The sequence below is a fragment of the Pantherophis guttatus genome, chromosome 1 (genome assembly GCF_059756535.1).
Source record: "Pantherophis guttatus breed Tessera chromosome 1, ASM5975653v1, whole genome shotgun sequence".
Classification (NCBI taxonomy): Eukaryota; Metazoa; Chordata; class Lepidosauria; order Squamata; family Colubridae; genus Pantherophis; species Pantherophis guttatus.
This window is the reverse complement of record NC_142063.1, coordinates 34,354,210-34,607,302: the sequence shown is the minus strand read 5'-3', so window position 1 is coordinate 34,607,302 and position 253,093 is coordinate 34,354,210. Positions and strand designations below refer to the sequence as shown.

At 37.6% G+C, this 253,093-nt stretch overlaps 1 protein-coding gene and 1 long non-coding RNA gene across 18 annotated transcripts in view; both read right to left on the bottom strand.

Annotated features, from left to right (window-relative positions):
• Positions 1-13,096: 13,096 nt before the first annotated feature.
• SYNE2 (spectrin repeat containing nuclear envelope protein 2) lies at positions 13,097-233,914 on the bottom strand. 16 transcript variants are annotated; one of them, XM_034433561.3, is made up of 115 exons: positions 233,489-233,914; positions 218,705-218,846; positions 203,713-203,774; positions 202,640-202,735; positions 200,902-200,979; positions 200,184-200,276; positions 199,328-199,509; positions 196,869-197,065; positions 195,061-195,161; positions 194,062-194,163; positions 191,996-192,133; positions 190,621-190,785; positions 187,759-187,871; positions 186,556-186,712; positions 185,154-185,250; positions 183,796-183,983; positions 183,541-183,705; positions 182,251-182,406; positions 179,047-179,220; positions 176,773-176,907; positions 174,281-174,436; positions 173,026-173,243; positions 171,316-171,379; positions 169,576-169,694; positions 168,794-168,917; positions 167,921-168,057; positions 162,588-162,735; positions 160,838-161,397; positions 160,295-160,471; positions 158,809-158,959; positions 155,271-155,429; positions 154,443-154,604; positions 152,921-153,022; positions 150,800-151,000; positions 149,332-149,503; positions 148,671-148,783; positions 147,483-147,685; positions 146,729-146,848; positions 145,998-146,286; positions 144,175-144,344; positions 142,858-143,164; positions 142,319-142,438; positions 140,461-140,694; positions 139,464-139,586; positions 136,024-136,290; positions 134,459-134,584; positions 133,390-133,655; positions 130,761-132,879; positions 128,880-129,202; positions 127,314-127,458; positions 126,649-126,867; positions 125,230-125,495; positions 124,321-124,489; positions 122,985-123,128; positions 122,110-122,250; positions 121,702-121,884; positions 120,804-120,941; positions 119,409-119,594; positions 118,562-118,687; positions 117,582-117,764; positions 116,107-116,238; positions 110,037-110,213; positions 107,718-107,792; positions 106,206-106,268; positions 104,392-104,631; positions 100,747-100,929; positions 98,067-98,195; positions 96,822-96,934; positions 95,882-96,017; positions 94,956-95,078; positions 94,077-94,229; positions 92,135-92,344; positions 91,414-91,515; positions 89,931-90,050; positions 88,484-88,678; positions 86,413-86,574; positions 85,803-85,934; positions 84,653-84,849; positions 83,250-83,382; positions 81,350-81,532; positions 80,104-80,247; positions 78,637-78,813; positions 77,741-77,896; positions 73,611-73,760; positions 71,440-71,610; positions 70,481-70,614; positions 68,206-68,398; positions 63,328-63,510; positions 62,646-62,768; positions 61,130-61,284; positions 59,572-59,719; positions 59,329-59,423; positions 57,474-57,708; positions 54,249-54,443; positions 53,059-53,184; positions 51,105-51,260; positions 47,143-47,301; positions 45,512-45,681; positions 37,281-37,443; positions 34,758-34,945; positions 33,478-33,628; positions 33,102-33,284; positions 30,964-31,104; positions 29,746-29,940; positions 28,129-28,411; positions 26,268-26,336; positions 25,127-25,263; positions 24,751-24,871; positions 23,027-23,244; positions 21,104-21,304; positions 19,539-19,667; positions 17,316-17,507; positions 17,137-17,223; positions 16,401-16,447; positions 13,097-15,138 (listed from the first exon to the last, which is right to left on the bottom strand). In XM_034433561.3, exons 2-115 carry the CDS (start codon positions 218,781-218,783, stop codon positions 14,913-14,915), a joined length of 20,367 nt encoding a protein of 6,788 aa, XP_034289452.2. In that variant the 5' UTR covers positions 218,784-218,846; positions 233,489-233,914; the 3' UTR covers positions 13,097-14,912. The 16 variants fall into 16 exon arrangements, with proteins under 16 accessions (XP_034289452.2, XP_034289456.2, XP_034289454.2 ...); XM_034433565.3 differs by having other exon boundaries at positions 136,024-136,287; XM_034433563.3 differs by lacking the exon at positions 233,489-233,914 and adding an exon at positions 218,967-219,468.
• A 7,090-nt stretch (positions 233,915-241,004) lies between these two features.
• Positions 241,005-253,093, bottom strand: part of LOC132712193 (uncharacterized) — a 14,261-nt gene continuing 2,172 nt past the window's right edge. Inside the window, exons 2-3 of one of the 2 annotated variants that reach the window (XR_015733491.1) lie at positions 242,126-242,228; positions 241,005-241,629 (exon numbers count right to left, since the gene is read on the bottom strand). This is a non-coding gene — a long non-coding RNA (uncharacterized LOC132712193). The remainder of the gene's footprint in view (positions 241,630-242,125; positions 242,229-253,093) is intronic. The other variant, XR_015733490.1, reaches the window with a different exon arrangement.

Genomic DNA, 253,093 nt, shown 5'->3' with positions numbered 1-253,093 from the left:
AGAAAGAGAGGCAACTTCTGATAAGAAACTGAATAGCTTGACATGACGCTGTTCATCAATGCATCAAGCTGCACATTACAGCAAACAGGAAAAACTGCTTGCATTAAAAATGCATGTCATTCAGCTTATTAATTGCAACGGACATTTAATATGGTTTTCCATTGTGCAAATGTACTTTAGATAAGTTAGTAAAGGGGAATGATGAGCAGGTCTTCATATTTAATTGCAAAGCCTGGGTTTGGAGAGCTCATTTCTAGATTCATTCGGATAAAATGAACTGGCAGCATTTTAAAGCCCCAGTTTGTCTTGACTGCTATCTAAGCATTTACCATGCATTTGAGTTCTATGTTCAAGTACCTGTGGCTTTATTTCCTCTTAGAAACTTGTACAATATACTGCTATTGTTGTGAAGGAATTATTGCAATGAATATTCAGCATTTGTGAATAGTGATGTAATATTTGAAGTACTGAAGATCAAAAATAATTATGGTTATTTTATATGAGATTGAGGTGTTTACAGACAAACCTGGAAGTACAAAATAGGAAATGGAGGACCAAATAGAATGTGTCTGATCAACCACCTTATGCATGTCCATGTGCCAACCCATGAGCCCAGTCAATCACATTCATGTATCCCTACCAGCTTCTCATTGTAGGAGGCAGCTCTACACAAATATATAAAACATAGTTGGAACTGTGGCATCATTAAGGACAGTTAAGGAATTGTATATGCATTATTGTTCCATATGAATATTTAAATGCATACATTATTCTAAAGCTTGTAAAATGATCAGCTTCATATGTGAGTTTTATATGCAAGCACCTGGGATGAAGAAGTTAGCCTAGGACTGTGATGGTGAACCTATGGCACACATTCTGGAAATGGCACGCAGAGCCATCTCTCTGGGCACGCGAGCCGTCGCCTGTTGCTCTTCCGGGTTCCGGTGCGCTGTCCACCTGGTCTTCACACATGCGGGAGCGCCGGAAACTGGAAGAGCAGCCGCACATGTGCACCGAGAAAATGATCTTCTGATTTCTGGCGCGCACATGCCACCAGCCAGCTGGTCTTCATGTGCGCATGCGCACCGGAAACCGGAAGACCAGGTGTGCACCGGAAACAGGACAATCATCTTTCTGGCACACGCACCAGGCATTCTGGTTTCCAGCATGCATGTGCGCGTGCGCTCCCATTTCGGCATTCAGTGCTGAAAAGGTTTGCCAGCACTGGCCTAGGAAATGCCCTTAAGAATGCAAGGTTTAGTATCCCTGAACCATCCCTGAACCATCCCTGGAAACTGTGAACTGTGCCTGACTACACTGTTCTTCATGTTGGGTTCTCTTTAAGAAGTGTCCAGAAACTTCAACTGATACAAAACAGGGCAACCAAGAACAGTAACAGCTACAGTAAGCCACAATAACATAAAATAATGAAACACACCTTCTACCTTTAGTTAGCTATATTGATTTAAGGCAACTATTTACATCATGACATCATTACATGCATTATGTCCCTTGACCTCTCATTGATAGACTTCATAACTAGGTTAGGCACGATATTGACACCCCTGCTTGTCAGTTCTATTTGGGGTACAATTAATTGTTTTTTGATTTTTAAAGTCCTAAATTTCTTTGAATATAAAATCACGCATCTCAGTTTCATCCTGTCCAGTCGTGAAAATCTATGCATTCATTCTTTCTACATATAACATATTCTAAGGCAGTTTGTAAATATAGGCAACATTAAAACATCCACATTATATTTTATTTGTAAACTACCATAAGTACTGAGAATAATTAAAAAATAACCACTAATGAATTATTTAAATTAATTATATTCAGTCATGTTAAAGTTCTTAAAGACGCCCCTCCATTCCAAGGTTTGTGTGTTGGATACGTGAGAAAAGGCTTCCTTGCTGTTTCTCTCAACCTTTGGAATGCTGTCACATGTTTGACTTCTTCCTCCTTCAGCTTTTAGGACAGGAATCCAGACTTTCTCTGTAATCAGACCTGTTCTGTCTGAAACAGTCAATAATTAATTCAAATGATTTAAACCAGGGGTCTCCAACCTTGGCAACTTTAGGAGTGGACTTCAACTCCCAGAATTTAAATCCCATTTTAACTGTTTATGTTACTTTTTAATTGTTAACTTGAGAAACCTCAGGCTTCAGAGGGGGGAAAATTAACAACTACTCATTAATAGGAAACTCATGGAAAAGCTGCCTGATTTCAATTGAACAACACTGATTAGAAATTTTCTTTTTTCTTTTCTTTTGGGGGGAATATCCACTGATAGGGCATTTCCCCCATTAACTCTTCATTCCCAACAGGAATCTGTGTGGCCACAGCTGCCAGGAACCCCTGGGATTTGGTAAAGGTTCTGCAGAAAATCCATGTGCCGGGCATGATATACAAGTAATTACAAAAATCGTGTGAGACTGTCAAATCTTGAGCTTTAAGCAAATAAATATTTAAAATAGAATAATAAGAATTAATTGGGAGGGGGGCTCTTAGGGACACTTGAGAAGATTGTGGATGCTGCTTGAAAATGCCATGTGGGCTTTTTCAATGGTCCTTTAACAGCTTTTGATTTCAATGTAGCATTTTATTTATTTATTATGGGGAGTTGTTTGTGAGTCAGTGTTGACTTCTGGTGACTGCCAGGACATGCCTCTGCAGGTTTTTTGCAAAGTTTTTTTAGAAGTGGTTTACTGCTTCTTCCTATGGCTGAGTGAGACTGGTCACCTGGCTTTGTGCCTAAGACAAGACTACAACTCACAATCTCCTAGTTTTTAGCCTGGTGACTTAACCACTGCATCTGGTTCTCGTTGATCATGCTACTGATTAGCATGAAAAATAAAAGCTGAGAACAGCCAATCTATGGAAACATCAAATTCAGTTCTAGGCTTATAAAATAATTTAGATATGCTCAGCTGCCTGGTGGGATTTGACACATCAATGGGCTTTTGCACTTTTATTTTGCGCAAGTACTTTCGCTCTGCTCTTTTCTGTATGGAACAAAGCATAGAGTTGAAGTCTAGAGCAGGACAATGGAAGTTCTCAGGATTCCAGTGGTCAATCATTTCCGATTTGGTTCAAAGCATTTCTCCCACCTCTTCAGCTGGCACAGAAGGGAAGTTGGGACTAAAATAGGAACTAGGGTTGTTTTTTGTTTTTGTTTTTTGCTCTAGAGAAGTGTTTCTCAACCTTGGCAACTTTATGACGTATGGAGCTCAACTCCCAGAGTAGCCCCCATGCTGTCTAGAGCAGAGGTCTTCAAATGTGGCAGCTTTAAGACTTGTGGACTTCAACTCCCAGAATTCTCCAGCCAGCTGGAAAATTCTGGGAGTTGAAGTCCACAAGTCTTAAAGCTGCCACATTTGAAGACCTCTGCTCTAGAGAATTCTTGGAGTAGAAATCCACACATCTTAAAGCTGCCAAATTTTAGAAACACTGCTCTAGAACAGTGGTCCCCAACCTTTTTATCGCCGCGGACCAATCAGCCTTTGATAATTTTACCGTGGCCCGCTGAGCACGCGCAGGGGTGGGGGCTTTGGGCCACACGTGTGTACCTGCGCGGGGCTCTCTTCCCTGGAGCCTTTGCGCCCGGCCCAGGAGCTTTTGCGCACGGCCCAGGAGCTTTTGCGCACGGCCCAGGAGCTTTTGTGCATGGCCCAGGAGCCTTTGCGCTGCAGCGTTCATGTCCCCCGGCCGCTGCGCGGCCCGGTGCCAGGTACTCCACGGCCCGGCACCGGTCCGCGGACCGGGGGTTGGGGACCACTGCTCTAGAAAACCCAAGGTAGGGAAAAGGTGCTTGGCTGAAACTTTTCTGTGTGCTTATGAAAACAATGACAAAATTCAGCGTTTGGGGTTTATAGAATGCAGCAGAAAGTTCAACATTATAGTTTCCCCAATGTCTGATAAATGCATTTTTTTTCCTGAACTAGACTCCATGCATCTTTCACTATAGCACCCAGCTGCACATGTGATAACATCAGCTACATATAGGAATGGCAGAACTTAAGAACAGAGTTTTGGGTTGTTTTGCTGGCTTTCGAGTAGGGGTGAGCTTGGCCCTTCAGTTTGATTCCCCAGTGGCTAAGGTAGCTCAGTGACTAAGACACTGAGCTTGTCGATCAGAAAGGTTGGCAGTTTGGCGGTTAGAATCCCTAATATAGGTCTCCTGCGTGAGCATGGGGTTGGACTAGATGACCTCCAAGGTCTCTCCCGACTCTGTTACTGTTACCGTTTTTATCTTGAGGAAAGAAAACATAAAAACCAAATAGAGTAAAAGAAGTATAGGAAAGCCCACAATCACTCTTGCCAAATAGAGTTCTTTGTCCATTGAGGTTGATCCCATAACAAATCTGTCCATCTGCAAAGGGGGCATCAGACTCCTTTGAAGTTTCTGCAACAGTGAAATATAGCTACATTTCTGGATTATTCCAGCTAAACCTCTTTTGTCTCTGCACAAAGTACTTTCCTGGATTTTTTTTGCTAGATGTTTTCATCACCCTAAAGAAACATTTCTTTGTTTCCTTATTAAAGGAACACCTTTCATTTTCACCTGAAAAGCTTTAGCTCTGCACCTTTCTTTCATGAAAAGGAGCTGTTCTATATCTTCAATTGTGTCATTCTTACAGATCTTCACTTAGACCAGGGCTGTCAAACTCCCGGCCTGCAGGCCAGATACATCATGCACTGGCCACGCCCACGCCCGGTTTAGCAAAGGGGGGGGGACAGTCCCAATACATCACGTGATGCCACCATGAAGACATGAGTTTGACACCCCTGAGACTAAATAGATGGGTTAATTTAGAAATACTGTTTGTGAGCAATTCAAAATTTTTGAAGATGTTGAAGTCAGAATTATTTTTAGAATGTTGTTATGCAGCTAACAGTTCAAAGCAACATCACAACAAGAATATGTACTTTTGGAAAATTATAGCCAAAAATGCATATACTTAAATTCTCAAAATGCTTTTTTTTTCTAGGGGGAACTTGTTTTCAAAAAGTATGGATGCTAGGCAAATGTGTATAAATATGTGTTCCTTAAAGAAAAAAGTATCCTCAAAGATTTGTACGAATAATGTGTAACTCTTCTACTTAATTAAGAATGGAACAAAAGAAAACTTGCAACCAGAAAACAGAATAATTATGTGAGGGAGAATTTGATTGATTTTTTTTTAGATTTAACATGTTAGACACAGTTAAGTAAAATGGAGAGGAACTATTAAGGAAATGGGATTCCCCATGTTCCCTTGGTCTTTGTAATTTCCCCCCTCATTTTCCCCATCACTTCATTTATTCATTACACTTCACCATATAGTGTCTTTCTCTTCATTTTGCTTTGTTTATCTTATAGGAACAATTATATAGACACCAAATGTTTTATTTGACACCATTAAGCAATTATGAGATTTGTTCTTAGAGAGTACTGTGCTTGGTTATTACTGATGTATCTAGTGTTTGATCTGTGGTAGCACATTTACACATTGCCATTTGTTTTTACAGTCACCCATTGACCAATTTCTTGTGTGTAGATGTATCTGTGAAGGTATTGTAAAGAAATACTTCTGAAATTTATCTCAGGAACGTTTGGCGGACATGTAAGTTTATCGCATCAATATGTTAAAATATGTTTTTTTTTAATGTAATGGCAAAATATGATAATATTTTAAAAAATCATCTGTTAAACATGAAGTATGATTGAAGGAATTTAACAGAGAAATGCAAAAAAGGCAGCCAGGCATTTTTTTAGCCCAACTGTCCATAAGCTGACTGAGCCTTTGAAAAGTATAGAATGAAGAGGACAAGACATCTATGGAGCTTCTCAATCATGGTTGTCCCAAAGGGGCTTTTTTCCAAAAGGCAACTGGACTTTCTTGGTTTTTTCTCTGAAAATATTTCACTTTCTATCCAAGAAGATTTTTCTGTTTCAGGGACAATAGGACAAGATAGATGTCGTGAAGGCTTTGCATAAAATGTAATTCTTCAACAACTCAAAAATAGTACAGTGTTCAAATTCTTGAGAAGCTTAACTTTTATTCCTATATCAAGGAATGCTCTGCTTGAAAATTTGTGGGCAATCTTTACTAAAATCTCAGAAAATTTAAGATAGTTAAATAAGATTTGTAGCATTTATGATGATGCAGTAAATTATACAGGCTGAGAGCTTTATTGAGTATTGTCCATAGTCACAAATGCCAGATTTCTTTTAACACTACGTATGTTAACTTTGGGAAATGTATGTTCCAAGGTTTTAATCCATTTAGTACAATAATTTCCATTTAGTACTATTCTTGGGGGTCTCAGAAGACAGAAGAACTGCCTGGAGATGCATGGACCAAACGAAAGTTTTCTGCATGCCAGGTACATGTCTTATTAAAGAGTTAATGTTGCCTTTAAGGCCATATGCAGATACAGAATGCTCCCAATGCATTAATGTCACAACTCTCAGATTCAAATTTGGCATGGTCATTTTATATCATTGTAGACCTTCATGTATTTTTTCTCTACCAACATCATCTCCATTTTTCTGTTTTTTTAAAATATTTTAATTGGCCATCCAATCCTTTTTGACTACAGTGATCCCATAGATATTCTCCAAGATTTACAATGCAATATTTTATTGGCTTGAATGGGATATAGAGAATATTAGTTCATTGTTTGCGGAGATTGATTTCAGCATGCAATTCCTGTGAGCACATATGAAAGCATTTGATGTATCTTATGTGCATTTCTTTTATTGACATTTGCATAAGAAATCTGCAACAGGCAACTTGAGTGTGATTATTATCACTGAACAAACCCCAGTGACTTCTAATATGGAAGCACAATGACAATGAACTGCCTATTACATTATTATAACTCTATAAATAAAAGAGGCCAGCTTTTCTGAAATTATTGGCCTTCCAAACAAATTCAGAGACAATTATTTTTTTTTAAACCTTAATCCCTTATGTATTCCCCTTTAAATCAACACGACAAATTTGAAATAAACCTAACTGAAGAAAGGTAGATGGAAAGAGTAAAGGTATTCTTCAAAAAAGTGACAGAAATGCATTCTCAAAATATACTATATTTCTTTGGGCAGGTGCAAACATTGTTTAACCTTGTGCAGCTTTGAAATAATTTTTTTAAAACCCTCATGGTTGTACCTGTGCAAAAAAATATTCTGTCACTCTATTAAATTATGTTTTCTGACCTATTGGGCTGACTTGAAAGGATCCACAGGCGGGTTAGGGGGCTGGAAAGATCAACTCGATGACTTAACCCTAATCCTAACCCAGTCAATGCATTGACACTCTTAACTAACAAAGGCTCTTCAGATAATGCCTTTTTGTACAAGAATAACAGACACCAAAGTCCCAAATTGCATACATTTTGAATAATGGTTGAAAAATGGCATTGGGAACCAGAAATAAGGTCCAATCTGGAGCCTCTGCTTGATCTAGTGGTTGATCAAAATACAAGACGACTTCCCTTAATTTTAGGATTGAAAACCTATCTTTCATGATGAGCAGTTGGCTATTTCCACACCTTGCTGCTTTGGCAGGTATTGTGGATCTGCATTGTTTCACTGCTCTTTTCCCACTGCAATGCTTATCACAATTATTTAGAAAATAAGATAAATGAACAAATGAGCCTTGTTTGCACAAAACGGAGTTTAAAGATATCTGCATTCTGTAGCTCCTGCCACGTGCCTGCCTAGCATTCCTTGCCTCTGGTGTTTTGTAAACCATAAAATAAATATGAATGTGTATTTTCAATGTTAGCGGCTTAAAAACTGAAATGTTTTTGGAATTATTTTTGGTGCCTTTCCAAGTATTTTGTGAACATAAGCCAAATTTGGGGTAAGGTGTGAAATCTGACACTTTTTCAGCTGCTTTCTACAAATGTAGAGCTTGTCCCTCCCTCCCTCTCCCCCCCCCAAGTAATGTGTTTGTAGGATGTAAGTGATAAATAAAAAACAATATTCTATAGGGTCCTGGTCTTTTTCATTCTTCTTAGTTTATTGTTTAGACTCATTATTTCACTGTGTTATGATGGTTGACCTTTAATTTCTGCCATTCTGATGAGAAAAATATTTCAGAGGAGGAAATCTCAACTAAAAAAAAAAGGCCTCAGCGCAGATAGGAATTCAATAGGCAGCTTTACATCTGGGTGAGTCACTCCTTTTCTGTTACTCTTGGTGATCGCAGATCTGTTACTAAAGTTGCATTGCATAAGTTTTTATTTTTTAAAAAACAACAAGTAAACTTATTGTATGTAAAGTGCATCTCAAAGCTCCTCATTTCTCCCAGTTACAAAAAGAGTTAGGCCAAATGCCATCCTAAACTACTCTAGTGATATCACTGTATCAGAACCATCTGGCCTTTGGAGGTGAAAACAATAGTAATAAAAATAAGTGCTGTCCCCATTGTCATAAATGCACTTACTGATGCCTTAAACCTGTGTTTCTTAAGCCAGCGTTGGCTGGGGGATTCTGGGAGTTGAAATCCACACCTCTTAAAATTGCTGAACTTGAGAAACAATGGCTTAAATGAAGTATTATTCCTGCCAAACTCACCTGCTCGCATATGTAATATCTGAAAAGATTTTTAAGGTTTGATGCTGTAATTTTTACAGCACAATGCCATACAGGAGATAGAAGTATTGAACAAACACCTGCAGTTTAACAGTTATAGCTCAAGCACTCAATATGACGTCTGTGCTAAGGATCTGCTCTCTCCTGATGTTGTTTAGAATTGGCTCCTTCCAGGTACATTTTGGTAGAATACTAAGATTGTTTCCATCTGTTAAAAGGCCATTGTGGATCAACTTATGTGTTTATCCCACTGAGGATGGAACATTTATATGGCAATCCTCTTCCATAATTTCTAGCATAAAGGGTGAAATTAGTTCTTCAGACAAGTGGTTAATGACTGTTTCAAGTGGCCTTTTTCTTCTGGTTTGAGAGCTAATCATTAAATAAATGTGGCATTATGTTAAAATAATTCTCCAAAACAGCCGTTGAATATAGGATTGAGAGGTAGTTGAAGTACAAGTGATAGTGATGGTAAACTTTCACATAGTCATTCTGCCATTTTGGAGTTAGGCAATAGAATAAAGTTGTGAACTAATTCATCAATATTAAATACCAGGCATACATCACACAGGCAATGGCCAGATTGAATCTTTTCCTTCCTTTCAGGGAGATGAGGCCTCTTTCAATGTCGAGGATGCTAGGTACCACATAAACTGTGTGATAGTTGAAAAATGTAGGATCTTATTCAGCAGAACTAAGGTCCTCCAGGGGCTACTTCATGGTCTGGATGTCCTTCATCTACTAATCAGACAATGGGGTTTAGATCAGCAAGTCAGCTAGGTACATGTCAATACCCATGAAGTAGGTTCAAGAATTCATGAATACACTGGGATTTGATGAAGGTCTGAATGGATGGGACTTGAATTAATAGTAAGCACTGTGGTATTTGAATTTCAGGGACCTCTTGTTAGAAACAGACACTGAGAGGTTTGGTCTAAGTCAGAGGTGGGGAACTCTGGCCCTTTTATGACTTGTAGGCTGGCCCAGGAATTCTGGGAGTTGAAGTCCACAAGTATAAAAGGGCCAGAGTTCCCCATCCCTAATCTAAGTAGACAGCAGCTTCATTTGGAATGCCAGAACTTTCCCTACTAGTTTCTAGGAAGCGGCATGCTGGAGGGAAATTTCCTAGCGGAGCCAGCTGATCTTGGAGGGTATTGTTATCTCAGTAAATGAGGGTGGGAGGTAGGGACACCTGACCCTGCAGGATTCTGCAATATCTCCTGAACCAACTAGCTCTCTAGATGACTGGCAGTGGGCCCTTAGATAGTGGAGAGATTTCTACAATTCACAGCGAGTTGGCATGGTACTGGCTACAATTCACAGTAAGTTGGTGTGGTACTGGTTCTCCTGGAGAAAACCTGGTGATAAGATAAAAGATTGTGTTGGCACACTACGGAAAGCCAGATCCCAGTCATCATTGAGGTCTCATGAATCCTTGGATGGAGAATTGCTAACACACTGGCTAATCATGTTGGGCTTCTGAGTAGCACAAAAGAAAAACGAAAAAACAGAGGGAAAAAGGTGGTAAACTATCTTGATTTAGGGCAGGGGGCAGCAACCTTAAACACTCAGAGCCACAAAGGTCCTAACTGGAAGTTCAATTCTGGAGCCGACTGGAAGTCCTGTTCCCCCACCATAGAGTTTCCTCCTAGTGTGGCGTCCTTTTTCCTCTACCTGTCCTAACCAAAACCCCTATCAATTGTGGAGCCGACCAGTGACAGGGAGCCACAGCAGAGGGATGAAAGACCCACATGCGGCTCTAGAGCCGCAGGTTGCTGACCCCTGATTTAGGGAATCCTCATTAGAACCAAGAAGGAAGAAGCACCATTAGAATAGTCTAGCCTTAGCTGTAGAAAAATAAGATAAATAAGCTTTAACCATGAACATAGGTTGCTAATTATGTCTTGGAACCCGCAGCTTTAGGATAAATGAAGGAAGGCAAGGATTGTCACTGTCATTCACTTGAGCTGAAATGCTCTGAAATGCAGCTGAAACAGGCATTTTTCTTCTGTGGTTCCCCCTCTCCATCAAATTTTAGCTTGTAAAATTTTCAAGATTTGTTAGACCCTCTAAAAAACTTCACATACATTAATTGTGCATTAGCTGGGGATGGGGAGAGAGATCTGGGTTGGTACTTGGCCATCTGCTGGATTTTTAGACTTTGCTCCTTAATTGAACACCTAATTTTCTCTTTTAATATATCACCCTAATCTCTCTCTCTCTCTCACACACACACACACACTGAGCATGTTTATAAACAATCCTGGCATTGCTGCATAAATACTGTATGGATAACAGTTTTCTTGTATTTCCTGCACAAAGGTGAAAGAATAAATGAAGCAAATGGCTTCTGCAACTGAGTTGAATTTTGCACTATTTTGCTAGTTTGTTTGCAGTTTTTTGAAACCAACCAGGTTCATAGCATTTCACATGGTAGTGAAAAACTTGACTGGGCAAATATCCAACTAAGGAAGCATAAATCCACTGAGGGAGTCAAGGCACTGGCAGTAAAAGGGGAAAATACCTATTTATTTTCTTTCTTAAGAGAGTCTAGTGTGACGGTTAAAGCACCAGGCTAGAAATCAGGAGACTGTGAGTTTTAGTCCCACCTTGGGCACAAAACCAACTGGCTGATCTTGGGCCAGTCACTCTCTCTCAGCCCTAGCAAGGAGACAATGGCAAAATCAAATGGCACTTCCAAAAATACTCTTGTCAAGAAAACTGCAGACTCATCCAGGCAGTCAGCAGGAAGAAAACACTGACTCTCTACCCGCCACCCCAATCTATCTGTTTATCCATTATTTTATTGTAGTTATAGGCAGTCATGTCTACGGAAAGGAACTGACTTTTTCCTCTGTAGAAAACAAACATAAAGAAACCAGAGCTGAATCTTACAGAACTTTGTGAAGAGGATTGTTTGTATGTTTCCTTAACTCAACCTTGCAGAACCTGGGGAATTGGGAGTGGGGGGTGTAACAAAAGTCAAGATGACAGAAGTGACCACATGTTCGAAGTCCTGGGTCACTGGCAAATAAAACACAGGCTTTGATCATGTAGTTGCGCCTACCTTTCTGTCTTTTTAGAACCAGCCTATAGACACACCTGATATCACATTTATAAGATGAGAAGGTTCTGATTAACTCTGATTCCCCAGCCAGCTATGTAGTCATTTGTCACACCAACTTAACAAGCTTATTGTTCAGAATGCAGGTATTTGATCAAATGTCAAACTGAAATCTACAGCTACCCCACAATTTATTAAGGAAGTTATCTGATCAAATAATAAGATAAGATTGCTCTGGCAAAACATGTTCTTGAAAAATCTCTGCTGACATCCGGTAATTGCCGCATTATTTTCAAGGTAGTTACAGATTGATCTCTTTATGACCTACTCTAGGATCATGCGGATTAGCGGCTGACTTTTATAAATTAATACTTTTTGTTGTTGTACATTATCTTATATTGTGTCCATATGAGTGGGAGAAAAATAGCCACATAAGACAGGAAAGAGACAATTTATCTAAATGTCCCTTCAAATTATTATGTTTATTACTTCTTTGGAAGGGGAAGGATATCTTTTAATGGGATAGTGCTTAATCAAACATTAATTTTTGGTAGGCTGCTTACTATATCTAAGATACAGGTAGGGAACTATGGCCCTTTTACGATCTGTGAACGATCACATGCTGGCTCAGGAATTCTGGGAGTTGAAGTTCACAGATCGTAAAAAGGGCCATAGTTCCCCATCCACTGATCTAAGACAAACTGCAATCATAGTCTGCTTTCTTTGGCTATTACTTTTTAGACTCCCCTCCAGGGGTGAAATCCAGCAGGTTCTAACAGGTTCTGAAGAACCGGTAGCGGAAACTTTGAGTAGTTTGAAGAACCAGCAAATACCACCTCTGGCTGGCCTCAGAGTGGGTGGGAATGGAGATATTGCAATATCCTTCCCCCAGGAGGGGAGGGAATGGAGTTTTTGCAGTATTCTTCCCTGCCATACCCACCATGCCACAGAACTGGTAGGGGGAAATTTTGGCTTTCACCCCTGCTCTCCTCCCCTAAATTGCGGCAAGGTGTTTATTTATTTATTTATTTTTGTTAAAGATAAGAAAACTCCCATGAGGGGCTTCCTGATGCAAAAATCTTAACCTCTGTAACTACCGAGGCATAGGTAACGCTTAGAAATGTTGACAGGCATGGCCACCTCATCTGGTGGGCTACAGACTCATCACCTGTGCAAGTTTTTTATATATATATCTGAGATCTGTTATTGGTTTTGTGTAGAAGAAAGAAATATATATAAGACTATAAACATGTCAGGTTGTCTCTGGATTCAATTGTTATGGGAATGTGAGGTCAGAACTTAATTATAGTAAGACAATACGAGGTCACGCTTTATAGTATTGAGATAGGAACAGTTACATCTAATTCAGGAAACGACAGACACAGCATTTGCTATAATCTGTCACTGAAAACTTGATTTTATAAAGTATTGAGACAAAGGCAGAATTACTGCAAACATTAGCAGAATTTTAATAAGGAAAACATGATTGAATTGTACACAGAAGTAGTGTAATTTGGATTTAAATAAAAGCATTTTTTTTACCATCAGATGAAATCCACTTCAATTTAAATGTGATGACTCTTACTGATAAGGCAGCATCCTGCTTGAAAGTTAGGAAGGCATCTAACCCAGCATTCTATTTTCAAAAAAGACTGAGCCGAGATTTGCAGAAAGCCCTGAAGCGGTGACAAGAAAACAATAGCCCTCTCTTGATACCTCCTCAATTCAAAAATCCCTTTGGTACTCATTGATATGGAGCATTTGACAAATAGAGATATTGCATATCAGTTAAAGCTAAAATGGGTTGTCTATTTAAGGAAGGCATTGTAGATCTCCATAAAACAAGCCTCTCCTTTCTCCATTTAGTCCTCCCTCCTCCTCTCTCATTCAAGATCCAGCATGTATTTTATTTTTATTTACGTTAATTCCATGTAATTTCGCCATAGGAGACATTAGAGAAGGAGAGTTGTGTTAATCTATGGTAGTCAAAAAATCAGAAGCTTTGTTCACACCTTTTGGGGCTAACATAAATAAGCTTCCATGAGCTTATTTTGTAAATCAGAAAAAGTGCTACTAGACTCCCACTGATTTGGATCTGCAATTTCCTGTAATTCATTATCAGAATTGTCCAGGAATGTCATATGCTAATTCTTAGAATCAAGTGAGAAAGAAGATAAAGGCCCCATATTCTCTGTGCACATATACAGTATACTGCTGTCTTGGCCACAGGAATGATTTTGCCCTTGCATAAATCATTTCTGACTTACTGTACATTATTCAAAGAAAATGAAACATAAATGGGTTTGATTAAAAAGCCGCATGTCTACAAAATCCATTTGTTTCTGTGTGAGATAATCAACACTAATTTTTTCTTTAAAAAAACACTATAAACAATAAAGGCTACCTACATGTAGCATTTTCATTTCTTTTTATAAAAACCGTACAAAAGGAGACATCAGACAAAGTAGACAAACCTAAGTACTATAAAAATCTGTCTTGGAAATATACATATTCATGAACTGAATAGGTAAGATTCCTAAAATTCTAAAGTATAACAAATATTTTAAAAATTGAAGTTATCTTTCCACTAAAATAGCAAAATACAGAAAGAGATCTCCCTGCGTGCAAAGTACCACCTGACTTTTCTTTTTTACATTAAAAATGATGGGTTCACTCCACCAGGAAGTTCTCTGCAAGACTCACCAAAACAAAGAGAAAAGACAGAATAGTGCAGCCATGCTGTTGTGCAACTCTAGCTCCTACCTGTTACTATTAGCCTTATGCAGTCGATCTTTCTAGGGGATTATGCATTTATCTTTGATTTGGGAAATTATTTTAATGCTAACAAGACACAGTTTTGTAAATTCTGTGTTCACCGGTTCTTTCTGGCATGAAGATCACTGATTGATCACACACTGTGCAAAAAGTATAAAGTACATTGCTTATAGTTTGAAAATATATAGAAACAGCTTTCCTGTACAAAGCTCTAAGTAATTAACAGCTCTTACCCACCCGATCCAAGTACTGAAATTGCTAACAGATCTTTATCTCGGTGATAAGAAGCAATAGCATGTTCTCAGAAGATGAGCTGAAGTCTCCTAGTTTGGTTCCTGTTGAATGCTCCACATAATATTGTCAGTGTTACTCATCGGTGCCTCTTAAGCCCTGGTTGAATTTACCAAGAAACTGAAATTCTGGACAAAATCTAGCAGCATAAAAAGAAGACTCCATAGAAAATATTAATTAAAAAATTGAATGTCTTTAAGTTGGTGGAGGTCCATTAATATATCGCAGCATTGGGTAGAAAGAACGAGCAAAGTTGTTGGTTTGAGTACAGCTGTAGTCTTCTTCTGAGACAGGGATCAAGGAGGCCAAAAACAACAAGAGAAGGAGGAACAATTGCAAAGGTAATGCTGCTCGTAGGACACGACAGAAGAAAGCATACTTCTTGGGTGCAAATGAATCGGTCTCTTCCTTCTCCTCCATCCTGCAAACAGAGGACAACTTATAAACAGGGCAAGTCACTTGGATACAAACAGAGAGCAAACCTCTCTCCCTTCTGGCACTGATGATGTTACCTAGTTGGTAATGTCTGCAAGAAAACAATCAAGTTCAGAGACCACCAAGGACACCACAATTTACAAACTCTCTTGTATCAAGAGAGGTTATGATTTCATTCTAGCCCTATATAGCCTGTCTGACTGGCACCACCTCTTCAGGCCTTGGCATACCAAATGTCATGGCCCAAACCAATTTCTGGATTGAATTCTCGCAAAAATATTGTTAAGAATTGCTTCAGAATGAAATACTTTTGTGATTTGAACTATTAATACTTATAATTCTACACCAAACCCCATGGTTTTTAATATGAAGTGTCATAAGTATTTTGCAACAAGTCATACATTGTGAAAACTATGAATCCTTAAATATTAGCAATCATACAGCTAGTGTTTAAAAATTGAATCCAACATGACATTGTGGTCATACCATTACCCTGCTTGGACTGTGGAGAAGAAGAGAAGACTGATTCTTTCACTCCCTTCCATATTTCTGACACAATTTATGCAGGGGTGGGCTTCAAAAATTTTAGCAAGGGGTTCTCTGCCCAATTGCTGGGTGGGCGTGGCTTCCTGCACCATGGTGGGGGGGGCGTTTTTGCCCTCCCTGGGCTCTGGAAGCTTTCCTCGAGCCTCCAGGATGGCGAAAACAGCCTCCACAGACCCTGGAGGCCCTATGGAGATCCTCCTTTTCACCCTTGAGCCTTTGTACACGCCCTGCAATTACCTGCATCCAAAACGGGCTGCGTGGGGACTCCTGGGAGGGGAGGGGCGGGGCCAGCCAGGAGTGGGATTTGGGAGTTTTCTGAATGGCATAGAATCTTAGCTAAAGGTTCTCCCAAACCCCTGAAAACCCCCAGCAGTCCACCCCTGAATTTATGTCACTGAAGGAGAATCCAATGAATTCAATTCAAACTTGAATGACTTTCTTTTTTAAGGGAAATACAAATATTCATTCATCCATTGGGGACTTTGGGGATTTTTTTGGGTGGGGGGGGTGAGGGGAGTCTGGCACAAAGGATTACATCACCTCTCCTTCCTTCCACATGACCCTAAGTTGTTCAGCATTTCCTACAGCTAAGCAAATTTGCATTCAAATCATCAATATTTCTTACTGGACTCTAAATCTATTGGAAGATTTTTGATACTAATTTTTAGTTCACAGAAGAAACTGTTCACTGAGAAGCATTACCTAACATTGCTCCTGGTGTTACTCTGCAGGATCTTCTTTTCATCAACCTGTAGATATTTAAAATGTGATTACTACTGCTGGCCTAAAAAAATTAAAACCTCAAAGCAATAGCATGTACAAAAGGCATACACATTTAAATTGCATATAAATACAGTCAGCCCAGCAATATTTTGGCTGTACAATGCATCCCCTCCGCTATGGTCTCTATACTGCCAGTTATCATGGGGTCCTAAAAATATACTAATATAAAGTATCCCTTAAACAATGGAATTTACTTGATTGTGTGGGCAAAACCATGAAAGTCAGTATGGTACCCGAAAGCATATACAGGTAGTCCTTGACTTACAACCACAATTGAATCCAACATTTCCAATGCTAAGCAAGACATTTGTTAAGTGAATTTTGCCCCATTTTTTTTTACCTTTCTTGTCACAGTTGTTGGCAAGAATCATTGCAGTTGTTAAGTTAGTAACCCGCTTGTTAAGGGAAATCTGGCTTCCCGGTTTATTTTGCTTGTCAAATTGCAAAAGATGATTACATGGCCCTGAGATACTGCAACTGTCATAAGTATAAAAACCATCACAAGTCACTTTTTTCAGTGCTGCTGTAATTTTGAACTGTCACTAAACGAATGGTTGCAAGTCCAGGACTACCTATCAAGACTGAATGATGACAGAGAAAAAGAAACAAATTAAGGGGGGAAAGTCTTTTACAAAATAATCACCAAACAACTTGCCTTATTTTTAGAAACAGGAGATTTCTCTGACAATTGATAGGTTCCAGAATCCAATTCTTCCCCATTCACCTGAAATGTACTTACATCCTAGAGGAACAACAAGACGAAAGTCTTACCTCTGTTATTTCTCCAAAGTTAGAGTTGTAGTAATCAGATTTGGAACAGGCAGTCCAACCTACCTGTCTTCCTTGTGAGACCTTTAAGTCACATGAAACTCCTTCAAGAAGCTGTTTAAGCTTCTTCCCAATAACATGGACTTTCTCATTAGCTTCAATATATTTTTCTCCGTCAGGTTTGACAAGCAAATATGCAGCAATTTCCTGTAGAGTATTTACTTGAAGCTGCCGTTCCAGAAGCTCTTTTTCCAGTTGCTTAAAGTATATAAAAGGAAACATTAACAACCATACGAAGCTGCCGCCTTAGAGAATCATACACTATGTCATCCACTCACTTCACTCTGGCTGATTGTAGTATTTCCAAAATAGTCTTGGATTAGAGATGCAGCTGAACATTTGGACTTTATACATGCAAACAATATAACAATATTTTCCAATGAACCCTGCTTCATGTGAATTAAACATATATTATGTTTAATATATGTTTACAGATATTAACAGCAAACAACAAACAGGACTCCAATGCCAAAAAGATGCTTGACATTCCAATATCCAATCAAATACATGTGAGTCAACTATACTTGGACCCCTACATTTGCAATGGGCCATGGGTTGCAATAACCATGGTTGGTTGGACTTCTTGTTTCTATATAATTCTAAATCGTGAATGAATGACCTATGATATGATAGGTTTGCATAACATGCCACGGGTACTTCAAAAGGCAAGTAGCACTAAGCAAAAAAGAATGGGCAAAATAAGGAAAAATACATTAAGACTTAACTATTTATAAATCAGAACAGCTACGTTCATATAACACGCTAACACAAAATCGCAATAAGCCATAATGTAAATTACATGATGGGTGAACCAGGTTGATTGCAATATGTTTCTGGGTTTATCTAAAGCAGGGGTATCAAACTCAAGGCTTAGATCTGGCCCGTGAGACTGCCCTCGAAACAGCAAAGGACCGACCCGTGATGCCTCTGTCAGCAAAAATGGAGCTCGGCAGGGCCACATGCCCCTTTTTCGGATGTGACAGCCTCCTGCATCCCTCTGCCAGAAATAATGGGTTCCATTTTCGCTGGCAGAGGACTAGCAAAGCAAACTAAAAACAAAACAAAAGGAGAAAAGTTTCCCCTTTTGCATTTGAGCATGCAAGAAGGGACAGGAAAGGAGAAAGAAAAAGAAAAAGAAGAAAAGATGGGAAGAGAGCAAGAAGGAAAAAGAAGAAAAGAGGGGAAGGAAGAAGAAAGTAGAATGAAGAGGGAAGGAAAAAGAAGAAAAGGAAAGAAGGAAGGAAGGAAGGAAGGAAGGAAGGAAGGAAGGAAGGAAGGAAGGAAGGAAGGAAGGAAGGAAGGAGATTATAATGAGAGTGAGGGAGGGTCTGAGGCAGTGGTGAAATGTAAAATTTGTTACTACCGGTTCTGTGGGCGTGGCTTGGTGGTGGTGGTGTAATATGAGTGAGTGGGCGTGGCCATTTTTTTTTTTTTTACTTTTAAAACCATTTTTTCTACAACCTCTTCGGCTGAAGAGGTTATTAAAAAAAATGCTTTTAAAGCCTCTGACGATCCCAGATGACTTGCCTGATCGGCAGAGGCTTTTTTTCCTTTTAAAAACATTTTTTCTATACCTCTTTGGCCGAAGAGGTTGTAGAAAAAATGCTTTTAAAAGCCTCTGATGACCCCAGCTAAGCTGCGTGATCATCAGAGGCTTTTTTAAAAAACTTTTAAAAGCATTTTTTCAGCCAAAGAGGTTGTAGAAAAAATGCTTTTAAAAATAAAAAAAAAGCCTCTGATGATTGCGTGGCTCAGCTGGGCAATGGGGGGGGCAGGGATTTTTGCTACGGGTTCTCCGAACCACCTGCCTCCATCGCTACCGGATCAGGTGATCCGGTCGGAACCGGGAGCATTTCACCCCTGGTCTGAGGGTACTCCTGCCTTAGCACTTGGCCACAAGTGCCTCTGACATGAGTGATGTCGAGCTGGTCATGCCCACCTTAGACACACACACACTGCCCCCCCCCGAAGTCAAACACAGCCCTGATGTGGTCCTCAATGAAATAGAGTTTGACACCCCTGATCTAGAGTCTGCTTCCCACTGTACATTTTCAAATCTGATTTGGTGATTTAATGAAATTTATGGAACAGATTTATGAGTTCTGTAGTGGGGAGTAGACCAAGTTCCATTGTTCAAAGGAAGGCCCAGTGCATAGTGCTGAATATAACAGAGAAGCAATAATTTGTCTCTAGATGCTCCAGGGGTTTCCCCCCCCTCCCCAAATTTACCATTAATTCCTTTTGACTTTCCTGTATTCTATGAGGATCAGCATTTGGCTCCTTAACTTGTGCTTGGTGCCTCCGTGTCTCCGCAGCAGCCAGCCACAGCAGCAGTTTCTGATTCTGTTCATGAAAATCCTGCAGAAACAAGTGCTTATTTTTCAGAAAATAATCATATAAAAACACATTAAGTAACCTCAAGATGTAACTTTATGGCAGCTGATTCATTCAAACTACAAGTAGTCCCCAATTTACAATCCGGACTGGAATTTTCATCATTAAACAAAGCAGTTGTAAAATCCAACGGTACTGCTTAGCAAGGGCAATTCCTGAAGTTCCAATTGCCATCGTTAACCAAATCCCATGTTGTTGGGTGTTATTAGATGAGGCAACTTCCTGCCAACTTCCCACAGCCAAAGTCACTAAGGCAGGAAATTGCAAGTCTTAGGTAAGCAGCTAGTGCTGGATGGGGAGGACAAAGCGAGGAGGTGTGCAGCGGAGGTGCAGTGTGGGTTGGGGAAGGTGTGCAACTATGTGCAAGACGCATGGTGAGGGTTGAGGAGGGTGCATGAAGTGCAAAGCAATGTAATGTGGGTTGGAAGCATGTGATGTGAGGGGATTCATGGTAGGCACAGTTTGGATGCACAAGACAGGGCTGTGGGATAGATTACAAAGATGGAAGAGGATTATCCCAGTGATTGTGATTTACGGGACCGCCTACTACCACCAATAGCCTCCCACCGGCCAGTACGCTCTCATAGAGAGGGACTCCTCCGGGTGCCGTCAGCCAAACAATGTCGGCTGGCGACCCCTGGGGCAGAACCTTCTCTGTGGGGGCACCTACCGTCTGGAATGAGCTCCCCCCAGAGATACGGAGGATCCCGGATCTGCGCACCTTCCGCCGCGCTGTGAAGACTCTTTTATTCCATCAAGCAGGCTTGGCCTAATCTCCTCCCTCTTTTAATACATAAATTTTAAATCTGTTCTTAAATTATTGGGGTGTTTTAATTTGTCTGGGCCAAAAAATGATTTAATTCGATTTTAACTGGTTTTTTAAATTTTTGTATTTATGTATCTTATTGCTTGGCTGTTCACCGCCCTGAGTCCTTCGGGAGTAGGGCGGTATACAAATTAAATAAATAATAATAATAATAAATAATAATAATTTTCCCTTCTGGCTTCCCCACTGACTTTCTGGGGAAGCTGTCAGGGAAGGTTGCAAACGGTGCTAATGTGACTGCAGGGTGCTGCAACTGACTTTAAATGCCTTCCACATATGTGCAGTGCTCACGCATTACGTCAGGAGCAGGTGGGCGGCCTCCCGCAGTTGCCACTACCAGTTCGCTCAAACCAGACAGCACCGGCTGAATCCTACCACTGATGTGACTATGGAGGAATGGTTTTCTGGGATGGCCAGAACTCCAAGGACTGGCTGTAATCACTATTTGTTCATCATAATTTTAAATGGCCACTGAGCAAACATAGAGGCTGTCTGTACGTAGGCATTTGCTAACCTAGTAATTTTAACTTGTTAATAATAAGGTACAAACAAAATGTGCTATTGTGCTATTTACCTGACAATGAACGAGAGCTTTTTGTAAATTCTTCTTCCAGTTTTCCAGTAAAATATTTGCCTTCTCCCATCGTAAATTTACCCGTCGAAGTCTGTTCTGAAGCTCCTTGCATCCAGTGCTATCTGTTTGCTTGAAATCTTTGCTGGTCAGATTAACAGACAGTACAAGGGCCTTGTAGTTATTATAGGCTTTAAACATATCCTGATAAGGAAAAAAACAAAACAAATTTGAGTTCTTTGTAAAAAAAAAAAAAAAAAAAGTAAACAGCAACTGTGATTTTAAGCAGCAGCACCCAAATAAGGTTGGGGGAAAAAATCCTTCTATTTATTAGATGTATATATCTTTACTGCAGGAGCTCAGTGCAATATTCATAGGACTACCTCCTCCACCACTTTCTCCACCATAGCAATCCTGCGATGGAGGCTGGGCTGAAAGGTGATTGGCCCAGACACCTAGTGACTTTCCAACGACTAAGATTGGACTCTGATTGACCATGACCATCATCTTAACTAAACCACTGTAGAAAGTTAGTACCTACCCCTCTCCTAGAAGAATGAAATATTTTAGGAAATATTAAAAAGGTAGAATATTATATTTCCCTAAAAGAGAAGTGGAGAAACATGCTCTTGGAGACCGAAAGCAGCCCCACCTTTCTTAATAGCCCTTAGCAGATGTCAGCACTTAAGAGATAAAGAGCTTATTGAACTAGAACTAGATAGCTCTATTCATAAGCAAATATTCTCATTCAAGATCCAAGATACATGTTCTTGCATAGGAACAGGAAGCTCAAGTGCAAAGCTCAAGGGAAGATATAAAAACCCCTCACTCTCAACTCCATATGGTCAGCTGCCCATAATCACAAGTGCTTGGTAGTTCTGTTCATCATTAAACCCTCTTTCCAATCAGCCTCCAGCCTCCATTTTCTCTCCAGTGCCTTTCTCCCGGCTTGGAACTGAACTAGATGGATATTTCTTCCCACACCACACTGGCTCTCAGTGTGTTCTACAAATTGATTATTAGTATTCTACAGTGTATTCTGCAAATTGGAAAGGAAAGCTGATAAGCTACATTCAAACTAGCGAAGTTGGTTTTATTTTTGTTAACATAGGACATCTTGATTATTGTAAAGTCCTGTGTCTAGTCAAAAGCACAAGCACTTTTCAAACAGAACATGTGAAAGTTGGATCCACTCATTTCACTGGGATCTATTGCTATATTATGAGAGCTTTATAATGACTGAACCTCAGGATGTCCTTTTTGTGTCAAGTGGTTTTCGGGTTGACTTCTGATCCAAAAGAGCCCTACCGTCATCAGCATGGTATAGAACAGGGAAATGCAACACCCAGAGACAAAGACCGCACAAAGGATGTGAAAGGGGATTTGTAACTTGCATTGTTTGCATGCACATGCACAGACAGCGCTTTCATGGGACTGCAGGTAGCCCTTAACTTACAATCATTCATTTAATGACCGTTTGAAGTTACGATGACGCTGGAAAAAAGTGACCTATGACCATTTTTCACATGGCTGTTGCAGCATGATCACGTGATCAAAATTCAGATGCTTTGCAACTGGCATGTACTTATGACAGTTGCAGTGTCCCGGGGTCATAGGATCACCTTTTGCGATCTTCTGACAAGCAAAATCAACAGCAGTGATTAACAACTGTGGCAAGAAAGGTAAAAAATGGGCCAAAATTCACTTAAGTGTCTTGCTTAGCAATGGAAATGTTGGATACGATTGTGGTCGGAAATAGAGGACTACCTATATTAGGCATTGTGAAAGAAGTACCAAGCAACATCTGAATAATCCACTGTTGGAAAAAAAGATTGCAAGGCTAGTAGGCAATCTGTCTGAATCAGCAATATACTGCAGGTGTTGATCAAAGAGATTATTTTTCTTTTTCAGCTTTTTTTTTATCACCTTCAGTTTCTTGACTCTCTGCTCTATGGCCTGAATACTGTTGACTGGTTGTGGTTCTTCCTCCTGCAACCCCTCCATTTCCTCTTCCATTTTATCCAGCCAAATATCAATGTTGGTAAGGTCGGCGTTCAGCTGTTGCCACTGCTGCCATGTTTGCTTCATTCTCAGCTTGTTGCTTAGGTCTTGAACTTGAAGGAGTTCCCATCTCTCAATAGTCCCTGCAGTTTAATACAAAATTATTCAGTTTAAAGCAAAAAGTTTTGTGTCAGATCAACATTATTTTGGGCACATGCTGGTCTCCTTGAAGTCAACTCAACGAGTCTCACAAACACCAATGCTAGTTACAATATGAGAATGAAATCTGAGTTAATTTCAGGATAGCATTTTAAGGGCTGTGCCTCTGCTAGTATTACAGTAAATACATTATCTATAGGGGTTTTTTGGTAATCATATTATTTTCACAACTCATTTGCAGTGCACAGTGCAGTAAATTGAGATGAAGCGATGGCAGAATTGTTAGATGGTAGGAGGGGGGGGGTCATATACCTTCAGAACATTAGTGTGGTGTATCTTTGACTTTTCCCATGAATTAAATTTTCCTACAAAGAGAAAACATGCAAAATAGCCCCACTGCTTTTTATAGTTTAACTTCCAAAAAGTGTATTTAGAGGAAGAATTATTTTAAATTAGAAATTTATTATATTACCTCTGGATTGTGCCAGCCTAATTCTCCTGTGAGTGAACATTAAGCCAGAAATAAAGGCAGACACAGTTTTGGGACCAGAACAGGGATGGGTTCTACTTACCTTTACTACCGCTTCGCTCGCTTGCGCGCCTTGCTTCTGCGCATGTGCAGATCACTTCTGATGACATCAGGATCAGTGGGTGGAGCCTCCCGACGGTTCCATTACCAGTTCTATAGAACTGGTCCGAACCGCGGGACCAGCCCACCACTGGACCAGAAGGACTATTTTACTTAATGTGCTCCTTCCCAACTACTTACTCAAGGTACTATCCTATCAAATCTGGAGTAAAAGGAATAAGAACATATAAATAGACCTTTCTCCTTTATAAAGCTTAGATTATGAATTTTTTGTCACTTGGGAAATCCATTTAGACCTTTCGTAACAGTGGTGGGTTGCCCCCGGTTTGGACCAGTTCTATAGAACCGGTAGTAAAACCGGCGGGAGGCTCTGCCCACTGACCGTGGCATCATCAGAAGCACATGTGCAGGACTAAGGCATGCATGAGAGCGAAGCAAGTGCGTGCGCACGATCCCGTTGCGAACCGGTATCTAAAGGTAAGTAGAACCCACCCCTGTTTCGTAATGATGTTTCAGCATAAATTGAACATCTCAAAGTTTTGGGAGGTAGTTTGGTCTGATCAATGCTTGATTTTTTTCCCTTCCTTTTTAATCTTAATTTCACCTTGTTCATCTCTTGGATCATCTTTCCGTTGTATATTAGAAATTCTGATTATTGTATTTTAAATTAATCATTGTAATAGCATCTATTCATATTACAGTTGCCTCTTTTCTGTTCCTTTTCTCTTTCTGTTGAGATTTAAAGAGCTTACGTTTATGTATTTATTCCCCATTTTTCAGTTACGAAAAATTTAACTTCGATGATGCTATTACACGGAGAAAAATTAAATCCTAAATAATTGTTACCTTCACAGGTAAACAAATATATTTAAAAAATTAACAGGAACCATGGCTAACATACCTGGCTGTTTCTCTGTGGCTGAAACACTAATGAAGTTCTGGCTATCTTGAGAATCTTTACTAGGCAAGATCCTGGAAATGTCTTTTATATCATCCATATTCCTAGTGCTTATTGGTTTCACCTGAAATACACAGAATAGAAAGTAAATATGTCTTCTGGCAATATATCATCTTCTCACATTTATAGCACAGATTCACAGCCATCTATTCTTTATTGAGAAATTTATAAATGGAATATAATTTGATATCCCACTCTCCAAATTTTCTTGTCTTGAAAAAGTTCCACTATCTTATACGTGTGTAATATTTAGTTAGCCTGTCTTTTACCAGCTTGTTTAACCCTGTTTTTTCATGCTCCATAGGCACCCCAGACTTACATTGCCTGGTTTGTAGGATGTGCTGGAATCTTCGTTGTTTGATAAGACACTTCTAACCATCTCTTCCTGGTTGTATGAATGCTTTCGGCAAACTGAGTGTTCTGAAGGATGCCATATGTGAGTTTCAGCAGATTTCCCTGTTGTGCGACATGGTAAAAGAAAGCCACAGAAAATTAGATGTCAGGGTGAAGGGAGAAAAAAATAATTAAAAGCATTTACAGAGAAGGAAGGATGGCATGACAAAAAATGGATAATATTGCCATTTGTTTTGCAAAGCATGCTTGTTTGCAAACATCTTTCAGCAGTGTTTCATGGGCAGTGAAATGAGAGCCATGCAGTTATGAGGATATATATATATATTTTCCTGAAAATGCCCAAAGAAAATATGAGCTCTTACCACCATCAAAAAAGAAGAGATTGGGAAAGGTTGAAAAGCACTTCTGGGCTTGATGCATGGCCCCAGCAGTAAGCAGAATGAGGTAGTTATTTCAGGAGGCAGCTTTGGGGATTGCATTATAGGTCAGCTAATGGTAATTATTTAGTGTATTAATATTTTCTTACCATTAGACTTTTAGAGAAATGCCACTCAATTTTTCTGTCTGAAATATCAATACATATTCAGCTTCTTGGGCTGAGAACGTGATTGGTCAACAAAGATTTTAATATTTGTATCAGGTTCCATTCAAGAAGATAGCTGAACCTTAGTTTTTCTAAAGAGTAATGAGTGCTCATTCATTTTGGGCTACAAATATAAAGAAGGGTCCCGATTGTCCTGTCAGTCCCTAAACTGAATGGCAAAGGGAGCTTTAAAGCAAAGCTAAGTTGTCCTACCGGTGAAAAGAACCAGCGAAACTGCTGATGCATGCCACATTGTGAGGAACAAGCAAGGAAGGCCTTGATGCTTTTATATTGGTATGGAGAACTAAAAATGCATCGTCTTAACTTAGGTAGAGACATGTGGGGATGGTGTAGCATCAAATAAACAAAAAAAAAAAAGAGAGAACCCACCATGAGCCAATTGGTGCATGGTGTTGATACAAGCTAGGGAATCAGAAACCTGCATATGAGAAAGGTGTGAAGAGCACAGCGTGCGGCACAGGGAAACTGTCATGTTGAGACACATGCAGTAGCAGGTGCCTACCAGAAGCTGCTTTCAAAGCTTTTGTGGTCATTTTAAGATATGCCTCAGGATGTTCAGTGATTTCTACATCTGAAAAAAGAATAACGTCACCATTTGCTTTGCAAAAGAGTCTGTTCACTCTTCCCTTCCCACCATACAAGAATGTAGCATTACAGCAGCCCCAGATGGATCCTGTTAAATATCTATTAATTGAGCATTCTTTTTCCAAATAAAACTAGTGGTCAGAGTGCCCTGAGGTAAAATATAAAGGCAGCAACCATTTAGCTACATGTCCTTATAAAAATATCCACTGTTCATCTCTTTTTGCTATTCTTTTAAAACTGTTAATAATACTGTCCTAATAGTTCTAAGAAGAAAAGGCAAAAGAAGAAAAGGGCCATTGTGTATATAGATAAAAGGGATAAATAAATGGGCAAAAGCCCTCAATCGTTTCTTCTTTATAAGGTTTATGATTTTTGTTTCCTGCAATTTTTGTTGACATCAGAAAGACCACAAATATAAGGTTTTCAAACAATGATTGCAGCCAGGCTCTGATCAGGGAAAGCCACATTCATATTTTAAAAATGCCTTCTGAAATATTTTTTAAAAGTATATGCGGCAACTGCAAATACATTAAGGGAGAAGGATCACTTTCTCCTTAAGTAGTACATATATACAGTGTATCCTACCCAATTCACAGTATTTTCCACTTGATTTTCTACCTGGGAAGTCGACATGGGAAATAGGAAATCAGAACCTCTACCAGGGTGAAATATTTACAGCACTGTTTTTTTTCTCACAATTACTTCTTGCTTTCCCATCTACACACTTAAAGCTTTGCTGAATGTAATTTGTAAACTACTCCGAGTCACTTACAGAGTAAGAGGCAGTGTGTAGATTTGATTAACAAAGAAAATAAATAAGAACAAATTGAACAAAAAAAGTATTGAGATAGAGAAACAGAAAAGGTTCATTTTCCCCCTACATGTTTATCAGCGTAACAAGTTCCCTGCTTTAAGTAAGTAGCATATCAGGAAGGACTACACTAAATTTTTCACTTGACATGGTAGTTTTCAGCATGCAATGATGCTTTGCCAACACAAGCACATTATTTTATAGCAGGTCTATTTGTCAATATTATACAGCACAGTACAATATGACTAACAGTAGCTCTCCAGAGTCACAAATAAAAATATTTCAAGTCAACATGTCGGGTATAGTTTACTGCCAAGCTGGGAACCTCTCCTCTCCTTCAAAAATATTGCACTGTCCACAGTTGTAGAGTGAAATTGTTCCGTTCAGATATAATGGATAAATATGTTCATTTCTCCACCTATCCATTCTTAATTTTTTCACTCTCATCCTAATTCTATCCCCATTTTCCCCTCATATATGAACTTTTGTTCTGCTGAGTGTTCTGATTTTCTAGGCAACTTATGTGTTATTATGCAATTCGGTATGTCCAATATATCTTTTTCTTCATATTCTCCCCTAATATCCAGATATGTATAGCTTTTTTCATTGGAGAAGAGTATTACAGTATAACCTTTAGGGGATGGATACTGACAAATGACTGCATTTCAATTTCTGCACTGGCCCTCATAGGGCAAATTATTGGAATTATATTTTGAATTGCAATGTTGCATTTTAAGGCAGCCTAAACAACTTCATTTTTAATTCTTAGGTCTCAATAGCTTCCATTTTACCTTTCAATCTCGTTCTGTGTAATATATAAAATGGGTATGACTGAATTTGGAGCATAGCAAAGCTCAATTATTGAGGGTTCAAAATTAAAAGCTGCTTTTGTGTATTTGGATTGTGTAACTGTTTGTGTATTTGTAAGTATTAACATTTCTGGATAGGATGGTGGGTTGGAATTTACCTGAGAGTGCACTGAAGAATGAATCCTCTTCCTCATCCTCAGGGGAGGAAGAGCCTCCCACATCTCCAGTGTGGTCCCACTCCAGTGGAATGGAATCGACGCTGACAGGTGTCTCACAGCCAGACCTCTCAGGGGCCCCTGAAGTAGGTATGAGGTGACAGAGAGACTGCTGCGATAGTGGCCCCTCCTGGACTGTCTTCTTTGGCCAAGGATCAGTTTGCATCCCCCTTGCATGGTCCGAATCAGCTTCATTTTCTGAAGACTCTTTTTCATCTTCCAGTCCCTCAACAAGACAACAGAAATATTGATATTGAACACAAGTACTAACATGAATTACTTCTGAAACTACTTTGTACTTTCAGTATTGATTACTTATTTGAATTTATTAGCTACCCAACTATAACAGACCCTTAATTACCCACTCCTTTCTTCTAAGCCAATGTTTCTCAACCTTGGCAACTTTAAGATGGATGGACTTCGATTCCCAGAATTCCCCAGCCAGCTGTGACAAGGGTTGCCTTCTGCAACTCTACATGATCATTAGTATCTTGATCATGCTACAGCTGTATTTCGATTGTGATTGAAGCATTCAATCATATGCCACTTGGAGACAGATCAGGAACTACTGGCAACCTTAGAAAATAAATAACCTGTCCTTTAATTAGAACAAAGTGTTCTTATCCCATCCTGTGTTTTATTTGTCACACAGATACACACCCATCCACCCACATACATAAATGCATATCATGGGTGAAATGCTCCTGGTTTGGACCGGATCACGTGATCCAGTAGCGATGGTGGCGGGTGGTTTGGAGAACCATTAGCAAAAATCCCTGCCCGCCCCCCCCCCCATGCCCAGCTGAGCCACACGATCATCAGCGGCTTTTTTTTTTTTTACTTTTAAAAGCTTTTTTTCTACAACCTCTTCCGACGAAAAAATGCTTTTAAAAGTATAAAAAAAAAGCATCTGATGATCGCGTGGCTCAGCTGGGATCGTCAGAGGCTTTTCAAAGCATTTTTTCTTGCAACCTCTTGGCCGAAGAGGGTGTAAAAAAAGTGCTTTGAAAAGTCTCTGACGATCCCAGCTGAATTGCCTGATCTCAGAGAAGCTTTTCAAAGCATTTTTTTAAAAAGCCTCTCTGACGATCCCAGCTGAATTGTCTGATCGGCAAAGGCTTTTCAAAGCATTAGAAAAAATGCTTTGAAAAGTTAAAAAAAAAAGTTGGCCATGTCCACCCAGTCACATTACCCCCCCCCCACCAAGCCACACCCACAGAACTGGTAGTAACAAATTTTACATTTCACCCCTGATGCATATATATATTCCTTCTCTTTAGAACTCACAGCATATAGACAGGCCTCCCAGATGAGCTACATCTAATAATTAATCAGACCCTACCTGCTTAGTTTCCAGGTGCCCTGGAATCAAAGAAAAAAACACTTTGGATATAATAAAAACCCCTTCCTTGGAAAAAAAGCCCCAGTGTTGGGGGCTTGAAAGTTTGGAAAAGACATCTTCCATGCCTTTTATTCTTTATCTACGTGGCTTTTGAAAATGAATCTTTTGGCAAAGAAACAACATGGGTTCCAGAAAGATACAACTTCATTAGTTCTTACTGGATGCCAGGATGTCAGTCTTTGGTGGAATCGGGCTACTCGGCCAAACACTTCCTGGCAGTAACTGCGAAATTCTTCTAGTTCCTCTTCGAGTATAATGGCATCCTCTGGTTCACTTTTTTGAATCAGATGTAACCCAGAAGCAATCAACTGTTCAATCTTACTGGTATTTAGCATTATTTCCCTCTGGAAACCCTGTTTAAAAGACAGATAATTATGCTTCCTAAGCATTACCGCACAGATTACTTAATTAGTGCAATTCAGATTAATCAATCTCATAAATAGAGGATGGGAACATATAAGGAGAAGCACAGAATATTTCAGCATGGAAAAATTTGGTGAAGTTAACTCAGATAAAGCAAATAAAGCTGTCTGTCCACTCTTCAAGAAAAGTTCTGCCTTTTCTAAAGTTAAAAGGTAGTTGTTTCTAACCTTGAATACAGAAATATTAGTTTATTAATCAATTTACCAGTTTGTTTTTTAGTTGATTTGGGTTTATGTCACAGAAATATGTCAACCCAGCATGAAGAAGTGCCATCATAGTAGAATCAGTGAGATTTGCAAGCTATTAGTAAGGAAGGATAAAGTTCTTTGAGTTGCTCTCACCAAATATGGGGTGCAAATTACTTTCTAGATCTTTCAGGTTTCTGAGAGAAAGATGTTGTGGTGGTAAGCCAGCCTCCTGAACCCCAAAACAAGGGCTAAGAGACATGTACAAGCCCAAAGCATAAGGAATATGTACACTCCCTCACTTAACAGAGGTACACAAGAGCAAAGTTTTGCTTTCTAGGAACCACAGAACAGTTGCAATTTGGGGCTGCTTCCAATAAGCTATTTCTGGTTTGTGTTTGATTATATGTGAGCTTTAGCCAAATGCTAAAGCAGAATATTCTCTGAATCTGATAGGGTCCCTATACACATTCCTATATAAATATCCTTAAGCCGGACTGGCCAAGAATGGTGGCGAGAAAGGATTGATCAACTCTGGATATAAAAGAACCTCAAACTTATTATTATAGATATCCTAAATGTAGCTTTGTTTTATTTAAATAGCGAACAGTTTAAATAGTGGTCTCTTAATTTATGGGACTTTATTTAAATGAACTTAATAGATATATAGGTACCAAATACAAGCACCAGACTCAGATAATCAATTGGATGTCTGAAACCCAAACTGTTATGAAACAATTTCTTTTTTTTAAAAAAGTCAATATTTACATTAAGCTGCCGCATTTTGTCATCAAAATCACTCTTTGAGAAATGTTCCACATTTGTCAGCTGAAGATCCATTTCTGTTAACCACACCAGGATGATGTTGTCCTTTGTTCCCATAAATTCTTCCCATTGATTGGTAAAGTGCTAAAGGCAATAAAATAATACAGATACTCAAAGCAATACTTGTCATAACACACAGTGTCCTTAAAAACCTTCTATTTAGTAACATCTTAAAGTGTGTTGATGTGCTATGAACCAATGAAGCAAAAATTCATTTACTCTACCCTGTATCTCAAGCTGTAAATTTCACAGAGCATATCTGGTAATCTTTCTGATTAAGGTCACTCAAGTGTTGTTAGTCAATTATATAAATGTAATGATTAGATTTAGCTATCTTCCCTGCCAAAGAATTTAGGGCAGTATACGCAATTCTTTTGCATGCCTCATAACAATCCTACAAGACAGTTAAGCTTGAATACATGCATACGGCTGGTCTAATGAATTTAATGACTAAAAAAGGATTTGAAGCTGAATCGCCTGCTTCTTAGTTTGACATTCTAATCACATTTAGTTCTCCTCATGATTTAAATTCAGGACTGAAACCAAGTTTATGCATGCAGGAGGTTGTAGACTGAATCTCTAATGTCTCCAAATAAAACAAGGGCAAAAGGAATAGTATAACAAGAAAAGAAAAAAACCCTCTAGTTCAGAGCTATCAAACTTGTGGCCCATGGGCCGGATGCGTCATGTGCTGGCCACACCCAGGCCCAGTTTAGTGAAAGGAAAAAAGTCATGATACGTCATGTGACAATGTGACAACACACGTTTGACAACCCTGCTCTAGTTTAAGGTATATTAAACAAGGTCTCATTAGAAGGGTTGGAAAATTGATGCACACTTTTGTGATTGGTTTATAGTTGTTGAATCCCAGCATTATTCAATTGCCTATGAACCTTTCCAAGTCTTTTATCAAAGCTTATAATTGCCCATAAATGTTAACTTCTCTATAAGCATTGGAAATATTAGCATCATTAGCTTCATTTGAATAAGTTAACAATAACAATAATTTATTTAACACAAAGTTAGATAACATACTGCATGACAAATATTTTGCACTTCGGTTCTCATCAGACCCAATCAGCAAGGCCAATGATTAAGGACTATAGAATGTCCTTAATGTCATACAAAATGTTTGGAAGGGACCAGATTACCCACCTTTAGTTTATAACTGGCAAGGATTGGTAGAAACTGTTTTCTTTCATTATTTAACAAGCACAGCACATTACAATCAGGAGGCTGTTAACTGACTAAAATCGCTCAGCAAACTCCATGGCAAAGTATGGATCTGAATCCAGGACATTTTGATCTTTTTCTAACATATGATGCCTGCATGGAGACTATAAGAGCCCTCATAGCACTGTGCTTAGAATGCAGTATTGCAGGCTAACTCTGCCCACAGCCTGGAGTTCAATCCTGACCAGCTCAAGCTTGACTCAACTTTCCATTCTTTCGAGGTCAGTACTATGAAGACCCAGATTGTTGGGGGCAATATGCTGATGTTGTAAACTGCTCAGAGAGTGCTGTAAAATACTATATAGCGGTATATAAGTCTAAGTGCTATTGCTACATTAACCACAACTACTGTATATCAATTGCTACATTACACTATACCAATTTGCTCTCAGATACTACAATTCCCTAATTCTGCAAATTTGGCTAAGTATAGAACTGAAATAATTTCACCTAGGAAGTCAAAATGTGTAGGTAATGGTTCCACAACAGCAGAGTTTCTCAACTGTGGCAACTTTAAGATGCTTTAAAATGCATGCTGGTCGGGCAATTCTGGGAGTTGTATATTAAAGTTGCCAATTCTGCACTACATAACTCGACCTCTTGTTCCCTTAAGAAAACACATTTCCTAATATCTGCTTTGTCTCCGAGCCCAAAGATGCTTTTTCAAGAGGCAACTGGGATTTTCTGGTTTTTCTTTGAAGGCATTTCGCTTCTCATCCAAGAAGCTTCTTTAAAGCTTCTTCAAAGAAAAACCAGAAAGTCCAGTTGCCTCTTGAAAAAGCACCTTTGGGACAACCATAACATGAGAATCTCCAGAGACATTTGTCTCCAAACCTGTTTGCAACTACCTTAAGTCTCCTGAGAATTGCTGTGACACGTTTCTGAAGATTGTCCCACCGGTGATTACCCTCATAAACCATCTGCTTGAGCTTGTTCGCTGAATCAGTGCGATTCTCACGGGCCAACCGCCGATATTGCTTATTGATTAATTCCAGTTGGGTTAGTCGCTCATGAATTTGCCGCTGAAATGCCTGAGGAAAAAATGTATTTTATATTGTTTTTTTTCAAATGGTTTAAAATTAATGCATTCAAAATAATGAGAAATTTGCTACCCAAGAAAAGTGACAAATTAAAATATAGGATATGTTTGATATCACAATTTGGTAAATTTACCTAATTTACATCTGTACACAAAGATGGAAAAACTACAAAAGGAATTCTTACTTCAAATTTCTTCAACTCTTCCTTCGCCGTTACATACAAAATCTCTGAAGAGTTAGGATAAGCTGCAGTTTTCTCTGCTGTTTTCAACCAAACTTCAAAACGAGAGTAATCTTCCAAAAACTTTTGCCATAGTCGCCAAGTCGCCTCAATCCTATTGCAGAAACAAGCAGCAACAGTTTATTTGCAAACATGAATCCCTTTCTGCAAGACATGTCCTACATCAAATCAATCTAAACTGAACCAAACCAAATCCAATCCAATAATCCAATCCAAATCAATCCAATAAACTATACTCAATTCAACTAAAAAAGTGCATTCAGAAATACTCCTAGCATTGGCATTGCTAATGTTATGAAATCGATATCAAACAATCCAGCTCAGAGAGCTGGATATCCTGACCTGGATATATTCTCTTCCATTAGCATTCAGAAATATCCAGAATGAAAAACATTCAAACTAAGTTTTAACTAAAATTTATTTCCTCCTGGATAGAAAAAGATATATGTGACCTTAACTTGAAGTACTAAATTAAAATTATTCAAAAAGATAATTTTTAAAGACTTGTTTCATGTTTTATAGAAAGTGCAGGGATGTGCATTTGCATGCATTCCATTCTGTTTCCTCATAACTCAGTTGGCTATTTCTTCTTTCAATCCCAAATCCTAAGACTTGGAGTGTCAGGTTTGTAGAGTGATATACAATCAGATATACATAGTATTCAGTCTTAACTATGAGGTCTTGGTTTGTGTTCTGGCATTTTCCCAGAGACATATATCAAAACTTCAAAGGCAGAAAAATGCATATACCAAATATATAATATAGTACATATTCTGTGCCTGGAAAATCTGTACCTTGTAGCCTAGGTAAAGTATGTAAATTAATCAAAAGTTAAATTTGTCATTTTGGAATAATATCAACTGAAGGCATTTTAAAACATTTTCAATAATTTATTCTAGCTTTACTTACCACAACTAGGAGCAAAGAACTGAATCAACCATTGACATTTACGTTCTCGCATCCCAGACAATAAATGTATTCTACTATTTCCTTAGATTTTGAAGTTTTTAGTTTAGGGGTAGACATTTTCACATCATTTCTTTTTATATGGAGAATGAAGCAGAGACCAATGAACTAAGCACTAAGCTAATATTTCCTACGCAGTAAATTACTTATCTGTTCTTTCTTTCAAGAATAGATTATTTGGGCTTTTCATAGACATTGTTTAAAAAACTAACATGTTTTGGGGTTTTTTTTGAGAAAGAAGAGAAATAATGGCTCACTTCATCCGCCTCTCTATAGACATGGCACAGATGTTTCTCCACCGCCGTTCTAAGCTCCTTGTTGTCTGCTGAATTGAATCACATTCGGTTTCATTGGCACAGGCATCAGAATCATGCAGCAAGATCTCACATATATTGAAGACTGATTCCACACCTGCTGTGTGCTGTTCAATATCCCGTTGCAGGTCCTACAACCATGAGCAAAAAGTCATCTCCTGGTATAGTGTATAGTTTCATACAACACAACAGAAGAAGCCATTGATATGTCATATGAAAGATCAGACATCCGACATATCCCCAAAGACTTTTCTAATGATTGTTATATATTAGTCATATGATTAGTTACAACAGACTGTTGGTAATAGATCAAATGGGTACATACACTCTTCAAATAAGAAGCTGCACATATAACCCAATAGTGGCAATCATTCTAAGTTTTTTTTCCTTAACATTACATTTTGGGAGGATTATTATGGAGGGACATTTAAATATTTCATTCCTCCACTGATATTAAAATATAGCATATTTAAATATTAAACTATATTATCCTATGCATAGTGAAATCTTGCTACTGCACTTCTCCCTTTGCATTTTGGTAGTTAAAAAGCACTGATATACAAATAATCTATTTGAACGGACATCAGAGACATTCTTTTTCAAACATTGAATTCTTTCTGGAAATGTTATTCTTCTAATGCCTTAAAAGTTTCACAGTCTCGGTATTACCTGTTACTATCAATCCTCTTTATCTGCATATCCTATTTAAAAACTAGTCTCCTTTGAATCAAGCTTAACACATGGCAAATTCATGGATCCACCTATATAATTTTCTTGACAACAATATATAAATGATTTGCTTGTATTCAATCATTTAGTAAGAAGTCCAACTAGCCTAGATTGTAAGGTTTTCCTTTGAAACTCTTATTCTATCAATTGAATTAGAAGGCCACAGGGCATAGCCAATGCAACACAATGTATCCAGGTATTCTGCTAGTCAAGATCCATTGAAAAGACTGCAATTTGCATGAATATAAGTATTCCTACAAAGCTTTCTTTCATTTAATGTTTAAAGAAAACTTCTCAATGGATTATCTTTTTCTCTCTTTCCTATTTCTTTATGACTATATATTATAGAGACAAGGTAGGAACTGACCACAGCAATTCATGATTCAGATACCTAAAGCATTCAATAAAAACTGCAAATCTTGGACACTTTTAAATTATTAATAGGCATCCAAGTAAAGCGATTGGTTTTCTAAACTACATGAAAAGATTGCTATGTGAAACTAATAGAATGATCCAACTCAACATTGTGCTAGCTACAGTAGACAAACATACATCTCTGAAGTTTACAAGCCGGGTATAAAAACAGCAGCATTCCTAGTTGTTTGTTCTGCACTGTTCTTCAATAAACTGTGTCTAAATAGAGTGATTCTATTTTAGTATTCTGTGTTAGATAGATATACTGATGGAGACTACCCCCATGAGTTTCAGTATTGTTTTGCGTGGGTCTACATTGGGGTGTATACTGAGTTTGTAGGCAATTCCTGGTGCTATAATATATCACTTCTCTACAACTAAAGCCAGTGCCTCAATCTGAGCTGCTAACGAAGCTATAAATAATTGGAAATATTATTTTGGCAGGAGAGATGAATCAAAGAAGAATGTCTCTGAAAGACCACAGCTGGAAAATGCAATGTTTCATAATAGATGGAAATCACAATTTTGAAGAGAAAATAAAGGAATTAGAAAAGCTTTCTACAACCATTCTAGACCGACAAGTATTAAGAAAGCTAAATAAAGAATTAGATTTATTGGAAATGGTAGAACTTCAGCGGAAGATAAACTATGCCCACAAAATTATGTTGTAAATTCAAATCAGGCAAAACTTCTGGGTTATCAAATTAGAAAAGAGAAAGAAGAATGTTTGGAGCAACAGAGAAAGAAAAATTATTACAGTCTATAAAAATAAAAAATAGAGGAATTTGAAAATTTTTTATTTAAGGAATTGCATTCTAAATAAAAAAAAAATTGACGAAGGAAACTTAGAAACATATATTTAAAATTCAAAGCCTAAAATTTTACATAAGAACATAGAGAAATCTTATGTAAATTAATAATAATTTAAGAGATTAAAGAAGCAATAAAAAATTAATAAAGCATCAGGCCCAGATGGGCTGATGACCCTCTATGGCAGGGATGTCAAACTCACGGTCATCATGTGACGTATAGGGACTTTTCCCCCTCTTCACTGAACCAGGCGTGGGCATGGCCAACACATGACACATTCGGCCCATGGGCCGGGAGTTTGACAGCCCTGCTCTATGGTATAACAATGTAGAAGAGATTTGAGTAGAACCATTATTGAAGACGATGCATGAAATTCAAATAATAAAAACAATACCAAAGACTTGGGAACAGGAATATCTAACATTGATGCACAAAGAAGGGAATGATCTCAGGAACGCTAATTGAGTTAAATATTGGTCCAACTCTTTCAATTCTACTTTTTTCCCACCCTACCTGCTGCTCTGCGAGTCTCCTCTGTATTTCTTGATTATCACAGATGTCATAAACAATAGGTTTAGAGAGCTCAGATTCAATGCGCGCCAGCCACGTATGAAGATGACTCATGTTTTTGTCCAGCTGTTGTATGAAAGCAAAGGTATCTTTCAACTTCTTCACTCTGGAATGGGGAAAGGATACATAATCAAGAAAAGCATAAAGCATGTAAGAAAGGGTGTCTGTATATATGTGCATAGTTGTGGCATGTCGCTTTTCATTTAATTGAATTTCAATAGACATCAAGCTTCGTATTCAAAGCAGCAATTTACCCCAAGCTGCTGCCTTCAAGCTATTGTGGAGTATTGTTCCAGTCATTCCAACCAACATTGGGAGAAAGCTGAAGTTCAATCCAATCAGGTTGGGGGAAGTAACCACACAATCAAATTACTACTTGACTACTGACACTCCTTTAGAACAAAGGAGAACTATATGGTTCAAAAACAGCTATTTTGTACAAATATATTAATTTCTAAATCATCTGTCACTTTAGCATGAAAGTGTTTATCTAAGAAGTACTGTCTTACATTTGACAGAAACAGCCATTTTGCTTCCAATATGAGATGAAAAATCTTCAATTTGCAGCAAAATTCTAGGGTGAAATAGGATCCTGATCACATATCTTGATATTCCTAAATAATTAAGCTGTTGGAGCAACCTATTAGTCTCCTGATCATTATCTTGTTCTTCTCTGCAACTTTTCCAATTTCCCTAAATCTGTTAAAAATGATATTCCCAGAACGATATTATTTTCTTCCCCTATATCAGTTGTATGTATCTTTCAAAATCTGCTCCAAGTGATTGGGAATTTTCTTGAGAAGATTCTGGAGAGATACAGAGAATGGCAGAGAAACGAAAAACTTCTACCAGGCAACTTGAATGCTCATGACAGAATGAATGTTGCTTTTAAAGTCTTTTTATTTTAACGATATGGTTTAAAAAGTCAAGCAAAATGCATGCTTATATTTCAATCTAAATATCTTTCTGAGTAGTGGGGCTGATATGTTACTTGAATTTGATAAGTCTCCTGAGCAATTAGAGAGTGCAGGTAATCCTCGATTTATGACCACAGTTGAACCCAACATTTATGTTGCTAAGTGAGAAAACGGTTAATAGCATTAGCAATAGCACTTAGACTTATATACCGCTTCACAGTGCTTTTACAGCCCTCTCTAAGTGGTTTACAGAGTCAGCCTATTGCCTCCAACAATCTGGGTCCTCATTTTACCCACCTCTGAAGGATGGAAGGCTGAGTCAACCTTGAGCCTGGTGAGATTCGATCTGCCAAATTGCAGGCAGCCAGCAGTCAGCAGAAGTAGCCTGCAGTATTGTACTCTAACCACTGCGCCACTGCAGTTAACTGAGTTTTGCTCCATTTTATGACTTTTCTTGCCACATGTGTTAAGTGAATCACTAAAGTTGTTAAATTAGTAACACATTGTTAAGTGAATCTGGCTTCCCCAGTGACTCTACTTGACAGAAGGTTGCAAAATGTGATCACATGACCCTGGGACACTGCAACCGTTATAAATATGAACCAATTGTTAAGCATCCGAAGGTATATCACATGACCATGGGGATGCTGCAGTGGTCATAAGTGTCAAAAATGGTCATAAGTCATTTTTTTCAGTGCTGATGTTGGAGAAAATACAAAACAAGATCAAGGGACCTGGCACATTACAAAACATCTAATGCCAATCTGATGAAGGCCAAACTAGTATATAAGGCAGGATTTTTTTCAAAAATGAAATAAATAAATATTCCAAATAGGAGAAAGATTTGCCATGTTTCCCCAAAGATATCATAAGCAACATGCAACCACAAGCCTTTATGTAAATGGATTCTACTCATGCCTGATTCCATGGACAGAGCCAGCATTCAGGGTGGCCGGGTGGGGGTGGGGGATGAAGACCTGTCATGCTGTCAATTCATTTACTCATAACGGGCAGGTACTAATCTCTTTCGGCTATGATGAGGAAAGCAAAGGGTTGATTTCAACAAAGGGGGAGAAGCCCCTGAATGTTATTTATTGGCTTGCAATTCTCCTCCTCCCCCCACCACACCTTTTGTCCAATCCTCCCTCCACGGACCACGGACCACACACACACACGTACCACACACACACCGCCATCTATTCTGACAAGCGCTGGGCCCATCCCCCAAGACTGCTGCAGCACACAGACAAGGCTCCTACCGCATCGTACAATTTTATTCTCACCAGACCCTTGACGACCAGAAATGCACTTACTGTTTATAAGGGAAAAGCATTCCTTAGCTTATCAGTCCAAAGCTGCAGGGACAGCATCTAACTGAGCCGAGCACTGGAGGAAGAGGAAACCCCTCCTCCTTGGATGCCCTATTTAATATCACTGCCTTAACATCTCTCCCACATAGAAAGAAGAGAGTTGGGGGGTGAGGGGGAGGAATCTCAGGCCTTCCCCTTTCCTTCCTTTGAGCCCTAACTAGAGAGAGTGTGGTGCCTACATGCCCATACAGAAACCCGTAGGTCCATGATGAACAATGCTGTTAAAAAACAAATGCTATTTTTCTTCTGATTTGGTATCTGTCAACAATGCCAGATTCAAACCAAGGCTAGCTTGAAAGAGCTAAAATGCAAAAAAAGGAACCAACTATTTCTCTTGAAAAAAAAAATCAATTTTTTACTTGCAGATGATTGGCTTGCAGGACCATAATGCTCAGTGTGAAAATGCTACTCAAATGGCAGACATCTGCTAAACACCTTCCCTTCCCACTCTATTATGTAGCATAATTTATGTGTCCTAGACTACAATCTCACACGATCATACTCTATATTGCTCCATTCCCTGTCATAGACACCGAATATGAGGGTGGAGAATATTAGATTTTGACATTAAATTTATTTATTTATTTTACTGGAAGCGTTGTCTGGATGCTGTACAAGAAAACATTTAAAAACATTACAAGTGGTAAAAGAGAAGATGAGAATCATAGGAAACAAAACCAGCAACTGCATACAATCAAAAGAAAGAGAAACTGAAGAAAAACAACAGTATTACAAATACAACATAATAATTTTGTAATATAAAATCTTACACAAAATAAGATTTTAAGATTGATGAGGATATTGGGATTAAGATGAAAGAAAAGTGGTTTTTATTCAGCACTGCCTTGAAAATAGTATAATATAGGTGCCAATGGACTTCTCAAGGCACAGGAAGAGGGATGTAGGAAACAATGGAATCAGGATGTCCCCATCTAAGAGGTACTTTTGTTAGTATCCCGGAGATGATCTGAAGATCTCTATGGGTAGATAATGTACGGCTACAGATGTGACTTAGTTGTCACAGGGAACCAGGTAAACAGCTAATTATGTGCTACTTTGTAAATATGAAAACAAGTATTTCTCCAAATAGCACCTGATGAATGAGAATTATTCTACTTTGGCAAAGCAATCATATATGTTACTGTATAGATAATACTGCAGTACTGATAATACTGGTAATCTCTGATTTATGACTGGTTGCTTAACTATCATTTGAAATTACAATGGACCTACCCAGAGCTACTTACGACCTGTTCACATGATCAGATTTTGCGCACTTGGCAACCAGCCCCCCTTTATGGCCATTTGCAGCATCCTGCATTCACATGACCATGATTTGCAACATTTATTTATTTATTTTTGGCCAGTGTTTACTTCCAGTTTCTGGCAATCGGGGAAAATGGATTAACAAATGCGTTGTTTGCTTAATGACCATCATTAAAACGTTTGTAATTTCAAATCAAGTCATGTGATATCTTGACCTACGATTGCAATGACTGTGGTTATAATTATAAATTGAGGGCTACTGAACTGACTGAGTTGGTTTATGGTTTATTAAATTTGTATACCGCCCTTCTCCCGAAGGAGTCAGGGCGGTGAACAGCTAAAATTAAAATACATACAGTATAAAAATTAAAATAAATTAAAACAGAATTAAATTAGTTTGGCTTCCCCAAATTTTAAAACCCCTTACCCATAAAATAGCCCCTTAAAATTTTAAGCCAGCCCGGCTTGCTGAAATAAGAAGGTCTTCAACGTTCGGCGAAAAGTACGGAGGTCTTATTCTTACTCAGTCGTATTCCTGGGGGTAGCATGTTCCAGAGGGCGGGTGCCCCCACAGAGAAAGCTCTCCCCCTCAAGTATGTATGAGTATGACCCCTCAAGAATAGATATGGGCCCATCGTGGGGAAGAGCTTTGCAAGTCTAAATAACTACTTTAACCCTTTCCCCCATAGCATATCAAGGCAGAGTTTTAAGGGTTTTTTAAAAACTTATTTTTACGTTGTCCTAATCTGGAAGATTCTGGTGGCTGCAGGAGTTGTGCTAATAGGCTGCATGTGGCCTGCGGGCTGCAATTTGCTTCTCTGCTTAAAAAGGTAAACCGAGTTATGCAAAACATGACTCATAATTTATATACTTAATATCTATCATTTTTATTTTTCCTTAACGAAAAAATGAAAGCATATTGTGGGAGCCTATTAAAACTCTATATTTCAAATTTAACATTTTAAAAGAGACTAATGAGAGGGATATTATAAAATACAACTTTGTTCAATTTATATATTTCTATGATCATTTTATTTTGAGGCATTTCCGAGTCTTATTATTATTTTTGATAACCTATAAACAACAAAAGAGATTGAACACTTTATGAAGGGAAAAAAACCAACATAATTTAAGAGAGCAAGGACGCAGCATGGTATCATTTCTAATAGTCCAAAACATTCTATCCAAAAAGGAGACATCCTTATGTTAAGCAATATACTGTTGCCTATTTGTTAATTTGCTTTAAGCAAACCTGTTTAGGAGCAGACATGCACTCATCGACTGAACTTTCATTCCTCAGAGCTGTGTGAGACTGACTATTCCTGCAGTTTCCCAAAAGCTAATCCTTCAAACTGAAAGTACTTTATGATGTCTTGGACAAGACTTTTTCATAAGAAAAAGATGCTTCCTGTTCAGAGCATTAAGCTCTGAAAAACTGCCAGGCCACCCCTGGAATGCGTGGAGGGATATGATCTGGAGGACAAACCCTACATTCCTGAATTGCACAAAATATTGTGTCCTTGAAACACAGTGCATTGCACATCCCTTTTTAGGACAGTTAGGTTTGCTTTATGGAAAAGATCTGTCTTCTGCCCTCAACAGTATCACAAATCATTTCCTTGATTTGTTACATGGGAAGCCAGCCAAAGAAGCTTATTAATAATGTCTATAAAGCTTTGTGCAATGACAGAATTACACAACTACAATTTCCTGACTAAAAATACATTGGCAGCATGTATCTTATTTTGAGAATTTAATCTTGAATTTGTCTTTTAGATTGAATGGCACACCTGCAGTTTATACAAGATTTCAACTGCTTGTATTAGCAAAAATATTCTATAAAATAAGACCAGGAATATAGAGACCTTGAGGCAATAGACTGCATGGAACAGACCAAATTCCACCATGACTTAATTCATTTGTGTAATGACATTATTATGCAAATGATATCATTTGCATCACTTTACATCATTTACCCAATGACATCATTATGAAAATGGCTTAATTTATATCATTTATGTTACCACACAAATAGCATAAAATGGTGTGAATTGCAAAAATGCTTCAATGATATACTCCTTGATTTAATGTAATATCAGGAATAATGGATACTTCTCATTTAGCATTTGGTTCATTATATCCTCTGTATCGTTACAAAGCAATATCTTGCCCTGAGTCTTCGGAGAGGGGCGGCATACAAATTGAATTAATAATAAATAAATATCTCTGTATAATATACTTCACACAGTATTGCAAACACATAAAATACTTCTCTGCTCCAGAAACTTCTAAATGTCATAAGTATGGGATGAAAGAAAGAGGAATGAAAGACAAAATAATTAACAAAATAATGCAGAGCAGTAAAAAGCATTTTAAAGTCCTAACAGAGATAGAGAATTAAATTCACATCTCTTTGCTGTATGTATTAGGACCACATACATTATTTCATTTCAGCACCCTGATAGGGGAAAGCTTCACTCTGATCTAAAGAACACAGAAATATATTTTTTGGGGGGAAATTCACCCTCCAAATGAGGAACGCTTTGTGCTTTTTAATTTTTAAGGCTTCTTCCCATGTCTCAAAGTATCTCCAATGTTGCTACATGAAACAACTCAAGAAGTTCCACAAAATTTGCATGCACCAACATTAAAACAGATGTCTCTATGTTATTAATTTGTTCTTGTTGTATTGTTCATAGATACACTAAGTTCCCCAAACTGCTCCTGGTTAGATACATATCCTTTTCCAGCTGCTTCTCTGCACAAAGCAAACCTTTGTGCATGGCAGAAGCCAAGTGTGCTTGGGCACTGTGGAAACACAACAAGGCCCCATGCAGCTACAGCCTTATGGCAAAGCAAAGGATAAGTAGCACATCAAGAACCAAGTGAAAAACTTGTCTAATTTGCCCATACGTCCCCAGCTGTTTATTGCTTTAAGGTGAAGCCACATCTTTACTACAATGATCTGTTTTGACCAGTGGCTCCCAAGTTGTTTTTGTTGTCATTAAAATGCTTCTCAGATATGTATGGCCTACACATTTGTTATAATTGATTTAAAACCAACAATTATTTGCACAAAATACATAGATCTTATGACCACCATTTAGTGGTGGTCATAAGATACTATTTTAAAAAGAGGATATATTTGGATGAGATGTGCTATAAATTTGGATTATTGATTAATTCTTTCCCTCCATTACTGAACTCCTCACCCAAAGGGGAGCACAGGTGTAAATCCAAAAGGCAACTGGATTTTGTTTTTCCTCAAAGACTTTTCTCCAGCTGAACTGAAGAAGCTTCTTGGAATGAGAAGTGAAATGTTTTCAAGGAAAAACAAAGTCCAGTTGCCTTTTGAAAACAGCCTATTTGGGAAAACCTTGACCTGGATGACTGAGAATTTCCATAGGCATAGGTGTAAATAACACACACACACACACACACACACACACACACACACACTTATTTATTTATTTATTTATTTATTTATTTATTTATTTATGATTTTGGGAAGGTCTCTTATTACTTGTGCTGGGGAGAATCATGAAGACCTTGTGGCGAGCTTTTTTTAAAAAGCAGCATATCCTGGCTGTGCTGTTCTAGGAAGCAGTCATAGGATAGGATTACATGCTTCTGGGGGAAAAAAGATTATGGTAGCTCATTGTATCATCTAAATATGCTCAAATTGTTTGAAATTTGATGAATGTATAAATCCATGCAAATGGAATAGTTTCCTGGCATAAATTAAGGGAAAAATAGACTGTACCTTAATCCAGCACAGGTTCATTTCATCCATCTTTTACAATAAATAAGTTTCCTTCTGCAATACGGGATTAATGAAGCCATATTTGAATGTTATTCTTACCTGCCTATCCAAGTGCCCAAAATAATTGATTTCTCCAATCTCCCTCTCTAAGAGTGAAGTAGAGACCTTTATGACCATGCTTTCCCTAACATATAAATCAATGATATTTTATAGGGGAAATGAATGCACAATGTCTCAGTTCAGCTAAATCTCTCTTAATCTTTCCAGGAAAGCTCTGAGGCTGAAACATTGGTCTCTTATTTTTTTCTTCATCCTTTGTCTCTTTTCTAAATTTCTGAAAACTCTGCAAATCTTATATTATTATTAGACGGTACCAATATTACAATATAATCCAAATATCTGATATTGCAGACATGGAAAACTAATTCTTGTATGCTTCAGAGGCAATTCTTGGAAAATACAACTGCTAAAATGTTGGACAGCGACTGCCAGTCAACAGACATACTTCTGAAGGAAATGTGATGCGTTCAACAGTTTGTCACTTAACATACGTTTAACATAAAGTAGCAATTAACCAACCAATCATATCTTTCTAAACAGGATGTTGGGGTAGCACATACTCACAAAACATAGATGAATTACCATCACACATTACATTGTAGAACCATATTGACTAAAATGTAATGCATAAATCAACCTTGAGGATTCTAACAGAATAATACACTTGGAAGGGACATTTGAGGTCATCTAGTCCGACCCCCTGTACAAGCAGGAAATTATATACTATTTCAGACAATCTTCTACTCAAGTTGTTATTTCTTTTATAATTTTACTATGCTTATATGAACACAGACTTACCGTCCTCCGATGACATCAAAGAGGTGTTGCCAGCGGTCATTAATTTTGTTGAGTTTCTCTTCAATTTCAGCCCCTCTACTTTGGTTGCTAGACTTGATCAGTTGATTGCCCATTTGCTTGAAGTGAACTAGTTGACTTTCATTAAACAGATTGATTTCCTCCATGTAATCCTAAACAAGAGAATTTTAAACTTTTAAATTAATACATTTTGCATGAAATGGAAAAGGTAGAAACAAAAGTTAGACTTCTACAGAAAGAAGTTTAAATGTAGGTTTCTAGTATTTTCAGTGAAAAAAACAAACCCAGAATAGTTGGTTATATTAAAAATACTGTAACCAGTTCCCTCTTATTTTATCTCTAAACCTCAGCCAGAAAACATGGATTGCATTTTTCTTCTTCCACTTTGTTTATTAATGCTTCCCTTTCATGTGGTGAAAATAAAGTATTCATTTTAAAAAGAGTTATGATTTCTATTACCCTAGACTAGTAAAACATTCCACTAGTTAAATGGGAAAGAGGAGTCAAATCTGCTGAGGAGGAGCTACCACAGGGATGGAGGGGTGAGGTTGAACAGTCCTAGATCCTTTTCCAACCTGGCTCTGGACAAGCAAGCCATTGTCCTTGAACCAAATCTTAACAGGAGAAAAGTTCTATTATGTTTCTTTGCTGGCAGAAGATTCACATTTAGTCCTCTGAACCCCACAAAAAATAGCTGAGAAAGGTTCTTTCTCTCTGGCAACTAAAGCAGAAATGATCCTGGGGATACAGAACTGGACTAGAAGGGGCTCTCCTTAGCAACTGAAGTCCCACAGGACACGATCCCCATCCCTGTTTTCAGCCTGTCTCAGCAGCTGGATGGAAAATGGATGCAGAGGCTATGTCCTCTGCAAAAATTAAGTCAGCTCTCTTGGAGCATTGGCAAAGAGGCTGTCTGAATGAACCCCTTGAATCATAAAGCTGGCTAGACAGATCAGGAAGTTGAAAAAATATCCTGGAAGAAGTCAACTATGAGCAACTTTCAAACTTTTGCCAAGGAAATTACATAGATATATCCTTGAAATTACCAGGAGTTCAGCTTGCCTCAAATAAGGCATTGCCTTAAATATTAAAAGAAGGCCCAACAGACTACGAGAATTGCCTTTAAATAATAGTTCTACCATCAGCCTACTGAGCACAGAAAAAGAAAAGAAGCCTAACCGTTACATCACCTCTGTTGATAAACTGCCTTTGGCCTTCTAGCTACTGTAAACAAACAGCTGACCCTTTAATTAATTTCTCCTAGATGTCTGTTACACAAAGTTGAAGAAAAAATAGTTAAGGTTACATTTTATCTTTTTCCTCCATCTCCCTTTTTCCTTGTGTATCACAACTTTTCAGTTGTACACTTAAGATCTGGAACTCTCATATTATAATATTTTGTAAGCTTTTTTAAAAAATAAAGGTTAGGTACAATTTAAATAACTAAAAAAATAATCACCACAGAAGACTAAGACTCAGTTATGAGAAAAGGAGAAGATTAAGTCAAGGTGTTTTAAATTAGTTCTTATTGATCTCTCCTAAAACTTCATTATGGTAAGCATACCTAAGCAAGAATAAACTTCTGTGTGCATCAATAAAGTTGCAAAACTCACCTTTTGCAGCTTCTCTATCATGTCTTCAATACTGATATCTGCAGACTGAGGGACTTTTTCTTCCATCTGCATCAGCCAAGTACACAGCTCCTTATTTTTTTCATTGAACACAATCCAGGCATTGAGTCGTTCCTCAATCTCTTGCTTGTGCAGAGAAACCTATGGAGGAAGATATAGATGACATTAATTAAAATTAATTAATTTAATTAATTAATTAAATTTTTAAAAGGTAAAGCTTCCCCTCGCACATACGTGCTAGTCGTTCCCAATTCTAGGGGACGGTGCTCATCTCCGTTTCAAAGCCAAAGAGCTAGCGCTGTCCGAAGGCGTCTCTGTGGTCATGTGGCCGGCATGACTAAATGCCAAAGGTGCATGGAACGCTGTTACCTTCCCACCAAAGGTGGTCCCTATTTTTCTACTTACATTTTTTATGTGCTTTCAAACTGCTAGGTTGGCAGAAGCTGGGACAAGTAACGGGAGCTCACTCCGTGACACGGCACTAGGGATTCAAACTGCTGAACTGCTGACCTTTTGATTGACAAGCTCAGCATCTTAGCCACTGAGCCACTACGTCTTTAATCTTTATTAAATTAATTAATTAAATTTAAATTAATTACATTTAAATTAATTAAATTTAGTCTTTATTAAATTAATTAATTAATTAAACTTAATCTTTATTAAATTTTGGGAGGAGCCAAAGTTTACTGATGCAATCCATGAGAAGGTAAAAAGAATATTTTTCCCTACAGATTTCACTGCAGAATCCGACTCTCAAACAATTCCTTTACTTACAAATAATATTTTTCCCCATTTTTGGGTAGTGATGGAAACATCTTTGATATAACAAAGAAATGTAAAGTTTACATTTCGTTACATCCAGAAAACACCAGATCATCTCACTTGTCAGTCCATTAAAGTGGCAAAATTGAGCACTATGCCTATGCATGGGAGACATATTTGAGTTAAGTAGATGGGATGGCAACAAATGTTGTGTTCAAACATAATGTTATCCTGGATTTTAAAAGATATTGGTATCTGAATAAGACACCGTGATGTGCTTCATGTGGGACACTAAGCAAAACTGGGTAAAATCATATATTATATAAGTTCATAGAGCCATGGTGGCGCAGTGATTAGAAAGCAGTACTGCAGGCTAACTCACTTCCCACTCCAGGAGTTCGATTCTGAGATCCTTCTGAGGTCAGTAAAATGAGGACTCAGATTGTTCGGGGCAATATACTGACTCTGCAAACCCTCTACCACTTAGATGTAAAGCACTGTGAAGCGGTATATAAATCTAAGTGCTATTACTATATATCACAGTATACCAAAAATATATGCCTTAATATTATGTTTGAGGAGGGCCATAAAAACATGCAACCTATAGCTTGTGCTTACTCTGCTTTAAATTTCAGATAGACAACAGACAAGCTGTGTTACATACATAGCTATATTTATTATGGCCACTGGTGAAAGACAAGCTAATTTAAAGAACTTCAATCTGCTTTTACTTTGCATCTTCTTAGCATTCAGGAATGTAAGATCATTTCTACAATGCGGTGGATTCTGTGGTAGTCGTATGAGGCCTTGTCAATTTGAATTACAGGTAGTCCTCGACTTACAACCACAACCGAACCCTAAATTTCTGTTGCTAAGTGAGACAGATAAGTTAGTTTTGCCCCATTTTATGACCTTTCTTTACAAAATTGTTAAATGAATTACTGCAATTGTTAAGTTAGTAACATGGTTGTTAAGTGAATTTGGCTTCCCTTTTGACTTTGCCTGTCAGAAGGGCGCAAAAGGTGATCACATGATCCCAGGACACTGCAACCATCATAAATATGAGTCAGTTACCAAGTGTCTGGATTTAGATCACATGAAAAATGGTCGTAAGTCGCTTTTTTCAGTGCCATTGTAACTTTGAACGGTCACTAAACAAAACTGTCAAAGACTGCCTGTATCTTTATATTTCTAAAGTGCCCAATAACCCAGCAATGTAAATCCATTTAAAATATTAGGTACAAAATAAAATATAATCAATATTAATAATTCTATATATAATAATAATAGAAATAACAATGAAGATTGTCATCATCAGATAAAATTAAGTTCTTTTAAGCTTTCTGGATAAATTGAAGGGAACTATATTTCTGGAGTAACAGGTTTGGAATTTACATCTCTATAAATTAACAAGCATATGAAAAATTTGCATCCTTTTTAAATTGTCTTTTGTCTGGAGCAACTTATACACTTCTCTGTACTGCTCCCTACTGTGTTGGCATGCCAAAACCCTGCCCTCGATATTCCCCATCTCCTTGCTCCAGACAGTCCATCTGCTGTTTGTTTTCCTCTTTCTTTCAGCAGGAGCATCTGGCTGGTTAATTCTGAGGGGCTCTTGGGCAGCTGCACTGCCTCACTTTTAACATAGGCAGGGGTTGGGCTTTTCCATTAATTGTTTTCAAACAATAGGCTTTTGTTGGAGATTTCATTTTAGGGTTAGGGATATCAGTAGGAAAGAAAATGGGGCATGCTAATTATCCATTTTTTGCACCTAAAACATGGTATAGCTAAAGTTAAGATGAGGGATTGATGCAGTTTTTTTCTATTTAATCGTGTTTTGGTTTTCAGAATAACAGACCCATCACAATATAAATTTGGAAATCAGACTTGGATTCTAACTAAGTATGATCACCAAGCTACCCATATCCCATAGATGAGAGGGTTAACTATTGGCAGATGGCTTTATACAACATGTAGAGTTTAATGTCATGCTGGATTATGATTAAAATAAACTAAATTATAACATCCCATGGTTACTCATTATAAAGTCCTTCCTCCTTAACTATAATCAGACCCATGATTTGAAAAGTCACATTAAGCAAAACCATGTCGGATAATATATGAACCCAAATCATGGCATTGTTTAGTTTAACAGTTGCAAAAGCAGACCTTATGTGGCCTTGGGCCAACAATAATTTCTCACTTCTGAACCAATTTCCTGTATAGTGGGCAAAATGACAACATATATTTAGTCTAGAATCTAAAATAAAAAAATTAGTAAAGCAGGAGAAATATCAACAAATAAGGTTAAACTCAAAATGGTTAAAATTTAAACATATTAAAGTTAGTTAAATGTTCATGTTAGATTTGGATATGAAAAAGGAACCTAAAAAGAATTAACTGATCCTAGCTAAATATGTATTATGATTGTAGCTATGCAGTTAAATCCAGCATACTTATTCAAAGTAAGGCCTACTGCAATTTAAATACACCAGTTTATCTCAAGTTTTTAAAATGTTAAAAAGCAATAAGACAACAAAATATTTATATTAGCAGCAAGTAGACACTGCTGAGGGGGGAACCCCATCAATGGGATATCATTGCCTGAGATTAGAATTTGGGGATGATTTCTTCTGACCTAGAAATGTAATGCACAGTTGTGAGGTGCATAAGCTGCAAGAGTACTGAGTAATGGAAGAAAATGTGTGATCATTCCCAATGTTTGAAACCTCCATCTACAACACACAGAACAAAGTCAGGTTTGAGGAATTTCAAAGAGAGGCATCTTTAAAAAATGTAGAAAACTATGCAGTGAAAAATATAAGGAATAACCATCTACTTTGCCCTTCTCTTATGGGTCATTTCTGATCACTTTGAAAAATAATCAGTGTTGCTGATCTACTTGTAGAACACCATATCTTTAATTTTCTCTAAAGCGCTCAAAACTTTCAGAATTTGGAGGAACACTGTGGCCACAAATGGAGAACGTAGCAGGTTGTTTTTTTTTTTTTTGTTCATAGCCACAAAAAAGCTACATTTGCTTACAGTATCGTTTAGAAAACCACAGGGCTTTAAATCCTTCAAGCTTATCTTGTGTTCCTTTACAAAACCTGAAGAGTCATATTCACATTGCCTTACAATGGCCAATCTCAAACACCAGTGTGTCCAAATAAACTACTTACTCTGAGGCAGAGTTCTTCCCACTGACTGTGCAAACGTTCAATTTGTTCTCTCAGCACCATCACATCTTCTGGGAGGATAAATTGAGCCAGTTTCACCTTTTGTACATCAAGTTCTTTTGCATTTTGGCTCCAATTGGTGAGTGATTTCTCCAGCACCTGCATGGAAACACCAATGGGAAAACAACAGCCCTTTCAGAGCCAGCTCCTGGGTGGGTGGGTGGGTGGGGCGGTGGGAAGTGGGGGGTGAGCATGCCTGCCTCCCTCTATATTCTCTTTTCTACAAATCTTTTGGTTAATCTTGTGATTGGTCTGTACAAGAGGGAAGAGAAAGGAGAACAGCAATGTGTGTGTGTGTGTGTGTGTGTGTGTGTGTGTGTGTGTGTGAGAGAGAGAGAGAGAGAGAGAGAGAGAGAGAGAGCGCACAGGTCCTTTTGTGTTGGGATCTTGCCCTTTTTTTGGTTGGTTGCCTCTTAAAATTGAGGCAACTGGAGAGAAGAGGAAATGGATCATTTTCAAATATTAAGTACACGAAGAGTTTCCTTGAATTCCTCAAACTCTTAAAAATGTATAGTGTTATAAAGCTTCACTTAAGATGCAGCATGACATCTGTGAGACTATTTTTTTTTCTTCCAGAAGAAATTTAACAAAGTTTATTTATTTATTTATTTATTAATCAAATTTCTATACCGCCCTACTCCTGGAGGACTCAGGGCGGTGAACAGCCAAGATAAAATACAGATAATACAAATATTAAAAGTCCCTTAAAATTATTAAATATTTTGGCCGAAGCACAGATTAAAACACCCAATTTATAAAATCAAACGAATTAAAAATTAAAAAAAGGAGAGTTAGGCCAGGCCAGCCTGCTGAAACAAAAAAGTTTTGAGAGCACGACGAAACGTGCGCAAGTTACTCTTCTAGCATTTCAAAATTGAGGGAGTTTGTTTGTTTACTTGGAATAACATTCACTGGGATTGATAATGCTTATTCCCAACTAAAAGTAAATAAGTCAAAGAAACCCAAGGTAATATAATTTGAAATACAGTCAGTTGAATTCATGGGGATTAATTTCCAAACAAATCTAGTGTCAGCCTTGGAAGCCATATTAGGCTGGAAGCTTCAATGCTGCCACCTCCTCATGTGTGGGGAAGTAGGAGGGGGGATTTAAGAGAGGGGAGTTAGTAGACATAATAGCATTTTTTCCTATCGGTCAAGGTCAGGGCGGTCCAGCATCTGGAGGAGGAGTGGTCAGGGGCTGGGCCGAGGCGAAACCGACGGTGATTGGAGCATGTGACCGAAAGGGAAGAAAGGGGTTGGTTTTGGGAGCTTTGAAGGAAAGCCCGGGTTTTTCAGATTCGGGATTTCCCAGATGTGCCAGTTTACCTATTGCTAGTAAAGAGAACTTTGGAAAATGCCTGCTTCCGTGTCTTTACTGGGAGTTGGGAGTTTTCTGGAAAGCTGACATCTAGTTATTTAGATAGTTGCACAACTACTTTTGCACTGCTGCTGACTGAGTCTCATTTCACATAATTCACTAACCCCAAAATGAACAACATGCACCATTTGACTGAGTAGCAACTTTGAAGGTTTCTTGTCAAATTTTTAAAAAGTGCTATGTCACATTCATTATTTTTCAATTAATAATATTGATTGCAGGTAAGCAGGGTCCAGAAATCTCAGTGGATTCAGACAACCTCATCTTCTTTGTTCAATACATCAGTTTATTTCTGAGCTGAAGAACTGTATCTTCTCTTCAATTTGGAGAGAAGGTCTCTGTTACTCCCCTGCTAACTTCAGAACTGTTCCATTTGCACTAATCCAGCATTCTAATCAAATTTAGAACTTGTTTTAGAACATCAAGATTGTTGTGCAGGTATATCTTGAATTAGTCAGTGAAAAATATTAAAACTGATGTTCCTCAAACACTTCCAGATCTTGGCTTTCATAGACATACCTTTACTTGTTCCAAGGTTGCTGGCAATACATCATGTTCTATAGGAAGAGGTTTGTTTATGCTTCCTTTGAGCTCTAGTAAAACATGGCCCAGGTCCTTCACTTGCCTTTCACAGTTCTCCCAGGTCTATAATTTCAAAGAAGAAAAATGAGTTCATGATGAACAATAAATATTGTTTAATAGGTAGAAGCTTTGCTGCTATCAGATAACCTCCAATACATTTTGGATTCTCCTTATAATACAGAGGAAGGAAAAAATAGTATTCACAAAGATTCTTTGCCTCTTATTATCTGCCTATAGCCAATGTATGCATTCTGACCTTCTCATACTTTTTGCATTGATTTGCAAATATGCTATTCTTTGAGATTTCTGTTAGAGAAATCTTCATAATGAAAGAGAATTTTATGATAGAACAAATTATCAAGAAAGGTATGCAACTGCCTTCCATTGGACGTGTGCAAGTAGATGCTAGATAACCAAATGCTTTTATGTGGATATTTATGCACATCAGGTGGAACTCATGGACTTCAATAGTTCCTTCCAATTCTATGCTCTCAAGAATGAGCAAAACAACAAGAGCAATTTGGATGCAGAACTTCTTTTTGCCTCAAAAGCAAACGATATTTAAGCAACCAGATTAGCACTAGCTAGACACAATAGCAATGCTCTGGGTTACTAATCTAGTAGCATATTTCTATAATCATAGATGATATTTGAAAGAACCACTAATTAAGCATTTACTGTACTGCAGTTATAAATTAAAACAGGACCACAAAATCCTAGACCAAAATTATATAGAATAAAATTTACATTTAAATCAAAAAAATAATTAAATTTCCCACAAGTCTATCACCTTACCTCTCTGTCCTATAGAAAAATACTCCCCAAATAATAACCATAACAGCAAATGTGTAAGAAGCTACGAAATACAATTCAATATTAAAGCATTTTCTATATATTCAAAAGAGTTTGCGTTCAGTCTCTAGCAGCAGTAAATCCAAGAATTATTTCTATCACTTGCTAAAAGCGATAGAAATAAGCCAGTGATTTTCTGGATTGGATTGGTATATTAACTGCAGTAAGTAAATAAACAAAACAACCTTCCATAAATGGCAAATTCACACAAAAAGATGAACTCTAGACTCAATTGATTTATTATAGAATAAAGATAACTGATTTATGCAAGATACCTGTATGGTGCCCTGAAATTGCCTGGTAATCTTCTCTAGCTGAAGTTGTGTGTTGTCCCAATTAGCTTGCAACTTGTTCATCTCCAGCTGCATGGCAGCCTTTGCTTCAAGGGCTACCGTGCCAAGTAACTTTTCGCCAGTATCCAAGATTAAAGAATATCTGGTTTGCCACCTCTTTTGAAGTATTTCCTTATTCTACCAAGCAAGCAAATAAATCCCAAATTGTTATCATTACATCAAATATAAATCATTGTTACGGTTAAAAGATCAGTAGGCAGGGTATTGAAAGGATACATACAGAGATGCAAAAGAATATCTACACAACTATTTGAAAACAAAATCCCCTTAAGAATTACTTGAATAATATTAGTAGGATATATGCCTTTCCACATTACTATAGATTTTACAGCACTATTGCCACTTCTGTTGTAGTCCTGGGAAGCGAAAGTAATTAAAAATATTTTTAAAATGCAGTCCTGGGCCAAAAAAAGTTCAGCTACCTCTGGTTAGCATTATGCCTGAATGAAAGACATACTGATCCTCGCAGAAATCTATTATTATCACAATTCCACAGGAGGGAGAAAGAAGCTGAGATGACAGCTGCTAATATAAGTCTCTTATACTGGTATAGCCAAGTCTTTAAACCCATGCCTAAAAATGTATTACCCCCAAAATGTTTTATAGATGGCATATGCCACCAGAAAGATTAGCAAAAATGTTTAAAGATAACTCAGCTAAAAGTTGGAAATGTCATCAATCGCTGGGATCATATTACCATATGTGGTGGTTAGGTAAAGAAGCAAAGTATTATTGGATTAAAATACGAACATGGTTAGATGGAATGCTACACCGGTGTATGGAGTTAAGACCAGAGACATTCTTGTTGGGTATTTTACCGGAGAAATATGGTAAAGAAAATACATATTTGATCATCCATATAATAACAGCGGCTAGAATAGAATTTGCACAAAATTGGAAAGCAGAAAAAATCCCGTCAGAAGGAGATATAATAAAGAAAATTTTAGAATGTGCAGAAATGAATAGACCAACATTAAGAATAAAAGATAAAGACAAGACATGGAGACGGTTTTATAATTGGTTAGAAAAGGAATATGAATAAAAGCTTAGAAAATAACAAATTAGATAGGGCAAAAGTGAATGAGAGAAAAGACAAAAAAGGAATAGAAACCCAGACAACACCTGAGTAAATGAAAAAGGGGGAAGGAGGGGGAAAACAGAAAAAGGTGTTATTATATAAATGTACTTTAATGATGACATATATGTAACCAACAACTGAGAGGGAATGGAGAGGGGAATAGAGGGACAGATAGGAAGAGGGGAGAAAGGAGAGAGAGGGAAAGATGAAAGGGAAAAGGAGAGGAAGAAAGGGAAGGGAAATAAGAATAGGAGAGAGGGTTAGAAAGGGAGGAAGAGGAGAGAAGTGGGAAAGGAAGGAGAAGGAGAGGACGAAAGAAGAAAGTAGAAAAGGATAGAAGAAGGGAGGGAAGGGAAAGAGGGGGGAAGGAGAGGAAGGGTTGTTGTAAAATAAGGCAGATGGAATGGCAGAAGAGCAACCTCAAGTATATTTCAATTTTTTAGAATAAAGAATGAACTAATATGAAAATCAAAAAATAATATGTTTGATTAGTAATGGATAAGAGATTGTACATTTATGTATGTGTATGAGAAATAAAAATGAAAACACTTTTAAATAAAAAAAGGAAAGCACCAATTTCATTAAAAAAAAGGTTTTTAACCTTTAGTATACCACTTTAAGTGAGAAAATTGTACTAAAGTTGCTTAAAACCCCAAAAGAAAATAATAAATTTATTTTTAAAAAATGTATCTATACACACTTCCATTCTATAGCCAACATGTTAAAATAAAAATTTCTAGGGTCAGTTCAGTAAAAAAAATTCCAACATTTGGAATTATAAATTATTATAATAATTCAACAATAAATTGGAATTATTATTAATCTAATTTGAACCTACAATTTATACCAGAAAGAAATACAAGTGAGGTACATGAGTATGAAATTAAGTTTCTGGATCATGACCACTATTGCTTAACGCATTGTAAGCCGCCCTGAGTCTCCGGAGAAGGGCGGCATATAAAAATAAAAATAAATAAATAAATAAATAAAAATGAGGCCCTGCGCATAGTCATTCATGCTCTGGTCATGTCTTGTTTGGAATATTTTTTTAAAAAAATCTGATTTATATGCCGCCCTTCTCCGGAGACTCAGGGCGGCTTACAGTGCGTTAAGCAATAGCCTTCATGCTTTTGTATATTTATACAAAGTCAGCTTATTGCCCCCACAAACTGGGTCCTCAATTTACCTACCTTAGAAAGGATGGAAGGCTGAGTCAACCTTGAACCTGGCAAGATTCGATCTTACTTTAATTGCAGACAGCTGGTGTTAAATTACAGAGCTCTGTCTGTTGAGCTACCCAGGCTCCTATTACAACGCCCTCTACATGGGGCTATCCTTGAAGAGTATTCAGAAGCTATAGTTGGTCCAGAATGCAGCAGCATAGTTCTGGAGGCCTCTAGGGTGGTATATGTAACCTACTGTTACCTACTGTTACTGGAGCTGCACAGGCTACTAGTTTGCTTCCAGGTTGAATTCAAGATGTTGGCCATCACTTTTATGGCATGAGTCCTGATTACCTGAAGAAGCATCTCACCATGATGGAATTGGCCCACTTTACTCATTCTGGCAAAAGGGAGCTACTGTGGAACCCATCAGCCAAGAATTTCAGCTGGTGAGGTCCAGGAGAAGAGCCTTTTCTGCCATGGCTTCCACTCTTTACAACATCTTGCAGTTGGAGGTGAGTTCTACCCCTACCCTTCTGTCTTCAGGAACAGCTTTAAAACCTGGTTCTGCCAGTTGGCATGTGGTCCTGATGGAGAAGCCATAGGTGGTTGGTGCAGTGACAGAGAAAGTACTACCACTGCTCTGCTCCAAATCCGTGGTCTTTTAATCTGTATTTAATCTTTTGTAATTTTAATCTGCTTTTACATAGTTTTTATGTCTTTGTTTTATTACATTATAAACCACCCAGGGTTGCCTTGAATTGTGAGATGGGCAGCGTATACATTTAATAAATAAATAAATAAATTTGAACCGTGGGACACATCTATCCAGGTTTACCCCATTTTCACTTTCCAGAAATATGCTAATGCGATCTATTGTTGATTATAGCGAGTGGGAGGCCTAACCTTGAACTTGTGATTCAGATTCCTAATTTGATCCAAGCGATACTTCTCCTGGCTCTTCACGGCAGCTATGTAGCTGTTTGTGTCCATGAGGAATTTTGTGAGATCTTGCAGTAAGGTTGTGAATTTTTGCCACTCCTTTACAAGGCTGTCAATGTCACTCTTCTTCCGATGAACCATCCGTACTACACTCTGCCACTGCTCCTTCAGCTGAGTGAGTCTAGAGATAAACTCAGTTCTAAAGTAACCAGAGTGATATGTTAATACAATATCATGCTACCATCACACTGTAGACATATGGCTTTGGATCCAGGGTGCTATTTAGCAGGTTCCCTATGTCACTATAGGATATGGCCATCTAAGTCCACTCCAGGTTGTTGAACACTGCACTTCTGTATACACAGATATGGAGGCTGAAACTGTAAAAGTGTATTACTAAAATGGTCCCCTTACACACAATAGCAAATAAAACTTATACTACTCATTCTTAGAAAATCTGGTTCTTTTATGGCTGTGAGGTAACCATGCTCCTTCTTTACAACTAATTTTCAGAAGAAGGTTGCAAACTTTTTATCAATATCTCAGGTTTATAGAAGCTGTCTTATGCTCTTATCATGAGCAGTTTCAGGCTTGGGTTTTTATACACGTATGCACACACACACACACACACACACACACACACACACACACAATTATGTATTTTTAGTTATTGATCTTGGACTGTAAATAAACTGAACTGACTTCATGATTTGTCAGCAGGAATGGAGACAGTGTTATTTTTAAAATATAAAACTTCAGGCATAGGTAGCCAAGTTTCCTCCAGTTGTTTTGGATTTCGGCTCCCATATGTACACTTATGAAATTTGTGACCCATAGAAAAACTGACTTTCCTACCTCATTATGATGAGGAAGAGATGGTGAAAGCTAAGTAACGATTATATTGATTTATAGAAATATCAGAAAGGGTCTTTCAGCTATTTGGAAATTCTGGGCATTGTAGCTCTTACAATCTGAAATGAACTGTTTTGGAAAAGGCTCTTCTGCCCCAACAAAGGCTGAGTAAGTTTAATACGAATATATAGTATATGCAGAAGTGGATACACTCATCTTAAAAGTTTAAATTCAGTGGGTCTGCCATCCAGGTAAGCAGGTGTAGGAAATTAGAGATTTGAAAGGAAAAAAAAAATACTGCAGAACAACACTGATGAACAGAAGATGCTGGGTGGGCTCTGCAGTTCTCTGTTCCACCATGGGTGTTAGCTGCACTGGATATTACTTAAGCCTAAAATCAAGTCTTTGGTTTTTCCAATTGTTCCATATCCATTAATTTATACAGATAGCCCTCATAACTGAGCCTGGAATTGCACTAATAAATCATGCCAGTCATTAAGTGGGTCACCATATGACCATGCCCTATTTATGATATTTTTTTGTGGTGATTGTTAAATGAATCACTGTGATCATTAAGCAAATGTGCTTAATAAGTGAATCCTTTGGGCAATGGGCACTGCCAGAAACTGGAAGCAAATGCTGGTTTCTGGCAACAGAAGCTGTTCAGTTGCAATCACAGGACTGCAGGACTCTGTAAACAGTTGTAAATGTGGGCTGGCTTTCAAGTGCACCAAGTGCGATCATGTAACTGCGGGACGGGGCATTGGAACTTCAAATCTAGATCCTAAGTAGCGCCTGGGAAGTCCACGATCAAAATCTGAATGATTGCTGAGCAACTGGTCATAAATTGAGGACTATCTGTAATGACAGCTTTAACTTTTCTAAAAATGATTGGTGCTTGGATTCACATCATTTCTATTGAAAGCCATAAAAACCAAACTGTACACCATCAGGTCATGTATTTTACCTGTTTTCTGCTTCTCCTGATCCCAACATATTCAGAGCTTTTGACACAAGACAACTGAAAATTTGCTGATTAATGGAAATCTCTGTTTGCAATATCTGTAAGTAATGAATAACATTTAATCATTATTATAGTTCAATGAACTGAAAGAATATCAGCTTTAAAGCTGGTATGACTTTAAAGCTGATACTGAAAATACCAAACTCCCAGTTCTTTGGATCAAGGCCAAACGTCTGGAAACATCACCTCATATTCTTTTTGCTGTTCTTGCAGCTTCTCAAGTGTACCCGGCATATTCTGTTTCAGGCTCTCTTTCATTTTCTCTAGAAACTGCACCCAATTCTGACATTGCTGAAGAAATTTCTTGTCATCAGATTGATTCTTCTGCAGTTCACTGCAATTTAAAAGAAAGAAAGAAATGAAATGACTTCAGCACAGACTTAGTTGGGGGTTAAATTAGGTATGACTAACTTAAATCTTATAGGTTTCAAAAGGTGTACTTGTTATAGTTCAAATATATTATCCATGATCCTGTGGACAAATATCTACTGTAGCCTTCCTTTACTTGGTACTTTCCCAATGACATAGATGTTAATTCACTTCCAGCCATCAGTTGTAGCTCACTGTATTTACATGGTATAAAGTAGTGAAATAATGCCTGAGAATTAAGACTGTAAATCTAATATGAAACTTAAAGCAACCACTGAGGAAGAACAGCTTGGAGACTGCTGGAAGTCAGGCAAAGGAATTAGCCAACAGTTTAAATCAGAGATTCCTCATATTTGAAGGTTAAAACATGGATAATATATAATGGTCACTTCAAGAAAATAGCTATTATGAAGGAGGAAAGCTGTTTATAACCAAAATGGCAACTATAAAGGATATGACCAGTCATAAAAAATAGTTTATTAAAAGGCAAATTAGTGAACTGCTTTTATCTGCTAGACTCTGTAGGTCCCAAGGATTATTAAATTCCACCTTACTTTTGTTTTGGGATATATATAGGGATACATTCATAAACAAAGACTGAGAATTAAGAACTTTATTTATTTGACTTCCAGATACCGTACAGAATTTTCTCCATGCAGCATGCCAGCTTCCCATTAATTTTGTATAAAATTAAACAAAATTTGTAAAAAGTTCAAAAGTAGAAGGTAGAAGGGTTTTTCATAAGATTAGTGTCCATGGCAACTAAGTGAAAACATCTGACTTAGGTGTGTTTAAAGAAATTTAGTTAATATCATGGACAATGAGGTTTATCAATGGCTGTTAATCATGACATCTACGTGTAACTTTGTGCCTAAATACATAAAGGTGGGAGACACACAGCAAGGAAAAGATCTACAACAGCTAGTCTGCTACCTTCCAGTGCATGGGAGCTTGGAAGAAGAATCTGGTTGCCCAATTTTGGATACAGATTAAATATTCCACTCTCTGCTAAACTCTTTCTAACTTGAATGTCTTCATTTCTGATGCTGTCTTATGTGCTCACTAGGACTTGCATGTCGTTAAAAATTTCTTTCAACTCACTGGGCTGAAGTTCATATATTCAAAAGCAGATTCCAAAAATCCTATCTCGTGGAACTATTCCATGAGTGTTGCATGGAAACATTACTAGACTGCAACCAAAACTAAAACATGAATAAGGCTGCTTTATAGAAAATAGCTGTGAAAGAAAACATCGCATATACAATATAGTTTAGTCACAGAGCTCTCAAGACGTTAAATACTTTGGGTACAAATAAAGTGACATAAACTACTATGATGGAGTTACATCACAATATGAACAAAAAGTCCTCTTTACCTGCATTGCTCCAGAACTAGAGCTGTTTTCTGTGTCCACTGCCGATTAAGATTTTGTAATCTCTTTACAGTGAAGTCACAGAGTGGCAATCTAAAGCTGACTTCATTCAATCTCTCCATTTCAGGAGACAAAGATGTGAGACTCAATAACTGGCTCTGAAAAGAACAAATGAATTAAATACTAGAAAATCATGTTGATTTCTTGCAAATGTTACCCAAAAGAGCAAATCACTTCTTTGATATACGAAGAGGAGCAAAAACTTCCAGGTCTCTCTATACAATTTTGCATACCATAGAAATTAGCATAATAACTATTTATTAATGGGAAAAGTTTTCAGACTACTTTGAAATACCAGGGAAAGGTAAATATCATTGGGCCAAAGACCACACCTAGAGTACTGCATCCAGTTTTGGTCAGCACACTATAAAAAAGATGTTGAGACTCTAGAAAAAATGCAGAGAAGAGCAACCAACCCAATGATTAGGGATTGGAGACTAAAACATATGAAGAACAGTTAAAGGAACTGGGCATGGCTAGTCTAGTGATGAGAAGGACCAGGGGAGACATGATAGCAGTATTTGAGGGGCTGCCACAGAGAGGAAGGGGTCAAGCTATTTTCCAAAGCACCTGAAGGCCAGACAAGGAATAATGAATGGAAACTGAACAAGGAGAGATTTAACCTGGAAATAAGGATAAATTTTCTGATAGTGAGAACAACCAACCAGCTTGCCTTTGGAGGTTGTGGGAACTTCATCACTTGAGACTTTCAAGAAGAGATTGGTCCAATCTCTTCTTGAAAATCTCAAGTGATGACCTACAAGATCCCTTCCATCTGTATTTAATCTGTATTTGTATGTGTTTTGCAAACTGATGTCTTTCATATATTTTGAATTTTAACTCCCAAAGTACCTTCTGATTATATCATGCTGCCTGGGGTCGATGGGAGTTAGAGTTCAAAACACTCAGGAAATACTTCATTGCCTTAACTGTCTTAATTCTGTACTACTATGGCAAATCTAGACAGCATACTAAAAAGCAGAGACATCACTCTGCCAATAAAAGTGTGTATAGTCAAGGCTATGGCTTTCCCAGTTGCAATGTATGGCTGTGAAAGTTGGACCATAAAAAAGGCTGAGCGCCAAAGAATTGAGGCCTTTGAACTATGGTGCTGGAGAAGACTCCTGCGAGTCCCTTGGACTGCAAGGCGATCAAACCGGTCAGTCCTAGAGGAGATCAGTCCTGACTGCTCTTTAGAAGATGAAACTCAAATATTTTGGCCACTTAATGAGAACTCACTGGAGTTCCCAGCCTAATGCTGGGAACGATTGAGGGCAAAAGAAGAAGGGGACGACAGAGAATGAGGTGGCTGGATGGAGTCACTGAAGCAGTAGGCGTGAGTTTAAATGGACTCCAGAGGATGGTAGAGGACAGGAAGGCCTGGAGGAACGTTATCCATGGGGTCATAATGGGGTGGACATGACTTCACAACTACCAACAACTATAAACACAGACTTACCATGAGTAACTCCAAATTTTTATTGTTTTCACATGAATTGTCCAGTATTTCTGTGGAAATTTTAACATGATTTTCCAGTTTTTCCAAGGAATTCCCAAAATTCTCCAGTTGTAAAAGACCATACTGGGGGAAGAAAGAAATATAAAATACTGGTATTCTATCTGATTTAGCATATAGTTTCAAAAATATCGTTTACCTGAAAAAAATGGCAAGTAACAGAAATAAAATGGGCTGTGGTGGCTGTAAACCAGAGATTTAACACTTTAAAACGTAAACAAAAATTGAAAAGGCCAAATTTTGCATCATATAGAACCTTGAATTATCTACTGCCCTGACAATTAAGTTGCAGTCTCTGACAAGATGTCAGCATGCCTGCAGATCTTCCCTATGTCATTTGACTTTTTATCTTTTTTTAAAAAAACATTATTAGTAGCTAGCTTGCTAAATATCAAACATCAGCTTTCAATCTCATATTTGTCTCCAAAGGATGGCTTTTTGAAAAAAAATATATAAATGAGCAGTGACAGAATACATTCTCAAAATTCCAGGGTGGCTCATTATGCCAAAAGCGTGGGGAACCCAGATATATAAATGAAAGGTATTTTCTAAATACAGCATTCAGGAAAATTATACAACTTCCCACTCTCTTCTGAAAATGCTTATATCAAGCAATTAGCAGTACTTGATAAACATCTGCTTTCATCTGTAGCATCTTTTCCAGGTAGGAGATCCTTTGAAGTGGCTGGTGTTTCTCCTGAAGAAGGTTTTGTGTTTCTGGTTCAGCCAACTGAGTTATACTAGTATCGCCTGCTTCAGAAGCCTGAAGATAATATTCTTTGATGTCTTGAAGGCCAAGTTGCAGTCTCTAAAAATAAAGGAATTATGCCTTAAGAGAAGCAATGCAAGACCCCAAAATTAAGATTCTACCTGCCAGATTACAAGGAGGCACTGGAAGAGCAAACTATTAATCTAACTCTTACTCCCTGTCTTTTTGTCTATGCTCATTTTCAAACCCTGATTTTTCACTGCTATTGGCACTAAAGACATCAAGAACGTTCATACAATGCAGCTGAGGTGCAGTTTGTGAATATTACACAGGTCTCCCAAATTAAATCTCAGCTTCCATTGGGGCAGTCTTCTGTGCTATAAATCCAGTGCTAAAACTGGATATGTAGCTGAAAAAATGTGCCCAACTTTATCCTAGGATCTTATAATTTAAAACAATGTTACAATAACAATAGTAATAGCAATATAAACAGTCTTTATAAACTTAAACTGGAAAGCACAAAACAACAAAATTTTCAACTATAGTCTAGAGCAGGGGTGTCAAACTCATGTCATCATTGCAATGTCAAGTGACGTATCGGGACTTTTTCCCTTTTTGCTAAACCGGCTGGGGATGTGGCCAGTGCGTGACACATCCGGCCCAAGGGCCACGAGTTTGACAGCCCTGCTCTTTGTTGTTAGTTGCGAAGTTGTGTCCGACCCATTGCAACCCCATGGACAACGTTCCTCCAGGCCTTCCTATCCTCTACCAACTTCTGGAGTCCATTTAAGCTCATCCCTGCACTAGAGTGTGCTAATTTAGGAATAAGACACATTGAACTTGGTAGGTCTATAGAATAGAGGTGTGGAGAATGTTATACAACTTCATAAGTAGATTTTTTAAAAGCAGAAAAGGTCTGAGTTTAGAAAATCAGATTAGGGAAATACATCAGTCCAACCTTAATCCTATGCTGCATCTTCTAGATATGACATCCTTGTAATGAGAAGATTACAACAAGCTAACCAAACGAGAAGATTCCTCAATAAAGTACAACTGATTTGAGGTATATACATGCAGAGAGTTTGGGAGGGTTATCTTTGTAGGTAACAAATTGGAGGAATCAGGTCCCAGAATTCAAAAAGTCCTATTACTTTTGCTACTTCTTACTTATCTGATTCGTGAATTTGCTCACAGAGTACTTCACTTGAAGTACCTTAAAACACCATTCAGACAATAAATTATTATAGCCACCATTTGTAAACCACAAACTACAGCACCGAAAAGCCATGCTCTCCGGTCATAACACCTTAATTCTGGTAGAGGGTATATTTGAACAAAACTACTATATCTTCTGAAAGATAGTAAGGAGGTCTTCACATAAAACCTAGATTAACCAGACTGATGATGCCCCAGATCTTCAATCCTGAACATTGTTGGGATGCTTAATTCCCTTTAACTTTCTGACTGTATATGGTGAGCAATACAAAGAAAATTAAGAAAACTGTAACTTGGTAGGTCTATTTTATGGAAAGGGAGGGGGAAATGCAATTGAGGAGCACCTTATACAAAGTATATAATTTAATACCATTTCCACTTAACACCAGCTACCTAAAAATCATGCTTTTGAGAATGAGAATCACAGCTTTGTAGTTAATGGGCATCAAATAAGTAGAAAATGCTAATTTACTACCATTAACAACAAATTTTGCCAATAGGACTGATGCTTGCCTGGCTTCTTAAACCTTTTTTCCCTTGTCACTGCTGCTTTTCAGGCTAAATGAGTTCCTTGCTCCAAAGGGGTCCATTTTAATTTCTTCACATTAGGCATCCTGAGCAATTTATTAAGGCCACACACACTTTTCTAACCATTTGCAAAAATGCAGAGAACTTTACCCTAAATCCTCAACCTCAGCTAAAACTGTTAGCACGGTGGAAAAAAGAAGATTAGGCTTAAAAGCACAACAAGTGGTCCGACAGATTCTTAATAGTCATTCACAACTGAAAAGAAAGTGGAAAAAAAATGAATCATCCCCATCCATTAGGGTTCTTCTTTAGAATTACCCTTTATAAAAGAAGAATTGTTTAGCTCTCCACTGCTATTTTTTTGTTAGGTTGTGGGGCGGAGGGACGACTATTAACACCAGATGGCTTTACCAATTGCTTCTTGTTTGACAAAATTATCTTTTTTTAAAAAAAAAACTGTTGTCCAGAGTCATGGAATTATATTGTAGAAAGCTGCTTCTATATTATTATAACGCAGCAGAAGCATTTCTACTGCTGTGTTACTACTTTTTCCTTATTACTGAGGAAAATTCTGAAATATTTCCCCCTACAGTATAGATCTGTTAAATTGATACAAAATGGACGTAGCCTGGCTCTGATTCTGCGAATACTACTGTACACATTTTTTTTAGTTCAAAGGTCAAAGATCTTGGCGTAGAAGAAAGTTGTAATAAAGGTAAGCACTCAGGACCAGCTGAAATATCTTCGGCTTGGAATCATGACTAGGACTACAAGTCCTTAGATCTGTGATGGTGAACCTATGGCACGCATGCTACAGGTGGCACACAGAGCCATATATGTGGGCATGCGAGCATTGCCCTAGCTCAGCTCCAACGTGCATTCTCACACAGACCAGCTGATTTTCGACCCTTCCGGGTCCACCGGAAGTCGGGAAACAGCCTGTTTCCGGCCTCCAGAGGGCCTTGGGGGTGGGGGTGGGGAAGGCCATTTTTGCCTTCCCCAGGCTCCTAGAAAGCCTCTGGAGACGGGGGAGGGCAAAAAACGGACCTTCCAGTCCCACCAGAAGTCAGGAAATGGGCTGTTTCCGGCCTCCAGAGGGCCTCAGGGGGGTGGGGAAGGCCGTTTTCGCCCTTCCCAGGCTCCAAGAAAGCCTCACACCGTGCCAAAAGCAGGGGAAGCAGGAGGGTCATGCATGCATGCATGCATGGATGGGGCGGGCCCCATTGAATTATGGGTGTGGGTGCGAGCACGACCTCCTGTGTTCCCCCCACTTTTCACACGTGACGGCAAAATGGTTAGCCATCACCGCCCTAGATACTCTGGCAAGAAATTGAATTCCTTGGTAAAAATGGTAGGTTCAGATTTATTCTCCATCAGGGTTTTGGGAATTCTTACTCCCAATCCAGATCTTTGTGGGAAAAGATCATGCTTTCCCCCACCTATAATTACACTTCTTTTTGAAAGCACATGTTCATAAAGATAACCTTGATACACACAGGGTGAAACTGGAATATAATTTTTCATCTGGCAAAAGTCTTTACCAACATGAGCTGACTCAAGGATTGGATCCAAGACATTTAAAACACAGCTGTTCTGTTGTTGTACTTTAATTTTCTTTGAATCACCTTTGTAGAAATAAATTATAGTGAACATTTTTAATAACAAAAAAATGGATTTTGTTTACTTCAGCAAGCTTTAATATCATCAGTATTTGATTGAGAGTAGCGCTGGTGGTGGGTGAGTGCTATTTTGCATCCCAAAAGTGAATTTACAGTTTTGCAAAGTTAGTAACAGAAGTCTAAAATAGGATCGGAAAAGGATAATAAGTTGTGTTTTGTGATTTTCATGACCACAATTCTTCATATAAAAATTTAAATTGCATTAGGGAAGTCTATAGGACAAATGCAAGTTTCAGTTTTGATCAAATATTATTTTTGGCCAAGTTGTTTTGTTGTTGAAACAAAGCAACAAGCAACATTCCAATCAATTCCAAATTGAGATATTTGGTATCTATGGACAGTCAGGTTTTGGTATATGCTGGGAAAAGGAGCCTTGGTAGTACAGTGGTTTAATGCACCCTGTAATTAACACAGCTGCCTGCAATTTCTGCAGGTTCGAATCTTACCAGGCTCAAGGTTGACTCAGCCTTCCATCCTTTCTAAGGTAGGTTAAATGAGGACCCAGTTTGTGAGGGCAATAAGCTGACTTTGTATAAAAATATACAAAAGTATGAAGGCTATTGCTTAACGCATTGTAAGCCACCCTGAGTCTCCGGAGAAGGCCGGCATATAAATCAAATTAAAAAAAAAAATCCTCTAAGCCCATTAGCTTTACAAATGCAACTAGCTGGTTACACTGAAACATAAAGTGATGGATTAGAAATTCCCTTACTTGAGCCTTAAAATAGCCCTCCAATTATAATTTACATCTGAACACCAATTTGAGATCATTGTGCTGCTGAAGCAGCATGAAACTGAATCAAACAGATCTGGCAGGAAAGCAGGTTTTCAGTGGAAAAATACAAGCCCTTCCCTATGCAAACTTTTGATTTTCATGGAAGAGGAACCTGGGTGAGGTCAATGAGCTCTAGGATTCCAACTGGCCCACTACAGAACAGGGCTAGATGCTTCCTGTGGCTGCTGGAAAGAACAGAGCGAAGGTTTTCTCTTTTTTGGTTCCAGTAAAACATTAACCTGATGGGAGATATCTACAAGGAAGATATTCCTGCTGACAACCTCTGCCATTTCCCACTACAGCAATCTCTGCCTTTACCACCACGCATATTGGAGTGTACTGATGCAAAAGTTATAGAGATGACAATGGTATTCACATGATGTCTGTGGGGGACTGGCAGCAAGGGACACATACTTGGGAGGGACATAAGAAGGAGGCAGCAGAGAAGGGGAAGAGTCCCCTTCCCTGATATTCACTCCTCCAACAAAAGCAGACACTGCTGTTCCTGCCCTTCTGTGAGGGCAGCAACCTTGCTGGCCTCTTTTTCAAGTCAGGGGAAAACAACATTGGCTTCTTCTTACATTCTTCCATCCTTACTTTTATATTCTCTGCCTTCTCCGTAAGAAAATCCATTGTACAGCTTGAAAGTGTATCAGGCATCAACTGGGAATCATACTGTTCTTCATATTTGTCTAGTTTTGCTGAAACCTCTGTATAGAATTCCCACAAGTGAAAATGTGCACGAGCTTTATGTAGTTTCTCTTCAATATTTTTGTTTGTCAATATCCACCTATAAAAGAGATAAAAGTGGAATACAAGAGCAAGCAATTTACTCAGCATTATTTTTTTAAAAAAAAATATATGAGAAAACAAAATCCACTAATTTATTTGTAATAACAGAATTAAGCAATTTGCTCTGGAGGCTGAAAATATTTCTACTTAAACCCCAATAAGCCTCTAAGGCAGGGGTGAAATCCAGCAGGTTCTGACAGGTTCTGGAGAACTGGTAGCAGAAATTTTGAGTAGTTCAGAGAACCGGCAAATACCACCTCTGGCTGGTCCCAGAGTGGGGTGGGAATGGAGATTTTGCAGTATCCTTCCCCTGCAGTGGGGTGGAAATGGAGATTTTGCAGTATCCTTCCCCTGCCACACCCACCAAGCCATGCCCACCAAGTTACACCACACCCACCAAGCCATGCCCATAGAAGAACTGGTAGTAAAAAAATTTGAATTTCACCACTGCTCTAAGGTCTCTTTGCAGGAAGAATGCCTTTCAGAGGGAAACTTCAATTTCCAAGGAAGATACATTTTTCCTCGCTCCAATGCCTTCCCATTTCTCTTTATGATGTTTCCAGTCAAATTGGAGGCAATGATGGAACAAGCACAGGATTTCTTCCCACACGAGTAATATTGTGGAGGAAACCCAACCAACATGGTTGTAGCTCCTATCTCCGGAGCCCAATGATAGTTCCAAAGAGGATGTTCTCAATTCTAAGCTCACGAACAGCCTGCCTCATAAGAAGGTGCCTCATCTTGAAGGAGGCAGTGATGCACCTTCTCCTTACCTGAACAATATACAACCTGACTGCAACCTTCTCTTCTTGAAGCAGATTGTTGAGAAGTTGGTAGAGCTATTGTTGCATAGAACCCTGAAGAAAAAGGATTATCTGGACCATTTCCAGTCTAGTTTTAAGCCTGGGTATGGGACTGAAAACACACTGGTTGTGTTTGTGCATAAATTTCTAGCAAGGCTAAGAGCAGTGTGACTGTTCTGCTATTGCTTGAACTCAGAGTACCTTTCAGTGCCATTTATCTCTACTCAGAGCATCTTATTTACCATATTTTTCGGAGTATAAGACGCACCTTTTTCCCCCCTAAAAGGGGGTGAAAATTTAGGTGCGTCTCATACACCAAATGCAGCCCCACCCACACACTGGCCCCCACCCTTTGGCCTCTGCCTCCCAGCAGTTACCTCCTTGCAGCAAACAGCAAGAAGAAACAGCTCCTTTCAGCTTCAGCACAGCCTAATTAGCACAAGTTGATTGGATTCGCCTCCCGACTAGCTATTTTGTGTGGGCCTCTGCTGCTTGCTGCAAGGAGGTAAATTGCTGGAGCAGATTTTTTTTCCTTGTGCTAATCAAGCTATGCTGAAAACGAAAATGAAAGTAAGGCAGGCTATTTGCTGTTTGCTGGAGCAAGGCAAAATTGCTGGGAGGCAGAGGAAGAGGCAGATTTCTTTTTCTTGTTTTCCTCACCAAAAAAGGTAGGTGCATGTTATAGTCTGGTGTGTCTTATACTCCAAAAAATATGGTACTTCTGGGTACAATTCAAGATATTGGTTAGAACTGGGAGCAAGCAACTAAGTGCATGCCAGCTACTGGGAATGGTATGGTGTGAAGGGACTGAATTTACTTGTGCCACAGAAAATGAATGAGATTAAAGTTTGAAGAACATGAGGACCTTTAAAAAGTTTCCCAATATAATATTTTTTGTATCTTCTGCTTGGAATTGAAGCAATGGTGGTAGACTGAATCCTTAGTTTAAGGTACCATCGGGTCCTTTTTCTTTTTTAACTTTTTCTTATTTTTCTGCCCAGGAAGGCTATAATTGCAAAAATAATTGCAAAAATTTAGATAAACAGTTGCAATTAGCACAACAGTGTCCAGTGTGCAGAGCAAACTAAAGTGATTTACACAATCACTTTGTCCCTAAAAGATAAGGATGATCAAATTAAAACCATTTTATTGATCTCCTATATAAATTAAGCACTATCTTATGTCTGCTGGCAATAACTGCAATTGCATTAGCCAGAAATAATTTTTTGAAGTCAGACTTCTAAATGGTGAAAGGGGAAAAAAAAAAAGTATTGTACCTTGTGCGTGCCTCTTCGTGTTTTTGCTCAATAATCTCTGAGAATGAGGGATCACACACTTTCTTCAGGTTATCAACAGCAGTCTGGAGCCTAGCCCAGATTTCTTTGTTTCCCTCAGCTTTATCTTGAAGAGACTGTGGAAAGAAATGCCACTTAATTAGTTACAAATATGATGATGCTTGAGATGGTTATTGGTGCGCTACCTTATATCCGTCCTTCCAAGACAGCATATTTTCACCAATTTAGCAGGATGTGGGTTGTGACAAGGTTGCCATTGGTGAGCATGCTTTTCTAGATTGGCAAAAGGGGTGTGTGTGTGTGTGTGTGGTGGTGGTGGGGTGGGGTGTCTTCCAGACTCACTCTTCCTTTCAAGAGGCTTGGAGAACAGAAACATCTTCTCACCTCTTGATCCTTTGGGGCTTAGAAACGTAGTGTGAAAACTCACTAACTTTGTACAAAGAATATGTGCTTCTCCCAAGCTGATAGTCCTGACACTAATGGAGTACAATTCTCATTACAGATTAACTCTCCAGAGCTTTCTACAGATAAAAAACCCTAAAGGATTCTGGTTCATGCTCTCTCTCTCATATTGCTCATGGCACATCATTTTCTCTTTTCCCAAGTTAGAGGAAATTGTAGTTTTGCTGGTTTATTTCATCTGTAAAATCATGATTTATGCTTTCTGCTCCAAGCAAGATCAAGCATCAGGGTTTGTTCTTGATGTTCATTCTCTGGTTTTTAGGTCTTGCATAAATCAATCTGCTACTTCATTTCAAACTAGAGAAATACAGTATGTGGGAGGAACAGCATATGGGCCCAGGATATCTGTTATGATTCAATCATACAACACCACCACATACTCATTTGGCATTAATACCTAGAGCAGCTCCTTATTTTTAAGAAGGAATATTGTGGAACCAGCACATGGAGTTCAGCACATTGGTCTTTGTGAAACATACCTGGAGATCTTCCACTTGCTTTTTCAGTGACTTCATTGTAATGAAAGGATTCTTGCTATGCTCCAGGAAATACACAGCATTTGCAAGCATCAGCCTGATTTCATCCCAAGCTTCATCGTAAGTCTTCCAGTACTCTAAAGCAGATTCTGTAGAAGACTTCAGCTGGGCAACCTGCAAACATACAAGCCTGTGCTTAAAAAGGATGTATATGAAATTACTTACTAGGACATTTGAAAACTGCTCAAGAGATACCCCCTGTTGATTTTCTATTACATCATTTTCTTTCTAATACAGTACATGCTGGATTAAAAAAACCCTCTAAGTATTTATTTAATAATGTAATATATAAATGATTTCAGGAGTACTAGTACATGCTTCAAACGTTCAAAGAAAGAAAAAATCACCAATCTGTATAAGAGACCGCAGTATTAGAATAATTTTCATTATCAATTTAATTTGAGGACAAAGTCCTGTTGTGCTTGTAGAGTTCATTCCAGCATACTTGGTTAACGGAAGACGTACAGGAATAAAAGTATTGGTTTCACTCTCTTGAATGCTGACATCTCAGCAGGAAAACTCACAAATTCAGAAATGCCTGCAGAGTTTTCAACTACAGAAGGAACAGACAACTCAGCTGCAAGTTTTTGTTCCATGAAAGCTGAAAATTGCTATTAAACAGTTTTGGGTTTCTATTATTTCAAAGATTTGTTATAAACTAACTGCAGCTAAGCAGCATCTACAGAACTTTGGCAGTTATTGTACCAAGCATAATGAATTAATGGCTGAATTGGGAGATAAAATCTGGGTTTCATATTTCACTTTTGCCACGATAGCCCACATGCAGAAAAACATTAACAGTTAAGGTTTCAAATTGGAAAAGTAAAAGATGATATTCTTAGCAGCTAGTGCCAATCAGAATAATAGACAATATTTCACTAGATGCGCAAATAGTCTCATTTCATGATGTGCTAGACAAAATCTGCCAACTTTTGACTTTTCCAGTTACAGAAGGTCAATAGTGGATTACATTCTCTTGTAACTGAGATCTCAGTAAACACTGACTTTTAGGATGTGTCAAAACTTTTAAATTTAGCCATCTGTCAAAAATATCCACCAAGCACAGAAGTTTTGTTATTTACTTATTGGCCTATGATTCTGAAAGTTATAAAAAATCAGATATGGTATATAGAAGGTGAGCATAGAATTTATTACTTCAGAATCTCAGGTCATCCAATGAACTAATAGGAGGCTCAAGTCTTTTTTTCAGACAACCCATAATAATCTTGTGGAATTCATTGCCCTGAGAGGTGGAGATAACCATCAACTAAGAAATGCCAAAACAATCAGGCACATTATGGAGGATAAACAATCAGTAGCAGCTATTCATAATGATGACATATCATTAACTTCACTATTAGATTGCACTGGTTGGTCTTTAATCACACTAAAAATAATTGATTTCCTTTTTCAGTATTAGAGAAAATACAGTCCCAGTTACTAAGGAGCAAATGGAGCTTCCTTGGCTCCCATGTATTGTTGGTTGATTTCTGCCTGATCATTAAAGTCATCTAAGTTGACTTCTTGATTAATTTAAATTTGTGAGATCTAGTAGGATGGCACATCTAGTTCACAGAAAATATCATAGTTTTAATTTCTAACAATCATAACAGAAGATCGTCCTCTCAATTCTGGACATGTGAGTAGGTAGGAAAACTGCTTTTAATTATTAGCAAAGGAAATATCCTTTTTCTGTCTAGACCCACTATAACAGCATCTACAATCATCTATTAACATTTATACTTTAATTTTCTCTTAAACAAAAGTTTGTTTAAGTAGATGAGAGCATTTCAGATATAAATGGAAGTGGTAAAATTAAGAAAGATTAGATAATACTTTTGAATTCAAATGATTGCAGACATGCAACAGAACTATTCATTCAGAAGCTGAACTGCACATGAAAACCTGAGAGTCTTCAGACCAAACTATACATTGTATTTATTATCTGTTTTTCTTTTCTTTATACCTATTTTAAGAATATAGATATCTCATTTTCCCTTCGAGGATCCTATCTTTGTGTAGAATGGTTTCAAATCCTAGCTTGGAAAGAAACCACTGGGTGACATTTAACAAGTCATTAATTCTTATACATAGCCAAATATAAAGATATCAACCTGATTGATAATGCTAGTTCTCATTTCAGCCAAATCGGTGGTTGTGAACCCTACTTTCTTGGCAGTATCAGCACAATCCTTTAAAGCTGTGAGATTGTTTTTCAGTTGATCCACTTCCTTAGACTTCACAGCAAGCTGATTTTCTAACACCTGATAAATAGACATAAAAGGAAAGACATTATTCTTTGAGTAGAATTTGGGGGGGGGATCAACATTTAACATTAGAACGTGGGGCATATTTTCTAAAGATCAACGCCAAGTAACATGTTAAATTAAATGGAACAAAAGTTTTTTTTTTAATACTTAAGAACAACATAAGCATAGCCCAATTGGATCAAATCAAGTCTCATAGTAGTCCAGTGTTTTATTTCTCAGTTCTCATACCTTATAAACAGGAGATGAAGACATACCTCTTTTCCATCACTGTTCCCTGAGTTTTGTATTTGGAGACATGCTGATATCAGAGAGGGGGGGGAAGGGAGGGGGAGGGGGGAGGTATGGAGATATACAGTAGATATAGATATATATGCTTGCATGCATGCATGTATGCATGTATGTAATCCACCCTTAAAACTGTGTAACATACCGGTTCAATACTATGTAACCCTACAGGTTAATAATGCATTACATCAATAAGTCTCTTTTGCCCGTTCTAAATCTTTTCCAATCTGTTTCAATGGATAGCTCCCAGTCTCACTGCTTTGAGAAAAAGACATTTTGTTCACTTATCCATTTTCTCTAGGCTTTGTACACCTTGATCCTATACTCCCTGTCTCAGATCCTTTTTCTCTAAACTGAAGAGTTCCAGGCAGTCTTTTGTCATAAGGAAGGCCATCAATAATTTTGGTTGTCCTTTTTTCCAATTATGTTATATCCTTTCCAAATGCATACACAGTGTTCCAGATGGAGACAGACTGTGGATTTGTATAAAGGAATGTCAGAATTGTCAATTTTATTTTCAATCTTTTTCTAATGATCCCCAACATGGAATTTGCCTTTTCCACACTGAACACTGATTCAAAAATCTTATTGATCTTTGACCCCAATATTTTTCCAGATTAGATATATACAGCTCAGCATATATGAAATCCAGGGGAAGGGGAAGTTTGGCTGCAAAGTGCAACTTAACTGCCACTTAGGTGACTATTAATTCACTGTAATGAGCTCCTTATATCAGAAAACAAAGCTCCTTATCTATATATATATCCACTCTTGGTTTTTATTCCAAGTATTTTATTATTATATTCAAACTTGCATGAAGTTCATTTATAAACAAACTAAAAAAAAAAAAATCCACTGGTGTCATTACAGAATTTTAAGGAGGGGATCTCCAATCCCCAAGCTGTGGCCCAATACCATGCCATGGCCCATTTGGAACTGGGCTGTGGAAGGGGAGGGGGGGCAAGCGTGCCTGTGCTGCCACTCACACAGAACAATCCTCTCTCCCCCACCCCCGCTGGTCCACAAAGCTGAAAGGTTGGGGAAAACTGCCTTAAAGGAATGCAGTTATGTCCTTCGATTGAGAGAGTTGCCCATTTATTTTTACATTTTGAATTCTGTTAGCAATTCATAAAAGAACAGGCAATCATGCCACTAAATTTCTTAGCAGCCTTTGATGGGGTACTTGGTTAAAGGCTTTTTGGAAATCTAAATATATAAAGTCAACAGGTTCACTTTCATGCCTTTCAGCATTTTAAAACACTCTAAGAGAGCTGAGACACGATTTACTTTATCTATTTATTAAAGGTATATTCCGCCCATCTCACTCTTTATGGAATCTATGTTGATTCTTTATGGAATCTATGTTGATTTTCCTTCAGCAAGACTTGTTCTGCTACATATTTAGTCTTTTTTCCTATGACTACCATTTCTACAAATTGAAAGCAGCTGGCAGTCAGCAGAAGTAGCCTGCAGTACTGTATTTTAACCACTGTGCCACCGCGGCTCAATGCATATCTATCTTAAATCCCGCATCCTTGGAAAAAATCCTTAGTAAAAGTGTCTATTAAACAAGTACTGGCTCTCTCTTATGGGATTATACATAGTACTTCCTCCAGTTTTTGCACAGAATAACAAACCTGTGTAATGAAGAGCTCAAGGTGATGTACATAAGGCTCCTCCCTTCTATAGTGTAACACCTAATCTACCACACTGGCTTTTTTTTTTTTTTTAATTTGATTTATATGCCGCCTTTCTCCGGAGACTCAGGGCGGCTTACAATGTGCTAAGCACCTTGGTATCACTTTTTATGATTTGAAGATGAGTCTTTTAAATTCCAATCCACTATCTTTACCATTATGGTTTTGATAATTGCTGCCTGAAAGAGTTGCTTACTCCTGAACCAGGTCCAGTCACTCTTTCTTAGCCTAACTTATAACACAGGAGTAGTGATGAAGGTAAAACAGGTGAAAATACAGATACTGCCTTTTTCTACTTGCATCAAAGGTGGACTATACATGTAAGAAGGAAAGACAGCACTAATCAGGCAAGAACAGCCAAGCATCTGCAAAGTTTAGATACCTTCTGAGTTCATCTGGCATTAGGAAATCTAAGTTAGAGAAGCTACGTGCATAATTTTATTAGCAAAGAATAATATTAGAAGTATGTTGGCTGATATTTGTCCCCCCTAATCAGAAACAGCAGTATCTTTTATGTAAATTAAGTACAAAATCCAAATTAAGTAATTCACGTAGGTCATGATCTTACTTTTTTAATATAAACTGTGATATATACTGTATGCTTATTTATAAATGTGGCTAAGATTGGAGGTGGGGAAATATCTCTTGTTCATTTTTAAAGTTTTCTTTTAAAACCTTGAAAAATTCTTCCTGGTTTTATTTAACTTCTTGGTTTCCCTTCTTCTATCCCCTGGTGTGTGTACCTGCTCACTAAGAGAGTTTCAATCTGTCCCTTATTTATTTACAAAGCTTCTTACTGGCTAGTTGGATTGAATCTCCATCTCTCAGCTAGAAAAATGACGATGCTCCAGAGCTCAATAAACATTGCAGAGAATAAATAGCAAAATTACTGTTACTTTTCAGTTTGACTATAGTAGAGGAATGGGGTAACCATAGCAATAAAGCAAAAAATAAACGCTGCACCTTGTAAGAGGAAGGAGTCAAGAAAGACACAGCAAATATGATTTGCCACTATTATTTTGAGAATAACACAATCTTCCTCAACATGGTATCCTTTTGATATATTAGGGTCAAAAGAATTTTGCTCCAGGTTTCGCTATGAGAAAGTATCAGTGGTTTCGTCAATGAGCCAGGGACTATTCAGTGCTGCTCAGAGAAAACCAATGTAATTAATATACTAGATAAGCTATTGGGATAGGACGATGTGGATAGCCACCAACCTAAATGAAGATAAAACAAATTCAATAGGGGTATGGCTATCAATAGTTACTATTCTTGAAGATTCTAGAATACATCCAGTACTCGCAATAGTCCTGGGAAATTGGGAATTTTGTATATGCTTCTGATTGGCCAGAGTGTGAAACACAAAACTGCTCTTTGGTCTGATCCAACAGGGCTCTTTTTATGACCTTATACATTCTCAGATGTAAGAAAAACAACGTAATGCATTAAGCAGCATACTGGTTTTTCTACAAACTCTATATAAATCCATTCAGGAGCTTAAAGAACATGTGGAACAAGATGATTCTATAGATTCATTTGTCCTCCAGTTCCATCTTAGTCAAAAAAAGAGCCCAGTTAATTCTACTGGAAGCTAAGGAAAGCTCCATTTCCTGCATTTTCTCCCTGGCACATGCCAACCAGGAGGGCATTTACAGCTATATCAGGGAGTAAACAGAACAGACCCTTTTGAAAGGCAGTTCTAAGATCAATTATTTTTTAGTTTTTTTTTCTTCTTCACCAAACTGTCTCCCCGAGGGACCATTCTATTGATCCATTTGTACGAGCAGCGTTTATTTCCCTCCTGTCTTTGTTTTCCATTGTGATCTGTTTTATTAGGTCAAATTTGAATGGATTGGATTTATTAATGGTTGTGGACAATTACTGTGTTGTTTTTTAATTTCAAGGATAAATCCACATATATTGTCCTGAATATATAGGAAGAAAGATAGGATTAAAATGTTGAAGGTCATCAACAAAATGAAAATTTACCTTGCAGTCTTTTAATGTGCCCTGTGCAAGAATAGAACTTGCTGGGCTCTTCAAATGTTTTAGCCTTCTGCTTTGTGCTTCTAGCCAGCTGCCCAAAGATTGTGCTTTGTTTTCATTTTTAACAACAGATTCCAAAATATGCTCCAATTCCTTTATCTGCATAGGGGACAATTTGTAATTATTTACAAAATTTAGGAAAGTTTTGAAAATTTTAGTTTATGGCAATAAGCATAGAAGAAAGAATATTTTCCCCCATTTTCTACAAAGTGCCTCATATTTTAATTTATCATTGTAGCAGAGTTTCTGGACTCAGATATAACAGAAGAAAGTTTCAGACCACCTCCAAATACTAACTTTAAACTACTTTACTTAATTGGAAATGTAAAGAGAACATGATTGTGTTGTCATTGTATTAGTCCTATCCCTTGACTGGCTGCTGTGCCAGTGGGGCAACATAAACCAACATGGGTATAAAGCAGGCTTACTAAGGTCTATGGATTAGGGAAGATAGATGAGAACTAAATCTATATTTGCTTTAATTCCTGCTGGCTTTACAGCTGCCTGGAGAATCTTTGTTTATTTCTAACCCTTGATGCAGATCTGAACAGCATCAGACCTTGCAGAAGGGACAGGAATGCCACCATGATAGGCTTCTGTCCAGTGAGCAGCAGTGAATGTAGGCAAATCACAAATTGGGTGGAGACGAGTTGCATCAACCTCTCTGCCTGATTTCTCCAACTGCAGCCTTTCCAGGCAGAACCCCAACTGCCATTCTGAAGAGTTCGCTGCAGTACAGAGAACACAGCAATGAAGCTGTGGTGGATGGGTGATCTTCCACTAGGCACATCTGAAGTTGACTCACATTCTCCGCAAAAGGTTTTAAAGGACATTCAAACCTTTTCATTCAGAGTCCCTTGCAAATGGTGCCAATTCATATTCAATTCCCCGAGACATTCTGCAAATGACGTCCTCTCGTAACGCTTGCTTTCAACATCACAAGGTGTCAACTGTAGTAGTGACTGGTTCACATAATCAACTATCCATTGTTTAAAGTTCATTTCCATCACATATTCCTAGAAACGTAAAATACAATTCTGTCAAAAGAAACATTATTTTCTATGCAGCAAATAGAGTTTTGTTCCTTTATAACCGATTCGGCTGTTAAGTGACAACAGGATAGATGCTCAAAGCTATAATAACTCATAATTGTATGGCCAAGTCCCTTGCTCATAGTTAAAGAGCATAATGATCATGGGCATTTAAAAAGTGTAACTGCCTATAATGATCATTTCAGTGGGGGCGATAGAAGTTGTAGTACAATACATCTGTGAAGGCATCAAATTGGAAAGAGATTGTGAGTTCAGTTGAAAAAACATCCTGAGAGAAGGAAAGGCAAATGTTTTCTATATTGCTGCCAATATATTGCTGGATGCAGTCTCCTCCTTCTGAGAGACAGGATTCCTTTAAGGATTTTATAAGTATGCTTAAGTTTGCCTTTTTTTCCTCCCAACTCATTTTTCTCTTATAAGTGATCCATAAAAGAATGATACCATTTAAAGACATTGACAAATAATTGTGTGACAGTGTTAGCACTACTTGTCTAGCTTTATTTGCATGGTAATATTAGTGAATTAAACACAGAAAATCTCCAAAAGGGGGAAAAAAACATTTGATCATATAGACAAAACGAAAGGCTAAAAAGCCTTCAGTGGGGAAAAAAACCTGACAACAACATTTTGACAGATGTATTGGTCCCTGTTTTACCACTGCATAATAGATTAATTAATTAACTGCATAATAGATCTCTAGAAGTGGAAAGAAAACTCTAGAAGAAAACATTACATAGAGATTCCAGATATTTAGAAGCCTGATTTTACCTACTGTATATATCACTCTATCTTGGGAATGAATAAATATTTGACATATAAATATTAATATCTCACCTTCCCACAACTCATACAGATAAACGTGACAGAAACCTGCTAATTGCTGTCTGGACACGCAGTTTGGTAGAATGATAGGTAGGGGGAAAATAAGATGAAGTAGACAATATTAGGATAAATAGATGATAGATAGATAGATAGATAGATAGATAGATAGATAGATAGATAGATAGACAGACAGACAGACAGACAGACAGACAGACCGACCGACCGACCACACATGGTGGACCAAATCAATGATGCAAGGATATGCACTCACTTCCTAAGGATATATAGAATATTATTCTAGTTCCCTTTCTTTTGATCTCCGTTGACTCAAACAGATCACATAGTATGATTCCTTATTTGGATATTATTTTATTTTCTTCCCAAAGGAAATGAAACCATTTCTAGACATCATGAACTTAGTGTCTCACTTACCTTGTACCTCCTAAGAAGGTCTTTCAAGCTGGCAGAACTTTGTAAATGAATTACAACCTCATCTCTTCTTTGCTGATCTATGCAATTCATCCAGGCATTCAGTTCTGTGATGGCTTCATAAGATGGCAATTTTGCCATCTGTAGCTGTTAGAAAATTATACTATTATACTTATTTTTTAAAGGAACAAAATCTAATGTATTTTCTAAGATATTTAAAGAAAAACACAGAATGTTCAAGTTAGAAGTATTTTTCTATGGAATCTTTTTCATTTGTTACTTGGCAGACACATGATGAACTGTGCTATGCATTTTTGGTGGTTTTCTAAATGGGCATTTTTCATAACTGTGGGAGAAGTAGGAAGTTCTAAAAGGCAATCAAGAGCTCCTTGGTTATAGATTGCAATAGCTGATGTCATTCACATGAGGACATCATGATACACATGTTATCATCTTACCTTCTTCTCCCATGACAATACAGGAATCATATGCTAAACTCTCCTGTCTGTAATCTTTAACTGGGCAAAATAGTGCACCGTAGGGCAACAATTTTTGAAACAAGGGTCATGGAATAACTTACATAATGTGACTAAAACCCAGAACCCGTGACTCCCATGAAATTGAAATCAGGAAAATTTTGTAAAATATTTTATGACCTAAAAATATCATCAAACATTTTAGGGCACAATGCAAAGTGGCATAAAACATTCCCCGCTGTTCAGCTGCTGATGTTTGACTTTGCAATACCATTCAACATGGGCTATTTTCAAGGCAGATACATACATCTCTGAATATCTTCCTGAATTTTTAAGAACTTTTCCAGTGAAGGCAGTCTATATTATTGAAGACTTTGAGAAATCTGGTAAGGAAATACCTCTGAAATGATTACTGAAGGGGTTATGGGTTGTCTAGTATGTTTTAAACTGCTGAGACATTTGCTATTACAAGTCAAAGATAAAGAACAGTATTGAGCAATTTCAGTCAAACTTTTTAGTGGACAATTGTGAATCAACATCCTTGAGTTTTATACAAATGCTTGTAATCAGTATCACAAGCAAGAACGGCAACAAAGGTAAGTAGTATTTAATACTTCGGAATGATGGATTCACCATAGATAAAGGAGATAGATAAGGTTTCTAAAACAGAGAAATGGCAGATCAATGTAATGTTCTGCAGTGTGCAATTAATAACTATGGCAGTCTTCAAAGTTGTTCATGCCTAGTAGCTTTGCTGATGAATTACTTTTTACCTGGTGAAACTTCTCTTGGATGCCTGGTAATTGAACAACCAGGTCAGTCCATCTCTGCTCATACTCTGCCAAAGCTGAGCGCAACTTTGCATCATCAGATTCCTTAATAAGCAACAGCTGATTTCCAGTACTTATGACAGAAGATTTCAAGGAAGATTTCTCATCAACTTCTTTAGAGAATTCCTGAAGAAACATACAAAATAAAAAAATATGGTATGCATGAACATATTGCGTTAAAAAATTGAAATAAAAATATTAAATATATTTTTAAAAAAAACATTTTAAAACGAAATAAAATATTGTTCTCCTCCCCTCCACTTTTTAAAGAATAAGCCAAGCACTAGTTAGGTATCCTGGACAGAGCTGGGAATAGATTGAGGAGGCCAAAGTCCAAACCTTTGCTCAACATGATTTACTCTTTATATTTTACATTTTAGAGCACCCAAAAACAGTACTGTAGGTTTAGATGGAAAAGTACATTTAGGTCAATTAGACCCAGGTTCAAACTTTCTGTATTGACATTTTCCATTTACGTATTATATTTTTGTCTGCCCTCTGGACAGATAGGTGACTAAGGATAGTAGGGACCAAATGGAACAAGATGAGAAAGTCATTCAGATGACAAAGTCAAAGATAATTGCAAGAATGAGGGTTAAAACATAAAAATGTAAGAGCTATAAAAGATGAGAGGAGAAATTGTTCTTTGCAATCTTATGTAAAACAGCTATTGGTTCTAGCTGTTATCTTCCAACAGTAATTATACTTAGACATTAAATTCATAAATGATTCTTGTCTGGATAGATTATAATATAATTCATTCCCATATGCTGGTTGTGAATGACACAACCAGCTGCATAAAAGAGAATCTGCCTGCTATCTCTAAAAGTAATGGCAGGGGTGGGTGGTCTGGAGAAAATCGTAGAACACTTGACTCAGTAAATAGGGCTTTGAGGTTACATTCAAATATCACATTAAGTCAATGTTAGTTTTAAGCTCAATTTTTTGAACAGTCAGTCTTGTAAACAATTATGACTGACTTGGAACAATTTCCCTTTATTTTCTTTCATTTGCATTACATCTTTGCAGTTTGGTTAGAGGTTTGCATGAGACATACTGTAATACCAAATCAGGAATAAGCCAGAACATTATAAATAATTGTTACATCTCTACATACCAAAATCACATCAAGTCACAACTATAGTCAGTAACAAACCATGATTTTGGACTGTAATTTATTATCATAAAATACAACACAGTTATTCACCCAGCCTTAACAAACCACGCTAAACAAATCACATTAGTATAGTGTGTAAATCTAGCCTTTGGAGTGTCATGCAGCAAACCAGACTTTATCCTGTGAGATTGATTAGAAAAGGAAGTACAGTAGAACCTCTGGTCACAACCATAATTCGTTCCATAACTTTGGTCGTAACCCAATTTGGTTGTGACCCGAACCTAACCAAAATTAATAGAACGGCCACACGAGGTCACTGTTGTTTGGCGCTTACAAAAAAAATTGCATGGAAGGGGAAATCAGCTGTGGCCATGTTTGATTGCTACCTGAATATGTGTTCGTGACCAGATTCAAAAATTTTGTGAATTTTTTGGTCGGAACCCAATTTGGTCGTGGTCAGAAGCATTCATGACCAGAGGTTCTACTGTATAATGGGATTGAAAATGCTTCATAAAGTACCATTACAAAATATATAGAGAATGCTGTATGTTTATTAATGGCTCTTAGCAACAAAACTTAAAATATAAAAAACATATTTGACTAATAGGCCCTGAGCTCTCTAGAGAGATGGTAGGCCTGTACTGGAGGCAATGTACAAGATTAGATGGCAAGACTGTCCTTATATTTTTACATCAGTCTCTGCTACATAAACACTATCTAACTTACAAGCAAACTCTGAATATGGTTCCTGACAGTATTCTGGTCTTGAGATGCATTGAGAGACTGCTCCTTCCAATAGTTCACATTTTGCTGAGCAGATTCCAACCAGACATTGAGCTCCTTTGAATCTTTGTTGTAACTTCAGGAAAAACAAAAGAAAACAAATCAGGAACTAGCATCAATAAATCACTACAGATCCCCCAAACCACCATGTTTCTGACTGGTAACAGGCTTATAAGGCAATTAATAATCAGCAGATTATTAATGAGCATCCTGGCAGATGGAATTTGGGGCTATATCTGGAGGAGTATAGGTTTGCTAGTCCTACATGAGAGCAATGAAAATATAAAATGTCTACTCTCTCTCACTCTTTAGATAACTTCAGTTATTTCTCCTCTTGCTGTTTTTTTAAAGAAAAAAAATCAGCTTTCCATATGCTATCTGTTAACAGATGTTCAGCTATTCTTATATGTCAGTTGCACCAGTGGTGGGTTTCTACTTACAAGCAAACTCTTACAAGTTCAGGCAAACTGGTAGTGGTGGCGGCGGGAGGCTCCGCCCACCCGCCCGGACATCATCACGGATGCTCTGCGCATGCGCAGAAGGTTCTGCACATGCACAGAAGCACCGTGAGCAAGTGAAGCGAGAGAAGAACACGTGCGCTCCCAATTCCGAAATGGTAGCAAAGGTAAGTGGAACCCACTACTGAGTTGCACCCAATCCTGATTATAGTTATTCACCTTGATATCCTTCTGACTGGGCTATTGCAATCTGAAAGCTTCAATTTGCCCAGAATACAACAGCATGACTAGTTATGAGTAGTTTCCTCTTTAAGTCTATATAATACTGTACTCCACAAGCTGCATTGTCTTCTGATAGGCTTCTGGGTATAATTTAAGTTACTGCTTATTACTTATAAAGCTCCACATGGCATAAGGTTAGATTACTTGAGGGATTGCCTTCTCCCAAGAACATATTCCCACAGGGAAGGCATGCTCCATTTTCTCCCTTTTAAATGTTGTCATCCTATGGAACTTAGGGACTGTCCCTTTTCTGTGGTTGCTCCTGTTCTCTGGATTGATCTTCCCTCTGATATATGATAAGCCCTAATTGATCTCTCCCCCCCCCCCCGATATAGGACAAGCCTTAATTCATCTCACCTTTAGGAAGTTCTTTCCCCCGAAATTAGGGGCCAATTATGTATTGATGTTACTAGGTGCTTGGTAGACATTTTATATTTAGCATTTATTTAATGTATTTATTATTATGTGGTGTTTTTTTAAGAACTGGTCTACTTTCCCAACTTGTCATTTTCAGATTTTGAACATGATTGCTAGGGAATTATGTGAACTATGTCTATTGAGAGTACCAGGTGAGGGAAGCTGACCTTCAAAAGCAAGCAAACGTACCTGGACAAGAGTTTGTGCAATGTGTGAAGTCTTTGTAGTTCATGGTCAACTCTTTGGGAAAAAGATGACCACTGATGTTCTAGCTTCTCAATCTTGGATTGCACTTCAGGGCAGCTCAGAAGTTCTGTCAAATTCTTCCCTTCTTTCACTATTTGATAATATCTAGCCTGTTCCCTTTCAATATTCTTTTGGATTTCCTGAGAAACAACAAAGAAATTATATAAAATTATAAATGAAAAGTAATAGATCACATTATTACTAATTTATTTCCCTTTAATCTCACAGAAAAAGACAAATCTATTTATCATTAGTGTTCATTTAATCAATTTTGGCAATCAACGAATTTCTAATTGCAATGAATATTTTGCACAAGCATTAATTGGGAAAAAATATGATCTCTCCCATATCTATTACTTTATTTTATTCTATTTAGATTTTTTTTTCACTTTCTTAAGAGGAAACTACATGTTTGCTGGCTTGTTTCTTTCTCTCAAGATAATTGTTTTACATCTACTGTCTTCTGACTCAATGCCTAACTGGTATGAAGAGTGTCATGTTTCCTGTGGATCACAGAATGTAAGAGTTGAAAGTGACTTTGGAGATCCTCTAATCCACCCTATGGCCCAGTGCAGAATTATACTATTGTATCAACCATCCAGACTCAGTTTTAAAACCTCCACCAGAAACTATAGCTTCCTATGCCACTCTATTCCACTGTTGAATAGTTCTCTCTGTCACAAAATTTGTCCTGATGTCCAACGAAATTCTACTTTGTTGTTGCTTAAACCCCTTTTGTCTTGCCTTCTTTAATAACTGTACCATTTGTCACATGACAGCACTTCAGAAATTAGAAGACAACTAACATGTCTCCCAAAAGTCTTCTCCTCTTCAGGCCAAACATATCTAACCATTTCTTTCAGCCCCTAATCATCTTGATGCTGTCCACAAGACATATTTCATCTTGTCAATGTCCTTCTTAAATAGAACTACATGAAATGACAAAGTAAAGTCTCTAAAGACATGTTTAACCTTCAATTCCTTAATTACAAATAGAGGAAACATTATTTAAGAATTAGCTTTTATACAGTGTTTTATTCAATAATGGCCATAGTTACAATGGAAGTTACACAACCTAGGTTTAAGTCAATACCTGGAGGAGCTGGGTCCTTTCCATTACTCTTTCTTCTGTCTCTTCCACTAAAGCCACAAAAGGCACTGTGGGTGAAATTGCCTCCAGCTTTTGGCAGAATGAAACGTAGTTCTCATCAAATGCCATCCAGTCCTGTAAGATGAAGAGCATTGTTAGTACTTCCCAAAACCAGTAAACCGGTTGTATCAAATAATTTTCTTTAATCGGTTTCTTCCAAACATGTAGGCCTATACAAATTTATACTGGCTAGGGGCGATGGGAGTTATGGTTTGATACATCATAAAGGTGCCAAATTGGGAAGCATGTTGTATTCAATATAAACAAATGTATTTTATTCCTCCACTACAAATATGACCTTGAATCTCAACATGGTAGATTATTTAATGGGTATGCAAATACAAAAATATTTTAATCTAATCAGCCCTGCTGAATTAGTCCAAAATTGTGTGCTGTAGCAGTATCAAGCCAGTTTTGAGTTTGGATAAATTCCAAATGTATGTAAAATTAATTAAAATTAAATTAATGTACTCTCACTCAACTTCTGGGTTAGAAGCTGAGTGTAACAGACTTGTCTTAACCTATGTCACATTGTTTTATTTTCCTCTCTGACCTGTAAAACCTTTTCCAAATGGGTTCCTTGTTGAATAGCTTGTTCTTCCAATGATTTGCTCTTCTCTACCATATCCTTCCAGTATTTCTCCCTGTTTTGTAATATTGAAGCTGCCACTTTTTGTACAAGAAGCATATGGCCATTCAGTTTACAGAAAAAGCTCTATGTTCAAAAAAGAAAAGGAACATAAGTACAGATAATTATATTCACAAAATAATTATTCAAAAAGAACACACTTGTCTTTTAAGAGCATAAATAAAGTTAAAATATTTCTGCTACATGTGCCTGCTCTGGATGTTTCAATAATACAAAAAACCATCCTCTTTCATTCTTTCAAACTTTTACCAGCAGCAAATATAACAAATACACAGAGATCTATATTTTAACAGCATTAAAAATAGCAAAATGGTAAACAATGGTATTTGTTGCAACTCAACCAAGAATGCCAATATTCTTCATATGTTAAATATTACAAAAATATGTAAGTTGTTGGCCATTCCCTAAACAAGTAGAAAATTGCTGGGCTTGCAGATGCAAAAATAACCAAATCCTAGGAAAGTGGAAACATTTATGATATTTCCTTAAAAGGGATCTTTTTAGATTCCTTTTCCCAAACTACTGAGATTTGAATCAACGTTAAAATTATGTTTATTTATTTTATTATTCATCTTTATATGGCCACTTTCTGCTTATATACCTTGCTTCCCTTATCCTAGTCATTGGCATAGACCTAAAAATCAAGGGAAGAAAGTGACCCAGAAACTGATGGATAAATTGGTGCAGGACATCTGGATAATGGTGGAGGACATATTGGTAGAAGAATTGGACCTTATGGTAGAACTGATATTGTTATTCAGGTAACATAGTTGAATTTAAATCATAATTTGATTTGGAACAAAGCAAGTGATATCTCATCTGTGTAAGGAGCTTTATTTCTTTATCCGATTGAATCCAAAGTGAAATGTGGAGGGTATCTTTGCCATTAAACACTAATTTTAACAATTCTGGAGAAACATTTATATATATATATATACACACACACACACACACATACATACATACACACACCTCTTTGAATCTCAAAAGTAATTATTCAGTCAGATAATCAAACTATACTTTTCTTAATATTTTAAATGCGAGGCATTGCCATATGCAACATGCAAACAATTACAGCCTTCTTAATTTGATGCCAAATAGAAGTAACTATTTCCCCTAAGTTTACATTCAGAGAAATTAAGAAGGAATCAACTTGTGTTTATTCAAATGTTCTCCTGGGCAGTCTATAAATTTTCATCTTCATTACCAAGGCTATATTTTATTTTCAGCAAAGTAATTATAGCCCGGGATAGATGTTATGATTACACATAACAGCAACAACCCCTCCTCTTCCTATAAAATTACCTCTGCTCATTTGCAATGAGATTACATTAAAAGCTCTAAAAGTGAAAAACAAATATAAAACAAATGAATATTCCCTGTTTTTCTCCCCAAGTAATGTCATCTAAGCAGTGTCAGTTTAGTTTCAATAATCTACTGCACCATTCACCTCAAGATGAGAGAAACTAGCAACCTCCTCCAGGCAGAGATCTTTTTTCACTACTAAAGTGCAAGTTATTATTTTTCATTCAATGGTAATATTGCAAAAGATAATGTAGTGCACTTATTAAGAGAATCACTGCCTGGAGCTCTGGAGTGAGGCCATTTCCTTCTAACCAATGAATGAATCTATGCATGCATGCCTGAACATATAATAAAATTAAACAATGAATCTCAGTGTTGCCATGATTTCACTGGCTGGGTTCACGCAAGGTTAGAGTAGGGTAAAACTATAGTTTGTGATTCAGTGTATAGCGGGAAATCTGTTACAGTCTTAGCAGGATGAGAGGATTGGGAGTCAACCAGAATTTGCTATAAGGTGGATGACTATAGAACTGTTTTAAATAAATAAAATCACATTAGCCCATCGTGTGGTTTATTCATTGTGTGTTTTGTGAACATATAATAGAAATCCATCAGTGATTTCTTGGTATGGAAAAATATCTTTAAGTGTAATTTAAGTGGATGTTTATACCTTATGATTTTGCAAATATAAATCTAAATCAGACCGACTGGTAATTTTCAGTTTTGAAACAAGCTTCTTTTTCCCAAGTTCTATGAGCTCTGCAAATCCTTGTAACAAAGTTTCACACTGTTGTTCCTTAATGAATGAAGAACTTAGTTCCTTCTGTTTGACTCTTAGGAACTCCCAGAGGTCATCCAACACCTCCTAGAAATCAAATGAAATTCTGGTTAGAACAATTTATGAGACAGTTATAATACAGAGATACTTGTGGCATCTCAAACTCAATAACCTTCACGATACCACAAAGTATTAATATTATTACCCTTCTAGAATGCATTTTTAATATTACAAGGTTGACCAACAATCAGAATTTAACTGCATATTTTGACAAATATACATTACAAATCTACAAATTTTGATTGGCTAAGCCAAGCATTGTATTTTCAAATCCATTCTTCTCTGGATGCAGTTCAGGATTGTATTTTTGTTTCTATATTATATCTTCCCAATCAAATTACAGTGTCCATCTGGATCTCACTGAACTGGCTGATGTGGCTCTAAAGTCATCAATTGTTAGATCACCTCCAGAATTTAAATAAACCATTTAGTTATTTGTTTTCTAGGAAAAATTGCCATATTTCACATTCTAGTTCAGTGGCAGCAACCTATGGCTGATGGGTAGGAAATGGTCTGCTACCCACAGTCATCTAGCCCAAGTTCTCTCCAAAATATATGTTTATCTGGCATATGAGAGAGAGAGAAAGCACATGCTGTCTCTTTGGGTGAACATTTTGGAGAGGGCTCCATCAGCCTCCTCAATGGAGGCAGAGCAGTAAGTCCTTTGGAAGTGGTGGCAGTGGCATAGTCCTTGGACCCTGTGTAGAAGGAAGTTGCCAACCCCTCTTCTATATGCTGTACAGGTAGTCCTTGACTTACAATAGTTCATTTAGTGACCGTTCAAAGTTACACTGGCATTGGAAAAAGGGACTTGTGACTGTTTTTCACACTTACGACCATTGCAGCATCCACATGGTCAGGTGATTTATATTCAGATGCTTGACAACTGGTTCATACTTACAACGGTTGCAGTGTGTTCCACCTTTTGTGACCTTCTGACAAGCAAAGTCAATGGGAAAGCCAGATTCACTTAACCACGGTGTCACTAATTTAGCCACTGCAGTGATTCCCTTAACAAACGTGGCAAGAAAAGTTGTAAAATGGGGCAAAACTCACTTAACAAATTTTTCCCATAGCAACATAAATATCGGACTCAGTTGTGGTCGTAAGTTGAGGACTACCTCTATTTCACCATCATGTATTTTCTCACCCTCATTTCTAGCAATTCTATCTTATGCCCTTGCCTTTTCCCCCAATTAACCTCAACCTCAACATGCTCAGATCAGTTGCATTTCATTTTGTTCAGTTCTTGTGTCCATTTGTTATTCAGCATGTTTACCTCTAGTTTATTCACGTCGTGGGTTACAGCAACTGGCAAATGAACTCTTTCTCCACGATCTCTTAGTTTAGCTGCCTGTGTCTCGAAATTTTGCAGGTCCGATTCAAAGACGTCCATTTGCTGAATGAGATATGAAATGATTCAGAATTAGGCTAATCTTTTTAATAGCAGTGATATTTCTGAGGCAGAGGAAAAATCTGACAATTTTCTGAATTATATCTATCAAATAACAGAATAAAACTACCACTCGTTAAGTAGAAAAGGGGACTGGTCTAACTAAAAGAAATGTACACTCCAAACAAATTGGCATAATTAGAGTGAGGACTGTTATCTCAGGAACATTATAACAATGATTTACAAATGAGATCTGCAGATAAGTGTTGTGGTACGGAATGCAGTTATTTGACATTCTAGCTAATTGTGCTCTCTTCTAAAATAGTCAAGCCCATTCTTGTGAATGTATGTACTTAGTTTTCTGTGAATTGTTGTGTGTGGGGGGGGAGAATGAATTAATGACAACTTAGGGTTTCTCCCTTTGGGTTTGTTTGTTTGTTTTTTGTTTGTTTGTTTTGCACTTCTGCACTTCAGGTATTCTATAATACCTGCAAGAATGCTGTCATCCTTCTCATTGCTTAATAGTTCTGTCTTACTATAATTTTATTGGCACTAAGCATCTGACTTGATTATCAGAAACTGTCAATTGTAGCTTAAAAACTTGAGACATTTTTATTGTTCTAATGAAAATTTAGGGCAAACTAGATTTAATAGCATAGGAAAAAATTGACATTAGATTCCTTTTTTTCTTCTCTAACACGAAATACAAGTTGCCTATAGCCTGATAATAATGTTTCTATATTTTATCAGAGGTAGTAAATAACATAGAAGGGATGGTAGGAAGAAAATAATAATGTAAGATTAAGTTTTAGGTATATTTTACCGGACATTCTAAAGAGAGAGAATATTATAGGCATGATCTGATTCCATGTCAGCGTACATTAATATTGGGAAAGTTAAATAAACAATTATACTTTCATCAGAGGACACCACTGGCAGTAATGCAGTTACTTTTTAGGGCTCAGTATTTTAACATTCAGTGACATTTTAAGATTTCTCAACAACTTTTTTAACAGATGTAACATTTTAAAATCAAAATTTAAAAACTTAAAAAGCCAAGTACCAAGTTGATATGACATGTTCTACTTAATAGAATATTTAAAATCCAATTAGATGTTTTCAGCAATGCCATAAGCATAGCAGAAATGTGTTATAAACTAGCAAATCAGTTAGTTGTAAATAACATTAATTAGCACCATTAAAGATTACTGACAGAAGTAAGACAAACATTTAGTAATAAATAAATATACAAATAATTCACAGCAAGAAACAATATTTGATTTTTGGGAAATGAAAAGCAAAATAAAAGAATTTAGTTAAAATGCTGGGTACCTAATTACACCTGATTTTCGTGTCTCATTTTAATTACCTGGAATTGCTCAGAAATATTATGCCCACTCGTTTCACTGAAAAACTGTTGCAATGAGGATTTTTTCTCAATCAATGCATCATACAAGTGCCTGATTTCATTCTAAAACAAGAAATAAAAAATCCAATATAAATCCAGAAATGCATTATGCAAAATTAAGGGATAATGAAGCTGCAATTCAAATGGCTTGTTTAATCAGTATCATTCTTTATGTATATACGTTTGGAGAAGGGGAGAAAAAGAGTCTCTTTATAAATGCAGGGTATTAGAATTACACTCACAGTGTAATCCAGTTTTGTAATCATAAATTGCTTCTCATTATGGAGATCAAAGATTAAATCATTTGTAAAGGTGATACGGTTTGCATTACATTTGCAAGCATGGGTCTTATCTCAGATAAGCTTCTTTGTGGGTAAAAGCATTATGTAAGCATGTGCTTATACCTGAATAAATATATAGGAAATTGTGCTCTTTTGGGATGTCCATGCAAGAGTACAATAGAAAGATTATGCTTATGACTGTAAAACAGAATTACTCTAGTTACAAAATTCTAGGTAATAATTAGGCACAAGGAATTAAGAGGTTTCTGTAAATCTGATCACATGTGAATTGATATAAGATCACTAACATTTCAACTGAAAAAGGATGAAGCATGTCTTTTTGGTGAGCTGTCTTTTTAATGGATTTTAAAAGTTGAAATGAAAACTTAACCCTGTGATACCTGATAATTGATGTAATGGTCCATTTCAGTTTTCATAGACTCGCTTCTAGAAGCAGCAGCTGTTTGTGTCAATTGGAGCCATGCCTGCAAGTTGCTAAAACACTGGGAGAATCTCTCAGAATTCCCACCGGCAGAAGTGATGGACTTCAGAAGATCGTCCTTCTTATCTCCAATATCTGTATGAAGTTTCTGTAGCTCTGCAGAGAGAGTCTGAAACAGATTGTAGGTGAGATAGGCAAGTAAATATGGCTTTTGTAGAATCCATCGATATCTATTTGTTTCTTTTAAGAGAGAAGTTTCAATATCAGCATGAGACTTGGGCATTCATATACTGTATCTCTTGCCCTCTTGAGAAAATATTCCATGGTGTTCTTCTTGGACATCTTTGACATGTTCTTGAAGTTGCAAATAGGCTACAGGGATTATGTAATATCTGTATAGAAAGATCTGCACTGATTGCCAGTTGTTTAATAGGCACAGTTTAAGGAAGTGGTATTTACAGAGCAACTGTTATAAACTGTATGTAGTTAAGATAAACAAGAAAAGTCCTTTTATATATACCTTAATAGTCAGAGATTCATTTTTCTAAAACAGGAAATGGCCTTCTCCTGCATTGCTCCTTAGCTATGAAACACTTTCCTTCAGAAATTGTGTTTAACCCGTTTCCTCACCATTTAGAATGATGCATTTCTTTCATTAGGATTTCAAGATACTAAACATATTTAGTATCAATTTAAGCATTAAATTGTTTTTAACTTTCTATACTTTTTTTTTGTAAATTCTATTAGCTTGAGCACATTCTGCTTGAAATAGAAAAAACTAGTCTTTTTTTTTTGATGTTTATCTCAGTACAATATCCTGATTTTTCCTACTTTTTTGCCCTTTGTAAACATGGAGGGATATGTAAATGGAATTAAAAATGTATAAACCTATTGTAGTTCAGATACTACAATAATTTTGAATGCTGTGAAGCTGCGGTAGATAATCTGGGTCAACTGACAGATTTTCAGTATCATAAAAGTCCTAAATCATGTGCATTAAACCTTTGCTAGCTTAATGTATTATAAAATAGAAAACTTATCATCACCAACCAAAACATGAAGAATTTGATATCCTCTGATAATACAATTGTGTCACTTGCATACTCCCCATGGCCCCAGAAAGCAGCAGCAAAGACCCCCCCAAAGCGTCTGTGACTGTCTCCCCAAAATAGTCCACTTTTCCTTGGAAGGAAATTATACTTCCTGACATTCACTCCAATACTTGGGAGTCAATTTGAGCAGATGGTTATGGAGGAAATCAGGAAAAATTGCTACTCCTCACCCACTGCTTCATGAGCCAAGAATTGTATCAACGAATTCAAAGAAGTACATATTTGGAAGAGTAACTATATTTCAATCCAATCCTGTTAGTTCAGTTAAATACAAATTTGATCAGATGGTATTAAAATGAAAACTGATCCCCATTTTAAACTTCTTAGATTTTCTGATATGTTCTCCAATTTTTAAAACACATGTGGACAATTCTAGTGGCTAAAAATTTGCATTTCTTTCTTTTAAATTAGGATGTCCAAACTGGGCAGTTTTAAAACCTTGGACTTCAACTCGCAGAATTCCCTAGCCAACCATACTGGAATTCTGGCTCTGAAGTTTGGACAACCCTATTCTTAATAAAAGCTAGTATTCTCAGGAAACATCTACATCCAATGCCATTATGGTGAATGTTTTTTGGAATTGTGCAAAAATATAAGACTTACTGCTTTGGACCTCATGAAGTCATAGATCGGGATGTCAAACTGGTGGCCCGCAGGCCAGATGCGTCACATGCAGGCCACGCCCACCCCAGCTCAACAAAGGGAAAAAACATCACAAAACATCACATGACGACAACGTGACGCTGCAAGTTTGACACCCATGACATAGATTCTCCCATTTGTACTGACCTCATAAAGCACTTGCTGTACAGGAGCTTCTTCACTGGAGAGTACACAGGTGCCCAACATTTGCTCCATGTTGTTCAGGCAGCGGCTGATTGCCAGAAATAACTCAAAGAGTTTCCCATCCAGACTTAACGCATTTTCTCCTGTTTCATTTTCCTACAAAATGGGAAGATACGTATTTTCAATTCCCTCTCATGGTTTTCCTATTTATTTGGAAACAGCATATGAACCAGTGTAAATATATTCATGCTGGTGTTGCAGTAGATATATCTGTGGCTTATTATTTTTAATTTATTAAGAAAACAGCTTATAGTAAGTCAGTTCATTTGCCCTTCTATCTCAATGCTGCCTACACTAACTGGTAATAAAAAATGTGAAGATATAAAGAAAGGCCCTCTATATTGGGCATTACAAGTAACTTGAAAGTGATCTCTAGGATGATCTGATGTAGAGGAAGATAGATGTAGAAGATAGTATTATTTTCAGAGTTATGTAGAAGCAGTCATATTATTAGATCCAAAACTTCTCACTCTTACATAAGAAACTGCATTTTCCAAAATCCTGGCCTGAAGACCACTGTTTAATATTTATAGTGCAAACATATACAGAACACAACCATTTTCAAGAACAAAGTTAGGAGTCTGGAAAATATTAAGCGGTTATTCCAAATTGCTTTATGATTCAGTCATTTTATAGGTGGTGGCTCCCTCAGCTAGGAAACAGAGATGACCACTGCCCCTAGAATTGGACATGACTGGACAAGGGAAATCTTTACTTTTAACTTCATTGAAAGTAGATATTTCATGATGCCAAAGCTGGATCCTATTCAACCACCCTGGTGGCTACTTACATAACTCAGAGAAATCCCTTTAGTACTTGTACCTGAGTAGAAGCTTCCTGGCTTAGATTGTCAAGCTGGGCTGTGTATGTTTTTAGTTCCTCAATGGTTGGAGTTCTCACACTCGATGTAGCACCCAGGGGCAGAATATTTATTTTGGTAGAGATCTAATATTTGGAAAAAAACAAAACATGTTTGGACAAGTGCTCCAGGTTAAACTCATGGTGACATACAGGTAGTGTCAGACCCCCCCCCCCAAGGTAGTCCTCAATTTACAACCATTTGCTTAGTGACTATTTGAAGTTATAATGGCACTTTAAAAAGTGATGTATGGCCTGACCTCACATACATGACATATGACTTATCCTCACATAATCAAATATTGGCCCCTTGTCATGTATTTAGTTGCAGCATCCTGGTGATCACCTTCTGGGACTTTCCTAGCTGGTTTCCAACAAGCAAAGTCAATGGGAAAAGCTGGATTTGCTTAGCAACCATGTGATTCATTTAACAGCTGCAGTCGTTCTTTCAATAATCATGGCAAAACAAGTCATAAAATCAAGAATGATTCACTTAACAACACTTAACAACACTTAACAATAAGTGCTTAGCAACAGAAATTCTGGTCTCAACTGTGATCATAAGTCAAGACTACTGTATAATGTTATTTCAAAAAAAAAAGTAAAAACAAGTATAATTTAAAGCTACATCGTCATCATATTCTGGAATGATGGATCCACTTAAGCAGCAGGCTTTAAATCTTCTGACAATAGAAACTCTGGCATCTGTTGCATTCATAAAAAGTATGCTGTGGTATATCGATGGATTATGGTTGCCACACATCTTGTTGCCATATGGGACAACACCTGCATGGCTCCCTCAGATTTGCTTTTAACATCTGATGGTGCTTGTGTGATGCTTCTTATATTTTTGACCTGCAAGTTAGTAAGAATAAAGGTGATATACTAACCTGAAGTTCATCCAATTGACAATGAGGAGCATTTTTCTTGAGTAGCAGTTCTTCTTGTAAATATTGCCACTTATCACCTGTTTGGTCCTTTGAAGTCAAACCAAGAGGCTCATTTCCTGAGCTGACTGCCTCATTGCTGGATTAGCATCATATCCCCATTATGAATAAACAAATGTAGTGAAGCAAAGGCAACAAAAAAGGAGACATTGGTGAATATAAGAATGTGCAGAACATAAATCCTGGATCACATTAAAGACTTAACTATATCGGCATCCTGCTTCTAATACAGATATAGAGATGAAATGAAGAAATGAGGTTTATATGATTGCCACTGAAAACTGCAACTTCAGGTTCTCTCCATTTTCCCAGCAATATGCCAAGATTGTGTTATGTCACATTATGCTATCATATGGGTTCTCAGTTTATTACTGTAGTTGGAAAAAAGAAAGTAGCAGATGCTGCTTTGAGCATAAGCCATTATGATTCTAATATAAGTTCATTAAATGCAGTATAGACAACTTTGGCTCTTTCAGATAGTTTGGAGTAATATTCTCACAATCCTTTACCAATGTTGGTTAGATCTATTGGGAATTGAAATCCTAATATCTGGACAATAATTGATTACCTAGCTTTGTAGTGATGAAAAGATAAAAATAAGGAAAAGAAGTTTTCATTAACTCCTCTTTCAAGCCATTCTGCATTATATTATATTTTGTTCTCTTGAGTTGAATTTGCCTATGGTGATTACATGACATGGCCATGACAATTAATTGGCCATAGCATGAAAGGCACTGAACCACTGTCTTCTTGCAAGATATTTTTTTTTTAAATCTTGTGTGCAAACTTGAGATTCTAATGGTCTTCTATTCAAGTATTAAGAAGGTCCAATCATGTTTAGCTTTTGAGATTAGCCAAAGAGGATAGGGGTTGCCAACTGTACCTTGTTTGTAGTTCCAGAACTGTGTTGGATTTAGGTTGAGGCTGAATTTTCTCCATGTACACTTCTAGGAAGTCAATGAGATTGTCTTGCTCAGACAGCTTCAGCAGCAGTTCCTTCAGGAGAAATAAAAATAAAGTTAGGAAAACTGAAGTGTAAGAAGTAGGAGTTTGCCAACAAAAATGCCTTATACTGTTTCATCATCAGATGCTGTAGGAATCAAATTGGGAACCCACAAATTCAGATGTTCGTTTATTATTTATTGCTTTTTTAAGATCAACATTCAGAAGAGGGAACTGCAAGAAACTGAAAGTGAGGCTCTCTTATTTCATCCCAGAAGAGCTAAGGAAAGCAGTTGGCCCCAGAGGACCACTCCCACTGCCTTATCTAATTTGTTTTTTGGTCCATGGAGAATTGCCATCTCTGGCCTTGAATGGGAGGCACTGGCCCAGACAGACCCAGTGCATAATCTGGGGGTTCTCCTGGACTCACTACTCTTGCTCAAGGAGCAGGTGGCAGTTGAGGCCAGAAGGGTCTTTGTGCATCAGCGGGTTGTACACCAGTTTTGCCATTTCCTGGTCCAACAATCCCTGCTCACAGTCAGTCATGCCCTAATCACCTCCCATTCTTCAACACACTCTACATGGGGGCTGCCCTCGAAAAGTATTCAGAAGTATCCAATTGGCTCAAAATGCAGCAGGCCACATGGTTCTGTACAGGCCCAGATATGCACACGTGTTTCCTCTCCTGTGGGAGCTGCATTGACTGTTGATTTGCTTCTGAGTACAATTCAAGATCCTGGTGGTTACTGTTAAAGGCCTTCATAGCTTGGGAACAGGTTACCTGAAGGTAATATTATGGATCCCCTCTCCTAAAGTGATACATCTAGCAGGACCTAGAAGAAGGGCCTTCTCTCTGGTGGCTCCTCTCTTTGGAACATCATCCCAGAGGAGATTAGATTAGCTCCCACTTTGACACTCTTTTGCAAAGCCCTGAGGACCTGGTTTTGCCAACGGGCCTCAGAAACCTAGAATGGAATGGAGCCCATCAAGTGGCCTATCTGGCTTTGTTGCCAGGGGGCTGAGGGGGGGGGAGTTTGTTTTTTCTGTTTATATATTGGGTTTTTATTTTTTGTAAGCTGCCCAGAGTCACTGAAAATGAGTGGGCAGCCATATAAATTCTGATAAACAAACAAACAATCCTTGGACTGTGAGATGGATGGCATGTAATTTAATGAATAAAAATTACCTGTTTATGCTGAAAATCATTTGGTCTAATGAACAGAGCTCTCTCTGAGGTCCCATTTGGAAATGAAGTAGAGGAATCCAAACGAAGTGACTGTGGGAAGTTGACAGAAGTCTCTTCATTAGTGCTCTTCTTCAAAGAGAAAGAGTACTATTTTTTAGAAGAAGCTTGAACTGATATTTTATTATAAATATAGAGAGAACATGCATACACTTTATAATTTCTTATGCTATCTTTTTTTTTTTAATAAAGTAGAAGCATCACAGTAAAAATGCACATATAAGAAACTTTCTCTGATGAAAATATGCACAGAAAGAATGATTGCAAAGGACCAGGAAACACTTTCCTTTGCTAAAAGAATAAGAAGAGAGAAGCGGGAGGTTTTTAATCATTCCTCATCTTGCTGCTTCTCCCTGTAGTTCTTTCTACTCCTGTCACTTTCCTCTCAGAAAGACAAGAAGGCTGGCCAAGATAGACAGATGGATAGTAGGGAAAGGATAACAGGCAAAAAGCAACTACTGAGGGAAGGACTTCATGCTGCTTACTACCCACGGCTTCTCTCCTTTAAATTCCTATCCTTGTATTCATGTTATCCACCAAATCTGGTTGAACACAGTATGTTAGAATTGCAGGAAGCTGCCATATATTGAGTCAGAGTATTGCTCCACCGAGTCCAATGCTGTTGACAGTGACTGACAGGAATTCTCAAGAGTTTCAGGCAGGAGTTTTCTCTGGAAATACATGAATTGAATCTGGGACTTTCTTCCTGCCAGACATGCCCACCACGGTACGCTATGTTTGAGCCTGACCTTATTGTGTACACAAATATCTGCTTGGGGAATCATTTTAAATCAACTCTGGAACTCTCTGACAGCCTACAGTGATGACAGAGAAGTGAAATAATATTTTTATTCATCATTATCAACTTTCTTTTTCTGAGATGGTTTGGAGGCCATGTGAAGATACTTCAGTTTCGTAATCACAGTCCACAATGCTCATTTATTCATTCCTGCTGCTGCAACCCAGTTCTCTCCTTTTCTTTTCCTATCCTCCCCAGGAGCAAAGGAGACTCTGCATGAAGCAATCCTGGAGCACTTTCATGCAGCATTTCAAAAATGGTTTTCAAATACTTTTAATAATATTCTTGCCCCAAATACATTATCACCAAGGCCATATCATCTCTAAGCACAAGGGAAAAAAAATTTTTTTTGCAGCGAACTAAATCCAATTATGGGCACTTATGAACAGACAATCATAAGGAACCAGGGAGGTAGGCCCAATGGCAGAGAGCTAATGTTCCATTTGTACTCTCTATGACTCAGTGTTTTTGTTCCTTATTAAAAAAAAAAGCCTGTTTTGCAGTCAGATTACATCCATATCATACATATAAACCAGTTTGAAACTGCTTGTAAACAGCTGGGATTATTTCTTAATGGTTAGCAAAATAAGGCGCACCAAGATTTTGAAGAGGTAAGTAAGAAAAAAAGTTTTTTGTCCTCCCCGACCCCCAGAAGCACTCTGCAGGCCTCCCAAACCCTCTGCGCACACTGTTTTTGCAAAAAAACAGGCCCATTTTTTTGCAAAAATGGGACGAATGCGGCGGGGCTTCGGGAGGCCAAAAATGGCTATATTCAGTATATAAGACACACCAACATTTCCACTCTCTTTTAGGGTGGGAAAAAGTGTGCCTTATACTCCAAAAAATAGGATAAATGAATGTAGATTCTTATGCTGACAAAACAATACCATTAGCAGAAAAGGGACAGAAAAGGGGGGGGGGAGAACACAACATAAGGAGAAAATGAATGAATGAATGAATGAATGAATGAATGAATGAATGAATGAATGAATGAATATGTGTGTTTGTATAATGTTTATACTGGTTTTAATTGATGTTATAATTGTTCACCACCCAGAATCATGGTTTGAGATGAACGGCTATTTGAAATTGTTAAAACAAATACATAACTGAAATATTCAATGTTGCAATCTTTTGCAACATTGCAAACCTCGTGAATGCTATCTAACCCATCTCTACACTGAATGATGGTTTGCCTTTGGACGCCACATGCTAGAAACAAACAAACTACAGAGAAAGAAGCACAATACAGGAAAGGATTGCTACTGGTAATGAGCTATTTTGTTATTGATGTGCCTGAAGTTGTTCAAGAAAGGCAACTGTTATGTTTTCCCCATCTACAAACCTACATGGCAGACCTACACTTTTCAGCAAAATAATAATGCATGATTTTCTGATTAATAGACATAACATTAAGTACAGCTGAAGATGCAAGTAATTGTAACACATGCATCCCCACAGGCTAGCCCTTCCCCAACCTAGGGCTCTGCAAATGTGTTGGTAATTCAGGGAACTGTGATCCCATAGTAGATGCATACAAGACTCCAACTTTCAGAAGGATGGAATTACCTGTAGTCATAATTAATATGCAGTATATGCACATATACACACCCTTTCCACCAGTTATCTCCAAGCTACATGCTTGCCAGATAAGTGGGTTTTAATTACCAGAATTTCCCCATGCTGAGAATTCTAGGAGTCTGAAATCCACATAAATGAAGGGCATCAGGTTGAGGAAGTCTGCTTTAAGTAAATGCAATAAGAGTTGTTGGCAGTCAGGCAGCATAATAATGACTCTTCAAGTTTCTTGACGTTTCAGTTTACCTGTTCTTCTGTGTGTTTCTCTTGGAGCATGCGCTGGACTTTTTCCAACTTGCACTTCACATTTTTAAGGTTCAAGGAAAGGTTCTCGGTTTCTTGTTCGAGGCCTGAACTATTGGTAGTGGATGTGCCTTTGCACTCCTCCAATAGCCACATGACTTTCTGTTCAATTTCTGTTAACATCACCTGAGGAAGTCAAGCAGTTAATCATTCACAGAACATTTATTTACTGACGATCCTAAAGCTTAAAGGCTGATAGCTCCAATGCCTGGAAAGGCCCATCTAAAAGTGAACCCCTTCCCTGCTCCCACCTCAGGCTTCTGAGGATATGGAGGAATGAAGGAATCAAGAAAAGAAATTATGCATTTCATGTATTTGTCACAAAAGTCTCAGCTAAGCATACATTCCGAGGAACTGTCTTTTTTATTACATATATTGTAGATCTCATTTTTCTAGTTGAAAGGGAAAAGAGCCACAGGTCCCAGAAATCTGAAGACTGGCCTCATATAGTAATATTGGTGTGCCAATTTCATCCTACAACTCTTCTGTAAATGTCCACCTGAGATGATTTCCTTCCACTTCTAACTTTCCCCTTCCACATATTTATTAATCATTGCAGCTGTTACACTGCATTAATCTGGTTGACTTTTATCAGCTTAAAAAGCCAAAGAGCCAATAAAGATCAAACAAGTAACACTGTAGAACATATTACAATACCGTAGTGAACCCAGAGCCACTCTTTATATCCAAGATAAGCATTCCCACCCAGTTCATTTTTGCTCCTTCAATCTCCAACAACTCTTTAGAAAAGCCTGGTCTTAAGTTTCTGAAAGATCACCAGGAAAAGCCCAATCTTGCTACTTGAACTGTTTCATTCAAGGGGCTCCCTGGGGGAGAATGTTTTCCTCTGTTCTTATCCACCATCCTTCTCCTTGACCTGGAAGACTTTCAGCATACACTTTCTCCAGGCTAGTGTTTCTCAACTTTGGCAACATTAAGATGTGTGGACTTCAACTCCCAGAATTCCCCAGCTAGATTGGCTGGCTGGGGAATTTCAGGAGTTGAAATCCACATATCTTAAAGTTGCTAAGGTTGAAAAACACTGCCCATGGCAAATTCTATCTAGAGGAGGTGTGTTGAAAATGAGCAGGACCCAAGCCTGAAAACACATTCTGATCGACAGCACCAATAGACTTGAAATATCTTCACTGCTTTGTTTGACTGTACTGCTACTTTCTGGGTGGCAGTTGTTTCCTCTTAATAGAGTAACATCACCCTAACATCATTTCATAAGCTTACTGCCTGAAAGATTAACAATAGGGACACATGTGAAAAAGAAAAAAGGTACTAGAGTGATCACACTGGGTTGGCCAACAGGAACAGAATGCCTGTATTAAGGACACACTGGGAAATGTTCAGATGGTCTAATGGGACAGCAAGAGGCCTGGAAGCCAAGTTTAAAGAACTGTGGAAAGCACAATGTGAGGGAAAATACAGGCAGCAGAAATATTCATGATCTGTGGGTAACGTTTTCAAAATCACCAAGCAATAGAGAAAAAGATTACTTTCTTTTGACATGCTCAGCCCAATGATCAGCCACAGGGGCAAGTGACTCAGGAGCATGAGAGCTTCTCTGAATCCATGAAGTGTGTTGCTGTAATAATTTGGGATATCTAAAAGCAGGTTTCAAAGGCAGAGATAAATTTAGTACATATGTGCTAGTCATTCCCGACTCTAGGAGGCAGTGCTCATCTCCGTTTCAAAGCTGAAGAGCCAGTGCTGTCTGAAGACGTCTCCATGGTCATGTGGCTGGCATGGCTAAACACCAAAGGCACATGGAACGCTGTTACCTTCCCACTAAAGGTGGTCCCTATTTTTCTACTTGGATTTTTTACGTGCTTTCGAACTGCTAGGTTGGCAGAAGCTGGGACAAGTAACGGGAGCTTACTCCATTATTCAGCACTAGGAATTCGAACCACTGAACTGTCGACCTTTCGATCGACAAGCTCAGTGTCTTAGCCACTGAGCCACTGCATCTCTTTTAGTACAGGCTCATAATTATTAGCTTTTTTATAGAGCCCTTATTATTTTCACTGAGTATCTTTAGAAGGTAGGCTATAGCAAGAAGTGTTCCCATTTAGTGGGGTTTTGCCATACTCATCCCAAGAGATACCAGAGATTTTGCTTGTCTAATAAAAGATGAGATAAAGAGACCTGTGCAGTTTGTTCTGGGGTCGATACAAAAACATTAGAATCCAAATTCTTTATCACTATTCCCCAGAATATCATGAATGATAAAGTTTAAATATTCTTGTTCCAGTTCTCTTCCCATCTACTTCATAAGTCACTTTGGTGAGGCTTAGTACAAAAGCCCCTATAAGAAATTTGCTGTAAATCTGTAAGTAATTTGTTCTGAAACATTCTGTTTGCAGAAAATTGTCCAGAAACAATAGAAAGTTTAGCAATACTTTCAATCATCTTCTTAAACTGTACTTTTAAAAAAATCCACAAAAACCCTCATACCTATTATTTCTGGAAAAACTGGCATCCATTAACCCACAAAAGAAGTAACAGTGTTTGACATTTTCATTTTATTTCTCAATGAAGTTATGCTTTCGTTTTGTGCTTTAAAACATCATGAACAAAAAGAAGCTAAGCACAAACACCCTTTTACCTACTTCTTTGAAATGTGACAGGCTTGAAATATATACTAAGGTATATTTGCCTGAAAATTTCATCTAGCTTGGAGTACAGTCCAATCATTAGGTAGTGGACTCTTGTCCTGGAAATAGTCTAGGATTTTTCATGTGGTAGTTTCACGGAGTTTAGCCAGCTTCATTACAATAAGGCTAGAAACTTGATTAAGATCATTATATTTCATTTGGCACTGTCCATGAAGTTTAAAATTCATATTCATGGTAATGCTGACTAGAATCCTGGGAGTGTTTTTTAAGAGTGTTAACTGGAATTCCAGGTTGCTGAATGATTGATTTCATACCCTTATAAGTAGACATTGCATTGAGGACTCATAATCAGGGGACAACAAGGTCAGCATTTTGCAATTAGGACAAAACGTCTTATTGTATCTGCATGGTACTGAACTTTTAGCACTTTGGGGCCTGAGAGATATAGAAGCAGCAGCCAAAATGTGTTTTTCAAAACGTATCACACTGCCTTCAGAATATTTGTGTAGGAGCTAGTTTTCATAATCAGCACCGAACTGAGTTCACAGTCCTGATTATTCCAAAACTTAATTACCTCATAGCTCCTTTTAGATGGGAAATATATTGTTGCTGCTACTGCTAAATAATTGGAAACTGGAAACACTTGTTGATCAGCTATAAAATGTCAGGCTAATAGACCCCAGTCTGTATTCTGCCCTTTCCTGTTTACGAATGAGATGGAAGTAAGATTAAGATTGTTTGTCTTGTAGTGCTTATCCAAGTTAGCAGAGATTGGTTGAGTCAAGAGCATTGGGAAATTAATCTAGGTACGCCCCTTAAAATTAACCCATCTAACTAAAGGGGCATTTCAAAGAGAACAAGGAGTAAAAGCAGCGGAGACATTAGGTACTGTGTAGAGTGACTTAAAAGAAAGCTGACGGTTTACAGAAAGCAGTGGTGAAGTTTAGCCAGTTCTTCCTCTTACCTGGCATGCAGCTAGATGCTGCTCCACCGACTGCTGCATTCGGCAGATCTGGGCTTCTGATCCTAGAGACTCTTTAACTTGATCGAGCCACAGCTCCAGCTCAGCAATCTGAGCCTGGCACACATGGAGGACCTGAGCCGGCTCGGAATCAGACCTAACCGTGTCCTTGGTTGCCTTTGTGTTGCTCAGTGATCTCCATAAGCACTCGGGAGGGTTGGTGAGATGGGTGGAAGATTTGCCCTGAAAGAAAGAACAGCCGAATTCTCCAGGATATATGAGACCTAAAGCAGTGAGTATGTGCTCAGAAAGCAGCATGAATTCTCACACTTTGCCAAATGGGATTTTTTTTATATATAGGTATATATACATTAAAAAAAGGAAAGATATAAAGAAAGAAAGAAAAAGTAATCTCGGCCACCAGCAACAACATGTGATCCGGCACAACAGGCTTCTTAGCAACTCATTTGCATTTCCACAGGTAGGGCTGACGAAACAGGAAGTCGGCTGATTCATAGCTTATTATTAAATGCTATCCCACAGGACCTACAGAAAGGTGTTTTTCTAGTGCTTGTCAGATAAGATTCCAGGCAAAGGATTCCATTTCAAAGCTGGAGCGTAGGCCCCAGAGTAAATATTTACATATTGCTTTTGAACTTTGGTCTCAAAAAGGCATTTACCCTAACATTAAAAACAATAAAATAAAAACTGAGCAGAAAAGGGAAATTTTCTTTCTTCACAAAAGGCAAGGTTGTCAAATGTGGTTTGTAAACAAAGATTTCAGCAACGTCGTTCCATTCTTCCTGCCCTCAAGATTCCTTTAGCATTTTGTGACGAGTAAGCATGCTTAATCCCCTCTTCATTCTGCTCTCCCCTTTTAAAACAGCGTTTTGGCATTCTCCCAAGTCTGTAATAGTGCCTTGAGTTCTATGGGTGCGACGGCTGAAATATTTGTAACTGGAAAAGGGGATATACAACTTTCTTTGAACTTTAAGTCCTGCCTGGGGTCCTTCTTCAGATTCTCTTGCCAGATGAGGGATCTGGTAGTCATTAGAGTTGGGCTTTCTCAGTAGTGGCACTCTGTAGAGCTCCCTTCCTAGATCTGTCCCCCATCGGCTGCGGTCTTTTTCTCAAGTGCTAGATAATGTCTTATTTTTAAGTCTTATTTTTCCCAGGCATTCTAAAAAAAACTATTTTAGTCCCTTTAGACTTTACTCTTATTTATCCTCTACTATTTGTTTTAATTAGTGCTATTGTGTATGATATAATTCTATTTTATGATGCTTTTAATAATACAGGTCCATGTGCTTTTGGTAGTTTTTTTAAAAAACTGTAACGAATCATAAATAATGACAGTAATTATTTTGGTTCATTGCCCAGTCAACCAGATATTCAGACTGATTTTGGCATTTTTATCCATCTATTGAATCCTCTCATTATTATTATTATATCTCAAGAAAATAAATTACATTGTCTTAGTTAGTACAGAATGTACTATTGGATTAGATCATATTATACCAATATACAGAAGATCTGAATATAAATGCTCCGAGTTATTGTGTAGAAATTGTAATTAACACAAGTTTTCTCAAGACACTGACTAAGGAGGATCACAGCTATAAATCAACACATCTAGAAAGTTCCAAGTTGGGGAAAACTCTTTATGATTATATTTACAAGTGAATACACTATACATATCAATAGCTGGGCAATATATTTGCTTCTTACCATTTTGGTTTTCCAAGATTAAGTAGCAAATCATTATATTTTCAAAGACAAATTTAATTTTTTAACGGTTTAATAGCCATGACACCCACCTTGGTTGGACTGTCAAGAGAATCTTCACTGGACATGGCCTTTGGGGTATCAGAATCCACCTCCTGTAAAGAAAGTGAGAGCTTTTTTTCCCTATGAAGTTGCTCCCTTCTGCTAAGATTCTAGCTTGAAAGTTGCAGCCACCCAAAATTAGATGTTCAACTACCAATGTAACTGCAAAAGTTGGAAATAAAGCCACCAAATAATCCTAAAAGAAGGACTCTGGATTATTCTGAAGTTCATAGGGATGAGAAAAACTGCAGCAATATTGTTCATGGATTGTCCATATTATCAATTGTTATTAAGCTTTTTTGTCCATATTTAGAGCCAGAAAAAAACTGTAATTTCTGCCTATGCATTTGTTCTTGTTCTGATAAAGCACCCCTGGGAAATAAAATAGTTAATGCAAACAATTCACAATTATGGAAAATATTCTGAATATAAAATTAATGTTCAGACACCAAAAATAGTTGGCGCTAGATTTTATTTTAGATGGCTTCTCTAAATCTACATACACCTGCTTCTTTGAATTAGATATGAAAGACACTCTGAGGCAATGAAGATTTTAGCTGAACATGCCTACCAGACATTTCAGTCACATTTTGTTTCAAAAGCAACAGGAGGGACTTGCAGAAGAGATATAATAGCAAGAGCAAGAGCATTTATACTTATATATCGCTTCATAGTGCTTTACAGCCCTCTCTAAGTGGTTTACAGAGTCAGCATATTGCCCCCAACAATTTGGGTCCTTGTTTTATTGATCTTGAAAGGATAGAAGGTTGTGTCAACCTTGAGCCAGTCAGAATTGAACTCCTGGCAGTGAACTAGCCTGCAATATTGCATTCTAACCAATGTTCCACCACAGTTCCTGCAAAGATCACACTGCAACCTCAAATTAAAACTCCCTTCCTCACCAATGGTAGATGCACCCTTTGCATCTACTAAAAACAGATTTGAATGCATTTATCAATGGGCAAACAATTTACAACTTTCCACAAATATTATGGAAAGGCTGTAAAATAAAGCAGCAGTTTTTGCTATTACTGAAAGCTTTTTTGCAAACTGTCTTAGGTTCAGTCCTGCATGGGATGATTTTATTTATTTTGATTAAATAATTTATAGGCTGCCCACCTCTTAAACAACTCTGGGCAGCTCACAACTAAAAACATGTAACTAAGATAACCGACCCGAAGTGTAAAATGCCAAAAATAAAGCCAAAAAGATCAGATCAAAATAAAACAAGAGTAAAACAATCCACAATCATCTTGTCATCAGAGTCTAGGAGAAAAACAGATCCTCAATAATTTCCTAATAACATACGTGTGGGAGCCACTCAAATCTCTTATTTATAATACTGCCATAATCAAAATCTGCATTTAAGAAGACAATTCTGACATGCTGCTCATTCCCAAAGTTATCAGTATAACTTTGCCATGACTAACTCGCTCACTTTCACTGCCTTCTTTTATTTCTCTAATAAGACTCAGCTCCATTATACTCCTCGATGTACTTACTTCATTGTGGAATGAACTGTCTTCTGCTTCCTCAACCAAGGAAGGTAAAAAAGCCAGGGAGCCTCGCTTTTTGGGCTGAAGCATGCAGAGAAAGAAACCCCCAGTTATTAAGGCAGCCCTTAAATACCTTCCATCTGACAGGTAATAATGCATGCTTCTCAGAAAAAATAAGAAATAATCAAATTAAGTAGTTTTGTAGACATGATCTCATATAATGTCACAGGAATCTGTTTATTGTCCAACGTTTTTAGTCCTTCAGTTACAACATTTTTCAGATCCCTGCACTTGTTTGTTTTATAGCTATATTAAGTTGTTCTACGTTTTATTCAGCATCTATTTTATTTTGACAAAAACACAGGATGGAAGGGTTGGATGGGACTATATATGTCATCTATTTCAATCCCACTCTCCAGGGCAGGAATTCACTCCTGCAAGGTTTCTCTTAGGTTGTTTAATTAACCAAGTTAGTCTCATGTATGTCTTATAGTCTTTAGTGTTATCTATGGAAATCTATAAAAATTATGGGGTTTACATGGTGTTTCAGTTTCTTAAAAATAATATGAAGTAATTATTCCAGAAAATATATCTTTATCTGTAGATGTATATGTTTCATACTACTTATCTCAGAATAACAATGGCATAAACTGATGGTTTAAAATCCCACTGCATTTTTGGCAAAACTTAAAATGTAATGGTAATGTATTCCTACTTTAAGGCTAAAATATAAATTTAGAAAAATCCTTATGCAACTGCCTTAAAGGTATTCAGATTATTGTTTAATATTAAATTATTAATACATATTTTATGAGAAAGTTACCCTTCCTCTCCCAAGTATTTAAGCTATGGCTTTTATATAATGATGAAGTCTTTAATTTTTCTGATTTTCAGCACTCTCACTAGATATATATTCTGACCTTTTCTTTACAGAATTCATTTTTTTAAAAAAAACCAACGATTATGTAATCTGTCTCATATCCTGGTTTAGTTCCTTTTTAAAATTTTAAATTTAGTCCTATTTCTAGCATAGAAAGTTGCAAGATGCATTTGGAAGATGCTGAGATGAAAGAATAATCCTGAGTACTATTTTCACAATATATTTACACTCTGGAATAATCCCAGTTTGAAAATAGCATCTCATAGATACATGCACCCAACCCCCATGTATGTATTTTATAGTTTATGAGCTAATGTGGATATTAATATTTTGAATCATCTTATTGCCAATCAAGTTTTTAATGACTTGAATAATTGCAAAAAAAAAAAACAACGTTATTATTGCAGCTCTTAAATATGGATTGGCTAAAACAACGCAGGAATGATTATTAATATTTCTAATTGGTTTGTTCATTTGAGTGATTAGAAATAAAGCAATATGCAGTGAATGGTCTCTGGTTAGATTAAAAGCTATCTTTATACTCTACTAGCAGATAGCAGCCTAATGTTGGCCTTTGCAATAAGCAAAATTTCACAAAAAGTGAGACTGAATTCTGGCCTAACTCTCCTTTTTAAATTTTTAATTCGTTTGATTTTATAAATTGGGTGTTTTAATTTGTGTTTCGGCCAAAATATTTAATAATTTTAAGGGATTTTTAATGTTTGTATTATCTGTATTTTATCTTGGTTGTTCACCGCCCTGAGTCCTCCGGGAGTAGGGCGGTATAGAAATTTGATTAATAAATAATAAATAAATAAATTGTGAATGGCAATAGAACATCAAATGGGAAGTGGCTGAAAATAGTTATCTTTGTTACATTTCAGATATATATTGAATTCCAATTGAGAAACCTGGGCCCTATAATCCCTCCTAATGCAGATATACTGATTTTGGTATCACTTTTGAGTTACAGTTTTAAAAAAGCCTTCATTTTCTAACAAACTGAAATTTTTTTGAATAGAATATAATTTTTATATTCAAAATCAATGGCCTCCTAAATACTAAATTCTGATGTCTAAGAGTTTGTCTTTCTGATTTTCTACAGCAAGAAACAGTGCTGATCATACATTTATCCCTATCTTTCAGACAATGATGTGGTATATAGAAAAGAAAACGCACAACAAAATGACAGCATACCAGGCAGGTACATCTGCCACACCTTCTGAGTAACTGAGGATAAAATCAACAAAAGGATACCATTTTTTGTGGCCACCCTGTATCTTTGGAAATTATTACCCCTAGCTAAAAATGCTCAAACATTACATACGTATATACACACACACATACACATATATACATATATACACACACATAAACAGTACATGTACACACACATACACATGCATGCATATCATATTTCTATGAAACCAGTTGAAGGAACTTACCTGCAACTCAACAGCACTTCCATTTTCCTCTGGTGATTCTAAGTCACTATCCTCAGCTTCTGGTGGTTCTTGATTCTGATGAAGTTCCACCAAGGCATTCTTCATAGCTGTTAGAATATCCTCTTTCTGTTGGCATAATAGGGCAATCTGTTGCTTTACTCTTTCCACCTCCTCATCCTATGGAACAATAATATTGAGACATGACGTATGTCATAAAAATGGGAACACGAAAGAAAATTGTGAACAGTTTGTGACATCTTACTGTAGCATGATCTACATGATTGTCTTTGGGTGCCTTCTTTGCACTAAAGTATTTCCTTAGCACAGCTGAAAACCAAGCCAAGCGACCCAACACAAAACGTAAAGCTTGCTGGATCTGTATGCAGCCAGCCATTGCTTAGAGGGACATTTGGAAACTGAACAGCACTCTGAATGTTCATAGCTGTCTGCCTGAATTTGGGAGTTGAATTCCTGAAGGGCAAGTGGTCAGGAGTTCTTGTGTGGCAGATAGCATGGAGTTTACTCATAATACTATGCAAAGTAGGTTAATGAAGACAGAAGCATCACTTCCTGCCTCTCTGGAAGAGTTTTTTATTTTCTTAAAACATTTTTCCTATTTCAAGGGGGGAAAACTGGAAAATTAGCAAAAATGATTTTTTTGTAATACAAGTTCACAAAAACATATCCTAATACAATACAGGTAATCCTTTCACTCCTACTCTGTGCCAGCAATCTTGCCAAAGATTGTTTGCATAAGGTGGATATCCTTCAACTTAATAAAGGAGTAATTAAATTATCCACTTTAATTAGGCTGCATGCTATCCATATTACAGGAAGATTTGCTAGTGTTGATGTAATTTGAGGGTAAAAAGCATTCCCAATGAGCACAATTTTAGTGGATTGGCAGGATATAGATCTAGCACATAGGTTACATGAACTAATTGTAATTTGGCTTTTCTATCTCTCTCAGCTTCAAAATGTTTGGGCTACTCTTTTTCATTTCAATCTATTATTCCATTCTTGCTTCTTACAAATGTCAGTATGAAATAACAGGACCATCTACAGGGTTGTGATTCATGCTATTTAATGAATAAAGATACTTGGATTTGCTTGAAGTTGGCCTCCCACTTAGCAGATCCAAGTGAGCTGCCTGGGGCACAGTCTTGTTCAATTATCTACATTGACTCCTGTGACTCCTGCGGAAGTAGACATAGTCCCACAAATGGTTAGTTCAGGAACTTGTTTGTCAAACCCTGGCTCCTTGGGGGGCAATCAGAGGATGGGATCTTTGAAGGAGCAGGAAAGGGGGATCCCTCTGGCCTTGAAGAAGGTAGTGATGCATCTCCTTCTCAAAAAACCATTGCTAGAATCCTCTATCCTGGATAATTCTCATTTATATTATTATTATTATTATTATTATTATTATTATTATTATTTAATCTTTAGTGAGATTCATAGCCTTTGAGGCTGGTTAATAGCTCAGCAGCTCGAGTCCTAACCAAGGACCTAGGAACTGTTAAGGTATCGTCGGAGGATGTAAGCTGTTCCGAGTAAGGTGGTTTTTTGTAGAGTCAAAATGTTCAAGTCCGGCAAATTTAGAATTTCTAAATAGCGGGGTAGCCCTTTGGGTATTGTTCCAAGGGCTCCAATTACAATTGGGACAACACACGATTTCTTTTTCCACAGTCGCTCAACTTCAATTTGCAAATCCCGGTACTTTGTGATTTTTTCTTGCTGCTTATCTTCAATCCGTGCATCACCAGGTATTGCAATGTCAATGAACCATACTTTTTTCTTTTCAACTATTGTTATGTCAGGTGTGTTGTGGACCAAGTGCCTGTCAGTCTGAATCCTAAAGTCCCACAAGATCTTGAGTTTCTCATTCTCTAAAACTTTCTCAACTTGATGTTCCCAGTGGTTTTTGCTGTACTCAAATCCAAACTTCTGGCACAATTTCCAGTGAAATTATTATTATTATTATTATTATTATTATTATTATTATTATTATTTAGTTTCCTGTTTTCCCTTTGTGGAAAATGTTGTGGAGAAGTTGATCAAATGGCAGGTATATATATATACACATGATCTTGAAGGAAAAGAATTATCTAGACCTGATTCAGTATGATTTCAGACCAAGGTAAAGCATAACTACAATCTTGGTTGGCTTGTCAGTTTCCTTTGGCAGATTCACAATGGGAATGGTACATCCATTCTTGTGCTCCTGGATCTTTCAGTGGCTTTTGAAACCACCAACCATGGGTGTTAAGAATGTTCGGCACTATATTGCAGTGGATCAGCTCCTTCTTGAGCCGCCGTGGCGCAGTGGTTAGAGTGCAGTACTACAGGCTACTTCTGCTGACTGTCAGCTGCCAGCAGTTTGGCAGATTGAATCTCACCAGGCTCAAAATTGACTCAGCTTTCCATCCTTCCAAGGTCAGTAAAATGAGGACCCAGATTGTTGGGTGCAATATTCTGACTCTGTAAACCGCTTAGAGAGGGCTGTAAAGCACTATGAAGTGGTATATAAGTCTAAGTGCTATTGCTATTCTTCAGTGGTCATTTCCAGTCAGAGTTGACAGGAGGGAGGAGATCAGGCTTGTGAGTGTCTCATGGCACAACACTCTCCCCAATTATTGTTTAATATCAACATGAAATTGCTGGATGAGGTCATGTGTAGGGTGTCTCATGGTACAACACTTTCCCCCACTGCTGTTTAACATGTACATGAAACTAACTCATGAAGTGAGTTCATGTCACTTGGGGTTGGTTTCATTATTACATGATGACAGACAAATATGCACCTCAACTGTTCATATGCAAATGAAGCTGTTACCATACTAACTCAGTATGTGGAGGCTGTTAAGTGAAGAATATGGAGGGACAAACTCCAGTTCAATCCTTATAGGGCTCACTAATTATGGCTGTGATTGTTCGGGCCCACAATATTGAGGTCTATTGAGAAAAGCCTCTCCCTTTGCCTAAACTAGTACTTTTCCTACTAATGTCCCTCTGTAAAGTGCATTCCTGTTCTTTCCCAACATAGACATTCTAGGTAAGAGGATTTCAGTTCCCCAAATTTGCAGCAGTGACTATGCTGAATGGAAATTCTGAGAGTTGGGGTGTCTCAAGTTGTAGAAACTTTAATCACTTCTGTAAATTCTCCCCCAGTTCCAGCAAGGCTTAATTTAAAATATTTATGGGTTTCATCCAGACATAGTTTTGGTGGATTCCGATTTTTTCCCAAACTCTATATTCTATTTCAGCAGTTTGAGCTCCATCACAGCAAAAATGATCTATTCCACTTTTCTTAGCTTTTTTTAAAAAAGTGACTGAGTACACAATGCTACTTGGCAGGTTTTTAAATTTATTTTTGCATTACATTCTCTACAGTTGACTTCTCTGATTAGAAAATGTTCACCTCTTCTGGAGCCACCTTTTTGTTTATACTTCGAGTCCCAATATAATTAAGCTCTGACAAGCTAAAGAAATCTTAAAGCAATTAGCACTTTGGGCGGCGCCAGCTAATTCATTCATATGACTAACCCAGAAGAGCATTCTGAAACAACCATTGAATACATTGTGGCAAATCACAAGCATGTATTTTCCATAAAGGTTAGGCATAAAAAGAAAGCATGACATTTTGGATGCATAAATTCACTTGCGACTAAATAAGTGAAACAAACAATAAGACGTGAGTCTATTCAAACAGGAGAATACAAGCATGGTTTCTTGCCAACTCTATCTCCCCAAACAGGAGCAACATATGATTTTAAGTTCTAAATGAAAATAATAGACAATAAAGCATGGATAGTAGTGTTAGGATTTGTATTTTGAAAAACAGAATTGTAAAAATTGCATTAATACCTAGTGTTTTGTAGTGAAGGGGGAAACAAACATCACAAGAGGGTCAGAAAAAGTTAATTGATCAATTTTACCTTGCCAGTGTAGATATTGAGGTTAGAAGAGTCCAAGAAAGTCAAAATCTGAATGACCAATAAGGATATGAATAAATGGGGGCTCTCTCAGGTGAGCTTTTGAAAAGGGGTGGAGGCAGCTCCACTTTGCTTTTCTCTTTTGTCTTTCATCACAATAAGACACCTGGCCTCCTAATATGGCACTATCAGTTAAAAACTGGAGGAAGCAGCCATTTAATGAAACACAGAGAGAGTTATGATGTAAGAGCTTTTTAAAATGTACGTCATTGATCTATCTCATTTCTTTATATGATACATTGTTCTACTTGTAGTGAATATTTCTGCCTGGAACATTAGCTGAAAATCAAAGTTCAGAAAATTTATGAAAATTCCTTTCTCCAATTTTTCCTCAACTTTCAGCTACTTAACCTTACATTACATAATAATACTTTCTTCTGAACTCTGTAGTCATTCTGGCCGGGAATTTAGTCTGCTACACAACTTAGTCACTCTGCTACCTACAGAAAGGCAAGAAGATAGAAAGAAGGAATTTTGGCTTGCCTTCTCCTGAGAAAATATGAAGAGAAGAAATATTTCTGAGAAGAGTGATATGGTGACAGCACACAGACAGAACCCCAAGCCCAGAATGTGGGAAGTTGCAATAGAAAAGATTGTGAGTATAGGACTTAATGCCTATCACTCGAGGGAACCAGTGGGGCCAAGCCACATCATCCTTGTGCATGTATAAACGTGCTCTTCACTACCTGTTTGTATATTGAATCAGGGATATGTCATCATGTTCAGAAAAATAATTATACTCTGAGTATTATGCTACTTAGAGTCACACTTTGCAAAAAGAACAGAGCAATGAAAGAGAAGTACAGAAGTACAGAAATACATTTGCAGATAGTACATGAGTTATGGCTACAACTGAGCCAAAAATTTCCAACACTAAGCCAAACAGCCGTTAAGTGAATTTTGTCCATTTTATGACCTTCTTTGCCACTGTTGTTAAGTGAATCACTGCAGTTGTTAAATTAGTAATACGGTTGTTAAGTGAATCTGACTTCGCCGTTGACTTTTCTTGCCAGAAGGTCATGAAAGATGACCACATGACCCCGGGACACCACAACAGTCATAAATACATGGCAGTTACTAAATGTCCAAATTTTGATCATGTGACCATAGGGATCTGCAACAGTCGTAAGTGTGAAAATTGGTCATAAGTCACTATGTTCAGTGCCACTGTAACTTCAAACAGCCACTATATGAATGGTTGTAAGTCAAGAACTACCTGTAATTATTTATTAGATTTTTCTTCTGCCTTTATTACTTTATAAGTAATTCAATGCTGCGAACATGAGAGGCATTGAATTTTAGCCACTCAGAAAGTTGAGAGTTCAATCCTAGGTAGCGGAAGATATTTCTCTCCTAGAGAATACACACACAAAATACCTGCTGCAAACTCCGCATGGCATCAGGAAGGGCATCCGGCCAATAAATGCCCAGCACCATCCAGTTGCCCTGACTTTACTCTGAATTAAGGGATTACAGGGTCATAAAAAGGGAGTTTTTAATGCAGCAAACATGCATAATACTCCTTACATTTTCCCCATAACAACAATCCTGTGTGGTGAATTAAGCTGAGAGAATGACTGACCCAAAGTTGCTCAACTGGCTTCATACCTAAGGCAGGACTAGAACTCACTGTCTCCTGGTTCCAAGACCACCACCTTAACCACTACATCAAACTGGCTCTCAGTGATAAATTATAGTTATTTCATTTAAATTTAAATATTTCATTGAACTTATTATAGCCACCCACTCCAACTGACTCTGGGCAATTTATATAATCCAAATTTTCCTAGTTTTTAAATAAAAAAAATAATTTAAAGATTATTATTTATGTATTTAATGTGGTTATTCTTTTGCCATGTTAGGAAATCAAATTCAGAACAAATGTAGAAGAGATTTTGGATCCTGTATCCACAGTTCTGGGGAAGCAAGAATATGATTCAATATACATACAAAAAAATAGAGATTCCTATGGTTATTAGAAAGGATCTAACCATGGAAATATAATGGCGTCAAGCAATTTCACAACAGTTCTCTATTGTACATGAAGCAAGACATACAATGTAATTTATAAAGCTCACCTTGAGGAAGGTGGGGTCTTGAACAGGCCACAGATTTTCCATGGACAATTCATCTAAATTACTCTTTGGGAATTGGCTTTGCTTTAGGAAGTCAATTTGTTGCTCTAATTCTTCCATCTCTTTTACAATTGGCTAAAACAAAATACCAGCAATTACTATGAGCTGTTTCAAGGTGGATAATGGAATATATATTCTAATAAACTGTTAATACTCACATTCAAATTCTAATTTCAAGTGGATATACATATACATATGAAAATATTTTCCTAGTGAATGGGAACACCGATTCATTTAATCCAACTACTTCAATAGTGATTCTTTGGCTTTCAGAAGATTGAAATAGTGAATATTTGTAGGGGGATTTGGTTTTCTTTATAAAAATTAATAGATAATATATTTTCTGCATTTTTGGCTATTTTCTGCTCTGCCATCATTTTTGGAACTGCCATCTTGAACATGGAGCAAAGTAAGGTAGTCCTCATTCAACAATTGGCTTTTGGGGGATTGTCTGTAGTTGTGACCACAATGAAAATGTAATTTTGTGATCAGTCCTCATACAAACCTTTGAAGGTTTGTAAAGCAAAGCAAAGCTGAAGTAAGGTCATAAACACAGCCATGGTTTGACTTAGTGATTGCTTAATCTAATGACCGAGTTGCCAATATGTATTGTGTGCGCTAAATATGGACTGCCTGTATTTAGGTAGAAGAAACAATAACTCACTGACTGAATTCATACAATACAGTACAACCTGGTTAAACAACTGATACGTTCTGCCATACTTTGGCGAGGTACATAGAGCAATCTTAGGAAAACAGTAAACTTGTTTTCCTAAAGCAGTAAAGCAGTAAAAAGATGTTGCTCTGCTTATAGGGAGAGCATGCAAATACATTCAAGTCGATTGTTATTGGAGCTTTATTATTATTTCTATTTGATTTTTGCATCATTTGGAAGCTTCTGAGAATTATTTTGAAATAGTCTAACTAAATTGCAGTAAGAAAGAAACAATCACGCTGCATGCACATTGTTAATATTATATCAATTATGCTCATTTCAATCAAATGCATAGATAATGTGTAAAAAATGATTTCCATCTGTGTGTCATTAAAAGATCCCTGGGCTTTAATCACTAGATTACTCAGTCAGTGATATTTGTACTGCTGTGCATGTGAGAAAAAAGGAATCAGATACAATTTTAAGTTGCTTTAATATATTCAGAGCATTCCAGATCATGGATGTTATGATTTGTGCTGTATGATATGTTATTAATTATTGCAGTTGACTACAAGTTAATTTAAAAAACAAGGTATTTCCATTGTCCTGTGCTTTAAATAATCAACCAAACCAGATGCATAAGATTCAAGAACTAGCTTCTCCCTGTGTTATGATCTTAATCAGAAAACAAATAATAATTGAAAATCAGAAGGTATTTTCCAAGAAGATTCACAAATAACCACTCAATCAAATTTGCTTTTACCTCAAGTAGAGTGTTCTGTTTCTCTATGAGTCTTTCTAGAACCTTCAGCTCTTTCAAAAGCTGTTTAGTTCTTTGGAATACTGAAAGAGGTTGCATTCTCATGTCAGTCAATCTCAATTTTGCTTTATAGGATTGCATTTCAGCCAGAGCCTTCTTCATGGGGCAGATGTGGGCCAATATAACCTAAAATAGAATGTATTAACAAGGAAGGGAAAGAAGTATGTAAGACTCAGCAGGCTTATAGCACTTTGGGAAGTTTAGATATTTATGTTCAAAATACTTCACATATTTGATCTCAGAAAATCTAGGACAGCATGATTTTCAAAATACCTCAGATGGAATCTAGAATTGCACCCATTGGTATTTCTCTCTCACTTTCCTCCCCACTTTCCTCCCATCTCCAAAATTAATTTCAGAAATAGCTTCCTGCTCATGGAAATGATGATCTCAATGTGTTGCTTTGAACCAGGAACATTAGTAACATAATCCAAGCACCTTTCTTCTTCCTCTCAGGAGAATTTGTTGGCTCAAATTCTGTAACACTAAACCATCTTCCCCACAATGTAAATGTCCTCTGAAATGAAAGAGCCTTGGGTCTTGGGTTAAAGCACATCTTGCTTTGTGCCTACTGAACTGCCCCAGTTCTTGATTGAACACCTAATGAACCACCATTTTCACTTGGCAGATGGGGGGCTATTTGGCAGCTACAGGTGGAAGGTTAATGGTAGAGATTTATGGTGATGAGCCATTCAGAGTTAAAAGGCAGTTTTTAAAAATATTATAGCACTGACATAAAAGAGCAGCAAAAAAGAAAAAAAAGAGAAAATTCTATCATTACATTTTCAAAAGTTTGGGACTACTTCAAGAATAACAATATTTAGAAATACATGGCTTCTAATCCAGCACTATACAGTATATATTACACTACAATTGTTCCTATGTCAACTTTTCCAGTTCCTTTTTAAAGTGAACTACCTTACCTTACAATGTTTAAGATGCTCCTTAGGAGAAAAATCAAATGTGTCTTCAGAGGGGGACAATATAGTCTTCATTTTTTCTATGTCCTTCCCCATTCTTTTCACTTCAGATTCAACAGCTTCAACATCCTACATTTTCAGAAACAATCATAGTACTTATTCTCTGCTGAAGTCTCTTAAATGCAAAACAAATGATGGATTCGCAGCAATATAAGACTCAGGAAGCCTTTATTTATATCCAAAAAGCCACACATCCCTTGAGTGTTACCTTATTAGGTAACCCATTTTTGGGTTACCCATTTTTCATCCATTTTTCTTGAATTCCCTCATTAAATCATGTGTCATTAAGCCCAACAAATATGATTCTCTATTTTTAATATTGAAAAAGTGACTAATATATTGGACGTTATGAGAGCCACAAGTCATCAAATTTGCTTCTGGCCCAAGCTAGAATTATATGAAGCCAAACAAGGTGATGCTGAATGAATTATGCCTTTGCTCTTATAACCAATAAAAGAATACCTTCACCCTTTATTTGCTGTTTTGTTGGTATTTCACTATTCTTTGGTCCCAAATGTTTCTGATATATATACCGAATTTAAATAATGTTATGTTGTTTTCTCTCCCAAGAACATACCTGAAATAAATGCACAACCTTTCTTGCCTACCACTGTCTCAATTTATCTCATCTTTCTCTGGTCTTTCTCTTGCCCCACTATAGTAAAATTGTCTGATCAAGGCCTGTCTGTTTTGTATTAAATAGTTGGCTAAATCATCAACATCGAGAACAGTATCTGAACCTTACTAAATCAAACAGAAATCATTTTATTGTTAGTTAATACACACTTACATCAGCCAAGTGCTGGATACATGGGAGAATTTCCATTATCTTTTGCTGTAAGGCTTTAATTTGCTCATTTACTTCTCTCAATTCCTGCACCGTACTGTCAGTTTCAATTAAAGGGGACAATTCTTTCAGTTCTGGGGAAATGGCACTAAGAATACTTTGCTTTTGTTCTGAATCTTCTAATGCCATCTGGAGAAGAAAAATTAGTATTATTTTTCTTTTTTAAAAAGCAAAGCCATTAAAATGCATAAAGGAAGTACACAAACCTAATATTCTGAATATTTCAGATGTGGTTTAATTTCAGTAATTCATTGACAACAGGAAAAATATAGTGAAACATATATTAATATTCAAGAAAAAATGGACATAAATAGGGGTATCCTGATAAATTTACACAGGAAACTTCCAGTTGGGTGGTGATATTTAAAGTAATTTCCTTGCCTGAACTCCCCTGGCATTTAATCACAAATTATGTACTGATTTCAAGCAAACACTACTTGTTTGCTTATTTACTACTTATGTACTTATTTCAAGCAAACACTACTTGTTGGTTTGCTGTTCGTTTTGGTTCTGAATTCTTCCTAATTAATCAATCAAGTCCAACATATGGAAATTAGTTTATTTGTTTAAAATATGTGCATTAATGAATTGGTTGGGAATATAAAGCCAGGTATCAATTAGCATAATACTATATTCCCAGCTATAAGATCTTCAATAAGATAATCATTTATCAATAATTATCCATTTATGGGGAACCAAACCCCTATGGATTCAATGAGGTTTTCTTCTGACCTTATATGCATAGAAATGCTGTCATCTGCAGTACCATCAATATTTCTATTAAAACTTCCAACACTGGAAGTTTTTAAGATGATGCTGGATAACCATTTGTCTGAAGTGGTGTAGGGTTTCCTGCCTAAGCAGGGGGTTGGATAGAAGACCTCCAAGGTCCCTTCCAACTTTGCTGTTCTATTCTATTCTATTCTATTCTATTCTATTCTGTTCTGTTCTGTTCTGTTCTGTTCTGTTCTATTCTATTCTATTCTATTCTATTCTATTCTATGTTATACAGGCACAGGTACACACTCACCTTATATTGAAGATGAGAGCATATGTAAAACATTTCCCCTCATATTGGCTTTCCCTCATTAAATCTTTTTCCAAGATTTTTAAAAACTTTCTTATTTAGCCTATTCCCTTGCTATTCCTTAGTTGTCTCTCACCAAAACGCTAACTAAATTGACCCTGTTTAGCTTCCTAATTTCAGGCTAGTTAGATGCAACTACTTAGCCTAGCATATGTACTGTACTGGTCATTATCAATGTAGCAACATGTTGACAAATACTCTCAAGGAGAAGCAACAAATTGCTCCCATCGTTTAGTTGCATATCCATTTACCTCAAGCGCACTGGCATGTTTATTCAAAGCTTTTGCAGAGTCGCTTTTCACTTCCTCTGTTAATAGGTGGCTGGTGTTTTCAAGCCAAACCTGAATGCTTTTCAGGAGCTCATCACATTCTTCCAACTTGCTAGCAGCCTTTAATATAAAATATCACATATTATTTTACACAAAATAATACACAGGTATCTGAAACATTGGCAAGTCATCCAGATTCCCAAGCAGATTTCCAGTCATGCAATAGAACCTTCTCATCATCTCCTCTGCAGCAATTTGTGGAGGAAGAAGGAGTGTAAAAAATGTTATCTACTGATTTTTTTAGTCAGTAGGTAAATATCATAGGATTATACTCATTGTAAGTCTTAATTGAATATTCTCAGGAGATAGCACAGCAGTTAAAAATTTAATTTTTAATTTCTGGTTTAAAATATAAGAAGGAACAATGGGCATATATTTGGAGAAAGTCTGGAAATAAAAGGAATAACAAGTTATTCAGGGAACAGACATTTCTGCCTTTCCTTTTACGTATATGATGTCTGTTTTTGTTATTATTTTCAGGAGCATATATTATTTTGTTATTATTTTCAGGAGCAACCTTCCTTCTTTAAAGGAAGAAATAAGAAATACTGTGAGATCTCAGTTGAGTATCTACCATAGTTTTGTAGATAATGCCATATACTCAGAATTTAGGGAACCACTCCACTTTGTGGAGCTCTATCAGGCCCTATGAAATTATATGCATGTAGAAATTCACCCTGTCGGCCACACTGACAGATGCATCCTTAAAATACGTGTCTGTAGTGCAATTGATAAAGCTGAGATCAATGCAGTCTGACTGGAGGGAATCCAGAAGCATCCAGATTTCAAATATAAATGACCTTTTCAGTCATCTTTTTACCCTGTTCAAGTCTGTAGTTCTACGTTCAGCATGCTGCGAAACGTGTTGGTATTGTTGCAGAGGTATCATCCAACGATCCATCAATTCTTGAGCCTGGTGGGGATCTTGCTCCACTATATCTTGAACCTCTGAATCCAGTTCATTCATTTTATAATGCCAAAGATCTAGCAAATCCCAGATTCTCTGCATGAAAGAGAACAAAACAATGAATGAGCAAGGGTTCAACTAGATGGCTGTTGCCTACTATAGGCATATATTTTTTCTATTTTAAAAATATCACTCTACTTCCACGTTTACACCTGGTTAAGGCAAGTATAGTTTAAACAAGTAGTTCTGAGGGCAGAATCAACATCGTTTGAGGGAAAGAAAGCTCATTGCTTCATCTGAAGCAAAGAAGTGGGATGTTACCTTCTGAATTTCTTTTGCTTTTGAAATGTTCTCGCTCTTTTGATGTAGCATATTTTTAACAGCTTGTAAGCCTTTGTTAATGTCTTCTATTTTTTTCTCTGTACTGTAATGAGGGGAATTTTTCAGGAATTCTGTGCTGACCTATCATAGTAAAGAGAAAAAGAAAGAAAAGTTCAGCCCTGGATGGGAAAAACAGAAAATAAACTTAAAAACTTAACTATCAGTTCTTTCAGATTATGAATAACTCCCCACTCTACTTTAATTATCCTTTCTATAGTTGAATTTTTAACATCTAGCTTAGGTCTGTACATTGCCCTAAGGTGTAATAAAATTATTTGATGTACGAAAAGTGTAAGAGCCAATGGTTCTCAGACCAGAGTTGGTAGTTATTTACACATTCAACTACCATTTACAATACCAGGCAAAAGAGGATATAATTTATGAGAAAGATTGGGAAAAAAGGCTTTGAGTCACTATGGGTATAAGAGAACCTTATTTTCACTGACAGGAGGTTGATTTGACTTCATTCCTATCCACAATAAAGATTCTTATTTAGCCAAAATCCTTGTAAGTTGTCTGCTCAGTCCCAATTTAGGAAGGTAGTCTAGTCTTCTAAAGTCAGGATTTACAAATGTGCTACAGTAAACCAACCATAGTATCTTATGGTTTACAGAATTATCTGAGGATTTCTTCAAATACTGCCTATCGGGTTAATGAAAGGGATAGTGAACAATAAAAATTAGATGGAATTTGTTAGCATGGAAAGCAAAACCCCAAACATAATTTTCTGGAGAATAAACAACAATTAACTAGAATAAATCTGGACTTTCAGCAGGAGTTTCCCTAAGTTTTACAATTAAGTAGGATGGTGCTACCTTTTCTTCCAGGTCATGTAACATTCCCTTGCAGTCTTCCAAATGCTCTTCAATACCAACTGGGACTATTCTATATATTTCAGTGAACTTTATTTGTAGGTTGTCCATGATTTGCTTCTTGCTATCAACTACTCTCTGAATCTCCTAAGAGGAAAAAAGAATTAGAAATTACTTCAAGATTGGGTGGAGGAAATAACTTCTCCCACTATATCTAAGGTACAAATAGATTTTTTTTTCATGAGAAAGCTTTGCAGAGCAAAACCTGAAAGATGCTTACTTTGTTTTATGTCATACTTTTCAATTTACTGAGACTACATTAAACCCAATATTTTTCACTGTATTGTCAGAGCTTATTGACAGATGAAATGCTAATGGAGACACAATGCTTGTTTGATTTAAGCTCCATAAAGAGCTTTTCAGAATCAGAACAACAACAAAAAAACCCTAAAAACAAAAGGTGACCAAAAGTACATTTGCTGGGCCATTTGTTTTGGTGTCATCTTAATGAAAATATCCAAACAAAACAGCTCCTTCCAGTTCTGCATGAAGGATATGATTTTCACAGGATAAAACAAACTTGACAGTTGTTAATATTTGTGGCCTAGAAACTCAATCTGGTCTACATCCTCTGGCATGAACAACCGTGAAATATATTTTGATGCCAAATAACTTGGATCTCTTGCTGAGAGATACATTTCATTTACAATTATTTGTTTTAATTCCAAGATATCAAAATATTGGATTTTGTTTCTTATTTCACAGTAAGAAAACAAATGTGAAAATAAAGAGTGTGTGTAAGAATGGCAAAGAAACAAAATTTGGCTAAATGTTGGAGGAAGTTTCTTAATAGGGAAAGGTGTTTGTGGAACAGATTACCTCTGTAAATAGTATTGTCTCATTGATTGGCTGGATAGCCAGCAGGAAAGATTCATTTATGGATTTCTGGACTATGCGAAGGTTTGGATTACACCACCTTCAAAAATCTGTTCCAAAGCTAGCATTCCCTGACTCTTTATATACCCTTTTCAATGCTCTTTCATGTATGGCTTATTTGGTCATCTAAATAAGCCATACATGAAAGCTTTCCAAATGGAAAGGAAAAGAAACTCTACAGCATTCCTTTTCTGGTTAGATGTGTATGGATGGGTACCATGTTTGTTAAGCAGTTAAATGTAGAAGGGAAAAAAGGACAACACAATTCTAATAATTATGACTTAGTATTGGAAGGGCCAGAGATCAATGATACACCACTTTGCAACTCAAGAAGTGGACACAAAGTATTTTATTTATCTAAAACCTATTAGTCTACTGTCTATAGAAGCAGCTTCTTACCAACCTCAAGTTTCAATGCCTTTTCATCAGGGGTTTCCAAATCTATGTCACAGAGTTGGGATATGATGCCCTGAAATGAAGTCTTCATAGCTTTCAGTTCTTCACTGCACTTGGTCTGGTATATCAGCTCGGACTGCACAGCCTCTTTTTCTGTTTGAGCCTTTTGACAGAGCCTGAAGAAATTCCATTAGAAATACTATTAAGAGGTAGAAGAAAATTACAGGTTCTGGTGTTTCGGAGGTCCTTGAAAACCTGGCTCTTTCCCCAGATTTTCAGCTTGGAAGGGTATAGCCCGTTTTTATGGTTTAGTGTGTTTGCATGCTTCCTAGTTTTTCCCTTTGCTTATTTTTTATTATTATTTTTATTGTGCTACAGTTTTTCTGTTTTCTTGTGAACAGCCCATAGTTGTTGGGAATCAAGAGATGTACAAATTTAATGAATGAGTTAGTGAATGAATGACCTGTTATGTCCAAATAAGGGACCAGAATTCACAGCAATTCTAAGACTTGTATCATTTCCCTTTCATTAACATGAATGGAATAAGCAAAAACAAAATTCAAGTGAAATACAAAGCAAAGTGGCAGGGGTTTAGAAAGTATCAGTACTAGCATCACATGAAATAACAATACAATAGTTAATAAAACAAATGCATTTAAAACTTGGGTGTAAACAGATATTAAAACAATCCTCCAGCACTGATCTTGGGAAGGCTTGGGTGAAGAAGTAAATCCTTGTTTTGTTTTGTTTACAAATACCACTCTCTGTCTGGAATTTATGCACATTTGCCAGATAATCTGGAGCTCAAACTTCAAATTAGTAAAGAAAAACTATCAGAATGTATTTTGAAACCAGAATTAAACATTGTACAAAATGTTGTATGACTTCACTCAGCAATAGTCCATTTTATACTTACTCTTCTGTTCGTTGCTGCATGTTTTGAATTTCACAGACAATAGGAAGGCTTTCCTTTCCAGACAAACTCACAGGGACACTCAGAATGTTCCTTAATCGGCAAAGTATTAAGCGTAGCAACAATTTCTCAGTATCCACATTTTCTATATAATTGCTTGCGGATTCCAGAAATTCTTCCAGTTCTTCTTTGGTTGCTTGCTGTTTGTCTTGGAGGCTCTCAGGCAGCTCTTCTTGAAGACTGTCTAGAATAATTGTTTCTCGTTCCAACTAGAAAGAAAATAAGCAAAAAAAGAGAAATATTGATGGGGGCGGAGAAATACATAGAAATACAAAGACATCTAAGTAGGTTGAAGTTGCACTTCTATGCACACTTATCTGGAAATAAATTCCTCTAAATATAGGAGGACTTATTTTTCTATAAATATTTGCAGTATTGCTCTTATCAATGTATCCATTTTATGTAAGAAATATAATGGCAAGGGCTTTAATATATTCCTTTTATTTAAAATAAGAGCATAAAAGTGGCAGCTGCAACTACAAGCTGCAAAATGAAATGCTTGAGCGTTTCAGCCACTTCATTCCAAATCACATTTAATCCTCAATACAAAGTACACCAATGTCTATTATCTACTGATAGCCACTGAACCTATAACCATTGAGCTTCACTGGATAACCCCAGATTCTAGTAAGAGAAGTTAACTTTTATATTTTCTCCACATCGTGCATGGCTTGCACAACTGTGTTCAACAAGGACCCATGTTGGTGCACTGGTTAGAATGTAGTATTGCAGGCTAACTGTACCCACAGTCAGGAGTTCGATCTTGACCAGCTCAAAGTTGACTCAGCTTTCATCCTTGGTAAAATGAGGACCCAGATTGTTGGGGGCAATATGCTGACATTTGTAAATGGCTCAGAGAGTGCTGTAAAGCACTATGAAGCAGTATATAAGTCTAAGTCTAAGGGGACTTATAATTATTCCTCCTAGTTGTGGTCCTCACAGTGTCCCTGCTGTCATGTGAATTGTGATTTGGGTTATTGCAAACAACTCTCATTACAATAATTGTGGCATCTTGTGGTCATGTGATCCCCATCTGCGACTTTCACTACCAAGTCCAACAAGCAAAGTCAATGGGGAACCCAGCAGGAGGTTGCAAATGGCAATCACATGATTGCAGAGTTCTGCAACTGCACAATATTTATTTAATCACAGCAACTGGAATGCTTAGTGATGAAGTTTTCAGTCCCAATTACATTGTTAAGTGAGGATTATCTGTATTACTACCCTTCTGCCCTTTATTCATTTTTATGTGACAAATTGGGCAGATTTATCTTTTTAAACCTGCCTGTAATTAAGACAATCAAACAAGTCCACATACAACTGAGCTTGAAAACATCAGTCAGGTGTTTCCCTATTACTTACTTCTTCACTGACAGATTTCCATTCTTGGTTCTGTTCTTCACATTTGCCCTCCCGTTCTTTTGCAATATTGAACAAATAGAGCCACTTCAGCCACAACATTGACACAATGGGTACAATCAACACTCCATCGTTTTCTTTGCACATGAAGCTTAGAGACTGTGCATCTCGCCTCAACTTCATTAGCTCCTCTTTGGTTGAAAGTAATTGGGACAACAGCATCTATAAAGGAGAGTATAAAGAGTAACGTATAAACAGTGAGTTTCAATCATTCAGTTGGGGAAAAGGCAGAATACAAAAACAAATTGCAACAATCAAGCCAAAGTATCTCAAGCACCCATAATAAGCAGCAAATCTGTATCTAAAATTGTACACTTCACAGCAAGGAAGGAGTCACCAAAAAGTCTGTTTCTTTGCAATCATCTGTTTCAGGTTTAATACAGATTTGCATCCATTACCCACATTTTGACCATAATGTCAGCTAACCTTTGAAGACTAACATTAATAACTATTTGGAATATAAATTACTATAATTGTTACAGCCTGTGTGAAGTGCATTGAATTTTCTATTGTAAACATGGTTCTGAAGACATATAAGTGATACATAAAGTATTAAATTATGGAAGTGATGGTGATGGTGATGGTGATGATGATGACCGCATTCTCACCTTGTTTTGTTCTGAATGCTCTAAAGATTCTTTGTAAGATACTGGAATGTAGTATAAACACTTCCAAAGCACTTTTTCTGCATTGTTAAGCTCAACACATATCCTCTCTTTGGAGTTTTTGAAACTGTGATATTTTTCCGTATACCTAAAGATGCAAGAGTATTTAAATAAAACTATTTAAATTGATCCAAATAATAGAATTATGCATTGTCAGCTTTCAACGCTTGGTAGAAATAAAACTATTATAAAGGAGAAAAATTGACAGATCTTGCCAATCATTTTACACACTGTTTAAACAGTACTTTACACAAGAATGCACAAGAATTGTGCAAACCCACTGTTTTAGGCTGGTGGGTTTTACTGAATCATGAGCAGCTAGGCAACATAGTAAAACTGTGACCAGCTGTGAATTCCTTTTTGCTCTGAAGCTAATAGCCCAGTCCATGATTTCTTGATTTTATCTCATCTCACTGCTCACTACAAATATATAATGTAATAAAAATTATGTACACCCTCCCCCCCCCCTGTTTGTTTGTTTGTTTTTGAGTAACCATGTCTTCAGTGCTCTAGCAAAAGAACCATTGGCTGGTTGGCTATCTGGAATTTTACTAAGGAGCACTATATTATAGCACTTTGTTGCAGCTCTCAAAGTTTTCAATAATATTAAAGAATCAATCTATATTTTAAAACCAAAAGTATACGTTATTCATGAATGAAAGATGTTGTTCCCTAGAAAGTATCATTTCAGGCTAGAGCAGCATAGATACTGTTCAGAGCCAGCTTTTCTACCTGGTTCACCTGAACACCCTAACCAAGAAGCTTATAGGGAGGTGATGTCCAGAAAACAGAAGGATAATCACCTTCTGGGTGAAAGGGAAGACAAGGCTTAAAAATAGGAGGCAATGAAAGGAGCAATGACAGGAAGATGACACTGCTATGTAGGAATTGTACATTGTTGTTATACTGCATATCTGTGTTTTCATTGTAAGACATGTTCAGCATTTCAGTGGAAAAGGAGGCTGTAACATAAATAAGGCAAATTGGGGAAAGTGTTGCAGCTCAAAGGACCAACACACATCTTCCATTCAGAACATGGTAACGTCTGATTTCTAGCATGTCCAGGTAAGGATGGTAAACCCTGGACTAATTGTTCTCATCATTCACTCTAATAATCACCAACAATATTAGGGTAGATGGATCAGTGCTCTGATTCAGATAGGGTAGTTTCGTATATCCCTGAAATCAGTGGTGCAATCCAAAATTTTTTACTACAGGTTCTGTGGGCATGGCTTGGTAGACATGGTGTGGCTTGGTGGGCATGGCAGGAGAAGGATACTGCAAAATCTCCATTCCCACCCCACTCCTGGGGGAAGGCTATTGCAAAATCTCCATTCCCACCCCACTCTGGGGCCAGCCAGAGGTGGTATCTGTCGGTTCTCCGAACTACTCAAAATTTCCACTACTGGTTCTCCAAACTGCTCAAAATTTCCACTACTGGTTCTCCAGAACCTGTCAGAACCTGCTGGATTTCACCCCTACCTGAAATGAGGAAAATATTCATCCTACCTCTGTATGTAAGAATTTCTCTTTTGGCTCTGCTCTTTGATTGTCAAATTCCTAGCAGTTAGATCATCAAGTGCTTTCTCCACCTGCAGTTTGGCTTTTGATTTAATTGACTTTTTCAGAGTACAGGTTAATGCCTCCACTTCAGCCTTTGCAGACTCGGATTCTTCTTGTTTCTTGGCAAAGTCAAGATGAGATTCTTCTAGTTTAGGTAAATCAAGCAGCGGAGTAGAAAGAAAGGCTTCACACTGACTGAGGAGATCTGCAGATTTTTCGACAGCTTTGTTGTAAAGCTTCACCATTTTAAAAGCTTCATCTAAAGCTTCCTGTGCAAATAAATAGTTAACAGCAACGTTATTATATAAGCTGAAAAATGATTCTCTTCTCCCAAATGATTTCTTGAATTACAGTTCCAAGGCATTCCATTGCAGCTCTGATTTAACTCTGTGTCTGTTAGCTGGTGGAATTTTAACACAGGGGTGTCAAACTTGCGACGACACATTGTCATCATGTGACATATCATAACTTTCCCCCCCCCTTCACTAAAACAGGGGTGGGCGTGACCAGTGCATGATGCATCCGGCCCGCAAGTTTTGACACCCCTGTTTTAATTGATGGTCAAAGAGCCTACAGATGCCTATGCCCGCCTTTTGCTGTTTTTAACAATTTTCCAAAGTTAAAACAACCTTGGAAAAAAGGTTCTGCTGCATATTTCACTGGTCAGCTGTTGTTTGTTTTTACATTGCATGATTATCATTAAATTTATATCTAGTTTGTAAATATTTTAATTAGCTTCCATATTGTTTTTAAATGTTTTTAACCCACTTTAATTTTTTGCTGCTTTAAATTGGCATTTAATAAATGCAGAAATGATTTGAGTGATGGAAGGCTGACAAATTTGGGCAGGAGAAAAATATAAGAAAATATCAATGTTGTTAAAGGTGGCTAAGTTTATATAGAAAACAAGTTTTTAATAATACATTAAAAAAATCTAAGTTGAATTATTTTATTAAAATACATATAAATCTGACCCAGATATCTACTATGAAGGAAGCATCCAGAAGCTTTTATTTATTCAAAGCCATCATATATTATTCTAAATAAAAATGTTCATGTGTCTCAGAATTTTTGGAGACTAGCAGTGAGAAGGACATCTCAGTCAAAGTCAAGGGCCAAATGGCAAATGAACTTGTTCATAACAGCTAGCAACTTAACTTCTATAAATCCATCAAACATCTCAATAAACTGACAGGGTCATAGAAAAGAAACCAGTCCTTCGGATGGCAAGTCATTAACAGTCACAGATCTGAATATTTTGTTACTGTACTTATGTCAGAGCAAAAGCATTGAACAGTATCAAGATAGTCACTACAATCATTGTCAAAAATGCAAGCACTGTCAAAAATATAAGCTTTTAACGATGGACATTTTATTGCACTGCATATATTGTGCAATATACTGCAATACAATGCACAGCACAGCACTGAAGATGTTACATAGTTGGGTAATGAAACATCTGCAAGAAAACAACCAAGCTCAGAGAATTACAAGGACTCCCCAGGAAATTTTATTACATTAAATTACAAGAGTCTTCTACTTATTTTAGTAGTATCACCAATCTTTTACAAAATTTCAATTTCTTTCAGTATAAGTTAAGATGGAAATGCAATTGTGGCATTATTAATCTATTGAGGGAGGGAGGGGAGAGAGAGAGACAGAGACAGAGACAGAGAATTTACAAGGTCTAGGAGTATAATCTGTTATATGAATATCATGTAAAATATAGATGAAGAAACCATGGTATTTCATAACCAATCCTTATGTGAAAGCAACCAAAGTTTGTAAAGTTGTTTACAAAGAAACAAAACTTCCAGGACTACTTACTGTGTGTTTAGCAAAGTCTGCTCTCAGTTGTATTTTCAGATTTTGGAATTCCTCTATTTCTTTATCTAAACTCTCAGAATGGAGACATGTTTGTTTTGTAGATGATTTCTCTTTAGTTATTATATCTTCAGCAGCACGGATTTCTGCCTCTGTAGCACCTTTAAGCACTTTGCAATACATCATTTCATAGGGAATCATTTGAATTTTCAAGTCAAGTAGGATAGGCTGCTGGAACTCAGACTGAATTTGCTTTAAAGTCCTTAAACTGTGGCCCAGCTTACTCTGGAAACTTTGTTTGTACTTGCATATTTCTTGATTAGCTACTATCATAGAACAGATCGTTTGTTCTAGCCCATCTATTTTTGCATCCAAGGACTTTATTTGTTTCATGTTGGCCTTTTTGAGAGAGGCACTAAATGACTTATTTTTCTTGAATAGCTTGAATGCTTCTTGAGTTATATATTTGGCATGTTCAATTCTCCACATCAATTTTTTTCCTGATATCAGACTGGCATCAGGAGTAGAACTAGTAAGATCTTTTAAATCACCACATTCTTTCTGAATACTAGATACTATAGCCTCAATCTCACTTAGGACTATTTGATGCCTGTCGTATTCTGCAAATAAATTCTTCAGACATTTGCCTCTCTTGTCAAGGTTATCTTTTGCTTTGTAGAACTGATCTTTCAGTTCATCAAGTGGTGATGTATCCCATTTTGGATCCAGCCATTTCCAAATCTCCTGGTATTGGTCCAGGTATGATAAACGTGACTGGATGGCTAAAGTTCTCTCTTTAAATATATTCAGTTTATCTTTTATCACTTGATTCTTAGATAGTAGTTCCTCTGGACTTAGCTCCAGTTCATCAACATGAAGATTGCTAAGATCCTGCTGTACGGCCCTTATCTCTTCTGAGAATTTTTTATAGGCACCCATTTTGTGTTGTACTAAACGACCCTTAATTTGAATTACCCTATGGACCCTCTTTGCTCTACTTTTCAGACTTCTCAAACAATCATTTAAAAACAGTTGCTCAAAAGCATTTAATCCTTCAGATGAATCGTTGCAGTTTGCATCTACAAGGGCTTCCATCTCCTGGATCTTCTTGGGAGTCTTTTGTAAAAGATTCTGCATGTGGTCAAACTCAGACTTTATATTCGTTTTATCAATATCTAAGCTAGACGCTGCCATGATCTTTTGAAGTTGTGCTTCAAATTTCTCTATATTTGCAAAAAGTTTGTCTCTTTTTCCAAGCTGAGATTCCAGCTGCTGTAACTTCTGAGATGATTTCAAAATAAGGAATTGGTAACCAGTTTGCAACTCATGTGAAAGGATGCTAAGTGCAGAATCCTCCTTTGATGGCATGTGAGAAGCAACATGCTGGGCTTCATCTGCTAGCCTTATAAAAGTTGGCTCTTTTTCTTTAGCATCACTGATTACAGCCTTACAACATTTAATTTGTGAGAGGAGATCATCTGGAAAGAGTGCTGCCCTCTCGTCAAGATGGTGCATTAAAATTTTGTTCCCCAAAATGGCATCTTCTATCTCTTTTCTTATTTCATATGTCTGGGGATGACTGTCAGTTATCTGGACATTCTCTTTAGGGGTCATTTGCTCCAATTCTTCTGCCTGGCTCTGAAGTTCGTTTATTGTGTTCTCTAAGGCTGTTTTTCCTGGATCGCTCCACATTCTTTTCATCTGTACTTCTGCATTTCTTTTTAACAAAGAAATGTTTCGCTTAAGGATGCGCAGTTCTAAAGGAATCGAGATAGAGCATGGACGCTCTTCTGTACCAGGAGCACTCAGGCCTGTTTGCAAATCATATTGCTGTTGCAAACAACTTTGGAGTTCCTGTGCTTTGTCCATGAAAAGCTTAAACTCATCCACTTCTGCTGCAACACAGCACTGTTTCTTTTGAAGACAGTCCCCCATTTGTTTCCACCACTGCTCTGCTTGATCCACCTGGCTTTGTACTAATTCTTTGTCCAGAGTGGATAGATGTCTAGATAGATTTTCTTGTTCAATTCTCAGTTTATCTAAAAGACTATTTTCTTTTTGTAGAGAAGCCAACAATTTGTTCAAATTCTCTAGAAGAACTGTGTCTTCCACAGGTCCCCTTCTGCAATAGAAAAACAGGTACAGCTATTTTTAATTTTTTTTTGGTCAATTTACTCAACATGCATTACTAATCAGGTATATAAAACCATATTTCATATATTTTAAATTACATTGAAGCTCCTCCATACATTACTAATGTATGTAATTACTAAGAATGATGTAATTACTAAGAATGAATATGTATGTCTTTAACATTTAAATATAATCAGAACCATTCAAAGAAGGGATATTATATCGAAATAATACCGTAGCAATAATTGTTGCAACTACAATGTTTATTCATTCCTATCCTATGTTGATTTACTAAGCCACAATAGGAAAGTTCAAAGATTTATGGCTTAGCATTTGGATATAAATCATATTATTCTATGTCTATCCCAACCCTTTGGGAATGTAATAAATTACAAAATAAATGAAAGAAAAGGTTCATCGCTATGGTGTATACATTAACAATAAATTAAGTGAATTATATCAGATCCAACCCATGTAGAAACATGGTCCAGGAACTTACGTATATATGTTTTCTTTTTCTGCTAATAAATGTTTCATTGAAGACTGAACAGTAGTAAGACATTTGTGGTAGCGATTGACTAAATTAAACTGATTCTGCTTGGCCTCTTTAGCAGCCATTAATTCTTGCAGGAGTCTGTCCCAACTGGAAGAAGTCACACTGTGGGTGCCCTGGTGGTTTGGCTGACTTCCTTCTGCCACCGTTGAGTGTTCTGGCCACACTGACAAAGCTTGAGCTTTCTTCTTTTCTAGCTGCAGACACAAATCCTATGATAGAAAATCAGAGGAGGTAGGTGGGTCTTGTCTTGTTCGTTTTAAAGGAATTTTCATTTTTATGTCTTTCTGAATCAGATTAAATACCTATTTACTACGCATTGTATTTCTAACTACAAATGGTCAAGATACTTCCCAAAAGTCCACATTTAGGGCACCAAGGCCAGTGAAGCTGCTAAGGTGAAGGGGGACCTGGGCAAAATGCAAAATGTCATGGACAATAGGGAGGAAATTGTTATAATGAGCTGCATGTGCAGCTCATTATGACAGTTTCCTCCGTATTGTCCATGACATTTTCTACCTCTGCTTAAAAGTAGGGGGAAATGACACCTCCCCATATACCCCATTTCTCCTGTCACAGATAAATATGTAGCTTTGGATCATTTTTTTTCAAAAAAGGAACGAGTACAGGTTTTCAATTCATTTGTTTAACTGCATTCTCTTTACCTACTTTTAGGATTTGTGTGGAAAACAGATAACATTTTGGGTCATATTTATGCATAAATGTAGAAAGTTCCAATGGTTTCACAGACTTTTAAGCACCATTGTAGGTGAGGTCACTCATACAAACTCCTCCTATGCTATTTTGGGTAGAAGGATGCCAATTGGTGGGAACAATCTGTATTATTATCCCCTTCATGTTGTTGAAATGCTCACATATACAATGGCATGAGATTGCACTACCCAGAAATAGCTATGAAGCTCTCATATGCCTGAGAAATGGAGTGGGAGGATAAGATATAACAGGGACTAACAGAGTGCTTATAGCCATGCCAATGAACATATTGTTTCCATACCTCTATCTCTCTCAGTTGATCTTTCATTAATACAATATCTAACTCTGCAGTCCAAATTTTCACTTTGTTGATCTTTTGTTCCAGCTCAGCATACTCAGCGATTGCTTGGTCTTCAAGATAAGCCTGCTGGGAAATCCAAACAGGTAACTGCATTGATTTGGCATAAATTCTTTTGCAATCTACGGAACAACTAATTACCACTATATCAATCATCCAGATTTTTTTTTTTATTGAAGAAATCAGGTAGAAGCAAGGCCACCTGATTTAAGTCACATCCTCTCCACTTTACTCATTGTTCTGGCTAAGATGAGTTAGCCATGAGGCTAACTCATGAGGGAGGGGGTTAGAAAAAGTGCCCTAAACATTGCCTGCCCCACAGCAACATCTGGCAAGTTAACCGTGTTTAGCAGGTCACTTTAGCGGTCAAAAATCAAGAAAAAAAAGAAAATTCATTTTTGGAACCTGGAATGTCTGTACCTTGCTGGACGGAAACAAATGCAAACAAGGCACCATGTTGAGGGACCAACTGTTTTTCTTCCCTTGAAATTCCCATTGCTGGCAAATGCAACAGTGCAATAATGGGAATTTCAAGGGAAGAAAAATATTAAATTTATGGTGAATATTGTACTACAAGTAAATTAATATAATTTGCTTGTTAGTTACTATTTGGACCTGTTCCTTTGGTTTTTACTCTTCTGTTTACTATCCAAGGTTGAGATTTTGAGATGATGACTACATCAAACAATTAATTAAATAAGTAAATAAATAAATAAATAAATACGTCATCAATGGTATATTACACCAGTATTAATTGCCAAAATAGGCAATGAAAAATTGTTGGAATGGTCAGATCAGACCATTTTTCCACGTTTGGTGGCAACATTTAAACTTCAAAAACTTGGAAAATAGAATGAAACAAATTCTAAAAGTTGAATTTTTCTTTCACCCTTTTCTTGTGAAATATTATTAAACCTACTATCACCTTAATAACTCCATATTAATTTGATTTTGATAAAGAAGAATATTTTAAAATGTGGTAAGATACATAAATATGTGGAAGAAAAAATATATTATTTTGATATTTTGCTCGACCATTCAATTTTATAATGCTGTAGATCTCTCTACTATTCACTTATTGGTTGTTTCTTTTTTCACATTTTTTTTCTTTTTTCTGATTCTCTTTCTCAGTTGTGGTTTTTAAATCAATCAATCTCTCTCTCTCTCTCTCTCTCTCTCTCTCTCTCTCTCTCTCTCTCTCTCTCTCTCTCTCATAAAGATCTGAAAATGCACATGTGAAACTGAAAGAAAACAAGCATTATTTCAAAAGCCAAATCTTATTTTAGAGGGAATTAACAATAAAGAGAAGTTTATCCTGCTCAGAGTCACATGAGCCAGTATTCCTGGACCAGTGGCCCACCCTCTCCACTATTGGAAACTGAAAAGAGAAAGGGTGAAATTGATTGAATTATGGATTAATGGCTATCCTGGCTGAAGAGCTAGCAGTGCACAAGAATAGCACTTAACCAAGTCCTTCAATGAAGTTGTGCAACAACAGAGATTATTACCTTGCTTTCCGGAGATGGATGTATAATGGACAAAGGAGTAGGGTCAGCCTCCATTACCTTTCCGTTCATTAATGGCAAAATGGTTTGAGGCATTTCTGACCAGGCACATGTTGCTTGCAATTTCTTTTGATAGCCAAGCTGCTGTTGCGGAGATTCATTGGGATAATCATCTGCCAGTATTTGCTCTGATTTTTGCCGCTGCTTTGCACACTGGCTTGCTGAACTTTGGAAATTGTGGGCTTCCATCAAATTGCCTTTCAATTCCTGCTAAGTAGAAGCAGAATGGAGGAGAAAGGAGGGGAAAGAGAGAAAAATCATAACCTTCTCGGGACTGCAGGTACTGAAATGTCAATTGCTTTCTTAATGGAAAGATAGTGAAAGAATAATAGAATAAAGGGGTGGTAAAGGTCAGAGAAAAGCACATCTGCACAGATGCCTCTCCAAGGAACAATATTATGAGGTTGTTCAAAGCTCTGACAAAGTTAATTGGCCTAAAAGTTTTCTTCTTCTATGGCTGTAATCTTATAATTCGGAGGAGATGGGTCCCTACTAACCAGATTCAGTCTGTTTACTCTCTATACGTTGAAGCACCTTGACATACAAAGGGGCTATGGGCTTGTCTTCCTCTGCCTTTAAGTATTTTTGCTGCAGTTGGAGAAAGTATCCATGAGGCGAATTTCAGGTTATGTAAGGCAACACTGTTCAATGCGATCACATAGAAAATACCTTTGTCTGGAAATCTGTTTGCTATCAGAAATGGCAACACTGGGCTAGTTTTGTAATAAAATATAGAATATGGCACATACAGAATGGACAGGTTGAGTCACTGGCATCTTCTAATTGGACTGGGAAAGACCTATGCTTGAAACCACAGGCACTCCCTGACAGTTTGTATCAGGACAACGTTCAGCAGTCCATCTGCATTTAAAAGACAAAGGCCACTCTTTTGAAGAAGCAAAGTCCACATTTTGGACAGAGAGGACTGCTGGTGTGAAAGAGGGGTCAAAGACACCATCTATGTCAAAATTGAACAGCCATCTCTATCTCCAGTCTACAACACAGTTCTTTCAACAGTTCCAAGAAAGCTCCACACCCATTTGCACCACTCAGGTGACCCTGACGACACAGATAAACCTTCAGGTGACCTCAACAACTCATGAAAAGAATGCAAATGATCAACTGTCTGCAAGGAGTATAAATCCTTCCATTGTCTAAATTCCTATGCTCTGACTCTGTAAAAGATAGCTTCATTTGTTCCATTGGTCCATGAGGTTCCTTTAGTCCTGGCTGTATCCACTTCCATTGGAGTGAGCAGCAATAGTTGAAGGAAGAGGACTTGTGGCAGCTCCCAGTACCCTACTGGATACCATAGGGGCAGAGAAAGAGAATGCAGCAGAGAATATAATACAACTGATGTCTGTAACATGTACAAGTGACATTGGCCCTATGGTCTGAAGCATCTTTAACACACTATCCTGATAGATTTGATAGAGTTTCCAGAGAAGGAGCGGGACTGTTCAACTTTTCACAAGTTGAACCTGGGGAAAAACATCCAGTATGGCAGATATAAGCAAAGTCACTGTCCAATGCTGATGGTTCTTGTATCTGTTTATCTTTATCTGAGTATTTTTCTACTGTGTCTTGACAGCTGCAACCATCCTATAACTACCTTGCTTGCCTACCTCTTGAATTTATTTCACCAATTTATATGGATAGCATTATGGATTATATAGATTGACCACTGCCAGAAGAATCACTAAGATCTCAGTTATGAACAGCTTTGCATTTGTAAACTCTCACTCTGCTTTACTTTCCCTGATTATAATTGCATGTTCCTACTTATCAAAAGACTATGGGCTTGCTGCCAACAAAAAAAAAATTGTAACCCCCTTAAATAAGACGTTAACTTGTTGCCAAAAGCATAACAAAATAGGAGAGGGCGTTGTACAGGATTTGGTGGGGAATACAAGCTACATCTAGATTGCAAAAAATTGGTGTTAAGAGTTGTCTGCATCTCTTTGTTGCCTTCTGTTGGTTATCCAGTTTTTGTAGCCTATGTTTGTTTGTTTGTTTGTTTAAATTTATCACTCCAGCAGACTCTGGGTACCTTAGAAAATCTAACACTAACTAAAACAATTAAAAACATAGACAAAAATAACCCCTCAGCAAGACAGCCCCGACAGCATATTAACCCCAGGCCTAGGACCAAAACCAACCTTCAAGGGCTTTTCAGAACCGAGGAAAGTGGGTGCCATCTGTATCTCTGAGAGGATGCTTGTTCCAGAGACAGGAGCAGCCATAGAGATGGCACACTTCCCAGATACCATAAGATGGCAACATTTAATAGAAGAGACCTGGAACATACATACTCTGCCCAAATGCACTATAGTAGGTAGTATAGTAGTCCTAGGAAAGTCCACATGAATGGTTTTCATTATGATCTCAAAAGTACAGACAGGCACATGTTGAAACAAGGAATCCATCAAGTACTATGGTGTAAAGCTATGAAGAACTATGAAAATCAAGCCAACATTTTGAACTAGGTCCAGAAAAGGGCCAAGAGCCAATGGAGATGACAAAATGCTGGCATAATAAACTCATAATACCAAGCATGGCTATGAGATGCTTCCTTTCTCAGCAACAGCAAGAGGCAATAATCACAGCATTGGAAGCACTAACTCAGAATATGAGGTTGTCTCTCAATCCATATGTCATTTGTTTACCTGCTCTCCCTCCTGCTGCTGGGAAAGAAAATGCAGTGGAGGGTTACAATTTTCTTTCATCTAAAGAACTGTGGGACATTTTTCTCCCCGCTGGAAGAGTGGGAAGAGAAGGTGATAGCAGCAGGTTAATTCCTAAAGCACAGCAATGGTAAATTTGTTGCTATGGAAGAGATGTGCTAATGTTTTCAGAAAGGATTTGAAGCACATTCACTCAGCACTCATCCTTTTATAGATGTCCTTAAATACATGAAGATGCTATGGAGAATAAACTAACTGGTCCATATCCTACAGAACTTTATGGAAGAGTGCAGGATTTGGTATCAGGAAAGGATTATCCACAGACTTTTGTTTAGGTAAGCGGCTGGAGAACATTGAATTAGAAAATCCTACTTATTACTTTCAGAGGAGTTATTCAGGACAGGTAAATTGTGTCTGAGTGCTGCACATTTTCTGTAATGATGCTTTCTCTCTGATTACCTATCAGCGATATTCTGGGAATAAATAAACCAGATATTTCAAAATAGAGAAAAAGCAAATTTATAAGGAAAGAAACAGGAATATACAGGTGACTGTAAAGTCATATTCCTTACTAATCCAGGCCTCATCATTCCATATCATAACCACTATTTTATGGAAATGGCACACACACAAAAAACTTTTCAAAACCATTCTATCAAATGTTTGAAAGTAAGACTGTCAGGGAGAGTAAAAGATTACCTCAGTAACTGCAGCTGCTCTCTCCTCAGATACAAGTGCTAAGCAGCTGGGTAATTGTACTTTACGGGTCAACAATTCTGGAGCTTCTCTGTCCAGTTGATTTTTCACTCTGAAGGAATTTTCCTTCAAAAGACAGGAAAATGAAATAATTAAGTCAAGCGAAAATTGCAGAAGAAGTTGGAGAATTATTATATGTTATCTCCATATTCACATTCATATTATATGAATTTATACTATATTATATATTATATTCATATTCATAATATGACATGATAATAATAGTCAAAGGTCCTCAAGATCTGGGCGCGCCATCAAGGCCTGGAGCCCCAGAGAACAGGCATACTAGTAAGACAGCTCCATTATTATTAACATACTTTTTGTTCTTTTTTTAAGCTGTGTTCTATCATTTTTAATGTTTTTAATAATTATTATTATTTAGGAATGATTGTTTTTTAGCTTTGTTGTATGCTGTCCAAAGTCACTTGTTTTGTGAAATGAATGTCTATACAAATCTGAAAAATGAATAAATTAATAAGATTTAGAACTTTTAAGCTCTGAGTAATGTTTTATTGTACAAAACGTCCTCTCAACTGCTTGAGGTGGAAAAAAATGAAACTTTGATTTTGGGTTTATCAACTAGATTGATTTGTCGTTATAGAAATGGCTAGTTTATATTATTATGGAAAAGTAAAAAATTGTAGTTTGATGTTAATGCTTTATTTTACTGCAACAGAGTCGGAAATCAACACTTTTTTCCTCCCCCCCTCCACCTCCCTCACTTCTCTTTCCCCTTGGCAGCACATTATTTTCATATAATCCCATGTTCAGTGGCAAGGAGGAGCTTCCTCCAAATAACGTAACATAATATGATAAAAAAAATCAGAGAAAATAAGCAATTCTTGATTCCCCCCCCCCTTTGGACATTTATCCCAGAATATTACTAAATTTCTTCCACAGAACTAAATTCTTGGGGAGCAAAGGGGATGCTAGAAATTACCAGTTTCTCTCTGTTTGTTGTTTCATTATCCATCTCCTGGTTATGTTTGAGTATATCACTGTGGATGTCCTCAGTCTCATGCTCAAGTCCATATTTAGTTTTAAGGTGCCTCGGCTTAATTTGGGGTGCATCTATCTCATCCTTCATACATGTCTGTTCCAAACGGATGGAGTCCATTAGCGCAACAACCTCTTGTAGTCTGTATTCAGCTTGACAAAGAATATCATACTGTACCTTAAGTGAAAAAGTGCAAGGAGATCATAATGACAAGAGAATCTGCACAGCTGAAAATATTATCGCCCTCTAGAAATATGCTATCAGAGAGAATAAAATAGTTAGGATAAAACACTCGTGACATTTTTTATAAAGAATTAGATAGTTCATAAAGAGAAGTAAACAAAAGGCAATGTGTTTGTCAGGGATCATCCTCGCTCTCTGATTTGCACAGAAACTGATATCCATATTCACATAAATACGTGAAGTCCTCGACTCACAACAGTTCATTTAGTGATCATTCAAAGTTACAACAGGACTGAAAAAAGTGACTTATGACCCTTTTTGACATTTATGATCATTGCAGCATCCCCGCAGTCACATGATCAACATATAGACACTTGGCAACTGGCATGTATTTATGATGGTTTCTGTATCCTGGGGTCATGGGATCACCTTTTGCAAATTTCTGACAAGCAAAGTCAATGGGGAAGCCAGATTCACTTAACAACCATGTTACTTAACAACTCAGTGTTTCACTTAATAGCCAAAGAAGGTCGTAAAATAGGGCAAAACTCAAATATCTGTCTCGCTTAGCAACATAAATTTGGGGCTCAATTGTGGTCGTACATTGAGGTCTATCTGTAAAAGAAAAAGCACCATGCTCCCAAGGGAATGCACATTCAGATCAGGGGTGGGTTCTAACCGGCTTTACTACCGGTTCTCTTTGTGTGCGCGCTTCGTGTGCAATTGCCACGTGCATGCTCAGTTCACTCGCAGGACACCAAACTTGCGCTTTGCGCAAGTGCATTGCTAATCTGCCCAGCTGAGGTGCGGCAATCCGCTCTGCCACATCTCTCAGCTGGGCGAAAAAAGCAGACATATAAGGTCAGAATAACGCGGGGCGGGCGGGAGGGCCCAGCTCCCGAAGACAGAGAACCGGTTCGGTGACGTCATATCATCACCGCTACCGGCTCTCGCGAACCGGGCCAAACCGGGAGGAACCCACCATTGATTCAGATTTACCTTGTTCAATGAAATGAATGAGAGCTCGCATGAGGCAGTGCTGACACAAAATTGCTTTAAAAAGAATATCAATTACTTTTACTTGATTCCCAGCTATCTGACTTATCTGACTACTAGATAAGTTGGGTAAAATGACTCAGTTGTGTAAGAAAGCAGCTGTGGAGCACATAGCTAGAGTTCTTTTTACCCTTGTTCAGTTTAATTGTTCATGTGGTAACCTTGAAAGCAATCTCATTTGACATTGATAAAAACTCTGCGCCAATAATCAGACATAAATAAAAAGTTGCTGTTCGTAAAATTCTAGTTTTCAATATTTCCCTTTCTTGTTTTATCAATCATTATTTTTATTCTGGGATGGAAACACTGTTGCCCAAATTTCATTGAATTTAGTTCTTCATTAAGGTCTTTTGACAAGGGAGAGTGAGACCCCCTCACTTCATTGTGTTTGCTGTCTTTTAGGTTTTATGGGTTTTATTGTAATTTCCTTGATTATCTGTGAGCCATTCCAAGTCTCGATATTCAGAAGCATACAAGTTTAATATATTATCATTATTATTACATTGTTATTCTTTCTAGTTCATTGATTTTTAAATTCACTGGAAACAAAATTCTTCCTGACCTGGTTTTGGTCTGCACCCAAAGGCTCCCACAGCTCCTCTAGAGAAGTTATCAAAAGTGTTGTCAACTCTTCACACTGCTGGCGCCCCTCCACACAGCCTTCCAAGAGCTTTGTTGTATTCTGCGATTTAAGGAGAAACTCAAGATCAAAACCAACATGCATAGATAGTTCTCCAATATAATAAAGAGCATTAGACTTCTCCATAGAAATACCATATTATCTTCCTGGACCCATATACAAACAAACAAATATATTTTATTTATTAAACAACTTTATATAGCCACCCAAAATTACTGTGTGAGAGTGAGACAGCTATATAAATTTAATAATTAATTAAACTTTTATAAATAAATAAATAAATAAAAATATACCCAACTGGTAATTGAAGTGGCATGGTCTAGATCCCATTTCATCCTATCCTACCTGTTTGTTTGAATCAAATCTAATCCCACATCTAATGAACATTTATATTGCAAGATATACACTAACAAGAGTTTCATTCTGGATCTTCCAAACCAATAACCTGGCATGATGCCAACCTGTAATCGGCTAAGAAGACATTGGTAGAGATGCTGTAAAGCTATCAATGATTCTGCACTGAAGCTATTAGTGCATGTCTCCAAAGAATTGCGTTGTCTTGTTAGTTCATTTAAGAGAAGCGTTAGGCCTTCAATTTCTTTCAGAAGTGCAGAATACTTGTTTAGCTGACTTTGCCCTTGCTGTGAATTGGGATGAATATCAACATTTAATCCTTGCTTCTGCTTCTCTACTTCATAAAAGAGAGCTTTGATGGCATCTTCTGTCTGCTTCACATATTCTATTTGATGTTGGAGTTGTTCCTGGTCCCTATGACGGAAAAAAATTAATATCCGTTTAATAAACTGACCACCGAATATATAGGACAGGGGTGTCAAAGCCCTGCCACCGGATCCGGCCCATGGGGTGCTTAGATCTGTTCCACAGGGCCACCCTGGAAGCAGCAGACCTGCCGTGGGAGATCCGATTGAAAAGGGAGCTCAGAGGGCTGCGTGTGGCCCTCGCAAGCTCTGTTTTTGCTGGCAGAGAGTTGCAGAAAGTCGTGGTCATCAATTTCTGGGGTCCCTGCCTTCTTTACCAGATCTTTTTGTAATTAAATTTGTTCTTTTTAAAATTAATGTAATTTTTAATAATTTTAATGGTCATTATTTGCCTTGAGTAACCCATATGTAGTAAAGAAATGGGCGATATTTTAATATAAATAAAGAAAAATTGCATTTATAATTTTTTTTCTGCAGTGATTAGTTAAAAGCTTGCAGTCAAAAATCTTCAGTTTTCCACTACCCTATTCCCCCAAAATAAGACATTCCCTGATAATAAGCCCAATCGGGCTTTTGAGCGTATGGCAATAAGGCCAAGCACTTATTTCAGGGTTCAAAAAAATGTAAGACAGGGTCTTTTTTTTTTTTTTTTAATTTGATTTTATATGCCACCCTTCTCTGGAGACTCAGGGCAGCTTACAATGTGCTCAGCAATAGCCTTCATCCTTTTGTATATTTATACAAAGTCAGTTTATTGCCCCAACTGGGTCCTCAATTTACCTACCTTAGAAAGGATGGAGGCTGAGTCAACCTTGAGCCTTGGAGAGATTCGAACCTGCAGTAATTGCAGGCAGCTGGTCTTAATAACCAGCTTAATAACAGGGTGCCTTAGACCACTGTACTACCAAGGCTCTTTTCAGGGAAACACGGTAGTTTCAGCAATATTATTTGAGTGTAGAATTTCTGGAGGAGTTTTATACTGGATGCTATTATTATAGAATGACTCTTCTGCATTTTCAACTCAGTGGACATTTTCATGGTGTAATCTAGGCTACTTACTTCAGACAGCCAATAACCAGATGAATAGTGGAGTCCCACTTCTTTTGGACATCAGAAATTATCTGCTCAATAGCTAGATTCTTGCTCTTATCATCACACTTCAAATGTTCTCCAACAGCTATGATAGTTTGCAGTTTAGCATTGCCCTCTTCTTGCAACAAAGTAATCTCCTGTATTGTAAGAAATAACATGAAAATAATTGTTTTTACCCACTGTTTTGACCTAGCACCCAGGCCAAATAACATAGTAAAATTATCAATAGAAACAACCCTTTTTTTAAAATTGTCATTCCAATTAAACCTCATACAATGAAAGTTAATAAACTACTTCCAGTTCTTTTGTTAATTCCCTAAATACTGGAAGACATTGCAATATTGGAGAGAGTGGGAATGGAATAAATAGGAGGGGGAAGATAAATAGGATATGTTTGTTGCCTAATAAATAAAACAATCAAGGGCTTATTAAATTTATAAAGTGATTTTGTCAGGTAATTGTCTAGTAATTAGGAACAAGGGTTGAATTCAAAGCACTGTTTATTATATACTACCTATACACAAGAATCTGAACTACTAACAGTCAAGCCAAATTGGTGCCAGATAAGAGTCAACAGAATTCACAGCGGGCTCGACTTGTGTCTCTTGGGAGAACGCAATGACTCCTTACTGATGACATGTTTAACCCTGCCATTGTGCTTGGCCTGTTCATCTTCTACAGCTTTGATACTGAACTACCAAAATACTATTTTGCTATTTGACTAATTTAATTTGTGCTAGTTAAAAGTTAAGGGTTCTGAAACATGGACTGATTATAATGAAAAACTGACAGAATAAGGGGTTCTAAATGTGGGAAAGACCACTAATTGACATTGCTGCCAAGACAAGCTCTCAGACAAAAATAGATATTGAACAAAAATGCTGTCCCATAAGATGCAGGGACAAGTTATCCATTGGCCTCAGATTCAGTATTATTACTATGCTGATGATACCTAGTTACACATTTTGACAAGTGATACTGTCAAGATTCTCTGTCAATGTCTGGAAAATGTTTGGCCTTTGATTGGGAAGAACTCAAGCCTGACAAGACTGAGTGTCTGTGGCTGTTTTGATTCTTTGAGCTTGGAGTGGTTCCATCTTTGGTCCTGAATGTAATTGCATTTCCCCTTTTAGGACTGGCATGCAGCAGCTGGTGGCAACTATGCCCAAGGCAGCCTTTGCACAAATTTTTCTGATGCACCAGGTATGCTCACATAACACTCTATTTTGTGGCTTTACTAATTGTCAATATGCTTCAGGATGCAATTCAAGGTTCTGGTTATTACCTATAAAGATACACACTTTGATTATTTGAGGGCTACTTATCGATACGTTTGGTCTGTCCTGTACATTCTAACATACCTAGCATGCTGTGGGTTCCATCAATTAAACAATATCAATTGTCGGGATGCAGGAAGTAGGCTTCTCTGTCTTACTGTGGTCTGCTAGAACACCATTTAATCTGAAATTCATATGCCCACCTTCACTTGCCCTTTTTTAAGCAGACTTTTAAAACCTGTCTCCATCCCAGGCCTTAGTTAGAATAAGTGGAATATTTTAATTGATTAACTGACTGATGCTTTCTCCACACTTTCCTTCTGGCTTATGTATTCAATGTTTTAGACAAATAAATAAATAGCAGTTGCAAACAGAGCACAGTTAAGACTAAAATTCAAGAAAAATGTCAAGTATTTTTTTAAGAAAGTTTTTGAAATGAGAAAGGACTAAACAAAGAATTATTGGATGGTTGTTTTATTAATAAAATGTAGAGCTTCAACTGCGTTTTGGTACCTGGATTTTGAGCAACCTTTCTTCCAGTGATATCTCAGATTCTTCAGCACTCATCTCCAAGAGAGGCTTTTTTAGAATTTCCACCCAGCAAAACATGTTCCTGACAAGGTCTTCAAAATGCTTTCTTTCTACACAATACATCTCAGTAACTCCAAGGGTTTTCTGTACATGATTAACCAACCTCTTGTATTTACTGACAAACTGGGCAGATTCTACAACTGTTTCATCTTTGAAAAATCCTGAGTTTTTCAAATAATTTGCCCGCCAATCAAAAGAATCAAACCATTCCCTGTAAAAGAATAACAATTATGTGAAGTTTAATTGTCATCATTCCCCATGCTTTATCTATGTCATTATTCATTAAATGTTGTCAGAACTGGGCAACTTGAGTCAATTATCAACCTTCATATCAACTTTTTTTCCCAGCTGACCAAGGCAGGATGATCCAACATTTAAAATCATATTCTTTGTATTCTTCTGTTTCATCACTGCATTCAAAAGTCATTTTTTTAATAGGTAGAGATTGACAACTAGAACTCAAAATCATTATATTTACTCTTTTGCCTATGTGAGGAAATATACATAAATTTGTATTCAATTGTGAATATCAGATCTTTGAAAATACGTTTTTAGATAGGAACATTTTCAGTAGAAAACATGAGTATTCCACTGAAACTAGCTCTCAAGAGAGAAGCAGAGTTAAGTGAGTTGCTATAGCTAAGACAAAATACCTTTGATTGAGTAGAATTTGATAAAAATGTTCAATTTCTGTCTTCTCTTTTTGAACTTGTTGCCATTTTTCTTCTTGAGTTCTTAGCCACTTCTGCAGACTCTTAAAGTCCTTTTCAAGCCTTCAAAGAAATAGAAGAAATACTTACAAGAAAATCCTGTTAAACTGTTAAAAAAAAAAACCATGAACAGTAGCACTTAATGCTATAGGTAAAGGTAAAGGTTCCCCTCGCGCATATGTGCTAGTCGTTCCCGACTCTAGGGGACAGTGCTCATCTCTGTTTCAAAGCCGAAGAGCCAGCACTGTCCGAAGACGTCTCCGTGGTCATGTGGCCGACATGACTAAATGGCAAAGGCACATGGAACACTGTTACCTTTCCACCAAAGGTGGTCCCTATTTTTCTACTTGCATTTTTTATGTGCTTTCAAACTGCTAGATTGGCAGAAGCTGGGACAAGTAATGGGAGCTCACCCCATTACGCGGCACTAGGGATTCGAACCACTGAACTGCTGACCTTTCAATCGACAAGCTCAGCGTCTTAGCCACTGAGCCACTGCGTCCCTTACTTAATGCTATTCAGTAAAATAATTTTGGGCCTAGTTCAGCAAGCTTACCTATTAATACTTATTTACTTATTTAGTACTGTAGGAGGAGAAATACATCAATCTCAACATTTATTTTGGGGGACTAAATTTAAAATCCATCTAATCACTCTGGATCAGAATATAGAAGCTTAGTTCATTTTGGCTTCTTACCTAGCAAACTGCTGAAAAAAGTAGTGAAGCTCAATTTTTCGTGACTGACATTTGGAAATTACTCTTTGCAATTCCACTTCTTGGTCCCTCACCCAGTTACTCAACCGATGGACATCTGATTTGGGCAAATAGTTTTTCACCTGGTTCAGAACAGTCTTCACCTCATCAATATCATTGCCTTTGTCTTCAAAATTTAGGAAACTCTGAAAAAAACCCATAATGAGAGATTTATCCAAGATCAGCAATCTTTTCACTGGTGACATTGTTTGATATGTTTTATAGTTGCTCTGTCTGTCCGTCCATCCATCCATCCATCCATTCATCCAAAACTCACTCTCTGATTGTTGCAATAAGTGACAATTTTTGAATAGGCAATTGATCAGCAGCTACAGAACTGATTTTTCATTCAACATTGATGCATGATTTTTCAATAGAATATATGATTTGGGCCAGGGAGACTCAGTTTTAATATCCCAATTATCCATAATAGCCGACTCAATAATTACCTCACAGTCATTGTTGCCTTTCAATAAAGATAAATTTTTAAAGATAAAAAGACCATGTGTTATTTGTCTGACAACTTTGGAGGAATGACAGATTAAAAATATAGCAAAAGGAAAAATAAAATTAGAAAAATGTATAGCATGTATTGATTTAACCCCCCCCCCTTCTTTCTTTCAGATGAAACTTGTACATTCTAAGAAGGTATTTTCCCTCTACAGACTGCATCAAAAATTAAACTAGGTTATGTATCGGTCTATTGAAGAATCAGTGGTCTATTATAGAAGTAAGTTTCAATAAAATGTTTCTAGAACCATAGCCTTACCAGGATCACTAGATAAGGGCTGCAAAAATCTGGATAACTCAAGATAGTAACAAATAATTCAATTTTTCTAGATATTTTGGTTGCCGTTCATGGTTATTCAGATTTTGCAGCCCAGATCTGGTAGCCAAGCCTTTACACTGCTCTCCGAGACACATTTTCTCCACACTAAGTTTATGTAGCACTACAACTTTAATCTATTTAACTATTCTGCTCTTTCGTATTCTAAAAGAGCACACAATACACAATATGTGAAACTAAAACACACCCTCAGTTTTAATGTGAGAAAAACAGGGCTAATTTATTTAAAAACTGAAGAATCCTGAAGGAAATCAGTCAACACAATTTGCAGTCTTATGCCTTACCGTTAGTTGATGAATTTTCTTTTCCACCATCTCTTTTGTTTCAGAGGAATCAAAACACTCTTCCAGAGAGATCTGGAGGTTGCTGAACCAATCATCAAAATGTTTGCACTGGTCTGTAGGAAGATGCAGTTTAAAATTTGAAGAAAAAAAAAAAGATTAGTTGGATGAAGAGACATGGGGCTTCATTATTTGAATCAAAGCAATTAGCTCTGTCGTTGCTGGGCTCCTTTTGGGCCTTGGATATAAAGCCTTTACAAATTTAAGTATCAATCAGAAAAACAATACAAACTCCTTGGATAAGAATTCTTTTACATTGAAAAAGAATCATAGGTATAGCTATTTAAAGCAAATTGAAAAAGGGGGCAGTTTCCCATCCACACAATTATATCTTTAAAATTAAGTTATAAATCTATATTACTATATACTTACTATGGTAATTATATTTTAAGTATACAAAAATCTGAAGTAATTATTTCATGAAAGTTTCTAAACAGTTTAAGTATCGTATTCTGTTCCTTTCTGCGGCTCCAAAACACTTTTAGATAAAGCAACTGTCAATTCAGACTATTTTCCCCTGTTAAAATTTGCTTTTAAAGAAAACAGAGACCACTTGAAATTGTCAACTTAAGAAAAATAAAAATAATAATAACTTTTCACTCACAGTTCAGGAGATTTGTAAAGTGATCCTGAAATATTTGTTTTTTTGAATTAAATAAGTCAGTGATACTTGTCAGCAGCTTCTTTAATTCAATAACATCAGGGTTCAGATAGCCTGTTCCTTTCTGAAGCAATTTCACATGTTGTTTTTGATGAAGAATCTTCTGATGTATTTCCTAAATAAGAAAGGGAATATCATTTACATATCGACAGAAAACCTATCTAGAAATAATTTTGGTAAGCTAGGTCCTAGAAAGTCAAGGAAATCACGAACATTAAGGATGCTCAAATGACATTGATTAGCACCTTTTTAAAGAAGTTGCATTTTTTCCTGGGAACATACAGAGCCCAGGAAAATGGCATTCTGCCATAAATTACAAGGAAGGGGGAATGAACCAGTTAGCCATAAATTGCAAGGGAACCAGAATGAATCAGCTTCCAAGGACACCTGGCCTGGGAACCGAATGTGAAACTGTAGTGAGAGGTGTCAAACATCCAAGCTGTTCCCAAAACATCCAAAAGGCATCCTATTGGACACTGATGGACTGGTCAAGGGGGGAGACGAAAGAAAAGGGGGGAAAGTGTAACCTTTGCGTGGGAATATTCAGATCAAGCTTTACTTTCACTGCAAGCACTTAACTTTAGTTTCAATCTCAATTTCAATCATTTCAATCAAATGGAGTCAAGAGTCTTTCTTTTCTAAATGTTCTAAGTTGGGGCAGATCTGACATATTTGATTTAAAGATATGACAAAAGATATCATGTGCTTATTCCCACAGGCTATGCATCACGCCTTCCCCTACTGAATTTAAAACTCTGCACAGTCATAAATAATAGCAATCATATAAATATACAATTACCAATGTCCAAATGTAATAATCTGGCAATGCTGACAGAAGAAAACGTGATTTGATTTTATTTTTAATAAATTTTTGAAGCTAGTTACAAACCTCAGGTTATGTTATGTTCATATGTACTGCTAAGTAAGATTTCAAACCAAAGCTTGTTGAGTAAGTTAAAATAACCCGACTATGACATAACACAATTCAAAAATCACATTATGGCTTAGTATTTATGTGTGAATATTGTCCAAATATAACTGGATTGTGTTAAGCCTATGTACACTGGTTTTTTTTACTTATATGCCCATCCATTGTGGTTTAATGTTTTGTAAAAACTCAGTCTCTGAATCCTGGTTCATATTAATTATGGTTGAGACTGACATTGACATAATGTTTAACTACTGTGAAAGGCATCAGGAGAATGGAATACAGGAAATTCACATGGAAGAGAGTGATGGAGCTCCTAATTTTTTGATCCCGTTCAAAATCCTGTGATATCTGCATCAACCATTGAAATTCTGTCATGTCATTGTAAGAGCAGTTCAAAATATTATCTTCAGATGGAATATCATCTGCATTGCCAAACAAACTAAAGATGCTTCTTTATGGTATTGTATATGTCTGAAGTACCTCCAATTTTGTAAAAATCTCCAAGGGATCAGAAGGAGATAAAGCTTCCAGAAGTGATTCTGTCATTCCAATTTGAGTCTTGGCAAGATCAAGGTCTCCTTTCAGCTCTGTTGTACTGCCATTGACTTCAGTGGGTTCTGACTTATTTGGTAAATGCTTTCTTATTACCTCCATTTTGTTCAAAAGAGAAGATTTAATAACCTGAAAAGGAGAAAAACAGATGCCAATTTAGGAGTTTTCATTGACTATTTAGTACAATTAGTATTTAGTATCCCTAGTACAGGTCTCCTGTGTGAGCAGGGGGTTGAACTAGATGACCTCCAAGGTTCCTTCCAACTCTATTACTGTTACAAATTTGAGAGAAATATTGCTATACTTATCTGCCTTTAAATGACAATTTCCTTCTTTTTTGCAAGAATTGATAAATATATTTCATATTTTAGGTATACCCAAGATTTATTTAAAAGGTTGAAACTAGTTGTTACTGAAAAAGGCATTCCATGTTCAAATTCTTTTCTGTTTTTCTCTTATAGCCAGTAACAATGTCTACATGATAACATTACAGTGTAAATTTCCTTCACTCCAACATAAAATCTTACCATCTAGTGAGTTTTGTTTCAGAGGATTAAATCAAGAAATTCAGTTCTAATTAACAAATGAAGGCAAATATATGTGTCCCAGGATAATATTGCAGGATCTAATCTGGGTCGGTCACTGGGACCAGAGGTTTTGTCATCCAAGCTTTTGGACTGATCTTGGAACCTATCTTCAGGGAAATTCTCTGTGTTGTAATTAAAATTGCCAAGTTTGTTTTCATAACAATATGTTTGGGACCATGTTCTATCATAACTTACCATTCATATGAGATGTTGACCAACACCATCACAACTAATTAGGGGCAACAGTCACTGCCAGAAGCAACAATATATGTGCTTCAGGGCAGAATATTTCTTCCTTCAGAAAAATCATTTCTACTATGCACTACCACTACTTGTTAAAATAATTTCCCCATAACTTCAGTAGAATATTTCTAACATTTTCTTGAGAGTATCACTGAAAATATTTCCCTTCTTTCATGGCCTGCAAAGGAAGTTGTAAAAGTTGTGCAAATGTTTTGTTGCAGTCTTCCCTCCCCAAAATCTAATTTAGGTGCTAAGTATCTTTATTAGTGTTATACTCTTTTCTGACATGCAACAGAGAGGATTATGAGAAATTTCCCTTTCTACACAGGTACTCAAATGCTTATGAGGAAGGCACTCCACACACACACAGAGAGATGCACATACTGAGGCACAAGCACACTTATGGTTTCCCTAATTGTAATTGCCAGGCACTTCTGGCAGGGCAAATTTCCAGAGATTTCTGTTTCTCAGAGTGTACACAGAATTAACCTATGTCCCAATCCTTTTAATCTCAACTGAGATGACTAGGAGGGGAAAAATAACTGAATTAGAGCTCCTGCATCTCACTGTTAAAACTCCAGAAACCACTAGATGGGACCATTTTCAGCCTAGATATGAGCCCAGCTAATTCCTGACCCACTCAACCTTCCTCACTTGAAGTTAAACAGCAAGGAAGAGGTATTCTTGAGGATTTCTTCCTATAGTCATATAGAGAGAACTAGACCTTCTTAATGGGTGAAAGAAAAAAAATGAACCTTCTTCATAGGACTCAGGAAGACCACTAGATATAACGAACAATCAGATGGTGCCAGTTTGTATCTTAGTGGTTTTAATCTGGTAACATAGCTCAGAGACTGGAACCAAAGATTCTGTTACTTCCAACATATCACAGCACTTTGAGGCAGTATCAGATAGTCAGCTTGAAGAGAAGTAACAGAATGGAAGATATTTTCCTTCCTTCATCATGCTTCCTTATATCCTTGGTCGAGGAGAGGAAACTAAGACAGATGCTGAATACCATCTGAAATAGTAATTACCCTGCACTGTCCAACTGAGGCAGTGGGGCAGACCTGATGGCAAAAGAGACCTTTACAATTGTGCTTTATTTTCATTATTGCAAGGCAATACGAAGAGATAGAAAATCTTTTTTGGACAACAAAGATAGGCACGCCTGTTATATTAACCACAATCATAATTCTTGTTATTCCTCCTCTTTCACCTGTAGTTCAAGTGGGGGTTCACTGCCGTTAAGAAGATCCTGAATTTCATCCACCTGTGTATCAAATTCCTCTAACTTCTTTTCTTGGAACAGGACATCGGCCTGAGAAGATACAGAAAACAAATTATGTACAAACTATCCAATTATAAATTTTGTTTTACCAATTAGTATTGAATAGGACAGACCAGGATATACCCACCTGGTGTTCAGTGTTTCTATTAAAGTATATGTTCCTCTTCCATTATTAATTTGCTTTTGTTTTTAAGTACTTTTGTTTTTATTTTTTATACCACCTGGTGTTGAGTTGGACAACCTTTTCAACATACCCACCTGGCATCTTTGAAGAATTACAGATAAAGAAATGACTGAAGAGAACTTGACAAATATTGTTATTTGTATACCAAGGCCCTGAGGATAGTCCCTCATAGTTTGGTCATACTTGTGTGCCCCCCCACTAATCCTATTCAAATAAGTCCTTAAAACCTGGCTTGGACTAGAATGGTTGATAAGCACTTTGAGATATTTGTGGTGATGGCATTTACAGAATGTTTTGCATGATCTCTGTACTGTTCTATTTTTAATTGTTTCATGCTGTACATCACCTAGAGTCAGGGTGCAGCCGACAGCCTATAAATGTAATAAATAAATAAATAGGCAAAATATAGTCTTTTAGATGGCTACAGTTCTCCAAATCCCTGATTGTAGCCTTGCTACATGTAGTTAAAGGCTTTGAAGTTTTCACAAGGAAGGCAAAATAATATCCATAATATTTATCCAGTTACATAATGTAGCAGTATAATATAGTAATATAATACTCTATTGGTCTCAAGCTATTTACAGTGGTAAATTACACACTTTGCATACTGAAGGCCCCAAGATCAATTTCTGCCATCTTCAGGTACGATGGAGAAAGACTGCTATTTGAACCATCACAGAGCTACCACCTCAGAGGTATCATCACTAATGTAGGTAATACTGAGCAATATGAGGGAGTGATTTGACTGAAAATAAGAGAAATTTCTCATGACAGACAAAATATTTGCACTGGATTCCTATTCTTTTTTAGAACAGGCTGCATCTTAATAGAAGAACAGTAAGGGTTTTGAAGATCTCATATTAAATTTTATTATAACACCTACTATCATTTTGAATTAAAATTCCCTTTTCATGATAAAAATAGCTTTTCAAATATATCTTTTTCATCTCTGCATCTCATAAAGAAATGCAAGGTATTTTATGAATGAATCTTATCATTGCATTCAAGCAGAGGAGAAGAAAGCCAGTATATCAAGTGGGATGTACATATAAAGGAACCATCCTGAAGGCAGTGTTCATGGTGATCAATAAGGAAATGAAAAAAATAGCAGAAAGGGTGGCACTATGGAAGAGAGAACAAGGAGGAACAAAAAAACCAGAACTTTATATCTTGAATCACAGCTTGATGGCATTGCCCCATTCTTCATCTAGTTTAGAAAAAGTTGCCTGCACTTATGGAATGACAAATAATCCCCATCAACAATACCTCCAGTTCTTCCAATTCCTTTTCAGTCACATTCCCATCATCTAAGTTCTTCTGCACTGTATCTGACCATTCGTCAATCAAACTGGATATGTTAAGAAGTTTGTCCCATAAAGCCAGAGCTCTTTCCAGGTTTTCACAATAGCTTTCAGTCCGTTCATTGATCTGGAAGAAGGAATTATGTTTTCCAAAAAAAAGAGAAAGAAACAGAACATAAAGCTTTCTAATCAAGCAAGAACATGAAGTGAGAGGCAAGGTAAAATGAAGCCAGACACAGAAACAAATAAGGGGAGGAAAATAATCCAATGTTCCCATGGGATACAGCCAGTTTCTTGCCAAATATGGCTTTAAAGATTATCATATCAAAGATCACAATAGCTCTCCAGACTCTAGAGACAGGTTTGGCAAGGTGGCTTGGTTTATTAGATGGAATCTTCTCCCAATAATGTGTCCTAACTGGTTCTAGTTAGGAACTGCCTGGGCATATTCATTAGGCAGTCAATATCCTTCTCTAGCTTTTTAAAGCATTGGAGTAAGACATTCTTAAGATCTACACTCATGGAAAAACTCCTGGTTGTGCTAAGCAATATAAACAGCACAAGACAATATTGCTTGTTTGTTACATCTTTGAGAATTATATCCAACAAGAATTTGCATTTCTTTGCGTCCCACTTTGTTTTAAGCATGCTCCGATTATAACTCAAATTTCCCTCCTTTTAGGTTCCTCATCATGCTAAATTTAATTTAATTTACTTTGAATAATATTTGGAAGTCAAAATTAATTATTACAATGAATGATAACCTGGAACATAGTTAGCTTATATAACATACATCCAGCCATCGGTCCACAATAGCATTAGCCTCATTCTCAAATGGGGGCTCCTCAAAACTCTTCATTTTGTTCACTTGAGACTGAAGATTTTTGCACATTTGGTTTAATCTATCAACATCTTCAGAGTAACTGTTAAATTCTTCCTTTGCCATGTTGACCTATGAAAAGATGAGAATACCCATTTATGAACAAGTCTGTTTGCATTTGTGGGAAATTCTACAGAGTAAGAAACTTGTCAAAATGGAAAAGGAGAGGCAATGTGCTGCCTTTGATTATCAATATTTATATTCGTTTCAGCATAAAACAAGAATGAGGAAAAAAGTAATGGAGCTGTGCTTTATTATAAATTTTCCACATTTTAAAAAATTCAGTTACTTTTTATCAAAAATTAAGTTTATTCAAATATTTTAAACCTTGGGCAATATTCTGCTTCCTTTTTATGCAAATGCTTTCTCTCATTAACTTGCATAATACCTATATCTCAGATTTATTTATTGGCTTATTCATCTTCTTTTCAAATATATGGACTCGCAATTCTCCTCTCACACATTTGCCATATACTGTTCATATAATATTGAATTATACTGTCAAAACTATGTTGAAAGCAGGATCTGTATTGTTAACGGCAAATCAAACCTCAAATATTTTGTTCTATATAATAGGGGTCCCCAACCCCCCCCCCCGGTCCATGACTGGTACACCAGTAACTGGGCTGTGCAAACAAGCGAAGCCCCATCCATGGGATGCAGGCAGCACACGAAACCACGGCCACTCCAGTCCATGGAAAACTTCTCACCGCGGAACCGATACCTGGTGCCCAAAAGGTTGGGGGCCTTCGTGACATTAAAATAATAAACATTGTTTTTCAGGTAATACAATACTTCCTTTGATAACGACAGTTCTTTCCAAAAATAAATCACCCATTTTAATTTATAGAATTGTGTCACCAAATTTGTGTCTCTGAAACTTGCAAAATAACATTTTTATTTTCCACTTGGGACTTCTGAAGTGGCTCTTTTTATGCCCCCAAAACGCACAAACACAGGCACTGGAGCACTGACCTTTACCACTTGGCAATTATAAAGCTTTTGTTAATGACAGATTTGTTCCCTGTCAGACAATACTCTGTTTTTAGTACATTCCAGCTAGACAATGAGAAAGTAGGACAAAGGTTTTGAAGCAACAGATGATAGACAACTTGTCCTCTTATTCTTCTAACAGGAAAAAAATGAGCATGAAGCTCTACACACTTTGGAGAAAAAAAAGAATTCTGATCAATTTCTTTCCTCAGAAATGCCAATGCAGAATTGAGCTAGATCAGGAATGACATGGCAGACCTGTGTTTTAAAGGCCAAAGCCCTTTTAAAAAAAACAAACCCACAGCTAAGGACCCTTTCTTTGCACCTGTGAATTAATAAACTGGAAATATAGCAACTGATGTGTGAGAAAATGCTCATGGTATTGTTGAATCCAAATAAAACAATCTTGGCAGAAAGGAAAGATACATCAGTATTTGGATTTTGACTCTTATTATTAATTATATTATGCATAAACTGGGGAGAATTCTAAAAGACCAGGAATGAGAAATCTTTAGGCCTTTATTTAAGTACCAAAGATGCAGAAAGAGATGTCAAGATTTTTCTGAAATGGAATGACCCATTTCAAGTCCTCTTTGAGGTAGTTAAATCTTCAAGGCAAGTAAGGTAACAAGCATGTATTATCAAATTCTGAATCATCTACCTCTTTTCTTTATATATTTTGTTAATGTTGACATTGTTGTCTATTGATAAACTTTGTTTCCCATTCAAGCATGGAAATATTATTGACATACTCAAATATCCTAAACAGATAGTCCTCAACTTACAACAGTTCATTTAGTGACCGATTGAAGTTACAACGGCACTGAAAAAAAGTGACCTATGGCCATTTTTCACACTTATGACCACTGCAGCATCCCCATAGGTCATGTGATCTTTTGCAACCTTCTGATATGCAAAGTCAATGGGGAAGCCAGATTCACTTAACAACCGTGTTACTAATTTAATAACTGTGGTGACTCACTTAACAACTGTGGCAAGAAAAATCATAAAATGAGGCAAAATCCACTTAACAAAGTCTCACTTAGCAGCAGAAATTTTGTGCTCAATTGAGGTTGTAAGTCAGGGACTACCTGTATTAACATCTTGTTTCAGAGATATATTTCATGTTTTATGGAAAGTTGGGTACTTTTGAGTAATTCTTCCTCTATCCTAAAGTAAGGGCTTTGCATGAAACTTATCTATATCTTAATCAACAGGAAGCTTTGCCTATAGATATGATAACAGCTGAAAAATCTCAACACTTGCAGGATGAGACCTGGAAGAAGCACGAAGATTGTTGGCTTGGGAGCTTTGTCTCCTATTTCCCCATGGAGTGTTGATGGCAACACTGTGCAGAGGTGGGGCTTCTCCAATGAATCACTGCTAAGAAGATTGTGTTCCATAGCAGAGAAGATTTGTTTTCAGATTGTCTCTGCGGCAGGCTGGGAGGAATGCAATCGGTGCTTAATAGGTATTAGCCAAAGGGCACCAAGCAATTCATCTCTGGACTGTAATCTACACACATTCATAATTCCCATTTCATTAGAACATGCTATAGTATAGGATTATTAGGATTTTATCTTTGTTCACTATGAATCTATAAGTTACTAGCTGCACTGCATAGGCAGCAACAGACCAAAAAGTAAGACACAGTTTCTGCCCATAAAACACAGTGTTCTTGAGCCAGACACTGGCTGTTCAATCTGAGGATAATATTCTGAACTGAGGGTTTTATAGGGTTTCATGACTAGGGATTAGACCAGGGGTGTCAAACTCGATTTCATTAAGGGTTGCCTCAGGGCTGTGTTTGATCTCGGGGGACCGGGGTGGATTATGGCCAGCTTGACATCACTTGTGTTTGGGGTGCCTGTGAAAGAAAGGCACCATTGCGAGCTCCGTTTTCAGCTGGGGTGGCCTCCTGCGACCGTCTGTCAGCAAAACGGAGCTTGGGGCGGGGCGTAAGTGACTCCTGCAAGCTCTGTTTTTGGTTGGAACAGTCGAATGCAACCCTCTGTCAGTGAAAACAGAGGTTGGGAGGGCTGTGCGCTGTCTTCACAAGCTCCGTTTTCGCTGGCAGAGGCACTGGGGGTCGGTCCTTCGCTGTTTCCAGAGCAGCCCTGCAGGCCAGATCTAAGCACCCCATGGGCCAGATCTGGCCCACAGGACTTGCGTTTGTTGCCCCTGGATTAGATCTTTGTGTCAACTGATGATATACTGTACCTAAGCAGTATATAACTGATGATATACTTAAAACATTAAAGCAGTGATCAACAGTGAAGGAGGAAAAATACTTATGACTAATTGCTAGGTCTTTGTTTTAAATGAAAGCCTTCCAGTTGTCAATGCATTGTCAATGCATTGTGCCCCCATGCCCATCACCGAATGCTACATGGTGTTGTTCATTTGCTCAGAACCAGAGAAATAGTTTCTTATGTACAAAAATTCTCTAAAACTTCACCTTAGCAATTATCTTCTGCAGGTTTTCTTTTCCCATGTAAGAGGCTTGCTGTGATAGGGCATTTTCTTGCTTCAGAATAATGCTAGTCAAACAGGTTTTGCAGCTTTGATATTGCTTCAAGAGTTCCATTGTGCTTTTACAATACTCACGCCTATAGAAGGGAACAAAGCCAAAAGAAAATTGAAGACATTTACAGACCTGCCTAAAACTAAAGAACCTTATTTTTGAATGATTATGAACATGTCAAGGAATCCAGTATGGCCATTCAACTCCAAAGTAACTAAACTTTCACAAAAAGGAGGAAGAAAATTAGTGCCCTTTAGGACTAAACTAGGGATTACATGCAGGAATATTCTTTCATATTTTCATATACCATCTTAGAGGAAAATTAAAATTAGAATCATACTACATAAGGAGAGGAGTTTTAACTGATTTCTACTTTTGCATCGCCCACTCCTAAGCTGCTGTTCTAGTTATGATAGATGCATATGATAATTGCCATCAGTTTATTATGAAGATAACTGACCATGTAAAGAGAAAAAGAGACTATATATGTCTACAATTGGGACTAGCAACTTGGTCATTATGCAAGGCGGTTGTTAAATGAACACACAACTGTGCTTATGATCTTACTTCAGCTTACAGGTCTGTAAAAATCCTAACGGTGAGAATAGATTATAAAGTGGTTTTTTTTTCATCACAGTTATAACTGCAAATGGTTACTAAACCAGATAGTCACTAAATGAGGACTATTTGTATACATCACTGGCAGCAGAATACTTACATTGTATTTATTAATCAAATTTTTATAGCTGCTCATCTCTCTAAAAGTGACTCTGGACAACATACAATAATCAAGTAAAACCACAAATATGAAAACAACACATATAAAAATGTAAGAGTCCATAATTAAGATAAATATTATAAAAACAAATATACAAAGTGAGCAAGGAGAGGATGAGAATGGCCATGTCAGAATATCAAAGTAGGAGATCCCTTCTTGAACTCTTCCAGTTAGAATGTAAGGAGGAGGAGTTTTCATTCTTCCATAGTGAAAATTTTTAATTCCATGACATCCTACTTCCTTACCAACATAGAGTGTTTCCTACACAGTTGATTTTTCCCACAACCAGAAAATATGGCTTGTTCTTGGCTTCCGATAACTGAATTGTTTGTAATAATAATTGTAATATTGTTACAATAATTGTAATAATTTTGATAAACATAAACAAATTTTCATGAGTTCTTTAACTTCCAATTAAAGGAGATATAAAAGGGAAGTTATGTGTTCCAGCATGAGTGATCATTTATCTCTAATTTATTGCAATGTGTGAAGATGGGTAAAATCTCAGTCTACAGCTGCATGAAATATAGCAGAACTGCATATATATAGTATATAGTACAGTCCTAATGAAATCTATTCAGAAGTAAGTTTTATTGAATTCCAGTACTTCCTTGGAGACACATATATAGAATTGTGACCTACTTTTCAGTAATGGCAAGTTTAGTCTTCTTCCATAGGTCCTGGGTAAATCTCCACTGCTGACTGACTTCATTCTCCTGGGCTTTTGGCAACTGGGAAAATTGACTAATTTCATTCAAGGCTTTCATTTCTGGAGCACAGCGATCCAACTTCTTCCACAGTTCATCAAGCAACTTCAACCTATATTATCAAGAGAAAAAAATAGATTGATACCTTATAATTTCACTGTGACTATTTTGATATTCTTTATTTTAAAATACTTTGATTTATTATGTCTATGGATATTCTCAGTCATCCAGGTAATGGTTGTCCCAAAGGTGCTTTTTCAGGAGGCAACTGGACTTTCTTGTTAGAGCTAAAGAAGCTTCTTGGATGAGAAGCGAAATGTCTTCAAAGAAAAACACGAAAGTCCAGCTGCCTCCTGAAAAATAAACCTTTCAGATTTATTATGTTGTATTTTATCATTATTCCAGTTTCAAGAAGGGCTTCAACTTCCATAATTCCCAAACATAAGATCTAAGAATTAGTGAAAAAAAATTTTCTCACCTTTGCGAAATAGCTGGAATTGTTGGGTCCCTCAAGCCTATCACATTGATTGAATCATATATATCTTGAAGATTTTTAAATAACTCATTATTCCTCAAGGAAAATTCTTCAGTCTTTTGATTCTGAGTGGCTTCAGAACCAATAGAGGGGTATTCCTTTACAAGTAAAGCTGCTACCAACTCTTCACAGCTCATCTTTTTTTCACCGCTTTCAGCTTCTACCAAATAGATATGAAGTTGCTTCAATTTCTCATCTAGAGATTTGGCCTCTTTCTCCATGTGAGAAACCTCCTGCATTGACTGTGGAGACCAGCTCAGCGATGTAGAGGCATCCATAGAACATTGAATATGTCTCAGGGAAGCCAGAAAACTTTCAAAATCTTGTAAAACTGTTTCAATGGCTTGAATCTTTTGACTCATTTCTTCTAACCGTATTTTATACTTGCTGATCATTAAACCAATGGCTTGCCGATCTCTTTGGTCAATTGTCCATCCTGCAGGGCTCTTTTGTTCTTGGCTGTTGCATTGTTCAATACAATTTGATATAGATGCCTGAATTTTCTAAAAGAAAGAATGATAGGATCAGGGAAACTATGTTTTATGCATATTATTAACTACAATGCTATTATACTTAATAAGTCTGAGGAATGAGAGATGGCTCTATAGCAAAATGTTAGGCCGCATACTTTTATTTAGAAAGGCAGAGGTTAAAAATCTGACTTCTCTAAGTAAGGCTGGAAAAACTGATAGTCTAAAAAGCTATTACTGGTCAATGTTGATGGACCAACAGGTCAACTTGATATAAAGTATTATAGTTTCTTATATTCTTAAGCACCACATCTACTTTTGTAGATGAAAAATGATAAACAGACACATTTATTTATCTAGGGGAATAAACAGATTTGGAGGAAAGCACTTAAACAAGTTTTTGGGCCATAATAAAAATTATAGCATAATTAAATTTAACTTTAACAAGTTTAACTTTATTGTCATTGTATGTATATACACAGTATACCCATACAACAAAATTCATTTAACACCCAAAGACCAGGCCCAACACACATAACAATCCCCAAACACACCCCGACCCACCAGAAATTCCCCGCCACTGAACCACCCAAACATCCACACAACAGACTAAGTAATGCTGTCCAACAGCTCACTGATGGTGGCCCTTTAGTTCATTGTTGAGTGCAATTATAGCTCTGGGATAAAAACTATTCAGAAAATACAAAGTAAGAAAGACTCAGAACCTCTCTACCATTTTCCCTCAGAGGAAAGTGGCTGAGATTGGGAAATTGAACTGAGAAAAGAAGAGGCTTCAACAGTTCTGCTTCCAAGTTCTTTTCTGAAAATTTCTTTTTGCAATTTTGCACTTAGGATTTCTGTAAATATACCGTGCTTCCCTGAAAATAAGACCCTGTCTTATATTTTTTTGAACCCTGAAATAAGCACTTGGCCTTATTTTCGAGGAAGTCTTATTATTTTGGGGCGAGTGGAACAAGATGGGGCTCCTCTTGCCATCTTACCTGATTTCCAGCTCTGTGTTTAAATATTTTCAGGGAGGGCTTATTTTTTGGGGGGAGGCTTATTTTAGCGCAAGCGCGCAAAAGCCCGATTGGACTTATTATTAGAGGATGTCTTATTTGGGGGGAAACAGAGTAGATAATGCTCTAGAAGAATCTGGTGCTTTGAAGATGGCTAGGTGTGCTTTGAATTCCAAAGAAAATTTTGACATAATCAGTACAAACCTTCAATTTCTTGTACAGAAGATCAGTTTTACTCATCACACAACGTGGAATGTCTCTTTTACAAAGCTGTTCTTCTGATCTGCAGAGTAAGACCCACTCGTTTTCTATTGGCATAACAAGGGCCAAAGCAGCCTTTAAAGATTCCATCCTGCAGGGGAGCAAGTGCAAAATGAACAGGACATCACTTAAGAAAATGTCTCCATATGTTGTACAATATATAAGGACAGAGTAGTTCTTGACACAACTCTATGAACATAGAATGTGGTTTACACCCAAGGATTTCTGTTTTTGGCTTTTTCATTAAAGCTCATAGGTCTTAGCTTTTGAGGATCAGCCAGGCTTTGTAAAATTTTGACTAAAATTTTGAAAGGTGGAGACTGAGATCCCCTAGCAACTGGACTGTATGCTGATTGGACCATGTGACTGGAGACTCTGGGAGGAATTTTACTTTTAATTGGGTGAAAAACCGGTGGGAACTTAGAGCCAGTGTTTCACTGCCAATTTGATATGTCCCAATAAAATGTTCTTTGAGAAAATGGACTGCCTCGGAATTCTTATTGAATGGAATGTATTACTTGGAACCTTGATATCTAATCTGATATGTTTGATATCAGTTACAACAACTTCCCTTAGAAGTTCATAGTGATGCGGCAACTTAAGCACATCTTTGTTATCTTCATTTATTGAGAATCTCTGTTGTTCCCTTTCAAGGCTAGATGAGTATGATTTTTCTTTTTTAAAAAATTGAGACCTTTGACTTCCGGTGGCACCACAGGCGCCGAAGACACTCCTTTTGCGAGCACCAGCTCCGCAATCTCGTAAAGCTGCTAGAACAGCGTAAATCAGCTGTCTAGCAGCTTGAAAACTTTCTTCCCGGGAAAAGGGGAGGAAGAGAGCAGACGGGCGTAGGTAGAGCTCCCCAAGGAGCCCCAGGAACAATTCTGGGGCTCGAAGGGTGAGAGCTCCCTGGAAGCCCGACAGAGCCCCGGATCCGGGACGTTTCTGCTTTAAGCAGAAGAAGATGCCGCGACCACCGCTGCAAACAACGCTTGGAATAAACATCATTCGGAAGCAGGCTGAGCAAACTCAGGAGAGATCAGATTTGCAAATACTGAACTTTAACTCCAAATGTGTATTACTTCCTTCTGACTCATTAAGGGGAGAAAGTGAAACCAAGATGGCGATTGAGCTTTAATGGGACGTGAAAGCGAAAGTTAAAAAGGAAAGTTTCGTTTAGCACTGGTAGTCCCTGTTCAAAATTAGAGATTTTTGCTGAAGAAGAAGAAGAAGAAGAAGAAGAAGAAGAAGAAGAAGAAGAAGAAGAAGAAGAAGAAGAAGAAGAAGAAGAAGAAGAAGAAGATGATGATTAAAGGCTAAAAAGACTACAGCAGTGATTTTTTTAAAAAAGGATTGATATTATTTAAAGACTGGGAATTTTTGGATTTGGTGGATTTGTTGTTCTAGCTGCTGAATAAATTCAAATTGGAAACTAAAAATGGCTTCAAAACAAATAAAGACTATTGTCCCCAAAAGTGCTGGGAGCTCGCCAGCTCAAACATCTAAATTGCAATCTCTCTCGGTTCCAACGGAACCACTAATATTAACACTTGAAATGTTGCAGGAAGCCCTTAAAATACAAGCCTCTGTTACAGAAAAAAAAATTACTTTGGTGTTTGAGGATAAAATTTGAGATGTTGCTGAGGAGATAGTTCAAATTAAAGAGATTATTCAAAAATGAAAACAAGAAATTAGAGAAGATATTATCATGGCAGTTCAAGGTCTGGCAGGCCATATTGAAGCAATAGATGAAAAAGTGGAAGAAATTAAGCAGTCTAATGAGAACTTGGAAAATAAAATGGGAGAGGTCCAGAATAAGATGGAAAGAGCTGAGGCCGATGTGATAATGATACAATATAGAGATATGGAATTTGCTTTGAGAATAAGAGGCCTCAAAGAAAATAAGCAAGAGAATTTGAGAGAGATTTTTTCAGAAGCATTTGCACAGATAATGGGAGATCAAAAAGCAAATCTTGAATGGCAAATTGACAAAATTCATCATGTCAATTCATGGGTTGCCAGACAGAAACATCTACCAAGAGACATTGTAGTTTATTTTACAACAAGGAGAATACACAATGAAATCTTACATGTCACCTTTAAAAACAAACTTCAAGTGCAGGGGCAGGAGGTTTTAATACTGAAAGAAATCCCCCCCAAAATGTTGAGAGCCAGAAGAGATTATGCCTTTCTGGTGGAAGAACTGAGAAACCATCAGATACAGTACAGATGGGAGGTTTCAGCTGGACTAGTGGTGAACTATTCAGGAGAAAGATATCGTCTTAACTCAGTGTGGAAGGCAAGAGATTTTTACACCAATGTACTAAAGGCTGGATGCCCACAGTCCCCAGAAGCTAGAAGGAAGACGGAAGCAGAGGGGGCAAGAAAGGGGGAGAAGGAAGAATTGCTGGCACAGGCCCAAAGGGGACCTTTGATTACTCAAGAAGACTTAATACAACTTTCAACTACTGCTCAAGCTTTGGAGGTGTTTGACAAAATAGAAGAACCTAAGGATCAAAGACAGACCCGAGCGGCAGCCAAGCATCAAGAAGAATTAAGACTGCAGCAACTACAGATGACTCAAGAAACTACAAAAACAGAAGCAGTGGGAGGAGCAAGACCAAAAAGTAAAATGCATGGAGATTTCCAGCAGATGCTCCAAAAGCTTCAGGCGGCCAAGAATGGCAACTAGATTTCTGACTTGGAATGTTAATGGCTTAAATTCACCACAAAAGAGGAGAAAAATATTTCATTATTTGAAACAGTTTAAAAATGATGTAATCTGTTTACAAGAGACTCATATTAGAAGTAAAGATCAAAAATATTTAATAAATGCAAGGTTAGGTATACATTTTGTTTCATCTGCTCCTGAGAAGAAGAATGGTATAGTTATATACCTAAAAAAAGACTTAATTGCCCAATTAATTGAAGCAGATGATCAAGGAAAATTTATAGCAATTGAACTTTTAATAAAAGGAGAAAAAATACTTTTAATTGGAGTATATGCACCGAACCAACAACAGGAAAAATTTTATAAGCTTTTACATTCCAAGTTACTACAATGGGATTACAAATCATGCATTTTATTGGGCGATTGGAATGGAGTTTTGGACACTAAAAAAGATAAGAAGGGGCTCTTGCAAAATATCTCAACACGTGCTAGATTGCCAAAATCGTTTTTTTAAATGATGGATGATATGTAGTTGAGAGATATCTGGAGAGAGTGGAACTCTGAAGAAAAAGACTTTACTTTTTTCTCTGATAGACATCAGTCTTTCTCTAGGATTGATTTCATATTAATTACTAATGATCTTTTTTCTAGGGTGAAGAAGACGAAGATCTGCCCAAGAGTTTTAACGGATCATAGTCCAGTTTGGATGGAATTTGAGTATGGAATGGAATTTAAGAGGTCTTGGAGGTTAAATGAAAATCTGTTTAGATATGAGGAAAATGTAAAAGAATGCAAAAAATTTATGAAAGAATTTTTTATTATAAATATGCATAAGGGTACATCTATGGAAATGGTTTGGGATGCAAGTAAAGCATATATGAGAGGTATTTTGATATATTTGAATAATAAACATAGACGTAAACAGGAAAAAAAAGGAAGGATTTAGAAGAGGAAATTAAAAAAAAAAAGAACAAGCTTTGATATTGAACCCAGCAGACAAGAAAATAAAAGATATATGATAAGAAAGTGGCTAAGACTTTTAAAAGTCACATATTAAGGAATGCTTTATTGCGTGTCTGGAAAAAGTATAAGTATAAATTAAACAAGAAGTTACCAATGTGGGCAATACCCAGACACGCGATAGAGAATATAAGTGTAGAGCAAAAACAAGATGTGATTACATACAAAGAGCTTCTTAACAAGGAAAGAGGTATACTACATCTAAAATCTTTGAATCAACTAAGAGAAGAAAGGGTAATTCAAACATGGTTTCAATATGTACAGTTGCAAGCTAGATGGGAGAGAAGATCAGAAAATTGGTATTTTGCAAAATGAGGAGAACTTGGTAAAACAGATTAGAGATCAAAGTCAAATGCATATAAAAAGGTTGTATAATGCATTGGTAGAAATAGATTCAGAAACGGAGTTAGTTAAGGACTGTATGATAAAGTGGGCACAAAATATTGAAGAACCAATAATGATGGAAACGTGGGGAAAAATATGAGTTAGAAATGTGAAGTTTACGCAAGCCCAAAACTTAAGAGAGAATTTTTATAAAATGTTTTATAGATGGCATCTAGATCCTAAAAAGCTAGCCTGTATGTATCCAAGTGTGCAACCCAAGTGTTGGAGATGTGAATGCGATGATGCCATGTATTATCATATATGGTGGACATGTAAAAAAATTAAGGCATTTTGGATAAAAATATAGTGGATTATTCAAAATATTCTCAAAAAGAAGATAAAATTTACTCCACAGTTCTTCTTGTTAGGTATCATTACAGATTGTACTGTTATAGAAACTAAGATGATTTTAAATTTAATAACAGCAGCCACACTTTTGGTGGCGCAGTATTGGAAGAAGGAAGACTTGCCTACTATTGAAGAATGGACACTAAAAGTAGTGAACTTAGCAGAGATGGCCAAAATTTCAATGTATTTGAAGGACCATTCAAATGAAAGATATATATCGGAATGGAGAAGATGGATTGATTATATTCAAAACAAATATCGGACTAAAAAGCTTCAAATAGCTTATGAATGAAATCAATTTTTTCTTTTTCAATTATGTTTTGTTAGTTGAAAGGGGAGTTAAAGAGCAAGAGGGAATTAAGAGCCTACAGAAAGTTAGCATATTTTAGTTTATGTTTGTTAAATGTTATACCCTATATTTACTTTGGGAAGTCCGGGGTGGGGGGAGGGGGGGAGGGAGAGGGGGGAGGGGGGATGGGTGGTGGGTGGAGGAGGGAAGTGGGGAGGAGGGACGGAGAAAAATTGTTGTAATATTTGATAAAACTTTTTAATTAAAAAAAAATTGAGACCTTCCTAGAAATCAATCCAGATTGCACATTATAACTTCTTCTCACTTTCTGTGGTCTCAGTCCATAAGGAGTACAAGCCATCCCCTCTTCACATGAACAGCTGAATACTTAAGAGGCAATCTGTAAGATGAACTAACTTTCCCCATCTCTCACACCATCTGATAAGTCAGACTGGTTCAGAACAGGGCATCACTGATTTTCTTGAAGACAAAATCTATGTGTGCTTCCCTTATGTCCAGTCAATTAGCCCACTGCCTCTTCAAATTTTAATTTGCCAACTGTACCTTTTATCTAAAGCAAACTGAAGCTCATCCCATTCTTTGTGCAAATCTTCCAAGTCCATCTCACATGAGAACTTCATTAACTGTGAAGCCAAAGAATCAAACAGCTTCCAGGAAGAATCACCTTTGCTATCTAAAGCCTGAAATAAAATGTTTAAATATTAATGGTGTCCTATAATTTTTGAAATAACAGTCAGATTTATAAACACAAAAACAGAAATAATGTTCAACTATGCCTTTTTCCACAGTTTACCATAGTGTGTTAACTGAGACAAAGCACAACCAGTTCATCTATTGATTATAATACATTCACATAAATTCTAATTGGAATATTAATAATTTAATTAATTTAATAATTAAAATCAATTAGTTTAAATTAATAATTTAATTATTAAAATTAATTCATTTGTCAATTTCTCTGCATAGGAACCTAATGAATGATACATAATACCCCAAGATAATGTTTTGTACTTGTATGTAGCGAATTGCATTGTGACATTCTTTGGCATCAGTCAAACTTCCTGTCTTACCAATTTAATCTTTTTTTAAAATAGATGAAGTTAATATGAAGTTAACAGGATATAAACCAAAGCATCAGCCTCAAGCAGAATCTTATATTAACACTGCTACACTGCTACTGGGTCTCTCTGTGGCCCCTGAGTCATTGTCAGAAACTTAAATGGAGGTAGTTGTATCGTACGTAGGCTGTTTGTCCTCTGGTTTACAGGTATTTTGTAACTGGCTCCACCTGACCTAATAACCATTTCATGAACACGTCCATTATATTCTCTCAAAATTCCAAACATAGTCACTTGTGCTAAATGTCTGAGGAACCCTGACTTAATAGACAATTTAGGAAACCATCTGAACACTTACTTCCAGTATTTGCAATTTCTTGTGAAGGGAAGAAATGTTTCTCACATCATCAATTAAAGACGGAGTTATAGTGTCCCTGATGTTCTTTAGGTGAAGCTTCAGATTATGTCTTGCTATGTCATAGCTAAGAGAAAACATGATATTATTAGTAATATTATGCAAAATTGGACATGAACACAAGATTCCAGTTCCTTCTAATGCTGCCTTCTCCTCATCTTCATGAAATAATACAACCGTTCGTTTCCTATTGCTTTACTTTCTCATTTCTTCTATCAGCCATCTTGATTTATATAATAATCTTCTTACTTGTATATCCTAAATGAATGGGGTTTTTTATGTTTAAGTTTATTTTCTGGCCAGAGGCCACAAAAACCATGCACAAAAAGAAGCAAATTCTTAAATTAAATGTTCAGCATGCAAGTAAGCAAATCCAACCAGGAGAGATCTGATTTCTGAGGTTGAGGAAGGAACACCGGAGATTTCTTAAAGGGGGACAAAGCAAGGCACTTTACTCAATTGGAACAGCCCTAGCCTATTTCAAGACCAAATGATTGTGAAATCTAAAATAATTATTCAGACTAGTCCAAAGAGAAAAAATTGAGGAAAATGCATTTTATGTTACTTTTTATAATAATTCTAGGACTGGAATCTGACAGATTAAAACAAGGTAAACCAGTTTGAAGATTCAGCTTTATTTTTTTAAAAAGAGGTTTGCAACTTTATTCCAGATATTTCTGGCAAATACCATTTCTTGTCATTCAATATTTTACAGTGAAATATACCTTTCTTTTAATTTTTTTAAGGCCACGTCTCCATCACTTTCCAACTTTTCTGCATGGTGTCTGCCATTTTGAAATTCTTTTTCTGGTTCCAAATTTATACAAGAAACATCTTCTGAATCCTAAAAATATAAACAAAATAGTTAAATAATTGTAATATATAATATCCATAAAATAATTATGTAGATTCAATGGAATGAGACTGTTAATTTTCCATATAAAAGAAATCTCACCCCCAAAATTAAAGACTTCGCTTAAAAAGACTGAAGGTTATAAAGCCACAAGGAAAATTATTTCACAGATTTATTTTATCCTAATTCAGGACATTTTATGTGAAAAATTGGGACATTGAACATTTATGTTTTCCCATTCGTGTTGATAAAGAGGAACTTTCCATATGCATAAAGGCTGCATTCAGCCATATCTAAAGCCAAATGTCCTTATCACAGTAATTTTTTCCTTATATTAGGAATGGTAAAATAGTAAAATGTGCTCTGATTAGAAAATTCATGTTTTACAGAATACAGATCTAAAATGTTTATAGAAGGCAGTTTTTAAATCAACCTGAATTTTCAAATAAGCATCTGAGATTTGTTCCCTGGTTTACCAGTCAGAATTATGAAAGTGGCAAATACTATTCCTCACAATTTGTTTTAGGCAGAATAAATACATGACTATGCAGAATAAGTAAATTTGGCTATATATTTTTATTCAAAACTATTATCAGTGGGGTGGTGGTTTGTTTTTTTTTTGTTTTTTTTTTTGTTTTGTTTTGTTTTGTTTTTTTGTTAATACTAATGGGAACTTCCAAGGTATTTTTAAATTAGTTTTATCCAGACATGGATTTCCGAGGCTGTCAAGGGAATAACTTATGCCTGATTTCAGGAAGGATTATAATAACTTTTTTCTGCTTCTTTTAAAAAGTTGCAATACAGGAAAACCTTTATTTGAAAGGCCTTGGTGCAGCGGACTTTGCATGCAAAGGATGAAATTTCACTGCAACTTATGTCATCTGAGTCATAATGCTATGAGGTAATGGTGTTGAACCTGTAGGCATGTCTCTGACTTTCACTGCCTTCTCACTCCATTCACTGTCCCCATATCCAGCTGTATCCATGTGCTATCCAACAGGTCTGAAGTGTCCAAGCAAAACATCTTTGTCAGTAAGATAGAACTTTCAGGCAGAAGAGACCTACAACTGCTATGCCCAGTATTTTTCAATCTTGGCAACTTGAAGATGTGTGGACTTCAAGTGGCTAAGATTGAGAAAGAATGGCTTAACCAGCTCCATTTTGGAAGCCCAAGGAATTAGAACTCAAGATAAAAGTCAGTAGGTGATGATGTAGAAGCGATGCAACAGAGTGTTTGTATCTGAGGAGGATGCAGGGTAGCTGCTTATTATAGAATAACAATTTGTACTAAAAGTCTTGATATCAAAAGGTATTAATGAATTAATAGCATGAATGTTATGGTATACCAAACAGCCCTTATAATCACCAATGGAGAAAAATCTTGTGCAAAGAAGGGCAAATTCTACAGCATCTTATGAATTTCAGGTTTCTACTATGTGGCTCTGTGATCCATGTAAGACTATTTTTCAGGTTATAATAACAAATAGGCATTGATCTACAGATGTTTATCTACATACATCAGTCTTCATCAACCAGCTGAAATACAACTCTCCAAACTCAGTTTTGGATTAGGGAAGGCTGATCTACATGAAGATTAAAATGTGAGTCTTACCTTTTCAGCTTCAGGATTCTGAGATGATACCTTCTCTTCATTGACTGACGCAGGTGTAAACTCTCTGAATTTTAAAATGAAATAACATCAGGGCAAAGCAATGAAAAATACATCTTAACACTGAAAAAAAAAAAGAAAAGCACCATCCCAATTCTATTTAATGTTACTGAGAAAATAATTCTCAGTAGAGAAGGCCGTGCGGGCCTGGATGGGGAGAAACAGGCTCCGACTCAACACCTCCAAGACCGAGTGGCTGTGGCTTCCGGCGTCCCGATATAGCCAGCTGATGCCATCGCTGGCTATTGGGGGTGAATCACTCGCCCCCACGGAGAGGGCTCGTAACTTGGGCATCCTCCTGGACGCACGGCTGTCTTTAGAAGATCATTTGACAGCCGTGGCCAGGGGGGCTTTTTATCAGGTTCGCCTGATACGCCAGTTGCGCCCCTTTCTAGATCGGGACTCCCTACGCACAGTCACTCAGGCACTCGTCACTTCCCGCCTGGACTACTGCAACGCTCTCTACATGGGGCTCCCCCTGGGGTGCACCCGGAGGCTCCAGCTGGTCCAGAACGCAGCCGCGCGGGGGATTATGGGGGCGACGAGGCGCTCCCATGTGACACCTCTCCTGCGCGAGCTGCACTGGCTCCCGGTGGTCTTCTGGGTGCGCTTCAAGGTGTTGGTGACCACCTTTAAAGCGCTCCATGGCTTAGGGCCGGGATATTTACGAGACCACCTTCTGCCACCAATAGCCTCCCACCGGCCAGTACGCTCGCACAGAGTGGGCCTCCTCAGGGTGCCGTCCGCCAGACAATGTCGGCTGGCGACCCCCAGGGGGAGAGCCTTCTCTGTGGCGGCGCCCACCCTCTGGAACAACCTCCCCCCAGAGATATGTACAATAACAGACCTCCGGATTTTTCGTCGGGCCCTGAAGACCTATTTATTTCAACTAGCTGGGCTGGCTTGAGTTAAATTTTAAATTGATTTTAAATTGGATTGTTTTAATTTACAGCCAAAATATTTAATTATTTTAAACTGTTTTTAAATTTTGTATGTCCTGTTTTTTACTTTGGCTGTTCACTGCCCTGAGTCCTATTTGGAGAAGGGCGGTATAGAAATTGAAACAAATAAAATAAATAAATAAATAAATTCAAAGTTTCCCAAACTTCATTTCTTGTCTTCTTCCCTCTCATCTCCACCCTGGCTCTTCCTTGGAATTAAAATGCAACATGTTCTATACATATATCACAAACAATAGCATCTGCGGGGACTTACTATTTTCATTGCAATGATGAAAACAAAATTACAACATTGTACTATAAGTTCTGTCCTTTTTGGACACATGTGATACTGTAATACATGTAAAAAATGGTTGGAGCTGGTGACATAAAATCACCCCACTGCTGTTCTTAGTCTTTTTTTGCTTCCCCCAATGTCCCCCTTTCAGAAAAAGTACTTTAATTTCAGGGCCAATTTACACATAATGGTAAGTTATAAGCTTCTTCCTCAAAATAGCTTACCACACTAACTTTTTGCAAAATGTCTGGTTTTAATTTACAGAATAATGAAATCCATTACTCCAGCCATGAAATGAGGGACAGTCAAAGGTGTGAAATAGTTAAGAATCTCTCACAAAAGCAATTTTATTTGATGCTAAACCAACTATAAGTGCCCCCATGCCACAGTTCTACACTGATTATTGAAAATACTCACCCTTTCTCAGATAAATGGTCATCGCCAGTTCTAGATACCAACTCATTGTAAATAATTGCTGCGCATTTTTGAAGTTCTTTTTTCTTTTGCTCATATTCTGCAATTGGCAGCTTTATTTTGGACTCCTTTTCCACTTTGGTTATTTTGTCACTCATCGTTTTCAAAGCTTGTAAGCAAGTGTTAAGCTCACCCAGGCTACCTTGCTGAGAAAAGAAGGCCTAAATGGATACAGAAATGCAGATACACCCATCTTGAGTTCTCCAAGTCCTTATTAACTGACAATTGAAACCATCTGCACTAGTCCCATAAAACTCTTAATGGCAGTCCCACAAACACATTTAAACCTAACCTAATCAATCATATTCTTGAAGCATCATGGCTATGGTAACACTATGGATAAGGAATGTCTGAAATTCATAAGCCAGAGGGCCGACCTGTTAAGATATTCAATTGTCATTGTTGATATGAAGTTGAGCTCTTTGCTCCATTAAATAACCAGACAATATGGTGCTTCAAATTCAATATCCAAAGGTGCCTTTGAGCAGGAATCTCCAACCTTGGCAACTTTAAGCCTAGAGGACTTCAACTCCCAGAACTCCCCAGCCAGCTGGCGGGGGAGTTCTGGGAGTTGAAATCCTCCAGGCTTAAAGTTGCCAAGGTTGGAGACCTCTGCCTTGGAGTATGCAACAGGACAAATATAACATCTGTCTGCCACACTTCAAAAAAGGGACATGCTCCAAGGCACTTTTTTTGCAGGGGGGAGGGAAGTCCAAAGCACTGGACAGCCAAATAGCAGAGAAAGAACTAAAAGGATCAGAATATTTATCCAGTTACTGTTCACCAGTAATTTACCTCACAGGTACCATGTTGGATTTTTTAAAAAATCCTTGCTTACTATAGACAGGCAGCATATATGCACACTTTCAGCTCAGGTACATAGATTCTACTGAACTAGTAGATTATAATTATTTCAGTTTGGGACATGCAGCTAACCATCTTAGTAAACACATCATTGCATCGTTATATTACAGCATCATTCAGTTTTACATTGTTTCCCAGCGGACAATTCCAGTTTGCGTTCTTGGCCTCTCCCAGTGACAATGATGTCAGGAAACAGAGTGAAAGAAAATCTCTTGTGGCATTGAGATATCGGGGAACCATAATTGTAATTCTGACCCATTACATGGTGGCTTGTAAAATAATAATAATAAAAAATGTCTGAGAAACAAAAGAGAATGCCAGTTTTATATGGTACCTCGTGCTCCTCAATAAGTCCTTTGGTTTTCCCAGCATTGAGCAGTTTCTTCTCTTTATTTATCTGCTTATTAAGGTTTGAAAAAGTCTTATTGAACTTCTCTCTTTCAATTTTCAATTTCAGGTGAATATAGGACATGATTTCACAGCGAGCAGCCTGCAAAAGAGATGGCCAAATCCAAACATTCATTTTAAGCACCAAGGGAAGTATTTCAAATCAAAATCTTGTTCTAAAATCAGAATAACATTTTAGCTTCAGAATAACCCTGCAAGCTATGTGTCTGTTCATTACAATCTTCCTGAGTTTCCACTCAAGGCAGTTAACAGTAAAATAAACATAAAAGTTGTAATTAAAAGATTAAAGTTCATCCAGAGGATATGTAGATAAGAGAGAGAATATAGAAGGGTTCACAAAATACTCCTCTACATATTTGTTTGGTATATTTAGGCACTTTCCTTCATTACAAATGTCTATAGCCGTGATGGCGAACCTGTGGCATGCGTAGCCATATCAGTGGGCATGCCAGCTCAGCTCCGATGCACATGCGCACATGTGCACACTGGCCAGCTGATTTTCAGGCCTTCTGGGCCCACCAGAAGTAGGGAAACAGGCTGTTTCCTGCTTCCAGAGGGCCTGTGGGGGGGAGAAGGCCCATTTTTCTTTCTCACCTGGCTTCAGATCCCCTCTATGCATCTGGAGAGGGTGAAAAAAATTTTGCTGTCCCTCCTAGAGAGGGTCTGAAGGCTGAGGACAGCAAAAAAGTCACTTCCTGTCAAACTGGAAGTTGGGAAATGGGCCATTTCAGGCCTCCGAGGGGGGGGGCTGTTTTCGCCCTCCCCAGATGCATAGAGGGGATTTGGAGCCAGGTAAGAAAGAAAAATGGGCCTACCGGGCCGTCGCATGTCAGGAGCGGGGGTGGGAGGGGGTTGCGCATGCATGCGCAGGGCGGGGCGCATAGAATTATGGGTGTGGGCACGAGTGCATGCAAACCTCCCCCGCCCCGCCCCCTGGCACGCGATGGCAAAAATGTTAGCCATCACTGGTCTATAGTGATTAACATTGAAAACCAAATGAACAAATAAAACACATTGAGAACTATAGCAATCTATTAATACAACCATATCATATGCCATATTTATCCAACATTTATAAACTGTTAATATGTCACTCCAGTGGTGGGTTGCCCCCGGGTTGGACTGGTTCACAAGAACTGGTAGTAAAACTAGCGGGAGGCTCCGCCCATTGCCCTGGATGTCATCATAGGCAATCTGCACAGAAGCTCGGTGCGTGCGCAAGCGAAGCAAACAAGTGCGTGCGATCCTGTTGCAAACCAATAGTAAAGGTAAGTAGAACCCACCCCGGTCAACTCCATTTACAATTTTGTTGAAAATGGAAGCAAGTTAAAACATGATTATATGAAAAATACAGATGAAAATATAGAATAGAAAATAAATTAGCAGAGAGAGCTCATTCTGGTAGAGAGAAGTTCCCTGAGGATGGGCTTCAGCATGAGTCCAGAAGCTTGGAAGACTAAACCTCTGGTTCCGATGACTGACCCAGATTGGATCCTAAGAGCTCACTGTCTATTTCATAACACAAAGGGAGAAATCCTTCATGGAATTTTGTAAAATTTGTAATAACCTGTAAGCCACCCAGAGTCATTTTGCAGGGGAGATGGGCAGCACAAAAATTTAATAAATAAAAAAAATTTGGATGCAGTCACTGAAAAGGCTCTGTCTTAAACTTCTGCCAAGCATATATCAGCCCATTTTTACATGATGCATGAACGTACACACGCTTTCAATGAATCTCCTGGCAATGTACATCAAAATCCTTGCACAAGATCAGCAAAAAGAATGCATTATGTATTCTTGATACCAGCCAAAATCCCCAAATGAAGAAGCTGTAGTAGTAATGGAGAGCCACAAGATTTTGCATCTAGGTCTAGATGTGCAACAGACTCACATCCTCTATACCAGGGATCCCCAACCCCTGGGCCACAGCCCATTACCTTATCATGGTCTATTCGGAACTGGGCCACGCAAGTCGCTGGCCGGCATGCGTGCACATGCAACTCAACTTGCGCAAGCAGCAGGCTGGCAGGCATTTGTGTGCATGCGCACCTCTCACACAAGTCAAGCTGTGTACGTGTATCCGAGCCGGCCAGTCATGGGGCCACCATGCCAGTCATGCAGCCCAGTTCACCTCTCTTTCTGCCCCCCCCCAGCTGTTCTATACAGTTACTGTAAATATGGAGAAAGTTCTGGTAACCACATAATAGTAACGTGTCCATCATTACTTAGTGGAACTAATTTATTGAGACATGTCTTCAGCCTAGGTCTCTTTGGATGAAGCTAATAATTCTCACCATTATATCATTCATGCTGCAGCAAAAAAAAAAAAAAATATCCTGCAAACATTTCATGTAAATATTAAATGATCAAGTGGCTTCTTCTTGATTAAAATATCTATTTCCAAGCACATTTTCTCACCTCCCATCTCTCACAAACATCTTTGCTCCTTTCCTCCACCAGTGCCTTTTCATGAGCCGATAAAATGCTTTTCAGTTGTTCTGCTGCTTTCAAAAACTTGCTAAGAATGTTAGTATCCAAGATGCTAAAAGCCTCCTGGAAGAAAATGACATAAAATTGCAGAATGATAATCAAAACAGCAACCTCCCCCCACGCCCCAAAGTAGATGCATGCAAGGTGATATAAGGGTCCTCCCCATTCCAATAGAATTATAGCTTAAAAGAAGGTTTGCTGGACATGGAAGGACAGCATTTGAAATAACATGTTTGAAACCACTGACAGTACAAGAACAGCTCATCTAATGTGCATTCACTGCATTCATGCTGGCTTGGGGAATTCTGGGAGTTGAAGTCCACACATTTTTTTTTATTTTTTTATTTTTATTTTTTTTTATTTTTTAATTTGATTTATATGCCGCCCTTCTCCGGAGACTCAGGGCGGCTTACAATGTGCTCAGCAATAGCCTTCATCCTTTTGTATATTTATACAAAGTCAGCTTATTGCCCCCACAACTGGGTCCTCAATTTACCTACCTTAGAAAGGATGGAAGGCTGAGTCAACCTTGAGCCTGGCGAGATTCGAACCTGCAGTAATTGCAGGCAGCTGGTCTTAATAACCAGCTTAATAACAGGGTGCATTAGACCACTGTACTACCAAGGCTCTTATTTTTTTAAAGTTGCCAAGGTTGAGAAACACTGAGTAGCTTTTGTAGCCCTAACATGAAGATAGGGCCCATCACAGACCTGGTTTGTGTATCTTTCCTAGGTTCTCTGGTCTCATTAGTTTGAAGCCCTGTTACTATCCCTTCCTATTAGAACTTTGATATAACTCTGGGGCACTGCATAGGGAAATTACAAGTATCTCCATTCTGCCGTGTGCTGATCTCAGTCCCACAGCCCTCACTAGATAAGACTAGCAGGTGTGGCTACTGGATTCCTAAGTTAAACACTCATGTATATTTGTTTGTTTACAAATATTAGTTGCAGCTTCCTACCAAGAAGCTGCATCCCTAGGGGACATGCCATCATATTTAGAATAGAATAGAATAACAGAGTTGGAAGGGACCTTGGAAGTCTTCTAGTCCAAACCCCTGCTTAGGCAGGAAATTAGAGTAGGGTAGGGTAGGGTGGGGTGGGGTGGGGTGGGGTGGGGTGGGGTGGGGTGGGTGGAGTGGAGTGGAGTGGAGTGGAATGGAATGGAATGGAATAGAATAGAATAGAATAGAATAGAATAGAATAGAATAGAATAGAATAGAATAGAATAGAATAGAATAGAATAGAATAGAATAGAATAGAATAGAATTCTTTATTGGGCAAGTGTGATTATCTTCGGTGCATAAACTCTCAAGTGTACATAAAAGATATAAGTGATGAATCAATTATTTCATTTATTTTACAATATTTCAATTACTTTACAATCGAAAGCAGAAGGAAAATAGGAAAGGGACAGGCACTGCTGTTCCTTTTTTAAAAAAAGAAAAATATTGTTTTACTGAACTGTAAGATACAAGTAATACATTGTATTATTTGGGTACAGCGGTATCTATACATATGAACTAGAGATGATTAACGCTATGATGATTTAGACAATTTAAAATTTTACAGATAAGGAAGACTTTATATCAATATTAACTGTGGTTTCTAAATTGTAACTGTTAATAAACATAAGGTTGCTGTTTTTTGTTAACAGGTGGTTAATCTACGGCAGCAAAAAATCAGGGGTCTAGTAATATCTTTTCCAGCCAATGCAGGAGTTGCAGCTCACAAAGGCTTATGCCTTTTAATAAAATGTGTTAACTGAAAATGTGCTTTCAGACTTGATTTGGAGACATCACTTTGGTGTTTTTCACAGTCCAGATTATTTATGTCAGAGATGTACAATTCCCATCAATTCAAATACTGCACCACATTTTGCATAATATTTTGAGGACCTCATTCCAAAATACACAGGGCCAAAGTTGTTTTGGGAGTTGGTTTTAGCAGGTAAAATGGATGCCTTAAGCATTTACAAGATTTAAAGAATCCATTAAACCTCTAAAATGTTGACAGAGCTCAAGCTATCATAAAAGGAACACTGGTAGAGCATACTTTTTTTTTTTTAAACTTCTGCCTGGAAACATCCTTAACATGTATTTTAAAGCTCGCATAGTACCCATTTTTGTTTTTCATGTATGACAACCACAGTATTCTGCCCTTCAGGTTGCTTATTATGCAGTGGTATCATGGATTAACTCACTTCGTATTTTGAATGTGGTTCTTCAGGAATTGTATTTTGGCCTACAAGATGCACAGCTTTTAGAACAATTGTTTCAAGTTCCTTGTGAGCTTTTTCAAAGTTTAGCTTGTCCTCATCTTCTGAGAAGAACTCATCTGGTGTACATGGATCTGTCTGAAGGCTAATAGGAGCAATCTAGGAAGAAAAATCATAGGAAAAAAACATCATGTAGTCTTACCATGTATCCACCATCATCAAAAGGCCTGTGGTTCATCTTTTCCTATTACTCAATTGTTAAGAGACTTCAGGTGGAAGATGGAAAATTTACTGTCTGAACTTTCTGTAAACTTATACTGACTGCATACAAAAATCTTTTTTCTGGAGCTGGAATAATCCCAATGACCATTATCAAAATACAAACAATTATGGGAAGATGTATACATTTCAGGATTGTGTACATTTCTGTAATTCATTCTCTTATAGGACTGCATTAAAAAATTTCTTTATGGATCTGATCCTCTTAAAAACTAGAAAATGGAAAAGATAAATATAAGACATAGATAATATAGCATGAGATATAGCTGCAAAAAAGGTAAATTCAATTTTAAGTTTCGTAAACAGAAGTACCATTTCTAAATGGTGAAATCATCCCATTATATTCTTTTTTGATCAGACCTCCACATCAAGTACTGCATCAAGTTCTAGCTACTATACTTTAGGGAGGATTCAGAGAAAATTGAAAAATGTTCAACTAGGGGCAATGAAGATGGTAGGAGAATAGAAACTGTTATGAAGAGGGATTGAAGGAACTGGGTATGCTTATCCTTCAGAAAAGATAGATGAGGGAGAATAAGATGACACCCTTCAAATACTTAAAAGGATATCTCTCAGAATAAGGTCAAGACCTCCTATCTCTCACTCACTCCATTCTCACTCACAGCAGAATATGAAATAATGGACTTCAGTTACAGAAAGAGAGATTACAGTTGATATTTTTTTTAAAAAAAAATTAAGTCATGAATATCCATACACTGTATGCAAATGTTGGAAAAAGCTGTGAGAGATGGTGTCTATGGAAGGGGAGCTAGGGTGATGGATTACAGTGAGGCAGACATTTCCCAGCAGGTGGGCACATATTCCTGAAGGTTTGGGGGGGACACAAGAGGCAGTCCAACCCAGACCTGGATTGGTAAGTAAGTAAGTAAGTAAGAGTTCAGACAGCCACTCCCTAAAATCTCCCAGGGTAAGAGAAGTAAGGATTTAGTTTGGCAAGATTTCTTCCACTGCATGTAAACAAATAAAGTCCTGAACTCTACAGTAGTGGCCAAAGTTGTGGAAACCTTTTGGGAAAAGTGAATTTTTGGGTTTGATGGCTAATAACACCACTTTTTGGGGGGAGTTTCAAGATAATCATATTCCACTGCTGGAATAGCCTGGGAATAGCCCAAACCTTAACCCAATTGAAAATCTATGGAGCCGACTAAAGAAACTTGGTACTTGGAAGTGACTCACAATAACACCCAGTTAATAGAAGCAATCATTCAATCTTGGTTTCACATTATAACAGCTGCAGGACTAAAAGACCTGGTTCACTCCATGGGAAGATGTTGTAAGGCTGTAATTCATTGTAAAGGTTACCCAACTAAGTATTAACTGATGTGATAATTTTTGTGTATCTCATTTTTTCTACATGTTTCACTTTTTTTCTTTATACTGTAACTACTATTCTAATAGCAAGTCCTTCATAAAAGTTATTGCATTATATTCTTGATTAAATTAACTTTCCTTTGATATATAATTTTATGGTACTACTTCCAAAAAAAGCAGTGTTATTAGATAGTTTTAGAAAATACACTTTTCCCAAAAGGTTTCCATAATTTTGGCCACTACTGTAGATGGATTGTTCCATGTTGTTCTTGGGCTTAGCCTAACAAGAAAGCTCCATTTTCCAATAAGATACTATTAGAAGTCTATGCAAGCCTGTATTCTGGGTAACTGAATTTTAGAACTCCCCAAAGTGGGCTTGAATCAAGCTGACCAAGCCAAATAGGTAAGCAATAGCCCAGGAAATATAAGTGCTCTGTCTATTGTATGTAAGCAAATAAAGAACTGAACTCTGGATTGTTGTTCCTGGGTGACAAAAGCCTGACAAGAGCCTAGAAACTTTAGCAGAAACTTCTGCGGGGAAGGTTTAAAAGTCAAGATGGCAACTCCAACTGTGAGATTGAAGCCTTGGTCCCTTTTATGTGGGTGACACAAACAAAATAGGAGGGAGTTTCAATTATGCGGCCACGCCAGGCAGCATAATGTTTTTGACAGATCCTCTCCAGAAATACACCTGACCCTAAGTCAAACATTGGTCAATATGACTCATACTATACTTCTTAGATATTACAAAAACACAAACCAAGCCATATTGGGCTAGACCAAAGTTTAATATTCTGTTTCTCACAATGGTAAACCAGATTTCCCTGGGGTGGAGGAACAGGAGGAGGAGGAGACTGAGGGACTAATTCTGCCTAAGAACAAATACATACAAAGCCAGAATTGAGAAGATAGCAACAGATAGCAAATGCCACCTATGCAAAGAAGCTGAAGAAAACAGTGGACCACCTGGAGAGTTGCAGCAAGAAGATCCCAAACAAGCAAAGGTAGTACCAATAGTAATAGGGGTCTTGGGTGCAATCCCAAAAACAACCATTTGAACACCATAGGCAGGGACAAATTCGCCAACAGTTAATTGCAAATGGCAGCTTTACTGGGAACAGTTTACATCTTGTGATGATATCTGTAACACCATCAAACATCCAGATCTGCCTATCCCAGTTCCTTGGAAAGGACTAGATGGGTAGACAAAAATGCCAAACCCAATCTGAATATCTGGCTGACTACGATGAACCCTAATAATAATAATAAATTTCTTTCTACTATTGTTCCCCAGCTATTAGTAATTTGAAAACAGCATACAGTTGGCCATGTGTTGCAACCATAAGAGGATTAGTAACTGCCCAGTACAAGTATGGGTAGTCCTTTTAGATGGGTAGTCCTAAACCAATACATCTGCAGATCTGAAAGCAGGATTACAGGAGTGGTTTTTCCCTCCCAGCAAATGCACAGAAACTATATCGCCTGTAATGAGTGGCAAAAATAGAGATTTGGTTCAGAATGCAGCAAATAAGGCAAGTAAAAAATTCCAGTTTATATATAAAGTAGCAGATTCTTTACCTCTGCCTTTTCAAAGCACATTTTAGGAAGCTCTTTTGAGGGTTCCACTGGATTGTTAAACACATCTGGATTGAATTTCTTAGAAGTCTCAACATTTCCATTATTATCTGTTACTAACATCATTTCTTCCTCTTGCATCCTCAACAATTTCATTTCCTACAAACATCAAGCAACATTTATTTTAATCCCCAAATTTGCTATTTGGACTTTGATGGCTTTATTCTATGTATGTGTTTGTATTAATGAAAGTCATCCAAGAATCTGCAAACGTGATACTTTTAATTGATTTTCTCAATTAGTACAATAAAATAATAACTATTAATGAATGGGTGGTATTCTTGTATAGACTTGGAATTTTAAAAATGTGGCAATATCAACATATATCAAGGTCTTTTTGCCATGCTTTAAAAAAAATCTACTAATTAAGAATATTTCATGCATACAAGAAAGTAGGTCTATTAAGGCTTATGACACAATAAATCTCTTGTGTTACTAATTTATTACAAAACCATCAATGACTTTTGAAGACTTTAATTGATAGGTCATATGCAAATTCCATTTCTGTAAAACGGATAAATGCAGTGTAAGAAAACCTTGAGATTAGTCCCTATGCCACTGAATTCTAATTTAACTTGATAGAAAGAAAATAAATAAATAAATACAGAAGGAATAATATTATTCACTGCTATATTACCTAATATTAAAATTAAAGGCAATTGATTATGAATGATAGGATTAAAATTGGACACATCTCATAAGCATTTATCTGGGGGAGGTTGCCTATCACTTCATTTGAGTTTTTTTCAATCCTTTCGGAAAAAACCAGGGATGAGTCTGCAGATTTAATACATAAATATATAATATGGAGCCGTGGTGGCATGGTGGTTAGAATGCAGAACTGCAGGCTTACTCACTGCTCACAGCCAGGAGTTCGATTCTGAGCTGCTCAAGGTTGACTCGGCCTTCCATCCTTCCAAGGTCAGTAAAATGAGGACCCAGATTGTTGGGGGAAATATGCTGACTCTGTAAACTGCTCAGAGAGTGCTATAAAGCATTGTGGAGTGGTATATAAGTCTAAGTGCTATTGCAAGTGCTATTGCTATGTAAATTTAACACTGAACTACTGGTATTGAGCTTAAATCCAAAGTGATGATATGAAACTTTTTATTCCTTCTTTTAATTTCTAACCTCACAGTACAGTGCAGTGCAGTGTTAATATTGTAACACTTCATTGTACTGTAAAGTATGACTTAATCTAATTAGGAAAGTAAAATATTTATGTCCACTCACAAACTTTGTCTTCTTTATAAGCTTAGCCCATTTTCTGTTCAATTTTTTCAATTCTCCAGAAACAGCTGATCCCACTTCTGCATTGCTGGATTCAATCAAAAAGTTTCCAGCTTCATTCAAGGAACCATGCCGTGAATTCCAGGCTGCCAAAGTTTCTGGGGAGATCTAAAGGATCATATTAAAATCCATATGATGTCTATGGTGCGTCCATAGTTTTCAAAACAATTTCAATAACTGGAAAAAAAATTAAAATACCTTCTTAAGATGGTCTTTTCGAGTCTCTTCCAGCCAAGGTTTTAGTAACTGGATGTTCTCCACATAGATGGCCCAAGACGATAAAACTTTTTTTAAGGTGTCATTCACATTGTTAATGTACTCTCTGCACTTGGAAATCTGAACTTCTGTCATCTTAAACAATTTGACTGTTTCTTCAAGATCAATTTCTAAAATATTTTAAAATAATAACATCATTAACCATTTCCACAGTTAGTATACAAAGACTTTCTACTTTCCTGATTTTACAGATCAAAAATCAATATTGAAAGAGAACAACTTGCACAAGGTAAATACATTTGTCATTGGGATGAGACTCTAACATGCAATTATAATTCATTTCTTGCATTATATATATATATATATATATATATATATATATATATATATATATGAATGAACTGCAATTAAATAAATCTGCCATAAGGATCAAGCCTTCATCCTACATTTAATGAAATTGTCTCACTTCATCTTGCCAACCATTCTTTAGTAGGCTCCCATAAGATGGAAAACATTTATGTATCTACTAACAAGGGAATAATAGGTACATAATGTATTGTTTGTTCTGTCCCAAATAGCTACCTTAAAGATGAATGAAATCTTACTAATACAGCTTAGTGGGTCATAGGGTATCAGTCACAGGTAAACAAAGTCAAGAAACAGGCATTCAGGAAGCTTGTCGGTGTTTCTTTCTTCCCTATCTTACACCAAACAAAATCATGGTGGCATTATTTAATCATTTTTCCTGAAAATCCTTAAGAATTTAGGAATTCTTCCCATTTCCAAGACAAGGTATATATTCCGTTGTTCTCAGGAAGATGCTGAATCTATTTTGGGGCTCCACAGAGTGCTTACATGAAATGCTTATTACTAATACAATAAAAATCACTTCGTGCTAAAAATGATAACACTTGGGAGAAGGTGGGCTCATCTTTCTGAAAAGCTAAATTTGTACTTTTCTTTACCTTAGTGAGAACAAGGCCAAATACCTCGTGACAGTGCATAACAAATGCATGTTTTTGAAGGTTCAAGATTCTAGCCATTCCATTAGTTCATTTTACTTCCTTTGCTCTGTCTCTATCCAATATTCTCTATTTCATACCTAACGAACACACTTCATTTTCTTAAGGTTGTTTTCAAGAAGGAAAAGGTGTCCCTGACAGTTCCTCCCCCCCTTTTTTTATATGCCCTTAAATCTTAAGTTTCTTTAAATGCATTACTGTTAATTCATGGCTTGTGCAATTCTGGCCCTGTAACAATAATCCTTACAGACCAAGCACTGAAAATCAAGGGAACGTTGAACCCTGGACAGAACCACTGTGATGTTTATGAATTCTTACCCAAATTAGGATCTTTTATCATTTTGTTCTTCTGTGCTTCACATACTTGTAATGCAGTGTCTAGTTGACCAAGAAAACCTTTTTCTTCAATAAAATTCTGCCCCAAAATAAAATGACACATTTGTTTAAGAAATGTTTGCCGCTGTAGAGAATTAGCAGTAATTCAATTTGAGATTTACAGATTATCTGAGTTTATATGGATCAGATGAAACGGAGACAAAGTAAGGGATAAAAGCAAGGAATCTGCTGAGGTGGAGGAGGGTGAGAAAAAAAAATTAAAATGTCCATGAGGATAACATGATGAAAGAACAAATTTAAAAAAGTCCTCATCCAGCATATAGTTTGTACGAGGCATGAACTTTGAAATATGTGAGAGTCCCAGAATACATGATCTCAATTGAAATAAATTAATTTAAAGCTTTAACAAGCAGCTTTTAAAAACAACAGGACTTTATACAAGCAGTTCAAGAGTGAATAGTGTTCTCTGCCTCTCAAACCACCAACAACACTGTCAAGGTTTAGACCTTACAACATTTGGCAAGTCTTCCTACTTGGAGAAACAAATTGTGGTTTTTCTCAGGCTTCTTATTAAATGTTTGTAGATTTACACTGACATCTGCTGGATGTTCGTATAAGAAGAATTAAGACTGATAAAATGAGAATTTCTGATGCAAGAAAGCTGCTTTTAAAATGGGAAAGAGATAGTTGAACTCTTCAAGGACAAAAAGCAAGCAGCTCAAAAGCTATTGACTTGAAGAGGCAGAAGGAAGGAGCCCGGTATTTAACCCTGAGACCAGTTCATACACATGTAGGGCAAGATTCCTATACACTGCTAGTCGCTGAACTGCTTTGTTCAAATGGGTTCTCAATACTCTGCAATGAATGTATTTATCTGAACTTCTTGGGTCTGCTGGGGGATGCATTGCTGAGAAGGAGTTTGTCATACCTATACAAAGCCTTGACAAAATATGTATTACTTATTTACAACTGCAGCTAAGATGTGGCACTTTTAATATGCTAAATCCATAATCCATATACTTGCTTAGAGCAGCCAGATGGGTGCAGTGGTTAAAGTGTTGGCCTAGAAACCAGAGACCGTGAGTTCTAGTCCTGCCTTATGCATGAAAACCAGCTGGATGACTTTGGGACAATCATTCTTTCTGTCAGCCCAACCCAACTGGCAGGGTTATTGTTGTTGTAGGGAAATAGGAGGGGGAAGAAGTATTATTTATGTTTATGTTGCCTTGACTTAATTATAAAAGTAATAAAGGTAGGATAAAATATTTAATAAAAATTAAAACTAAAATGAATAAATAGTATGTACAGAATTTGTATGGGTGCCTTTGATTCAGCTCTTGAGTCTCTTCTGCATAGCTATCCAAGAAGCAACTATAATGCTTACATGCCAATCTAATAGCAATAACTCCACAGTCTCCTTGGTTCCAAACTTGATGTTCCAGATGTTCAGTTTAGATGTCAATTCGTTGAAAAGAGCTGAGCTGGATGAGCAGTAGTATTCTGCAATAATGCTGAAATTTTCAAGTTGAACTTTGCTGAACCTGAAAATAAACCCAACATCTTTTCTATAAAATGTAAAACAAAACCAATGAGCCTGATCTGCACTCTATAAAACACACTGTGATCTAGAAAAATGCACAGCTTTTTACCAGTTAAATACTTTGTTCTGTCTTTATTACTAACCGATTTACAGATGTGTTAGGTTGAACTGGGAACAAGAAATGCTGTGATCTGATGATGATGGTGCAAAAATGATAGAATAAAGTAGATGCATCTGAAGAGCAAAAGAAAGTGTTACAATTGCTAGAGGGCCTTCAGGACCCAGCCAAGACTTTAATAACTATATGAAGTCTTGAAGGACTTTAAAAGACCCCTAGCAATTAATAGAAGCAACATTGAACGAGATGGATCAACAGTCTGATTCAGAATTAAATAGCTTCATACATTTATAAACTAGATGCAAAAATATGAATGACAAATGGCAGGAAATTGGCATTATTTCCAGAAACAAAAAATGTAAGAAGAGCTGTGTTGAATCAGGCCTGTGGCCCATCTACATTTTGCTTTCTATTAGCTGGATTTGCACAAAGTACAGATGCTTAATCAGATCATTTAGAGCACCATTGTTTGCTATGTTTGCACACATTCCTGGTGAGCTTAATATGTCTTAATCTTAGTTAATTAGTTCTAACTTTGTTTGGTGAAAATTCAGACTATTGAATTAGTTTATATTACAATACCTTATATGAACCCCCCTCCCCAAAAAACAAAAACAAATTAAACATGTTAATCCAGGCAGTGATTTCAGAGAAACCACAAGCTAGGCTTGAATTGATCATGGGGAGAGTAAGACCACACAACTTGCCTACGAGGAAAATCAGATCCTGGGATTGAATAAATTCCTCAATCTAGTGAATACATCACATCTGGAGGATATCAGGTTGTGGGAAATGCATACAATGTGTGTGTCAATAAGAGCAGCAGAGATGCCCACCATCGGTCTGCAGTTAGGCTACTAAATATGATAAGAACACAATTATATTTAGCTGAATGCAGCAAATCAAAGGAGGAATTTGACATCACAAACCTTTTTCTCATTTCTTCCAGCTTCTGAGGTGGAACTACCAGCATTCCAGCATTATCTCTATTGTCAAAGGACTGAAGGGTTTCCAAATGTTGTTGAAAACTTTCCATCGAATTCTAAAAACAGAAGCATTATTCACAAATGTCTTACAATTAAAGCATCATTTATTCATCTATATGTGCATTTATTTTTCTAGCAATAGGACAGAACAGCAATAGGTTAATAAATTTCTCAAAGAAAAGTATCATTGAATAATTATGGAATAGTTTATAAAAATGGTTATAAAGACAGTTCCTGAAATACTGCATCTTTCTTTACTTAAAGAGCTGATAGTATTCTTACTGTACAATATGAATATTACACTGTTTTTTATTTTACCTTGTTTTATATTATAGTGCACCCTAGGATATATTATCAGCTGCTGTAATTCTTGGGCGACTGCCAAAAGCCCCAAAACCCAGCAGAGCCCACTGATGACGCCTGGTGAGTATGCCTGGGGTTGTATTTGCCCAAAGAGATAATATTCAGAGCAATGCTAGAGTTGGTTGCCCTTTACATTTTCCACTCAATAGCACTAAAAGGCTGAATGAAGTCATTGTTTAAATATCTTACAATGTCGCATCCAGCATAAAGAATGTGGGAAATGTCAAGAGTTTTGGCTTATCTCAAAATGTGACTTCAGCCAATCATTTGAAAAGCAACCCCAAATCTATTGTATCTGTTGTGCAATGCATCCTAAAACTGTATATACTATTTCAATCTCTGTCAAAGTCATTTCCTCTTCTAAAATCTGTTTCGTCAAGCTAGAAATCCTAGGTAGATCTGAATTCTCTATATACTTTTTTACTTTTCCTGCTGAAATCTCCTCCCTCTTATATAATTCCTTATAGAAATCTACAGCAATTCATTTTCCCCTTTTACTTGCTCGGCTCCAAGGCCGGAAAACATAAAAAAAAGATTTGTGGTACCTCGTATTGCATATAATTACGGGCAGCAAGAATAACATTTGCTCAGATTTGGAAAGACAAATATATCCCACCAGATGAAGCAATAATAAAAAAGATACTGGACTGTGCCGAAGCAGATAGATTGACCAAAAAATTGAAAGACAGAGACCAAATGCCAACATGTCTATTTTGGGAAAAATGGTATATTTGGCTATCGAAAAGAAGACAACAATCAGATTAATATAATATAAACAGGCATTGTATATATTGAAGATACTTTATTGCATATATAAAGTGAGGTCGGATAGACCTGATTGGTATATAAGCTCAAAATAGCCTGGATAGCTCAACAGACAGAGCACTGTAATTTAACACCAGCTGTCTGCAATTAAAGTAAGATCGAATCTCGCCAGGCTCAAGGTTGACTCAGCCTTCCATCCTTTCTAAGGTAGGTAAATTGAGGACCCAGTTTGTGGCGGCAATAAGCTGACTTTGTATAAATATACAAAAGTATGAAGGCTATTGCTTAACGCATTGTAAGCCGCCCTGAGTCTCCGGAGAAGGGCGGCATATAAATCAAATTAAAAAAAAAAAAAGGTTGTCCTGTCTCCCCCGGACTGTATTGTGAATATATTGTATAGGTTTATGTTAAATATTAGTTTACTAAGGTATTGTTTATAGCCCTTTATGTTTTTTGTTATATCGTTTTGTTCTTTCTTTTGTTTGCTTTTTGTCTTCTTTTTAACTACAAATGTAAATAAAGACTATTTTAAAATAAAACTGTATATACTACAGTAGAAGACAAACTCTAATAGAAATGCATGCTTACTCATTTGACTTATTTATTAATTAAATTTATATTCCACCCATCTCACTCTTTTGGGCAAATGTAGGCTGCTTACAAAAATGGTTTGTGTAAGTTGGGTTTACTTGATTGTTTAGATTCTTGTTCATTATATAGTGAAGCAAATGTAAGCTTGTGGTCCTTTTTTTCCTCAATATTGTTCACAGTACCCCAAATAATAGGAAAAGGGCATTTCTGATTGTATTACAGTACTAACAGTGCTACAAACAACAGTAAATAAGAGCCTTGGTGGGGCAGCGGATTAAACTGCTGTTAAAGTAGCACTTAGCTGTCAGCTGCCTGCAATTACTGCGAGTTCAATTCTCACCAGGCTCAAGGTTGACTCAGCCTTCCATCCTTTTGAGGTAGGTAAAATGAGGACCCGGTTTGTGGGGGCAATAAGCTGAATTTGTATAAAAAAGAACACCGCTTAGTGGGGACCAAAAAGCCCTACTAAGCAGGTATATACAAAAAGTATGAAGGCTATTGCTTAATGCATTGTAAGCTGCCCTGAGTCTCCGGAGAAGGGTGGCATATAAATCGAACTAATAAATGAATGAATGAATGAATGAATGAATGAATGAATGAATGAATGAATAAATGCCATGATGGTTGCTTTAAGCAAGGCAAGTATATAAGAAGATGATATATTTTACTAATACATATTAGTAAAAGGAATTTTGCCTGGTGGGGTCCAGAAGAGCCTTGTCTTCTGTAGCTCTTGCCCCAGAACATCTTATCCCTTGAGGTGAGATTGGCTGCCACCCTCCTGACATTTTGTAAAAGCCTTAAAACCTAGTTTTGTCAGATGATTGGGGATCCAATGGGAAAGTTTCATACTGGAGGTGGTTGATTAATTAAAAGCTAATCCCACCTCCCTACTCCCCCGTATCCAGCACCCTCCTTTTCCATCTTGTGTTAATGATTTTATTTTGTTTGTTCTGCCATTTTATATTCAATGCTTTTAATGTTTGTTAATGTTTATTATGCTGTAAGCTGCCCACGAGATGGGAAGCAAATAAATTTAATCAATAAATACATTAAAAAATAAATATTTTACTTTACTTAACCAACCTGTACAGCTCTTAATTTTTCTTCAAGGGCAGCTGTTGCTTTCAAATGATCTTGAGAAATGGGTAGATTGTGTGCCAGATGCTGCTCTGTTTCTTTCAGCCAAGCCTCAGTGGCATTTAGAGATGGAGGTAACATATTGTCCAGCTCTGCTTTCCATTCAGTCATCTAGACAAATAAATCAGAGAAATGCTATTAATTTTGGTTCTTCAACTATTCATACTTTATATCACAAAAATATACCAGCATATTGCTTAATCAGAATAGAGCTGGAAGGGACTTTGGAGGTTTTCTAATCCAAGCCCCTGTTCAAGCAGGAAACCTTATACCATTTCAGACAAGTGACTGTCTAGTTTCTTCTTAAAAATCTCCAAGATGAAGCACCCACAACTTCTGAAGGCAAGTGTTCCACTGCTTAATTAAGAAGTTTCTCCTTCAACTATTCATACTTTATGTCATACAAATGTACCAACATACTGGAACCATTCTACAGAGGAATTATTGAGTCTGTCATCTCCACCTTTGAAACTGTCTGGTTTGGTTCTGCAACCCAACAAGACAGACACAGACTTCAGAGGATAAATAGACCTGCAGAAAAAACAATGGCTACCAACTTGCCTTCCATTGAGGACCTGTATACTGAACGAGTCAAAAAGAAGGCTGTGAAAATATTTACAGACTCTTTACATCCTGGACATAAATTGTTTCAACTCCTACCCTCAAAATGATGCTATAGAGCACTGCACCACAGAACAATTAGACACAAGAAGAGTTTTTTCCCGAACGCCATCACCCTGCTAAACAAATAATTCCAACACTGTCAAACTATTCACTAAGTCTGCATTACTATTAATCTTCTCATCGTTCCTATCACTTATCTCCTCCCACTTATGACTGTATGACTTTAACTTTGTGATTGTATCCTTACGATTTCCTACTATGATTTGATTGCTTATTTGTACCCTATGACTATCATTAAGTGTTATACCTTATGATTCTTGATGAATGTACCTTTTCTTTTTATGTACACTGAGAGCGTATGCACCAAAGACAAATTCCTTGTGTGTCCAATCATACTTGTCCAATAAAGAATTCTATTCTATTCTATTCTATTCTATTCTATTCTATTCTATTCTATTCTATTCTATTCCATTCCATTCCATTCCATTCCATTCCATTCCATTCCATTCCATTCCATTGTTCTTTTGAGCATATAAATTACCCCTCTGACTGGCAAAATATTCTATTGCTCCCATCTTTGTTTCATATTTGTATGGCAAGAAATGTGTTCTCATAGAAGCCACATGTTCAAATGCATGAACAAGAAACCTTTTACAACAACAAAATAAATGCAAATTCCTGCGAACATCCTAATGACCTGATAGGATAGGTTATCCCATGCTTCCTTCATCTCCGAATAATCTCCATCCAGCTCTGGCCCTTTTCTTTTAGATTCCAGAATGGGAATGAAGGCTTTTTTTTCTTCATTAAATGCTTCTGTAAATGTTAGCATTGCCTAAGGATTTAAATTGATATTGAAAAGAGTAAGTGCACTCAATATAGTCAGTGTCAGATACTTAAAAGAACTAGGGACATTAAGAGGATAGGATTGTCAATGGTTATAGAACATGATATTTAAATGGGACTGGATACAAGGGTAGTTTATCTCTGAATAATGGATGCTCAAGTGAACAACAGAATATTCACATAATGAACTTAACCTGGTTATATCATTTAAACACTTTCTACAACTGGGAGTTGGTCAGTTTATACATTTAATAAATAATAATTTGCATACTAGAATTATATGCAAAATGGAGTAGTTTCAAATAACAGCCTATTCCACAAAAACTAACCAAGCTTAAAATCACTCACAAGTTCTTTTAATACCACTACAGATAACCCTTGACAACGCGACCACAATCCTTTGACCAAAATTTTTATTGCTAAGCAAGACAGTTATGAAATGAGTTTTGCATCCATTTTACAACGTTTCTTGCTACGGCTGTTCAGTGAATCACTGCAATTGTTAAGTTAGGAACACCGTTTTTACATGTATCTGATTTTCCCATTGACTTTGCTTATCAGGTCACAAAAGGTGATCACATGACCCTGGGACACTGCAACCATCATAGATACATGCCAGTTGCCATGCATACAAATTTTGAACACAGGACCATGGAATGCTGCAATGGTCGTAAATGTGAAAAATGGACATAAGTCACTTGTTTCAGAGCCATTGTAACTTTGAATGGTCACCAAATGAATGGTTGTGTTAGATTTTTAGGTAATCTGATAAATCACATTGCATAAACACAACCCATGTCTATCCTTTCTGCTTGGCCATTATTGGAACAGAAAACTAAGCAACAATATTTCAGTCTGATTCTTCTCAGTAGTCTGAATCTTTATCATCAACTTCCTGACCGACAGGTAAATTCTTTATACCGTGATTTATTTTGTTTTAATATTTTTTGCAATTATGATTGGCTTCTTCAATAACACCAGAGATGTAGAAGCTAACATATTCATGGATTTACTGTGGTAAGGATGAACCTGCATGGTTTTAAAAGGGGACTAAAATACATTAACACTACATGATCTGTTCATTAACAGCTATGCGCCCAATTGTTTTTCATTCCACTTCAGACATAAAACTGCCACAAAATGTAAAATGTTCCTATCTTCATATGTTTTATTCAGTTTTAATGATTGTGAAAAGCTACTATTTTTTAAAAAATGAGTAAGTATAGGTCTGTGTTGGTAAACCTATGGCATGCATTCCACAGATGGCACGCAGAGCCCTCTCTGCGGGCATGCAAGCCATCGCACCAGCTCAGCTCCGCGTGGATGCATGTGCGCCTACCACCAGCCAGTTGGTTTTCTGGTCTCTGCTGTGCATGCATATGCAGGGAACATGTGTGCATGCACGGGGGACGGGGCACATCCCTGGGGGCCTGCGTGCATGGGGGGGCCGCACATGGGAGGTCACGTGCACATGGGCAGGGATGGGGCGCATAGGGGGGGTCACGCATGCATTGCATTATGGGTGTGCACTCAGTGCCAAAAAGGTTAGCCATCACTGGTATAGGTAATACTCTAAAGGTCATTAACATTTTAAATAATAATTTTGTGCTTCATACGCATAAATATTTGATCATTAATCAAATTTTATTTTGATTAGGTCCTACTGCATAAAAAGTAGAGAAGGAGTGGCATCATGCAAAACCAGGCCTTTATTAAGGCTGATGAATTCTTTATGTGGCCTGAATCACATAAAATGCTATCATAAAATTGTAACCATGACCAAAAACAGCACAGAAAGCACAATCCAAAATCTTCATTTCATAAAAAGATACCAAAAAAAGGGCTCCGTTGTTATTATTTCATATTTCTTGTAATATAATGTAATCCTCCAAAGGATAAATTTACAAAGTTACTTACTTCAAACTTCCTGTAGAAGGATGCATTCTCTAGCTCAGTCAGCAACTTTGTTAACTTGCATTCCTGTGCATTGAGCCAGCTCAAGGTCTCTTTGATTTTTCCCTGGAAAACAACAAAAAATGTATCCACTTGAACAGATATTCCTGTTTGCACTGTTACAGAAAATAGTGTTTTGTTACTCTTGTTCCCAGAGACTTTGGCCTTTATAGACTGTTTTGCAAACATCTGTGAAATATATTTGCTTCTAATTCATATCACTTGTTTAGTTTTGGCTCAGTAAGTCGTTTGACCCAAACATTGAGTGTTTACAGCATAATTCAGCATAATCTGTGACTGAAACCTCTATGCTTCACCCAATAAATATGGTTAAAATAAACCATAGTTTAGCATGTGATACAGTGTCTAGAATATATCAATCTCGCTATATTCACATATTGCACCAGAGCTATAGCAATAGCACTTAGACTTATATATCACCCCATAGCGCTTCACAGCACTCTCTGGGTGGTTTACAAAGTCAGCATATTGTCCCCAACAATCCAGGCCCTCATTTTACTGACATCAGAAGGATGGAAGACTGAATGGACCTCAAGCCTCATAAGGATTGAAATCCAGACTGTGGGTGGAATTTGCCTACAATGCTGCATTCTAATCACTGCTCCTAACCACCTAGGCTCCTAAATCATCATATGAACTTTTTGTATTAATTTAGTGTAATGTATGAACCAAACCATTAGCACATATTACTTGTTTTAATAAACCATGATTTTTTAAAAATGATTTAGCATTATATATGTAACAAGATCATAATCTTAAGAGACATTAATTATCAGTGAATGTTCCACCTAAACTAGCTGCAGGTCTAATTAAATTCAGAAAAATAAAATTTATCACAGCATGGATTTTCTACAAAGATAAAACAGTCATAGATAAAATTGGAAAAAAAAAACAGGGTGCAAAATATATATATTAAAAACATTTAGCTATCACATACTGTACCTGCATTCTATCTTCAGCCACAGGTAAACTTTTAAAATACTGGAGAAACTGAGCCACATAAGTCATGATGGATTTTTCATCTGGACTGGTGACATCAACATCTGTGGAATGCCAAGAGCTTTGAATATATTCCAAAGTAGAAACTTCTAATAATACAATGCACTGCTGTCCAGAAAACCCAGCCACTATGTATATTACTGATTAGATCTGCATTGCCCATAATTGTATTTGAGGTGGATTGCAAAATTGTCTGGATCATACATAAATTATTTTTTCTGGATTTCTATTTAGCACAGTTTATGAACCATTCATTCTAATTTAACATTATGTATAAATGAAACCAATATAGCTTGTTCAACAAAAAGTATTGTTATGTGACAATGCAGCAATTGTGACTATTCTCACAATGGTTCAATTGGTTATTGACCAATGACGGGTAAAATTTTATTTTACCTCCTCAAATTTGTGCAGAGGCAGGAGACAGACTCAGTGTGATGGAGAGTCTTCCAATTTAACTCCCCAATGCTTCTATCTCCTGCCTGCTGCCTTATTTCCTTGGGAAACAATATTGATAATTCATACGTAAAACAGTATGAAGTATTTGAGAGATTACAGGGATTCACCCTGATATTTCCTAGTGGGAAATTATGTTATCAGTCCTTTCTTTTACATAGCAGATAGAGAAGGAAATCATGGGACAAATACTTCTGGACCCCTAGCAAGAATGAAATGCAATAGCCTTTCCCATCTTTGAATGAAATCTCTGCCACCCAATATATGTCATCTCCCTTTCTCAATGTCAAAGAAGCTCAGAATTTCCAAGAAGAAGCTTCTGAACATTTTAGTGTGGCCCAGCTTGCTACTTTTGGAAATGCAGTTATCAGCCTGAATAAGGTTCTCGAGGGTGGGGTGAGGTGGATAAATTATTCACCAAGAAAGCCTGTAAACAATCTGTTCACAGTATTAGGTAAAGGTAAAGGTTCCCCTTGCACATACAGTATGTGCTCATCTCCCGAAGAGCCAGCGCTGTCTGAAGATGTCTCCATGGTCACATAGCCGGCATGACTAAACGCCAAAGGCGCACGGAACGCTGTTACCTTCCCACCAAAAGTGGTTCCTATTTTTCTACTTGCATTTTTTACATGCTTTCGAACTGCTAAATTGGCAGAAGCTGGGACGAGTAATGGGAGCTCACCCTGTTACACAGCACTAGGGATTCGAACCGCTGAACTGCCACCTTTCGATCGACAAGCTCAGTGTCCTAGCCACTGAGCCACCACATCTCTTTCACAGTGTTAGACCTAGCTCTAAATCCAATCGAGAAGAACCCTGAAGAACCCTCATGGCTGAAGAGGTTGCAGAGTTCTCCTTCACCCCATGCCCTCTTAAGTATCTTATACTAGAACTGCAGAATCAGACCATCCTGACACAAATGAATCTGCGGTTTGACCTGAAATAACTTCATATCTCTAAAAACAATCAAAAGGATTACAGAAAAGTATGCTTGATAGTGATATTAAACAAAATTGCAAAGTATATGTTTGATTGTATCTCTGTCACTGCCACTTTTAATATGCATGTTGTTTTTCCTTAATAGTCGCATCATTTTATCTATTCCAATTTAATAATATTAATAGTAATAATCTAATATTAATAATATTAAGGCAAGGGAAAGCAAGGGAAAGCAAGGCAAGACCAAAATTGGTAAAATAAACCAGCACAATACAGTAAGCACTGCTGGGATTGACGATGTTCAAAACTCAACACCAAGCAGATTGAAGCTAAAGTGCATGTAAAATCTGAGTTACCTTCAGGTTCCAGCAGACGGGGTATACTGAGTTCCTTCTCTGCTATTTGAAACGCCTCTCTCAAATTCTCCTTGTTTGTTCTCTCTTTTGCTTTCTCCACATCAACCAAGCCTGGCCTTAAGGCATGAATGATGGCTAAGAAAGCCAACCCATTTCTCCAACTGGATTTGAAATCTGCAACGCTGATAGACCCATGCCTATGATCAAAAGCATTTAAAAACACACACAATTAAAGAGAGGGAAGAAATATTATGCTGGAGAAGAAAATAAACATTTGTATACCAGCCTGTTCGTTCAACCTGATTTTAAAACTAGCTATAATCCTTCTACCCTTAGTTTAAAGACCAAAGTAAAGAAGCTCTGTTAACAAATGTATGGATAGATTTTTCTAAAGAAAAGAAAATAGAAAATGTGGGAGGTGCTGTATAGCTTGCCCTGACTTTCAATAGAAACTCTCTGGGAAATTATAACTTAAAAGTTAGAGGAAGGGTGGTTCTTTTCCATGGCATAATAAATTGATTACTGACATAATTCAAATATATTTTGAAAGAAACTTCACACCATTTGTTCCTTACAGCACACTTTCTTTCTATGCAGTTCAGCCAGATGAATGCTGACCAAACAACTTAAACTGAAAATAAACAAGGAAGGAATGTACTTGTATCAGATAGATTTCTTGTCTAATTACATATGAAAAATGAAATAAAAGTTATTCAGTTAGAAGAGTAACTGAATGACTTGCAAAATGGGAAATCAGTTCTGTGTTCTGTCTGCACAACAGAGAACCACAAAAAGACTCAGCAAATACTACCTTCACTTCCTATGCCCATTTAGCCCAACAATCCCATAAATTCATAGTTATAAGAGCTCTTCCCAATCCTGTACATAACTTCCATCACAAGCAGAATACAGACTTGAAAATGAGAAAGCTCCACACAGGTAGAGAATGGGTTGCATTTAGGTGCAACCTAATAGGTGTTTCCTGGGTGCAGAGAGACGAAATGGCTCATTGATCAACACAGGCATCATTTGCTGAACTTTCATTTCATTTTCATTTATTTTTTTCATTTATTTGTACTTGTCAAGCATGCATAAGATTACAGATATAAGTATAAACATGATTATGAATACATGAAATGGATACAAATAAATGGAACAGTAGGACAGGGACAGTAGGCACGCTGGTGCACTTATGCACGCCCCTTACAGACCTCTTAGGAATGGGGTGAGGTCAACAGTAGACAGTCTAAGGTTAAAGTTGTGGGGGTTTGGGAAGTAACCACAGAGTCAGGTAGTGCATTCCAGGCATTAACAACTCTGTTGCTGAAGTCGTATTTTCTGCAATCAAGCCTGGAGCGGTTTACCATAAGTTTGTATATGTTGTGTGCTCATGTATTGTTGTGGTTGAAGCTGAAATAGTCATTGACAGGTAGGACGTTGTGGCAGATAATTTTGTGTACTACACTTACTGGAGAAGCTTCAGATGTGCACAGAGGGAAGTAGGAAATCAGTTTGCCATTTGTTTCAGCATAACTTACCCAACTCTTTTGATCTCCTGGGCAGAGTCCCAACAGCTATTACCAGTCTGATTACTATGCAAGAGTTTGGAAGGACAGCCACCCACCTCTCCAAAAAGATTTGTTTATAATGCTACAACACCAACCTCTAATTACCTACCCCAATTCATCCTGCATTCATTATAAAGTCAAGCTGCAAACTATCAATCTGTTTATATTATGCACTCATAATGAATTTATTCAGTCCAGTCTTCCTCAAGTAATGTATAGCAGATGTTTCAGGTTCTGACTCCCATAAATTCCAAGTAGTTGTAATGGGCAGAGATTATTGGAGTTGTTGTCCAAAACATTTGGAAGGAATCAGGAAAGCCTCACATAATCTTTATTTAAAGTCAACTATAGTAAACTACATTTATTCCTTGCACACTCTGAACTAGAGCCTGCTATATTGCAGCTTTCTAACGTCAGTCCAACCTCTGTTTATAATACGCAACACAAAGAAACACCACTTTTTCTTCCTCTGTTGCTATTCCTTATTTCCATCTCTCTCTCTCTCTCTTTTCCTCTACATTTTTAATTTAGATTTAGAATTTTGAGTCCTACAATATGGCTTTATGAAGTGTTAAATACTTTCGGAAACTGTTATATTTCATACTGTGAACTTTCCAGGAAGAAAAAGCAGCTGGAAAATAATTTTCAATGTGGTTGTTGAGGTACATCTTTTAAATACTATGTTATGCATTTAGAGGTCTTTGAAGAATATAATTTTTGTGGATTCTGACACAAACTGGTCTGGTTCATACTTAAGACTAATATGCTGATATAGATGTAGCTGCTTCTCAGATCTGCGTTTGTCTGCAATTACCCTATGGCTCAAATAAATGTAGAAATGGGATAGAACAGATGTATAAGGATCAGACTGATTTTCCTATCCTGACATACCTGTCACACTGTTCCTTAGCCCACAGCAGGACAGCCTTCTTCGCTGATATCTTCCATCGTTCCTTTGCTTTGACATTAGTTCTAGCTGTTGGGCTTGCTGCTGGTGATAAATCCACAGTGCCTGGACTGTCCAGAGATGAATGGCTATATCCACAAGGAAGAGCCTTGGCTAATTCTTCAATCTGTCCATGGGCATCAGAAAGAAAGAGAAAAATGCATTTGAAAATGTCTGACTGTACCTAAAAGAAAGAGTTAATTCAAACGGCTGATTTTGATATGATCTGCTCCTCATATAACAGCCAGAAAAACCATGCAGAAAAAAAGACTACCAAAAAAAATCTAGTTAGCCATGATTTTGACAAGACACATTTTTCATGCAGGATTTGGCTTTTCTATCACATTAAATAAGTATAGTGACCCACTACATTGAGGTTAGTATCCTGTTAGGAACTATTCTATCTCAACACTATGTATTTGAGTTGAAAAAATATGTAACTAAATGTTCAATATTTTCCTTATTAACTATATGGAGGAAAACATTCAACAAGTAACAGCAATTATAAATAACATAATATTCGAACTTTAATTTGTACAAGTCATGCTAAAATAGGATAAATAACTTCCCAAAATTATTGACTGTAGCCAAAAGACCATAATTTAAGGAGAGATAATGCAATGGCAAATGCTATAATAATTTTACATTACAAGTTATATGTTTGAAATAGTTTCTTGGTTTAGCCGTGGTAGAAGAAGCAGAACTGACACAGACAGTACTGTATTGAAATTGTGGGACAACCGCTAATTGGAACTTTGAAAAATTTGAAAAACTTTTCTCTTTATGTTGATTAATACTTACATGAAAATGCAATATAATGATCCATATGAGACCGAGCACGATGGATGGTTTTCCTTCTATGATATCAGCAACATGGATGTTTATAAGTTTGAGCTGGAAAAAAGGAGGATTTATTGTTTTGATGAACAGGAAGATACTAGGAGCCTCCAGATGTGCTGAGATTATTTCCTAAAGTTCCCAGTCAACTGAAAGAGGAAAAATTCTTGGAGTTACAATCCCAGGACATTTGGAGGACACCCATAGGAAAGAATGGCTTGTGTTACAAATCTGCAATGTTTAGTGTATGATTTTTTACAATGACAATCTTGATCCAATGTTAGAGGTGGAATAAACTGCAATACCAAAGAAAGAAAATAAGCTTGCTTTAAGATGAGAACATAGTGCCCCAAATCCAACTCTTGATGGGCACAAATATCTGGTTTTCTTCCTTGAAAAAGTAACAACTAACTTGCTCAATTGTGATTCAGGCACCAAAAAAGGACTGCCATGTGTATTTATTGCAAAAAGCAGATACAATAAAAGTACAAGATATCACAGAGACCTAACAATCAATCTGGATGTCCTTCACATGGAGGAAAATGTTCTTAAATAGCTGAGATCTGTAACTAATTTTGTAGTGAAATTGCTGGAAATAAACACTGAATAATTCATTTAATAATTCATTTAATGCTTTAGAAACTAAATAAACTCTGGCTCCTTTCAAAGCTGGAATACTAACTGATCTATTCTTCAGGAAGGTTAAGGCATTTTCAATGTTGCTTCTGCACTGGAAAGTGTTCGATCCCTTTTCACGTGGCTATAAAATATAAAGAAACAAAAAAGAAGAGTTTGATCAATCTCAGCTGTGAGAATATTTCACTATTTGTAAATATATATTCTTGATTGCAATCTTAATAAGGCAAAGTGACAATAAAAAGAGGACAATGGCATTTGCTCAACTGTGGAAAGATGCAGACACGCCCCCTGACCATCTGATAATAAACAAGATTCTTCGATGTACTGAGATGGACAGGCTAACGTATATCTTAAAAGACAAGAAAGATTCAGTAGAAGTTGGGACAGGTGTTTTGTTTGGCTCAAAAGAAGGTTAAACTTAGGAGAAGGGTGATAAGATTGTCTAATTAGATTAACTAGATATTTATTAGGCTTTATAACTCTTTATAATTTTGATAAAAACAGACCAATTGTTTTGTAGTTAGTAAAAGGAACTTGATTGCATTGAAATGTTTGGCTAGGATGATATTAGTTAATATTAATTGGAGAGTGAGCTTAAGTCTCGGTTAGTCTTGTTTGTTGTTTGGTTTTAGTCCTGTGTTTAGGTGTTTCTATGTTTCGCTTCCTATATTGCTTTTCAACCATTATTGTGTGTTAATTTTATTGTAAATATTTAATAAAGATTTTTTTTTTCAAAAAAAGAGAACAATTCAAGGATGTAGTAATAATTGGTTATATTTGAAGATGACTGTAAGCTGAAGTTATTTTCTACTTTGGTTCTGTCCTCTTATATGCTGCTACTGCTGTTCTTGTGAATATTGCAGGAATATCTATGTATGTGTAATGCCTTACAAAGAGTGAAAGTAAAATTCACTGCCCCAAGGGGTTTACCTTTTTCAAGGAGTTATAGCAAAAAGAGGAAAATTGATACATGAAGAAAAACAAACACGTTCTGAGATAGTTACCACCCTAAACCCCTTTGGCACAAAATACTTTGCATTTTGAAAAATAATACTAACACAAAATCTTCCAAACAAGAAACTGTCTTTAATAGAATGGTGCATTTTATCCATTTTACCTAGTTTGCTTTTATAATTCAGATATTTCAACTAGTTGAGTAGAGGGATATCTCTGCAGGAGCCAGTTTGGTCAGGGATGGGTTCTACTTACTTTTACTACCGGTTGGCAATGGGAGCATGCGTGCGTGCTCGCTTCATTTGTGCGTGTTTCTGCACAGAAGCTTCTGCGCATGCGCAGATTGTCAATTATGACATCCAGGTGGGTGGGCGGAGCCTCCCGCCACTTTTACTACCGGTTCTAAAGAACCGGATAGAACCGGGAGCAACCCACCACTGAGCTTGGTCTAGTGATTAAGGCATGAAGCTAGAAAGCAGGAGACTTTTAGTTCAAGTCCTATGAAAGCCAAATGGGTACCTTAGGTGACTGAGGGACAGTCAATGGTGACTGTCTCTCAACCCAACTTACCTCAGCAGGATTGTTGTTGTGGGGGAGATAGGAGGAATGTGTGTTGGGTATGTTCACTGCCTTCAGTTTTTTATAAAAAATAAAAGAGGCTGGATATAAATAAAGTAAATAAATAGTAAACAAAAGATTTAGGAAATGCATCTATGTTTTCCTCAGCTGAGAAACCTGGTTTCTCAGATTTGTTTATCTGACTCTGAGAAACATGTACAAAGCCTTTCTATGAATTCTTATGGTTGAGTTATTCATAATACTCTTACCAATTGTTGTCCGGAAAGGACCTCCAGTAGATCCAAAAGCACATGTCCCTTCCCAATGTCTGAATACAAGTCCAAGATAAGAGAAGGTGATGGATGCTGCAGAATAATTATGTATATTTGGTTATATATACTATAGTGGCCTTAGTATACATTACAACAAGATGGTATGCATAATTGAATGCATATTTTGGTTTTTCTCCTGGACCGAAGGGGCTCTTGTACAAATATTTTAGCAACCAGTTCTCAGTGTGTTAGTCTCTGGGTCATCATAAAAACCCACTAGTTATTGTCATACTATCAATTATAGGTTAAGCGACACTTTCTTGCTAGGCTTCCTATTCCATGAGATTTTAGTACTTTTTAAACATATGTTTTAATTAGTAGTACTTATAATGAAAGTAAAGAATCTGCCAATTTGAAAAACAAAGCATCAGTCTCTAGCATCATCTTTGTATTTATAGATTTCTAAATCAATTTGTAAATAAACCTGGTGGGGGCTTGTCCTTTCCCTACCCTTCAAAAGATAAAGCTACTGTAAACTGCTGAATTACTGATCCCTCTGAGAGACCACAAGGAATGTTTGGGAGCAATATTCACCAGCCTGATCATTAGGCATTTTGTGACTATCTATCATATCAGCAATTTAGTGAAAGTGCAAGCAAAACTTTCACTGTTCCAAATGGGCCAAAACAGGTTGCCCATTCTCAGATCTGTTGATCTGAGCTGCCACCAACGCAGCTACCCTATAACATGCTGAGTCATACTTCAATCTAGTGCTGTTTAAGTGGTAAAAGATGATCAACTGAGCCAATAAATCCACAATGCTGGTTTAATTATCAGCTCTAACCAGTTATTTTTTTACACACATGGAAAAAAAAATCTATGCCCTTGATGTATGCCCTACAAGTAATTCAGACATTTCACCAAGTTTTGATACTCACTGTAAACACTTTCTGTTTCTATTTAATTTTCCTATGGGATTCAAATATTTAATAAGATAAAAGGGACTGAAACATTATTATACTGTACATATATTTTAGAAAAGATATTCTACATCATCACCATGCCATTACCTTTTCTAGCTGTGAGTTCACCCAGCTTGTGAAAGTTCTTTTTTGAGTATCCTCTTGCTCAGCTATTTTGTAAAATAAAAACAAAAAATATAAAATTACTTATAAATTAAACTTGAGGTTATAAATATATTTACTACTCTAATGCTTATTTTGTTTATGAATGAAAACAAGATGTATAAAACACTTTTAGATAGCCAGTTTATCATTCGTGGAATTTAGGGGGAAAAATCAGTGCTCCCACAGGTGTTGAGTCTATGCAACTCTATGAAAAATACTATGAGAGATGCAGTCTTTAAAGTTAGACAATAATTACAATTCTTGAGAATGCATTGTTTGCAATGGTGCAGATCTATGTCCCATGGTTGTATATGTATTTTGAAACGATCTACAAAATCAAGTTGTCAGAGAAAACAAAATATATACATTAATTATTTTGACATCAACTTCAATCGTTTTTTAAAAACTGTTTTAGCTTTCTCCAATCTGATGTTGTCCAAGGATTTGAGCTCCAGGTTTGGGAAAGTCTATTTAAAGGTCTCATTTAAATATCCACATTTAGCAATAGCAATAGCACTTAGACTTATGTATTGCTTCACAGTGCTTTCCGGCCCTCTCTAAGCAGTTTAGTTTAAAAACCAAAAGCCTCAAGAAAAAGCAGGGCCTTGAAATAGCATCTCTCCATTCAAGCCTCTGACAAGCAAGCACAGCATGCATACATATCATCTGCTCACAGCATACTATTTATTTAAATAGAGAACCAGTTTGGTGTTGTAGTTAATGCACCAGACCAGAGACTGTGAGTTCTAGTCCTGCCTTAGGCACAAAGCCAGCTGGGTGACTTTTGGGCCAGTTGCTCTCTCTTAGGCCTAAGAAGAAGGCAATGGCAAACCAGTTCCAAAAGAAGAATGTTGCTGTTCCTTCTGCCAGTGGCATCCACAGTAAATCATGATGAGGGCAAAATGACTTGAACATTTTGATGCTCCACATGAAAGATGCCCTTATGTACTTGATTCCTGATGTTTGACACAAAATTTGCATCATTTGTCTGTTGCTCCCTGTGCAAAACACCTGTGCATATTTTTCCCATATGTGGTTTTTTATCAATTTTCCCCATTTTAAAAAAAAGTGTGCAAAAGTGCAATTTCCTTTCCCAACAATCTAAGAAATGCTCTCCCAGATACTGCTACTTTGGTGAATTAGAGAGCAATTTACTTCTCCTTTGTCTCAAAGGTACTTTTTCAAAAGGCAGCTGGACTATGTTGTTTCCTTGAGGAAGAAGATCTTTTGCTACTCATCCAAGAAGCTTCATCAGTTCTGACTGTGCTAAATCAGTGCTAATGACCAGATGATTGCAAAGAAATATGATCCTTCAATCCTCACCACCACCATCCAGCCACAGCTGATGAAGCTTCTTGGATGAGAAGCAAAAGGTCTTCTTCCTCAAGGGAAAAAAAACAAAGTCCAGTTGCCTTTTGAAAAGGCACCTTTGAGACAACCATGACTTGGATGACTGAGAATATCCATAGACACTCCTACTTTCTACTTTCAAATATATACTTTTCTTAGAAACAATGCTCCCTTATATCACTCACTTATATTAAAATCCCTGTTTACAATGAGAAATACTCATACTGTTGTAGGAAGTTAGCACCCACCCCTTTCCTAGAAAAATGAAATATTTTAAGAAATATTAAAAAGGCAAAATATTATGTTTCCCTGGATGAGAAATAGAGAAGCATGTTTTAAAGACGAAGCAGCTCCCACCTTCCTGCCCCCCCCCCACCCTTTGTCAATGGGCCAGAGGCAGAAACTCAATTCCCTCTCATCTTTGTCAATGGACCATCATCTGCAACACAATAGGACCCATCTAGCAACAGAAACTAACACAATAGGACCCATCTAGCAACAGAAACTCACCACATGGCACCTGGGAAGATTATATCAGCCAGCAAGGCTAGCTAAGACCCCCACCCCCTGGGAGTCTGACAACCAATCAGGATACTCTTTTGGGGCCCCAGGAAGTTCAAAGCCAGAGAGGGCATAAAACCCGGGACTCGCTGCATCTCGGCCCCTTTTCTGTTCAGGAACTCAAACCATGTGATCCTGTCCACCATTAAACCATCTTTCCAAGCAGTCTCCATGTTTCCAGTGTCTTTTTCCCCACTTGGAGCTGAACCCGAAAAGGATATTTCTTCTAACACTGTACTTCATGAGTAAGAAAGGTGTTTCTTTAAACTTTGAATATCCTTTTAAAATGTTTTGCTAGATAGATATTTTTCAACATCTCTAGGATGACTCAAGGCAGCATTAAGTTTGCATTTGATTTACATTTCACCAGTATTTGTTATGCAAAGAGTCACAAGGGATTATCTTGCTCCTCATTCAAAATAAGGATTAAATCATTAGCATAGGCATTTTCAACAGGAAAGCTAATATTTTCAAAACCATTGCAGAGAGAATTAGGCAATTAAGCTCCAAACATTGTGTACCCCTTATGCCAATACTGTATCCCAAGTAAACCAAATAGGAAACAGGACTAGATGAACTAATTCTATTTTATTGTAAGGCTACATTAGCCTTGCAAGTCTGAAGTTGCAATTTTCCCTTTATCACTTTTAACTGCTTGGTTCATTAAGATGTCTTGTTCCTAAATTTCTTTCTCTGACTTTTAAGCCACTTGGGGCTTCTCCCTCTCTTGTCTGATTGTTTCCTAAGCAGCATCTTTTCTCCTTGTTCCCCAAGGTGGCCCATACATTCCATTATAGCTAGGCTATAGAGTACATGTTTAGCACATTGTGGGAATCCAATCTCTTAGTAGGATGGAAATCCGTGGTTTATAACTTGCAATAGATAAACCCAGCCACTATATCACATTCAACAAATTACTACCAAAACAATAGTTAAACATGATATAGCAATAGCACTTAGACTTACCATATTTTTCAGACTATAAAACGCACCAGACTATAAGACACACCTAGATTTACAGGAGGAAAACAAGGAAAAAAATAATTTTTGGCCTCCGCACGTCATGTTTTGCCCCCCCCCCGGCTCCCAGAAGCACTCTGCAGTGCTCCACACATTACATTTTTATCAAAAACAGGCCCATTTTTTGCAAAACCAGGACGTGCAGAGCACTGCAGAGTACTAATGGGGGCCAGGGAGGGTGAAAATGTGACATGTGGAGGGCTCAGGAAGCCAAAACCAGGCCCAAATTCAGTCTAAGATGCACCAAAATTTTCACCCACTTTTTTGTGGGGGGAAGTGCGTCTTATATGCTGAAAAGTATGGTATATACCATTCCACAGTGCTTTACAGCCCTGTCTAAGTGGTTTACAGAGTCAGCATATTGCCCCCAACAATCTGGGTCCTCATTTTACCCACCTCGGAAGGACGGAAAGCTGAGTCAACCTTGAGCCTGGTGAGATCTGAACTGCCAAATTGCAGGCAGCCGGCAGTCAGCATAAGTAGCCTGCAGTACTGCACTCTAACCACTGCGCCACTGTGGCTCATATATGACCCCGTCATCATGTGACTAAAGTTGCAAACAGTGTTTTGTGGTTTTTATGGTGGGAAGATGATAGCAGCCAAGGAGAGCAAGCCTGAATCCCTTTAAGCATAACATTCGGAGCTTAATGATACCCTACATCACTCTAACCATGGCAGAATTGTCCCAATGGCTTAACAGTGTCCCACAAATTCTTTTTCAATTCCATGGGCTCCTGATATTGGCTTTGTCTTACCCATACACAGTGATGAGCCAGATTCAAGTTGCCTTTAGTTGTTCCAGTTTGCATTGTTTTCTCTCTTCACCCAATATAGATTTGATCACTGACATGATTTATGATGCTTCCTCAAACAAGCAGTTAACGACACATATATTTTGAGATCTGCCATGCTACTACAGGCACTTTAGGCTGCCGGGAATATGCATTACCCTCCATGATTGCGTTTGTTGAGCTGCAGAGAAATAGGCACCTAACTTCTGCTGAGGCAATTATTTGCATAACACCTGATTGGCACTTTGGAAACTGTTTTCAGTGTATTAAATAGCAGAAACAGTAGAAGTTAAACATGGTGGCACCAGTGGTGGGTTGCTCCTGGTTCTGTCCAGTTCTTTAGTACTGGTAGTAAAAATGGCGGGAGGCTCCGCCCACCCACCACGTCATAGTTGACAATCTGCACATGCGCAGAAGCTTCTCCCGTTGCGAACCAGTAGTAAAGGTAAGTAGAACCCACCCCCTGGATGGCACATCTAACTCCAGTAAATGGTTACAGTTGAGCATATCAGAGGACTCTTAATAATTTCTGATATGATCCAGGAAAAAAGGGGGAAAAAGGAAAAATAAAGGTTATCTTGTCAAGGCTAACTAACTAAAAAGCAAGTGCAAGGTTTCCTTCTTAAGGGAATTCTGGGGATACTTTAATGACAATGGCTGCAACAAAAAGAGGTATTTTTCTCAAAGGAAAGCAAAATGGAGGAAGTTAATGAAGCGATCAGGATGTTGACAGAGGAGCCTAAGAGCTTATTACCTTACAGTAGAAGGATTAATTGGTTGAACTACTTTCTCACAGACAGGCAAACTTTCGTCTAACCGAAGAATAAAGCAAACAAATTTCAAGGATGACAGTGCAGGAGGCAAACCTAGGAGATCTTGCTGGATTTCTTTAATGGCTCAGGTCAAGTTAGAGATGGGGCGGGGGGGTGAACCCTCCTTATCTATGCTAAAACAATTTCACTGCTGAGAGGCCCTCTGCGTGGGAGATGGGTGGTTTAAAAATGTGATAGACAGACAAACAGGCAGACAAGATTAATGCAGTATATGTTGTAGGACACAGATGCAGTCTTCAAATGACAAGCACTACTCAGTGTGCCAGAGTTTTTGCATCTTTAAAAACCAAGGAAATAATAATCAGACTGCTTTTCCTTACACAGCAGCACAGATATTTTCTGACCTGCTGAGGAATCAATATCAGAGCAAGAGATAGAAGGCTACCCCATTTAAACTGGAGCAGCCAGCTTGGCTACTATTATGGCTATCTTTTTAGTTGACAGCTCCCTTTTTGTTGGGTTTTCTGGATTTTAAAGCAGTGGCCCCCATTCTTTTGGGCACCAGAGACTGGTTCTGTGGGGGGAGAAATTCCACGGACTGGAAGGGGGCATGGTTTTGTGCGCTACCTAGGAAAGTTGTTATCTCCACATGTGTGTCCATACACAGCCACTTTCCTTTGGCTGTGACTTCATGCACAACTGCTTTACTTCACTTGTGATTCCAGCTAAAATATCTGCGCGTACACATGTAACTGGGGAATGCGTTTGCAGCAGTCACATACAGGCTTCCAGGAGATGTGGCTGTTTTGAGGAGGACTGCTTTGTTAACGCCAGTGTACTTTGCCCAAAGTTCCTTTTAAATATCTATGGAGATTCTCAGTCATCCAGATCATGGTTGTTCCAAAGATGCTTTTTCAAGAGGGAGCTGGACTTTCTGGTTTTTCTTTGAAGAATTTGGCTTCTCATCCAAAAAGGTTCTTCAGTTCTGAATGGATGCTTCTATTCCCTACCATCCAGTCAGAGCTGAAGAAGCTTCTTGGATGAAAAGCAAAACGTCTTCAAAGAAAAACCAGAAAGTCCAGTTGCCTCTTGAAAAAGCACCTTTGGGACTCCTTTTAAATGCTTTGCAGAGTTCGAGGTTCTTTTGTTCTTTCATGAGACTTCTTAGATAGGAGACTAGATTGGAGATGTGTATCAGCATTTAGAAAGCACCTTAACACATAGACATGGATCAATCATCCTGCTAGGTTATAAATCGCTTGACTCTGGGTGAGCATATTTTTTTAAAAGCCACAATTGAGTGGATTGGCTAATCATAATAAACAAAAAAAACAAAAACCCACCATTATTTACAAACTACCGTGTTTGAGTTCTCATGACATGCTAAGTGAAAACCAAACAAACCACACTATAGCTTAGCACAACTTGAAAGTCCAGCCTAGATATAATGATGGTAATTTCAATGTTATCTTCTAGGTTGGTATTAATAATAATAATAATAATAATAATAATAATAATAATAATAATAATAATTTTATTTCTATACCGCCCTTCTCCCGAAGGACTCAGGGCAGTGTACAGCCTATTTAAAAACAGAATCAACATCAATTTAAAATAATTTAAAAATATTAAATAAATTTGGCTTAATTTAAAACCCCAAAAATTTAAAACATCCAATTTAAAATTATGTTGCTAAATATAATAATTATAATATATAATTATATTGTATTATTTTCTGATTGACTTTACAGTACATGTATCTGACTCCAATCTGAAGAAATTGAGTGGTTTACAATATCAGAAAAGAAAACAAAAAAACCCCCTCAAAATCAGAAATCTGTTTTTATTGTATTACTGTTAAAATATATTTCATTGTGGGTTACTCTTATAGTCCTATTGTTTGAAAGACAAGGAAATTAGCAATGGTATCTAGGGAAGTGGGGCATATCATGATCCCATTATGCAAATAAACTAAATTAGGTATTGTATGCATTTTGTGCAATGACATCATGATATATATCATGCCATTATGGTTTCTATCAGGCACCTATGAAATTAATTTTTTTAAACAAGCAAATAAAAGCATACTGTAAAAGCATTTTAGTCCCAAGTCAGTTCAGTGGAATTTCTTTCTGAACACCCTGCAATGCAATACTGCTATCTTTTGTATAATAGTTCAAAACTAATCCAATTGATATTAACAAATCCTGGGCTTAGATCAGTGTTTCTCAGCCTCAATAACTTTGAACATGTTGCCTGGGGAATTCTGGGAGTTGAAGTCCACGTATCTTAAAGTTTGTGAGGTTGAGAAATATTAGCGTAGACAAGTTATACATAAAGTCTTGCAGCCTCAGTTAATCAAACTTCGCAATTCAATGAAGTCTGTGGCAGTCAAAAGACCGCATAGTTTTTCAATGGGCGAAACAAAATTGATATTGTATATGGTGACAGCAGCTAGGTTACTGATTGGTCAATATTGGAAAAGGGATGTTTTGCCTACTATTGAAGAATGGACTTTGAAGGTGGCCAGTTTTGCAGAAATGGCGAAGATATCAGCATACTTAAAAGACCGGACTCAAGAGACTTATGCAGGGGAGTGGAAGAAATGGATAGATTATGTGCAGAATAAATACCAAACTAGGAAGTATCAGATAGCTTTTAGTTGAATGTTGTGTAGAAATGTATAGTATATAGGGGGTAGAATAGTTCAATGTTATGTAGAAATAGTATAGTACACAGGGGGGAGATTAGAAGGGTGGTAAAGTATGATATAATATGATGTGGATTTGGATTTCACCTTGGGGAAGTCATGGGAGGAGGGGAGGGTTAGGGAGGGTTAGGGAGGGAAAGGGGGGGGGAAATAGGAAAATTTGTACTTGTAAAACTTTTTCAATAATAAAAAAAAAAAAAGACCGCATAGCCTGCCACTACTACTCTGCAGACAGTAATTATCTATCTAGGGTACCCAATGACATTTCAGTCCCCACTGCAGCTGCTGCTTCCACCCTCCACAGTTCCCCCTCATTTATTTTCAACACGAGGCTATTCTTTTTCCATACCAGACAAGTCCAGGATGTAATAATTTTGCAAAAGCTCCCATTCTTCTACCATGTGGTTCATTAAAACAGACTTTTCACATCTGAAGGAATGATGAATGGACTCTTTGTGTCAGAGGATTTTAATAAGACTGTAAATTATCTTGGATTTATCTTGCTCCAGTTGCTTGCTTAGAGTAAGTGACTGACCTACAATACATTTTACTCAAGATATTGGATTAGAAATGATGCATTTCCTTTTTAAAAGTACTACATACGCAAGGTGATCTTTTCTTCCAAAGTTAAATACATCAGAGAAAGGCAATGTGACAGCTGCAGTATTTTGCATGAAAACTCCCAAAATCTCAAGTAACTTTTGTTAATGTCTAGAGCGATTATAGCCCATTGCATCCCAACTGCCTTCCCCATTTGGAAGCTCTCCAGATGCATAAAGGTCAATCCACAGGATTCTCAGCAGAGATCAAGCTAGCAGAGAATTGGGAGGGAGAGGGGCTGAGGTTCATACATCTAAAGAGTACTCAAGTCTGAAAAATCCAAGACTAGACAATACTGAAATACTGGTGTAAGTCATATATCAATGCCCTTGTTTTCACTGCTAGAAATGATCCATTATCAGAAGTCTGCCATTCTTTGATTTTGCTTTAGGGGCTTTATTCTAATCTGCGCTATTTATTTATTATTTTATTTTATATAATTTTATATTTTATATTATTTTATTTTCCGCTCATCTTACCACAGGGTAATGGCCAATATGATTATGTTGTCACAATTTTTCATGTATACTTCCTTTCCTCCATCTTTAATTAATTAATTTAATTTAATTTTATATTTAAATATATGAAATTGTAGTTCAAAAGGACATCTTGATGGGTCACCTTCATAACTTTCTTCTGCTGTGATTTCGCTTGTTAAGGGCTCAACACATCTGCCCAGCACCAAGCTGAACAAGGCTACTATAGAAGACTGCTAACCACAAGTTGATTTCTATTCTGCCAAATGCCACAGAAATCAACAGGATTAATGTCAAAGTTTATACACCTGGGACTACAAAATGCATAGGTGTAAGGCGAACCAGTTGATGGACCCCAAGGCAAGCAGTTTCTCATATTTTTATTTACCTGCCCACCACATCTGCTATATGCTTTCATTTTTAGTTTATTGCCAAGTTCTCTGCACAACCTCATTAACAAGAAACCTTTGGGTTGATTCTCAATTAAAATAAATCTCATATGTATATGTGTTTGTTCATATCATATGCTATCAGATCTTTCTCACTGCTCATCCCCCCCCCATTTCCCAATCCCCAATTCAAAACAGGGGTTGGTGCAATTAAAACTTCTAGAATCACATACCCTAGATGATTGCACATGATAATAATTAGGCAAGCTACACTGAATATGTGAATAACGTGAGATCAGTAGGATGCAGATAAGGATCCCCTTTCTGCTTTTAAAAAGGGGGATGGATCTTACTCAGTACTCAAGAATTATTTGAAACTCCAAGAACACTAAATGAACGGCCATGGACAGAAATTTTAAAGCAGATGTATAAAAAGGGAAATCTGTGTATAGATTTTATTAAAAAATAAAATGTAACTGAATGTATGAATTCAGGTTCAGCTGTATCATTAGTCTATCTTTCCCAGTGTTATATGTAACCTCTGCCAATCTCATGGCTAATTTTAAAAATTAATTATGAGATTTGCAGAGGTTATATATAATGATATTTGAATTAAGATGGTTCTTTGAAGACACTACTCCATCATCTATTCCTGAGATCCTTTAATATGTCAATGCTGGGAATTGAATATGGAGCCTTTTGCATAACTTAGAACTTTTCCTGACAAGAAGACAATTACTGATGTTATTATGGCATCTTTAGTTTAACATAAAGCCGGGAAAAGCTGCTGTGACCCAACTTTTACCCTATTATCTATTATATGAAGATTTACAAAATATCTTTCAGAAACTGACTCAATGGAAATATTTTATGATATTTCCAAGAACATGGTAATGCAACAAAGATAAACTGTGACAAATAGTCTAATTTTTAGAAGATGCAGCCCTTTCCCTATAAATAAAGAACAAAGCAGCAACTTTCTTAGAGCCACCGTGCCACAGTGGTTAGAATGTAGTACTACAGGCTACTTCTGCTGACTGCCAGCTGCCAGCAGTTTGGCAGTTTGAGTCTCATCGGCTCAAGGTTGACTCAGCCTTCCATCCTTCCAAGGTCGGTAAAATGAGGACCCAGATTCTTGGGGGCAATAGGCTGACTCTGTAAACTGCTTAGAGAGGGCTGGAAAGCACTGTGAAGCAGTATATAAGTCTAAGTGCTATTATTATTGCTATTGATATTTCTTCTAGCTTATGTTTCAATATCTTCATGATCTCTTCTCTGATAGAAAGTATGAGAGTGGCCCATTCAATTAAGGATGACTTGCTTTAACAACTGATTTGTCCAAATGTCTGTTGAATCGGGTCCTATGCATGAGAATTAAATAGGTTAAGAAAGGGAATTGTGCTTTGGCAGATGATGTGCAAATTGGATCAGCAGGCATGGAATGTAAATCCTGCACAGGCTTGTTCAATGGGAGTTCACACCCACCTCTTCCTTCTCTCCCAGATGCACACCTCATTCCCTTTCCTGGCTCTCTCAGGCTTGGTATCCATGGGAACTGGAGGCCAGAACAGGTGTGATGGAGGGAAGATCAGTACTTACAGTCTTTGTCACCAAATCTCTGAAGAGTTCTTCTTTCTGTCCATAGGTCTAAAATTAATTAATTTGCTTTGGGGCAAAGTCATGTAAGCAGCACTGCTGATAAATAGCATCATCCAGATTCAACAATGGACAGTGAACTTGTAAGCAATATTGCATCATAAAAACAATGACTATCTTTAGTCTGCCTGCTGTCTATTTCTAGCTTTGGCTGGTGTACACCAGTAACCATACACTGAGATTACAGTAGAATGATATATTTAGTTTTGAAGCTGCAATTGATGCAGAGTGCAATTATTTGTTTTGCTGAGAAGGGTATCTTTTAGATAGAGGTTACTGCTTGTGTTTAAGCAACTGCATTTGTGGCCAATTAATTCCCAACTCAGGTTCAAAGTTCTTCTTTGGGTTTATAAAGTGTAAAACAAGTCGTGGTAGTCTAACTTCCAGACTGTTTTGTCCATTGCAGAACTGGATAATCAATAAGTTTATGAGAAGAGGTCTTATTGTGTGTGCTGCGATTGGCAATGTTCTCTTATGGTTACTGATAGGGAACCTCTCTAGGATGTTACCTGCTGTCTGGAATGCTCTTTCCCCTGAAATCCATGAGAACTTACTGTACAGGTAGTCCTTGACTTATGACCACAATTGAGCCCAAAATTTATGTTGCTAAGTGAAACATTTGTTAAGTGAATTTTTGTCCCATTTTATGACCTTGCTTGCCACAATTAAGTGAATCACTGCAGTTGTTAAGTTAGGGACACAGTTGTTAAATGAATCTGGCTTCCACATTGACTTTGCTTATCAGAAGGTCACAAAAAGTGATCACATGACTCCGGGACACTGCAACTGTCATAAATATGAACCAGTTGCTAAGTGTCTGAATTTTGATCACATGGCCATGGGAATGCTACAATAGTCGTAAGTGTGAAATACTGTCATAAGTCACTTTTTAAGTGCCATTGTAACTTTGAATGGTCACTAAACAAACTGTTGTAAATCGAGGATTACCCGCAATGCCTTCATTGAAGATTTGCCTTTCCACCCAGGCCTTTCTTGTGGGAATGCTATGGATGAATGTTCTTTCTTTTCTATTCGATTTTTTAAGTACTGCCATATTGTTGCCTTACTAATTTTTGATATTTGAAGGTCACTCTAAATCATTACCCAAGAAGCAGCATAAAATAAAATTGTTTCTTATCCATAAAGTAACTGTGCAGGTGGCACAACATCAGAAATATTAATTTATTCCTTCAAACAAGAGCATGCAACTACAAATTGTAACCATTGTTGTCAGTTAGCAGAATGGATTCCTCTTCCTTTCTGTATTATCCCACCATACACAAATGTATCCCAGGTGAATTAAGATACCTGAGTCATGCAAGAAGGAAGAAAGCACTTTTTTAGTCCCACTGCCCAAATGGATATCTAAACCCATAATGTTAGGTGTAGCCTGGATTACTTTCCCATGATGTCTCTCAGATTTTCATATATCAGTGAGGCTGTTGGCATCCACATTTTAGTTCTCTGTCTCCAGGAAGGACATACGAACTTTTTCAGGAGCAACAGGTTAAATCACACAATCTGTGTCTCAGATAATATTTCTCTAAATGCAGTGTGGTTGCATAGCACCTGAATCAATAGAAAATGCTATGAGTCATCATGGAATTTATTCACTGTTTCTTCATCCTTGGGTGTGGTGGCAGACACACCTGAACTTTCTAAATATCTTTCTAAAGAAAAATATTAAACAGTGGTGCTATTGCACCACAGCAAGTAACTTCAATAGCACTTAGACTTATATACCTCTCCATCAGCACTCTCTGAGCAGTTTACAAATGTCAGCATATTGTCCTCATTTTACCGACCTCAGAAGAATGGAAAGCTGAGTAAAACTTGAGCCAGTCAGGATTAAACTTCTGGCAGTGGGCAGTCAGCCTGCAATACTGCATTCTAATCACTGCACCACATTAGCAGTATTTATAATATGTATATATAATATGAACTTGTGGGTTTGATGTTTGACTTTGACTTACAGAAGTTTTTATAGCTGGTCATAAAAAGACTTACAAGGAAAGAGTTTGCATAAAGGAAAGCATAAATTCATGAAAACCAGCTAGGAAAATTACTAGCAACAGAATACCAACTTGATAAAATTATACAGCTCTTTCACATTTTTTTTTGCAATGAAGTGGGGATGTATTCATAACTAGGGCTAAAATTTTTCTTTGAATTGCACTTTCTTTCTCTTCCAAATGATAAGTGTCTATCAATAATGTATCAAGATAATCAATTATCTTGATAGATAATGTCAAGATATATACCAAAAAACTTTTGATTTATTAAATCACTTAGAGTAGCCTTGTGCTTATCTACTTTCCTAGCCAACCACAATTCCAGGAAGGTGACTAAGCAAGACAACAAACAGTTGCTCTGTTACTCTTTCTTCATTGTTAACATGTAGATACATGCCTGTTAGGCATGTAACTTGCCTAATAGACAAAAGCAGCTAGAATTCCATGCAGGTGAGCAAGCAAGCTGTCAAAGATTTTACAGATTGCTCTATCCCTCCTTTGCAATTAGCTTTTGAACTAATAAAAGACAAGTTAGAAGAATACATTTTTGTAGGCATATTTATATATACTGGATTCACACATTGTTATCCATAGTTTATCAATCAAGGCACAATTGGTTGTCTTAATATGTCATAAAAGCCTCATGTCATATAAACTTCATCAAGTGGTTTTCATACCACTACACTGGCTTCACATAATACAGTAAATTGGAAAAAATGATTTGCCATGTTGAGTAATTTAAATCATATTTCTGTCAATCTGTTCACAATATCTTGCTTATCTAGTCATTTTAGCCCAGTGTATTGTGCAAGTCCAGTTTCTGTTGGTAATTCAGAAACAGACAGAATTCAGTAAAACAAAGTTAATCACAGAATACAGATAACAAATATAATCATTATCTCACACTGATCACATACATTTTAGTTATGAAGCCAATTAATTGTGGTTAATTCACTAAATCATCTTTATGGAAATCATATTTAGACATCCTGTATGAAGTTAGCCATGACCTGTTATAATCTTGCCCATATATTAAATCCATAATTTTGGCAGCAGGAATGAAAATTGCTTTTTGATTAAAGGAATATCCAACTTGCATCTCATATTCTTAAAGTTAAGAGGGAACTGATTTACAATAGAATAGATTGTTCATCTATATAGCAGAGTATTCTCTGCAATGTTTGCAAAGGTTCTCCAGGTTTATCGTCAGGAGTCTTTCTCAGCCCCAGGTAACATGCTGCCTTCAATATGTATACTGCTCAGTAGGTTACAATGTTTACTTGTAATGTCATTCAGAAATAAAATTAAATAAACAAACATTTTCCAATCTACTTTTTCATATTAAGTGAGCACTTCCACTCTATACATTCAAGAAGTACAAAACAGGTAAGTACTTGGGCTGAGGATTTCTGAACATCAGAAATTTTTCTTAACAAATCTTCACAAGACCAAGGATATGAAAGCAAAATTATTTCTATTAAGGTTGTGCAAAACCTTTGAAAAGCTCAATTTTATTGAGCTTGTGCAAAACTCCTCCTCCAAAATTTAGGCATGTCCTGTGGAAGGCTCCCATTTGCCCCCTCCCCCCAGTGTACTACATTGGTGTAGTACATTCACCAATGTACTACATTTCAACATCATTCTTCAAAAGGCAAATTAGGTTTTTCAACGAATGAAACAGAATAACCAATACATTCTTAACAAGAGGAAACAATTGATATTAATGCTATTAAATGAAGATTCAGAGCATAAATTCACACATTTAGAATTTTGTGAAATTTATTCATAAAAATGTATAACCCAGAATGTTTATGGAGATTCTCAGTCATCCAGGTCATAGCTGACCCAAAGGTGCTTTTTCAAAAGGCAACTGTTTCTTCGCTTGAAGACATTTCACATTTCATCCAAGAAGCTTCTTCAGTTGAACTCAAAAAAAGCTTTTTGGATCTTCAAGCAAGCTTCTTGGTTTTCACGCAAAAAATAAAGACCAGTTGCCTTTGGAAAAAGCACCTCCAGAATTTATTAAACTATGCTCAGTTGTATGTAATGGTCTGGTTCCTATATAATGTATATAATTTTAAATCCCTACAATTGTTTCATCCTTTAAAAGATTTAAGTACATCCCTCACCAATCTAAACTGTAGTTTTTAATGTAGCAAAAGAATAAAAATACATGCCTGGAGAATATTCAACACATATTAATATGTTAGCATTTCATTTCAATTCCAAATATATTAAATTTAATATTTAAAGTCACTTTAGCCACTGTTTTTGGAATGAAGCTCTTGGCATGCCTTCAGAGACAAATGGCTCTTAGCTTTGAATAAAACAATGTCTATGCTCTGATCTCAAACCAAACAAACAGCAATATAGCTTAGCACAACATCAGTATTCAGATGACAACATATTTCTTTGCTGGAAGAATCCAGCTGATTATGATCAGAAGCAAGACACCAAGTTAGATTAATCTTATTCATTTTACTTTATTTCAAGTCTATCCTGTGATCTGACATAATCTTCTAAAGAGGCTATGACCATAAACATCTGCTGCATAAAAAAGATCAATAAATATTTTGTGGCATTTAAACAAAGCCTACCTTGCAATGAATAATGACGATCATCAATCTCTGTAGAAGATAGTTCTTCAGATACCAATGAAGTTTTAAGAGGTTCCATGCTTTTTATTGGGCAAGCAATCACTGTAAGTTCATTTCAGTGGCCAAATTGGAAGATGGAAACCTAGAAGAGAAACCAACATTAATAGCAGTCAACTGGACTAGATTTCTCTTGTAAAACTGATGCTTTCTGAAAAAGCCTCTAGCCTTAAAAAAAAAAAAAGAAAGAAAAAAAGCAATTTACCTGCTTCTGTTTGCTAAAAACAGTGTTTGCTTACAATATCTGGATCTGGAACTACTCCTTTCTGAATCATAAATCTATCAGTTAGCTTTCTAGGTTGTACTCCTGTTGGCACACCTCCATGTCTGCAAAGGTCATTGCCAAAAACAGAAGATATATTTCTTGAAAAATCCAAAAAAATGTGAAGCATAGATCGGAAAGAGCGAAGATAAATTAGAAAGTCAAACTGACAGCTTCCTGGGGTACTTTCAGTTATTGTGTCCAAGAGAGAAGTTTCTTTTAATAAATCTTCTGCAAGATGGGAACCTTTTCTTTCTCAGCAATTATTACAGCAGGTTAGATACAAAAGTAGCTGAACCAACAAAAGATTAAAAGGTAGCTTTGAAAGTAAGTTGCCTGACACAAGAAGTCTTTCTTGTCCTATCTGTATCTTAGCTACCACAGTGTACCCGTGCAAATTCCTTCTGCAACAGAGTTCATGTTTCAGCCCTGAACTTGGTAACTTGCCTAACTTTTGAATGCTAACACTTTTTAATTAAAAAAAAAAAAAAAAACCATATTGAGCTGCTATAGACAATGCAAATTCATCTAAATTAAAGAAAAGTTCATGGACTTGATTGCAATAGATCTGTGCTATCAGCTAGTGAAAGATCTAAAAAAGAAACAAACAAAAAAACTGGGAGCACGTATAGGAGCCAAATAAATCTGCCCTCCACTCACTACAAAAATGGCAGTAAATATACATTATTTCCTACTGAGGTGTAGCAGATGTCCAATCCATACAATTTTGTCATTCTATACTGCTTTGGATCAAAATTCCTCAGTCCTGAGAAAAACACCTCTTCACTTCTATTTGTTTAAAACTTTTTAAAAACAAATCTCTCTATCACAGACAATCAACTTTTAACTGATGGAATCCTTACTTCATGATCTAATGGAAAAACAGAAAGGCAAGATGAATACATGGAAGGGAGATCTGTCAACAGTAATTTTGTGCAACAGAAGTGAAGTCTCTGGGATTCAGTTCACTCATAATAGTAAGCCAGAATGGGATTTGTTTGGTTTATGGCTTAAAGTGTTATGCAAAGCCAGTCAATTATGGTTTATTTTTGTGCTATGAAAAAGACCAAATTTAATACAGTGTGCAAATTTAACCTAAATCTAGTCTATACTTTGTTCTAAAACTAAACATTGTGGGAAAACTGATAAATCTGGTGAAAAAAATGTTCATAATTATTTCTTTGTGATAGAATGGGAAGTCTCCATAAGGAAACAACTTTCAACACGATAACCTGGGATTGTGCCCCTTGAAGAAGCAGAACATGGAAGTTTGTTTGTTGGGCTGGATTAAATTGGATTGGATTGGATTCAACAAGAGGCCAGTTCTCCACCCTCTACATTACATTGTTTTACCTTATGTTTGTTTTAATGTTATTGAAACACAGTAATGTCCACACAGTTAGGCCCGTTCCATTTGATTCTCCAGAGAGTATTTATTTATGATCTCGCCAAGAATTCTGAATCACTTTATTCCCTTATATGGCCAGAGCTTGCTGTATAAGCAAATGAATACTTCCAGCAATACACTGTTAATTTATAACACAGGTCAGATGAGAGAAAACTTCCTTGGGAAATATATAAGATTAGTACAGGCTTTGTGTAACTAGCTTTCAGTTTCCTTTTTAAGTACTGAATAGAAACTTTGATATATATATATTTTAACATACTGGAGGAATCAGGAACATAAAATTCCATTATCACTCCTAAAACTGATCTTTACATGCAGGAGAAGCAGATTTTTTCTGGACTGTACCACATCATTATGTCCCTGGAGAAGGGAGGACTGAATGTCTGAACGCAGAATCACTCACATACGAAAGAGATTATTATAAAACCGTGCTTCCTCTTAGCACAATAATTGTCTACATGCAAGAGTTATTTTAATGAAAATACATTTCAATCCCACATTGCACATTAGCTACATATTAGTAGAGTTCAGGGAAAACAGCACCATGTGATTCTGATAGTTGTATGTTGGAGTTTAATGGATACTAAAACAAAATCACATGGTAACTGGTAACCCCACATTCTGAACTCTACCATTTCAGATAACCACACAGAAACTCATAGTAGGACTACTAACAGTATATGCAAGGGTTTAATCATATGTGATAATATCTGAAACATGCCTTATAAAAATTAAGGTATTGTTTGTTTGTTTGTTTGTTTGTTTGTTTGTTTGTTTGTTTGTTTAAGCAATTTATATTGCTGAAATGGTGGCCACCCATCTTAAGCAACTCTGAGCAGATTAAACAAGCATGAAACCTGTAAATTAAAAAAAAATCAATGCAGCTCATGCAACAAAATTATTATATGGACACACCTATGCATAACCAATATTGTGTGAACTACTATGTTCTGAACCAGTTGTAACTTCTGAGTGGTCTTCAAGGGCAGCTCCAGGTAAATCACTTTGCAATAACACAGCTAAGAGGTGACTGAGGCATGAGTGACTGTGAGGCCTCCTAGCCCAGGAAAACATGTAATTGGTGCACAAGACAGATCTGTGCAAAGGAGCCTTAGACACCTGCTCATCAAACAAGAGCCACGAGTTCAGGAGAACCTCCAAACACATCTGGAGTCAAAGATGATAAACCACCAGATGTTGAAGGCCAAAACCCCAAAGCCACTCCATCTTGCTTTCTCTGTCTCCCTAAGAGAGATGCCTTCCTTTACCCAATTGATGAGTGCTGATTTCGTATTAAGAAAAAGAGAATATAATAAGCACTATACACATATTTGATTCAAAACAATACCATAAGCATCATGTATCATTGTGCAAACAATACAAATTGCATCAGTTGTACAAATACTTCCTGATACCATTTGCTGTTATTGTTTCCTTCCCATTGTCACCATGTATTAATAGAAATTTCAAGAGGTATTTAAAACATAAACCAATAAGTCTGACTGAGGAGGACCAGCCCAATCAACTTAGTAAGCTTAATGATTGAATGAAGATTTGAGCCTGGGTTTAGCCTGCACTAGAATAGAATTAGAATAGAATAGAGCTGGAAGGGACCTTGGAGGTCTTCTAGTCCAGCCTCCAGCTCAAGCAGGGGACCCTATACCATTTCAGACAAGTGGCTGTCCAGTCTCTTCTTAAAAACCTCCAGTGATGAAGCACCCATGATTTCTGAAGGCAAGCTGCTTCACTGGTTAATTATTCTCACTATTTAGGAAATTTCTCCTTAATTCCAGGTTGCTTCTCTCCTTGATTACTTTCCATCCATTGTTTCTTGTCCTTCCCTCTGGTACTTTGGAGAATAATTTGATCCCCACTAGTCTAGAAGATACTCAGCAACCATGACCTGATTATCTATTTGCATAAAGTGTGCCTGCAGGGAAAAGAAAAGCAATCGCACCACAGATATTATAATCTGGGAAACTATTTGGTATTAGCCCAATCTAAAACAAAGAACCTCTTTATTGATAAGAAAATGCATGGGCTTAGGAGGGAGGCAAATATATTTCTGGAGTGGTAAATTTGATGGGCAGCTTAACTGAGATTATTCCAGGGAAGGAAAAATCAATTTAGAAATCAAACATCAAAAGAGCAAGATGTTGATTCCCAAAAATGAGAGAGCCACATATTCCATTATGTTTGGCTTGGAAGCCTGCCACCATTATATAAATAGACCCACAGCTGAAATCTCATAGAGGAAAAAGAAAAGGCCCAAATGTCAAGCCTCCAAATAACATGTCCCAAAAAATAAACTAAATAAAGTTAATAAAGTAAATAAATCCCCCTTTATCTTTACAATCCCCCCCCTTTCAACAGTTAGAAAGTGGTGAGCCTGAAGTATCATTAAATTCATTTACTTACAAACCTAAAAGCTAATTTTTTTAAAAAAAAACAAAGGCTACAATAAAATATGGGTACACTTATGCCATCTTCAGGGTCGGCACCGACTTAGCTTGTTTTGAAAAAAACACATTGAAAGATTTCCATAGCAGAAACTGGAAAATAGCAGTAACAATATTGTGTTTATGGTTTGTTTGTTTATTTGTTTGTTTGTTTTATTATTTTTTATTTTTTTTATTTTATTTTTTAATTTGATTTATATGCCGCCCTTCTCCGGAGACTCAGGGCGGCTTACAATGCGTTAAGCAATAGCCTTCATACTTTTGTATATTTATACAAAGTCAGCTTATTGCTCCCACAAACTGGGTCCTCAATTTACCTACCTTAGAAAGGATGGAAGGCTGAGTCAACCTTGAGCCTGGTGAGATTCGAACTTACAGTAATTGCAGACAGCTGGTGTTAATCACAATGCTGTCTGCCTGCTGAGCCACCAGGCCCGTTTGTTTGTCTGCCTGTTTATTTCTCTGTCCTTCCATTCCAAACTGTTTTAAGTGATACATAAGAAAAAAAGACAATATTTCAAAAACAATACGGCTATAAACATTCCCCCATCCCCCAACCAAGGCTGCTGAGTCTTGGTCCAAAGGACCAAAGGGTGGGAGAAATAGAAGATGTACATATCTTAAAAATCCTTCACAGTGTAGTGTCTGGAATATGCAGAGACTGGATTCTCTAGCTAAAACCACCATTGGCATGAAGACTGCAAGCTTTCTCTAAGCCAAGGCTGTAGCTCAGTGGCAGACTACCTTGTTTGAGTATCTAAATGCTAGCAAGCATTTTCAAATTTCAGCTGGAAGCTTGAAATGATTATCAATCCATTGAGACAATATTAATTTAGAAGAATCAGGGGAAGTTTGAATCCATTTATGTATTTTCTCCTTTCTTCCAGTTAAGTGAAAAATTAAGTTCAGGTAGTCCTCGACTTAACAACCACAACTGAGCCCCAAATTTCTGTTGCTAAGTGAGACATTTGTTACATGAGTTTTGATCCATTTTACAATCTATCCTGCCACAGTTGTTACGTGAATCACTGCAGTTGTTAAGTTAGTAGCATGGTTGTTAAGTGAATCCAACTTCCCCATTGACTTTGCTCGTCAGAAGGTCGCAACAAGTGATCACATGACCTGGGGACACTGAAACCGTCATAAATATGAGTCAGTTGACAGGCGTCTGACTTTTGATCACATGATCGTGGGGATGTTGTAATGGTTGTAAGTGTGAAAAATGCTTATAAGTCACTTTTTCAGTGCCGTTGTAACTTTGAACAGTCACTAAACAAACTTGTAAGTCAAGGACTACCTGCATTGATATTACAGATAATATCAATACATTGGAAGATAATATATTGGGCAAAACTTTTAAATCACCTAACATTTAAGGCAAGGCTTCTTTGACTGAATCAAAAAAGTGTGCTTTCCAATTGTGTGATACATTCTATGGAGGTTTATTGCACATCTATATAGTACTGAAAAAAATATTGTTTGTGTGTTATCTTTAACTGAGCTAAACAGTCCATCGCAAGGTAACAAATTTTTGAACCGAGATACTCAAATGGGCAAACTTACAGAATGTGTCCAAAATCTGGAATCATGACTCCTGTAGAATGAAATTTGGCAAATTTTAGGAAAAAAAATTATAAAATTTTACGTGAGGCTCAAGCCCAGAGACAACACAGCAAAATCCAATTTAGTTCAGTCCTTTATTTGCTTACACCTATTGGACAGAATCTTGCCAAACTAAAGCTATAACCTACTAAATGTATCCTGAGAGATTCTAGGCTGTGGCTACACTGAATCTCTCTCTTGCTCTCCCATCCACCTCAGGACTGCACTGTCTCTTAGTCTGAGGTTCTCTGTGGGCATTCTCCATGTTGCCAAAACAGTTTCCCACTGCTTCTCCAAGTGCATATTTTATGGCATCGGATAAAATGCCATAAAACGTTTCTTATGGTCAACTCCTGATGCTTGACTGTCCTATAAATGCAGCTCAACATGGGCTGTTTTCAAGGAAGATAGATCTCTGAATATCTTCCTGAATTTTTAAGAACTTTTCCAATGAAGGCAATACATTAGAAGCCCTGCTATTGTTGAAGGCATTGAGGAATTTGATAAGGAAATATCTCTGAAATGAAGGTCCAATGGGTCCCAGATTGTCTAGTTCTCTACAAAAAAGCCTTATAATGTACATATCCTTAAAAACATACAAATACAGTAAGAGAAACTGTAATGTGGGATGCTTTGTTGCAGTACAATTTAGGACTTTTTAATATTTTACTTAGTCGCATGGTTTTAACTTGTCAAACTCTGTAGCAGGGCTGTTCTCTGCCTTTTGTAAAGGTCAAAACCAAGGCAGAATAGGGCATATTGGTACAGTCAGGTCCAGAAATATTGGGACAGTGACACAATTCTAACATCTTTGGCTCTATACACCACCACAATAGAGTTGGAATGAAACAAACACAATGTGCTTTAACTGCAGACTGTCAGCTTTAATTTGAGGGTATGTACATCCAACTCAGGTGAACGGTGTAGGACTTACAGCAGTTTGCATATAACTGTATGTGCTGGTGGCAGCTTGCTTGCTTTATTTATTTATTTGGATACCAATAAACTGCTATAAACAACTTCTTCTCACCCAGTTCTTAATGTATATGATTAATTCAGTCAAGGCTGAAGGGTTTCCTTCAGGGTTTCCCATTCACCCTGTCTCCTGTTAAAATTCTGTGCAGAGCTTTACTTAAATGCTTGTGCATTGGCCATGCTTGATGCTCTGGGATGTACAATTAAATGAGTAATGAGTATAAGCTACTTGGTGGCCAAATCTAATAGAGATATTTCTGTGACACCTTGGGCCAGAATGAGTAGAGATATTCCTAATGATTTTTTTTTTTTTAATGCAGAGTATCTTGGGATCAACCCTCCTGGAGAAGTTCCTGGGGCTAGAATTGGTAGAGATGTTCCTGTGATACTTCAAATCAATTTTAATAAAGCCAGAAACTGACTTATCAGCTCTGGATGCCAAACATGAGAAGTCCAGAGGAATGTTTTGGAAGATTGTGCTAAATGATAGACACCGCCGCCGCCCCAAAAACAGGATCCACCATAGTTGTGTGAACAGAGAAGAAAGAAAATGCAGATATGATCCTGGCCCCAGCATAGGCATAACACAGTTGGATCACACTTATCTCAATTTGTGCTCCTAAATCAAGTGAAACAGGCTACCCTTGCTGAGCAACACAAGGGAGACTTAGGTAGTTTTGGAGATGAAGATCCCGTGATGCTAATGCATAAAGAGGAACAAGGGAAGGAAGGAAGGAATAAAGGTTTTTCCTGGAAGTGGTATCAACACACAGGAGACATAGAGTGCATCTAACTCACTTTGCAACTGGAGGGGTTTTTTTTTTTTTAACCAATAAGGCTATAAAATTCAGTTGAGCTTCCAAATGAATTCAGAAAACAGTATAATTTTTTTAAAAAAAAAACCAAATATCCTATTAATTTTTAATACTAATTTTTAAAAACAGGGCGAAGAAAGCACATTCAAGCAAAATATGAAAAATAGGATTCATTCAGGAGAACAGAGAGGAGAAACAGAGGGGTCTTGTTGTTATTAAAACAACAGTAAAACAAATCCAATTAAGATAAATCTGTTGGGGATGTACCATATAGCATAGAATGACCTACTTTTTCCTTTGCATCCCTCCCTCCCTCCCTTGGGTACCAACATTTCTGCAATAGAAATGCTGAAGCAAAAGTTCTTTGGGTTTCTTTTGTTCAAAAAGATAGCAAGACAGGAGCAAATGAGAGTTTGGCAATTAAAGCACTGTTAACTTGGTAAGCAGATGAGAAACAAGGAAAAGCAGCCCCCCCCTTTTTTTTTAAAGAAATGCACACGTTATCATTTTACTAAGAATGTTTCACACACATTGTTCACTTTGGCTTGGCTGTTTCATTAGTGGAATTCTATCCTGAGAAAATCACAAGGAATGTAATGGAAGTGTAACATGCATTGGCAACTATTTATTTTTTTGTTTCCTTTCTGACTGCTGAAATGGGCCATTGAATTTGAAACTGTAACTCTTCACAAGGACTTCTTCTTTTACACCCAGTAAGTCCCCATGGATCTTGTGGCAGAGAAAGGAAGACATGGGAATCTTTAATAAATCCATTGTCACAGACTGATAATTTTCTGCTGAAGGTGGAGACTCTCAGGGTAATCAATGGACCAGTGAGAATTTAAATGTCTCATTCAGATAAGCCTGTGATGGCAAAGCGGTGGCATGCAGCGCCCTCTCTGTGGGCACACGAGCCATCATCCCAGTTCAGTTCTGCCACACATGCGCACATGCCTCCAACCGGCCAGCTGGTCTTGAGGTCTTTGTCCCACATGCACGGTGGTGGGGGGGGCAGGGCACGTGCGGGGATGTACATGCATGCTGGTGGGGTGCATGCACGGGGGCCACATGCGCATTGCATTTTGGGGGGTTGGACATGCGCGCATGCATTCACACACATACATGCGCACTTTCAGCACTCGGTCTGGGAAATGTTAGCCCATGGCTGCAAAATGTTATTTTGCAGTAAAACATGACTTTTACAACCAATTTAAATTTTTCTCATGATGGAGATCAAGGATGATTTCCAAAGAGAATAACATCACGTGTGATCACTTGCCATCCCCAAAGTTCAAATACTGAAGGAGAATGAATGATAAACCTGACAAGATTTATCAGGCTAGAAAGGTCAAAACTCTGTTTTTTAAATTATGAGTTACGTATGCTCTTTGGTTTGTAGAAAAAAGCACATTTGTGAAATGATACCAGGAAATATTGCGTCAGTCATAAAAATAAAGTCTGAGAATCTGCATTCTCAGAAGGAATGTAGTTCAGTGATATAGTGTATGTATGTGGAAGGTCCGTTTCCTAATCCTTGGCACCTCCAGAGAGATTAGGATGGACTCTAATCTGGAGTCACAAAGGACAGGTATACCTGATGTCATCCAGCTTTGTTGGACTGCAGTTCCTATCATCCCAGTCAATACAACTGTCAGCCATGCTGACTGAAAGTGATGGAAGAGCTGGAGTGTACAAACAATACATCAGATCTGATTCTACAAACATGCTTCTGTCAAGGAATAAGTGGGTGACTTTGGGGGATGAGGGAAAGATACTGCTTGGAAAACAATCATACAAGAGAGACAGGAGCCACAAGGACTTAATAATAGAGAAAGAAACTTAGGAAGGGTCTGTCCTAATTGATCAGATGGGTAAAAGTAGCAGTGGGAAGTTTGTATCTTCAGACTTACAAAATTGATGTCAGAACTCCTGAGTAAACGAGACAGGAAACACATCTAATAAGCTAAATCTACTTTATTATAAGATTACATTAAAACAAGGCTGTCAAACTCCTGGCCTGCAGGCCGGATACGTCTCACGTGGCCACACCCACGCCCGGTTTAGCAAAGGGGAAAAAAGTCCTGATACGTCACGTGATGCTGCCATGACGACATGAGCTTGACACCCCTGCATTAAGAGTATCTTGAAAGTTTAAAGATGCAAATTTCCTGGATGGAAAGGATGGATCCTTCCTAAGTTTCTTTCTCTGATTGTTAAGTCACTGAGACCCCTCTCTTATCTGACTGTTCCCTAGACAGCATCTTTTTCTTTGGCTTCCAAGGTCATCTACCCATTCCATTACTGCTTCAGAGTATCAGTGGATCATCTTTGCACCTATCTGGGACTCTTTAAAACAGCTGCATCCTTTCCAAAGGATCATGCAGCATTGTGGCAATTGCAATGTGAAGCCATGCAATCACAGGAAAAGTATGTGACTGTTTTAAAAGAGTTTTACAAAGGTGTTGTGTTTGGACTCTTGATCTTCTGAAGCAGCTTTTCTAAATTATCACACAGGCCTTAATAGTGGATAGCTGAACCAATCGGACTGTCTCAGATATTGCCAATCAGACCCACATGTGAAGAGTTCAAGTTAGAATTAATCTTTTGTTTTTAAACAATTAGCTTTTCATAAATTAATTTTCTACAATGGCATATTTTAATGAAAACTTTTTTGAATTGCTAGATAGATTTCTTGCTCTCTGAAGAATTTCATTGTTTTCTTTTTCTTCGGCATTACTGCCATCATTGCTAAGTATGAATCCTGATGATAAATGCCATGAACAAGTAATCCCATAACCCACTTCAATATTTTCAATAAGCTGAATTGCAGAACTCAATGGCTTAAGCTTTTCATGACAGGGAAATAAACTGTTATTCACTGCAAAATTATATTTAATGTCTTCCAAAGTTTGTGATCACGTTAACCACAGTTTAGAATCGTGGTTTATTGTACAGTTGCTTGGGACAGTCACAGCTTCACATACTATCCAAACCGAGTGGAGAGCTAAGATATAGAAGTGCAGCTCACCTGGATTTCCTATAGAATACATACATAATATTCCTATAGAATACATACAAAATTTCCATACAAAATTTCCCAAGATAAATATGGAATGGGTAAAAATAAGCTGTCCTCTATCCTAAGCAGATCAGCCTATATCACATTACCATACAAGGTATGGTACAAGATTCACCTTGTGCGTCTGCTGTGCCCTTATTTGGACCAAGATGCCCTACGCACCGTTACTCATGCGCTGGTCACCTCCCGTCTCGACTACTGCAATGCTCTCTACCTAGGGCTGCCCATGAAAACCACTCGAAGGCTTCAACTGGTGCAGAATGCCACTGCGCGGGTTGTGATGGGAGTGTCCCGACACTCCCATGTTACACCCCTCCTGCGTGGCCTGCATTGGCTACCGGTTGCCCTTCGGGTGAGGTTCAAGGTGCTGGTTATCACCTATAAAGCCCTTCATGGCTTAGGTCCAGGATATTTGTCGGACCCCCTGCAGCCAGCAACAATCTCCAATCATCCGGTGCGTTCCCAGACAGGGCCTCTTCAGGGTGCCGTCGGCCAGTGTTGGCTGGTGACCCCCAGGGGGAGAGCTTTCTCTGTGGGCACACCCACCCTTTGGAACCAACTTCCTTTGGAGCTCTGGATGGCCCCTGACCTTCGCTCGTTTCACCGTGTTTGGAAGACCTGGTTATTTCGTAGCCTGGACTGATGAGGGGGGGGGGTTCTTAATAGTTTTTAAACTGATTTTAAACTGTTTTAATTCGAACTTTTAATTTTATATTGTATTAATGTCAATATATTAATGCGTTTTTTGTTGTTGTGAGCTGCCCTGAGTCCATTGGAGATATGGCGGCATATAAATTGCATTAAACTTGAACTTAAAAACATACTTTTGCTTATTAGGCTTTTAATAAACAGTGCCAGTTACTCAGCTCCCCAAGGATGGCTGGTATATCAAGTGAAGAAGAAATCAAAACAGGCTACGGAAATTTAACTGCTGGGCTAAGCGTGATCATATTAGCTTCAACCACAGAAAAGCATGTTGCACAAATGCAATAAGGTTTACAAAGTTTGATTATTGAGTAGAGTTATATTTTGATTAAAAGCTTAACGATGTACAATTGACAGTCTCTTTTCATCTTCTACCTTTAATTGCATATCAATATGAAGGCTATGTCCAAACACTTCCTCTGCTAAATTTCTGCATGTCAGGTTGTTCTTAAAAGACACAGAAGCAGGGGATGTAGTTGCACTATATTGGCATTTGAAAATCCTTTTAGAATCCAATCCATAAATACTGTACAGCTTTCCAGATTATGGTTCCCAAGTCAGAAATGAGCTGTAGGGTTTGGGAATATCATTTTCTTTCTGAGGCTTCTCGTTCACCTGTAAGTCCCACCTACTTTTATGGTTTCATGTTACATATATAGTCAAGTCAAATTCTGGGAAAAATCAATAGTATTCCCTCTACAATTCACAACCTACATTTATAAGTTCTGGTTTGAGGGCAACTCTAATTGTCGTTAGTCCCAATGTAGACTTGATGTAAGCAACAGATACAGGAGAACATGAAAAAAGGAAAAATATTCTAGTTCCTCAAAGTAATGAGAAGGAGGTGACACAAGAAATGATGAAGTCACCTATTCACAAGAACCTACAATTGCTATACTTCACAACAACCTTCTCTGAATAGTAGCTTTCAGATGCTTTGGGTTTAGTATTTACATCCATATCATACCCTCTCACATGGCCTTATAGTATAATTAATTGTTTCATCTCTTGACATTTTAGCAACATCTTGAGCAGGATGAGAATGCTTCACAATATTAAGGCTCATTGATTTCAAAAGATTTATTCTAAGTATGACTAAATACAAGATTCCATCTACTTTCTTCAGTATTTCTTACCATAGCTCCAAATGGTGGGACAGGATTCCTATTTATGAGAGAGGGAGGAATAAGGTTCAAAGAGAGAAGCATTTATGGCACTCAGGGTATAAGTAAGGTTTCAACTAGAAACAAATATGAATTATACTACCTGTGGTTTCTCATGTGCCATCATTAACAATTGTTAACAAAAGTCTTACAAAATACTTTCAAGATTTCTACTGAGTCAGTTCTGGTATCTGATCTTGATGCTTAGAAAAATTAAAGACAATTTTAAGAAAGACTGACAAAAGACAAGATGGTTTGGCACTAATACCAATGACATAATAGGGGTAAATTTAGTTACTTGACAGACAATTCTGGTAAAATGATGGCAATTGGGTCATGAAGAGCTGGAAGCAATGAACAACAAAATTAACGATTGATTTGTTCTGTGTTATTATCTTCATATAATTTTATTTTTGTAAGATATCTTGAAAGGGCATTTGTTGTGATTTGTAATCTGATTTGTAGTCACAGCTGCAGTGAAATAGTATTCTTGGTTGACAAGTACTCCCTCCAATCCATGTTACAGTAATTGCCATAAAGTATCTTTGCACTACCATTTTTCTCCATTGCCTATATTTCATTCACAGCAAATTCCATCCTAATCCAGTTTGCATTACTTCCTCACAAAAATTACATCTAATGTGACAGTTTTATATAATTAAAGAAAGATCACCCATCCCATTCACTCAGAAGTTATGTTTCTTGAAGTGTTTGATGAAACGACTGCCTCTATTCAAATCCATCCGCAATCCACTTTAAGACCAAATATTTTTACATGCTAAACCATCTTTACTCATTTCTAATCTGCATAAATCCAAGCAACATCAGATTTCTTAAATTCCACCTTGCAACCAAGTAGTGAACTACCGTAATCTGTACATGCCTTTAAGTCAAACTTTCATCCTCTGCCTACTTTGTACACTATTTTTTTGCTATGAAAATGCATACTTATTACACGTCGCTGATTTTATCTGAATTTTGTAAACAGCCAAGAAACAGTATCCTGCCTTGAAATATACAATAGAAATCTATTAATAAACATGAATGAAATTCATATTCTGTGCTTTCCTAAGATTTCTCTACTTTGATCATTTCAAAACAAAACAAATTAAAAAAAATACTTTCTTCTCTTCCACCACCTTGTAAAGCAGTAGAAGCTTGGGCCACCATTCAGTCTCCTACTTCATAGCTGACTGTCCCTAACAACTATTTTTATGGAGGGTTTTTTTCCCAATCTCAAAATGTCTTTGTTGTTTTTCCCGCTACTAGTCCAAAACTGCGTTGGTTTCTTTTCTCTTTCTTTCTTTCTTAACTTAGAAGAACAGTACAGAGCAAGCGTGCTCAGTAGAGTTGTCCCGTGTTCCGTCATCGGAGCAGAGAACAGGGTTAAATAATAGGTTGGGAGGTGGGGGGGGGGAGAGAGAAAGTGGAGTTGACACCTTCGAGAGAACAAAGGCGGCTTCAGACAACAAAGGCCGCCAGGTAAAGCAACCAGCCAATAAAATGCAGGCGCGAGGAAATCGCCCAGCAAAGTGATGGAGGGGGCGGTCAGGAAGGGGGGGGGGAGAGAAAGAGGGCTCAAGCTAAAAAAGGCGGGTCGCTCCTTGGACCCGATCCACGGCATCCCAGGTCCCTGCCAGGCGGAGGAAGGGAGCGGAAGTTTCCAAGAGAAAGAGGCACGCCGCGGGAGGGCACGCTTTCTTCCCCTCCCTGTCAACTCGAGCAAATGGCCCTTTTCTTTTTCAACCTAATCTTTCCCGCCCAGGCATGTTTGGCTCCGCTCTCGGGAGAGTTTACAGCAGAGGCTCTTTTGCTGCCCGGGGGGCGCGCGCGCGCGCAACACACACACACACACACACCGTAGGTGGGAAAAGACTGAATTCTTTCTCTCCACCTCCTCCCTCAGGGATGCTTCAACAAATTACGCGTAACTCGACCAGCAACAATAATAACAAAAACCAGCAACAGTAACAACAAAATAAATCCCCCTTTATTTCAAAGCTTCAAGCGGTTCTTTCTCCTGGCTTCAGAAACTTGGCGGGCGCGCAAGATCGCCTCCTCCTCCTCGTTTCCCCAACTGCAAGCCGTCTACGCGGGAAGGGCATTCCGCAGCTGCAACGGCGGCGCTTCCCTCGCCTCAGAAGCCCCTGACGCTGTCGGCTGGCGTAGCTACAAATGGGCATCCCCGCGTGGGGCGGGAGCGGCGGCGGCAGCTCTCTTTGCCTCTCCCTGGAGAAAAACACGAAGAGAAAGACTCACTTTTTCGGCGCGCGCGCGCTGCGATCCTAGATCCAAATGAGCTGTGGGGGGGAGGACGAGAGGTGGACGACGGGCTGGAAGGGGAAGGGAGCGAGGACAAGCCCGAGAGGGGAAAGGTCTCTGGGGCGGCCCCGCTTGGATCCGTCTCCCTCCTCGCAGGATGGGGGCTTTGGTCTTCGACGCCCTCGCCGTTCCCCTCGGGAGCGCAAACTCCGCCCCAAAGCCGCCGGGCCCGCGCCCGATCTCTCCAACTCCGGCCGTTACCGTGACCGTGTCGGAAACGGAGATTGTGGCTCCCCGCCTCGCCCTCCCTTCTCCTTGGCCCGCCAGGCCGCCCCCGGGAGAGGAGGAATAAGGAGGAGGAGGAGGATCTTTTTCGCTCTCAGCCTAGCGTGAGTTCGTTTCCACCGCCCCCTTTGGCCAGGCAAACAAACAAACAGCACGTGGCTGGGAAGGGGGAAGGCTGGCCAAGGGGAGACGCGGAGGGCACCTGCTGTGGCCGGAGGAGAGAGGGGGAGCCCGTGGACTGCTCGGTTCCCGGGCAAAGGGAAACTGAGTTGTGTTATGTGGGGCTCGTCAAGTTAACCTCGGACCGGGAAGGAAGATGGCGCGAGCGCTGAACTTTTCCTCAGAACAGGCGCTGCGTGACGGGACTAGCCGGGCTGGAGTTTAAACCTTCTGCTTCTCAGCAAGTGGCAAACCCCGTAGGAGTAAATTTCTGCAAACCAGAAAGGTGGGATCGTGACAGGGTGTCGAAATTAACTCGGGGTCGACCTACATGCTCAATTCACTTCGGAGAATTTATTCTCTTAAGAGTGCATACAGTCGAATAAGGTCTGTGGAGATTCTCAGTCATCCAGGCCATGGTTGTCCCAAAGGTGCCTTTTCAAGAAAGTTCACTGGACTTTCTGTTTTTTTTTTCTTTGAAGACGTTTCGCTTCTCATCCAAGAAGCTTCTTCTGCTCTTCTTCAGAGGCGTCTTGGATGAGAAGCGAAACGTCCTCATAGGAAAAGTCCAGCTGCCTCTTGAAAAAGCACATTTGGGACAGTCGAATAAGGATCTGTCCAGTTTTCTGAATCAATTGAGTTTAAAATCACGTGGGTGGACACCAATCCCTATCTTTTTCATGAAATCAAATCCGAAGCTTGGCTAAGTGCTTTAAAAGCTGAGCAAATTAACTTCACTCAGATAAAAGAGAGAGAAATGAAATAGCTGCCAGATGCAACTGCCAACAGGCTAGCCTAGAACGATCAACCACTTCCATGAAATTAATCCAAAATTCCCAGCTTTTTTGATTAAGAAAGTTTGTTTTGAATTTTGAAAGCCTGTAATGGACATGTTCAGAAAAAGGATTGCCTTGGGGTACCGTCTGAAACATTCCACCCATGGAAGAGCACTTTGACTTCAAAGTGCTGTTGGTGTGATAATAGGGTTTGGAATGTGCATTTGTTTTTTTACATTTAATAGAAGCCAGTGTTATGTTAGGGAAGCTGCAATCTAAACTGACTGCAATTAGTCAATCCCAGAGCTAAGGATGATCTTGAATTGGACTTTTTCCATTTTTGCTGTTCTCTGCTTCATTTCAGGCAATCCCATCCAGTTCTGGTCTGTTGAGTATATGCTAAAATTGGGGTAAATAGGTTTTCTGCACATTTCTCCTATTCAAGGGCTTGGCTTAGAAATGTAAAGTCAGTATTCCCTTGAAGCTGCAAAAGAAAAAATAACAAAATGAATTTTGATCAATCAGAGTCATTCTTAGGTCTGTATAGTGAGAGATTTCAAATTATGGCAGTTCTGTGATTTCCAATTGAACAGTCCATTGATTGCTTTAAAATATTCATCTGCCCTTTTTATAATAATGATAATAAAATGCAACACGTAAACAATAAATAAAGAGACCATCATTATAAAATAGCAACAAGCAAGGATAATTTAAATTAAGGATTATATAAGAATATACCTGCATTGCAGGCATGAATGTACCTATGATTATTTTCCATGATAATTATCAGTCTCTTTGTCCACCTGGTTGTAATGTTTTCCTTTTTGTTTTAAGATTCAAATAAAACCAGTGACTGGCAAGTTAGTTGCCAAACCAAGCTTTGAACTCCAAAATGAAAAGCTGGTTGTAAATATTTTTTTTCCTCTTCTTTTCTTTTTGTATTTTCAAGTCTGTTGACTCCTGCAGACTGCCTGAATTAGTCTCTGCAGTTTATTTGCAGCATTTTGAATGTGGTTTGCCATTGCTTTCTTCCTGGAGCCCAGAGACAGTGACTGGTCCAAAATCATCCAGTTAATTTGGTGCCTATGGCTCACAGTCTTCAAGTTTGTATCTGGTACCTTAATTACCAAACCAGACTGGCTGTCATATCTAGTCTTCATTTCCAAGAATGGCACATAGACTACATAGGCAATGCATTCTCAGGAAATAAACATAATTGGCAGTGGCAGCCCAGCACTTCATTAGTAATCTGTCAACCTGTCCAGAAAACAGAGATCACAGAATCAATGACTTGGAAAGAGCTTAAGTCCAAGTTTTTCCAATGCTGGAAGCTGAAGAGGAAGTGAGGAATCTCACTAGTTTGCTCACTAGTAAATGGATGTGATTGTCACATCTTTATTATAGTTTTTTTTCCCCAAGAGTGCTTCTTAATGTGTCTATCAGTCACAAAATATTGCTTGCCTCAGTACTAAATCAACCAAGTAGATAAGACGGCACCTGGGGGACACCGCCTCCTTAATGAAGTTAGACGACTGTGGTTTCTTACCCATAAAGATAAGTCATTTCAGAGCATGGGATCATCATAGAGGAGGCCTGTTTTTAAATATCATAATTCTAACTTGTCATCTTGTAGGTTTTATTACTGTGGGCCATTAGTCAAGTGAATTCTAGGCTACCAGTAATTCTGTCATCCACCTTGAATTGAATCTAAATATACATTGTGAACCAGTACTGATGGCATAACTTTGAGTCTGAAGGAGCCCATATAAAAATAGTGCAGTAGTCAAGTATAGTGTTTGTAGAACAACTGGTCAGCAACATCTTATTTTTAAAAGTAGCTTATATAAAGAATAATATACACAATTCTCTAAATGATAGCAATGCTGCAAACGATCAATATTAAGAGTGGGTGATTAGGCTATTGCCTAGGATTCTAGATGTGGAAAGTGTTGAATTTTGGAGGAACAGCTAGTCTTTGCTTAATGACATTAATTGGGAACATAATTTCCATTGCTGAGCGATGCAGTCTTTAAAATGCAATGTCATGCTTCCACATTACTTAAGCAATGGCAATTCCACCACTCCCAGTTGTTGTCTTTAAACCAGGATTGTGGGTCATTAAGCAAGGACCTCCTCACAATCTCCTGCCGCCTTCCCACAACCAAACTCAGTAGGGAAACCAGCAGGAAGCTGCAAGTCCCAGGTGGCTTGCAAGCAGGCTGGCAGGCAAGTTCATAAATGAGAATGAACGATTTCAAACTCTGAGTTGGATGCTGCCAGGTGGGGGGGGGATAGGTCACAGGTGGCCATAGTGGCACACGAGTGATTTATGGCCCAGGGGTGGCAGTTGCCAAATGAGGGAGTCTTACCTGAGAGTTGTAGTGAAAGCTTCAGTCAGTTCATCTGTACTTATATATTATAGAGCCAGTTAAGGATTAGCATGATGCTTGCTTTTATTTTTAACAACAAAAAAGAAAAAGCATAACAAATAATATAGTTTACATTTTAGCATTAATCTGATCCATAATCTTGTTCATATCAAAGATTAACCTTGCATGTAAAGAATATATTGAAATTATGAAATGAATGACAAATGAAACAGAAAATCAAACAGCAAATATGTAAATATGAGAAACCCACCCCATAGATTAGTTCTATAAAGATACGTTGGCATATCAACTGGTGAACTTTTAAGGACTTCATATGAATGAAGCCAACAGAGAGACAAATCTAAAATCACAATGAATAATTCTAACTGCCCAGAATGATAATGGGAAATTTTCCTCTATCAAAGCCAGAATTTTGGAGAAGTCCTAAAGGATCAACAGGGAATATTTCCTCCAATTGATTTCAAGATGAAGATGATCACTATTAATAATGTGTCTATACCCAGTCAGTGGATGCACTCAAGAAGACGGCAGAGAACTAAGCAGTACAAAGGAGATTGGGCTTGATGACCTATTCAGTCATTACCAATTCTCTGTTTCTAGTATATCCACTCTAGAAGGATTGGGGGGGGAAAACTCGACTAAAGAATGCTTGGAAGCAGTCCACCACCATGATTACTTTCTCCCAAAGGGAAAGTTTACATGGAATCAATGTAATTTTGAGCAAGATTTGAATTTCTCAGATTATGTACCTCAATCCCTAATAAGGTGTAAGTGTAACATACTAACATACGCAGTGATAGCTAATCTTTTCCAGACCGTGTGCGCATGAGTGTGCAAATGTGCGTGCGCGCCCAAATCCCCAAAATGCAATGTGCTTGTGACCACTGCACATGCCCCCTGTGCATGCATGCACAGCCCCCCACGTGTGCACACCCATGCCCCCTGCATGCATGCATGCAGCCCCCACATGTGCGTGCAGCCTCTGCACGCACCCTGCCTCCCGTGCATGCATGGCAGAGACCTGAAGACCAGCTGGCTGGCGGGAGGCGCATGCGCGGCAGAGCTGAACTGGGCCGACGGCTTCCATGCCCACAGAAAGGGCGCTGTGTGCCACCTCTGGCACGCACGCCATAGGTTCACTATCATGGCTCTGTCGGTTTGTTTTTACTTTTATTAGGAGCTATACTGTATCTTCAGTTGATATACTGACTATGCCCTTGCCTGGATAGGGATGACCTAGTTACAGTTGTCCACATGGCTGTTTCATATTTAATTACTGTACAGTAATGTATTCCATGTGGGGTTGTACCTATGCTAGATCCAGAAACTGCAGTTGGTACAAAATGTGACACCCTCATTGCTGGTTGAGACATCCAGCCATACACATTTATTATTTATTCATCAAATGCATATGTCTAGTCTGCCCATTTATCCAATGAAATGCTGGGTGATGAAACAACCCATTGTTTTTCTCTCATCGCTTCATGCATTCTACACTTCTCTACATATTCTGCTTCCACAAACCTAACTATCCCAAAAATGTTACAATTTGGGGTATGGTTGGTTAGAACTTGAGTTTCACCTTGGCAACCACCCACCCATCCTTATATTGTCACTTTGTGGGAAAGCAAACCACTCCCAGGAGGCTATGTATCTACTGGAAAATTCTGCTCACTTCTGACTTTATCATTTTTGTTCATCCTCTTATTTGTGATTTAGCTGTATAAAACACACATTACAACATTGGGGAAAACCTCCAATACTGCAGACGGTGAGAGGTTCTCAGTGCATTAAGCCTTGATTTGCTTAACCATGATTTATTAATTAAACTTATATTTTCTAGGCTTATTCAACACCTTAAGCCAAAATTAATTTGCATTATCTCTTAACTGAAAAACTTAAATCTTTTTGTGAGAGGTTATCAGTCTTTTCTTCTGGTAAAATGCCTTGAGTGGTTCTTTGATTGGCAGGACTTCAACTGAAATTCCATTTTGGTTCAGTATCAAACATCAGTGGTGGAAAAGATTTTAGGTCAAAAAAGCCTGTAGTGCAAAAAGTATGTCAGAGAGAAATTGTATTAGCCATAAATTGGATTAATTTTAGCTTTGAATTGGAATATTCCATTTGTGCAATACACAGCCATTTGGGGAAAAATCTCTCTGAATTCTATAGTTCAGACTTCAGAATAAAATTTTATAAAATTGCAGTGTTAGCTTCAGTAAATTATATCAATTCATGACTTTTGTTCCTGGAAAAGAACAAGCAGATGGCAATATTTCGTTCTTAGGCAAATGATTTTTCTTCTTCAAGGACTCCTCACTGACACTTATTCTCAAATATGACCAGTTTCCTATGCATCTCCATTCTTGATGCATTTCCAGATTCTGCAGCTGTTACATTAACATGGGAATAAAACTACTGCTGAAAATTCTTGAATTAATTTTGGTGATATGCCTGCCTTTTACTTTCTGGTGCCGTGAAAAGGCTGTTTGCACTTTGCAGAGATATCTGGCAATGACAACCCAAGAGCCAGGAAATGCTGCTGATATTTGTAGGCAGCATGATGTAGGGCTAGTCCTTAGTAGGAACCCAACAATGTCAATGGCTAGTAACATTCTGGACAGGTTTAAGAGGGACATAGTAGTGATAGATGCTATTAAGTTGTTTTTGATTGCTTCATGGGATGATTTTTTAAAATTCTTATCCATGAAATTTCAACTCACTCGACAGAATAAACAGGCAAACTATAATCCCTACAATATCAGTTTACTATCTTAAAGCTTACATGAAGGATATTTCAAACCCTATGAATTGATCTGAAATCTTAGTTCTTCCTCAATTTGTCCCCAGGTCTTCCAGCTTTTCTTTGTCCTTTTCTTTCCCCCATTTCTTTCCTCCAATCCTCTTCTTCTCCACATAATGGTTTCTGTCTTGCCTACTGCATTGATTCATAGCATTTCACATAGATGAACCCCATGTAGACTGTTCCACTGGGGTTTTTATATGGTTGCCTCCTAATTTATTTGCCTCCCTAATTTTCACAAAGCTGTTCATAGTTCTGGCAGTGTGGATTTTCTTTCCAGACCATTTCCTTTTACAAAAGATAGGAAGCCAAGTAAAGAGGCATAGCAAGAGAAATTTGTTTTGTTTTTAAGAGACCAGTAAATATATTTAGACACAGCTGCCCCATGCAACCTAGACACAGCACTGATAATTTTAGGAAGAGGCTCATCGTAGGAAAGGCTCTGCAAAACTGTTCAAAACATTTATGCTATGTAGTCATGCTACCAAAAGGAGATTCTCATGCTTTTTAAATTTCATTTTAAAATACATTATTATTTACATTTCTTTTTTCAGTATTGTAATTGTCCATTTGAATGTTGGTGCTTTTTGATAAAAATTGGAAAAACTAGGCATACTTTAAAAAGGAGAGATGAGTGGTTTATAATTTCTCAAACTAATATATATATATATTCCATCACTTTAATGTGACACAGAATGCATAAATAGTTCTAACATTAAAACAATGTTTTAAGTGAAGAAGCTGACATGAAAATGTAATTCCTCAAGGGAAAAAATGGATATAAGCTGCAGGCAAGGGTACAGAACTGGTGGATATACTGTAAGCAGGAGGCACCAGTCTCTGGGCTGATCCCTGGCACACAGATTGTCATCCCAAATATGTGGGTCACAAGCGATTGAGGGTCTGATTCCAGGAACTAATCATCTTCAGCTCAATGCTACTGAAAACACAGTCTCGGTGAATTTGTTTGTAGAAAAACAATGCCGTGTGAACACATCAAATGTCACTGTGCACATGTTTAGCATCTTATTGAAGCAGCAAAGTTGACAATGTAAATATGGTTTCATTTTCTGAATTCAGAAAAAGTACAGAACAGAAAATAGCAATCAATGTTCTTTTTATTGCCTTTTCATTCTTATTTCATACAATTTAGCCCATGCATGTGATCTCATCTGCCTTCTTGCTCCATAATTTATAGACAATAAACTGTTAATAACAATCCTGGGAAAATGATATTGCCTAATGCTCAGCAATCAGACTGGATATGCACTATTAAATAGATAAATGAACATAGTCAATAAACATTCCACTGCACTTTTGAAATAAACATGGTCTGAAATAACACTTCTGAAATAAACCTGAATATTATTATTATTTAATAAATATTTATTATTTAATAAATATTAAAGAGGTTGTGTCTATAAATTGTAGCATTTCTATGTTCTAACATAGAAAAAAAAGCCCAAGCTTTAATTCATCTATTTCTTAATTCTTGTAGTTATAGAAAAACAGCATATATCTCCCCAGAGCTTGTGGGATGCATTTCTCCAGAGTTGCTATAAAAGCTTGATTGTTCAAGTGATGCATTCAGCCAATGAAAGGAAGATTTCCTTCCGATTATTTTTGCAGGGTGTCTTTCTGGGAGCAGAAGAATGATGGATGGGTGGGGTGGAATTCAAAGCACTGGTTGTCTTCTTGAACAGGCCTAATCATAAGAAATACAGCCTCCACAGTAAGTAAAGGCGGGATATAAAATAAATAAAAAAATATAGATACTAGAAATAGCAGTTATCAGCTTGCAGAACACATCTTTTCCCAAAAGGCTAAGAGGGGAGAGGAACATGGAAGAAAAGGGTGAGGCTCACTTCTGTGATAGAAAGAAAAAGAGACAGGCATGAAATAGATTAATTAGAAATTTCTACAGTTATGTACTAAAGAGGAAAAGAAATTGATATCTTGGGAATCAACGACTGGATAGTGAAAAGGGGAGCTAATATGCTTAAAAGGCAGCACATAGTTTTTCCAGGTATTTTGCACTGCACAAACGAATTCGTACAATATGTGCTAAAGAGGAAAAGAAAGGCATACCCTACGAATCAATGACTGGACACTGAAAAAAGAAAGTGCTGTGCTTAAAAGGCAGTTTTTCAGGTATTTTACACTGCACAAAAGAATCGGTAGAGGGAAAAGAAAAGAGACATGCTAAGATGCAATTACTTACATTTGTTCTGTTCTAGGGCTGCTCATTCATGCTTGAAAGTAATTGATGTCTTTGGGACAATCTCATTTCCAGGGCTCAATATTCCCACAGGAATGACAGCCTCCTAGAAGGAATGTAAGAAAATGCCAATTTTGATTTTGTTATTTATTTTCCCAGTAGTTTTCTTCTCCCCATTTCCTTAAGCAAGAATTAAAAGAGTAGAGACCTTGGAGCTGAGTAACTTGGAGTGCATCAGCTGGATTTCCATTTCCAACCCCCCCCCACTTTTTCACAGGTATTTTGGGGACTGAGTACTGTAGCAAGGGTTACTATTTCAACAATATTCTTTTTTTCCCTATCAAGAATTACTGTTTGGAGATGATGCTCTATTTTGGGTTGGAGCTTTTCTACAAAAGAGGCTTATATGGAGAGGACCAGTTTGATTTATATCGGACAGACTAAGTATGACAGAACCATATTTTTTAGAAGAACCATAAAATCTCAGTATCTTCTTTTCCTTTTTTACATTTGCATCTTGTGGCAATCAATTTTAATCACATAGTTAAGGTATTGTTTATACAATTTCTCCTTTTGCTCAACTAATTTCTTATTAAAATTGAGGAGGCTGATAATAATGGATTCCTGCCAGTGTTCTAGCAGCTTCTATTTCCACACCTTAGAGCAGTGATGAAATCCAATTTTTTTTACTACCGGTTCTGTGGGCGTGGTGTGGTATGGCTTGGTGGGTGTGGCTTGATGGGCATGGCAGGAGAAGGATACTGCAAAATCCCCAATCCCTCCCCACTCCTGGGACCAGCCAGAGGTGGTATTTGCCGGTTCTCCGAACTACTCAGAATTTCCACTACCAGTTCTCCAGAACCTGCTGGATTTCACCCCTGCTTTAGAGGCAAAGTATTGCTTTGCATTGCAGCCTTTAGATTTGTTAATTTCTCCATATTCCAAATCCTCTTCTGCAGGGGTGGGTTCTACTTACCTTTACTACTGGTTCGCAACGGGGCCGCACATGCGTGCGCTCTTCTGTGCATGCGCAGAAGTGTTCTGATGACGTCGGGGTCGGTGGGCGGAGCCTCCCTCCGGTTTTACTACCGGTTCTATAGAACATATAGAACCGGTAGTATAGAACTGGGGACAACCCACCACTGCTCTTCTGTGAAAATTGGCACCTGATCCTAAGAAGAGCTTACATCTTGTGGTGATACCTTATACACCAAGGGTGTCAAACTCAAGGCCCAGGGACCGGATCTGGCCCATGGGTTGCTTCGATCTGGCTCACAGGGCCTCCCTGGAAATAGCAAAGGACCGGCCTGAAGGTTGCAGGAGGCCATTGCAGCTGAAAATGGAGCTCGAGAGGGCTGTGGGTGGCCCTCCCGAGCTCCGTTTTCGCCGGCAGAGGGTTGCAGGATGCTGTCGCAGCTGAAAATGGAGTTTGAGAGGGCCATGGGCGGCTCTCCCGCGCTCTATTTTCATTGGCACAGGGTTGCAGGAGGCCGTCGCAGCCGAAAACAGAGCTCAGGAGCCCATTTTTGCTGGCAGAGCTCTTGGGCTGCCACAGACTCCCCTGACATGAGTGATGTTGAGCTGGCCATGCCCCCCCCCCAAGGTCAAACACAGCTTGATGCATCCCTCAATGAAATCAAGTTTGACACCCTTGGTATACACCATCAAAAAAAGCAACATTCTTCTTTGGGAAGAACTCGACATAGAGATAAAAATGCCAAATCCAGGCTAAACATCTGGCTGACTAGGCAAACAACCAGAATTTATTAATGACTATGAAGGTTCACAGCAAACAAAGAAATTACAATAGAATCAATAAAAAATAAAGATCAAGCCTTTCCTTCCAAATTACTGCAAGCAATATTTTGGATGGCTGTATCTCTTTATTCAGACATACTTAAGAAAGCTATAACATACAACGTAATAATAATCCTCCTTTTCTCAATTTTCTTAGTCCTAGGATTTTGTTTATCCATTGGTCCGAGGGTTATTAGAAATCAGAATAGACAAAAAATCTCATGGACAATTGAAAAGGAGGACAAATTGAGGGAGGGAAAGAAGGAGAAATTATTTAATTTTCTTTGCATCTATGACAAAGTGAAAAGTGAAAAACTGCAAGAGAGAGAGAGAGAGAGAGAGAGAGAGAGAGAGAGAGAGAGAGAGGAAGGAAGGAAGGAAGGAAGGAAGGAAGGAAGGAAGAAAAAGGAAAGAAAGAAAGAAAAAGAAAGAGAAAGAAAGAGAAAGAAAGAAAGAAAGAAAGAGAAAATGTACTTAGATATACATGTAGTATATGACATTACTTTCTCCAGCATCAAAAATATTGGTTTTTCAATCACAGGAATGTTCTAGAGCTGGTTCGGAGGCAAAAGCCTTCAGCATGTAATTGGTTACGGTTTTATCAATTTTAGGCAGGAGTCAAAGTTGGCTGGAGGGTACTAATCAACTAATTAAGGTCACAGAGCAGAGCTAATCAATTTCTGATTAGCACTTATTGGGGAAGTCCTGTATAAAAGCTGCTCCAGAAAAGATACCTTTTTAGATACTCAAAAAGCTGCACAGTATTTGAATTTCAGGCACTGCCTGCTGAATAGAGCTCATGAGGGCAAAAAGGAGGTCACATACTGCTTTTGCTGGATGTCTGCTAACCCAGTATAATCCCAATTGGAGCTTAACTCTGCCTTAAGGCTCCTGTCTATCAACCTGGGTTGGGTTTCCCAAATGCTAGCATACCAACCTCTCAGTATTGCAAGCATGGACTCCGTTATCCTTCTCACTATTGGAAGCCTGGAGATACAAGCTTCTGATAAAATATTTGTGGGTCAGGGTTGAACTGTAGAATAGCAATAGCATTTAAATTTATATACCGCTTTACAGGCCTCTCTAAGTGGTTTGCAGAGTCAGCATATGGCCCCCAACAATCAGGGTCCTTGGAATCCTTGGTGCTCTCTGAGCTTGACTGTTTTCTTGCAGATATTTCATTGTTATTGTTGTTAGTTGCGAAGTCGTGTCCAACCCATCGTGACCCCGTGGACAATGTTCCTCCAGGCCTTCCTGTCCTCTACCATCCCCCAGAGACCATTTAAGCGCACGCCGACTGCATCAGTGACTCTATCCAGTCACCTCATTCTCTGCCGTCCCCTTCTTTTGCCCTCAATCATTCCCAGCATTCTCCAGGGAGTCCTTCCTTCTCATTAGGTGGCCAAAGTATTTGAGTTTCATCTTCAGGATCTGGCCTTCTAAAGAGCAGTCAGGGTTGATCTCCTCTAGGACTGATTGGTTTGATCGCCTTGCAATCCAAGGGACTCGCAGGAGTCTTCTCCAGCACCATAGTTCAAAGGCCTCAATTCTTTGACCCAACTAAATAACATCATCAGTGCACTAATGAAACGTCTGCAGGAAAACAACCAGGCTCAGAGCAGATCAAGAGCCTCAAGATACAAGCTTATTTAGACTGTGGACCCCAGAATGCAAGAAACCCATGTTAGGAGCCATCCAGGGAATCCTGCAAAATGCTTCACCCTCCTGAAAGGGGGGGGTAAGAGGAGCCCTTCATCTTTTATGGGTGACAGGAAGGGCAAGCTTTTGCCTGAGATTGATGGTATAATGAGCCAATCTCAGTGGGACTTCCACCTTGTTAATTAAAAAATATTGAAAGCACCAAGCACACAGCTGAGGATAACGGCAGTATTCAGGCTGGTGAGGCTGGCGAACTGAGGAAACAACAAACATATTTCTGGAGGTGATTTTATTGCTAGTACAGTAATGTAACAGAAACCCTGACAAAGCACTACTCCTGCTAAATTTATACCTAGCATAATTAAGGTTATTCTGAGTCTCTTTATCATGCTTCCAATCTCCCTTAAACTTAAGGTGTCTCTCTGCAATGTTCCTTTCCCAGAGGAATGGCTTGTTAGATCAGTGTTTTTTCAAACTTGACAATTTTAAGATATGCAGACTTCAACTCCAGAATTCCCCAGCCCGAATGTTAAAATCCATACATCTTAACATTGCCAAGTTTTAAAAGCATTGCATTCATCACAATAGTTTATTTACTCACAAGGAAATAAGTCAATGCTGTTTTTTCTTTTTTCCCTTCTTTTCTACACTTTTCCTTTCCCCTTTCCCTCCCTTATTTTTTTCTACTATTTGCTTTTGTATTTTTGTATTTTATCTTATAAACCAATAAAAACTGTAAATATGACAAGGAAATAAGAACAGAGATTATCTCTTTGCTTTCTTACTTAAAATAGCACAGTGTCCAATGGTGATTTAGTAACACTTCGTGGAGGTGCTTAATTGAATCACAGTCGCGCTTGGCTCACAGTGAGCCAGGCAGAAAACCAGAGGACTTCAATGGGATTAAGATGCTTTAGCATCATATAGTATTGCATTTTGTAAAAAACCCAGCCTACAAATAATTACACTACTATTGAGTTTAAAAATGCTCCCTCAGCAACATAGTTCATACACTCCCACAGAATACACCTACATCCACATAATACATTACATAAAATATTAATAGAACATAAGATTAACAATACTATGATTTTTAAAAGAAGAGCAATAAAAATCCATAGGATTTCTTGGATTAATATTTCTGTGCCATTTAACATTGCCCGCAAATCCATATTTTCCACAACTTTATACATAAAACTAATATGGGTTGCGATCAGAAAAAGTTTTTGGTAAAATGTCTACTTGGACTATCTTGTTAGCAAAAAAAAATTGAAATCCTTATCATATCAACTCTTGAAAAGGATTTATGTCTTTCTGAAAAAAAGTATTCTTTTGAATGTCCATTTTTCTATCTCCAAGAGTCTATCAAAACCAAACTGTCAGTCAAATTAAAAACGAGAGATAGATTTTGGTAGCTTACCTTGTCAATAGTTTTGACAATGTCTGAATCATTACCTTTTTAATGTCTTAACCAAGATATTCAGGATCTGCTCAAAATCTTAAGCAAAACCTTTTCTCTCTAAACTTAAGTAATACCATATTATCCAAGCTTTTCTCCAGCTCCAGGTCTTTGTTCTTCATTCTGTTTTCCATCTTTGTCTATCCTATCACTCAGTTGATGTCAATATCTCCAGATTGGCTTCCTTGAGCTCTCTTTAAAGCCAGAACAAGTCTATAGCACACTCCAGTGCCTACAGAGAAAACTATAAATAGAATAGAATAGAATAGAATAGAATAGAATAGAATAGAATAGAATAGAATAGAATAGAATAGAATAGAATAGAATAGAATAGAATTCTTTATTGGCCAAGTGTGATTGGACACACAAGGAATTTGTCTTTGGTGCATATGGTCTCAGGGTACATAAAAGGACAAGATACATTCGTCAAGAATCATAAGGTACAACACTTAATTATCGTCATAGGGTACAAATAATCAGGAAAATATCAATATCAATATAAATCATAAGGATACAAGCAACAAAATTACAGCCATGCAGTCATAAGTGGGAGGAGATGGGTGATAGGAATGGTGAGAAAACTAATAGTAATAGTAATGCAGCCTTAGTGAATAATTTGATAGTGTTGAGGGAATTATTTGTTTAGCAGAGTGATGGCGTTCGGGAAAAATTGTTCTTGTGTCTAGTTGTTCTGGTATGCAGAGCTCTATAGTGTCGTTTTGAGGGTAGGAGTTGAAATAGTTTATGTCCAGGATGTGAGGGGTCCATAAATATTTTTACAGCCCTCTTTTTGACTCATGCAGTATACAGGTCCTCAATGGAAGGCAGGTTGGTAGCAATTGTTTTTTCTGCAGTTCTAATTATCCTCTGAAGTCTGTGTCTGTCTTGTTGGGTTGCAGAACTCATTAAACTCATTAAAATTAAATTTAATTAAAATTAAAAGTGAACCTCTCCCTCCCCTCACAAAAGTTAACTTCATGAACTCTCCTCAACTCTGGAACATTCTTCAGGGTTCAAAGTATATTCCTGAGCTATAAGCCACCTATGACCTCTGGCTCCTAAACACACACCAAAAAAAAGGAGCATGTTCAAACAGCCATTTTCCACAGGAAGTTGAGGTTTTGACATGCAGTCAATACATAACATATTTTTTAAAATGAAACTGAGTATAGGATCTTACTGTTAAGGCCTTCAATTTTGCATTCTGTCTTGACAGTTTGGCCTCAGGCTACTTAGTTCACTTTATTCTTCAGATATATTAATTTCATACTTCCGGAATCCCATTCTCACAAATGTAGTTCCATTGTAACTGGCAAACAGTGTATGTGATAAAACACCCCTTAGCAACCTGGCATGGGTGATGTCTTCCAAAGCAGCCCCATGTTCAAATCCACACCATGTACATTACAGTAATCCAGGCCTGAGTTGAGAAAAAACAAGTTCAGAAATCAAAGATCAAACATTTTCCAGTAACAAGATGTGTGGAAGAGACACACATCTCTACTGTAGAGCCCAGGCTTTGATCTAATTCAGGGGTCTCCAATCTGTAGAGGTTGGAGCCCAGGCTTTGATCTAATCAAACACAGTAGAGCCCAGGCTTTGATCTAATTCAGGGGTCTCCAACCTTGGCAACTTTAAGATTTGTGGACTTCAACTCCCAGAATTCCTCAGCCAGCAAAGCTGGCTGAGGAACTCTAGGAGTTGAAGTCCACAAGTCTTAAAGTTGCCAAGGTTGGAGACCCCTGCTCTAATTAACTCACAATGGATACATAGTTCATGGCATAATTTCTAAAGCTCTTCACAACAAATCCATTCAGAGCATTGGAGAGAGAGTCAAGAGACCTCTCGCACATACCTAGTTTATTTCTGAACAAACCTGGGTACTGAGACAATCCAACCCCTGACACATGACATGCTTTTTAAAATAAAAAGGGTTATTAAATGTGGATATAGTCATCTTCCGTTTATAACTCCTGCAAAGATTATTTGATGGATAAAGTTAATTTTTATATTCAGATTCCAACTAAATTGTAGATTTGTAGAAGCAATACTGACATCTAGTGAGTAATCTTTAAAACATTACACAAAGTGTTGAAGGAATTATGTTACACTTAAGAGGCTTGGGAGAATGTGTTGGAATTTAATCAGTATTTTGGGGGGACTTTATTTCAGCAAGAAACACACTGAGACAGTATTTTTACTGTTATTCTCATGCAGATTAAAAAAAATATTTGTATGCCATCTGACTCCCATCAACTCTGGGCAGCTCATAAGTAAAATCGCTTTTTGAAAAAAGGATACAATCAGATACACACAAAAGTAAAACAATAGAAAATGGAATGGAATGGAAAAAAAGAATCAACTTTCTTTACTTCAAGGCCCTTCGAAACCCCAGCAGGGTTGGGGACCTCTGGATCGGGGGGGCGGGGGAAGGAACTTTATTCCACAGAGTAGATGCTGCTACAGAGACAGCATGTTTCCACAATCCCCATAGATATTAGGAACTCAAAGTGTGCTAACCTTGCTAAACAGAATCAATGAAAGTTAACAAAGGCCTTCCTAGCCATGTCTGCCATCTGCTCATCAAGCAGGAACTATGAGTCCAGGAAGATTGTTCATTACCCTTGAAAGGGGAAGCAACATCCCACCCATGATCAAAGATTGACTATTCCAATATCTGAGTCATCCTAACTCCCACAATCTTGGTAGGATTGAATTGGAGATGGTTCTAAATCCATACAAGTGTCAGGTACAGTACTCTGATAGAATCTTGAAATCCTCACTTGGCCAGTCCAGGGATGAAAGATATAACTGTGTCCCATCAGCCTACTGATGATTAGAAAGCATACTAACAGGAGTTCAAACTGGTGGCCTATGGGCCAGATGCGTCAAGTGCAGGCCATGCCCATCCCAGCTCCGGGAAGGGAAAAAACATTGTGAAACATATGATGGCAACGTGACGCCACGAGTTTGACACCCATGCACTAGAAGGTAATTCAGAAGTCTGGAAAAGCAGACTTTTTCCTTGAATTTTACAGCTCCCTACATCTACAGTAGATGTGAGCCTCCTTTGCTGCTCTTACTCACATTCACTGTAACAGGTGTGGTTGGTCTCACCACAAATCTTCACCACTGATGCAGTATTACTCAACCTGTGTGGACTTCAACTTCCAGAATTCTCCAGCTGGAATTCCTCTGGGAGTTGAGACCCACACATCTTAAAGTTGCCAAGGTTGAGAAACACTGTTCTGATGGATGTCATAGTACAACCTCTGTCCCTTTTTTCTTTTACTTCCATCACAATAGCACCTAAAAATACACAAGGGCAGAGTTTGAGTTGCTGCACACTTCTCTCCTCATTCCCCCACCGAAACTCACATCCAAAAGGTCAAGATGATGATAACATCTGCACAATCAAAGCCCTACTCTTTATATGTATACATGTCGATATTTCACACAGGTGCAAAAGGGTATGCTTCTGTCATTAATCGTCTTGACTTTTTTATCCCTAAGATGACCCTGAACATAACTACATTGCACAAATGCATGATATGTTATACAAAAATATAAGACAGTATTGCTTTTAAAAAAAAAACCTAAAAAACCTACAATTAAATGAACCAGTCTGTGCTGTCTCACTCACTCATTCACAACAGACACACAAACACACACACACCCCAGTGGGTTAGTGAGTTTATTAATATTTGCCAGCAATTCCCTTCATTAAAAACCAAGAGCTGTCCCAATTAAGCCCAGCCAAAAGCAGCCCAATGCTAGTCCACAGAGCAATAGCCACTAAGTCCACAAGGCACTTGAAAGTTGAGTGAAGTCATAAATCTGGACTTGAAAATGCTATCTGCTCAAGAGCTTGCTCTCTCTGAGCATACTGTATTACTAGATGATCCAATAAAGATAGTATTATTGGAAGTTAATGTTTCCAAGCTTGTAGGCTGCAAAGTATCAATGCAATTTATAGATATACAGATTAACAGAGATGGAAGGGACCTTGTAGGTCATCTAGTCCAACCCCCACCCAAGCAGATCCTTCTAAAATACTTCCACTGTGGGAGCATTTACAGTTCCATTGGTTGATTGTTCTCACTGTCAGAAAATTTCTCCTTATTTCCAGGTTGAATCTCTCCTTGTTCAGTTTCCATTTATTATTCCTTCTCTGGCCTTCAGGTGCTTTGGAAAATAGCTTGACCCCTTCCTATCTGTGGCAGCCCCTCAAATATTGGAACACTGCTATCATGTCTCCCCTTCGCTAGACTAGCCAAATTTCCCAAACCAGATAAACTCACTAGGCAAAATTAAATCCACAATATAAGAGGGTGCATGAGGCCAAAAAAAGTCCAGAGTTCTCATGGCATGGGGTCAATCCAAGGCTGGAATCGCAATGACCAGGAAACACACAGCTAGGGATTGAACACATTGTTCCCAACATCACCTCCATCTGTCTGCTGTGCTAAATAGTCAGCAGCCGATCAAGAGAGCAGAGGCTGCCTCCTCTTGACTAATCAGGCTGACCTTCACTGCTCCTGCCTTTTCTCTGCCTTCCGTGTTCTCAGATCAGGTGCAGAACGCAGTTCCTTCTCCTCATCGCTAACTGGCTGCAGCTGCATGCTTTCCTTACTGAAGCCTCAGGGCTGTCCTGCTGCAGCTGTGCTTCAGGCAACTCACTCTCAGCCAGCTGCTTGGCTCCATTGACCAACTCCCCCTCCTGAAGTGCTGGGATTGGTTCATCCTCCTCTGAACTGACATCTGGGGAAGCATCTGGAGGAATCATCACGCAGTCATATAAATGTGAAAGAGAAAGAACTGGGTCATGTACAAAACAAGAAGAAAGAAAAGATAAATCAGTGCTTAAATCAATAGACTTTGTTTGCTGAAGCATGGGCTTCTGATCCTGTGGCAGAGATCCAGCAGTCGCTGTTAAAGAATTTTTTTTCTTTACTTGTTGATATACTTGAATTTTTATTTTTTCCACAATATCGTGGCATTTACAAGATGACATCATGGTGCAAATGACATCATTGTGTGATGAATGTATGCAAGCCCCTGAATTTGTCCTTTGTACTCCTTGTTCATCAATTCAGTGCCTTTGCTCAATGCAGAAAAGCCTGAACGCTGCCTTCTGTTCTCTTGCTAAAGCCTGTAGATATAGATAAATATAGCAATGAAAGCATTCCTTCCAAATCAGGAAAGTTCTTTTCCACTCTTAACTGGGAACATGACTAAGTACAAGGGCTCATGTTGCTGCCTCCAAAGGTTGCCAATATAGAAAGATGAATGACTAGATTTAGACTCTGGTATATCCAAATGGGATGAAAGAAAATACCCATCTAGAAGTATGGCAGCAAAAGATGACAGTGTCCCTGCTGACACAGTCCCTGGAGTTCACCCAGAACTTTGCCCCACCATTTTTAAAAATAGTCTTTGATTTAAAAGATGAATGGAAAGCTATAATGTTGAAACAAGGTTGTATTTCCAGTGATGCTTTTGTGTCCCAAAGAGTCTAAGGCTTAGTTTGTTGTCACATAAATGGGTTCTGGAGGTGGATTCTGGCAATGGAGAATTCATTCTTGAAGCAGAAGATTGTAATTGTCTGGTTCCTGTCAGCCAAGGACTGAAATTGGGCCTTTTCTGCTGTAGCCACCATTCTATGGAAGATCATTCCCCCCCTCCCCCAAGGTAAGGTTGGCCCCAACCCTATTGGCCTTCTGAAAGGCTCATAAAACATCGTTTTGTCAACTAGCTTGGTATAAATCCACAGTAGAATGGATCTTGTTAGATGGTTCTATGATAGTTAATAGAATGCACTGTTGTTGTTGTTGTTTTGCCACTTTGCTTTTTAATTGGTTTTTGTGTTGTTGTATTTGTGTTGTTTTTATTTTAAATAGATTGTTTTACTGGTTTTTAAGCATTTTTTATTATTTTTTATGTATGCTACCGAAAATCACTAAAGGAGGTAGGCAGCTATAGAAAAGAGATTAAATAAATAAATAAAATAAGTTTTTTATTTATAAAATAAATAAGTATTGTGATTAGCCACAAAC

Bases quoted from the DNA above. Each gene is read 5' to 3' on its own strand.
- SYNE2 (XM_034433561.3), bottom strand. From the start codon at position 218,783: ATGGAACCTCTTAAAACTTCATTGGTATCTGAAGAACTATCTTCTACA. The intron at 183,706-183,795 runs GTATTTTAATTT...ATGATCCTTTAG, and splicing joins GAAAAGACCATCTTAAGAAG to ATCTCCCCAGAAACTTTGGC. The intron at 161,398-162,587 runs GTTTGTACTGAT...TCTTTCTTTTAG, and splicing joins TTCTGTACAAGAAATTGAAG to AAAATTCAGGCATCTATATC.